The 244,440-nt window shown below is 40.6% G+C and overlaps 1 protein-coding gene across 1 annotated transcript; it reads right to left on the reverse strand.

Annotated features, from left to right (window-relative positions):
• Positions 1 to 112,527: 112,527 nt before the first annotated feature.
• On the reverse strand, positions 112,528 to 234,223 carry LOC127636241 (A disintegrin and metalloproteinase with thrombospondin motifs 6-like). The gene is made up of 24 exons (XM_052116688.1): positions 233,988 to 234,223; positions 233,263 to 233,627; positions 226,646 to 226,817; positions 226,186 to 226,403; positions 225,970 to 226,053; positions 224,822 to 224,967; positions 207,124 to 207,167; positions 201,604 to 201,709; positions 193,249 to 193,395; positions 189,171 to 189,312; positions 175,806 to 175,913; positions 169,244 to 169,389; positions 161,809 to 161,872; positions 155,006 to 155,108; positions 152,840 to 152,973; positions 149,864 to 149,987; positions 146,641 to 146,721; positions 144,540 to 144,703; positions 135,830 to 135,968; positions 133,612 to 133,741; positions 131,505 to 131,709; positions 130,945 to 131,121; positions 124,299 to 124,455; positions 112,528 to 116,753 (listed from the first exon to the last, which is right to left on the reverse strand). The coding sequence occupies exons 1-24, from the start codon at positions 234,073 to 234,075 to the stop codon at positions 116,644 to 116,646; spliced, it is 3,354 nt and encodes a 1,117-aa protein (XP_051972648.1). The 5' UTR covers positions 234,076 to 234,223; the 3' UTR covers positions 112,528 to 116,643.
• Between the last annotated feature and the right edge of the window lie 10,217 nt (positions 234,224 to 244,440).

The following is a 244,440-nucleotide window of genomic DNA, read 5'->3' on the forward strand; positions in this document are numbered from 1 at the left end:
GGAAACCAAGGTCCCAGAGTCTGGAGGAAGAATGGAGAGGCACACAATCCAAGATGCTTGAAGTCCAGTGTGAAGTTTCCACAGTCTGTGTTGGTTTGGAGAGCCATGTCATCGGCTGGTGTTGGTCCACTGTGCTTTATTAAGTCCAGAGTCAACGCAGCCGTCTACCGGGACATTTTAGAGCACTTCATGCTTCCTTCAGCAGACAAGCTTTATGGAGATGCTGACTTCATTTTCCAGCAGGACTTGGCACCTGCCCACACTGCCAAAAGTACCAAAACCTGGTTCAATGACCATGGTATTACTGTGCTTGATTGGCCAGCAAACTCGCCAGACCTGAACCCCATAGAGAATCTATGGGGCATTGCCAAGAGAAAGATGAGTGACATGAGACCAAACAATGCAGAAGAGCTGAAGGCCGCTATTGAAGGATCTTGGTCTTCCATAACACCTCAGCAGTGCCACAGTCTGATAGCATCCATGCCACGCCGCATTGAGGCAGTAATTAATGCAAAAGGGGCCCAAACCAAGTACTGAGTACATGTGCATGATTATACTTTTCAGAGGGCCGACATTTCTGTATTTAAAATCCTTTTTTTTTATTGATTTCATGTAATATTCAAATTTTCTGAGATTCTGAATTTGGGGTTTTCATAAGCTGTAAGCCATAATCATCAAAATTATATCAAATAAAGGCTTGAAATATCTTACTTTGCTTGAAATGAGTCTATATAATATATTAGTTTCACCTTTTAAGTTGAATTACTGAAATTAATGAACTTTTGCACGATATTCTAATTTTTCGAGTTTCACCTGTAATTTATATGACTTTAGTGGTTAAATCCATGTTTTCAGAAGCGATATAATAGGAGTGGGTGTGAAACAGATTGATATTTAAGTCCTTTTATTATTACTAATAATCTCAACCTTTGACCACCACCAACCAGTAGGTGGCTGAATGTGAAAGTTAAAGTCATTCCACACCAGAATGTGGGAGTGAAAGTGTAGATGCTTCAGAAGACATGGATTTAACCACTGGAGTCTGTTTTATGGATTACTTTTATTCTGTGTTTACTGGTCACCATTCATGTGATAACCTACAGAGCTGAAATATTCTTCTAAAAATTTTCATTTGTGTTTTACAGAAGAATGTCATACACATCTGGGATGGCATGAGGGTGAGTAAATGATGAGGGGACATTCATTTTTGGGTGAACAATTCCTTTAAAAGGATTGTTACATTTTCTTAATTTAAACCTGAATGAAACCATTTTCCTTTATATCATCCCTTCACCACAGTACTCAGTAATTTTAGGGTTACCTTGGTTGCAGGAACATAATCCTCAAATCTCATGGACCTATTGGCAACTATTGGCATCTCACCCAGTGGTCTAGTACCTGCATCTCAACCGGCTTTAAGCCCTTTCCTTCCAAAACTATCAGAGCTGCGGCTGTTCAAGTGGGATCCGCTTCTATTTCGAATCTACCTCCTGAGTATTTAGTTGAAGCCTTCAGAAAGATCAAAGCCTCAGAACTACCTCCTCATCACTCTTGTAACTGTGCCACCCACACAAGGAAAAATCTTCCCCTTGTCATAACCCGAGTCTGAGGCCATGAAATGTTACATTGAGGAAGAACTAGCCAAGGGATTTATCCAACCCTCAACTTCCCCTGCTTCAGCTGGTTTCTTCTTCATGGGTAAGAAAGAAGGAAGGCTTCACCCATGCATTGATTATCGAAGTCTTAATGATATCACTGTTAAGTTTTGTTATCCACTGCCATTAGTTCCAGCTGCCCTTGAACAACTTCGCACTACCAAGTTCCTCACTAAACTCAATCTTTGCAGCGCTTACAACCTCATTCGCATTCAAGAAGGGGACGAGTGGAAAACAGCTTTCTCAACCAGCACTGGCTACTATGAATACCGGGTGATGCCTTTCGGATTAGCCAACAGTCCTGCTGTTCATCCAAGTGCGGAGGAGGAGGAGGTCGGGGTCCAGGGCCCTCCAATATCATCGTGGATGCCATGAAAGCATATCAGGTTCGGGATCTCTTGGATTCCAGACGCCGGGGCAGGACACTGCAATACCTCGTTGACTGGGAGGGGTACGGTGCAGAGGAACGTTCCTGGGTGAATTCCCAGGATATTCTCAACCACACACTCATTGCAGAGATTCATAGGACTCACCCGATTAGACTGGCCCCTCGACCCCGAGCAAGACCCCGGAGTTGCCAACCTTCCCATGTCAGGAGTTGCTCTGTTCCTTCCACTCACCATCAGAGGACTCCATCACCATAGTATTGACTTTCACTCTATAAACTACATTTCCCTTAACCCCGTACCTGGTTCTGATTACATGCTTACCTGTTCCTCATCTACTCAGCTACATAAGACTCTCTCTCGCTATAATTGTGAAGTCTTGTTTTGCCCTGCATATATTTCAGAGCGTTATTCCCTGTTGTTATTAACTGCATGTGTTTGATACCTGCCTGATTTCTCACTGTTTTATTCTCTGCTGCCTGCCTATGTTTACTACTATTTACCTGGACTACTACTCTGATTGTTTGCTGCCTGCCCTGACCTTTTGCCTGTTTGTGACCACCCCTTTGATTATCCTTGGATACTGCTACTGCTGGTGATTGACCTTTGCCTGTTTACCTGTTTTCTTTATTATTAACAAAGCTGCACATGAATCTCAAATCTGATGACTCATCATTACACCATTTGTTTAATATTTCTATGAGAAAACATTATATATAGATATAGACACTTCACAAGAATTACAGGAATAAGCCCTTTTGACACACTGTGATGATGCATTTCCCACCTTTTTAGCAGCAAAAATCTAGCAAACTTTTTTATTATTTTAAAATGTTAAAAGTTTTAGTGTAAATTTATAACACTATTCTTTATGATACTGTATTTTATCCTGGCATTCATTTTAAAAGGAAAAAAAATTGATATCACTGCTGTGATAACACAACTGCTGAGGGAGTAACAGTAAATATGGCATCTTTTTTCTGACTGCAGTAATTCATCTCTCCCGTTTTTTTTCCTTTTCTGGAATGTTGTGGAAATGTTCTTGTTGATTTTTTTCTTTTGTTGCTGGAGCAAATGTGAATGCTAAAATAATATTTGCCACAGATGGTTTGTGAAATATGAAAAGGGTCCGCCATATAAGCATAACCATCCACATGGAAAATATATGGAAAATGCAGTATATGTTATGCTATACAATGTCTGTCTCCTAATACAGTGATAAACCTATTTTAGCAATGGCCTGAATGTTCATATAGCCAGTTTCATTAGTTAAAATGTGTAGTTGCTGATAACATTTCAAATAATTGACTACATTTTTCATAGATCTATATCTCCAAAGAGCAATGAGTAAGGACGAGATGGCAGTGCAGTTCTATTTAATAGAAGATGGAAGTGCTTAAACTGAAACTCATTCTATAAGATTACGGCATCTTAAGAATTCTCAATTTTGCTTCCTATTGTCAATGTCTCTCTTCAACTGACAGGTCGCACAATACGAGCAGAAGTTAGTGACGAGGCACATGGAAAACACATTCATTACACATGGAACCCTGGAGACAAAAACAAATACAGATAAAAAATAAATAAATAACTAAAAAACACAGCACCAGAAGAGGTAACAGGGTTGCAGATTTAACTTTAAGATTTCACTCAGTATAGTGGCTAGCTAGTTTGCTTGGTAGCGGCCGCCCACCTGTTGCGGCACCCATGGCAGACAAATAATTGCCCTGACTTACACCACTGGCTAGTGCGGTGGACATAAGTCTGAATTTTTAACCCTTATTTGCCTTAGGGGACTGGCCCTTGGATGAAATCCCCTGGCTTTTAGCCACAGCTGAAATGGTCTCATATGGAGAAGGCCCAAAGGAATCACCGTGGACGCAGACACCATGAGACCTAGTATTCGTTGATTCTGTAAAACAGTGCAACCTTGACCTAGCCTGAGATTGCTCAGGGAGTTCTGGATGGACATGACACGAGCGGGAGACAACTGTGCCCGCATCGTGATCGAGTTCCATATAACCCCTAGATAGGTAATTTCCTGGGTCGGAGAAAGAACGCTCTTTTTGACGTTGAGTCTTAGACCCAGAGAAACCAGATGAGCCAAGACGATATCCCTATGCTGAACTGCCAGTTCTTGAGACTGTGCTAGAATCAGCCAGTTGTCTAAATAATTCAGAATGCGGATGCCCAGGAGTCGCAAAGGAGCCGGTGCTGCATCCATGCATTTCGTGAATGTGTGGGGTGATAGGGCTAGGCCGAATGGAAGAACCCGATACTGGAAGGCTTCGTCCCCGAAAGCGAACCTCAGGAACTTCCTGTGCTGTGGCAGAATTCCAATATGGAAATATGCGTCCATAAGATCGATCGTGACCAGCCAATCGTAATGTGGGATCTGAGACACGACCGACTTGACAGTTAGCATCTTGAACTTGAACCCCCTGACCGAGCGGTTCAAGCCCCGAAGATCTAGAATCGGACACAACCCCCCACCCTTCTTGGGAACCAGGAAGTATCTGCTGTAATAGCCTGACTCTTTCTCTGGAAGGGGAACATGTTCTATGGCCCCTTTGACCAAGAGATTTTGCAGTTCTTTCCACAGTAGACATGCCTGATCCGGGTTTACGGTAGTGGGAACAACGCCGTTGAAACGTGGAGGTTGGCGAGCAAATTGAATTCTGTAGCCTCTTTCTACTGTTCTTAGAACCCACATAGAAATACCTAGCAGAAGTTTCCACGCTGCCAGGTTCTCTGAGATGGGTACTAATTTCAACACTTCCTGTTGAGGGGGTGTTGAGTGTTCCATGTCCTGGATTAAGGCAGGAAGCAACGGTACACCCAACTCTTTGTTGGAAGCCTCTATCACCCGAAACAGCAAAGGCGGCAGGAGTGAAGAGGTTTCATGAGGGTATCGGGAGGGCCGAAGTGGATGATACACACGCCCCGTCCCAAAGGGAACTACCCCCACAAGTCTGGATTCAAGAACATCAGGGTTTCATTCTTTTGGATATTACGGCCCTGAGGTCTTGCTTGGGGGGCTGCTGAGGGCGACAAACCTGTCTCCAGTCCCTACGAGGGGGAGCACGTCTCGCCACGCTCTGTTTTTGAGCCTCCCTCCTAGCAGAATCTGGGCGAGACTGGGTGGCCGACGGCCCCGCCCCCTGAGTGCGGCGAGGAAGAAACTGCCCAAAGGCTTCCTCGTGGCTTTTCGCCTCCTGGAATCTGGAGATAACCGTATTCATGGCGTCTCCGAAGAGACCAGAAGGCGAAACCGTCTTTATCCCTGATGCCCGAAAAGGTTAAGCCATAAATGCCTCTCCGTACTGACTAAAGCGGACGTAGACCGGCCAATGGCACAGGCTGACTGCTTGGTCGCAGCCAGTCTAATTGAAGTCTGGCCACTGCACGAGTAACCACATCAAGTAACTCTGCAGAAGATTTAGAATCGTGCTTTGAGTGCTCAGATGTGGGTAACTCAAAATCTGCAGACCCAAGAGAATCGAGGTCCCCTCGTGAACTGAAGAGGTGCCGGAGCGCGCTTCAAGATCACGTGAAGGACCAGACGGATCTGGGGAGAGAGCGAGCGAAAGGGACGGACACGTCTCTCGCTCCTCAGCCAGATCCATATGAGAGCCCCACAAATGAAGTGTGGGTGCCAGCTCTAGGAAGAAAGCAAGGCGAGCGCGAAGCATCCTGACTGAAAGTAGGTCACAATGCGTGCACCCGCCCTGCCCCCAAACAAACAAAACAAAACTCATGTGTGTCCTTGCCAGTCATGTAACGTTGACAAGAAAACACGAATAGTTTGCTCTGCTTCTCCGACATTTTCTCTCTTTTTATATATATATATATATATATATATATATATATATATATACATACATAAATATATATATATATATATATAGAAAGAGGGAAAGGAGAAAAGGTTCACTGCGCACTGCCTAACAAATTCTAAATCCTAGCAGAGGAAAGAAAGTTTCTGACAGGCTTGTGAGACACACACACAGAGAATGATGGATCACTGGATCAATGGATCGGTTCTGACGACACGCTGTTGGCGCGTCCATTTATAGCCCGGTCACAGGTGCATCCAATGATTATACCAACCGAGGCTATAAATTCCGGTCAATGTTCATTGACGTGTCCTTTTTGGAGCTTGTCTGGCCATCACTGTGAACTGGCATCAGATGCAAAGAGCTGCATAAAGATTCTTGTCTTTGTGTTCCGTGGAAAAATATACTAGATTGGCACGAGGATAAGTAAAAAATTACAACTTTTCCTTCCCATTTGTATAGAAGGCAGAAAGGAGTCAAAAGGGAAGTGGTTAATCAAGTCAGCCAGGTAGGTTTTCTAACCAATGGGAATATAAATCTGCTGAAATAGTTATTCATTTGTGAGAAAATAAGCCGTGATCTACTCAATGTGTCTGTTCTTGCAGACTATAAAAGGCAAAAGTAAAAGCAGTCATGACCTGCTGAAGGATGATCCCAAGTCAAGCTCCATCCCAGTCATTGACAGGTAAGGAGGAAAAAATTTTCAACCTTGTTCTGTTGAAATTCCCTTTTTAATTGTTATGTCCTGATTTATGAAAGAGACCTTTTGCTCCTCATGCTGTTTTGGTACATGTCAATAATGTCCATATTCCTTATCTACATGAATGTCTACGTTCACATTGTAGCAAAATACATTGTCAATTCCATCTTAGAGATTTTATAACCGAACAGTTCAGTTGTGTGTGTGTGTGTGTGTGTGTGTGTGTGTGTGTGTGTGCGTGTATGTATGTAATATATTATATATTATATATTATATAATACAGGTTGGTATGCATTTAAACTGCGGCTCATCCGATTCTGAAGTCTAGCGACAAATCTGAAGTATCTGGCTAAGCAGCGTCAAGTACATAGGCGAAGTCATAACCTCTGCTAATGCACCTGTAGGCCCTATGTCTCTGTAGGTGGATACGGCTCAATGGACTGCACTTAAACGCGCAACTCTGCGAGAAATGAGAAGCATGTCGAAAGAAGCAGAAACCCTTTTAATTCGCCACAGAATTCTACATGACGACCCTTGAATTTACTATATTAACACTAAGTGTACTTTAGGCTGACATAGATTCATTATAAATATTATCATATCACTACTTCAGCTCTATTAAATTTGTCATAGGCAACATTAGGGGAGTAAGGGAATATAATACATTTTTGTTTAAACTTTTAAAGGTTTATATTTTATATTTATTGTTTGTAAATGTGTTTAGAGTATGTCTACTGTTTATAATTACAAAAAAATTATTTTAATTTAATAAAAAAATATTTTTTTATTACAAATGTTACGTCATGTTACATCTAACCACAGTAGAAGAAGATCCATGCTTCTATGTGTTTACTATGGTCTTGTTACAAATACCACTGTTAAAACTTTAAGTAAGGGTGATTATTAATCAGTGTGAATTAAATTGTGTGTCTATGATCCACTGCAGGACAATGATGAAGAGGAAGACGCTGACCATGAATCAGAGAAGGAAAAGGTCAGAGAGTATATCTCAAAGAAACATAAAGCAGAGGAGACGAGCCAAGAAACCGTGAAGAAGACCTCTCGCAGGTATGACTTGTGTCTATGATGATGGGATTTGACAGATTGGGCTGTCAGCTGAGTTGAGATAATATAATACATTTTCTTTACCTTAAATATGTCCAGAAATTGTATTTAAAAAAAAATATTAAATTAAATCCAGATTTTCAGAAGTTACCTGGTTTTTAAATTGACTTTGATTCTTAGTCCACAAGAGGGCACAACAAATACATATAAACCAGGGGTTTTCAAACTTTTATTTTTATATATTTTTGTGTATAAAGACCAGAGAAAAATAAGAACAATTTTAAGTGTAATACTATAATATAATATGTATATGTAGGTTACTAAAGCAAAAATAGATTATTAGAATATTATCTGTAGGGATGCATCAATGTGTTGGCCAATTATTTACCAAAATAAAACCATCGAAATAAACCTCCAATATCAACCATCTGTTGTCAAATCAGCGTTTTTATGCTTATGCGATCATATACATGAAAATGCATTGATGGTGTATTTATATTTAATTAATCACTTACAGTTATTGTTTTGTATTAAGTGAACAATAATTTTTCTGTGTCTGAAAAAACTGAAAAAGCAATACAATAATAATATTAATTTATAATGTTATATCATTTGATAAATATGAATTCTGTAGTATGTAATTGCAAATCAAAGTGCAAAAACATTTTTTTTTTTTATCCCCATATACTGTAAATCATCATATTATGTCTTTATTTCTTATTTATATTTCAATAAAATTTTTGGTCTGTCATATGTTCAACAGATCCAGTCTATGTTTAATAGAAATGATTTATTGTTTGAACAATATAATAGATTTTGTACATTCTTTAAAACATAATTCCTAAGCAAAGCAGTGATCTAATGAAAAAATAAGCAGAGTAAGTCTTTTGCAAAAAAAAAAATAGTTTTTTGCAAAAATGTTTATCATATTGGCAAAACTTTTTCATATTAATTTGTTGCATCCCTAATTATCTGGAAAATATTTAGCCTGCTTTGTAGTGTGTTGACATCATATCTTTTTTCTACCTAATAATTGAGTAATATTAAATGTATAAATTAAACTGAAATGTCAATCATGACAAATTTGGTTAATATAGTTTTTTTTCTTTTTTCTTTTATACATTTATTTACACTTTTTTTTTTTTTTTTACAAACATCTTTGATTGTTTAGCATTCAGCATTTAAAAACACGTCTTCTATTAAACTAAATTTGTTGCGCTGCATCTAGCCTTTGTTTTTATCATTCATGGTCAATGCTTGGCACACATCCAAAATTGTAATGCACAGCTTTAGTATTCGAACGTGTGTTTTTATCTTAAGTATTCATATTCATCTAAAATATTCATTTGAATATTCAGCAAATATAAACATTTCGAATTTTAATTTGACAGCCTTATTTGGCCATGAATGGGTTCAATTCACAACTTTCCAGTGTTTTCCAAAACCAAAATAAAGAAAATAACATTAATAATCAATTCAGACATTTTCAGTCAAACTTAAAGGTGCTGTAAGCAATTTTTTTCCATGGTATGCAAAAAAATCTAGATTGATCTGTAATGCAAAAGACAGCATCACTCACAGACATTCACAGACAGCACAGACATTCAATGACGTGCTTAACGTTTAACATGCCAATATAGCTTGACAGTTTATTTTTTAAAAATACCTAAAAAATATAATGGTTTTGCTTTTCATTGTTGTGCTGGCACAATTGCCAATGGTCACTGAAATGAACATCACTGTTGTGAATATATTGCATTAAACATTGTGTATAAAAATGGCATTTCACTGTGGAATGAATTCTGTTCCGTATGTGGACAGCTCCATCAAAATAACCCCCTGTGCATGAGGCCTTGCTGTGTGAATAAATGCAGCCTGATGGACCTTTCACTGTTTATTATGTAATTCTAATTTAAATATATTGACAAGAAAAGCAAACAAACCCTAAATGCTCTCAATTAGTTTCTTTGTTTGATACTGACTGCGTGAGATAATTATTTAAAACCTGTGACAATATTTACTTAAATTGAAAAATGTTCAAAGGCTAAATGCCATGGTTTTAATTCAATTTGTATATTTATACAAATATTGAATATTTTTATTAGCATATTCGTTTTTGCTGTGGCATCAAAACTGGTATAGAGTATTATGACATTTCACTGGTTTTGGTAGCGAAATTGTGTCATTAATGTTCAGTGGTTGACTTGCTGCAATTTTTTTCTGTAGAACCACAAAAGTATTTTGATGGTATGAAATATGTACTTAGAGATTTTTTTGCACTTTCATTTGAGTTTCACATGCACTTGACATTTGAAATAATTCTGTACATATTGTGGAAAATGTACTGTAGTTTAAGCCATGTCCAGCAGAAGGCACTATTGGTTTATAAAGTTCTGACATATTCTTTCCACAGACAGGGCTGTCCTCCTTTGGGTGCTATAACCTTTAGGAATTATCAATATATTATGGTCCTTTTACTTGCCTGACAGTGATATGCACTGTTTTATGAGTTTTTCAAAAGCAGTACTTTTATTCATATAACTTCTGAATAACCTGAATAAATGTTGATGTACAATTTATTAATATATTGTGATTTTCCGATAAGGCTTTTCCAATGGCTGAGAGCAGGGTGGCCAATGGCCAATTTATTAAATAATGTGCGTGTAATTTTTTCTAAGTCAAAATGCTTTCTCCTATTTCAGCATAATGTGTATTTACTGATTAATATTGGTTTTATTTTAGCACTAACACAAGTCATATTTTACTTTAAACATTTTTATATTTGTAATGAAATGTTAAAATAATTTATGTTAAGCAGTATAAAAATGGCTGAATATTAGTCAATATATATCGGTCTATCATTAATTCAATTCATTTCAGACAATTTTTAGGGCCCAGGCACTGAAAGTGCGGTTTTCTGTACTTTTGGGGTATATAAATGCGTGAAAACATTTGACATTTTTCACACACATCATAGTCGTCGGTCATTAGGGCTTGGCAAAGTCAGCCATTTAGAATTTTCTAAAAATCGCAGGCTCTGAACTTTAAAATACTCCTCCTAGTGGATTCATGTGACTGGCACCAAATTTGTGCATCATCATGCCAAGACATTGTAGATGCTAAATTGCGAACAGATTTTTGATTTTGAACCATGTCACCATGGCAAAGCAATACATTTATGGTGAAAAATGAAAAACAAGAAGTACTTTATATCTTCTATGTGCATTGTATATTTTTACAGCTATTGAACAAAACTGTGGCAGAGTTGCTTGTAGAATGCTCACTGAGATTTATTGGAAACATGCTTCTACTATACTGTATGTTTATTTGAAACCTGTTTGATGTTGAGAGCACTCAAGTGTCTTGGGCATTGCAGTGTTTCTAGCGTGCTAGTGTTGACTTTGGTCCGTATCTAAAATTGCTTCAAATCCTTGCATTTGTTTTGCTCATTTACAAAAACAGAACAGAGTTTAAGTGTTCTTGGGTGGTTGGAAACCAGAAAAAAGTGAAGCACATTTTAAAGGACCACAAGCAATCAATCACCAGTTTCAGTTCTGCTGTTAAAATGAGTGTCAAATTTTTGATGAAACAAAGTAAAGGGTGTTTACAATGAAAACTAATTTTGTGGCTATTTTTGTGGCTAGAGTTTGCTATCCAATATCTCTCGATATTATAACTGGATTGCAAGCCAAATGCCTGAGAGAGACCAGCATGTCACAACCAGGTCTCATGAAAAGTTGTAAAAATTTTACAAGATTGCAAAATCGAAGATATTATACGAACTGGCTAATACAAAAACATACAACGTTTTGCTGTCAGAGAGAAAAATAAACAATTGAATGATGTTATTGAGATTATTTGCGAACCTCTTACCTAAACCTAACTTTGAAGTCAAACCCTTTACCCAAACATCAGGTTAGGATCAGACAAGGAAAGGTTATTTACTGGTTACATCAGTCATTTGTATTTTATAAATAAATATCGAATGAGTCACCAATTTTGTTAACAGACATTTTATTTTTTTAAATAAAGTGTTGGGCTAGTTCAAATTTGATGTCCATATTGTAATGATTTGTAATTCTGTTTGTTGATTGCTTGATCTAAAAGACTTCCTTTTCATAAGAGCCAAGTCGAACGATGTCTTACAATTTTATCATGAGACTATATGCGTGTCCGCATCAAAAAGAGTGAATCTGCAGGTTCAGATTCAATATCTCTTATGCATCAAAGAAGTGGCTCAAAGGAATGCCGGTCTCAGAGTTTGTGACTATTTAGACGACCTGCTTCTTCATTATTGAACTGTTTTACATTATATGAATATACAAACAAATCAATACAAATATTGAAACAAGGTCCTAAAGTATTGATACAATATGCTGAAAAAAGTATCATAAAAAATGTATTAGGACTGTCAATCGATTACACATTTTTATCGAATTAATTACATGATATGCTGATTAATCAAAACTAATCGCATGTATCAATATTTCCAGAGAAAGGCCCCCAACTAAAACAATGCAATATAATTATAAAACAATGATCAATATTATATATATAATAAATATAATAACAGTACAACATTGATTACACAATACAAAAAGTGGCTTTAGAAGGCAATATATTGTTTATTTCCATATTAATGAACACAAGCCTATCATTGGCCCACAGCAATCCATTTTGACAATTGAATTCATCAGTATGTATGAGGTATTTATTATAAAGTTTTTTTAAAGTACTTTTTCTGTGTACAGATGCATCAGACAGTTGCTTTTGGAGCGTGTCTTTTTGATTCTGTCGCATCATAAACAGCGTTTTTAGGATGCCGTGTCAAGTTCAGCATAGTTTAAAAACTAGAAGACACGTCTCGAGTCCCCTGCATTCGGTATCTAGCTGTCTTGGAACACAAGAACGCGTCCTCATCTTGTGCTGTCTGCTTTCTGCAAGTGTGGCTTGTTGCCTGTACAGATGGAGTTGGGTTTACTCCCCCCAGCTGACTGAGACCTGTAAAAACATGAAGGTGGTATTTCAAACTGCACGCAAGAATTTCACCCACTGTTGCACTTGTGTATATGGTCGTGTGACAATAAAGTGATTTGATTTGAATATTGAATTCCGATGGTAGGAAAACTTCTTATTTTCTAGGGACATGATTAATTGCTTTTTTAAATACATAATTTTTTATATAATTAATCGTAATGAATTAACACATTAAATCAACAGCCCTAATATTGATATCTGATTGTATCAGCAGAGCCATATTGATCAGAGCTCAACTTGAAGCAAAATAGCTGTGTCATGAATGTGGTAACTACCAATGGTAATGCGGACAGTGATCTGCCGCCCAATACAGTTGTGAATTGCAATCAAGTAGAAATGCCTACTAGCTCCCTGCTGAAAATGGCAAAACCCAGTCTAAACTGATTGGCTGGTCTCAGCTGGTTGTTGCTAGGTTAAGCTTGTGTCTCAGCCTGACCAATTTTAAAGTGCCAGAACTCCTCTAAAACCTGCCAACTTACCAGCTTGACTTCAAGGCTAAAAGGAGCCAACCTTCAGTCAATGCAAGTCAAGATTTGTCTTGCCCATTATTGTCTGCCAGACAAGAATCTAAGATCTGATTGATTAGGGAATGTCAGAGCACCTACAGTATCTTCAACAAGCCACATGTTTTAATCATTAGGTATTAATCATTCATAGTAAACTACATATGGATAGGTGTTTGTTTAATTTCCTAAACAAGTATGAGCAAAAGTTATGCTGGAAAACATCCCTTATAAATGGTTGTGCCTCTGAAGCTCTCAGAAAATGATGCCTGATTTTTGTGGCTGATAATAGTTGCGTGCATGTGCGCTCCAAGTCAAATTCCTTACACGTGCAAAACTATTCGCACGATAAGATTTTGATGCCATTTGGTTTGTAAAATCCATTTTTTCAAAAGTTCTCTGATCAGATCATTATCACAGTTGCATCTCTGTCTCTTTCATGTGATCCATGAAATCAGCTTGTGACCTTAGAAAATGGGGGGATTAAAGGATTCATAACCTCACCACTGACTGAGGTGCTAAACACAGAGAGCCCTTCCCCGTACGGGCCCCCCTTTCTGGAAGCACACCTGCCTTATCTCAATATCTGTTGTTATGTGTCTGGATAATTTCACGATAATTATAAACATGCTCATTTCTTTTTCTACATAATGAATTAAGGGCCAAACCCAGTGTGCCTCACCGCTTTGATTGACAGCTAGCAAAATGCAAAAAGACTGTAGTATATTAAACACAAGCGTAGTGTTTGGCTACAAGACCTGTAACCCAACGCAGTGGTTTGTCTTGGCTTGCAATCAAAGCTTTGGCTGGTAGGTAGAGTGTTGGTGCAAGACAAAGGGAGCATTGTTTGCCATTGAGCACTTTTTCCCCTCTAAGGCTTTCGGTAGCTTTTAGGTGAAGGGAGAAGCTTTGATAGCCAGTCACCTGGAAAGGAAGTACAGGCTGTAGGGAGGATGTGATGGGGCTTGAGCAGAAGCGTAGCTCCTCTGGATCCATGTCTACTGCTTTAGATAGTGTTTAATTTCCTGGTCCTTTTTTAGTGTTCTATTTTTTATTAGGTTGGTTCAATAGAAGGCTTGCAATGTTTCATTACCTATGAAAATATTGATATTTTCTGAGGTGCAACCCAAAAGTTTTGCCTGGCAATAGTATGATTTAAACAATGGTTTAAATTAGATTTATATAAATATGCTTAACTTTGCCAAGTGTTAAATTAGTTTAGTTAATACCAAAGCAAATGTTGTTGCTTTGCCATTTACCAAATAGTTTTAAACTGTTTTAAAACTTGTGAATTTTGTTTAGTAAGTTTGTTTACTAAATTCATACTCATTCATTTTAATAAAATACTTCACAGTTATTCTGAATTCATAATATTTGCTATGTTTAAAGATGACTCAATTCAAGTTTTATTGAATTTTGTCATACAATATTGAAATGCATAAAAAAGTTTTTTTTTAACCATACACTCAAATTGGTTTGGTTTATGGGAGCAGCAATCAATTGACACTCACAGAGAAAAGCAGAAATGTTATGACCTTTCAGTTGTCTTTAAAGGAGCCCTATTGTGCCCCTTTTTACAAGATGTAATATAAGTCCGAGGTGCCCCTGAATGTGTCTGTAAAATACCCCACGGATCATTTATTATACCATGTTATATATGCCACTTTTTGGGTGGAATCAAAAACACTCTGATTCAGTGTGTCTCTTTAAATGCAAATGAGCTGCTGCTCCCCACCCCCTTTCAATAAGAGGGCTGTGCCTTTGCAGCTCGTGCTTCGGATACTACAGCAACAACAAATCAGAACCAATATGATTGACAACGTAAATACCGGAGTTCAGCCATATCTGTATGTGTATAAATATACTGTATATTAGGGCTGTCAATCGATTAAAAATCTTAATTGAATGAATTACATGGTGTCCCGATTAATTAATCGCGATTAATCGCATATACAAATATTTGCTGAGAAACCCCTTATATAACAATAATTCAATATATAATGATTATACATATTTATATCAATATATAATTATACATAGTTATCTTTTAAATATTTAAAAATTATATATATACATATTTATAAAATTGCTATTTCGATGGTTCGGTAATTGGTAAAGTCAATATTCTTATTATGAGAAGTAATAATTTGTTGTGAATGTTTTTGGGGGGAACTTACCTAACACTATTCTTGTTTAATTTGTATCAAAATATTTTTTTAACTATTTTTCATTGATTGTTCATGTCAGTTCATAATGATTTAACTAATATTAACATGTAAAAATGTAGGTGTATGTACAAATTAACTTTAATCAAGATTAATGCTTTTGAAGTATTGTTCATTTTTAGTTTTTGTCAACTAATTGCGTTACTAATGTTTACTAATACTGCCATGTCATTTTAAATTTAGCTGAAATATTTTCAGTAATTTGTATGATGGCTTATTTGAATAAAGATTACAAAGACATTCTTTCAAAATTCTTTTAATTCTTTAAAAATCACGCAACAGTTCCTGGACTCTTTTATTGCCATCTTGGTTGGTTCCGGAATTATTTTTGCCCATTTGTTTTCTCCATAGCCATGAACCAAACCAACCAGCTCCAAAGTGAATTGTGCCATTACAAACTTTGCTTTAAAGAATTTGTTTTTTGAAAAGACAAATGTACAAGACTGGTCATTGTGAATGGTGTAATCGAAAAACTCTTTAAAGTTGTTGAGTATATGTAGAGAAACAATACATTTAGAATTTATTGAAAAATATTCAGAAATTAACATATATACTGTATAAGTGGTTTAAGAGTGTAGGAAGACCAATTCGATTGCGTCATTCACAGTACATCATGTGAGTGGTGCGCTTTGTTGGCTTTAATGCTCTGATTAGTGGATTTTTCTCTTCAGGATCATGGGTAGTGAAGTTCTTCACCAGGAATTCCACTGTTTAACATAATTTCTAAAAAATTCAGATGAAATAGCACAGACTAATTGCTTCCACAAAAGCATAAACCATAGATGAACAACCTGTGAGCACACATTATATCTGTCTTTAAAGGTTTACAAGATTTTCTTAAATATGTATTTGCTTATTGAAAAAAAATGATGGGTTTTTACTTTAGAAACCGAACTGTTGTTGTCGACTGGAGTTACATGGATTACTTTTATGCTGCCTAAATGTGACTTTTGGACCGTCAAAGTGCTGGCACCCATTTACTTGCAATATAAGGACCTGACAGAGCTCTATCTTCTTCTAAAAATCTTTATTTGGGTTCTGCTGAGACACACAATCATACACATCTGGAATGGCATCAGGGTAAGTGAATAATGAGAGAATTTTCATTTTTGGGTGAACTATTCCTTTAAGGTAGTAAATAACTTTGATTTTGATGTCATGTTGACTTTTATGATCTCTGTTATTAATAATGTTTGGCTTCTTTGTTTCAGTGTAAGAGGAAAATACTTACTGTCATCAATATCACTGATTGTGATGTGGCATTAATGAAAAATACATACTTATGCATACTTATGGGAGATGGTATCCACCACTTACGCTAAGACAGACAGGACATTACTGAGGAAACAAAGTGCTTCAATATGGAACAGGGATATGGCCATCCATTCTTAATATATTCAGTTTATGCCTGAGTGATATGCACAGCTGTAATTCCAGAGAGAATACCGTGAATCTTTGGCCAAAAGGAACTAACAAACAAGTGCCTGGGCCTTCAAGCTTTCAAGCTTCAAAAAGAATGCAGAAGTATTATTAAAGTAGTCTATTCGATGAGTGTTCATCGTTTAGCATTGTTTAGCTCTAAAAATAACACAAGTGAACCAGTGCTACTCGAATCCACCAAACCACTAGATTATCAGCCTTTCAAGCTACATAATGCAAGATTTCACTAGAACTATTTGAGGTTAAACTCCTGCACAATAGAAACGTCTCAAAGGCAGACCAAACCGCAATTATACACCGAAGACAACTTTTTAGGCTGCAGTGTAATCATTTCAAATTGACCGCACCTGTCAGTTGTCACGTTATAATCCGACACTCTATCAGCCTCTCAGGAAAAGGTCACCTGGAACAGTAAAGCACTGGCCCTTTTTGTGTGGAGGCCAAAGGAGATCATCGAATTCTTGGCAGCTGTGCTACGGATCTGCAGATTTACAAATGTACTGCCCGCTGTAGCATGTTTATGCTGTATGGGGCAGTCATAAGGAGACTCTTGACATTCAGCAGAGCAAAGCCAAGAATTGATGGGTCTTCATTCTATCTGTTCACCATTTTAAATGAACAAAAGATGATGAGTTCAAAACACCAATGCTTTGTTACCTATTACTTACACAGCTATTGATCTTTTTTAAATGCTTTCAACGTCATATACTTTCAGAGTATTTAATGCATTTGACGAAGAACTAACTTCACTATAAAGTAGGTTTTAGGTATACAGGTGTGTAGTATAAATACATTCCAGCGTGGTGGTGCGAGTCAACACCATAACACTGTGTTCTAACCAGACCTGATACAATAAGATTCAAAATATTTATCTCTCCACATATCTCTCCAACACAAAAGCACTGTGCTATGCATCACTATCACAGTTAATCAGATTCTGCAGTTACGTGGAATAGGATTTTAAACAAATGAGATTTCACAGTGGGTGGGACTATCCGGCACTATGCTGTAGGCATAGAAACCATGCGATTGACAAAAAGTCTATTAGCTTGTTGGCTAGAAGATATACCTTTAGGACTTGGTTGAACAGTTCTTTACTCTAAAGGCTACCGATGGTTTAGTTGATGTTTCGTTGCAATTCCTGCTAACAGAATTTAAATCGTTTTTGAGATTAAAATCAGAATTGGGTGTTAGATTTAAAATGTTGCATATTTTCATGTCAAACCAAGACATGAAAATATGTCATAATTTCTATTTTCATAATTTTCAGCACTTTCAATTTCTTCGCTTTGCATGGGAAAGAATTTAGCACCTAGAAAAATAGATTTGGCTTTCAGATTTGTTTGGTTTAACACCTAATGTCATGAAGAGCCTTTTTTAGTTGGGAACTGAAGTAATCATTAACTTATAGTTTACTCCTCAAAAGGTACACTGGCAGGCAAAAGTTTGGAATAATATACAGATTTTGCTGTTTCGGACAGAAATTGGTACTTTAATTCACCAAAGTGGCATTCAACTGATCACAAAGTATAATCAGGACATTACTGATATAAAAAACAGCCCCATTATTTGTAAAAAGTTACTTTTGATCAAATCTAGACCGGGCCCATTTCCTGTAGCCACCATTCCAACACCTTATCCTTGAGCAATCATAATAATTTGGTACTAGAAAATCACTTGCCATTATATCAAACACTGCTGAAAGCTATTTGGTTCATTAAATGAACTTATGTGAACTTAAATGAATTAGTGTTTGTTTTTGAGTTGCCACCGTATGCAATAGACTGCCATGTCTTAAGGTCAATATTAGGTCAAAAAAGGCAAAAAAGAAAAAGCTTTTTCTAGAAACTTGTCAGTCAGTAATTGCTTTGAGGCATGAAGGCTATTCAATGCTTGAAATTGCCCAAAAAAAACTGAAGATTTCAAACAAACGTGTAACTACAAAGAGAAAGGACAACTTGCTCTAACAATGACAGAATGAGATGTGTAAGTCCAGATGTACAACTAAACAAGAGGATAAGTACATCAGAGTCTCTAGTTTGATAATTAGGTGCCTCACATGTCCTCAGCTGACAGCTTCATTGAATTCTACCCGCTGAACACCAGTTTCATAAACAACAGTAAAGAGAAGACTCAGGGGTGCAGGCCTTAAGGGGAAGAATTGCAAAAAAAAAAAAACACTTTTGAAACTGAAAAACAAAAAGAAAAGGTCAGAGTGGGCAAAGAAACACAGACATTGGACAACAGATAATTGTAATTGTAAAACAAAAAGAGTGTTATGGATCTTGACCCCATTGAACTTTTGTGGGATCAGCTTGACTGTAAGATGTGTGAGAAGTGCCCGACAAGACAGCCACATCTATGACAAATGCTACAGGAAGTGTGGGGTGAAATGTCACCTGAGTATCTGGACAAACTGACAGCTGCAATGCCAAGGATCTGCACACATTCTTATGGTTTGGGGCTTTAGTTGTAGTCAAATTTGGTCTTGATTTGTTGGTCCTCCTGAGCATTTTGCTTCATTTTGATCATGGAGGGCACAGTATATAAGTGCTGGGAGAAAAATATATTTAGATAAACCACTTATTTTAGATTCTGGATCAATCCACAAAAAAAATAAAAAAAATAATCCTAATTGGAAATTAAAACATACTATCAATAATTCTGGTTATTGAAAAGCATATGCAGAACAAACCATTACAGATAAGTGCCTTGCGACGTGAAACACTGCAAAACACTGCATTGAGAGCACATCTGCTGTGGCATATATACCATGAAAGCTGTACTTACCCATTGCAAACAAACAATCACAGATATTACAGCCAAGGACAAATAGGCTGAACAAGGTTTATTTTACAACTACCAGCGTTCTGCTTCATGAACTCAAGCTATATTTTTACGGGAATAATTGTATTTACACAAGAATTTCAGTTCACTCAAACGTTGGTCATTCATGTAGACATCTACAAAATACGAATTATGAAGTTTAAGTTTGCTCTGATGCATTTATACAGAACAAAAAGTGGAGATCTGCTTCTAATACTAGGTTTTTCAATCCACTTATTTTATGTCTGTTGGTGGTCAGAGCAAAAATATTTAAAATACAGCTTTTAAGCGGACCCAGAATTTGAGAGTTAGCCAACTTATCTTAACACTCCAAAGATTTGCTTTTATTATGTATTTTCTGAAAAAAATGTGATGCATTTAGAATCACTTTGTAATTGTGCCGACCTGAATCAACATTGGATTGAGAGGTGCCTAAATATTCCCACCCCTAATATGCGCTGTGTTGTTTTAGTTGCAATTTTTACCACTTACTATGTTTGGCCGCCACATCACTGGATCCATTAAGTTTTCAACTTTGTCATCAATATTTATTATGAAACTTTCAGTGATTCAATTATTCAGTCTCCTTTCTAAAAATATAGGTAGACTGGGTACTTGAGCGAAAGGGAAACCTGGAAAACTAATATTCTTAACTATCCTTCTTGAAATGTGATATATCCACAGACTCTGCTTTAGCAATCTGTTTCAAGACCTTGAAGACGTTTGCCCTCTCCATGCATGATTATAAAACTCTGAACCGTCCATGAAAATCCTAAAAGCGGTACTGAGGGAGACTCCAAGAATGGTATTTCCACTCTTGCAAAACGCGAGGAGCTACTCTGTTTTGGAAAAAAAAACGGATCAAAAGGCACTTTCCACGAATAGAGTACACTTTCATGTCCCATTACTTTAGTGCATTAGAGACACTTAATGGATGTGAGGGGGTTGAGATGGGGTTTTAACCTACTGGACTGTAACCAGTTCAAATCTTACTGTGTCAAAATTTTGACATAATTTGCTGAAGTAATTTAAATTTTATTGGACTATTTTTAATGTTGAAGTTGAAGTAATTTCTATGCCACTTACACCACCAAACAGAATTGCAAAAATAAACATTTTCCCTGAATACTGCCCCATCTGTCATTGATCGATCGAACAGATTGATCAACCCACCCCAAACTCACAGCATTGTTTGAGTCAATAGCTGGGTATCCATTAGAGCTAGAATGATGTATAGGATTTACCGATTAATAGGTGCTGATAGTTGCTTTTTGGAACTATCATTTAATGAAAGAGCTGGTGGTCAGGACGCTCAAACAAACATCAATATTTTTAAAGCACCAAGAGACAGTGTTTGCAGATTTCAATTAAATCAACTTACGATTGGCTTACTTATAGTTGTCTTTGTATAATATGCTGGTATAAAAGAAAGTATTTTATCATCAAAAAAGTATTAATTAAAATTTTAATGAAAAAGTATGTTCCATAAAATTCTGACACCCAAGGAGTTTCATCATTTGGATACTTTCTACACTATGTCGGGAAGACAAATAAACAAATTCCAATTTTTAAACAAATTGTTGTGTTGACTGTATTCATCAAGCTCAACCATTCAACCCTGTTCCCAAAGTTATCATAAAAAAAATGATCAAACATTTAACAGTTCTGGTGTAGCTTTTTTAAGGCTGTCAATTCAATGCATTCATTTAAAAAAAAAAAAAAAAAACGTATACGTTAAACAAATGAACACAAATAACCTGCCGAATTTTCCTATTAATGTAGCAATTCAGGCCTGAAGTGTCACCTCCATGTTTTTGCTCAGTCACCAGGGGGCAGTAAGCACAAAAGTTTCGAGATTTGTTTAAAACAAATTAAAAAACTACATTTAACTCTTGTGTTGTTTTATGTGCCAACGCATTTTGTGTTCCCGATCAAAAATGACCAGCCCACTAATATTGTTTATAAATCTCTCATATTGCATATATTATGACAAGATATTGCATTAGATATTTTTTATCAACTTATTTTTTAGTAATTATGACTCTTTTTGTACTCCTTTTTTTCAACATATTTAAATATATATATTTTTATTGATAGAATGATTCATTGAATTGAGCTTAAACCATGCCAGTGGGAGGCACTCCACTGCCGAAAATAATAATAATAACGTAATAAATTAATAACCACATTTAACCAAAATTGGTATCATTTTAAAGCCTAGAATCTGCCTACATCGCAATGCATAACAATCCTAACAATTAATAAAGAATGCTTTTTTAATTTGCTAACAAATTAAAACTGATTTGTTCACATAATTTGCAAATTTGTTATTACATTCAGCGTTGGTAAAAACATAAAGATGAGATAGCCATGTGTTATATCATTGGAGTCCAAATTTGTTTCACTCATAGGCCAAACTGCAGTGAGTATAAGTGTATGAAATTCACACTGTAATAAACAGAAGTGTCTTTTTGTCAATTTTTTGACAAACTTTTACTTCCCAAAACATACATATAACATACCGTAACTTACAGCAGACTATCCTGATTCAAACAAGCCCAAACACAACATATTATTCTAAGTATCTTGAAATTCCTAAAAGACTGTACAGAACATGGAAAGACGATGCACAAGAGGGCACTCAACACACACGTGTGTGTGTGTGTGTGGGTGTGTGTGTGTGTGTGTGTGCGTGTGTGTGCAAACACCCATCTGCATATGTGCTCATCTAAAGGATTGGGATGCTCCTGAACCCTTAATATTTCTGTAATTTGTAGTCTAATCAATTAATTTTCTGTGGCTGTTCACAACAAGTGTAACAAAGTAAAATCAAACCAATAAAATGTAAAGAAAATGGTCCAGGTTTTTGTGTGTTTTCAGATACCATATGCGAACAAGGTCAAGAAATGTTATTTAAATTGGATTAAGTAAAAAAACTAAACTAAAAAAAAAAAAAAAAGCATCTGTCTGACATATATTTGAGCACCTCTGACAAACTGATGAACTTTTGATTCAAGCAAATATTGATTTTCGATCATTTGCCATAATGTTATTTAATTAATTAGCATATCATGTAACTAATTTGATAAAATAAAAAAAATTATATATATTGCATTTAAAAATGTAATAAGTTATGTCATTTGGATGTTTATTTAATGTTTGTTCTTAAAAAAATGCAGGACACACGTCCTAAATTTTGGTTGCAAAATTGACAAACCTCATAAAATAAATCTAAAATAAAACGGCTCACATAAAATTTAGTTTGAGCTCGTGAGGTTGACTATAAACATTCTCTTAAAGTTAAGCATCTCTCTTCACATTTGCATTTTGAGAGAGAGTTTTAGATGCTTTTTTGCACCCTATTCATGAAAGTGCCAAAAGAGATCCACTTTTAGTCTTTGGACTGCAACAGCAGACTGGTGGATGGGCAAGGGTTAAATGTTCAAGTCCTGATTCATGAGAAACATTGATCCGTGGCCAGTCACTTTGTGTGCTTTCTTTATGAAAAGTAAATCATCCAAAGCTCCCTGGGTTTCGCTTATTTGAATTGTCTAAATGAGCGACAATCGCTGGCTGGTCTGCTTAGACTTGAGTGACGAAAAGTATTTCCTTCCTCTCCAAATGTATGTGTCAGGTCTCGTCCAGCTCTTCATCACCAAACCCTCTTGTCTGGTTTGTGAACTGACATTCTCTTCTCCACTGGAGTCCGAAGAGGGTTTGTTGAATGGCTGTCATTGTGCTGGCGGAGGGAGGCTGTCTGTGCCCATGCCTGTTGAAGCCCGTGAGACAGTGGGCACACTTTGGCTCATCTTCAAAGCGCTCACTCATTAATAAACTCTTATCCCCTATTTTTTATTACAAGGACACTTTATCACCCTGTTCTTTTCTTTTCTTGAGTTAACAAATACCTTTTATCTTGCTCTGCTGTCTAAAAGTGTCATATCGCACAGCTCTGCAATTATTTATACAGTCCGTCACACTTCAGCCAAATGCTGGTTATTAATAGCTCTGCTATTTCAGTCAAAATGCCTATTTTCCTACATGTCGGGATCACTTGGTCTGTTTACACAAATAGCTTTCTGTGGCTGCTGTTTATGTATTTTACCAAATTCAGTTCATGGTACGAAAGTGGATATGAGCCAATATATTTTTCGCTATATGGCCCATATTTGACCTATGTATTGCATATTTTGAGTTTCAAAAACCTTGAGACACTTGGAAACCAGGCCAATTGAGGACAAACTGCGCAGATGTGCAAAATTAACATTTTTATAATAGGGGGCGCTAAAACTTTCCTCAACTTTGTAAATGTCATGATGGAAGTTGAAATTTGCCACCAAAACAAAATTTTACCACCAAATTTTACATTTTATATTTATGCATCTGAATGCTCCAGTAAATGATAACTGTAAAGTAATGTGTACACTAGAAGTATCTAAAATGACATCATTACATTCTCTAAACAGGACGTCAAAATCTGCGGAATCAGTTATTTAGTTAAGCAGATTTCCGAAACTTATGGATGATTTCATATTTGAATCTTCTTTAAATCTGTGTGTACTTGTAAGTTATTTCCCTGTGTAGCTGGCTTTTTCAAGTGCAGGATAATCACCTCAGGTGATCAGGTCCTGTTTTTCACCAGATCATGTTGACGTGTTAAATTGACGTGCTCAGCAAAAATGTATGCCTAGAAAATGACTGTTTTAGGCTGAGTGTGCCATTTTTTTTTTACCCTGCTGATAATGAAGGCTATTTTCAACAATGTGCTGACTGCTTAATGTGTTAAAAAATCTTTTATTCTGTTTTCACGTCATGTTTAGAATACATTTGGTTTATTGTACATTTCTCACAGGTCTGTTTTTTTCTATTCTTTAGCTATTTTCTTTTTTTTTTTTTTTTTTTTTTACATTATTGGTTAACATTTGTTGGAAATTAGCAACTTTGTGGCAGGGTATATTTACAACTGCCAGCATTCATCACCAATAATATGTAATTGTATAATGGAATCTTGCCCACATTCAACAACCATTATATGAAGGATAAATGACAAATTATCAGATTAGAGATCTGAATAAAAATTCACCACCATTAAATATGTAATACAACAGGCTCGATGTATCTGCTCACAATTTGTGGAAATGTGTGGAATTTTAGCTCAAGAAGGGAAATATGCATAATGCATGGAATATTGAAAGAATTAAGGTGTACATCTGTTGATATTACGCATCTGTTAACTTTTTAGAGTGATACTATTCTCATGGCCATTAAAAATAATATCACAAATATGTTTAAATATTGATCGAGCACAGAGCGCAGATCTTTTAAGAATCAATTGATGAGAGTCATGTGACACCATGCGAGGATCGGACATGTGAATGGCGAGCTCTGCGCACTGCTATTTTTAATACTTTTTAGGATATAAACTGGTGAGATACGAGACACTCTGTTCCATAACTGTTCTAGGAGGACAATATGTCAAGGAATTCAAAATCCTCAGGCTCTGGTAGTCTACTTGGTCAGGGAGGTGCTGGAAATGCAGCGAGAGATGTTGAACATGTCGGCAATGCTTGATCACTGCCATGGAGGCGAAGTCCACTGATGTGGTTACAAGAGTGGGGAATGTCAAGAAATGGATCGATTACCTGGAGTCATTGGAGAGGGAATTATTTGCTAATCTGCTAGCAACCAAGGTGGATTTGGAGTGTGTCTGGGAGAAGTTGGAGGACATGGAAAACCGTAGCCAGCAGAATAACATCTGTATCGTAGGAGTCCAGTAGGGAGTAGAGGGACAGGATATGGTGAAATTCCTGGATGGACTCTTTCAGAATATGCTCAACATAGCAGGCCATAAGCTGAGAATTGAGTGAGAGGGGCACAAATGGAGGGGCACAATCCATGGAGGGGCACAAATTTCTGAGATCATCCAAAAACATATTGTGTTACGTGAGGTGAGGATTAAAGGAAGGCTTTCTTGGAAGAACCACCGCATTTTCTTGTTCTCAGACTATGCGAACTTGACAAGAAAAAAACGTGATCGATTCAAGGAATACAAGAAACTTTTACATCAATGGAAGATCGCTTTTGCCCTGATATTTCCGGCCAAATTGAGAATGGCTAAGGATGGCCGTAAATCATTCACATGCCCACAGCAAGAGATGTCCTTCATAAAGTCAGTGGAGTGAGCAAGTCATCTTGTTGTACTCACGTTGTAGCCGAGTGGACCGACTCACTGAACATTCGCTTGACTGTTTGAGGAATCTGCATGCTTTTTTTGTGCTGGTTTCACCTAGCATCTGGAGTTTATTATGTAGAGTAACACACCTTCAGGACAGATTTATGGATGAATCTACACGCAATTTGTGCTTAGTCCACCTATCGGCTGGAGTTTATTTAGTAGAGAAACACAACTTCAGGACAGTTTTATGGATGAATCTACATGCTCTTATTCCATCTATTGGCTGGAGTTTGTTTTGTGGAGTATTTCCTGTAAAGTCATTGGAGTAAGTAATTTGCTTGCACTCATGTTGCAGCCGAGTGGACTGGCTCAATGAACTTTCGCTTGACTGTTTGAGGAATCTGCATGCTTTTTTTGTGCTTAGTCTGCCTATCGGCTGGTGTTTATTTTGTAGAGTAATACACCTTCAGGACAGTTTTATGGTTGAACCTACATGCTCCTTTTGCTTAGTGTGCCTATCGGCTAGAGTTTTTTTGTAGAGTTTTTCTTGCAAAGTTGTTGGAGTAAGTAATTTGCTTGCACTCATGTTGCAGCCGAGTGGACTGGCTCACTGAACATTCGCTTGACTGTTTGAGGAATCTGCATGCTTTTTTGTGCTGGTTCCACCTTTTGGCTGGAGTTTATTTTGTAGAGTAACACACCTTTATGATAGTTTTATTTTGACACACGGCCTATTTTGTATTATATGTCAAAATTGTCAAATGTTAAGATGAGTGGATTGTCTCTCTCCACGTGAATATGAATGGGTTGGAGGACCCCATAAAAAGAAAGAAGGTTATTTATTTTCTTAAGTGTAAGAAATATGATATAGTGTTTCTACAAGAAATGCACCTTTCTCCGCAGGAAGCTGAAAACTGTGGAAAGATATTGTAACACAGTTAAAGGATGGGCAAGGAGGAGGTGAGAACCGGCTTGTCAACATAAATGATATTTAATGAGAACTTAAACCAAAAGCATACACAAACACACACATGACGGACATGCCCGTAATTCTCTCTCTCTCGAACCATCGTCACCGGCCGCCTTTATCCCTCGCGCGCCTCATCAGGCCGATTGGGGACCGGGCGCGCGATATTCCGACCGGCCCCGCCCCCCTCCACTCCACTATCCTCCCGGCGTTATCTCAGGCCGGGGTGCCACCGGCATGACGTACACCCTCCCCCTATCCCTGGGGCGGGGTGTATCTTGTGTCCCGCGTGGTCATCCCCGCCTTCCTCGCCCTGGGAGGAGACAGGAGGGGAAGACAACAACAACAAAATAGGCGAGGGAAAAGGCCAACACGGTGCGACAGAGAGAGAGAGAGAGGAGAGAGAGAAAAATCTCACCCACCGGTTCTCTGATGTACCGTCGCGTGGTCCTCGAACACTCCTCCACACTCAGGCAGACGACAGCCGCTCCAACCCCGGGCGAACCGGAGTGAAACCATCGACCCCCAGCGGGCAGAACGCGCCTCCGCTTTTCTGGCAGCAAATGGGGACACTCCTCCGCCCCTGGCAGCGTCTCTACCGCTCCGGGCGGTCGGAGAGTTTCTTCCCTCCTCCCCTCGTGGACGGCGGTCTCCCTCGACCCCTCCGCGTTTCTGGGGACGGCAGGGCACTCCTCCGCCCCCGGCAGCGGCTCCCTCGCTCCAGGCAGTCGGGTTATCCAGTCCCCATTTGCCCCGCGGACGACGGTCGTTCCCCGCATCCGGTCTGTTGGGCTACTCCGTCACCCGGAAAATGGCAGCGGCGCTCCCCAGGGTGGACGGCAGTGTCGAGGACTCTGCGACGGGCATCCCTCCTCCTTCCTGGGCTTCAGCACCAATGTAACACAGCTGTTAATTCCACGGAGCCGCCGGGAAATGGTTTTCCAGGCGGCTCACTATAATCCCATGGCGGGTCACCTAAGAGAAAGGAAGACACTGCTCCGTCTAATAGCCCGTTTCTATTGGCCGGGCATTGGCGGCGACGTCCGCAGGTGGCGTGCGGCGTGCCGCGAATGTCAGCTGGTTAACCCACCGGCCACCCCAAAAGCATACACAAACACACACACATGACGGACATGCCCGTAATTCTCTCTCTCTCGAACCATCGTCACCGGCCGCCTTTATCCCTCGTGCGCCTCATCAGGCCGATTGGGGACCATAGTGCTCACTCGATTAAGAGCAGGGGAGTCATTACGCTGAGAAGTAAACATCTACAATTCAAATCTCTCAAACAGAGTAAAGATATATTAGGAAGATTCATTATTGTTTTTGCTGAAATTCAAGGACGAGTCTTATTTTGGCTAATATTTATGCTCCTAACGTTAATTATCAGTTTTTTTTATAGATCTTGAAGGGATGTTGCAAGCCGCTGGCACCCCTCATGATATAATTTTGGGAGGAGACTTTAAGCTTTTGACAGGCTCAGTCCTTGATCATAGGGAAACAAAAGTGTGTAAGCCACCTAGAGCAACATTGACGCTTCACATGATGCGTACAGATCTTGGTCTTACAGATATTTGGAGACTTTTGAACCCATCTGGTAGGGACTTGATATTTTTTCATCAGTCCATAAGATTTATGCTACAATATATTTTTTTCATATTTAAGGTTACCCAAAATATTTGAATAAAATACCAGCCCTTTCTAGCAAAAGTTTGGAGGTGTACTTGCATTTCATTGCATTTCTTTGTGTTGCTTTTGTTCTTTGGCTGGGTGTGTAGAAAGTTCTGGTTGTTCCGTTGATGTTTTGCACCTCTGTTAAGATCGTGGACACCGTGTAGTTTGGTACTGGAATGATCAGGTGGGGCTTTGAAGGGAGGTCTCCTGCAATGGAGACTCACGACTTTCCATCACGTGTGAGTCATAGCGCAGGAAGAGAACTCATTTTGGAACTCATTGTGTTCCAAGCTTTCCTGAACTCTACATTGTGTGGACCCTGGGCAGAGAGGCACAGAAGCGAAGCCAGCCAAAGAAGGGCTAAGAGCCAAGAGGGAAGAGGTGGGAAGGTTTTGTTGAGTTGAGGTTGGCTGCACCCCAAGGTGTCTTGAGCAAATCAGAAATTGTCTTTTCAGATGCCATGTAATCATCTCTCTGTCACTTCCTCTGAAAGTGATTAATGAGTCTTTGTTCTCGAGGTTTCTCTTTCCCTCTCCAAATTTGGCAATGCTTAATCATGAACTTTTTATAATGAAATCGCTAAGAAATATTAGAAAATACCCTTCATTAGCTTTCAAGACATACAAAATTAAACTGAATGATAGTACATATGACATACTTTCATGAATATTCACGTGCTAGTTACAAAATATGAAAATACCTGATTCAAATCATAATGGTTAATTCATTTGTTTTACACATTCTTTTCTGAAAAACTGTCATTTTCGATCAATGGCTAATGCACATCATGAAATAAGTGCAACTTTTCAGTGTATTTTTTTTTCTCTCTCTTAGATTTAGCTTATCTGTTAATTATTTTCAACACTGTCCTGACTGTTGTTTAGAACAGGCTATTAGGGTTGGTCTAGTGGTCCAATTTATTCAATTGTTTTCAATAATTATGCCTGTATAGGCTAACTTTGATTCAGTGAATGCATGTCATATTCTATATTTAATGTGCGATGATCATCATAATGTAAGGCAAGTACGTCACATATAAATGCCCCCTTTTTAGTGGAATTTAGAGTCAGATTTGTAATAGATTAAGTATTTTAAATGGGTTGCATAAACACATTTTATTGTATTTCTTTGACTGTTTACCGAAGTGTTGTTGGGTGTGTGCACTCCATTTTCCTTGGTTTCATGTCCATGGAAGGGTGCCAAAAGCGAGTTGCGACGCGAGTTGTTTTCAGCTTTACAGGCTGTAATACAGTGAAAAGGATCACTGTACCTCCCTACCCAAACCTAAACCTAACCATCAGTGGAGTAAAAATGAAATGTTAGAGTGAAAAATGCAACCTCAGAATCCCGCTCGTCACTGATTATGTGTACGCTATTACTTCTTGGTTATAACCCGGTATCCAAGCCCGGATTTCCCACACTGCGGATGCAACGCACTTCTGATTGTGCCACAGGACAATGTAAACATGCTGGAGCCAATGCAAAAATGTCAGATAAGAGATGCCGCTTGTCAGCGAGTCTTCATAATGTGGTCGATCTTTAGATGCTTGAACTCTCTAAAACAATATGGCGACTCTCCCAGTGACAAGTTGCAACTCGTGTCATAGTCCAAGTCTTTGGAAGACATTTGATATGTTTTTGTAAGAAACTGCCTGAAATGCAAGCCATTTCTGTGAAAATCTGAAAGTCTGTCTGTTCAACACAATGATGGAACGGTACCATAAAAGTAGGCTGAATGTTAGTACCAATAACTTTCATTGTATGGAAAAAGATCCAAAGAAAGTGAATGGAGACCGAGGCTAACAGTCTTTATTTTGTTCCACAAAATACAGCATGAGAGTGGAACAGCATGAGAGTGAGTAAATAATGACATATTTTTTGTATCTGTCTATACAGATTATACCCTTAATATTTGAGTTACAAACACTGTCTGTGATACTATTCTGATTAGACAATGTATATGGTGTACTCCACCTGAGGAACAAAAGGATATTCAGAGGAATTTGTTGAGCCCTGAGGTGTAAATTAGCAGGTGTTCCTTTCTCCCTTTGCATTTCTCTACTCTTACTGGCAATCTGGAGGGGCCCATTGTGTTGCTGTTACCTAGGATATGCCTCTCTTGTTTGGTAAATGGTAGCGTGTCAAGGCAAGCAAAATTATCACTTAGTTGGAGGTGTTTCCCCATATGGCTTGCTCGTTTCCGACCAAAGATCAATGTGTGCCTCTAACAGTTAACTTGTCACCCTTTTGGAATCTTAACATTTTGCTGAAATGTTTCTTTGTTTATTCAAACACAATAGGTGTTCTCAAAAGAAAATCTCTCCATTATTCACCCTTATATCATTCCAAACCTGTATGACTTACTCTCTAATGCAGAACACAAAAGGAGAGATTAATACATATTGCTGTCTGTCTTTTCAATACAATGGTAGTGGATAGTGCCTCAATTTTAAGCAAAAAAATTTACACATTTTAATTAATTATCATAAACGTAGTCTACGCAACTTTTGAGTCATAGTCCAAGTCTTCTGAAGACATGCAATAGGTTTTGGTATGAAACTGCCCAAAATGCATGTCATATTTCATGAATATCATGAAGCATGCATATCAGCCTGCATGTTCACGTGAGATCACGATTTTGATACTTTTGCTTGCTTTTTAAGCTTTAAATTGAGCCACTATTAACTGCCACTGTATTGAATAAACAGACTGGCATATTCATTTAAAAATGTTCCACTAAACAACGCAAGTTATCGCATGAACATGCAAGCCTCTGCATACAAGCTTCTCATATTGCTCATGAATACACAATGGATTTTCAGTGAAAAAATACTTATTTTGTTATTAAGACTTTTTAAAGTGAGAAAATATCCACTGCTATTGCATTGAACCATGAACCATGATATTTATTGAAATATCTATTTTGTAATTTACAAAGAAAGTCATGGACATGAGAGTGAGAAAATAATTACTGTTTAAATTTTTGGGTTAAATATTCCTTTAAAGGTACTATGTAAAGAGTGTCTGTTACTGATTATTGCTGACCTTGTCATTTGTCACTGTGCCAAAGTGTGTAATTTCAAGTATTTATTTTTATTTTGTTTTGTTGATTGGAGTATTTGATGAATCTGAATCTGAACCAACCAAGATGACCTGACCTGCACCCTAACTCATACTTTAATTGTCCTTATATAAACTAACACAGCAGAAATGCAAGATACCCTCTTCCCAAGATCTCCAGCAGTATGGACCAACATAGTCACATGGGAATTTGGCATGACATTTTTGCAATGGCTCAAATGTGATTTTCTTCATTGTGCAACCTCCACTGATGGTTTAGGGTTTGGGGGACAGCTTATTAAATATGTGTGGCAGGGCGGAGGGTGGGGCCGGGTCGTGAACATACACACCCGGTCCCGTATTGGGCTAATCAAGCCGCTGAGGTTTAAAGGTCGACTGCAGAGTATCGTGCGGGAGAGAGAGATCGTTAGCGGACATGTCCGTCATATGTGTGTTTATGTTGTCTTTTAAGTTTCTCATTAAAACCATTATTTATATTGAAAAGCCGGTTCTCGCCGCCTCCTTTCCATTGATCACATTACATTGGTGCCGAAACCCGGGAAGGAGGAGGGATACGCCGTAGTAGAGTTCTCGCCACTACCGTCCACCCCAACGGAGCAGCCACGGCCATCTGCCGGGGGACGAGGAGCCCAGCCGCCTGAACGAGGACGATGGCCGCCGACCGGGAGGGGAGAAGGGGCTCCTAGCCGACCGCCTGGAGCAGTCAGGGCCGCTGCCAGGGGCGGAGGAGTCGCCTACCGGCCGCTGAAACGCGGCGGGGTTTAATACCGTCGACCGCGAGCGGGGAGGGGCTCACTGCCGACCGCTTGGAGCGAGAGAAACGCTGCCAGGGGCGGGGGAGACCCCTTCTGTTCCCCGAGAACACAGCGGGGTGTTCCGTCCGCCAGGGGCTGGAGGACTGCCTCGGATCCGCCCGGAGAGGTGCGGCTGTTTTCCTATAGAGGGTGGAGGAGTGGCCGAGGAACAAGCTGCGGCGTATCGGAGAACTGGCGAATAAGAGTTTTTTTTTCTTTCTTCTTCCTCTCTCTCTGCTCTCTCTCTCTCTCTCACTGTTGCTCTGCGTTGGCCTTTTCCCTGTTTTAAATTTTTACAGTTTTTGGGGGGTACTACACTGTTACAGGAAGTACCCCCCATTTTAATTATTTTTGTTTCCCTCCCCTTGTCCCCTCCCTTGTCCAGGTAGATGGGGATGACCTGCCGGCAGACAGCGCAGAAGGCGCGCCCTCCCCCAGGGAAAGGGGGGGGGGTGTACGTCAGGCCGGGGGTCCCCAGCCTGAGAGAACGAGGGAGGAATGTGGCAGGGCGGAGGGCGGGGCCGGGTCGTGATCATACACACCTGGTCCCGTATTGGGCTAATCAAGCCGCTGAGGTTTAAAGGTCGACTGCAGAGTATCGTGCGGGAGAGAGAGATCGTTAGCGGACATGTCTGTCATATGTGTGTTTATGTTGTCTTTTACGTTTCTCATTAAAACCATTATATATATTGAAAAGCCGGTTCTCGCCTCCTCCTTTCCATTGATCACGTTACAATATGCATTCCTCTTCACTGTATTACAGCATGTACGGCTGTAAAAACTTGCTTCACAACTTGCTTTTGGCACCCCTCTGTGAACAGTACACCTGGAAAATGGAGCTCACGCATGTCCATTTACCCAACAGCACTTAACTCTTTAACCACAGTGGGCAGTGTTTAAAATGTTACACTTACAAGTCAACTACTCTTAGTTTTGCCATTAGTTGATTCATTTTGTCAACCAGTCGTGGATTATATAACTTCAGTTTATCTTGAACAACTAGTAAAAATAAGAGAGCCCTACTGAGACTCTTGGAAACAAGATGTTTGTCACCGGAGACGAGCAGATGGATGAAACAAAGGCAATCATTGTTGCGCTCTTGAATGGCCCATGTATTTTTGGGCTGGAGCTTTGCAAGGCTCTGCAGCTTACCTGTGCTTTGTACCTATGGATGAACCTGGCATCAAAACATAGTTGTCAGCTCCTATGAAAATATTATTATACACCAATAGAGAAGATGCTGTCTTGGAGTTGGCAGAGAAGACTTAATCATGTCAAAGGCAACAGTGGGTGTGGGCACTATTTGCACATGGAGTCAACTTACTCCCATCTCCTTACGGACTCAAACCTGGTAGTTTATCAAAGATCTCAACTTGGGCGTGTGTGTGTCTCCCTCAGCCTAACCTTTATCAGTTGTCCTGTGAGATCTTCCAACGTTGGAACGTGGAAGCAAACGATTGCAGGCTAAACCTTGATAGCGGTGAATGGGAGACCATACCAAATATAGTTTTTGCATACCCATTTGCTCCAACATAAAGAAAAATAAACATTATTACTTAAAAGCAATGAATTACGACTGTCAGAAATTAGATGATGGGAAATGTTCTGTAACTCTCTCAGTAGCTGTGTTAGAAACCAGATATGTGCATGGTTACAGTTTGTGATCAGGAGGAGGCATGGCCAGCGCTGAGTCAGCTGATCAGCCAGAGATGCCTGTTCAAGAGAGAGAGATGAGCTGCATGTGTGTGTGTGTGTGTGTGTGTTTATGTTTGTTTTATGTTTTTTTTCTCCCCTTTTCTCCCCAATTCCCAATGCGCTCTAAGTCGTCATGATAGCAGCCGATGGAGGTGGCCGATGGAGGTGGCGCCATAGGAGGCTCTAGAGGCGGAGACCTGGAAGGCTCTGGAGGTGGAGCCGATGGAGGTGGCACCGTAGGAGGCTCTAGAGGCGGAGCCGATGGAGGTGGCGCCGTAGGAGGCTCTAGAGGCGGTGCCGATGGAGGTGGCACCGTAGGAGGTTCTAGAGGCAGAGACCTGGAAGGCTTGGGAGGCGGAGCCATGGGAGGCGGAGCCGTAGGAGGCTCAGGCGGCAGAGCCGAGGGAGGTGGCGCCGTAGGAGGCTCTAGAGGTGGAGCCGATGGAGGTGGCGCCGTAGGAGGCTCTAGAGGCGGAGGTCTGGAAGGTTCTGGAGGTGGAGCCGAGGGAGGTGGCGCCGTAGGACGCTCCAGAAGCGAAGCCCTGGAAGGCTCGAGAGGCTTGAGAGGCGGAGCCCTGGGAGGCTCGAGAGGCTTGAGAGGCAGAGCCCTGGGAGGCTCGAGAGGCAGAACCCTGGGAGGCTCGGAAGGCGGAGCTCTGGAAAGCTCGGGAGGCGGAGCTCTGGAAAGCTCTGGAGGCTCGGGAGGCAGAGCTCTGGAAAGCTCGGGAGGAGGAGCTCTGGAAAGCTCGGGAGGCGGAGCTCTGGAAAGCTCGGGAGGCTCAGAAGGCGGAGCTCTGGAAAGCTCGGAAGGTGGAGCTCTGGAAGGTTCGGAAGGCGGAGCTCTAGGAAGCTCAGGAGGCGTTGGCTCTTGGACGGTCATGGCTACAGGCGCTGGCTCACTGACGTCTGAGGCTACAGAATCTGGCTCACTGACGTCTGAGGCTACAGGCTCGCTGACCGTGGAGGGCGTCGGCTCTGGCTCGCTGACCGTGGAAGGCGCTGGCATCAAAGCAGAACCTAGAGAAATTATCAAGGAGGAGCATCCCCTGGTCCAGAAAAGAGATAAAGAGTTGCCCACCATAAAGGCTAAAATGCCCCTCTAGTACCGCACCTGGATGAGTTTCATTGCCGCTGTCCTGCTTTGAGAAGCCTGGTCAAACCAGTTAGAAATCTATTGGGAAGTTTTTGTCTATTCTTCAAGTTGGCTGGACAAGACGGGATGATGAGTTACAGTCTTGTATTATGTTAGCTTACATGTTTAGCTTTAAGATTCTGTTGTACATAACTAGCTAATCACGTACCTTCAAGATATTTGCAAATAAAAACGAGGAATTTGAATTAAGGCATGTCACAATGCCTTAAGGTGGAGGAATCTGTTTTTACATCAACAGCGGTCTGTGCAACGATGTGACAGTGATCCAGCAGCACTGTTCTCCTGACCTGGAATCTTTCATCATAAACTGTAAGCCTTTTTATTCACCCTGTGAGGTTGCTTCATCAGAATCAGAATCAGAATCAGCTTTATTGCCAAGTATGCTTACACATACAAGGAATTTGTCTAGCTGACAGGAGCTTCCAGTCAACAACAATACAAACAATACCAAAAACAGCAGCAAGACATAGGTAATTAAAAACAAAAAAGAACACAAAATAAATAATTATACATATACGTACATACACTCACCTTCATACATACCCACATACACACGTAGTGCAAATCTAATACAATCTGTTATATAAAGAACAAAAACCTGTATATTATGTACAGAGCAATGTAAGTAATGGCAGAAGTGGATATGTTGGATAATATAAATTAAAATTAAAGTTAAACTGTGTATTGCACATCATTATTGCTCAATGGGGCAATTTAATTGTTCATTAGATGGATGGCCTGAGGGAAAAAACTGTTCCTGTGTCTGACGGTTCTGGTGTTCAGAGCTCTGAAGCGCCGGCCAGAAGGCAACAGTTCAAAAAGGTAGTGGGCTGGGTGAGTGGGGTCCAGAGTGATTTTACCAGCCTTTTTCCTCACTCTGGAAGTGTATAGTTCTTGAAGGGGGGGGCAGGGGGCAACCAATAATCCTCTCAGCAGACCGAACTGTCCTTTGTAGTCTTCTGATGTCTGATTTCGTAGCTGCACCAAACCAGACCATTAACACCAGGAGGTGTTAATGGTTGTGTGAAATGAAGGTCCGAGTGCATGTGGGGTGTGAAATCGGGCCTTTCAAATCTGCAGTAAAACACATTCAGGTCGTCAGCCAGTCGTTGGTCCGCCACAGGGTTGGGGGTAGGAGTCCTGTAATTAGTAAGTTGTTTCAGGCCACTCCACACTGATGCAGGGTTGTTAGCTGAAAACTTGCTTTTCAGCTTCTCAGAGTAGCTTCTTTTAGCCACACTGATTTCCTTATTCAGTGTGTTCCTGGCCTGATTATACAAGACTCTATCCCCACCCCTGTAAGCCTCCTCTTTGGCATGACGAAGCTGTCTGAGTTTTCCTGTGAACCATGGTTTATCATTGTTGAATGACAAAAATGTCCTAGTAGGAATGCACATATCCTCACAGAAACTGATGTATGATGTAACAGTATCTGTGAGCTCGTCCAGGTCTGTATCTGCAGCTTCAAAAACACTCCAATCAGTGCAGTCAAAGCAGGCTTATAGTTCCAGCTCTGATTCAATAGTCCATCTCCTTATAGTCCTTACAACTGGCTTTGTTGATTTTAATTTCTGCCTGTAGGTCGGGAGAAGATGAACCAGACAGTGATCAGAGAGTCCCAAAGCTGCACATGGGACAGAGCGATATGCATCCTTTAATGTTGTATAACAGTGATCCAGTATATTCCTGTCTCTGGTGGGGCATGTAATGTGCTGTCTGTATTTGGGCAGTTCGCGTGTGAGATTTGTTTTGTTAAAGTCCCCAAGAATAATAATGACTGAGTCCGGGTATTGTTGTTCTATGTCTGAGATTTGATCAGCCAACTGTTGCAGCGCTAAGTTCCCAGACGCGTTAGGAGGAATGTAAACACTCACCAGAATAAATGAAGAAAACTCCCGTGGCGAGTAGAACGGCTTACAGTTAATAAACAGCGCTTCCAGATTAGGACAGCACATCCTCTTTAGTGTTGTTACATCTGTACACCAACTTTCGTTGATGTAAAAGCATGTTCCACCGCCTCTCGTTTTCCCCGTTAACTCCGCGATGCGATCCGCTCTGAACAGCTGGAAGCCCGGCAGATGTAATGCGCTGTCCGGAATGGCATCACTCAGCCAGGTTTCAGTGAAGCACAGTGCAGCAGAGTTTGAAAAGTCCTTATTAGTATGTGTGAGGAGATGTAGTTCGTCTGTTTTGTTGGGAAGAGAGCGGAGATTTGCGAGATGAATGCTCGGCAGTGCTGTTCGAACGCCGCGCTGACGGAGTTTAACCAGCGCGCCAGCTCGTCTCCCTCGCCTGCGTCTCGTAGCGCATCTAAACAACAGAGCAGCGCCTCCAACTAAAATGTCCAGCAAAACGTCCGAATATTGAAAAACCGGGAAAAGATTATCTGGTATGTGCTGCCGAATGTTCAGCAGTTCGTCCCTGGTAAAACAGATTGGTAAAAGATTGCTAAACACAGGACAAACTAACAAAAACTACAAAAGAATTGAAGAGCTCCACACCGAGGCGGCCATCTGCGGCGCCATGTTGTATCATTCATTCTGGTCGGTGTTTACATCCCACCGTGGGCTAACGAGCGGGTCGCTCGCCGACCAGATACTGTGTGTGGAGCGGACCATCCCGGACTCTTTAGTTATTGTCTTTTTGTTATTGTGACTTTAACAAAGGAAACCTCACTCATGAACTCCCTAAATTCAGACAGTTTATTTAATGCCCGACCAGAGAGGAGAACATTCTGGATCACTGTTACACCACAGTCAGGAATGCTTATCATGCCGTCCCCCGTGCTGCACTGGGAAACTCTGACCACGTCATGGTCCACCTGATTCCTTCATCCAGGCAGAAACTAAAGCTCTGCAAACCTGTAGTGAGGACATCAAGGACGTGGACCAGTGAGGCTGTGGAGGATCTCCAGACATGTTTTGACACCACTGACTGGGATGTGTTCAGGACGGCTACAAACAGTCTAGATGAGTACACAGAGGCTGTGATGTCATATATCAGCATCTGCGAGGACTGCTGTATTCCATCACGCACCAGGGTGAGTTACAACAATGACAAACCCTGGTTTACAGCCAAACTCAGAAGGTTAAGGTTTGATAAGGAAGAGGCCTTCAGGAGTAGGGACAAAGACCGATTTAAAGAGGCGAAGTACAAGTTTAGCAAGGCATGAAAGAGGCTAAACGACGGTACTCTGAGAAGCTCCAACACCAGTTCTTAGCCAACGACTCTGCATCTGTCTGGAAAGGGCTTAGGCAAATCACCAACTACAACCCTAAAGCCCCCCAGGCCATCAACGACCGACGCCTAGCCAATGACCTGAACGAGTTCTACTGCCGCTTTGAAAGAAAAAGGGACAGTCCTGAAACCATCCCCCACAACACCTCCCAACAGCTCCAGCCACAGTGCATCACCTCCACCTCCCCCACCTCAGCAGGGGCCTGGGCACCCCCACCAATTCCCACCTTAAAGGTACCCCCCTCCACCCCCCACCCACCTCAGTGACGACTCTTTCCATCCATATAAGGGACGTCAACAAACTCTTCAGGAGACAGAACCCCCGGAAAGCTGCTGGACCGGATGCTGTCTCCCCATCCAGCTTGAAGCACTGCGCTGATCAGCTGTCTCCAGTGTTCACAGACATTTTCAACACCTCACTGGAGACATGTCATGTGCCAGCCTACTTCAAGTCTTCAACTATCATCACTGTTCCCAAGAAGTCGAGGACCACAGGACTTAACGACTTCAGACCCGTTGCCCTGACCTCTGTGGTGATGAAGTCCTTTGAGCGCCTTGTGCTTTCTCACCTCAAAGACATCACCAACCCCCTCCTGGACCCCCTGCAGTTTGCATACAGAGCCAACAGGTCTGTAGACTATGCAGTCAACTTGGCCCTCCACTACAACCTCCAGCACCTGGACCCTATGCCAGGATCCTGTTTGTGGATTTCAGCTCTGCCTTTAACACCATCATCCCGGCTCTGCTCCAGGAAAAGCTCTCCCAGCTAAGTGTGCCTGACTCCACCTGCAGGTGGATCACTGACTTCCTGTCTGACAGGAAGCAGCATGTGAGGCTCATCTCAGAAGCACATCTCCGACTCACAGACCATAAGCACTGGATCCCCCAGGGCTGCGTTCTTTCTCCTCTGCTCTTCTCCCTGTACACGAACAGTTCCACCTCCAGTCCAGATGCGACGTCAGCCGATTTTGCCGGGGCTTCAGCCCCAAATGTTTTGAGTGTAGCCCCGAATGTATTTTGAAAAGTTGACTGACAAATATGAAACCGGACAATAGGCTATGTAAACCCCCGAAATCATAAGTTGCCTTATTTCAGTGTGCTTTGGCTTTGCACATACTGCATACAGCCTGTAAAAATAGACATAGGTCTTAAAAATAATCTAGCCTATAGAATAAGTTTCTTTGTTGTCAGTAGTCTATGGGCTACTCCGTTTCTTCCTCTCTGTTGAATATGCAGCAGGTAGGGGAGGAGCTAGCACAGTCGTTGACATCAACTAACGAGCTTAGTGGCGAGTTAACAGGAGTTAGCAGGAAAGACTGAAAAATGAGGCTTTGGGCATTTTTCCGAAAGAAGTCAGTGGGTAAGAATTCGAAAAAATGTTGGTCCTTAAATCTGAAGATCATCATCTGCATGGCTTTCACCCACAGTAGGCTAGTTATTACCATAGGCTACGTTAGCACTTGGACCAGCATGCTTATCATTGCATTTGAAGATAAACAACGGCTACACATTTCGAGATAAGTGTGCCCAATTCTAGAAAAGTGTAGGCTACATAACCTTGCTATTGTTCATGCTGTGAGTAACCAGAAACACTAGTTTTATCCCACTGCACTGAATACTTTCCTTGTTTATCAGGTGTTGTTTTCTCTAAGGATAACCAATAAGCATTAACATAAAATGTATGTGTGACTTGATTTGTGATATTAGTTTGTAGTAAATATGCACTTTGATCTGATTAAATGGTTTTGTAGAGGGTAGCAAAGATGAGCTACAGACTGAGGAGCAGCAGCAGCAGCTGTGCCAGAATCAGGCATGCAAACTGGTAACAATTAATCAGTCACTTTACTTTAGAGAAAGTTAAAAGTGAAACATTGTTTATCCCAATGCTCCTAATGATCCTAATGAAAGGATTTTGACAGATGAACATTGAGAATGATATAAGTAATTCATGTATTGCTTTAACTTAGGATCTTATACATCATTTTGACTATTTATGTAAAAAAAATGTACATTATTTATATTCAATATTTTTTTTACCTCACTTTACTCACTATAATATAACTCTTTTGTGATGACTTTATGGTAATGTACATGAAAATTCAAGAATCACGATAGATCAACAGGGTTGCCAACTCTCACGTATCTGGCGTGACACTCACGCATTCAGCCTCAATCTCACGGTGAGGCTGAATGCGTGAGTGTCACGCCAGATGCGTGAGAGTTGGCAACCCTGGATCAATCCCACTGATCTGCTCTTCCCAATACATTTTCTGCAATGGTATTGGTCTACAATTTGAAATATGTAGCACTTGATGAATTAGTTGTTTGAAGCTGATTTGCAATACGTTTTGTGCTGTATCTGTTCTTTTGCATCACAGATGATTCAGGGAGGAGAGGGGATGAGTTAGTCGAGGATAGTACTAGAGAGAGAGAGAGAGACAACAGCAGGTAATGACAGAGTGAAATATAACAAGTAATGAGAAGGACACCAGATAGACAGCAAGAGATGAATAGTGTATGTTGAATGTGTGTGTGTTGAGAGAGAGAGAGTGTAGGTGTGTGTACATAATGTTGAACTAATGTTTAACACCTTTTTCTCTCTCCTTCCACCAGAAAGCTACCAGAGAGACAAAAGACAACAACACTTGATGAGAAGGGAGAGCGACAGGAGCAGGTGAAAAGAGATTGACTGAACTCTCTAGGACAGTTGTTTTGTTGACTTAAAATGTAATATACCAATACACAACAGTTCATATTATGTTCTACTAAAGTCTCACACAATTAAGATGTACTTTGACTGAAAGTAAAGTGTTACTGTAAAAAAGAAAAAACTCTTCGAGTGATCCCTGTATTTGCATAAAATGGTCTGGGCTAAGCCCTGGATGTCCTTCAATGCTGGAAACGCCTCTGCTCCAGTCACCAGTCCGTCAAGCTTCTGAAGTTTGCGGATGACACCTCCCTCATCGGACTCATCTCTGATGGTGATGAGTCTGCCTACAGGTGGGAGGCTGACCACCTGGTGACCTGGTGCAACCAAAACAACCTTGAGCTCAACGCTCTAAAGACAGTGGAGATGGTTGTGGATTTCAGGAAGAACTCAGCCTCACCTGCCCCCATCACCCTCTGTGACTCCACAATTGACAGTGGAGTCTTTCCGCTTCCTGGGAACTATCATCTCCCTCATCAAGAAAGCACAACCGTTTTTAAAACCTAAAAATGGTATATATTTACAAACAACTCCTAATCTTAACTAGTCCAGGCTAAGCTAATTATTTTTACTCATTACTGTAATGCAATAAAAAAAAATTATATATATATTTTTATTGCTAAATATTTATGCATCATGGTAGTATTTGTTTTACTACATTTAATATGTTGATTTTGATTATACAGAAATAAAGGAACACCCAGACAATGAGATTTGCAAAAAAAATATATATATATATATAACATGGGGAAGGTGTCATAAAGGGAATCTGCCATTAATTGTCCTTAAATGGTAAAATAGCACAAAACATTTCAGAAACTGTAAAATGTCTTTCACATCTTACAACCTGTACCAATCTAACATTTATGAAAAATACCCTTACCCAAAGTACGTAGTTTAACCTTTTGTTAAAGTCTACCTTCATGATATAGTTAAGCTGTTAATGTACTGTATGCCAGTGTAATTTTAAATGTGTTCACTTATTTACTCAACAGTTATAGCAAAAATATGATAGTGGAATTTTAAGGAGAGAATTCACAAAGATTGTCATATATGAGACAATTGACCCTTCGCTAAGCTCCACCCCCCTTGGTTATGGTCGTTCTGTCATGCTCTGCAGAACTCCCCATTGGAATGAATGGGAGATTGCCGTGAACGGCACGTTTTTTCACTAAATATTCTTACAAACGGAAAAATAATATTCTTAAGTGGACTGGAATGAATAGTGACATTGTAAAGCATATTTATATGATAACTGCAGAGACTTTATCAGAATAAAGAAATATGATTATCACAGTCACTCGAAGAGAGAAAAGTGTCCTATGATAGCGATTACACGCTTGATAACATTAATGTAAGTGAACAGAACTGCTTATAACGTCTCATAACTGTAACGAACTCCAGTTCCCAAGTCCACTCCGCCCCTTCCAGCTCTCACACTCCTTCCCAATCACCCGAATATTAGTTTCACCTGCACTGTTTATTTTCTCTACTTATACCCTGCCCTTTCTCCTTACCGTTGTTGGTTATTGTTTTGTCACCCACCCTGCTTTACCAACTCTAGTGTTTCGCTTGTCTTCCCCAGTTTGTTCTTTCTCATGTTTTGTTTTGTTTATCTGATCTCCTGACTTCGACTTCATGCTCTCCTCTTAACCACGCTCCTTTGGATTTGCCCCTTTGTACTTTTGCCTGTCTGCAAATAAAGCTGTTTCCTGCATTTGAATCCATCTCGTTTAGTATTCATCACAGAATAACCAACCCCAAATTCATCATGGATTCAGAGGAAAACCTTCAAGGCTCACTAGAGCGGATTTGTGCGGCAATTTCTTCTCAAGGATCTACTGTTGGGAGACATGAACAAGCGTTAACCACCCAGGGACAGCAGATCCAAGAAATCCTACAAACGGTACGTGTTCTTTCTGATCTATTGAATCCTGTCTCACCTGTACCGGTCCCTGAACCCGCTGATACTCCCAACGTATTGCCGAGCGCCGCAAGTTTTCAACCTCCCGAGAGGTTTGATGGGTCTTCTGACAATTGCCAGGGCTTTTTGATGCAGTGCAGTTTTTACTTGAAATATCACCCCCAATTGCACTCTGACAGTGAGAGGGTTCATTTTTTGTTTTCGCTACTTACCGGTAGAGCACGACAATGGGCCACCGCATTGTGGACAGCAAATAGCTCCCTTCTAGCTTCCTATGATCTATTTTGTCACCAGATAGCCATTGTATTTGATCATCCTGCAGCTGGAAGAGATGTGGGCAGCCGCCTCGTATTCCTGAAGCAGGGGTCACACACTGCAGCCGATTATGCCCTTGACTTCCGCACCCTTGCCGCGGGTAGCGGGTGGAGCGACCCCGCTCTTCTGACTGTCTATCGCCTAGGTTTGAGTCCTCAATTGCAAATGGAGCTAGCCTGCCGGGGAGAATCATTGTCTTTGGAGAATTATATCCAACTCTCCATTACAGTGGATAATCTCCTACGAGATCGCGCTTTTAGAAGTTCTTCCGTTAACCAGGAACGTACTGTGGTTTCCGACTCTTCAAACCCCCCACCTCTCGAAAGCTCTTCCAGTCCTGAACCCATGCAGCTTGGTCGCGCTCCGTTAACGCCTGCAGAGCGAGCCAGATGCCTGATGCAGCGCCTCTGTCTGTACTGTGGAAAGCTGGGGCATCGCATCGCTTCATGCCCAGTCTGTCCTCAGCCTTCTCCCTCCAGAAGCCAGGTTAGAACATCCGTCATTCTTAGTATTACCCAGAAACAAGTCTGCCTCCCTGTGGTTTTGACACGTAACAACGTCTCCTTTTCTGCCCCAGCCCTAGTAGATTCCGGGGCAGCAGGGAATTTTTTGGATGATAGCTTGGCCCAAAGGCTTGGTATCCCTCTTAGTCCGGTTGAACCACCCCTCAAGGTCAATTCTTTGGATGGAGCACCTCTCGGCTCTGGATTTATTACCCACAGAACTGTGCCGTTGTCCCTTCAAGTAGGCTTGTTCCACAAGTGTGGATTGCGCCATCTATCTTCTTCCGGGGTCCCCGCTCCCTAAGAGCAGAGTATACCCCTTAACGCTGCCTGAAACTAAGGCCATGGAAGACTACATCGATGAGGCGCTCAACCTTGGCATAATCCGACCATCTGTCTCCCCAGTAGTGTCAGGCTTCTTCTTCGTGGACAAGAAAGATGGCGGACTTCGCCCTTGTATCGATTACCGTGCCTTGAATAATGTAACTGTAAAGTTCGCCTATCCCTTGCCTCTTATCCAGCCAGCCCTTAAACAAGTCAGCAAAGCCCAAATATTTACCAAGCTTGACCTAAGGAGTGCATACAACCTCGTACGCATTACAAAGGGAGACGAGCGGAAAACTGCCTTCATCACCACTAGGGGGCACTACGAATACTTGTTTATGCCTTACGGCCTCGCTAACTCTCCTTCTATATTCCAGTCCTTCATGAACGAAATCTTTCGAGACATGTTAGACCAATTCCTCATCATTTACATTGATGATTTGCTGATTTACTCTTCTACACTATCTGAACACACAGACCATGTTTCCAGGGTGTTACAGAGACTCAGAGAACACGATTTGTTCGCTAAAGTGGAGAAGTGTGGCTTTCATCGTTCCTCTGTCTCCTTTTTGGGGTATGTCTTGTCCGCAGGAACGATGAGGATGGAAACCAACAAGGTGGCTGCAGTCCAGTCCTGGCCAGAGCCTAAGACGTTGAGCTCCAGCGTTTCCTAGGTTTCGCCAATTACTACAGGCGCTTCATTCGGAACTTTGGGAAGATTGCGGCACCATTTACTGCTCTCACACGAGGCAAAACCAAGTCTCTTACATGGACCACTCCTGCCCAACAAGCCTTCCAAGCTTTGAAAGACTAATTTACCAGTTCCCCAGTTCTCAAACAACCCGATTCTACTCTCCCTTTCGTTGTGGAGGTGGACGCCTCTGAGATAGGTGTGGGAGCACTGCTTTCGCAGCAGCACGGGACTCCCGCTAGACTATACCCTTGTGCCTTCTACTCCCATAAACTGTCCTCCCCAGAGAAAAACTATGACGTCAGGAACAGGGAGTTGCTAGCTATTAAACTAGCCTTGGAAGAATGGCGTCACTGGTTGGAGGGTTCGAAGTTTCCTTTCGTTGTCTTTACCGTCCATAAGAACCTCGAGTACATTTGTTCAGCCAAACAGTTAAACCCCAGACAAGCCAGATGGGCTATGTTCTTCACTCGTTTTGACTTTTCTGTAACCTTTCGCCCAGGCTCTAAGAACACCAAGGCTGACGCTCTCTCCAGACTCTTCAGTTATGGGACTAAACCTTCGGAGCCAGATACCATTCTCCCTGCTTCGTGCCTACCCAGATAGCAAAAAATGTCCGCACGGCTTCTTTTTGCCGCAGTCCCCAAGCTGTCGGCTATAGGTGCGTCCCACTGGCGGGGATGAAGCATTTGCCGCCGAATTCGTCACTCCCATTTCTTGCGAGATGCTGGCCGGCGGCAAGCCGCTTTGAAATAGCCTACAAGGACAGCTTAGACTCTCAAAATCGACCAGCCATGTTGGCTATTATTATTTTTTGCTCCAAAGCCATTAGGGTTTATAACAGATTCTTGACTCTTGATTCCATGATAAGGTAAGGTTTAGGAAATGACATTTAAATTACTTTGAAACTCTGAAGCGATTATACAGTAATATATGTAAAATATATTGAATTATTTATGCACAGGTGAAAATTGTTTACATTTCTTTGATTGATGCACATTGAGACATGCAATAAACCAAAAATAATTCCTTTTTGTAAAACTTACTTGGCAATAAATATCTTTCTGATTCTGATTAGGTTTTAAAATAGATATTTAATACAGGGTATGAACAATTTAGCAGAATAAATTGATGAAGTTAGACTTTTCACCAATGCCTGTATCAGTGAACAGTGAAAGACACCTGCAACATGGCCAAAATATCGGGTATACTTTAATTATTTTGTATTAATTTGCAACCATGGTGATATCTATCATAAACATGAAAATCCCTGTTTTGACGTGAAGGATAAACTCAATGAAAAAGCGAAATGATCCTCTGGTTTCACAGTTGCGCAGAAATTTCGTTTATGTCTACATTTTTTCCAACCTCGATTTTTTTTGTTATTTTACCTTTGCAATTATGACCTGTACAAATGTTTATGAAAGTGTTAAAGTCCCTTTAAAGGCAATAAAAAAAAATCTAAACGCATTATAAATGTTAAAAATGTATTGCTAAAACACATGACAAAGACTGAACTGTGAAGTTCCGCTGTTGCCATATCTGTTTCCGGTTTACTTGCGCGTCGCCCAAAATGTCTTTTTACTCGATGTCTCCAGAATCTTCCGAAAATACGCGTCAGCGATGTTCATCGCATTGTTGATGCCTGGTCCCCTGCTCCGACAAGCAAGAGGGACAAGGGCTTTAAACTCTACATATCGAGTTATCTGCACAACTACAAGGGTAAGTATTTTAATCTAATGTGGTGTGCAGGCAGATAGCGGCTAAGCTAGTTCGCCACATGTTCATTTTTAATTTAACATTAGTATAGAAGCTTGATTTTTCTTAGTTTTAAAGCAGACTGTTTGTTAATTTTTGTGATAATTGTGATATCAATTATATTAACTTGGTCTCCTCTCAGTTTCTAATAAAGATCAGGACACCGGTGAAGTCACTGTCAGGGCATTGTGTTACAGGTCCATGAGAGATCAGAATCAGCTTTATTGCCAAGTATGCTTACACATACAAGGAATTTGTCTAGGTGACAGGAGCTACCAGTCAACAACAATACAAACAATACCAAAAAACAGCAGCAAGACATAGGTAATTAAAAACAAAAAGAACACAAAATAAATAATTATACATATACGTACATACACTCACCTTCATACATACCCACATACACACACGTAGTGCAAATCTAATACAATCTGTATATAAAGAACAAAAAACAGTATATTATGTACAGAGCAATGTAAGTAAAAGCAGATAAACCTCACAGTGTGAGTGTATGGTGAAGCTAGAATTAATAAGACCGCAGTTATAGGCTTGTTACTTTAATAGCCCGATGTTCCTGGGGACTCGGCTAAGGTTATTCATGTTTAATGTTACTCAAATCAAATGAAAACAGTTATTGTAGGCAGGTAAGTTTCCCTAGCTGGTCCCCTCTGTGTAAAATGCGTTCTTATTCAAGTTTTCAACTCAGTCATTCGTTTAAGATGCAATCTTGTGTTATAAGTATTAGGCTATCATGATTATACAGTGAGCAAGCTATATAAATAAGTATTTAATATAATAAAAGTGTAGAGCAACAACTGAGGGTGTAAGGTAAAGGCTGAATATTGTAGATTTATTACAATATGTTGCATGTTTGAATTAAAATACCTGTGGATATGCAACTTCCCACTAATGAAAGTTTTATTCAAAAGGAGCACACACTCTACAAAGGCCTGACTGGAGATTTGCCTGATCTATCCGTCCTTCAGGTGAGTAGGGATATAACAATAGCACATTTCACTGTACAGTATGATATATCAACCAAAATCTGTATACCAATATTTCATTTTCTTTTTCCTCCACTTTTACAAATAAATATTCTGCTTCAAAGAAAAAAAATGAAATTGATGTTATCAAAAGGGTTCTTCATTATGAACTTGTATGCCATGCATAACATACTGTGGATAGAAATTACAGGGAAAGTTACTGGTATGATAATTATGGGATGGTTTGTCCTTTTATACAGGCGCACGAGGAATCACTGAAGATATGCTAATTTGCACTGCCTCATTCTGGAGGTCGGGGAAAACCGGTGATTCTTAGCCCACTACGTCACACAGTCCCCAACCTCTCCAGACATTCTGATTGGCTGTGTTCTCTACAGCCAGATTTTCTGCTGTTAATTATATTTATTCCCACTTGTTGTCATGTGTAAGTTGAATGTCAAAATGTATATTATACCTGTTATCCTGCACATTCCTTGATACCAAAGATCTCAGTTATTTCATATACAATTTGCTGCTTATTTCATTTTTACAGTGCTTAACTATTCTATTTTTAAATATAGCTTGTAAATCCTAGATTATACATCTAATACTTGATATTTGCACATTATCTTGTATCAAATATTCTACTTACCGTGACTTTAGTATTGGCTTATTTCATTCCGTCAGTGCTTAACAATTCTATTATAGTTTGTAAATCCTATTTCATACCTCTGATACTTGATATTGCACATTAACTAGTACCAAAAATTATACTTTCATTCCATCACAGTGCTTAACTGTTATTCTATTGTTAAATATAGCTTGTAAATCCTTGTGCCACAGGTCAGCATTGCAGTTATAATGGTATATTCTACTCCAGAGCTTTACTCTAAATTATTACCACTTAACCTATTGTTAGAAATGACTTGTAAATATGATGTTATACCTCAATTTATTTGGTATCCTGCACTTTCTTTGGTACCAAATATCCTCATTGCTTGTGTTTACTGGTAATTCTTTTCATCCCAGAGCTGACCTCTTTATATTATTAACAATTACTGTAAGTGTTACAATAGTGTTTTTTAAAAAAAAAAGAAATTGGAAACCTGCATGTTCTTTTGTGTGTGTGTGTGTATATATAATGTTTGTATTTTTCTGTTATTTACATTTCAGTGATCTGACATCTTGTTTCAATGACAGTTACTGTACTTTGAAATGTGGAATTAAAACGCCAAATGGAAATTTGTCTGGTTTGATCAATCATTATTCTTGATAAACTGCATGCTATAAATATATATATATATATATATATATATATATATACATACATATATATATATATATATGCGGCGGCAGATCGCTCGGAAAAGCGTTTGCCTCCGACGGTCCGCCTTCGATATAACGGCGGCGGAGCGGCGGCTGGCCAGCGGGCCGTCCACGTATCGAAGGCGGTAGGAAGGCGGCTGCCGCTTTTAAAAAGCGGCTGCCGCCGGCGGACCGCCGTCAAACGTGTTTGCGATATCGCCATTCTGCCGCTTCTACCGCCAGCGGACCGCCGACTTATTGCTATCTGGGTAGTAGCCCCCGTGAGGTGGGAATTGACGGAGGCCATCCTACAAGCTCAAGGTAATGAACCCGCGCCTCCTCAAACTCCCCCCAAACAAGATGTATGTGCCTGCAGTTATTCGCCCTCAACTTATGCAATGGGTGCATACTTCCCTTTGTTCCGGCCATCCTGGTGTCTCCCGTTCTACAGAGCTGCTCTCTAGGAAGTTTTGGTGGCCCTCTCTGAAGGACGACATCCATGACTATGTCCTTTCCTGTCCCGTCTGTGCCCAGTCCAAAACTCCTCGTAACCTTCCCGCTGGACTCCTCCAACCATTGCCCATACCCGATCGGCCGTGGTCCCATATCGCCATGGACTTCATAACCGACTTGCCTCCTTCTGACGGTCGGACTGAGATCCTGGTTGTTATAGACAGGTTCTCCAAGATGTGCCGCTTGATCTCCCTACCTGGACTACCTAATGCTACCCAGCTTGCCGACCTCATGATCAGTCACGTGTTCCGTAATTTTGGCATCCCTGAGGAGATTACGTCTGACAGAGGGACCCAATTCACGTCTCGATTCTGGCGAGCCTTTAGTGACAGACTGGGCATTCAACTGAACTTCTCCTCTGGATACCACCCCCAAACCAATGGTCAGACTGAGCACCTCAATCAAGAGATCGGTAAATTTCTGAGATCCTACTGTGCTCAGAACCAGAGTCACTGGCACACCTACCTACCCTGGGCAGAATATGCCCAAAACAGCCTGGTCAGCTCTTCGACCCGTCTCACCCCGTTCCGCATCCTGGGTTATCAGCCGCCCCTTTTCCCCTGGGAGCCGGCTTCGAGTGATGTTCCTGCAGTAGACACCTGGGCCCAGAAGTGCACCCTAGTCTGGAGTGCTACCCATGACCGTCTACAGCACTCTACTCAAACCCAGAAATCCAAGGCAGACTGCCGACGCAGACCCACGCCCACATTCCATCCAGGCCAGCGAGTGTGGTTATCTACCCGGGATATCCGTCTTCGTCTCCCGTCCAGAAAGCTGAGCCCCAGGTACATCGGTCCTTTTAAGATTTTAAAGAGAATTAACCCTGTTACTTATAAGTTATTACTGCCACCCCGCTACAAAATCTGCCCTGTTTTTCATGTCTCCCTGCTCAAGCCCATTTTCTACAGCCCCATGTTTCCGCCCACTGCATCTCAGACACCCCCTCCACCACTTGACGTTGGAGGTCAGCCCGCATATGTGGTCCTGGCCTTGTTGGACTCCAGACATCGTGGTAGTCAGCTGCAGTACCTGGTAGACTGGGAGGGCTACGGACCAGAGGAGCAGTCGTGGGTACCTTCGAAGGATGTCTTGGACCCTACGCTCAAAACTGATTACCATCTCCAGCATCCCGATCGTCCCGCGCCACTCCCCAGAGGTCGCGCTCCTCGTAACCGAGCACAGCCGTCCGGAGCAGTCCGCAGTAGAGGGTGAAGTACTGTACACACTAATAACACACTAATTTTGATGCTGTGAACTGTTTGTTTATCACCTTTACTAAGAATTGATTTAATACGTAAATGAATTATCATTTAGTCATTAGCTTTAATTTACCTTGGAGTAAATGTAGGTGTCCTCATGTTATTGTTATTCATGCTCATTTGATAATGAGGGCAGTATATTTCATAGCATGCCCTTCTTGACATTTACTTTATTTATTGTTTTAATTTTTAAAGAAAGAAAAACACTGTGTTTATCCTCTCTGGGTACCTCATGTCACTTTCATCGAGTTTTAACTTTTTTGCATAATTTTGATTAAAAAAAATCTCATGTCAGAGTAATGGCAGTCCGACAGCAGTTACTAAGACAGGATTGGTCCCAAACACTTTAAAGACGGCGCTTAGTGACGGGTCAATTGTAGTAGGTGTTTGAAACTGCTATACAAAACACTGTTGGAGAAAACAAGCATTTGTGTAATTCAACTTTTGTGATTGACTGAAAACCTCATAGTCGCTTAACATACACTTGTGACTCTCTATGACATCTAGCCCCAGTCTTCCCTTAACTTACAGCCATTGATGTAGAGATTAAGAAAATTTCATTTCACTGTGAAAAGAGCACAAACGGCCCACTTAGACAATGTTGGACCGTTTTTTGTCTCTTTCTCCTGGCTCAACGATTTCTGATGTACTTCCTGTGAGGATTACTGCATGCTTGAGATTTGCACTGACAACCCTTTGACCTCTGTTAAGATTCGCAGTGGCCCTGTTGTATATCACTGTCTTCACATGGTGTGCTCTCAGAGGGCAAAGGTGTGTCCCCTCACCCTATTCTGTTTTAATGGCTAACGTTCGGCCTGGAATGTGGTATTTACACTTGGTGCTACCAAAGCAAGTTTATAGCTACTTTCTTTAGCAATGATATTTTTTTTTTATCATAAAAACATTATTGCAAAGAGATAACTTGGATATCTTCAGGTTTTGTTAAATAAATCAGAAAACCTAAATTAAATTATTCATCATGGAATAATCTGAGCTATTTTGTAAAGGTGAAAGGTTGTAATTTTGTTAGCTTCACCAAACAGAATTGAAAAAATACTGATTGTTCAAACAGGTTTTCCCCAAACACTCCCCCTGTCTTCCATTGGTTGACAAATCGACAGTTTTGCTCCCAAATCATTATTGAGCCATTTAAAAAATTCCATAGATTTACATCATAGGAGGGGCCTGAGGCACATCTTGGGACCTTTGCATCCTGATGGGAAGTTTTGCCTGGACAAGCACCACTCACCATTTCTTCTGAAAATTTTATTATCAAGTTTATTCTGTTCCAGTGTTATGCAAATACACAATTGTACAGGACAACATTTTCTCTTACTATTTTCATTCCTTCAAAATCATTGGCTCTTCAGTTGGAACTATGACAATTAAACTCTAAACAGTCACTTACGCCAGCATGGTGTTCACATTATCCACATTTTTGTGGGAAATGTGGTGGACCAGCCTTTGTATGCGTGAATTTTTTTTTTAAATAAACAAATAAAAATGGAAGCGTTACAAATGGTAATGCTGACAGAGGATGGGTATGTTTAAAGACTGTCAGAAAGATATGCTGATATTTGTGTATTTATTTAATTATTAGTGAGGCAGTGGCAGAAATTGTCAACACCATGAAAAAACACAAGAATTATAAATATAACTGCCTTACAGGAATGCTATTTGTGACATTGCTAGGCCATTGATAGTTTGTTAAAAAAAAAAAAAAAAAAAAGGATAGATCTTTGTTTTTTATGGTTTTCAAATATTTGGTGGTTCCTTTTTGGTATTAAAAGAAAAGTTTGCCCTAAAAAAATATTGGAAAATAAAAGGAATTTTTGAAGAATCGTTTCTCAACACTTTGACACATATAGACCACAGCTGTCAATCTCCAAAAAGGACTAAAAGCACTATAAAATTACCAAAACAGTCTAAAAGACTCATGCACTATTTTCCAAGTCTTGGTAGTTTTGTGTGAGGAGCACACTGAATCGATGTCATTGATTCCAAAATGACATTGGTTCTCGTGTGTGTAGCAACAAAAAATGATTCAGCATTCAGAATTTTGGATGCAAGTGGGGATGAGATGTGACTTAAAACTAGTGCAAGATTTTTGACACTATCTGGATGGAGGAACGCACAAACAAAGTGCTCCCAGTAGGGCTGGGTGATTTGTAAAACATATTTTTTATTGATAATTACCTTAAAAAATATCGCAATATACGATTGTATCGTCAACCCCCCTGCCGAGGGTCAGTGAATATTTTTGCTTTTTTGATTTTGCTTTAAAAATTAAATACATTTATTGCAACACGTAAAACATAAACAAAAGACGTTTCTAATTGAAATTGCACTTTAAACTAAGCAACAAAAAAAAGTGATCAAAAAATCTTATTTAACCACCTCCCCAAATCCAAACATTTACTGTCTCCAACGGTTCATTTGCTATCACGCAAGCATCCTTCAACAGCAACAGGTGGAAAATTACTAATAACCTACAGATTATGTTCTAAAGACAATTATAAATGTAAAGATAATACCCCTGTGTTCGCAAAATAATGCTGCCAAATGTGTGTTCTTATCAAATTTGTGTTTGTTTTGCATTTTGGTAATACAGTTAATGATGCCTAAAGAAAACAAAATAGAACTCAAGTGTCTTGTATTATTTTATGATTTAATCACTTTCGTCTTTGTTTCTATAACAATGCATGTAAACCGCGAACTGGTCCATGGAAATAAAGCGAACTAATCTCATAGCATGAGATGATTGGAGATCATTTGCACGTCTCTGAACAAACAGCGAATTAGACGCGGGTATTGACGCCTTTTCTTTCATTTGCTCTTAAAAATATAATAAAGTGTATTTTTCATGCACCAATCTTTGTGACTAACAGCATTCCTTTTGTCATGTGTCATTCTGAGACATCTTACAGGTCGCCCACCTGTTGAGGCAAAATTAGCCGCACATTTTTGACGAGGAGTTTGCAAACTGGATTCAGCCTCATCGCTTTTGCCGTGTGACGGGTACTAGTTTCACACCCTGACCACTGTTTGGTGACTTCCCAGATCTATGGTTTTGCCATTTCCCGATATTGTCGATCATCGTCCAGCATCTTTGTAAGATATCATCTATATCCGATAACATCGTCCTATCGGCCAGCCTTAGCTCCCAGAACAGTGTGAGACGCACTGTCGCTCCCAGACATGAGACAAGTTCTTTACAGTGAATCGTCTCTGTGCCTTAAATTGCGATTATTTTAGTAATAAAAGAGGCACAATGGCTACAATTTCTCCTGAAGTGGCGATTGTTTTTTTGAACACATGGGATGGAAACACTGCTTTATTTGCACATTGTTTTTGTGATATTCTGGTTTTTCGCATATGTAAATTACATTTGCAACTTGGATTAAAAAATTACTTATGCGATTGATACGCATGAAAAAGTGTTTCTCGTCAGGATTTGGATGTAGGCTGTTACATTATAGAGAATGTAAGTATTATTAATCATATTGATCAAGTGGCACACAAATCATGGCTACTAATAACAGGTATCGACCTTCCAGGTTAGGCTGTGAATGTTTTCACGAACAACACTTCTGCCTTTCGATTTTGCTTTTAAAATTCAATTCATTTATTGAAACACTAATATAATTAAACCAAAAATATTTCTAAATTCAAATTACATTTCAACAAAAATATAATTAAATACCAAAGTGGTCAAAACAATCGAATATAATCACCACCCCAAATCCAAAGATTTTACACTCTCCAACTTCTTCCACTGGCCCCTTTTGCAGTGAATTAAAATGTCACTCTATGACAACAGGTGGAAAATATTATTTTCTAAAATCTAAAATCTAATACATTTTTGTTTCTTAAAATGGCTACAACAGTGATTGTCAGGGACAGTATTTTATCTTCCACTATACTGTATTTTCTGAGTTTGTACATGGACTTTCTTTTACCACCTGCTAGTGGAATCTCATAACAAAATGCAGACTTTGGACTTTAGACTTTGTGCTGACAATAGAGGTGTTTCTGTAACATTTTAGCACTGTGACCATTTTCTACATAGCAAATTGTGCTTTGCAACACTTCATGTACATAGATTACCCCCACACAGTATGCGCACACACACCCACAGATAGTGCAAATACTCCCACCCACGGCAACTTGCACTTTGCGCTGGCATGAAAATTGTGCTTAGAATTAGTTCTCCCGCGAAAATTGGAAAATGAATCCATATGACTTCAAAAAGCTTGCATGAAATATAATGGCAGAATTTTCATTTTTGGGTGAGCTTTTCATTTCCATCAACAAAATTAGAGAAATATAAATTCCAAGTAATTAATTTAAAACCTGTTGTTCTGCCAGTGTTTTGCCTCCAGAAAGTTGGCTTTCTTGCCATTTAGTCTTCTGGTCCCACCTCCTAATCTCAATGTTTGTGTTTGAGTCCGCTCCTCTGCTGTTCATGTGTCCACAAGGACCACTTCCAGCTTTCTGTTCAGTCCCAGAAGCAAACGCATTTATCTCACTAATAACTGCACTCCACTCTCTTAGCAACTTGTATCTTATTTTAGGAAGAAGCCAATTGTCTCCTCCGCAACTGACCAACAAAACTAGAAGACATTTGTACCATTTTTAGAATTATTATTTTCGACAGACATAAATTATAGCATGTTCGTCTAGTCTGGTTTTCTCTTTCTTGGCATGGCTGTCATTCGTGAGAGCCAAAAATAAGAGAGACATACTAAAAACACTGTCCGTTTTATACCCACCCTAAATGATGTGGCAACATTCTTTCTACCACTCTGAGTTATTTATAAAGGTTATGCATGTGTGCACAGGGAGTTTTATTTCAATGGCGCCTTGTCAGTCAAAGCTGTTGATGTGCATAAAAAAAGTAGTAAGACCGAAGCGCATTTACAAGTTATGCTTTTATTGTATCAAAGGCAATTGTGTCCTCAAATATATTTTCCATCTTATAAAGAATCGGTCTTAAAGGAATAGTACACCTAAAAATAAAAATGCTCTCATCATTTACACACCCTCATGCCATCCCAGTTGTGAATTATGATTTTTAGCAGAATATTTCAGCAATGAAATACAATGCAATTGAATGGGTGCCAAACTTTTGAAGCTCCAAAAAGCATGTAAAGGCAGCATATAAGTAATTCATACAACTCCAGTGTTTTAATCCATATTTCAGAAATGATATGATAGGTGTGGGTGAGAAACAGATCAAAATGAATTCATTTGTTCTAGAAAATATTCTCCCTGCCCAGTAGGTGGCAATATGCATGAAGAATGTTAATTACCAAAAAACACAAGAAGAAGAATGTAAAAGTTATCTGTTTCTCACCCAGATCTATCATATTGCTTCAAAGACATTGTTTTAACCACTGGAGTCTTTACTGGATTACCTTTATGCTGATTTATGTGATTTTTGGAGCTTTCAAATTTTGGCACCCATTCACTTTCATTGGATGGATCAAAAGCCTCTTGGACCACTTAGCCTCGCAAAGCATCTTTCTCTATTGATGGCCAATCAGAAGTAGCCAGGTATTCCAATTTTTTTTTTTTTGCAAGCAACATATAATATATGTCAGAGATCAGTCAAGTTCATTGCAGTCCACCACTCAAAGATCACTCTCCCCAGAATTCTAAATCACAAACACCTGGTCATCACTTATCACCTCATCAGCCAACTCATAAAAACACTCACCTTGTATCCAGTCTTTGTCAAGCCCCCAACAGGAACAGACCATTTCTCCCTGAGTCCTGATATCTCCGTCGATCCTGAAAACCTGAGTATTCCGTTTTCTTACCTGATTCATACTAACCCTATGCACTGTTGTTCTGCCATCTCCAGATCACTTATCCGATTCCTGAACCCTTGTCTGAGATCTGATCAAACCGGCCCGATTGCTCCTAGAAAAGAGAAGGAGTTAACGAACTGATACAGAGTGAATGTTCTACGATCCAAGTCATTTGGATTTCCAGTTGTTCTCCGTGCAACGAACTATCTTCACTAAACCAGCACCTGAAAAGTCACCTGATACTTACCTTTCACCTTCTATACTTGAATAAAACTATATTTGAATCACTTACCTCCGATCTCCTGGTCTCTACCCTGACAGAAGGCTTGGCCAGAAAAAGGGGAAGAAGAACAGCGCGATGGAATCTGTTTGTAATATTGATAACCCTGCACAACCGACAGCCGCCGCTGTTAATCCCAGTCAGCCAGCTTCCAGCACTTCCGTAAACCCTGCTCCTTCTCTGGTTTGCTTCGCCAATCCAACTTCCCGTCCAGCGCCATTCTCCGGCCGGGCGGAGGATTGCAACGGTTTCCTGTTACAGTGTCCGCTCGCTCTAGAACAACAAATCCAGTTATACCCCACTGAAAAGTCGAGGGTTGCTTTTATTATTCAACAGTTATCAGGAGCTGCATTAAGATGGGCTGAAACTTTGTGGCTGCAGGAATCTACCGTTACTTCCTCTGTACAAGAATTTATAAACCATTTCAAAGAAGTTTTCGGGCATCCAGTAGATGATTCATCCATCAGTGACAAGCTATTGCAATTACACCAAGGCAAGAAGTCAGTTGCTGAATATTCACTGGAATTCCGCACTCTAGCCGCCGCCAGTGGGTGGAACGAAAAAAGCGCTCATTTCCATCTACCGACATGGTTTGAATCCTGCACTCCGCCTTCAACTTGCGATTTATGATGATAGCCTGGGGGTCGAGAAATTCATACAGCAAGCTCTCCGTGTGCACCAAAGATCTCAAGGCTGCTATCGCGAAGCCCAGCAACCCACCTTTTCACCACCTCAGTACCCCGATAAACGACCCTCCGAAGTCACTGTCGAGAAGATGCAGGTGGATAACTATCGACTGTCCCAAGCTGAACGTTCTTGCCGTCGAGAGTTAAAACTGTGTCTATATTGTGGAATGGGAGGACAGTTTCTTCGTTCATGCCCTACACGACCTCCTAGAATGCTTGTGAGTTCTGTCTGCACGTCCGCCTCTGTATCAGCTCCATTAACGATATCTGTGATTCTGAAATCTACACGTTTCCATGTCTCTGCTACAGCCATTGTGGATTCCGGGTCAGCAGGAGACTTCATCTCCGGGCAGCTCTGTCAGAAACTCCAACTTCAACAATCCGCCACCTCCAAGCCATACGCCATCCATGCAGTGACGGGTGAAACCATTAATCAGGGGTATGTCACGTCTCGAATTAAACCTATTCTACTCTGTATTGAAGACACCCACCATGAACTGTTTGAACCTTTTGTACTTGAGAATAGCCAGACTGATATTATCCTTGGCCGTCCATGGCTTATACAACATCAACCTAACATTGACTGGAAATCGGGTAAGATTTTGAAATGGGGTTGCCTGTGCTCGTCCATGAGTTTTGAACACCCGGTATCGCCCATCGCCAACTTGCCCGACACCATCCCGATGAATTCAACCTCCATTGAAAGCCCCATAGACAACTTGTCGGTATCCATTCCTTCATGCTACTCTCAATATTCAGATGTATTCAACCCCGTCAAGGCTGCCAAGTTACCACCCCATCGAGCATGGGATTATGCCATCGATCTGATTCCCGGAGAATCCATCCCCAAGGGGCGAATCTACTCTCTGGCTATTCCTGAGCAAGAAGCCATGAAACAGTATATTGAAGAAGCATTAAAACAAGGCTATATTCGGGCCTCTACTTCACCTGCTGCCGCCAGTTTCTTCTTTGTCCTTAAGAAAGATGGAGGTTTACGTCCGTGTATAGATTATAGAGCTTTAAACAAGATAACCGTCAAGTTCGGTTACCCACTCCCATTGGTTCCCTCTTCACTTGAACAACTTCGAGAAGCCAAGATATTCACCAAGCTGGATTTGAGAAGTGCATACAATCTCATTCGAATCCGAAAGGGCTGACGAGTGGAAGACTGCATTCATCACTCCAGCAGGACACTACTGAATATCTCGTCATGCCGTATGGTCTGGTCAACGCCCCTTCAGTTTTCCAAAGTTTCATGGATGAAGTTTTCCGAGACTACCTGAATCAATTTGTCATTATCTACATAGACGATATCCTAATCTACTCCAGAAACTTGGTGGAGCATCAGCAACATGTCTCTCAGGTACTCCAACGGCTACGTGAATTCTCCCTGTTCCTGAAAGCAGAGAAGTGCTCCTTCCATCAAACCTCAGTCGAATTTCTCGGTTACCACCTCAGTGAAAGAGGAGTAGAGATGGATGATCGTAAAACCAAAGCCATTACTTCCTGGACCACTCCACAGTCTGTCAAAGAGTTACAACGATTTCTTGGATTTGTGAATTTCTATCGAAGATTTATTTATCAATACAGCCTGCTTACAGCTCCTCTGACCTCTCTACTCAAAGGAAAACCGAAAACACTGCTCTGGACCACTGAGGCTGAACATGCCTTTCAATCTCTCAAAACCACATTCACCACAGCCCCCTTACTCCAACACCCGAACCCTGAAAAGATGTTCATTGTGGAAGTAGATGCTTCTACAACAGGAGTAGGAGCGGTGTTGTCACAAGACTCTGCTTCCTCACCTAAACCCATGCCCTGTGCATTCTTCTCCCACAAGCTATCTCCTGCAGAAGTGAACTATGATATTCGTAATCGAGAACTCCTGGCCGTTAAACTTGCGCTAGAAGAGTGGAGACACTGGCTAGAAGGAGCCAAACATCCATTCCTAGTTCTCACAGACCACAAGAATCTGCAGTACTTGAAAGAGGCAAGGAGACTTAACCCACGCCAGGCCAGATGGGCACTCTTCTTTACTCGCTTCCATTTCCAGATCTCCTATCGTCCGGGTTCGAAGAACGTCCGAGCAGACGCCTTGTCCCGTCTCCATGCCCCCGAAATTTCCCACGAACAACCTGAGAGTATACTCCCCGAAAAAATGTTTGTCAATCCCATTCAGTGGGACCTAAATGAACAACTGCTTGAAATGTCTCAACACCAACCCAGTCCTCCAGAATGTCCTATCGGAAAAATATACGTACCCGAAGAATTTCGTACCTCTCTAATCTCCTACGCACACTCGTCTGTCGGCACAGGTCATCCTGGAGTTAATAAGACCTATTCCACTCTTCAAACTCGATACTGGTGGTCCAACATGTTACAGGATATCAAGACTTTCATCCAAGGATCCTCTGTGCCATGAACAAGAACCCTCGTCACTTACCCACTGGAAAACTCATGCCTCTGCCAGTCCCGCAACGACCTTGGTCGCACATTGGAGTCGACTTCGTCACTGACCTTCCTCCCTCAGACGAGAATACATGTATCCTGGTAACTATTGATCGTTTTTCCAAAGCCTGAAAATGAATTCCCCTCAAGAACTTACCCACAGCCTTCGGGACTGCAGAGCTATTGATGGAACACGTCTTCCGGAATTTTGGCATCCCGGAGGATATTGTGTCAGACAGAGGGCCACAATTTATCTCCAAGGTGTGGCGAGCCTTCTTTGCACTAATGAATGTTACAGTGAGTTTAACATCAGGGTACCACCCACAAGCAAATGGTCAAGCAGAGCGAAAAATACAAGATGTCAGTCGTTTCCTTCGTACTTTCTGCCATTCGAATCAACATCTCTGGAGCCGATATCTCGTATGGGCAGAGTATGCTCAAAACTCCCTTCGACAAACCTCCACAAATCTAACACCATTTCAATGTGTACTGGGTTATCAACCACCATTGTTTCCATGGTCCGGTGAGTCATCTGAAGTCCCCGGAGTTAACACTTGGTTCCAAAACAGTGAGAGGGTATGGAACCAAACTCATCATCATCTCCAACAAGCCTTGAACCGTCAACAACACTTCGCAGACATTCACCGCAGTAACACTCCCGAATATCAGCCTGGGCAACTGGTCTGGCTTTCGACCAGAGACATCCGTCTAAGACTCCCTTGTCGTAAACTAAGTCCGAGATACATTGGTCCATTCCCGTTGTAAGACAACTTAACCCAGTCACCTACCAGCTCCGTTTACCAGCCCAATATCGCATCCACCCCTCATTCCACGTCTCACTCTTGAAACCCCATCATCCACTTGTTCCTGTTCCCTCCACAGACCTAGTGCACAATGACAACCCCCAGTACCTCCCATTGAAGCCGACCCCATCTATACTGTTAGAGAAATCCTGGACTCCCGGCGTCGTAGGGGTCTACTCGAATATCTGGTAGACTGGGAAGACTATGGCCCAGAAGAGAGGTGTTGGGTACCTCGAAGGACATCCTCGACCCCATGTTACTCACAGAATTCCACGAACTTCATCCTGAAAGGCTTGCTCCGCGACCCGAGGTAGACCCCCACGGCGTCACGGTACTAGGTCAGCTGGCGTGGACTCTGGAGGGGGTAATGTCAGAGATCAGTCAAGTTCATTGCAGTCCACCACTCAAAGATCACTCTCCCAGAATTCTAAATCACAAACACCTGGTCATCACTTATCACCTCATCAGCCAACTCATAAAAACACTCACCTTGTATCCAGTCTTTGTCAAGCCCCCAACAGGAACAGACCATTTCTCCCTGAGTCCTGATATCTCCGTCGATCCTGAAAACCTGAGTATTCCGTTTTCTTACCTGATTCATACTAACCCTATGCACTGTTGTTCTGCCATCTCCAGATCACTTATCCGATTCCTGAACCCTTGTCTGAGATCTGATCAAACCGGCCCGATTGCTCCTAGAAAAGAGAAGGAGTTAACGAACTGATACAGAGTGAATGTTCTACGATCCAAGTCATTTGGATTTCCAGTTGTTCTCCGTGCAACGAACTATCTTCACTAAACCAGCACCTGAAAAGTCACCTGATACTTACCTTTCACCTTCTATACTTGAATAAAACTATATTTGAATCACTTACCTCCGATCTCCTGGTCTCTACCCTGACAGAATATTAAATTTTATAGTAAAAGATGTTTCACTAGAAACTAAGAGGGCTCTTAAAAGTGTGAATTGGGCCTATAATTTTACCTGTCTGCTGCCTGTGACATCATAGCTCAAGATAGTCGCTAGTGAAGGGCTTGGGTCTGTTGTCATGACATAATTGCTTGACATAATCCTGCTGCTTCAGAGGAATCACATGGCATTTACAGATCAAGTTGTTGACTTAACAAAAGCCTGTCTCAGGAGCTGAGCGATTCATTCATATTTCTTCTTTTTAAGGCCACACATAGACTGTTTAGAATGTTGTTTTTCCAACTCTAGACTGCAGAACATGCCCGCATTGTTTAATGGCCCTTAAATATGTTGACCATTGAAACCAAAACCATGTCTTTGTTGGCCAACAAAAGGGAAATATCCAAATATGTTTGTTGTCGCTTAAATCTTTTCCCGTGGGTGACAGGGGTATAATGTTGTTAGAATAGCCATCAAACTAAAATACAGTACTTAGCAACACCAGCTGGAGTCAGTGGAGTATGCTGGTCTTGTGCACCCTAAGGGCATCATCATTCATCAGCCTGCGAGTTGTAGTCTATAGCTGGGAGCGTTGAGCAAGTTGAGTGGATGGCTTCACTTTTTGCTTGCATAAATCAAAAAGAAAAGTGTTGGTACCAGCACTGATTTTTCAGAAAGGTGATTTCAATCACGGCTCCAAATTTGTGACAATCATAGGTTGGAGACCTCTGTAAATGAGTAATTGCATGGTTCAAGTAGCTAATGACTGCCATTCTGTTCAAATAATCTGTTTGGCGCTAACTTTAGTAACTCAATTAAGTTCCACTTTAGTAATAATACATCTCAGGTGAGTCCGGCCCTTTCCATTCAGAAATGTTTGTTTACTTCCTAAAGGATTTTTAAAAGATGACAATGTTCAGCAAAATGTTTGTCTGTTAGCCATACAAATTGGTTCCAATTCTAGAAACAGCTGTTTCTGGAGCTTTTGTCAGGTTCTTACGGCCTTAAGACAGTGAGTCTTAAAGGCAACATGAGATGTGTTTGCAGCCCATTTAATTTCCGGAATGATTAAATTCTGATTAAAGCAGGATAATCTACGAGAAAATTTATTTCCAATGAAGGATTATTATTAAGGACTTATAATACCATATAGCATTGAATTAAGTTTGAGTGATATTAGCAAAAATGATTTTGTTATTATAACCAATCAGTCACAACATTAAACCCACCTGCCTAATATTGTGTAGGTCCCCCTCGTGCCACCAAAACAGCACCAACCCAACCCGCATCGCAAAATAGCATTCTGAGATGATATTCTTCTCACCACAATTGTACAGAGGGTTTATCTGAATTACTGTAGACTTTGCCAGTTCGAACCAGTCTGGCTATTCGCTGTTGACCTCTCTCATCAACACGTTGTTTCCGTCCACAGAACTGCCTTTCACTGGATGTTTTTTGTTTTTGGCCCCATTCGGAGAAAATTCTAGACAGTGTTGTGTGTGAAAATCCCAGGAGATCAGCAGTTACAGAAATACTCAAACCAGCCCATCTGGCACCAACACTCATACATGCGATTATCTAATCAGCCAATCGTGTGGCAGCAGTGCAGTGCATTAAATCATGCCGATACTGGTCTGGAGCTTCAGTTAATGTTCACATCAACCATTAGAATGGGGAAAAATGTGATCTCAGGGATTTGGACTCTGGCATGATAGTTGGTGCCAGATGGGCTGGTTTGAGTATTTCTGTAACTGCTGATCTCCTGGGATTTTCACACACAACAGTCTCTAGAATTTACTCAGAATGGGGCCAAAAACAAAAAACACATCCAGCAAGTGGCAGTTCTGTGGACGGAAATGCCTTGTTGATGAGAAAGGTCAACAGAGAATGACCAGAATGGTTCTGCAGTATCTCGGATAACCGCTGTCATGTTTAGTCTGTTGGTTCCTGTTTTTCATGTCTCTTATTTTGAAAAGTTCAAGTCATGTGATTTCCTGTTTTCCCTCCATGTTCATGTGTCTTGTTTTCAGTGGTTCATTGTTTGATTGCTTTGTTATTAGTTCTAGTTTGTATTTGGTTTAAGGTTATTAGTCTTGCTATCTTGTTTATATGTTCTGTCTGTTCATTGGTTGACTTGTATTCACTTTCACCTGAATCATAAGTAAAACAGTAGATTAATAGTTTATAAACATTTACATTAATAGTTCATTAACATTACATTTTTGTCCTGTTACTCACACAATGCTATTTTATGTAATCTAAACTCTTTTATTGTAGCGCATGATTTAAAAAAATGACCGTTTGCATTATGTAACCAGCTAAAACCTTAACCAAGCGTGATTAAGTTGCACGGTAGCTCAACTGAGTGAGTTGGACTTTGAAAATGGAAGACCAGGGTATGAATACATTAAAGCATGTGAGTCCACACATGATCCTAAAGTGTCATAAAAGCCACAAAATGATGAACTTGCTTAAGCTATTGTGTTTTTCATGTCACATTTTCTTTTATGACACTGTCAGTTAAGTGTAGGGTTTAGGGATGTCGGTTTTGTTAATTTAAAAATAGAAGAAAAGAAGAGTTTTTTAATGTCAATGTTCTATCACTGCGATGGACTGGCGACCTGTCCAGGGTGTCCCCCGCCTTTCACCCAATGTTAGCTGGGATAGGCTCCAGCCCCCCGCGACCCTGTACACAGGATAAGCGGTTGACGATGGATGGATGGATGGATGGATGTTCTATCATCTCGTGTTTGCTTTTTATTACTTTTTTGGCTAGTTTTCAGTTAAAGGTTTAGGTTTTGTTTTAAAACTCAATAATGCCTTAACATCATCTTTTTCTGGGAACAGAACATCGACATTTCACCTCGAACCACTGCAGCAATGCGTGTAATGAAGCGCGTAATTTCATGTCACAAAAATTGTCGCCGTCATGTAATTTTCATGAGATCAGGAGATCAGGCTGCATTGTTCAATCCAAGCAAAAAGTTAGCCATCTCTTTAGTTGAACATTAAGCTTTAGTTTTGATTCTGAATCAGGCCTCTCCAACACACACGTGTTTACCCAATTTCTTGTTTTAAATGTAGCTTTCCATTGGATACTGGAACCCTTTTTGGCATCTTTATACTAGAAATAAATACACGCTATTATTTAACAATTACAGAGGCCAAGTCAACACTAATAATATTTTGGTTGAAAATTGATTTAGTCATGTTTACTTCTGTCCTTATACACACTGGAACAGCATTTTTCTCCACCAAAAAGACGACTTTCGAAAATGCTCTCAGCTAGTACCACAAACTTTGGAAAATGATGACATTAGGAAACGGAAAACATGCAATAGCGTATTGGACAACAGGGATAGAAACTATCCGTATATCGCCCACCCCTATGCTGAATCATGCACGACATGAAAAAAGCATGTATTTAACAAGTCAATAGGGAACATTTTGATTTCATGGCCTCTTGAAAGTGAAAAAGTAGAACCTGCTGGTAGATTCCGTAACCACACTATCACACTACCATAATAGTAGTCAAGTTGCAGACATATTCATTTCTAAAGATAATTTAAAAATAAATAAACTTTAAACAAATCGAGCGGTATTTATTCCCGCTTCACATGGACAAATGCACAGCTCGCACAAACAACTGAAAGAACGCAAACATTCTTGTCTGATCAAAGGACATTGATATTGCCATACATCCCTATCTTTATAGTCTTGACTGTGGCCATAATAAACACGCTTTTAGCTCACATTGGCAGCCCTGTTTTTTATAAATTTGAAAAGAAGTGCTCAATTTCAACACAGTCAATGTGCTTTAATAGTCTTTGGCTCATTACGTTCTTTCTGTCTTTCTAGTTTTCTATTAGCTCATGTCCCAGACTAAACATTTGCAAACATAGCCAGCTCCAAGCCATGGCTTTCAGACTAACGCATGTCTCTCACTCTCCCTCTCTCTCTGTTTCTGTAAAATAAATTTCCAGCCTCTCTCCAATGTGGTTTTCAGTGTGCCATAAATACAAAGAATAAACAAATGTTACATCTGTGAGGGGAAAAAGATTTTTCGTTACATGACAGTGCTAACATGACATAAATCACCAATGTTGGAGGCTCCGTCTGATGTAGTTTGTTCCTCTTGAGCTTGTCGAGGAGAAGCATTCAGTCAAAGTTGCCATGAGGGCAGGTGAAGTCAAAGCAACACTGGGCACACTTTGACATCAGTGCCAGCACGTCTGAGCCGGGGAATTTGTAGTGGCACATTAATGCCTGTAGACAACAATATCAACAGCAAAGCCTTGATATTGTTGACTTTTCCAATTCTTGCAATTCTACTGGAGAATATACTTTATTTTTAGACACTTTTCTAATTAAAATACAAGCAATAAGACATTCTGATTAAAGGAATTGTTCACCCAAAAAGGAAAATTCTGTAATTATTCTCTCACCCTAATGTTTCTTCAAGACCATATGACATATTTTCTTCCGAGGAAGACAAAAGGTGATGACAGTTCGAGAGAGAGGGAATTACGGGCAGCTGCCCTGCATGTGTCTGTGTTTGTCTTTATATTTAATTAAATATTATTTATATTGTTTAGTCGGTTCTTGCCTCCTCCTTTCCCTTTAACCCCCCTACATTGGTGGCGAAACCCGGGAAGGAGGATGGATACCGTCGCAGAGTCCTCGACACTGACGTCCATCCTGGGGAGCACTGCAGCCATCCGTAGGGTGACGTAGTAACCCGACTGCCCTGATGTGGGGAACGGCCGCTGTTCAGGGGGCAATTGGGGACTTGACTCCCCGACATGATGGAGATGGAGGAGTGCCCTGCTGTCCCCCAGAAATGCAGAGATATCGAGATAAGACTACCGTCCGCGAGGGGAGAAGGGAAGTGACTCTCTGACTGCCTGGAGCGGTAGGGCCGCGGCCAGGGGAAGAGGAATGTCCCACGGGTCGAGGAAGGCTGGGATGACAAGCCGGCAGACGGGGTGCAAGGCATGCCCCTCCCCAGGGAAAGAGGGTGGTGGTGTACATCATGAGGCCTGAGGCAACACCGGGAGGAGTGTAGAGCCGAGGGGTGCGGTGCCGGACTGGAATGACGCACGCTGGTCCCCAATCAGCCTAATGGGGGGCGCGAGGGATAAAGGCGGCCAGTGACGACAGTTCGAGAGAGAGAGAATTACGGGCAGCTGCCCTTTATGTGTTTGTGTGTCTTTTTATCTAATTAAATATTATTACTATTATGTATATTGTTAAGCCGGTTCTCGCCTCCTCCATTCCCTTAACCCCCCTACATAAGTCTTCTGATTTAACCCTTATGTTGTATGTAACCTCACAAATTTTTTTTGTACTTAATCCAATTGGGATAAAATTCCTTGACTTTGTTCACATATGGTATCTGAAACCACAAAAAAATGCGGACCATTTTCTTTACGTTTTCTTTGTTTTATTTCAATTTGATACACTTATTTTGTCCCAGTCAAAAATTACCGGCCATTGAAAACGAATGGATTAGACTGCAATATACAGAATAATTAAGGGTTCAGGAGCATCCCAATCCTTTAGATGATCACATCCAGTATGTGGATGCCTTTTTACACAAGTCCTTGGAGACACACACACACACACACACACACACACACACACACACACACACACATGTTGGTCTACCTATCATTATGAGGACTTTCCATAGACATAATGACTTTTATACTGTACAAACTATAGATTCTATCCTCTAAACCTAACACAACCCCTAAACCTAACCCTCACAGAAAACCTTCTGCATTTTTACATTTTCAATAAAACATTGTTTAGTATGATTTTTAAGCGATTTGAATTATGGGGACACTAGAAATGTCCTCATAAATCACATTTATAGCATAATACCCTTGTAATTACTAATTTGTAACTTACAAAATTGTCCTCGTAAATCACAAAAACACGCACACACACACACACACACACACACACACACACACACACACACACATATCATGTGTTGAGCACCTTCTTGTGCAATGTCTTTCCATATGCACTCTTTGAGGAATATTTCAAGACCTACTTATTTTGTTGCGTTTGGGATCGTTTGAATTGGGATAGTCTGCTGTAAATTACGATATGTCATTATCTATGTTGTATGGGTGTTTCGGGAAGTAAAAAGGAAAAACATGACACAAAGACAATTCTGTTGATTATATTTATGTGTGTTTGTGGGAATTTTGTACACTAATACTCAATGCAATTTGGCCTCTGAGTGCTCATTGCATTCTATAAATTGAGACCTTTTCAACAATATATAACACATGACTATTTAATCTTTTTTATGGCTTTACCAACTCTTAATATATTTGTTTTGACAAATTAAATATGTTCAAAAAAGGAGTATAAAAGCTGTCATAATTACTAAAAAATATGTTTGTTTGTTTTTTTTAAAAAAGATCTAATGCAATGTCTTGTGGTAATCCTGTACATGCAATATGAGAGATTATATTATAAACAATCTTAGTGGGCTGGTCATTTTGATGGGGAACACAAAAACCAACACAACACAATGGTTAAGAGTGATTAACAACTTAAATTCCATTCTGTTCATTACACAAAGTGATATCACTTCAGAAGACTTGGAATAAAGCACCTTTTAATGTGATTTTATGGGGGATTTTTTTGTCATTGTCAGAGCTTGACAGACCAGAGTCACTATTCACTTTCATTGCATGGGAAATGAACCCTATGAAGACTTAAAACATTCACCTTTTTACACAGAAGAAAGGAAGTTATACAGGCTTGAAGCAACGGTGAGTAAATAATGACAGAATTAAAACATTTTGGTGAATGATTCCTTTAAACTACAAAATAGCTTCAATATAGTACTATAGAAGTATTATAAATGTAGTACATACAATACACTCACCTAAAGGATTATTAGGAACACCATACTAATACTGTGTTTGACCCCCTTTCGCCTTCAGAACTGCCTTAATTCTACGTGGCATTGATTCAACAAGGTGCTGAAAGCATTCTTTAGAAATGTTGGCCCATATTGATAGGATAGCATCTTGCAGTTGATGGAGATTTGTGGGATGCACATCCAGGGCACGAAGCTCCCATTCCACCACATCCCAAAGATGCTCTATTGGGTTGAGATCTGGTGACTGTGGGGGCCATTTTAGTACAGTGAACTCATTGTCATGTTCAAGAAACCAATTTGAAATGATTCGAGCTTTGTGACATGTTGCATTATCCTGCTGGAAGTAGCCATCAGAGGATGGGTACATGGTGGCCATAAAGGGATGGACATGGTCAGAAACAATGCTCAGGTAGGCCGTGGCATTTAAACGACGCCCAATTGGCACTAAGGGGCCTAAAGTGTGCCAAGAAAACATCCCCCACACCATTACACCACCATCATGCCTTGTTACCACCACAGTGGTAACAAGGCATGATGGATCCATGTTCTCATTCTGTTTACGCCAAATTCTGACTCTACCATCTGAATGTCTCAACAGAAATCGAGACTCATCAGACCAGGCAACATTTTTCCAGTCTTCAACTGTCCAATTTTGGTGAGCTTTTGCAAATTGTAGCCTCTTTTTCCTATTTGTAGTGGAGATGAGTGGTACCCGGTGGGGTCTTCTGCTGTTGTAGCCCATCCACCTCAAGGTTGTGCGTGTTGTGGCTTCACAAATGCTTTGCTGCATACCTCGGTTGTAACGAGTGGTTATTTCAGGCAAAGTTGCTCTTCTATCAGCTTGAATCAGTCGGCCCATTCTCCTCTGACCTCTAGCATCAACAAGGCATTTTCAGCCCACAGGACTGCCGCATACTGGATGTTTTTCCTTTTCACACCATTCTTTGTAAACCCTAGAAATGGTTGTGCGTGAAAATCCCAGTAACTGAGCAGATTGTGAAATACTCAGACCGGCCCGTCTGGCACCAACAACCATGCCACGCTCAAAATTGCTTAAATCACCTTTCTTTCCCATTCTGACATTCAGTTTGGAGTTCAGGAGATTGTCTTGACCAGGACCACACCCCTAAATGCATTGAAGCAACTGCCATGTGATTGGTTGATTAGATAATTGCATTAATGAGAAATTGAACAGGTGTTCCTAATAATCCTTTAGGTGAGTGTATATTACAAGTCTTCTAAAGCCATTGGATAACTTTATGTGAGGAACAGGCCCTAATTAAATCATTCTTAATTGCCATTTTTAATTTTCTTGTTAATCACTGTGCCAAATTACCGGCTCAGTGTTGACTACTTACACCATTGTTTGTACTGATGTTGTTTACGTGTGGAAAAATCTAGAACAGAATTTTTTTTAATCGTCCATCACAACTGTACAGCGTGACCAACCAGATAAAATAAGAAGCGACAAGATTACATGCACAAGCCATTGAAAGTTATGATTCACGTTTAATATTTTGAAATGCCTCTTTTAGATTCTTCCAATTTCATCTGTGTAATCTTTGCAGCATACATTTTTCTTGGTGGTTTTAAATAAATCCAATTTGTTTTATTGCACAGAAAGTCATTTGAACTGCAAAAGTCTTACAGTTTGGCCTTTGCACTGATGAGGGTCTGGGGAAGTTTGGGAATGGCAGAAGGATTATTTTTGGAAAGAAGCAGCCCATAGGAGCAGTCATCTTCATCTTAGTTTATAGCTGTATAAACTTTATGCATTTCATAGTAATGTCCATATGAAAGTAATAACTTCTGCTCTGGAATTTAGCTGTTTTTCTTTGCATGTAAATCCTTTCAAGTTAGCCACACTATTTTCAAAATAATACATAGATTGATTGATCCCTGAGGGGAGGTTAGTTTGATGTAGGCTGGAATCACTCTTCTTTTGTCTTAAAGGTGACAGTAAGCCATCCAATGAGGCGGCGGCTGAATACCTTGAGAGCAGGAAGAAGTACGAGGACATGAGGAAGCAGAAACTGAAGAAGATTTGGGACAACTCAACTTAAGTATGACTTTCTTTCTTCAGTGGAAAACAAATTGTACATTTTGTTTTGTGCACTATATTCAAATATTTCTGAAGCTATATACAGTATATACTTTCTGTGACAAACAAAGTGAAATGTAATTTAAGTTGTTATTCTATAACAAAGTTTCATTCTGTTCAATCGCTTCAGAAGCCTTGGAATATATTGCATGAATCATGTTTAGAGATCGACAGAGACAGATATTTACACTTAATGGAAATATCGGGGAAAAGTTAGATACAAGACTTTACATTTTAAAATATTAATTAGGCCAAATGAAGGGCTTTGAACTGTGTATATTGCAATTAAAACTAGTCAAATTAATTATTTATAGACTGCGCAATAATGGTTTTGTAAAGCAGTTATAAAGCACCAGAGATTAGATATAAATGATTTTATGTGCCTAAGAGCAGAAATAAAACAAATCAGTTATGTATGTTAGTTATCAGACACTTAATCACAAAAATAATCAGTATCGTTTTGGTCATTAAAAACCATTAAATGGATAGTTCACCAAAAATGAAAATTGTCTCATTTACTCACCCTCAAGCCATCCCAGATGTATATGACTTACATTCTTCTGCAGAACACAAAGATTTTTAGAAGAATATGTTTTTTAGTTTTTTTTTGTCCTTTTCAAGCTTACTATAGAGTCACTATTCAAACTTGCTGCCATATAATAAACCCTGTGAAGACTTTTTAAAATGCACCTTTTGTGTTTCACGGAAGAATGGAGTCAAACTGGTTTACACTAGAGTGAGTAAATAATGGCAGAATTTAAATTTTTGGGTTAACTTTTCCTATTAATTTAATGTATTGTTTCTCATTCCTCTAAAGACGCTCACCCATTTGGAACGCTTCAAATCCAAACTGTCTCCGCAATCTCAGAAGTTCCTCAGGTAAATGTTGAGGAACTAGGCGAGGATGACGATAAGGGCTGGTAAGTGGCTTTTTATTCGTTTCTCTACACTGCTTTCCCCAGTCCTACAGGCTCGCAGTTGTCTGTGATCGACTGCATTCTCAGTAATGAATGCCTCATTGATTGTCCCAATGCACGGCTACTGTTTCACATTAAGTTAGCGTAGCTATTTATTTGGACTAACATAGCGAAACGGCAATACTCTCTCCACATCAGGTGCAGCTGCTTGCCTTAAGTGTGCCTGAACCACCTCTCACACCAGCCAATGCGTTTGGCCACGGACAGCGCTGACATCATTAGAACAGTATGCAGTGTTTGTTTTTGCTGTGCTGCAATAGCCACTTGTGGAGAAGTACTGTAGTTTTCTCAGCTGACTTAACTGAGTAAATAACTGCTTTAGCAGACGGTGGGCCCACATGGAATGCGTCACACCCACCGTATGCCAGACAAGTGATCCAGGCAATGGCACTCAAAGTGGCCCCAGCAGAGCACGTTAACCTGCATGCTGTCTTTTTAACAGACAGTCATCATGAGTGCCAGCAAAACCAGCATTCGGTGATAAGCCAATGTTTAGACTTGTCCATTGACTTGTCTTGTCCAAGAGATTTCAAGATACACGCATGTTGTATTGTGGTTGCTGGTGTCCATTAGGGATGTGCACGAGTAATCAAGTACTCGTTCTGCACCAGCTACTCTAGTATTATAAACACTACTCGAATATCGCAAATTAATTTTCCTTTGTGCATTTGCCTGCTTTGAGAAGAGCTGAATTGCTCTGCATTTTCCCTTTGAATCGGTCACCAACTCGCCGTTACAAATAGTCCACTGGGAGGGCGCTGTGGATATGTGTTGTTGAGGTGTTGGGTAAGAGCAGAAGTTATGATGGCGTCTTAGCTTCTAAATCAAAGCCAAGTTATATTAGAAGGCTACTTGTAATATTTAGTTTCTCATTGAATTATATACAGCTCTGGGAAAAAATTAAGAGACCACAGCAAAGTTATCAGTTTCTCTGGATTTACAATTTATAGGTATGTGTTTGAGTAAAATTAAAAAATGTTTGTTTTATTCTATAGTCTATACTGACAACATATCTCCTAAATTGTAATTTAGAGCATTTATTTGCAGAAAAAGACAACTGGTCAAAATAACAAAAAAGATGCAGTGTTTTCAGACCTCGAATAAAGTAAAGAAAGCAAGTTCATATAAAATTTTAAACAACACAATACTAATGTTTTAACTTAGGAAGTGTTCAGAAATCAATATTTGGTGAAATAATTCTGATTTCCAATCACAGCTTTCATGCATCTTGGCATGCTCTCTACCAGTCTTTCACATTGCTGTTGAGTGACTTTATGCCACTCCTGGTGCAAAAATTCAAGCAGCTCGACTTTGTTTGATGGCTTGTGGCCATCCATCTTCCTCTTAATCATATTCCAGAGGTTTTCAATGGGGTTCATTTCTGGAGATTGTGCTGGCCATGACAGGGTCTTGATACTTGATCTTGACCTTGCTGTGTGGCACGGAGTGTTGTCCTGCTGGAAAACCCCATCCTTAGAGTTGGGGAACATTGTCAGAGCAGAAGGTAGCAAGTTTTCTTCCAGGATAACCTTGTACGTTGCTTGATTGATGCATCCTTCACATAGACGAATCTGTCCAATTCCAGCCTTGCTGAAGCACCCCCATATCATCACAGATCCTCAGCCTGGTCGTTTAATAGTTAGACAGAGACATGGAGAGGTCTTCATTCACAATGTCTCGCACCCACTGTGGAGGATCGGTGATGATATGACATTGGAATAATGTACAGATTTCGCTCTTATGGAAAGAAATTGGTACTTTTATTCAACAAAGTTGCATTCAGCTGATCACAATGTATAGAGAGGACATTAATAACGTGAAACATTACTATTAATGTTAGCAATTCAGCATGATTACTCAAGGTTAAGGTGTTTGGAGTGATGGCAGCTGGAAATGGGGTCTGTCTAGATTTGATAAAAAATTACTTTTTTCAAATAGTGATGGTGCTGTTTTTGTACATCAATAATGTCCTGACTATACTTTGTGATCAATTGAATCCCACTTTGATGAATTAAAGTACCAATTTCCTTCCGAAACAGTAATAAACTCAGCAAAAAAAGTTATGTCCTCTCACTTTCAACTGCTTTTATTTTCAGCAAACTTAACATGTGTAAATATTTGTATGAACGTAAAAAGATTCAACAACTAAGACATAAACTGAACAGGTTTCACAGACCTTTGACTAAAATATATGAAATAACGTATCCCTGAACAAAGTGGGGGTCAATATCAAAAGTAACAGTCAGTATCTGGTATGGCCACCAGCTGCATTAAGTACTGCATGCTCCTCCACATGGACTGCACCAGATTTGCCAGTTATTGCTGCGAAATGTTACCCTACTCTTCCACCAAGGCACTTACAAGTTTCTGGACATTTCTAGGGGGAATGGCCCTAGCCCCTCACACTCCTATCCAACAGGTCCAGGACTCAATGGGATTGAGATCCGGGTTCTTCGCTGGCCATGGCAGAACACTGACATTCCTGTCTTACAGGAAATCACGCACAGTACGAGCGGTATGTCTGGTGGCATTGTCATGCTGGAGGGTAATTTCAGGATAAGCCTGCAGGAAGAGTACCACATGAGGGAGGAGGATGTCTTACCTGTAACGCACAGCATTGAGATTGCCTGCAATGACAACAAGCTCAGTCCGATGATGCTGTGACACACCGCCCCAGAACATGACGGACCCTCCACCTCCAAATTGATCCCGCTCCAGAGTACATTCCTTGGTGTGACGCTCATTCCTTCGACAGTAAACTTGAGTCTGACCATCACCCCTGGTGAGACAAAACCGCAACTCTTCAATGAAGAGCTCTTTTTGCCAGTCCTGTCTGGTCCAGCGAAGGTGTGTTGGTGCCAACAGGCAACGTTGTTGCCGGTGATAACTGCTAAGGCCCTGCCTTACAACAGGCCTACAAGAACTCAGTCCAGCCTCTCTCAGCCTATTGCAGACAGTCTGAGCACTGATGGAGGGATTGTGCATTCCTAGTGTAACTTGGGCAGTTGTTGTTGCCATAATGTACCTGTCCCACAGGTGTGATATTCAGCTGTACCGATCCTGTGCAGGTGTTGTTACACGTGGTCTGCCACTGCGAGGATGATCAGCTGTCTCCCTTTAGTGCTGTCTTAGGTGTCTCAGAGTATGGACATTGCAATTTATTGCCCTGGCCACATCTGCAGTCCTCATTCCTCCATGCAGCATGTCAAAGGAATGTTCACGCAGATGAGCAGGGACACTGGGCATCTCTCTTTTGGTGTTTTTCAGAGTCAGTAGAAAGGTCTCTCTAGTGTCCTAAGTTTTACATATGGAATGTCTGGGTTGATATCATTCACAGCTGATTGTGGCCGATACCAATAATTGTATTTAATTTTTTTTTTTAAATGGAGCTGCTAGAAAATAAATAAAAAACTACTAATTTCCAACAAAATAGTTGCCATTAAAAAGCTTGTTGTAGCAAGCCCCAAAACAAAGTGTGTTCCAAAATGCTGCTCATGAACACCCCCTTTGCGAACGCTAGGTGTCTTCACTGATGTGGACTTTACAGCAGACTATTACCCAACAGTCTATTTGGTAAAGTGTACACTCGAGGGGCCGAGGGTGGCATTTGGGACAGGGCCACTGTTTGTTTTCATGGTCATGGCTAGGCGTTGTGGTAGACAATCTTTTATGCCATCAGTGGTAACAGCTACATCAGCTGTCTGTGCATTACTGAAGACATTCCTGTCCTTCAGCATACTACAGTACGATGACGACAGAAATGAAATAATTACTATGTCACAATCATCACTAAATCACATGTACATCACTGGCTGAACGAATATTAAATCTGTTTGGTTTTATTTTTGCACTCCGTTAAATATGAAGATTAAATACTTCTCCGTTTTTATTTTTTGGCATTCACATGATTCATATTTTAGACCTAATCTGATGGGAGCATTTCCATGTAAGTAGGGGTGAATGTGTAATTGACAGCGCTGTTCTGTGGCCAGGATAACATTTATGATACTGCTAAATGAAAAAGACACAAGGGAAAATCGATCTTGATGTTGTATATAAGGCACAAAGTTGATTTTGCTTTAGGATCCAGATTTTACTTCAGACATCATAGCAAACCTGTAACCTGTATTTATTTTACAGTAGTCTGGGTCGTGTTTTCTAACCTTTCATAGTTTTGTTTATGGTTTTCGAGGATGAGGGCATGTCACACAACCAACCTGTCCATGTTGGCATCTACCTAATTTGACTTCCTTTTACCAAGTGAGAGATGAATTTGTAGCAAAATACTGTACTGTAGAATATTTACATTTCACATTTATTCATTTGTGAATGAATAAATGGTCTTTTTTATCCAAAGTGACTCTTTTGTCAAAGTGACAAAAGAGGAAAATGCGAATCATCTTAAGGAGACATTGGTACAAAAAGTGCCATACTACAAAGTTTTTCTAGCATCAGAATAATATTCAAAACAGATTTTTTTTTGTGACTGGTTAAGTGCTCTTGGAAAATATGTTTTTAGCCGTTTTTTGAAGACCGAGAGAGAGTCAGCTTCATGGATGGAGTTGGGAAGGTCATTCCACCAACGTGGTATGATGAAACTGAAAGTGTTTTTGTGCCTCTTTGTGTTGGTACAACAAGGCGACGTTCCTTAGCCGACCGCAGGCTTCAGGCGGGAGTGTAGTTTTGCATAAATGATTTTAGGTTTGCTGGAGCAGACCCAGTGACTGTTTTGTATGCCAGCATCAGAGCCTTGAATTTAATACGTGCATCAACCAGCAGCCAGTGGAGAGAGACAAAGTGTTGTAACATATCATAACAATATCAATTAGAAATGTGTTTTTAATTTCTCAATAATCACCCTAGCATATGTGAAGATGCATGTGTTTGTAAGTATGACCTCTGGAATTCCTGTAGGTACTTAGAAACTGATTTTACATTTATAGGGTTCAGTATGAAAGATATGTTTTTCCATTTAATCTGATTGGACATTACAGTGATTCATAGATACACATTATTTCTAAAGCCCTGCCATGACCAATGCATCAAACGGAACTTCTAGTTTTTCAGAGGATTATGGGAAGCAGACTGGTAAATCATTCTGGTTTTCCAGTCTCAGTTAAAACGTATAGCGGTTTGCACGGCTGTCATTTTTAGGTCCTGCATAAACTACATATGCTCAGTCCATAGATACAGTTCATTGAAAACCCAGGGTGGTTTTCTGTTGGAAGCATTTGAAGTGACTCTGTGGGTTGGAGGCAGAGTGTCTTCACTTGACTTCACTTCACTTGACTGTTTGGTACATGTCAGCCGCTATAATTTTTCATTACTGAAACGCATTTGTAGGAGTACCGTAAATCACAATCAAACATAAAGAATGTGGTCGAGCGCATGCCTCTGTGGAAAGTAATGGCTTAACGCTTGATTAATTATTAGTCTTATTGGTGCTCGAGTCTGTGCCACGACCGCAACGGTGACAAGTTGAGGATAAAGTCAAGATCTGCCAGTCCGCTGTCCTCCCTCTTTAAGTAGCGAGCTGTGTTGGGGAAATAAATTATTTTATCCCTTGTGTTCTCTTTTCATTGAAAACATCAGGTTTCTATCTAATTATATCTACTCAAATGCTCCCAACAAATACCACATTTGTGTGTGCAAAAAAGGTCGTCCACCCGCCATCTGAGGGCGGGTTCCTACATGTTTCCTATCTAGTTACTTCAAGATAGACTGACATTACTGTCTCATGACCTACACATTGCGCTATTGTAGGGATGCGCAAAACTGTATTTTCAAAAATTCAACTAGCCTTTGGTTGCCTTTAATGTCTAGTTGGCTAGTGAGTCATTAAGCTGTAATTTCTGCTCCACAAGCGCCAGCAAAGGGAAGTGTTATTTTGTTATACAGTTTATCTCAACACTCCCCTCATCTAACATTGGTTAAACAATAGATATTCCCACCACAAACTCATGCCATTGGTTGAGTCAGTGTTGCTGATTCAGACTGGACTCTTAAACAAACAAGAGCAATGTTTTGATAGTGCCAAATGCTGCAGTGTTTTGGGGAAATAAACCTATGAATAGTTTACTTATTATCTCTACATGTTAAGCTAAGATAGGAGAAAATATTTTTACATAATAACATTAAACACATCAACTAAGCAAAGTAAACTTCGGTCTTGCTCATGCCGCTATGTAATATTGTATATTGTAACATGCATACTGTTCACTTCCAGCCCAGTTTTTCTTGACACACGGACAGTCCATGTCTGCGAGTAGTCCACAAGTGTGCGAGTTGTTGACTAGACAGAAAGACTTTAACAAAGCAGTCGTAGTGCACATGTGGCGAGCTAGTGCTGGCTATCAGCTACCACCTCACGGCACAATACGTGTTGCGAAATGGGTCACAATTCAATATATTACGATACATCACAATATCATAATTGGATTGTGACTGAAACTATTTCAGTTTTAATCTCTCTCGCTTTACAGTGCTTAGAAACATCGATTTACACTTAGATGACCTGCTTCATTATAGCAATTTTGGACATGATGGGGATACACAAATAGATAAAAAGATTGATACCGGAAAGTGTCAATACAAAAAATTGTATTCAGTATATTATTGCTTTTGCACAGCGCAGAATAATCCATATGGGCTCACTGTCAAAAGATTATTCTAATTTTACTGTAGCCTTTAGCCATATGATGTGTTTTTGCACTCAAAAATTGCTAGATAAACAGCAGGTGCTAGAAAAGTCTTGAGGTGTGTTTTTAAAACTATTTTTTAAGTTGCACACATCTTACTTTTGAGTCCCAATGCTTTTGGAGGGATGCTCAAAAGAACAGTGTAAGATGCAACGTCCAAAGACATCCATCTGCATGTGTCTGTAGCTGTGGCACTAGTCGAACATTACGATCCATCCCTACTCTCTTGTCTCTTATGGTGCCAGAGCCCCTCTCTGGGATCCTGAGCCCAAATTCTGGGAGGAGAGACAAAAGGCCCCCGGTGCTGGAAAAACAGCAATGAGATGTCTGTACCACTTTCTGAAAGCCTAGTGCACCCCATGAATGGAACACGGGTTACAACAGGTCAGACACTGGAAGTCAAGTCTGGGCCAGATTGTAAACTATTCCATCTGTGTCTCCGTCTACAAAAACCCTTTTCGCCCAGGAGCCTGGGCCCGCTCCCACCCTCCCCTCTTTCGCAAAAGTGAAAGAAAAATAAATTCAGGAAGAGGCTTCCGAGGGCCTCCGCATCATCGCAGAGCCCAAGCGGCAGCCCCTCCCTAATACGAGTCCCAGTAAAATGGTGGGATTTTTGTGCAAGCCATAACTCTGGACAAGGAGTCCGACGGGTTGTCATCACAGAGACTGCAAAACAAATTAACAGAGCCGGCTGCCTCACGTGGCGGGAGTCCTCAGGGTCTGCCAGACTATAGCCATGACATACTAGATGAGCTGTCACATCTCCTATGGACTTCAAATGGATACTAACATGCACACACACAGTTATTCGAAAACTTAAAAGGATAGCTCACCCGAAATTAAAAAGGTTGGCATTATTCGCCTATTCTAAAATCAACCCTATTGGCTTTCTTCTACTTTCTGCTTGCAAACACATCCATACTCGCTATATTTCTGTTTGGCTGAATGATAGGGTTCTGCGATGGCAAAAAAATAGCAGCATGGTAGATAACTTACCAATAAGAGCCTTTTGAATTTTCAAGAGAAGCCTCCTTCAGTTCTTAATTCCTTTATGAATTTGTCTTGACTCAGACAACTGGCTCAATTTAAAACTCCTCCAGTCACTTCCTCAGACAGTTCTGTGAAACCATCAAAAGTTGCACCATATTGAATGACAGCTGAGAGTTTGTTGAATTATTGAAATATCCCATCACATCTTGTTCATTCAAACCAGCCCTGGACTTTGGTGCCCAATGTGTTCAGTATGATACTTGTGCTATGGGTTTGGATTCTTGTGAGTAACGTCTAGGCTTAAGTTCTGGCCTTCACCAGAATTGCTCAAACAGGTGTGGAATACCAGTTCCTATTAAAAAAGTTTTTTTAGTTTGTTTTGTTTAGATGACACCCCAGAGAATCGTCCAACTGTGTCCATGATATATAACAAAGACCATTTTCACCCCTACTGAAGTGTCTGTAAGGGTTGCTTCCATGTCTTCATTCAGACAGCCATCCTCTTAGTTGGAAATGTAGATCAGCAGAACAGAGGTGAGATGTGAAGACATTAGACTATGGAGCATCTAATTAAAGCTCTGCTCCAAAATGTTGTCTCTAAATATGACCTCAGGAATTAAAGAATTTGAATGCTTTCTCACGTGCATCATGTCCTAACCAGTTGTGACATGATGCAAGCTCTGTCTAATGGAAATATGCAACCTTACCCCCCTGTAATGGCGTTGATAAATACCAGGGTAAAATCTAGATGCTTATTCTTTTTAAAACTACTTATTTTTTTATGATATTTGTATAAATTATTTGGTTAAATAAATGGTTGATTTATATTTTATTAAATTCTAAAAGGTTTCAAACACATTGAAAATGATATTGGACTTTTGGCTGACAGTGTACAAAAGGCTCTGTAACAGAAATATTAAACATTTTCGTGTTTGGTGGTAACATAAAATGACTCAACAACTATCCACACAAACACATACATTCTGTATAAATAAAATAGTATCATTTTTTTTATTAGTAATAAACTTCTTAAATGACAACCTTATATACTCCTTTATTTCTATATGAAACATCAAAAGAGTGAAGAAAGTGACTGTTATAACAGTATATATGGTTTTCTGAGTGGTGAGGCATACTGAATTAAGAAAAGTTGCAGGTTCAAACCCACTAAGCGGTCCTGGAGCTATTTTCATTGTATACCTTAGATTGCTAAAAGATCCTCAGAATGTCCTTGAAGAATGCATAATATCATGCACTTTGTATAGCAACCACCTAGCAACACCTTAGAAACCACATAGCAACACACTGCCAACCTTCTACAAAACGCTAGCGTTGTGTCTGCGTGTTTTGCACATGCAAGCAACATTCACATTTCCTGGGAGACCATGTCAAATATAATTTTTGCTGATCCATTTGCTCCAACATCAAAAACAAATTGGCACTATTACATATTGTAACGATTTGTGTGAGGCAGGAGCTGGCAGACGGGTGGTTAGGATCCAAACGCAAGTTTATTAGAATATACACAAAATAAACAAACTCAGGAACAAATTAAAGGTCCACGATGGGAAAAGGTACACTAAGATGTTAACAAACAGTAAGAGGGGTTGCTGGAGTGAACAGGCAGGGTGAAGGTAGCGAACATCTACGGAGGGAAGGCAGGTCCTCGAACGGGTAACAGCTGGGAACTAGAACAGAGAGAGAAAACCTCGGACGAATACACAGACGGGAAAAACATGAACAGAGAACGAGCATAGGCATAATCGACGAACAGGAAACGTCAACGAACGACAAAGGGAAGGGGAAGCAGCAGGGTTTAAATAAAGAGACACGGTAATGACAAAACAACAGACAGGTGCGGATAATAACGCAGAGAAGGGCCGGGAAAGACGGGAAGTGTAGTTTACACAAGGACAGTGAGACTCGGGGCGGACAACAGGGAAAATGTGACATAGAACGTGATCGGTGACGGGTGAAATGGAAAACCCGGGGCAGACAACAAGGGATCGAAACATGAAACATGGTGCAGACGACAAGGGATAGTAACATGAAACACGGGGCAGATGACAAGGGATCGTGACATAACCCCCCCTCAAAAGGACCGGATTCCAGACGGTCCTAAACAAAAAGACAAAAATAAGAGTGAGGGGGGTAGACCCGGGGGGAAACAGACAGACCAAGGGGGAACAAGGGGCACAGAGGGTAATGAGACAGTCCACGGAGGCACAAGGGACGATTAGGCAGTCCACGGAGGCACAAGGGGCGGACAGGCAGACCAGGGAGGCCGAGAGGGCAGACAGGCAGTCCACGAGGGTGTGAGACGGGGCCAGGGTCAGGTGGCCTGGGGGGCATCCACCGGGTAGGGACTGGTTTAGGTGGTCTAGGAGGCAGCCACGCTATGGGGACAGGTTTGGGTGGCCCGGGAGCTGGCCACAAGGCAAGGGCCGGTTCAGGGAGCCTGGGAGGTGGCCACAGGACAGAAGCCGGTTTAGATGGCCCGGGAGCTGGCCAAAGGGCACGGGCCGGTTCAGGGGACCTGGGAGGTGGCCGTAGGGCAAGGACCGTTTCAGGGGGCCTGGGAGGAGGAGTGGCCACTGGGAGAGCCGGCGGAGCCACGTGAGGCGGGGCCGAGGGAGGCTCGGGAGGAGGAGCCGAGGGAGGCGATGGCTTAGAAGGCTCAGAAGGCGGAGCTGAGGGAGCCACTGGAGGCGGAGCCAGGGGAGGCTCAGGAGGCAGAGCCGAGGAAGGCTCGGGAGGCTCAGGAGGCTGAGCTGAGGAGGGCGATGACTTAGAAGGCTCAGAAGGCAGAGCTGAGGGAGCCACTGGAGGCGGAGCCAGGGGAGGCTCAGGAGGCAGAGCCGAGGAAGGCTCGGGAGGCTCAGGAGGCTGAGCCGAGGAAGTCTCAGGAGGAGGAGCCGAGGAAGTCTCAGGAGGAGGAGCCGAGGAAGGCGGAACTATGGAAGGCTCTGGAGGCTCAGGAGGTGGAGCCATGGGAGGCTCAGGAGATGGAGCCGAGGAAGGTGGCGTCGTAGGAGGTTTCAGAGGTGGAGACCTGGAAGGCTCTGAAGGCAGAGCCAAGGGAGGGGGTGCCGTAGGAGGTTTCAGAGGTGGAGCCCTGGAAGACTCGAGTGACTTGAGGGGCGGAGCCCTGGGAGGCTCGAGAGACTTGAGAGGCGGAGCCCTGGAAGGCTCGGGAGGAGGAGCCCTGGAAGACTCAAGAGACTTGAGAAGCAGAGCCCTGGGAGGCTCAAGAGTCGGAGCTCTGAAAGGCTCAAGAAACTTGAGAGGCGGAGCCCTGGGAGGCTCGAGAGGCTTTAGAGGTGGAGCCCTGGGAGGCTCGAAAGGCTTGAGAGGCGGAGCCCTGGAAGACTCGAGTGACTTGAGGGGCGGAGCCCTGGAAGGCTCGAGAGGCGGAGCCCTGAGAGGCTCGAGAGGCGGAGCCCTGGGAGGCTTGAGAGGCGCTGAATCTTGGACGGGCACGACCACTGGCGCATCCATAGACACTGTCTAATTTTCAGTTCATGCACCACCCCCATTGTTTCAATGAATATCTCAGCCTCTGAGTGGACTAGAAGCTCAATCTAGGTGTTATTAGAAAGCTAATACATTTTTGATATATAACATTTTGTCATCAGTTGACGACAACATATAATGTAAAAAAAAATCCTATGTTTTTACAAAAAAACACTTGCAGCTGTGGTACAGTAAAATTTTTTACAAATTTACAGAACAACCTGTAAATTTGACAGTTTAAAACTTGGGATGGGTGGATTGAGTCAAAAGTTTCGATACTTCCGATACTGATGTTGTATCAAAAATAGCGATCCTCACACAAAAATATCGATTCTAAATTATTTTAATTTTTTTTAACTAGGGATATTATTATTTGGTTACCATGAACAATAATCATAAGCTTCAAAGTGAAATAAAATGGATTAGGCTCTATTAGCAAGTACTTGTGCAGGATGGGAACTGTTTCTTCTTGTTTCATCTCAATGTTCATAAATGCTGAAAAACACAATCAGACAAGTGCTTGTGCCATCACAAGACTTTTCAAACAAGAGGGATCAGTGCCTTCTTGAGGTAATGATAGAAAATCAGATAAACAGCTTCTGGTTGTGTAGTCTAGGGCATACGCAGGCATACGTCGTATGCCCACCTGAAATAAGTGATCGCGCCCCAAAGGAAGCGCTTGCCCCCCATCTCTCGGACGTCCTTGAGGACCCGGAAGGCTCCCAAGCATTCCTGAGATGGACGACCCAGGGAACGAGATGTTTGCTCCGGAGCTGGTAAGCATACCACTCCGTCCTCCGTTGGAGGGCTGGGAGGAGAATCCTCATTTTCCTTTATTTTCTTTGCCACACACCCTTCGGGCTGCTGTACCCACATTCTCAATAAAAGAGCTACTTCCTCATTCCCTGGGTCATCTGGCCCACAAATGCCATTCTCACGGTAACCCGGTGCCAAACATCGGCAGGCCCTGCACTCCGGATGCGGACCCCTCACCTCTGGACCCACGACTGCTGTCCCCCAGCCAGCCGGTTCTGATGAGTCCAGAGGACGCCTACACACGACCTCCTCCTCAGTCACTAACCCACCCGTGCTTTTGCCTCCCGACGCAACACTACCTCTCTGCCCCGCTAAGAAGCCTTGCCAGGTACGACGCATGGCTTTCACTTCCCAACCCATTGCATTGGTTGGCCAGGACCATCTGACTTGGCTATGCGATTCAGTTTACCAGGCCACCGCCCCCTTTCGGCAGTATCCACTTTACATCGGTGCTCAGCGAAAATGCCAACACCCTACTTGCAGAGATCGTGACCTTTTTACTCAAAGGCGCGATAGAGCCTGTCCCTCCAGCCGAGATGAAGAAGGGTTTCTACAGCACTTCGTCGTACACAAAAAAAGGCGGTGGCTTGCGACCAATCCTGTACTTGCGAGTTTTCAACCGGGCCTTGCACAAACTCGCTTTCAAGATGCTCACACGGAAACACATTCTAACATGTGTCCAGCATCAGGATTGGTTTGCAGTGGTAGACCTGAAGGACACGTACTTCCACGTATCTATCTTGCTGCATTCGCGTTCGATGGCCAGGCATACAAGGTCCTCCACTTTGGCCTGTCCCCCATTCTCGAGAGTTACTGTGCTCCCACAGGGACCAGGTGCTCAGGCACCTCAGCCATCTAAGGCTTCAGGTCAACTGGGAAAAGAGCAAGCTAGCCCCGGTTCAGAGCATCTCTTTTCTCGGCATGGAGTTAGACTCTGTCTCAATGACAGCATGCCTCACCAACGAGTGCGCACAGTCGGTGCTGAAATGCCTCACCTTGTTCAAGCTAGTCACAGCTTTTCCTCTAAAACAATTCCTGAGGCTCCTGGGGCATATGGCATCCTCCGCTGCATTTGCGCCACTGGGATTGATGCATATGAGACAGCTTCAGCACAGGCTTCAGACTCGAGTCCCAAGATGGGCATGGCACCTTGGCACGTACCGTGTATTCATCACCCCCTCCTGCCACCAGACTTTCAGCCCCTAGACAGACCTCTGTTTTCTGCGGACAGGAGTCCCCCTACAGCAGGTGTCCCTACGCGTCCTGGTCACCACAGACGACTCCAAATGGGGTTGGGGCGCCGTGTGCAATGGGCACGCAGCTGCCGGCTCCTGGATGGGTCTCCAGCTGAGTAGGCACATCAACTGCCTAGAGTTGCTGGCTGTAATTCTTGCCCTGCGGAGGTTTCTCCCGCTACTTCGGGGCAAGCACATCTTGATCCATTCAGACAGCACCATCACGATAGCATACATAAATCACCAAGGCGGCATGCGTGCTCGTCACATGTCGCAATTCGCCCGCCATCTGCCCCACGGTTCGCTGTATTTGTAGCAACTCGTCCCTCGCAAGGTAGGATCTACCTCTGCGCTACTTCCACATGTGGCCTGAAAACCCATGTGACATATTTGCCTCATTTAACCTCCCCCAGCCTGGGCAGGATGTGGTCTCCACAGGGTCTTTTCCGCCTGAAAGAATAGAGTTGGAAAAGAACGTGTTCCCAGATGCGTGTTATAGCGTTAAATGGCCCCAGCCGCTTTAACTCTATGCGAGAAACATAGAGAGAGAAAAGGCGTGACTGGCGCGGCCTGCTCCCATGCTTGGGAAATCGCTTGTTCCCCATCTTCGGGATGCCGGGAACCTAAAAGCTTATGACGTTTTTATGGGGTGTTGGGGAAGGGTATGTGCAGTCTGACACGCAACTGCCTGCCCGCATTTGCGTCAGGAGTTCACGTATGTGGTTCGGGCATGCCGGGATTGAATAGGGACCCCTAGTGTCTTTTCATTCAACACGATGTCGAGTGAGCGACAGACGGGGAATGTCTAGGTTACTGTTATAACCTCCGTTCCCTGATTGAGGGAATGAGACATTGTTTCCCCCCGGCCACGACGCTTACCGAGCCACTGTAACGGCTGAACCTTATTCTCGGCTCCTTGGTGCAAAACCTGAATGGACAGATGCACGATTTCCTCCTTTTATACCCGTATGTCCGGGGGAGGGACATGCAAATTATGTCTGCCAATTTCTCATTGGCCTATTCTCAAGTTCAGAGGTAACCGAGGCCTTCAAGAAATACCCCTAGTGTCACTTCATTCGACACAATCTCTTGTTCCCTCCATCAGGAAACAGAGGTTACAACAGTAACCTAGACGTTTGTGGACTTGTCTACTTTGAACCGTTCCATTGGGAAATTCCCACCACTTGTAACTTTGATTTTAATGATTTAGTGGCACATGAGCTATGTATCGCTGTTCTTTTGAACTGAGCTTTGTTTCCTATTTTGATTTAGGATGGCCCATGTTCTGCACTTTGATGAACAAAGCAGAAAGGTAAAAGATGGCAACATGCAAGACGAAATCACATTAGAGATCTATGATCCACGCAACCCCGTCAACAAGAGGAGACGAGAGGAGAGCAAGAAACTGATGAAAGGGAAGAAGGCCAGGAGGTGATGCTTCGTTCTCTGCTCACTCTGTCTGGAATGACTCTTTCCAATAGAAATGGCAAAACATCTGGGGCAACAACAATTTCTATCTGAGAAGGATTATATTAACTGTTGTTCTGTGTGCGGAGAATAAAAAATAGGTGATATTTATTGTCTTGCTAATCAGATTTTACATCAGAGAACACCTTGCCAAAACTGTTAATTGTCCATCCATCCATCCATCCATCCATCCATCCATCCATCGTCAACCGCTTATCCTGTGTACAGGGTCGCGGGGGGCTGGAGCCTATCCCAGCTAACATTGGGCGAAAGGCAGGGGACACCCTGGACAGGTCGCCAGTCCATCGCAGGGCCACACATAGACAGACATACACTCACACTCACACTCACCTCCACATCCACATCCACACCTAGGGCAATTTTTTTTGGAGACACCAATTAACCTAGCCTGCATGTCTTTTGGATGGTGGGAGGAAGCCGGAGTACTCGGAGAGAACCCACGCAGACACGGGGAGAACATGCAAACTCCACACAGAAAGGCCGGGGCAACCAGGGTTTGAACCCACGACCTTCTTGCTGTTAATTGTACAAAACAAAAATGTTGTTAAAATCAAACTGACTTGAAATGTAAAAATTCATATAATGTTCACGAAAATATTTTAGAAGTTATATTAATCTCGGCAGCCATTCACTACACAAAAATAACATGTTTATCCATATTGCAAGTGAACCCATATTTAATTTCTAAATCTTCTACCAAGTGACTTATTATTTTGTGACAAAATTACCATAGAGTTTGATTTGTCATGTAAATTGTCAACGACAACAGATATTAGAAATGTTTTCACCTCCCTTTTAGAAGTTGATACGCCTCATTTTTTTCCTCCCCTAACTTGATTATATGGTTGGTTGCATTTTATTATTTGTCTTTTTCATTGTTTTTTTCCCTGCTGTCCATGGTCCTATCAGAACAGTGATTTTTTAGTCTATATCGAGGAATAAACACATCAGTGCAGTGTTATACTGGTCAAAAGAAACTATTATTTAAAAGTTGGCAATTTCCATCCATCCATCCATCCATCCATCCATCGTCAACCGCTTATCCTGTGTACAGGGTCGCGGGGGGCTGGAGCCTATCCCAGCTAACATTGGGCGAAAGGCGGGGGACACCCTGGACAGGTCGCCAGTCCATCGCAGGGCCACACATAGACAGACATACACTCACACTCACCTCCACATCCACATCCACACCTAGGGCAATTTTTTTGGAGACACCAATTAACCTAGCCTGCATGTCTTTTGGATGGTGGGAGGAAGCCGTAGTACCCGGAGAGAACCCACGCAGACACGGGGAGAACATGCAAACTCCACACAGAAAGGCCGGGGCAACCAGGGTTTGAACCCACGACCTTCTAGTTGGCAATTTCCTTAAAATGGAAATCAATTTGTTGTTTGTATGAGATGCCATTATTGATTTGTGAAAATGTTCTTAAAATAGTTTAAATATATCAAATAATTTGTTGAAAGAGGATGCTGCTGTTAGATTTTAAAAGTCTGAATCCTCACGTACATGTATCACACATCGCCAATCCATCTCATCTCACCAGCAATGCTGCCATCATTAAAAAGCGGCTCTTCTGTAGAAGCTGTAAAAAATTTGCAAAAGTAGCATCCACTCCACATCTGGCCTGGATCAAGTGACTGTGATCCTCAGAGTCTGTGATGAAGCAGACCAGCTTAGAGACTGCAATGTGACCAGGGTCAGAAATGAACAAGGCCTCTGTGCAAAATTGCCACCTGATATGACAAAAATGCCCTGGATAATCAAACTGTTGGGGCAAAAATAAATGCCAGTGCAGTTAAAGTATCAAAGGTATCAAAGCCAAGACATGGACTAAATGCCACAGAAATTTTAAATTTTATTTGAAAGAATACACATGCATGTTATGGGCAGAAGACAGAATACAAGTGCCGCTGACATATTTGGATCTTGGTATTTAAATAGAGCCCTAAAAATTCAAATTTCTGGTATGGATATAGTAAATGTTATTCACAGGTTGAAATGTTTTATTTATTCCCAGGTTTTGTTTTGTTTTATTTATTTTTTTATTAAAAACTCCAAAACTGAAAACAGTGATTAATTAAAAACATACTGTAGACAGTAAAGAGCTGTATAAACTAAAATATGTGCCGGACAATTATTTCAAATGCATTAATTTAAGCAAAAAATAACAAGAAGATGCGTGTTACAGTGGTTTTACCTCATGTAAGGGATGTTCTTGACTTGAGTGGCAACGGTGGCAACAACCATATGATAAAAGATATTAGTGTTCAATAACTGGGTGAATAATATATTATTAATAATTATCAGAATAAACAATTCTTGAAGTAATATATTTCATAAGCCTAACTGTTCCCCGTCTGTTGCTCACTTCGATGTTGTGTCGAGTGAAGCGACACTAGGGGACTTTCTTGAAAGCCTCAGCTAAAAAGTTTATGACGATTTTATGGGGCGTTGGGGTACATGGAGAGTATGTGCAGACTGACGCAGCCTGTCATTTTGGCACGCAACTGCCTGCCCGCACCTACATCAGCAGCGCACGTACATGGTTCAGCCCATGGCATGATTGAATAGGGATCCCTAGTGTCGCTTCACATGACACAACTTCAAAGTGAGTGACAGATGGGGAATGTCTAGGTTATTGTTGAAACCTCCTTTCCCTGATGGAGGGAACGAGACCTTGTGTCCCCCCTGGCCACGACGCTGAACCGAGCCACTGCAATGGCCGAACCTTATTCTCTGCTCCTCAGTGCAAAACCTTTTCTCAAGTTCAGAGGTAACCGAGGCCTTTAAGAAAGTCCCCTAGTGTCGCTTCGACACAACGTCTCGTTCCCTCCATCAGGTAGGAAATAGATTTTCAGATATCAAATATATTTCAAATTAAAGCTGCAAGCTGCGATGAATGGGCCCTCGCACCCTGGTGAACGTTGGGGCTGCTGTGCCAGGGAAATGTCACTCCAATTATTTTAGCATTTTTTAGCACTTAAATGTTGTTAAGAGTGTAAAAACACAGTGTAAAATATGTTATTTCCTGTTGTCAGTAGGGGGCGCTATGACTATAACTGAATATTGGCACGTAGGTGTATTCAAGCCAGGACTGTTATCAAACATGTGAAGTTTTGGGCAGATTGAACATTGAATGTTTGAGTCACAACAACTTCCTTTTTAATGGCGAAACAAAGAACTTGTCAGGCCTTCACGGACAAGCCATTCAAAGAAAACTCAAAAGCTTCCAATTTAGCATCCCAAAGGCCTTTAGATTAGACTGACCTAATATGATGTTGATCTGATTTAATCTCTAATCATTAAAGTACGAGGCCTGGAAATGGCAAATAAATCACAATGGCTGACATCCTGTTGGGTTTAGGATATGGTTCTAAGAGCCTTTTTTTTGTAAATGTTGACATTTTACATATGCCTACCAATTTCCTTACGTGTAGGTGAAACATGGCATCAGGGCTGCTTTGTTGAAATTTATTAGGCGGCGCTATTGAGCCATTTTGCCACAATTAATTCTAATAACCATTATCAGGTGTAAATTTTCCCCACTTTTGAGATGTGTTCAAATTTTCATGAGTTTTCCAGCATGTTTAAGCCTCAGAAATGTGACTCATTTCATATCGAACTTTGTCAGGCCGCCACGGACATGCCCTTCAACGAAAACTAAGAAGCTTCACAATTTAACATCACCAAGGCCTTTAGATTAAGACTGACTAAATATAATATTGATCTGATTAAATATCTGGGAAGAATTTGATAAAGCACAAGACCTGGAATTGGTTGTATCCAGTAGGTGGCGCTATGACTATAACTGAATAGTGGCATGTATGTGTATTCAGGCCAGGACTGTTATCAAATAGATGACGTTTTGGGCAGATTGGACATTGTATGTATGAGTTACAACAACTTTCTGTTTCATGGCGAAACATTTAACTTTTCATTTTCGCCACTTCTGATGCATGAGTTTTCAGGTATGTTTAGGACCTCTAAAATGTGATTCATTTGGGAAAAAGATAATAAACACCTAGAAAAACAATAGGGTCCTCACACCATCGGTGCTTGGGCTCTAATAATTGATTCCATTGAGATATTTGAGAAATATGGTACACTAGACACTTGGTTTTTTATACGATTAGGAAAATATATGCATTCTTTAGGGTAAAACCTCAATTCCAATAAATTCCATTTGGCAAATATGAAGATATCAGATAATATATCATTTTGGCCACTGAATGTGACTCATCTTGCAGCTGTATTTTTAAAACTACTACCATATATCTGAATCATGCACTGTTCTTATAGCCATGCTCCACTCTCTGGCTAAAATTAGTTCAAAACGGTTGCATGATAATAAAGATTTCCTATCGTTTTTCATCAGTCTCACATTTTTGTTATCAAAGCACTGCGTCCAGTGGTGCTTCTGATGATGCCCGACCGACTGTGGTTAGCCTGAATGATCTACCACAAGTGTGCGCTACCAGCAGCACTGTTTGGCCCGTGTGCAGCCTTTTACTGCTCCTCTGGGATCACGCTTAAATGTTCATATAGAACAGGAAGGAGAGTTAATGTTACACCATAAGAGCCGTGTGGCCAAAGCCACTGCAAATTTAAACCAGGTGAGATGTACCAAAGCCAGTACAGCTACCAGCACTCTGTGTTACTCTACTATGCAGGCTCTGTCGCAGGGAGACTGTTTTAAAAAACATTTGCAGAATTTAGCACTGCAATTTGAAAAAGTCATTGCGTGATTTACTTGGTCGAGGTAGTTCATAAAATAATTACTGTACAAAAGTGTGTTTTAAGTTGTGTCTTGTCCATTTTGTTGGCGTGAGATATTGTGCATAACAAAATTTGCAGTTTCATGAAGCCTTTTCACAGCTTCCGAGATCAGTAGGCATTAGTTTACAAATTAATCATCAGTTTTGGAGTTAGTAATGGACCCTGTAATCTGAAATACATAATCATATTACAAAAATCAAGTACTTACGATTGGATATATTTTTTTAAATGTAATTTTATAGATTAAAGTTGAGTGTTTATGGATTACAGTACCTGTCACCCAATGTCAATAACCAGTGTTTAATTTACTGATTTTGTATTTAAAGATTGCAAAGTGTCATGTAAAACTACACACATTGGAGACGGTGCAGTCCTGTGCCTCGTATGACCTCATGAGGAAAAATAACAAGGCAATCAATGCCTTACACAAATTATAACCATTGAAAAAAGACTCCTCACCCAATCTTAATGCACTTTTGCTTTTGTAAAAATGTTGATCATTTTGATGTTTTGAATGTACAAATGTCAGATAAAAACATTCAAATAAATGTTTTGGTAAAAATGCATGTTACAAACAATCATTTTAGAGGTGTCTAACTCCTATTACTAATTTTCTAAATAAAATCAATTCTCATAAAATTAAAATTTTTCATTTGCCCTCCAACTTAGTGTTAGTTTTTCCCTTTAGTTTTACTTTTTCAGGTATGTTTTGTTTTACAACTGACAAATTGCAAGAGGCTGTTTGATTTGATGTTTACCAATGTTAATTGGTACTCGATAAAATACAAATTAATTAGATTTTCATGAAAACATGCAATTAGCAATCCTGAAGTAATCAGCAGATTTTTTTTTTAAGTAATTACCTTTTTAAGTAATTATTACAAAAGTTTCATCCAAAGGATTGTTACACACTACAATTTTAGTAGGGATGTCCCGATACCAATACTGCGCTCATATACTTGTACTCATGCACGTAAAAATGCTCCGATACCAAAATCCGATGCCATCTGACGTACAAATGTCATTACACAAACAACATTCACCACTCAAATTCATATCACGTTATGTCCTAGTGTGATTATTAACCACAGAGGCTGCAATTTAATGAGATCAATATATAGTTTGCATGTGCTGCGCGCTTCTAAGTGAATGAGTTTCTGTTCATACAGAAAAAAACAGAAAAAATAGATATCTATACGAAAAACACCATCATGAGCAACACGTGCACTGTTTGTAGCAGATGACTTTGAGAAAAGCGTTAATTCACTTTATAACAGGAGGCACATACAGAATACATATTTATTTAGTGTAATAGCAGCCTTCTGCAGTTAAATAATCACTCTGTCCCTGCAATCCAAATGGGATAAATAAGCCTTTGAGAGGAGAACAATCGTGAAAGTCATGCTGTAAGAGCATGTAAAACAGCATTCCCAAAAATTAATTGTAAAATTGAGTCATTAAGCCACACACTTTTCAGCCCTCCAAAGCTGTCACAGTATTTGATAAAGTTTTTGAAGGGAATCGTGCATAGGGATGATCACTTATGAATGGAGCATGCTGAGTCAGGTAGCAACCTGGATTTCCAGAGGTGAGAAGCTACTGTCAAAAACACAGAAACAGAAAGGGCTTCACATGAAAATAAATGTTTCCGCTGAAATAAAAGCTCCATTTAAATGGAAAAGGTATGACAAAAATATATATCTACTGTATGGTTATGTAATATTGTACTAATAATACTACTAATAATAATTATTATTATATTCAAGCAATATCTCACATCTGTGTTGTTGAGCAGCTCTTTATTTGACAAAATATAACGCCAATGTTATGTATTTTGGATTGTGCTGTGAGGTTCTGTATATAAGCACTTCATTTGATAAAAAAATAATAAAATAATATCTGAAAAGTTTCATTTGATTAAAGTTTTAATTAATAATTTTTTTCAACACCATTTTGATGCTAAAAGTTTTAAACGGTTGAATATGGAATTCAGTAAACAATAATAAAAAATAAAAAACAGGTATTGTATCGGCGAATACCGAAAAGGATGTATTGTTACTCATCAACCTATGAACTTCAGCTTTAAAGTACTGGGGGTTCATCCCATTTATTTATTTTTTTGTCAAAAAGCTCAAAATTGTCTTTTAAGTGCAGACACACCCTCTTAACTCTGTCAAGTTTCCTCTGGCAAGAAACATGGATCGTGGCACTCGTGGTGGACTATGAAGGTGGTAGAAGACAAGACAATGTCATTTGTACTCAGTAACACCAACAAAGAAACACTTAACATTCTTGTCTCCAGCCAAAATACAAAATACCCATCATTACTGCTGGTCACATGACTGTGGGAGATTAAATGGACCAGTAATGCCATTATCTTGCTCACTATCTCTCTCTGCCCTTGTAAATAAGCCCTAAATTTAGCTTGCTTAATCCTTTTTCCCCTGTACAAGAACAGGGCAAAATCTTCACTGTCTATTGGCATGTGTTAGAAGCCAAGATCTTCTTGTTCACATTTAGTTTTTGTTTTTCTTCTTTGTTATCACCCCCATAGTAACCCGACTTTTCAATATGCAAGGTTGATGTCCTTGGAAACTTTTACTTCAATAATTTTTTCAGCAACAGTTTATTGCACAGAACTGATCAATACACAAATTAACTGCTTTATTTCCCCCCAGGTTCCAGTTTCAAGAAGAAAATTGTGCATGTCAAGCCATTTCATGGGGTCTTCCCATGTGTGGCACTCAACACCAATTGCTTGCCATGGATCTGATGTGATAAAATACTGATATAACAGAACAATTAAGGAGAGAGAGAGACAGAGAGAGAGCGCTAAGAAAAATATCCAGCCTCTCATAACACTGAAGGGATCCAACTGTGGAAGCCAGAGTGATATTACACAATGAATCATTTGCTCCTGACAGTATCTTAATATCTTTCAGGTCTCATCCAATGTAATCAGATAACAATCAAATGAAGGGCTCCTTACTTGCATTATTGCATGAGATGATTTCATCTGTCAATCACCAGAAGGGCCTATCAGGATGCCCATTTAACTTTTGAACTTACTAAACTCGAGCTTCATTAACATGTCTCCGCTGGCCAGGCGGAGGGAGACGAAGCGCACATTAGCGTCTTCCAGCATGAGGTCGTTAATCACTTGACCGTTGAGACTCCCTGCTGAGGTAATGGCTTCGAAAACTGAAAAATACAAATAAAATCAAGCTTACTTGGAAAAAATCAAACTGACAAGACACCAAACTGATCTGAACATTTTCATCTATGATCACACTCCACTGCATATCCTCACAAATGCTGAAATTGAAATTCATAGTGATTCTGTCACCAGGCTTTTTCCTGAGTTATTTGTCCTACACTAAATGACTAATGAAATCAGAAAATGGAGAAACAATAGTGTCAACAACGAACAAGCTACTAACACTACTAACTCAAACAATCATGTTCAGATTTGAGGTTGTGGGGAATACCCATAAGCCCTTGTGCTTGAATAATTTAAGCATGTTTGTTTGGTCAAAAGGAACTTATGTGGGCATTGAATATAAGTTGTAATATTATTGACGTTGTTTTACTGTAAATAACTGTTTTGTGTAAAGTCACCATTAGGGTTATTAATATTCCATAAGTGGTCATCTTGGATCCATGTTCAATCCATGTGAAGATGCATGGCTGAAGTGTAGCTTTATGTGCTCTTCTTTGGGGAATTAAATTGAATGGCTGACCTCTATTATTATCTTTAGTGCAAACTATATTAAGTAAATACAGTGATAAATGTTTATTTGAAACGACTTGCTTTTACAGCACTTTGGATGTTCTCAAAGTGCTGTATCAAAGCACATTAATAGAAAGTTAAGTGGAAGGGAAAAGTGTGGAAGAAAAAGGTGCACAAGCAGCAGGGATGACCGTAGCCTGGAGAGGATTGTCAGGAAAAGGCCATTCAAATGTGTGGGGGAGCTTCACAAGGAGTGGACTGAGGCTGGAGTTACTGCATCAAGAGCCACCACACACAGACGGGTCCTGGACATGGGCTTCAAATGTCAAACGTCTTACCTGGGCTAAAGAAAAAAAGAACTGGTCTGTTGCTCAGTGGTCCAAAGTCCTCTTTTCTGATGAGAGCAAATTTTGCATCTCATTTGGAAACCAAGGTCCCAGAGTCTGGAGGAAGAATGGAGAGGCACACAATCCAAGATGCTTGAAGTCCAGTGTGAAGTTTCCACAGTCTGTGTTGGTTTGGGGAGCCATGTCATCGGCTGGTGTTGGTCCACTGTGCTTTATTAAGTCCAGAGTCAACGCAGCCGTCTACCGGGACATTTTAGAGCACTTCATGCTTCCTTCAGCAGACAAGCTTTATGGAGATGCTGACTTCATTTTCCAGCAGGACTTGGCACCTGCCCACACTGCCAAAAGTACCAAAACCTGGTTCAATGACCATGGTATTACTGTGCTTGATTGGCCAGCAAACTCGCCTGACCTGAACTCCATAGAGAATCTATGGGGCATTGCCAAGAGAAAGATGAGAGACATGAGACCAAACAATGCAGAAGAGCTGAAGGCAGCTATTGAAGCATCTTGGTCTTCCATAACACCTCAGCAGTGCCACAGGCTGATAGCATCCATGCCACGCCGCATTGAGGCAGTAATTAATGCAAAAGGGGCCCAAACCAAGTACTGAGTACATGTGCATGATTATACTTTTCAGAGGGCCGACATTTCTGTATTTAAAATCCTTTTTTTATTGATTTCATGTAATATTCTAATTTTCTGAGATTCTGAATTTGGGGTTTTCATAAGCTGTAAGCCATAATCATCAAAATTATATCAAATAAAGGCTTGAAATATCTTACTTTGCTTGTAATGAGTCTATATAATATATTAGTTTCACCTTTTAAGTTGAATTACTGAAATTAATGAACTTTTGCACGATATTCTAATTTTTCGAGTTTCACCTGTAAGTTGAATTTACTTAAAAAGCGTGATGCAAAAATGCTATGTATATACTGTATTTTAAGTAAATCCAACATGTAATTCTTTTTGTCAGTGTGTAAAATATGTAATGTCCAGAAAACTATTTTAAACATATTACACTATATTAACACATTGAATGCAAAATTGTGTAGATGCGACATCTACCAGCAGGGTAGATGTTAGCATGGTTAGCATGTTTCCCGTTAGCTCCAGCTGGTAACTACACCATATGTTTCCCCATTGACGACCATTCAAAGGTAACCGTTTATTCTGACAAAATACTGTTTTTCCAAGCAACAAATAAATCACAGGTTTATCATTATATCATAGTAGAGGATTTATCAGTGGCAAAACACATCTTCCAAGGGTTCCAGCGCCAGCCAAACAGCTACTCCAAGAGGTCCAAGCTGTATAGGATTTCTCATGTTGCATTTACATATAATAAAATATAGCCACTGGTAAAAACATCCAACAGGAATCTTGTTAAGGAAATATCACTGGAAAGGAATCTGGCAGTAGCAGTGGTGGTACCAGTGAGTGAAATCTGATAGTGTGTAATGATTGAACCATCAACAAAAACACATACATTTTTCTCTAGTATTTGCCAGACTTGTGGATCTGTGGTAAACTGCTCATGAAGACCTTGGTACTGGAGGAATTTGATGAGGCCATTTTGGAATGATTATTATTTCCCAAAATCTTTAAAGCATTGAAAGGAACCAGTCAAAACAGTAAATTAAGCCCAAGTCTACAGCCAAGACCAAGGTTAAACTCTAAAAAGGAAACCTCAAAAATATTTTACTTCGGACAGAATGACATTTTGCATTGAATTACACCCTGGATGGTTGTTATCTAACCTTGCAGCCTGTGTCTATAATAATTTTCAATTTAAGGCCTGGCTAAATGTAGACCATACTATGGGACACAAATTAAACTGGAGTGCAAGAAAAACCCTGGAGAAATTATTAATGAATGAAGCAATCTGACCTCATAAACATGTCTTCATTTAACCTGACCAATAATAAGAGCCAATTACTTATTGGCTATGGATTTCCCTGGGAATTTGGATTCGAAAGCTTACGGCTTTAGGTGCTCATGAGATTTGAGAGCTGTGGCAGAGGGCAAGATTGTCATTGAATAAAGACTTTCATTTAATCACATTAAACTATCATATGGCTTCTAAAGTCTTTGAACATAATGCACAAATTGTATTAACTACTTTTAGGTGTGAAAAATAGCTCAAAAATTCTACAGAAATTCTCCTTTTGTGTGGCACTGAAGAAAAAAAAATGACACTGGTTTGGAACGAAATAAGAGTGAATAAATGACCAAATTTTCATTTTTGTGTGAACTATCCCTTTAACGTGGCTTTGGACATGTTATTTTACTAGTCTTACAACATTTCTTAAAGAGTTTTCATTTAACAGTATATTTACAAAAATGGTAACATGTTACAGCAAGCAGGGAAAATACATTCATTTCATGTTTTTAATAACCCTCCAAAAATGGTTGGTTCATCTACTGTAATATAATGCAATGCAATTTTAATGTTGCATGCAAAAAAATATTTTGCCAGAACATGCTGTATCTTTTGAAAAGCATGCTTTTTTTGCCTCCATTGGTGTAGTTACAGCAACTACCAGCAGGGGCTAACACCTATTTTACCCTTAAATCAAAAGAAACAAATAAATTATATTTTGCAGATAGAAAATAAGACTTTTAGTCTAAAGTTTAACATTGTGCCTTTAATTTGATGACCGTTGCATACATTTTACCATCTAATTATCATTACCACAACGTGAAAACGGTGGTCATTATGATATTCTCATTACCGCAATGTGAAAAAAGATGTTAAAACTTTATGATTTGCAGCACAGCTTGATGGTGCATGAATCCGAATGCAGGGATCTCAAGATTTTTTTTTTAACCTGACAGTGCGACCTAAAAACTGTATGTGTATGACGCTACATAACCAAAGTGAGATGCTCCAAAAGCATCCATCTGACGCAGTTGTACATTGATGTGTCCTTAGACAAGCCCTTATAGTAAATAGAATTCAGTTGCAAAATGGATTTGCTGTAAACTGTAGACCAATGATTGGCTTAAGTTCAATAATATAGAAATAATATATTGGATTCTAAAGGCACTTTTTGTATGGCCTTATCAGTGCTTTTCTCTTCTGCCTCAATAACGTAGTGCATTTTAATTATTTAATTATTGTTATTTGTGGGACTTTCTCAGTAAATATTTATATATGTGAGTAATTAGATTCATTAATCGGCATACCATGTAAATAATTCGATTAAAATATTCGGTAACACTTTTTATGAAGCCCGTATTTATAATGCAATGTAAAGTAATTATAATGCATTAGTAATGTCTCATAATACACCTTATTATATGTTATAACTTATCATAAATAATTGTATCCACAATTAAAATTCATTATAATGCATCTGTTCATAGTTACACCTTAGAGTATAATACATTATTACAACAGCAACATCCAATTTTATCTGCAGAAGAAATATTGTGTTGAGTATATTTGTAATATATACAATAGGTATGTTTTAAGAAAGTGACAAAAGCTATTTATAAGTGTTTATAAGACATTACAACTCATGCTGGAAATTATATACATTACACATGCACAAAATACAAAATAACACACATTCAGTGTACATTTTAAGATATTACGAAAAAACTCAAATAAAACTGCTTCTATACTGGACTCTGTTCAGTAAACTTGAATGTTTGTGAATCTTATTTGGAGACTTATGTTATAAATAACTTGCATTGTATACGTTTGACTTGTAATGTATTGTATGTAACATATAGCACTTATATACGTTAAAATTGGATATTGCTTGTGTTATAAGGCATTATACTCTCAAGTATAACTATGAATAAGGGAAGTCTTATAATGTATAATAACTGTAGTTATAATTATTTGAGAAGTTATAACTTATTATAAGCTGTATTATGAGACATTAGGAATGCAGTATAATGCCTTTACAATGCATAATAATTATGGGCTTCATAGAAAGTGTTACCAAATTTGTAATCGATTGATAGCCCTAGTCCTATAGTAGGCTTCATTTTCTTTCTCATGCTTTGTTGTACTGACTTTGTTCTTCATGCTTTGTTCTTGACAGTTTTCACAAGAATCACCCATTAAAGAAGATCTTCTTTATGTCCATTTAATGTGAACTATGCCTTTAATGCTTCTGGTGTTCAGATGTCTACATACTTCTTGTCATGTAGTTTGACACTTTCGCTAAAATCAACTACTACTCTATGGATAAAATGAAGGTGAGTGTTATTTCGGCTCTCCCGTCTATCCGGCTCTCCCGTCTATCCTGCTCTCAAATGTTTGCTCCCTGGACAATAAACTGCAGGCTACGCAGCATGAGTTTAGAGACTGCTGCGTCTTTGTTTTCACGGAGACGTGGCTCAGCGACAGAGTTCCGGATGCCGCCATTCAGCTAGACGGGCTCGCCTCGTTTCGTGCCGACAGAAATACAGCTCTCTGCGGTAAGACTCGCGGTGGTGGCTTGTGTGTTTACATCAACACGGAATGGTGCAAGAACTCTATTCTAGTCTCTAGTTACTGTTCATCGCTGTTGGAGCTTGTGACTGTTAGATGCAGACCTTTTTATCTACCACGGAATTCACCACTGTTTGCATAACCGAGTTTACATTCCCCCAGCTAACGCTAAGGAAGCGCTCTGTGAACTGTATGGGGCTATGAGCGAACTGCAGAACGCTCACCCCGACGGACTGTTTATTGTCGCCGGAGATTTCAACCATGCAAATCTCAAGACAGTGCTCCCTAAATTCCATCAGTATGTGGACTTTGCAACAAGAGGGGCGAACGCGCTTGATCTTGTTTACACAAACATCCCAGGCGCGTACCGGGCGGAGCCCCGCCCCCACCTCGGCTACTCAGACCACATCTCTGTTATGTTAATTCCAGCATACAGACCAAGGCCACCACCAAGGCCACCACCATCATCCCCATGCCAAAGAAGTCTTCAGTGTCCTGCCTCAACGACTACCGTCCCGTCGCACTTACACCCATCATCATGAAGTGCTTCGAGAGGCTCGTCATGAGGCAGATTAAGACCCAGCTGCCCCCCTCACTAGACCCACTGCAGTTTCCGTATCGTTCAAACCGTTCAACGGACGATGCCATCACCACAACCCTCCATCTGGCCCTCACCCACCTAGACAATAAGGACTCATACGTTCGAATGCTGTTCATAGATTTCAGCTCAGCATTCAACACAATCATTCCCCAGCACCTGATTGGAAAGCTGAACCTGCTGGGCCTGGACACCTCCCTCTGCAACTGGATCCTGGACTTCCTGACTGGGAGACCTCAGTCAGTCCGGATCGGGAACAGCATCTCCACCACCACCACACTGAGCACTGGGGCCCCCAGGGCTGTGTGCTCAGTCCACTGCTGTTCACTCTGCTGACTCACGACTGTGCAGCAATGCACAGCTCGAATCACATCATCAAGTTCGCCGATGACACGACCGTGGTGGGTCTCATCAGCAAGAACAATGAGTCAGCATACAGAGAGGAGGTGCAGCGGCTGACGAACTGGTGTAGAGCCAACAACCTGTCCCTGAATGTCGACAAAACAAAAGAGATGGTTGTTGACTTTAGGAGAGCACAAGGTGAACACACTCCGCTGAACATCGACGGCTCCTCTGTGGAGATCGTCAAAAGCACCAAATTCCTTGGTGTTCACTTGGCGGAGAACCTCACCTGGTCCCTCAACACCAGCTCTATCACCAAGAAAGCCCAGCAGCGTCTCTACTTTCTTCGAAGGCTGAGGAAAGCACATCTCCCAACCCCCATCCTCACTACATTCTATACAGGGACTATTGAGAGCATCCTGAGCAGCTGCATCACTGCCTGGTTTGGGACTTGCACCGTTTCGGACCGCAAAGCCCTGCAGAGGATAGTGAGGTCAGCTGAGAAGATCATTGGGGTCTCTCTTCCCTCCATCAAAGACATTTACAAAAAACACTGTATCCGCAAAGCAACCAGCATTGTGGACGACCCCACACACCCCTCACACAAACTCTTTACCCTCCTCCCGTCTGGCAAGAGGTACCGAAGCATTCGGGCCCTCACGGCCAGTCTGTGTAACAGCTTCTTCCCCAAGCCATCAGACTCCTCAATACTCAGAGACTGGTTTGACACACACGTGTCCTGAGTTGCACTTTAATTACTGTCACTTTATAACTGTCTGCTACCTCAATAACTGCTATGTGCATAGAACATTATCTCATAGTATGTTATGTTTACATTTTTAGAAACTGTCATCTTTTTGCACTACTGAGTACTGGTTGGCGCTGCACTGTCTATTGTCCTGTTCATTGTCAGTAATTTGTTGTACTGTCCTGTACTTTTTGCACATGTTTGCACGTGCACTTTATATAGGTATATGTAGGTTTTTTTTATATAGGTATTTTATTTCGTTGTGTTGTCTCATGTGGTCCTGTGTTGGTCCTTTGTTGTTTTTATGTAGCACCATGGTCCTGGAGGAACGTTGTCTCGTTTTGCTGTGTACTGTACTAACTGTATATGGTTGAAACGACAATAAAAACCACTTGACTTGATTTCTGCAATCTCTGTATGGGCTTTATCTTGCTAGTGGCCCTTTAAAAGAGTTTAACCCACTGGTGTTTCTCAGAGCTTTTTAGTGTTCTCATGCAGATTAGCCTCAGAGGTATGTAACCTGGATGGCCCATGTGCAGTGGACCGAGCCTCAGGTCACAGGATAAACAAGGCCGATGGTCAGGAAACAACTGGCTGCTTATCTGCTCTTGGCTATTAAGTAAACACACCTTCATTTGTACATTGAAGGAGTCCTTTCCACACATTTCTGTTCACTCAGGCACATCAAGCTCCCTGCAGTGTCTGTCTTAGTTCCAACTTCATTGTTTCTGGGGAAGGACTTCACCAATCATTAGCACTTTGGTTCCTCAGTGACTTTTGCTGGGCAGTTAATATTTTGTTTTACAATTAGTTTCACAAATGAACACGTTATGTTAGCAATACTGTGAATGTTCAAGTTTGGTTTGACAAAAGGACGTTTCAGTTGGAAGAATTGTTTGTTTGTTTTTTCAAGGTCCAATGCAGCCTGTAAGTGGAGTGGAAATGTCTTAATGCCATTTAAGTCATATTTATCAATGGAAAAGTTGCTGAGTTGTGATGTTGGAAGGGTTGTGTCCACATTAAAAAGATGATGGGAAGCAACTCTTTTGTTAATGATTTTGTGAAATTATTTCAGTTGTATTGCTGTTTTATGATCATTTTGGAAAATTAAGAAAATTACATCCTGTCTATGTACAGTAAGTGTATCGTGGTCAAAATTAAAACCAAAAAATTTACATTTGCGTTTAGTTGAGGTGCATAAATAAAATAACATAAACATACCTGTACTGCACCTTTGCGGTTGCATTTTCCCCAGAAGCGGTAGCCCTGTTGATATAGGCAGATTAATATATAACATTTTCATGCAGAAATCATGATTCATCAATAACTTTACACTTTATTTAAAATTTACAATAAAATGTATAACAAACTGAAACAATAAAACATGTGAAACGTGAAAGATAGATAGATACAGTTGAAGACGGAAGTTTACTAGGTTGAAGTCATTAAAACACATTTTTTTTAACCACCCCACAGATTTTAGATTAGCAAACTATAGTTTTGACAAGTCGTTTAGGACATCTACTTTGTGCATGACACAAGTAATTTTTCCAACAATTGTTTACAGACAGATTATTTCACTTTTAATTGATAATATCACAATTGTAGTGGGTCAGAAGAAATCCTTGTTGACCTCCACAAGTCTGGTTCATCCTTGGGAGTAATTTCCAAATGCCCGAAGGTACCACGTTCATCTGTACAAACAATAGCAAGCAAGTATAAACACCTTGGGACCACGCATCCATCATACCGCTCAGGAAGGAGATGCATTCTGTCTCCTAGAGATTAACATAGTTTGGTGTGAAAAGTGCAAATCAATCCTAGAATAACAACAAAGGATCTTGTGAAGATGCTGGAGAAAACAGGTAGACAAGTATCTATATCCACAGTAAAACCTATATCCTCAAAGTCCTATCAACATAACCTGAAAGGCTGTTAAGCAAAGAAGAAGCCACTGCTCCAAAACTGACATAAAAAAAAACCAGACGACAGTTTGCAAGTTCACATGGGGACAAAGATCTTACTTTTTGGAGAAATTTCCTCTGGTCTAATGAAACAAGAGCTGTTTGGCCATAATGGCCATCTTTATGTTTGGAGGAAAAAGGGTGAGGCTTGCAAGCCGAAGAACACCATCCCAACCATGAAGCATTTGGTGGCAGCATCATGTTGTGGGGTGCTTTGCTGCCGGAGGGACTGGTGCACTTCACAAAATAGATGGCATCATGAGGATGGAAAATGATGTGGATATATTGAAGCAACATCTCAAGACATCAGCCAGGAAGTTAAAACTCAGTCGCAATGACCCCAAACATGCCTCCAAAGTTGTGGCAAAATGGCTTAAGAACAACAAAGTCAAGGTTTTGGAGTGACCATCACAAACCCCTGACATTAATCCGATAGACAATTTGTGGCAGAACTGAAAAGCATGTGCAATTAAGGAGGCCAACAATCCTGACTCCACTTCTGTCTGGAGGAATGGGACAAAATTCCATCAATTGTTTTGTGAGAAGCATGTGGAAGTCAATGCTACCAAATACTAACAAAGTGTATGTAAACTTCTGACCCACTGTTAATGTGATGAAAGAAGTAAAAGCTGAAATAAATAATTATCTGTTATTCTGACATTTCACATTCATAAAATAAAGTAATGATCCTAACTGTCCTAAGTGAGGAAATGTTTTCTATGATTAAATGTCAGGAATTGTGAACATCTGAGTTTAAATGTATTTGGCTAACTTGTGTAAACTTATATCTCCAACTGTAGACAGATGTTCAAGTTCATGCGAGCACTTTGTTTTTGCTACAGTGCTAATCATGAGTGTGAGTAATTGATGACATTTCGGGTGAATTGTTCCTTTAGTGAATGAGATCCAGTGAGAGGATATTTAACGTATCCTTATTTGAAAATACATAGAAGCTTCTGAAGACTATGTCTCCATCTTGGACTCTCCTTGCCTGTTTTATTAGACGCATGCACTCAGAAGGAAAGACTCAGGGTCTTTCACCTTCTCCAGTTCAGTGTGCTGCTTTCCACTGCCTCATGCCATCACACTAAGAGATTGGCTATCGATTAGCTGTACATTTAATCTACTTACCTGCACATCCTGTCAAAGACAGTGAAGCAAATCATTGAAAATCTTCAAGGTGACCTACTACTGCAGTTGATGGTCACAATGCACAAATGTTCAATTTTGCATTTTGACATGGTATAGAGTTAAGTAATCATCTATTCATCCTCATGTCACTCGAAACATATTTTTTTCAGTGGCAGAATGCCCAAGCTGCTCTTTTCCATACAGTGACAGCGAATGGTGACTATGGCTGTCAAGCTCCAAAAAGGGCAAAAATAGTTCATACAATTGTTTGCTAAATTCCAAGTCTTCTAACGCTGTATGATAACTATGTAAGATAAAATGTACAGACCGTCAAGTGTGATGTATTCCAGTTGAATGTAAACAAGGTCATTCCATGTCAACTCAACCAGACACCCCTAGCTCGAAATTTAGTTTTTGATCATTTATTTTACTGATGAAAGACACATTTAAATTAAAATAAAAGCCAAAATATTAAATGTCATGGATCAGTATTAACTGAGTAATCTTTTGTTTTGTAGATGGGGTTTCAAATGATTTTGGTACTACAGGTAAAAAAAAGGAAGGGGAATTTATGTCAAAAAAATTGTTTAAATATTGATCTGTTTCTCACCCACACCTATCATATCATGTCTGGAGTCATATGGATTACCTTGATGTTCCCTTTATGTGGATTTTGGAGCATAAAAACTTTGGCACCCATTCACTTGCATTGTATGGACCTACAGGGCTGAAATATTCTTAAAATGTCCATTTGTGTTCAACAGAAGAAAGAAAATATATACATCTGTGATGGCATTACAGTGAGTAAATGAAGAGAGAATTTTCATTTTTGGGTGAACTATACCTTTAAGGTGAACGGAGGTTTTAATCAGTAAAGCGTACCTCCCTAACCTAAAAATGTAACCTAAACCTAACCAATAGTGTTCTCAAAAAGCAAATGAGATGTAAACAAAACAGACATTCTTACTATATACAAACACCTAAACTAACCGATAGTGTCCTTAAAGCAAATACAACATGAAAAGCACATTTTCTGACACAACCACATCATCTTGTGCAGTTTTTGTGACACTTTCATCTCACATGTCAGCTCGTGTCAGTGTGTAAATGGGCTTGAACCACAGAACTCTGAGTATAAAATCCAACACTCCATCAGGAGAGCTACCGGTGGAAGCTAATCTCTTTGGAAAAAGTGTGTGAATCTATATGGGTCTGTAATACACATAACATAGCATTTTGTGAGTAATAGTGCAAAAAATAAGTGTTTATGAAGTCATAATCAGCCGTTATAGTCATTATTTGTGTGATAGTGAATAACTGCACAGTTGTTGTCGTGCCTGTAGTGGTAATTTTACCAGGAAACTACGACGAAACATCGAAAATGTGTTATAGTACTGTTCATTCTATGAGACACTGCTGGAAGGCGTACAGTACATTGCACTGAACTGTGATGTTGGAGTTAGGTAAAGTTCTTTTTTCCTTTGAAGAGGCAATAGCGTCGATATTTCAGAGAAAATTATTCTTATTATTTTCTCCAGTTGCCAATGCAATGAAACAGCCCTTTTAATGGTTTCACCTTGTTTGCATCAAAAGCACAGTGGTGAAGTGAGACAGGTTTTATTTGCACATGCGACAGTGAGTGGAGCCCATGACTCACGTGAGTCATGAGAGATCCAGAAGAGATTCTATTGCTGCTAGTAATCTCAGTTTTTATCAAATGTAACTGTAATCTGATTACATTGGGTTTAACATAACAATAACAGATTACAGTTACACATTTTTGTATCCAGATTACGTTTCCCTGTGTACTCTGAGAAAACTCTACCGCTATCTTGTCTCAAAGCTAAGAGTGTGCTCTAGTAACGAGAAGCAAGACTGAAGCTTGTCGGCTTAGTAGCCATTTGGCTTTGATCTTCTGTAAAGTGCTGCAATATGAGAGTCAGCTGTGGGAAAGTAGCTGGGATCCAAACCCAGAAGAGCTTTTGGAAGGAGCTGAGTAGATAGCAGTCTCTGATGACATGACCCTCAAACCTCAGGGCAACATTCCTTCATGTCATACCTCCAGTGTGGGTGCAGAGTCTCCAGAAACACCATCTGGACTGTTAGCGGAAGTTTGTTTGTTCAGACCGAGCTCTGCCAAAACACTTCAGATGCTCTCAACAGTGGCACTCCAACAGAAGATTGATGGGGCTGGGAAAACTGGGTGTGAAAAACTTTATGAAAAAGAACGGTTGGTCATTTATCCAATATTTCTCACAGCGCATCATATCAGCTTATATTGCATCGGATTCATTTAAGGAACGGTTCATCCAAAAATTATAAATGAATCACCCAGTTTCTCAGTATCAAATCTGTTTTTGTTTTTTTATCTGTTTGTTTTTTGCTGCTATGCAACACAAAATGTGAATTTTTGAGGAGTGTGCTGGTCATTCCTTTCCGTATAATGAAAGTAAATTAGGAATGGGGCTGTCAAGCTCCAAAGTGGCAAAAAAGCACCATAAAAATATTGTTAAAGTGGTAAATTATTTGTGCGAAGCGACATGATGCTTTGTGTGAGGAACTTACCGAAATTTAAGTCATCATTCAAAGAAAATATTTGTGTTTCACATTCATGAAAGTTCATTAGAGAAGAGGCGATGTCTGATTTGTGAATGATTTGTTCTTTTTAACAGGATCTTTTTAATCAGACCAATGCATTTACGAGTTCAACTGTGTTTACATGCATAATCTTTTACATTTTACCATCTCAGATTATGCTTAAAACGACAACATGTGTGAACAGAGTTGCAGGATTTATACTAAAGATAACACAATACATTTTAACGTATTCCATATCAGTAACATAACAGGCCTGGCTCCAGCTGTAATATGAAAGTTGTGCCATAGGACCCTCCGGTTGGGCCGTAAAGTTGGATCGTGGGTCAAGGTGGGCCAAGCTCTTGATTGGGTGGAACAGGCCCACCCAGGCCCCACTGTTGAGTCGCCCCTGAACATAAACTAAATACTTTGGATTACTTCTTCAGCACTGACAGATTTTTCACTTGTTTTGACTACTAACAAGTGGAGAAAAAAAAATCTACCCTCAATTTTACAATTTGTCTTTGCCGTAATAGACCTGATACTAGCCACCTGCCATAAAAACGCTGAAGATGGAGCAGTAAACACATTTATGCAGAAATGATTGCATTAGTGCTGTGAAGTTAGTTTTACTTTTGCAAATTACTTTTGATCCAAGTACTGTTTTTTTTTTTTTTATCAATCCAATTTTTTATTTTTTATTTTATCAGTTATCGAATACCTTTTGAATGTAATTTAATTCGGATAACCAACCATTTTAATTTTAACTGTAATCGAATATAGTTAATAATATTTAGCATTTTAAATACAATGTAATGTTATTGCCCAACCCTGTCATGTGAATTTTAGTCTGTTTATCATGCCAAACTATCATATAGCTTCATAAGACTTGGAATATAGCAAACAAACCATATGTACCATTTCTTTCCCCATTCATTGTTATTGTATGAAAAAAAGCGACCAGCACAGTGCTCTAACTGAATCCTCATAGATCATAAAGCTATAGCCTGTGTTTTGCAGCCCCTGGATTTCCTTACAGAAGCAGACTAGGGAAGCCTTTCAGTGCCAAAGATCAAAACCAGCCCTGTGTGATTTATCAGGAACACAGTGGCTCAAGTCCAGCTGGAATTCTTTGGAGCACTTCATGAATTATCTGAGAGGGTCCCAGACATGTATGTACCTGTACCTATGTGTCCCTTTTAGTGCTTACATATGCATATGACTGCATGTTGATCTGGATTTGAAGAAGAACCAGCACTGTCTGGAGAGTTGTACCCTTCCGAAGGTCTTGATGGGCATCTGACTAGAGTGTATGTGTTAGGTTTGGGTAAAATCGGACAAGAGCATTTCATGTATATTATCAGTCCCTATTATTATCAGTCTATTTAAAGGTAAGAATCCTTGTTGAGCTGGTACATTCTTGTTCTCTTTCACACCTTTTATCAAAACCACCTCTGATCTGCTAATGAGTTGCCACCTCAGTGAAGTCTGCTGTCCTAGGAAAACACTTGTGCCTTTATAACTGTTATACAAAAGGCGAGCAGTAGATTCACAATGGACACCGATTTGTGTATTCCAGACTTGGGCAAAATTTCGAATTGTGGAAATGGCTCCCTTTCCTTCTATGTGCTGGAATTTGAATGGAATTGGCCACGTTCCAAAGGATGTTGAATTGGAATTGTATTTGTAATGACAGGAAGAGGAGTCTCTTCAATAGCAATTCAAAGAAATTCAACAAATTTTCTTGGTTCAATAAAATGGGCCAAAACAGGTAGCATTCTAAGCATACGTTGTGTTGATTTTGAAGGTTTTGGGAAAATGTGTTATGTGTACGATAGCATGTTTATCATTAATTCATTCGGAGAAATGAAATGTATCATTTAAAAATACACTTAATGTTTTGTATTTCAATCCATTTTTGTTCTAATTTCTTAAATTTCTTAAATGTGAGAATTGAAATGTTAATTTCAGTTCTGAATAGTGCACAACCTTGGTGTATTCCATAGCTCTTTTCCAAAACCTATTAAGATACCTTGCTGTTATAGCTACCTTTTAAGAGGGAATTTTTTTCTTGCTTTTTCAGCATTTAGATGGTATGCAATGGAATTTAAAACCAGTTGTGTTTATAGGTACCTTAACTCTTATGTATTTCTGCTAATATTATATAAAAATTCAAATACACCATCTACTCCATTTTCCTGCAAATGCAACCCATGCAAATTTTAAATTCAGTTGAAACTTAAAACTTGTTCTCTAAAATGCATTTGAGATGTAATGGCAACAGATGTTGTGAAAACATAACATTGTTTCAGTATTTAAAATAATCCAAATTGTATATATATATATATATATATATATATATATATATATATACATACACATACATACACACACACACACACACACAAACCCTGAAAACCACAGTGAAACTGGGGCTGCGTTCCACTTCAAATTTGTACTCGGATGTACATCATTGTTTATGTTATGTGAGTGCCCACTATGGACAGAACCCGTGCAATGGGTTTGACTGGATCACCTTAAACCCTTGATCACTTGGAGCACATAGAGGGCTGATGTCAATTCGTGGAATTATTTAGTGATGTTTGCACCTGAGAAACAACAGTTTTTAGAGAATGATGCAACCACAGATTCAGGTAAATTTAGGTTGTAATTTTAGATGCTTATGTATTAATCACACTTTACAAAAAAGTATGAACACATAGGCTATAACTGTGAAAAAACTGTTTAAGGTAGCTATAAATATTATGCTGTTAAATCTCAATATGACTTTTCTAAACTGCTTAATTGATCTTACTTCTCTTCCATCATACATTAGAGTTGTGTGGGGTTGGGTTTGATGAAGTGCGATGTGCTGTTGCGTCACAATAGAGTTGCATTGTGGGATATGGTGCTGCCTGAAGCATACATCTGTGTAGACTCGCTCCCTCTGTCAAAATCAAGGGGTTGAGGGTCTGTCAACAGAAATTCCCTTGCTCACTTAAGGAAGTGGAACGGACTTCCAAAATGGTGACTGGGATTCCCCCGAGGGGAAGTGCTTATGGGACTTAAGGTTAAAAGTGAAGACTGAACGCAGCCTGGATCTCACGTGTCCATACATTCAACAACAGTTCCAGCTTCGGCCACTCTGGGCACCAGGGCAGTGATTCCTATTTTAGGAAGCACAGACCGATTTCAGCTGAACAACTTTCAACCTACTGTTGTCACTCCCATTAATTACCAAACTGTGTGTACAAAGAATTGGACTATGTTCTAAATAGGGGAGTGAAAACTGAATTTAATGCAGTGTTTACTTGGCCATTTTGTCTAAAATATAAGTTACGTGGCATTCATTTCAAATTTAGAAAACTGTCGTATAAAAGAAATATCGCACTCAAAATCATGCTGTTGTACTATATATGTGAAATCCTGAAGCCCCACAGCCGTGCTGATATTTATTACAACAGCATGTAAACTGTTTAACATGATTAAACTGTTTTTATCAATGCTATAAGGCATGAAATTAACCAAAAAATCTATTTCTCTCGACTATCCTCAATGCATTAAAATGCTGTCTATGTAGGCTGCTCAGTACATTTTGGAAAGGAGCTATTGTTATGTGAGAACTGAAAGTATGTCTCTAAAGCTTGTGTTTATTCTCTCTAATCTATTGTAATCCCAATGTGCAAATATTCTAAGTGTTATATGGATGATCAGGTTTCTCTTCAGTGTTCTTTAGTGAAGAAGACCACATCGTGGACTGCATTAAACCATATTTACCCCCTGAGGTCAATGCTCAGCCACATACTACAGAGTAAACAAACCCTTTGTTCCTCTCCACAAACCCTTCAAAGATATACATCTGTTTTGGGTAAGTGCAAAACACAAGTGCAGTCTTGCCATCAGCATGTCTTTGATCACCAATGCCTTAAGCACAGTCCCCCTTATACTAACAATGTGAACTCTCGGCTCTTGCATAGTGAAAAACTAAAAATGTTCACAACATTTTGCCATAGACAGAAGTTTGTTGACATTCATTCACACAGCTGCAACAAATGGCTCGAACATAACCATTTCTTGTTTCCTTACATGCACAGAGCAACACTATAAAACTATATCATTATTTATTTTGACTTCTCAGTCCAACTCTGCAGTTCACAAAGAGATAAAGAATGGAACTGTTTCTTGGCAAGTGCCTCTGCTGTCTTGCTATGTCTTTGTTGTGGCTGTGCTGCGAGCCGACATGTAAACAGACGAATTGTAGCTGACAGCTGCTAAGACATTCTTAAACCTATCTCTCTCTCTCTCTCTCTCTCTCTCTCTCTCTCTGTTTTGCTGTATCTGTAACTCTTTTCCAAGGAATAACAGAGACAGTAGCCCAAGAAATATTTGTTATCGTAAAGTTGTTGCTTTTAGACAAAACAGGACTATCAGTGTCTGTACTCTGAGTACTTTTCATTAGCATTAGCATTAGCTTACTGCCATGGAAGACTTAAAAGGCTGTAAACTGCCTAAATTCTCTGAAACAAAAGGATAGTTTACCCAAAAATGAAAATTCTGTCATCAATGAATCACCCCTATGTTGTCTTCATGAGTCTTTGACTTACTTTCTTTCTTACAAAAACTGAGCGAGTAAACTTGCTGCAAATTCACCACTGATCATTTTCTCATGCAAATGATCTTTGCAGCAAACTTGCAGCAAATTGTTCATTGTTGTCAAAGGTTTGTTGCAGGTTCAACACTACCGGTGAAGAGCTGCAAACTTCTGGCAAACATTTGCTGTGAATCACAAGCTAATTTGCATGTGAAAATAATATCCATGGGGATATCATAAAATCTTTAATAAAAGAGTTCTAAGCTATGAACCAAACCATTACAACATTACAAAAAAGTATTTGAAAATTGGATAAAAAGAAAACCGTTCAAGACATTGTACATAAAATCTTTAATAAGGGAATGAACTACAATCCCTTGAAGCATTGCTAATGACATAAATTAAAAACGGTGGAAAAATATAAAAAGTATGGATGTAAAGTTGTTGATTAAATGTATAGAAAAAATATATTATAATTTTATTACTATATATTCAGATATATAAAAATGTATAAGTAGTTTGAGATTGTAGAAAGATTTATGCAGTTACTTCTAGAACCAGACAGTTGCACTTTATTGAACGAGATTTGAGAGTTAGTGGAGGCAAAATTTAAAGATGAGTCATATGGACTACTTACATAATGCAGCTTGACAGCCGTATAGTCTCTGTTACAAACTGCACTCTGGACATTCTGAACTATATGTTCCACAGAAGAAAGTCAATATATTTATTGAAGTGAAATATCTCTTTAATGAATTAACCCTTTTATTCCAAAATGTAAACTCATTTAGATTAACTTAAGCTATTTGTGGAAAAGAATGAAAAAACATCATAGGCAAACGCAACTCTTTAAAGTTATTTTATTTCAGGATCCATTACATATCGTAGGATTCACCAATGATACAAGCCAAAAGGCCTCAGAATGTTAAAGTTATTATGGGAATATCTCTTTTTTTTTTTTTCTTTTTTTTTTTTTTACCATTTAACATCATTTACCATTATTTATTATAATTTTTCGTGAGCACTGGCGCTCGAGAACAGTGCAGTAATACCATACCGACACACACGCACTCAAACGCTCAACTCACACAAAATGTAGTTTTAAAAATGCTCTAGTAGCAAGAAAGACACATTCAAACTCACATTTTTACAGAGACTAAAACAGACTGTGAAAGGTGTTATTTCACTGCATCGTTTACACTAGACTAGATTTCAGTTTGCATGCAGTGAAACGTACATAAAACAAGTGACAAATGGCAATAAATTAGCATATAATTTACATATGAAAAAAATTAGTAACAGTGTACCAACATTAATACTGAATATAAAATATAAGCAACTATTCACAAAAATGCAAAACTCTCTTCTGTAGGTACAGGTTAAACGATGTGACATTCAAAGACACAAGTTCACAGCGATGTTCCATTGAGTTCCATTGAGTCTTATTGAGAGTCTCTTGCCTCCATGTTCCAAAGCCAGTAAACTTGCACTTCAAGCCTTAGGATTTTCAAAGCACAATTTTAGGATGCTCAGCTCGTTGGGCCTACATGTCCACTGTTCACTGTTGAATAATCTCAGATTAAACATTTCATAACAATACATCATTGATTAATGTTGTGTTTGTGGCTACAAAAAAAGTAGCAGCAGCAAAAGTAGAATGGTTGTATGATTAAAAATGGTAACGAATGTCTCCTAAACTCCTCTTTCTAACTATCTGTCTGTTGTGCCCCATAACTGAAGTGAGCTCTAATACTGTGGCACCCAATTCCTAAGTTCCCTTTGCTAAGACTGCATCAGTCACCCAATTGTGGTAAAAGATAGTTGCAGGAATGTTTACAAAAGCTTAAACCAGTGTAAAAAAGAAAGACTCTATTCCAAAAACTCAATAGGCAAAATAGAACCTTGCAAGTGACTGATTTGGAAAGTTTTATATTGGTAGCGAATAGCGCATTTCATAGCTGACCAGCAACTGATTCCAATAAAGTTAGCATGCTGCTAAGCTAATGACACAAATGCTGTATTACAAAAATTGGTTAAAATAGTCTATTTTTTTTATTAGATTGTACTTTTTATTGATATATTTTTGATATTGAATGTCATTTATTATCAGCATTGCTGAATAATCTTTCTGAAGAATCACTATAATCATGAATACGTGAACAAGGACTTACATTTTGGTCTGTTTCTCGACCAACAATTAATAATACTCTATGTTGGAACTCTGCAATGCTGTGGCTCTGAGGGTTCCTATTTGGCCAAAAGATGGTAGGTATCTATCTTTTGGAACAACCTTTGCATTGAGAGCAGGACTATGGCCTTGTCAACAATAATACGTTTTTGCTTGAAAACGCATTAATTTTGCAACGTTTACGGCTATAATTCACACTAGGACAACGTTTTCCCCTCGAAAATGCTCTCCATAACTGAATACTTGACGTCGGAAAACTGAAAATGGAGGTTTCAAACTTGGCCTATAAAATCTTGGAAATTCTATCTAGGTACAGAGCTCATTAAGTTTTGAAACAGACATAAACTGTCCTTAGTTTTCAGTCAGTTACTTAGACCTCAAGATCAGAGTGCATGAAGGTCTCGTAGCACAATAAAGCCAGATGATCCAGCCACACAAAAGGTGAGAGGAAGGAAAGCAGCGGAACAAACAGTCCTCAGCTGCAGGAAGACAAGCACCATTGAATTTGGAGGGTTTGAGGTCTTCTCTCTTTAAGAATGCGGGCTGGAAGCAGTGCGATCACAGGGAAGGAGGAAGAGGGGGTGTTCTGGAGGTAGTCGATCACAGACTGGATCCGTGGGGTCTGGCAGTTTACCCAGATACTGGCCCTTCACTTAACTTTACTTATGGATCAGCATTGCATACATGGAGATCTCTAAAACCTACTTGGACACCACTAAGCTGATGAATTGTCTGCATATATTGCTGATAATGTGGTGAAGCATGGTCACAGCACACATTTTACAAGGAAATTATGGCGTCTGGAACACTCTGGGCCCCGGAACAGACTTACAGATGTCAGAGCTGCACAATTTATAGCAGAATCACGTCAGAGTCGCAATTAATGCCTGTCTCCGGTGTCCATAATAATTCTAAAGACACAATACTTGAGACGTCCCTTTTGGAGGTGTGAGCTGATCTGATTTTCAGGCCTTGTTCAAATGTCAGACAACAGTGGAATTCTTTGGCCCATGGCCATGTGATTCAGCTTAGTAAAACAGGTGGCTACAACTGAACATCTGGACACTTAAGCTCGAATTGAGATTTTAGCACCACAGAGCTCATTCTTACTACCCTGTTTTTCTTCAAGTAGTGGCGACTAGGGCTTTAGGTATAGGTTTACACTTTCCAATTGATAGAGCACGGTGCTACCAACACAAAGGTCATTGGTTCGATCCCAGGCAATGCACATATTGATAAAATGTAAACCTTGAAAGCACATAAAGTCGCTTTGGATAAAAGCGTGAGCCAAATTAATCAGTTTAAATGTCAAAGACCCGCACAGAAGTTCCAAGTTATCGTTTGCGATAAAACTGCATGCACACCATGAATCTCATTATGAAACAACTCTTGTGTTTTTTGTAATCGAGCTACATTCTTCATCTTCGTCAGTCCAAGTACACGTGACACCGAGTGTAATCAAATGGATGGATGTGAAATTCGCTGGGTGAAATACACATCGCGCATCACCTCTCTCTTTTGGAGCATGCGCACAGTGTCGAGGTCACAGTTTTCCTGACCGACCACTAGGTGACGGGATTATGATTCTGATTACTGCTGGACTGTTTTTTGGTTTAGTCTCCAGAACAAGTAATGTAAAAACCTGTGCAGTTATTGGCTATAACAACTCTGAAATAGTAAATGAATTCAATGGAATTAACCGCGGGCTATAGTATTATGTCATCTACCTACTGTAAAAAGTATCATCACTTTGGAGTTACATTCTTTTTTTAGGCAATTTTTACACATTTAATACGTTAAACATCACATTATCTGCTATGAACAGACACAGAAGACTGGACAAAGAAAACAGTGTTCTGGTATAAATCGGGACACTTCCATGTTCAAGAAAAAGGAGAATACATGCTGGACAAAGCTGAGCAACAATGGCATTACCTAGATCTGTTAGTCCGAATTCAGTGATTTAGTCAGACTAAAGTGTTTACATGGCATTTTAAAAAGGCTAATTATTGTTTTAGACTGAAATGTAACTTTCAAAAGTGCATGTAAATGTATTGATTAACAGCAATTAAATCGCTGGAGGTCACCAAGTCGTTGTACTGTTGGTTGCTAGTTGGTTTTACTACTTGACTGGAGTATTCAACCATATCAAGCAGCAGGTCACATAATTTTCTACCTCCCATTCGTAGTCATTGAACATGCAGATAGTTGAACTGTTCTCAACTTTGTTGTGTCTGGGCTCAGGTCGCCTCAAATCGCTAACTCACATTGAAAATGTATGACTTCGGGTTTATCTGAATGACACCGTCATTGTGAACGCCCCCAATGCAGTGTTGCCAACAAATCTGTGGGAGTAGTGTGTACATGAGACCTAGGGAAAAAACAGTCAGGTCTTCTGTGCATGGGTGCCATGAAGGAAATCTCTGCCTTGCTACCTCCTACGAATGATGTGTCCAGCACTTTGGATTATAACAACAGAAAGACATCGATAATAATAATAATAGCCAATAGCAATTGTTATTATTATTATAAAAATAACAACAATAATGATCATTTTATACATTCCCACTTCACAGAAGTGAAAATACAACAAAGGTGTCAGCACAGTGCTGAGCAGTGATTAGGGTTCCACAGGGCTACAAAAGCTGTTGTATGTCAATGTGTGTATAAGTGAAGAGAGCAAGAGAAAGAGAGAGTGCCCAGCGCTGACACCAACAATGCTGGTTTGCTTTTTCCTCTGCCCGGTTCTCTCTCTCCTTCCTTTTTTTCGGCATCTGTCTCTGCTTCACTCCTCGGGGTCAGTGTCCTTGGCACGTTTTGCAGCACATCTGCCTAAAGTACGCACGGCTGCAGAACTTGAACTTCAGCACCAATGGGCAATATGCCACCTTGTTTACGTCTTTGCACTCTAGAGGGAGGAAGAAAAGAGGGGAATGAGAAAGGATACGTGAAGGATTGAATGAAGTGGTCAAAGCTGGGGAACCATATAGGGGAGAATGGGTTAAAGGGATAGTTCAGCCGAAAATGAAAATTCTGTCGAAGTTTAAACACCCTTATGCCATTCCAAACCTGTACGACAAATGTCCTGGTCCCACTTTTCAATACAATGACAATTGATAGTGATTTCACCTTCAAGCTTAAAATATTATGCAAATGTATTGTAAAAGAAATCTTGACGCCAGTTTGGTGATCATGAGAGAAGTTTGTCTTGTTTTAGCCACAGCATTTCTGGGTTTCCATACACATATTTTTATGTACATTTTGGGATATTGCATGAATAATGTTGTATGGAAACACCAAGATGTGCATAAAAAAACGTATACACTCGCTCGAAAGAGCTGCCTTTTTTTATATAAGATGTGCATAAACATGGATGGAAATACTGTACATTTACAGAATAAGTTCCTATTTCATTTATGTCGGAATACAGATTCGTTTCAAAAAAGTAACGTGACTGCTTCAATAAGCCATTCTCTACTTCCTCTCATTATTATTATATTTTCTACACTAAAAGTGTCTAGGCAGTAAAAACAGTAAGTCCTAGAGACACTAAATTTGACAGGATGTTCCCAATTGTACATAACCTAACCCTTACCCTAACCCCACTCTTGCGCACACACATACACACCTATCTGACTAAGTGGTGCTATAAAAGTGGTGCTATGTCCCGCTTGGATTATTGTAATTCCCTTTTATTTGGTCTACCACAAAAACTTCAGTATAAATTACAGCTGGTACAAAACTCGGCTGCACAGATTATTTCACAAACTTCTAACTCTGCCCATATAACTCCTATTCTTCAACAACTTCACTGGCTCCCTGTTAAACTTCGTATTGATTACAAGATTCTGTTATTGACCTCTTCATAGCCTAGCACCTTCCTATCTTCTAGATCTTATTCATATATATTCTCCTACCCGTACTCTTAGATCCTGTTCCTCTCTCTCTCTCTTGTTATACCTTCTGTTCGTCTGACTTCTATGGGGTCCAGATCCTTTAGCAGTGCTGCTCCACGACTCTGGAACTCTTTACCGCCAGATATCCGTAATTGTGATTGTCTTTCCACATTCAAGTCCCTCCTCAAAACCCACCTTTTTAAATTAGGTTACCACAAATAACTATTATTTATGACTATATATATTCCTATGATAATGCAAATTTTTATATGTGATTTTAGGATTTTATCTTTTCTTATTGTAAAATTCATTATGTCTGTAAAGTGTCCTTGAGAGTCTTGAAAGGCGCCTATAAAAATAAAAAGTTATTATAAAATATAGGTTGATAATTGAATTGGGCCATGGCCCAAAAAATCCTTTCTAAATGATTTGATGAATCAAAATTCTTTTGATAAATTTTGTCATAAGGGTCTCTAGGTGATGCATATACAATTTAAGGCGAAGTAGATCAAACAGTCTGGAAATCACTATAGCAGAATCCACTTATCCAAACTGCTTGGCCCCCATTATCTGCCACTAGCAGCTCTATTTAACTCTAAGCAAATCATGAATATCATTGCATTGCATCTCAAATGCCGGAAACAAAGCCTGTCATCTGGCTACAATTATAATAATATAATAACTGGCTAAAATTGCCTCTCAGAACTGTCTTACATGATTTCATTCTCAGATATAATGTATCTGCCTCCAATCGCAAGCAAACATGTGGTTCGTGAGACGGTTTTGCCCACTCTAAACCATGATATGGAAACACTGCTTTATTCACAAATTGTTGTTACCGCATACATTTAATTCCTAACTTGGATGGAAGCATGACTAGTGTGAACAAGCTTCTCTCATGAACACACAACAGGCGTCAAGATTTTCACCAAAGATTTACTTGAATTTTGGGTTGTTTTTCACCGAAACATTTCAATTGCCTTCAGAAGATGAGGAATATGATGCATGGATTACTTTTACGATATTTTTCAATCCTTTTGGAACCATTAAAGTGCAACTACTATCCACTGCCACTGTTTAAAAAAAAAGAGGTACCGGCACGTTCTTCAAAATGTATCCTTTTATGTGGAACAGAAAGTCATACAGGTTTGGAACAACGTGAGTGTGAAAAAGCGATTACAGAATTTTCATATTTGGGTGAACAATTTAATTTAAATGATAGGCAGATCCCTGTGGAACAATGACGCAGAACTTTAATACACAACCCAGAGCCTGCTGGATCTGCGACTGCTGGCCCAGTTTTCTCTCTTGAGTCTCTGATGAGCACGTCAATAGATAAACACTAACACATCTAAGCAGCATAACTTGGAACCAAGGTGGAGATGCATTCTTTGACTGCCTGCCTTGAAGAACTTGAAGAGTTGCCTTGAAGATTTTTACTTTTCACTTTATATTCATCTGTTTTTTATTTATTTATTTATTTTTTAACAAAAACCATGTCCATATTTCCAATGCGGACAAACATTTGGGTTCTTAAAATTCGAGTCATGTTTCAGATGCATGTGTGAATCCAGGAGGTAATCAGTGCATGGGTGAGATGCACAATTTGTCACACAATGGTGGAATGGAGCACTTCGTGAAGACTAGGCCTACTTGTCATCTACCTCGCTTAGGCGATAATTACTGGCCCCCATAAATCACCATTCTGTCCCATTTGTAATGGGACAGAATGTTGGTACAGTATCTATTCTATCCTCTTCTGTTATCTTGCAACCTCTTCTGTTTGTTGCTCAATTTCTTTCATGTTCACTTGTCATGGTGGCAGCTGGTTACGACAAGCATTCAGATTAACATTGAAAAAGAGATAGGATTTATCTCCACCTGAGATAAAATCCTATTTTGCAACAATTGCATTGTGCTTTGTAAGGAAACACATGGAGCAGGACTGAGTTCATTGCAAAAACAGACATTCATGTCTATCACTTTCAAATAATTATTACTTGTCAGAGGGTGTGCGGACTACAAAGATCAGGCTCAATGCTTCCGTGTCCTCATTAAACAGTTTTTGAAGCCTTCACTGGATCTACTATTAGTTAACAATCTCCACATCTTGAAACCAGCAGCAATAGTTCCCCTTCTGTCGCTCTCTCCACGTTGTGTCGGAGAAGCGACACTAGGAGTCTCTCTTGAGCGCCGATATTCACCTCTGACCTATTGAAAAGGGCCAATGAGAGTTGGCAGTCAGTATTTGCATACCCCGCCCCTGCATACGGGTATTTAAGCAGGGCAAATACGGAAGTTTAGTCAGAAAATTTCTTCAGAGCCGATGGTCTGTCTGCAGTTTGCTGCGAGTTACACGCCATTAAAACGTTCCTGTTTCCTCTGACGATCTGCATGCTGTTGGATCTTGACGGCGCACAACAGCGGCTTTCTCTTCTCATTGCACGGCATGCATTGTTGCCCCTGAGCACTTCGACAGCGCAGACACACACACATATTGTGTATTAAAAGAGTTATTTCCCTTAAAAGAGTGAATTTCTCTAAAAGAGCAAAACACAGCGGCGTTGAACGTCCTTTTCAGGACGCATCTTTTTCAAGATGCCCTTGCACCCCTGTGTTGTTCCTGGATGCGGTAGAGTGCTCTCCGCTTCAGACGGCCACAGGCGCTGTCTCGTGTGTTTGGGCCGCGATCACACCGAGGCGGCGTTTGCGGATGGCTCATGTTCTCACTGCGAGAACATGACCATGACCACGTTGCGGTCGCGGCTTGCTTTCAACAGAGAGCAAGCCACCCCAGCTGCACCCCGCATTGCTCCTTCTTCCCACGGGATTGAGGACGATGCGGTTGGCGCTGGGGGCGATTTGGGGGCGGCAGCAGGTGCAGTTTCGCCGGGTAGCCCCCCGCGAACCTCCCGTTCCCCGACACGCTCGCTGGTCCCCGTCTACGCTCGCGGCAATAGCGGCTCGCCTCACGGCCCGGCTGTCTATCCTCCCGAGCCCGAAGCAGATGAGCTCGCCGCTGCATCGGAGAGTGTGATGTCTGATGCCGAGGACTCCCCTGGACTGCCGCCTTCGGGCCATCAGGCCCAGGCTGAGGCCGACGCTCAGATGTCTGACATGCTTTCCCGGGCCGCCGTGAGCATGGGGTTGGATTGGAACCCTCCATCCTCCCCACAGCCTTTACGGTTGGATGACTGGTTCCTGGGGGCAGCGCGCCGTTCGCGGCCTCGCATCCCCCTGGTCCCGTTTTTCCCGGAGGTGCATGACGAGCCGACGTCTACATGGAGAGCCCCGCTCTCCGCCCGTCTAGGTGCCACCCGCTCCACTCTCACCACCCTCGACGGCGGAGAGCACCACGGATACGGGGCGATTCCCCAGGACGATAGGGCAGTTGCGTACCATCTATGCCCCGGTAGCCCTACCTCCTGGCGTGGCCGCCCCGTACTCCCATCCAAGCCCTGTAGGACAACATCCTCGCTCAACGCGAAGGCCTACAGTGCGGCTGGACGCGCTGCCTCCGCCTCTGCATGCGATGGCCCTCCTGCAAGTCCACCAGGCCAAAGCACTCAGAAACATGCACGGGGTGGACCTGATCCTGATGTGCTGCAGGAACTGCGCTCAGCGACCGACCTCGCCCTGAGAGCGATGAAGGCCACAGCGCAGGCACTCGGACAGGCGATGGCCACCCTAGTGGTCCAGGAACGCCATCTCTGGCTCAATCTGGTCGAGATGCGTGAGGCCGACAAGAACCGCTTCCTAGACGCACCTGTCTCCCAGATTGCCCTTTTCGGCGACACCGTCGAGGACTTCGCCCAACAGTTCTCCGCGGTGAAGAAGCAGACGGAGGCCATCTCTCACATCATGCCCCGCCACACACCTGCCGCTACGGGCCCTGCCCCGTCTGCTCGCTGAGGGCGTCCCCCTGTGGCGAAGAAACCAGCTCCTGCTCCGCCCCAACCCGGGCCCAGCTCTCAGCCCCAACGTCGAGCACCCCGCAGGCGGCGTACGCCCCCGTCTCACGAACCCCCTCTAGGACCCGGAAGGCTCCCCAGCGTTCCTGAGACAGTCGACCCAGAGCCGAAGACGTTAGCTCCGGAGGTGGTAAGACCGCTCCGTCCCCCGGTGGAGGGCCGGGTGGAGAATCCTTTGTTTTTTCATTTGCCACACCCCCTGACGGGGGCTGTGGTACCCACATTCTCAATAAAAGAGCTACTTCCTTTGCCTTTGGGTCACCTGGCCCGCAAATGCCGTTCTCACAGCAATCTGCTTTCAGATTACGACAGTCCCGGTACACCGGACGCGGCGATCCTGCCTTCCGCCTGCCTACGACTGCCCCCCGGCCGGCCGGTTCAGACGAGTCCAGAGGACGCCAGCAGACCTCCTCCTCAGTCACGAACTGCCGGGTGCACGGAGCAAGGTAAGTGCTTTGAGTCTATTCTCAGCACCCCAGCCTCAGGCCGCAACAAAGCTGCCCGACGCTGCATTACCTGTTCCGCCCCGCTGCGAGGCCCGCCGGGTACGCCCAAAATACTGCGTCCCTTTGGTGCCCCTAGCGCAGAGCTGGGAAGCGTGGTTTTCGCTTCCCAACGCATCACGCTGACTGCACCGGACCATTCGACTCGGTTACGCAATTCAGTTTGCCCGCTCCGCCCCCTTCAGGGGCGTCCGCTTTTCCGCAGTACACGGCGAGCATGCCAGTTCCCTGCACACGGAAATCGCGACCCTCTTAGCCAAGGGCGCGGTAGAGCCTGTCCCTCCAACCGAAATGAGGAAGGGTTTCTACAGCCCTTACTTCATTGTACCCAAGAAAGGCGGCAGCTTACGACCAATCCTGGACCTGCGAGTTTTCAATCGGGCCTTGTTAAAACTCCCGTTCAAAATGCTCACGCAGAGAAATATTCTGGCTGGCGTTCAGCATCTAAATTGGTTCGCAGCGGTAGACCTGAAGGACGCGTACGTCCACGTCTCAATTCTGCCATGACACTGACCCTTCTTACGGTTCGCGTTCGACGGCCAGGCGTTTCAGTACAAAGTCCTCCCCTTCGGCCTGCCTCTGTCCCCTCACGTCTTCACGAAGGTCGCAGAGGCGGCTCTTGCCCCACTACGAGTAGCCGGCATCCGCATTCTCAACAACCTCGACGACTGGCTTATCCTAGCACACTCTCGAGAGTTACTGTGCACACACAGAGACTGTGTTTTGTCAGGTCCGAGCCCGTAGAACTCGGTAACACGTAGACTGACCGGCCGGGTGGATCGCTTGCGCCCAGCGCCCTTTTCCTGACGTCAAGGTTAAGTAGTGCGCCTTTTTTCCCAGGGCGCCCCACTCCGAGTCGGGACCCTGGTCGATTCCTCCCCAGCCCTCTGGGTCCGCGGTTCAGCGGAGGAACTCGCCGACCCAAGCCACTGCAGGAACCCTGATGGCTACCCTGTACTGGTATAGGTGCTCCACAGGTAAGGCCTCCTGCTCGGACTCCCCCTGTGTGTATTTCCACGGTTCTGTCCCCTTACGAGCGGACCCCCGTGTCTCCCTTAGGCAGTTACAGCTGCCCCGGTCGCCGTGCTGTAGCAACTCCCCCCTTTTGAGGCTCGATCTATCACCGCACCATACTTTCCACACGAGCCCTAAGACGGCTGTGTGACATGTCTACCACTTTTCCTCCCCAAGAAAAAGGGCAGGTGTGGTCTCCGCAGGGTCTGGGTAAGACCCCCTTCCCTATATGCGTGTAAGGGCCCCGGCCGTGATTGCTCTATGCGAGAAACATAGAGAGAAAAGAGGCCCAGCCAGGCTGGCCCGTTCCCATGTTGGCAAACATCGCCTTGTTCCCCTCTCATGGTAACTAGAAGGATCCCGATGTTCGTATGGGGCATTGGGGAAGGGTACGTGCAGCCGGGTACAGACGATGCGTGGCACTGGATGAATCCCTGCCCGCCTCTGTATTGGCAGTTCACGTACACGGTTCAGCACATGGCAAGATTGGAATGGGTCCCCTAGTGTCGCTTCTCCGACACAACGTGGAGAGAGCGACAGAAGGGGAACGTTTGGTTACGTATGTAACCTCCGTTCCCGAGGGAGGGAACAACACGTTGTGTCTTTCCTCCGCCATGTCGCTGAACCGAGCCACTGTTGTGGCCGGACCATTTCCGGCTCCTCAGAAAAATCCTGACTAAACTTCCGTATTTGCCCTCCTAAATACCCGTTATGCGGGGGCGGGGTATGCAAATACTGACTGCCAACTCTCATTGGCCCTTTTCAATAGGTCAGAGGTGAATATCGGCGCTCAAGAGAGACCCCTAGTGTCGCTTCTCCGACACAACATGTCGTTCCCTCCCTCGGGGAATGGAGGTTACATACGTAACCAAACGATTGCTCCATGGACAAACCTAATGGGCGAATTCGCTAAGCAGTTGCGTTTCTTTTTTATGTTTGGAATTTCAGTGCAAAAACCGGCATCTTTTTTATTAACCATCTGCAATCTTATTTAACCAGGTGCTACAGGCGCTCAATGATGACAATCCGTCGTCATCACTGCTCTTTAGCGGATGGATAATTGACTTACCGTCACCACCTGAGGTGGGTGTAGAGTCACACTTGCTTTCACACTGCTGCATGGTATTGGGTCGCAATGAATCAGGGCACTCGTTGGAGGGCTGTCCTGTATATGACAGACACTGAACCATCCGCATCTGCTGTCCCAGTCCACACTGTGCGGAGCACTGCAGACAGACACAAACAAACACAATGAGTATTTAGGGTTCAATTTAATCCATGTCTCAACTTGAATTATTGGATCACTTTGCACAGCAGTTGCTTCAATATGGCAGCTATGTTGTATGCTCTAAACTATAGGAGGCTGTTGCGTCAACGGAAGAATCAACAAGAGTAGATTTGTTTGATAAATGTTTAGCAACAGCTTCGCTGAGCCAATATACTAATTAAAACAGAGATTATAGGATTATAAAAAAGATTCCATGCATCATGAAGTGAAACAAGTTGCAGTTTAGCAGACACTTCTATCCAAAGCGACATGTTAAAAGGGGTTACACACCAGGTGAGAAATGACACATCGACTTACAGGTTTGAAAGCAAGAATGGGTCCATCTTGTGCTGTTGCTTGTGTCATGCAAGCCTGAGTGGCTTGGTGTCTATTCAGCTGCGTGTTGCCTACTCAGCTAGCGCAGGGGTTTATTTTTTTCGCTCTCAATGGGGCGCAGATAAGTTGTGCATGGATCGCAGAGAGCAGCATGAGCCTGTGCTGTGAGTCTCTTCAGTGACTAGCACAGCGAGCCACATGATAAGATGCACAGACTGACGGCCTCAGAAGCGGAGGCAAGTGAGACTTGTGCTCTGCCACCCAGATTGAGATGTGTAACCATGCCACCACGAGGACCAACTAAGTAGTGGGAATTGGGCATTCCAAATTGTGAGAAAAGGGGATAAAAAATACAAAAAAAAAGGTTGAGAACCATTGAGCTAGAGTTTCGCTTACTGTGCCCAGCTGAAAATAGGTGGTACTTCAAGCTGAAGTTACTCCGATGGAAGGAATATTCCTTATTATGGTTCAGGGACATAATTAATTTCGTTAATTTTTTAAATCGTTAAATTGTCAGCCCTCGTTGTAATTAATGTCATTTTTTTATTATTAATGAAATTTAAAAGTCTGTGTAAACACCTTTTGCAAGACTGTTCTGTTAAAATCTGAAATTATGAAATGTATGCTCATAATTGTCAAGGGCACCGAATCCAATAAGAATTGTATTTCATATTTCCAAATACTTCTACCTCACAAGTTCTAAAACAATCTTTAACCGAACCGTTAAGGAACCATAATCGTTAAATTCCTTAGGATTCCCATTGCTAATAAAGATTGCAGTCTGTGGTGATGTGGGCATGGCTAAGCAACATCTTTGGAGAGCGAGGCCGAGTGAGGAAGAACGGTAAGGATTGACACCTGTGTGAAATTATCTCTAACAGCTCTTTAGGGCAGTCCAAACCACCAGAGGGGAGAGAAAGCGAGAGAGACGCAAAGAGAAGCCCAATGTGTGTGTGCATTAGTGTGCTGAAAATAAATTCTTTGTGTGATAGAATTTTTTTTTTAAATAAAGATTTATGTGGAGCGTTTACCTGGCCCCTGCTTCCTCTTTCAAGACTTAGCAAGTGACCTTGTCAGAGTGGTGATGAAACCCAGGAATTAGGAGGAAGAAACATCATCATGAAGTCCTTGCCAAGGGCTGAAGTAATCAAGACCCTCACCAGCATCCACTAAGCCCAACATCAGGCTCTGCTTGTGCTACGCTTGGAACAAGAACAAAGGTTCAAAGTGCTGTTCCAGGCTCAAGCAGAGAACCAGCAGGTGTTAAAGAGCTTCATACACCAGGAGTGGTCTTCAGCCACGACCCCAGACCCACCCATGGCCATACCTATCACGCTGACCAAGATGGTACCGCAGGACGACCCGGAGGCTTTTATCAAGCTTTTCGAGTAAATGGTGGAAGTGGCCAAGCACCCAGTGGGCAGTCTGTCTACTGCTCCTGTTGTCCGGGGAAGCCCAGCTCATGGCTCAACAACTTCCTGTGGCCAACCTTCTGATGTATTAGGACTTGAGGAAGGCCATCCTACAATGGGTCGGCCACAGCCCAAAACAACATCAGCAACACTTCCACTCGCAGACGCTTGGCGAGCACAGCTGCCCGTTCGGATTCACCCAACAGTTCCGTGACACCTGCTGGCAAGCCATGGTCTTCGTCTCACTCTCTCTCGCTATCTCTCCTCCCTCCCCTCATCCTGTTCCTGTTCCCCAGAAACAGGGAATTCCTACCTAAAACTGGTTCCCTGGTCCTGTGGGCTGTTCAATCCAAACCCTCTACGCTCTCCCCCACAGGCTGGTGAATCCACTGGCCGCGGGTGTGGGTGTGAAGCCTGGACTGGTCTGCTGGATCTGCGAGGAACCTGTACATTTCCAGGAAAGGTGTCCCACGATGGAGGTGGAGATATTGGTCCGGGTCCCCGACGTGCCACAGGCCGCACCCTATCAATCAGGAGCATACCGGATACCTGTGAGGATTAAGGTGAGTACATATCAAGCCTTGATGGATTTAGGTTGTAAACAAACCTCCATTCACCAAAGCTTTGTTCAATCCGATGTGTTGGATAAAAGCCGGTAGGTCAAGTTAAGGTGTGTGCACATCCAAATGACCCTTTAGTGATGGTCACTATTCAATTTTGGGGACTAAAACATAGCGTTGAGGCTGTGGTTATTTCCCACCTCACCCATCCAGTAATCTTGGGAACGAACTGGCCAGCATTTACTACCTTATTAAGGGGAATGTGTGTGGATGGGTCCTGTAACAAAGCGTATCAGTGTGTGGTGTGTGACTCGCTGGCTGGGGAGGCAGATCCACAGTCATCTACATCAACTCCATGTCATGAGGATATATGGGAGGGGGAAGTATCAGTTTCCTCAGCCCTTAGAGGATTCCCTGCTCAGGATTTCACTCTGGAGCAGATGTGAGACAAGACCCTTAGGCACGCCTTTGACCACATGAAACCAAGTCAGACATTGCACTCACATATCCGTACTATTCAGTAATTAAGGAGCAGTTGTATTGAGTGACAAAGGAGGATATAACCCAATTGTTAGTACCGAAGAGCTGCCTGGAAATGTTACCCAGACAGCTCATTATAATCCGATGGCGGGTCACTTAGGGCAGGAAAAAACAGTAGACTGTCTGATGGCCGTTTGTATTGGCTGGGCATTTGCAGGGATGTTGCAGGTGGTGTGCAGCATGCCGTGAATGTCAGTTGGTGAATCCCGCAGCCGCCCCAAAAGCGCCATTGCACCCCCTCCCATTGATCGACGTCCCCTTCAAAAGAATTGGCATGGACCTCGTCGGGGCATTAGAGTGAACGGCATGTGGGCATCGCTTTTTGTTGGTTGTGGTGGACTACGCAATGCTATATCCAGAAGCAGTGCCTCTGCGCAACATCTCAGCATTTCAAAAGAAATCCTCCCTGATCAGGGCACGACGTTTATGTCACATAAAATATGCGAACTGTACAAATTATTGTGGAATAAAATCGATTTGGGCCAGAGTTTACCACTACCAAATGGACAGCTTAGTCGAATAATTAAATCAGACACTAAAGAATATGGTTCGTAAATTTGTGCACGAAGATGCTCGAAATTGGCACAAGTGGCTCAAGCCCATTATTATTTGAAGTACGAGAGGTCCCGCAAGCCTCCACGAGGTACTTCCCATTTAAATAATTGTACGGCGTCGAACGCGCTGCATGCTCAATGTCCTATGGGAAAATTGGGAGGAGGGAACTTCAAACAGCTAAAACAAAATTCAATACATTCTTGACCTGAAAGAAAAACTCCACACATTGGGGCAATTAACAGGAGAATTAACTCCAGGCTCAAGAACGTCAAAGCCGGTTGTATAATAGGAGTATTCGGCTATGGGAATTTACACCAGGAGATAAATTCCTTGTATTACTTATGCAGTGTCTAAATTTGATGCATACCCAATGCCTCAGATTGATGAACTGCTCGATCAATTAGGTGTGGCTTGCTTTTATTCAACACTTGATTTACAAAGGGATATTGGCAGATCCCCTTAACTCCCATGTCCTGTGAAAAGATGGCATTTTCCACACCTTTCGGAATTCACCCATTCGTAGCGCTTCCGTTCGGTTTGTTCAGGGCCCCGGCTATGTTTCAGCGGCTCATGGACCGAATCCTCAGACCGCACGCTGCATACACTGCTGCTTATCTAGATGATATCATTATTTACAGTAATGATTGGCAGCGGAATCTGCAGCATCTGAGGGCTGTCTTGAGGTTGTTGAGATGAGCGGGACTCACGGCAAACCCAAAGAAGTGCGCAATTGGGCAGGTGGAAGTACGGTATCTGCGCTTCAACTTGGGTCGTGGACATGTCCAGCCCCAAATTGATAAAACGTAGCAATTTCAGCCTGCCTGAGACCTAAGACCAAATAAGAGGTAAGACAGTTCCTGGGGCTGGCTGGCTATTTTTTGGATGTTTGTGCCTAATTATTTGACCCTCACCAGCCGGCCCGCTGAATGATCTTATTAAAATGGGGCATAAGATCCGGCCCAGTGGACAGAGCCTGACTTTTCCCTCCCTTTTATCTTGCAGATGGACACATTGGACAGGGTGTTGGAAGCGGTACTACCCAGATGGTGGAGGGGAGGAGTGCCCGTGCTGTACATTTGTCACAAACTCTCACTTAGGAGACTAGGTCAGCACGGTAGAGAAGGAGTGTTTGGCCATCAATTGGGCGGTCCTCACCCTCCTATACTATTTGTTGGGGCGTGCTTTCACCCTCTGTTTGCATCATGAACAGTGGCTCCATTGCATGAAGGAGACCAACATGCGGATAAATCCCAAAGGTTCTAAAGTGATATCAATGGACCAATGAGAATGTTGACAAGGCAGACCTGTTGCTTTTGGAAATTCAGTCTGCTATATTCCCACTTAATTTCAAACAGACACAGCTTTTTCCACACCCTCAAAACTAATCTTTCAATCAAACACACAATCATAGCATTCTCTTTTTCTAGCGAAAAACTGTGTAAAATGACCAACCGCAGTTCACTTTTTGGACAACAATTTAAGGAAGTAAATTTAGCTATTGGATACAACTCTGAAAATGTGGAATATACATGTGTGCTCAAGAATCTCTTTTATTGCTACCTGTGTCTAAAACAAATCTCTTGAATAATTTCAAGACTCAATGCCAGAGCCTCATTGGTACGTTGGTAAATTCAGCGACTTAACTCTTCATTGGAAGCACTCGTTGTAGTGATAGAAACCTGTGCAACCTGACTACTGGAAATTATGTAAAGCCAGTCAGAGTGGAATTGGTGATTTCAGCCAGCTCTTGCTAATTTTATGTGCAATATGCATTAGACGGGCCATGGCACTTGTGGAATGTCTTTGTAACAGTTTAATTGAATCTCTGACTACTGTCAGCTGTTGTATATTAGAGGGATGATGTTGCTTAGGGAGGTGAAAGTGAGAGATATCTTCCAGTAGTCTACTACCATGATGTAGCATACTGATTCAATGGAAAACTCAAGAGTTGCTTAGTGACCCAATACACTACACAAATTTCCTTCATTAGTCACTCTCCTACAGTAAGTAGTATGCCTGCCACAGAAATGCTGTCATTCCACGCCTGAGTTAGAGAAGCGTGTGTGTGCTTTCCACAAAGGTCTGGTGTAGATTTAGTCATAAACAAATGTAAGACTCACAGTGAAGGACCCCTCATGGGGATCTAAGTTGGGGCATCTCAAATGCGTTTCCAGCAGCCTTCCAATTTCATCCTCTCTATATTAAAATGTATAAGAGCAGGAGCGTCTGACAGATGGGTTATGTCAGTGAGTGCCTTAAGTAGGATATGAACCAACGATCTTTTGACCCACAGCTTCCGTCAACAGTCTATATTATGAAAGTCCCAGTTCAGAGCAGGAACCCTTCAGGGACCAGAAACAGACCAAGGCAAGACCTTAAGTACCCTAGATCAAGACTATAACCTTGAAGCCAAAGATCCAGACCAAGACTAGACCCTTGAATCCAAATAGCTAGACCAAGACAAGACCCTTCGAGTCAAAGATCCAGACCAAGACTAAACACTTTGAGCCCCAGATCCAGACCATGACTAGACCCATCAAGGCTAAGCTCAAAACTAAGACTAGAGACTTTGAACCACAGATCCAGACCAAGACTAGACCCTTTGAGGCTCAAATACAGACTAAGACTAGACCCTTAAAGGCCCAGATGCAGACCAAGGCTAGTCTTTATCAGCCAAAGATCTAGACCAAGACTAAACCCTTCGAGCGAAAGATCCAGATCAAGACTGGACCTTTCAAGGCCCAGATCGAGACCAAGATTATACCCTTCGAGCCTTAGTGGTGTTAACCCTGCTAAAAAACATCTTAAACCAGCTTAAACTAAGCTGGAAGAACAACTTGACCAGTTTGGGAAACCAGCTAAAACCAACAAATCAGTTTAGGTGGCTTTAAGCTGTTTTTTGTTGTTGTTTTTTCATTATGGAAGACCAAGACCACAAGATTTAAAAAAAACTGAATGATTCGATGCATAAAGTTAAGCCAAAAACAATATCTCGTTTCATCTGGATGAACAGAGCTGTATGGGTGAGGTGTAAACTCCTGTTACCTGTCCCCATTCTCCAGGTATCCAGCGTGGGGGCGGACAGCGACCGAGGCTACAGCGAATACGGACTGGAGGTTTATTGTGGTCAGAACAGAGGGCAGGTGGGAAGGTTTTGGTCAGGTCGCTACTTTTACACAGAACGATGCGGTGTTTGAAGCCAGGTCCACACTTTGGTGTACACTGTAAACAAACCCAACATAAACATTAGTAAAAAAAACATGAAATATCTTTGGATAAGAATGATCAGGCATTCTAGAAGAGATACGTAAAGTCATAAAGTGGGGTCCAAAGGACTGAGACCACTAGTGAAAATGCTTTTAATAAATTTTACAGTATGTCCCCCTTATGCTATGTCAGAAATTTGCTTACATTTGATTAGTTACTAAGACAGAGTGTAGAATCTCAAATATTTCTTACTCATTTTGTCAAAACATTTCTTTAACATTTTTCAAAATCCTAAAACTTTACTGTTTATTTTGAAGATTAAAGGATTTTAAATCCCAGAATTGCATAGAGTCTAAGACTTTTGGAACCTGTTGTATATGCAGAAAATATTACATCACCTCAGACCAATCCAGAGTGATCCACTGAGGTGGGCAGGACTGATTATTGCAGGACTCTTGTTCTATTGGTCGATGGGTCAGACAGAGGCTGTCCTCCAATGTCTCTTCCTCGGCAGGTCCAATTTTACGTATACACAAAACAGTGCGTGTATGGATGCCTCCATCACAAGTTTTTCCACATTCTGACCAGTCACCAATAAACCATCTACAAAACAAATTTGTGTCAATGTTATAGTTTGGACAGTGGCCTCAAAACATATTCTGACAGTTTTTAAAACAAGTCACACTTAAAATATCTGAATGGCTCTGCAATAGAAACAAATTATCAAATTATTCATACATTTTTAAGTGTGGCTAAAGTGTCCTAATGCTTTTTTTAAATTTGGACTTCCCAAATGTTTGCAAAGTAGTGGAATGCAGACATTTTACTATATATACTATATTCACAGCTGAATTGAGATTCTTGCAGTTTGTGTGCATTCTCTCTCGTGATGCCCTGATAAAGCAATAGACAATGTGTTATGAAATTAGTCAAATTAAAATTAAAGCCGAGCATAAATTATTGATGAAATAATATCTGTCGTCATCTGCGAGTTAATTAAGACAGCAATTACTTCCCCATATCAATGGGGCGTTCTCAAATGACCATCGTGACCCTTTTGGACCAGAGAGTACATTCCTCTAACATTAGCTGGAGCTCCAAATAGATTTGAGATGATGTTATTAGTGATGCCCATCTTGTAGTTTGAGTTCACTTCACCCTGCACTGGCAAGATGCTTGAGCCCATAGGCCAAAACCATTTAATTACTCCTTCCAATTTCAAATTTGCAGACACAACTGAACTCTGCTCGACTGCTCGGCCCATTGAAAATGAGAGTTAAGTGTGTCTGGCCCAAGCACACACACACTCTCCACTCGTTTATGGATATTATCCCTTGAGGATTTATAAACTCTGCTAGCCAATACAATTAAATGCAGGTGATCACTCATACTTTTTTGGACGCCTTTAGGATTTTGGCACTAAAGTCAAAATGAAAATAGGTAACATATGAAGAAGTAAATCAGGTTGCTTAGTTTTAAAGTTGTCTTCAAAGAAGGCTTTATGGCCGGGGTGCTATGAACACAAATGAAATATTACAAGCTTTTACGAGTGGGCAACTGTATACAATTTTGATAAGGCTCATAAAAACAGGGTAAAAGTGTGTTATTGCATCTTTGGCTGGCAAAAAAATCCAAAACCTTGAGCACAAGCCTTATTTGTTGATACAAACTGTTGGTATTCTCCATTTGTGTCGCTTTGTTTTAAAAAGTGGCAAGTCGGGAGGAGGTCATAAAACGGCGATGGCTTAGCTCATGGATATTTGGTTATTCACAAATAATTTATCTGTCTGGATCAGATATCAGGTCTGTAGAAAATGTTTATAAATGTTATCGATAAAATTTATAATTTTATAAATAATTTTCTTATCTTTATAATGATCCAACATTAATTTAAAACACAATTTCAATAGCACGTTCACATGTCAAGTGCTTAAATGATTCTGTTTTTTTATTTCACAAGCGACTAATAACAACCGCAATAACCACTCAGCTTAAAGCAGTAGTTCACCCAAAAATGAAACTGAACCCAGCCAAAATCAAATATGATCAACATTAAACCTCATTGGTTCTGGCTTGACTCATGACCAAACATCTTGACACAAAAAACTATTAGGTTTGATATTATTGATGTGTAACCATATTTGACTAATGGACTATTTAATGGGAGTTAATCGATGATATGATTTGAGAGTAAATAATTACTTAAATTTCATACGAATAAGGCTTTGAAGGCTTGGAAAATAGTGCACGAGTTGCATCAACTACATTAACTGTTTTTTTGTAGTTGTTGTTGTTTTTTTTTTTTGGCCTTTATGCATTTACAGCCCGGAGCCTCTATGCACTTTCGTTATATGAAGAAAAGACGTCCCACAAGCTATTTTGCATGCAAATTTATATTAAGCTGTGTGGACATAATCAGCAATGGTAAAAGTTGGTGGAGAAATGTCCCCAAATGTAAATGGCATCTAGATAATGTCCAGTTAGTCTCTACATTATTATACTCACTCAGGAGGGCATGGCTCTGTGTTACAGGGTCGTTGGTCCTCGGGCGGTTTGCTGTCCAGGTCGCAGTAGCTGTTTTGTACTACCGAATTATCATCCAACCTTTTACAAACCACCTCCTGCTTCTGCAAGCCTGCAAACAGACAATAAAACATCACTTAATTGTTTTGCCTTACACTTTCAGCAGCTTGCGCGCAACACAATGTGTGGTCAGAATTGGTCCCTGTGGTAAAACTTGTTCTCAGTCTCCTCTAGAGGGGCACTTGCTGACAGAGCACTCAGTGTGGATGGAGGCTATATTATTTTTCCCTCTGTATTATATCTAGGTGTGTAAATGTCTCGGTTTTAGTGAGTGTCTTAGTGAATGACTTTTACAGAGCAGCCAATCTTTTCTTTGGCTCTTGATTGTGAAAAGTGAGAGTTACCACAGTAATGGCACGGTACTGCACTGTGCTGTATGGGGCCATTAGAAGAGGCATTAGCCTCCAGTTAAGCCCGATTTATGCCAAGCTTGGCCAGCGTGCAAGGCCACCTTGAGAGGAGGATATCACTGCAGCCTGTATGACATTTTTGGCTGACTAGGGGAGAGTGGGGTAAATTGCGCCACTTTATACTTAAAGGAATAGTACTATTCAAAATGTCATATGAAGTTGAATTCTTGAAGAATATCTTTGACAATCTTTCCAATATGTGAATAGGGACAAAATAAAAAAAACACCTTGAAAGTATTAAAAAATTATTCCACTCATGTGCTATATTCCAAGTCCCCTGAATCCATACAATAGCTTTGTGTGAGGAACAGACTGACAAATTTAAGCAATCTTTGCACATTCCTGAAAGTTCATAAAAGAAGTAGCAAGGTCCGTTTTGTGAACAAAACGTTCTTTGAGTCAGATCTTTTTAAGCAAAACTGGCCTTAAAGGAATATTCATGGTTGAAAACAAGCTAAACTCAATTGACAGCATTGGTGGCATAATGTTTATTACCACAACATTATACAACAACATTTATTTAAAAAAGGAAAAAATCGTGGTTACAGTTAAACACTTCCAATGGAAGTCAATGGGGCCAGTCTGTAAACATTAAAATACTCACAGTTTCAAAAGTTTAACCACAAGACATAAACTTGTAACAAAAAAAGTGTAATAAAATGCTGTCGATTGAGCTTAACGTGTATGAAACCCATAAAATTATTTTAATGATTTGTTCATGAATCGAAGTGATCTTGTTCTTGACTTCAGCTCACTGAATCAGTGATCCGGTCACAGTGGTTAACAGCACTGCAAGGGAAGATTTTCAGTGAATAATGACTTCAATTTCAGTGTGTTCCTCTTGCAATGGTATAGTATATCTTCAGAAAACTAAAGGCCCCTGCATATTTCCAACACCTTGTGTGGCATGCCAACAGAACGGACTTCAGTCCGAGTTTTATTAATGACAAAAAAAATTACAAATGACATAAGTGTTGCCCTGGGGTTTTTCCATACTAACCAAAAAGTGTTCAAATGAACTGAGCAACAAATTAGGTTGATTATGTGGTGCGAACCCCTCCATGGACTGAACTGTGATGTTTGCATTTTTTTGGCAAAATACAAAGTATTTTTAATGTTTTCAATGGCCATGCTTAAAAAAGTGCAGAGGAAAACAATTTATGGTTGTAAAAAAGCAATTTATTTTGGGCAGTCTACATATTCTGGTGATATTTGAGGTGAGGCTCACATTTATATGTGGTTACGACATTCAAATTTTGAAATAAGACGCAGCCCTTTCTGCTCACCACACAACTTGTACATAAGCAGCACAACCACAATGAATTAAGGAAATTTATGATCCATATAGTCAAGCGTATAATTTTAGGGAATTATTACAACAAAAAATGTATTAATTATTAGCAAACTGATCTCTATCTCCTACAAGTACAGATAGCCTCATTATCAAAAAATATTTTGCTGACTGTACATTAGCAAACTTATTACATGGCTAAATGAAAATAAAATGTATACCTTGAATGCTATGGGCTATGCGCTTTGGACATATGTATACATTTAGAAGACTAAATACATAAATAAGATAAAAACTAGATGTCCTACAAAACTATGTAGGACATCGGTTACTTGGGACAACAGCCAATTGTACAGTTCAACAGTCAATACATAAGATCAAGTATTCTACAGAACAGTGTAATAAAGTGAAAGTTATTGTGAAAGGTAAATCGGCTCACCTCCCGCACATGTAGCCGAGCACTCAGACCAGGGCACGTGGTGCCAGGAAGAGCCCACTTCATTGTCTCCACTTCCAGTGTGCTGGATGGGCACATTGAACTTGTAGTGGATGCCCAGATTCTGTTCTTGTAATAGCACCTGTAATGGCCACAGTGTGGTGTTAGTCTTTTTGGTCAATGACAAATCACATCAAAATGTTAATTTCAATGAACTGTAGAGTTTTTGGATTAACTGTTTGTTCAACTCTGTTCAGTCTGAATAGGCACATATTTCAAATTTACATTGTATTTATTCCTTAGTCAGAGAGCAGGAATTGTGTGTGTGTTAAATTGGAATAAACTGCATAAATTGGAAAGCCATGTTAACCAGTGTGGGTCACAATGGAATGGCTTGAGGTGCATTGGCTGCTTGAATGTATTCCAGCGGTGCTGTGACCAGGCCTGGTATTTCCAGCTCTTCTGTCCAGGCAAAAGCCATTGTGGTTGCTGAGAGCAAGAGTGGGGCTTTTCACAATGAACACACACACATGCATGCTGAAACATGTGCACATGAGAATTCTCATATGGCCAGACAGAGGTTTTAAGTGCAAACATATATAACGTTTAAATCTGAAACCACTAGTCTGAGTTCATGTGAGGTTTGTACACAGATGTTGACTTTATTTAGAAGGAGCCAAATAATTTTAAAAACAGCACGTTCAAAACACAAGCTTGCCTCTTGGTACCATTAACATATTCTGGTTAAAACCTTCATGGTTGTTAAGTGTTATGTAAAAACTTTTGTAAGGCGTTACGTTATGTATTTTTAAAACAGTAGACATAACAGAAAAACTGAGACAGCTAATTAAACAAACATTTATCACACATAACATTGCGTTATGTACATTTAAACGATTGTGGTGAGGGCATGGTGGAGTGTTTGTCCGGGAGAGGGGAAGCGGTAAGGATTCATTCCTGGGTGATAATTAGCACTAACAGCTGTTTCTCGTTACAGTAATCCAGGGAGAGCGATAAGAGGAGCCCTTGCCAGAGGACAGGAGAGAGAGAGACACCAAGCAGAAAGACGCATTTGTGTGCAAAAAACGAATGCTGGAAAATCAAACCCAGTAAAACTTGTTACAGTGGTTCCGAAACCTGGGAAATCTGAGGAAGATAGTATGCCATCATGGAGTCCACATCTTTGGTCGAAGTAATCCAATCCCTCACCAGAATGGATCAGGCACCACACCAGGCCCTGCTAAAGCTATGTCGAGAGCAAGATCAACATTTCCAGGCGATTCGCCGAGCTCAAGCGAAGGACCGGCAGGCGTTCCGGAACTTGCTATACCAGGGGTGAAGGCCCAACCGTGACCCCAGACCTGGCATTCTCCATGTCTCTGGTCACTCTTATGAAAATGGCTGAAGGATCAGTAGGTGGCACGCCTCCTTCCGCTGTTGTCCGGGGAAGCCCAGCTCGCAGCTTGACATCTAACTGCAGCTAACCTCCTGGTGTTTGTATGTTAAGAAAGCGATCATGGAACAGGTAAGCCACAGCATGGAGCAACATCTGCAGTACTTCTGCTTGCTAACACCAATTTCAGGGCACCAATCAATGCCCTGTGATGGAACTGGGAATGTTGGTCCAGGTCCCCGACACCCCATGGGCTGCTCCAGATTGAGCTGGAACGTACCGGATACCTGTGAGTATCAGGGGAAGTACATATCAAGCCTTGGTGGATACCGGTTGCAACTAAAGCTCTATCTTTAGGCACAGAGCGAAGGCTGAAGGTGAGGTGTGTGCAGGGGGATTTTTAAAGTTACCCACTAGTGACAGTCACTATTCAATTTCGCAGACAAAAGCATAGTGTCGAGGTGGCGGTTAATTCCCGCCTCAACCATCCACTAATTTTGGGAACGAATTGGCCGGCATTTATTTCCTTATTGAGGGGAATGTATGTGGATGGGTGTGTGACTCGAGACAAAGTCTCTCAGTGTGTGGTGTGTGACTCGCTAACTGTGGAGGCGGCCATTTACATCAGCTCCGCATCAGAATGACATAAGGGAGGGGGAAGTCTTGGTGTTCTTCAAGTTTCCCTGCTGGGGTTTTCCCTCTGGAGCAGTCACGAGACGAGACCCTTAGACACGCATTTGATTAAGCGAGAGTAGTGTAGTATGATGGTCAATGCCTCTGGCCAGATGTTGCACTCACATACCCATATTTTTCAGTTATTAAAGATAGGTTTTGTTGAGTCACACAGGACGTAAAGACAAAAGAAGACACAACCCAGTTGTTGACACAGAAGAAAATGCTATTCCAGATAGCTCATCACAATCCAATGGCAGGTCACTTAGGGCGAGAAAAAATATTAAACCATCTAATGGCCCGTTTCTATCGGCTGGGAATTCACGGAGATGTCTAAAGATTGTGTGCGGCATGCCGTGAATGTCAGTTGTTGAATCCACCGGCCACTCCAAAAGCCATTGGGCCCTGTGCCGTTAATTGAGGTCCCCTTCAAGAGAATTTGCAAGGACTTCGTCCGGCCATTAAAACGGATGGCACGCGGACATCGCTTTGTGTTAGTCTTGGTGGATTATGCAATGCGATATCCGGAAGCAGTGCCTCTGTGCAACATCTCAGCAATTAGTGTTGTGGGGGATTCCAAAATAAATCCTCACTGAACAAGGCACTACTTTTATGTCACGTACACTATGCGAACTGTACGAATTATTGGGTATTAAATCTGAAAAATATGATTCGTAAGTTTGTGCATGAGGACATAAGGAATTGGCATAAGTGGCTCGAACCACTGTTATTCACAGTCCGAGAGGTCCCGCAAGCCTCCACATGGTTTTCTCCATTCGAGCTGCAGTACGGGCATCGGCCGTGCAGCGTGCTCATTGTCATGCGTGAAGAGTGGCTGGAGGGACGAAATTCAGTACATTCTTGATCTCAGATCAAAGGGCCAACTAACACAGGAGAATTTGCTTCAAGCTCAATAACGTCAAATCCAGCTGTATGATAGGGGAGCTCCGCTACATGAATTTGCACCGGGAGACAAAGTGCTTCTATTACTCCCAACATCGAGCTCCAAATTACTCACCAAGTGGCAAAGGCTCTTTGAGGTCACTCGACGAGTGGGAGATTTCGATTATGAGGTGAAACGAACAGATAGAGGTGAGACATGTCAAATATACGACCTCAAACTCCTGAAATTATGGAGGGAGGCTGTCCCTGTGATTTTGGCAATGGTGGTTCTGGAGAGGGTGGAGCTCATACCAGAGGTGAACCTAAAAGCCAATCATATCACCCAGGTCACTTGTGGGGACCGCTTCTCGTCATCTCAAGTCACAGAGGTGTCCAAGTTGCAAAAAGAATTTGCAGATGTTTTCTCACCCCTGACTGGTCATACAAATCTCATACGACACCACATCGGGTCTGCTTCCAGGGTAGTGGTACTCGTTCCTTCCGATTTCCCGAGCACCAGAAAAAAGTAATACGAGAAGAACTGGATGCTATGCTCTATATGGGGTTAATAGAGGAATCCCACAGTGATTGGGCCAGCCCGGTGGTTCTGGTCCCTATGAGCGGCAGATCGGTCCTGTGTGGATTATCATAAAGTAAACACGATGATTAAATTTGATGCATACACAATGCCTCATATTGATGAACTGTTCGATCGGTTTGGCACAGCTTGTTTTATACAACACAGGATTTGACAAGGGCTATTGGCAGATCCACTTAACCCCAATATCCCATGAGAAAACGGCTTTGTCTACACCTTTTGGATTACACCAATTTGTGACACTTCTGTTCAGTTTGTTAGGGGCTCTGGCTATGTTCCAGCGGCTCATGGACCAAGTCCTCAGACCACATTCTACATATGCCGAGCTAGATGACATCATAATTTACAGCAATGATTGACAGCGGCATGTACAACAACTGAGGGCCGTCCTGAGGTGAGCGGGGCTTACGGCAAACCCAAAGAATTGCAAAATTGGATGGGTGGAGGTATGGTATCTGAGATTCCACTTGGGTCATGGACAGGTGCGTCCCCAAATTGATAAGACTGCAATGATTACGGCCTCCCCGAGACCAAGACCAAAAAGGAGGTGAGACAGTTCCTGGGACTGGCTGGCAACTATCGTAGGTTTGTACCTAATTATTCGGCCGTCACAAGCCCACTGACTGATCTGACTAAAAAGGCAGCACCAGATCCGGTCCAGTGGAAGAAGTGTCAACAGACATTTGGGCAGGTGAAAGCTGTGCTTTGTGGTGGTCCGCTTTTACATACACCTGACTTCTCTCTGCATTATATTTTAAAGACGGATGCATAGGACCGCGGGTTGGGGGCAGTACTCTCACAGGTGCTCTCAGGCGCAGAAGCAGCCCGTGCTGTACATTAGTCAGAAGCTCTCTTTGAGGAGATGAAGTACAGCAATGTAGCGAAGGAATGCTTGGTCATCAAGTGGGCCATCCTCACTCTCCGATACTACCTGTGTGGGTGGGCCTTCACCCTGTGGCTACACCGCATGAAGGATACTAATGTGCGGATCACCCGTTGGTATCTGGCATTACAGCCTTTTAAGTTCGAGGAGGTGTACAGGCCAGGGGCGCAGATGGCTGTTTTCGGATTTGCTCTAGGTAGGCCAGATGACTCTCTGGCCTGAGTCAGGCGGTGGGGGTGTGTGGCGAGGGCGTGGTGGAGTATTCTTCCTGGGAGAGGGGAAGCTGTAAGGATTCATCCCTGGGTGATAATTAGGACTAACAGCTGTTTCTCGTTAATCCAAGTAATCCAAGGAGAGTGATAAGAGGAACCCACGCCAGAGGAGAGGAGAGAGAGAGACACCAAGCAGAATGATGCGTTTGTGTGCAGAATATGAATGCTGGAAAAGGAAACTGACTTTGAGTTTTGAAGTAATAATAAAAGAGTGAACGAAACCCGTACCTGAATCCCACTTCCTCTGTCCAACCCAGTCGAAACTTGTTACAACGATATTTAGTCTTTCTAAAACACTAGACGTAATGTGAAATGTTTTCACTATTCATAAAACTTTAGTGAGACAGCTAATTAAACAAACATTGTCATTCATAATATTGCGTTATGTACTTTCAAACAATGTTACGTATTTATAAAACACTAGCCGTAACTAAAAATGTTTTCACTATTCATAAAACTTAAGTGAGACAGCTAATTTAACAAACACTGTCACACATAACATTATGTTATGTACTTTTAAATTATATTAAGCATTTTTAGAACATTATTCCTAATAAATAAGTTTAACAAATTAAACAAATAATGTAAAACATAACACTTCGTTATGTACTTTCGATCCATCGCCTCCCGTCTCATCTTAGCGACAATGCTTGACACTAACACTGTTTGGGATGCAGACACACTCACTCAGTTTAAGTCTAGATTAAAGACTCATCTATTTAGCCAGGCATACACCTAATGTATCCTTCAACTCACAATGGCTGCTTTAGTTGGGTCTGCCGGAACCAGAAACATCCATCATGATCTATAACTGTGCATAAAAAAGCCTTAATCAGCTAACTAACAAAGGACAATGCATCAATGTGAAACTCTGCAGTTAATACAGGATGGACTTCAAAGTTATTATCATTCATCTTACAGTTCTTACTAAATCTTTGTTTAAAACACCGGACCTGAACACTTACTTATTTTACTAATCTTAAACCATAACCAGCACTGCATATAAATAACTAATATTGGCATTGTAATCATGCTGATTAGCCAGAGGGGAACTGCCCCCCTTAGTGAGCATGGTTTCTCCCAAGGTTATTTTTCAAATTAACCAACATCTTATGAAGTTTTGTGTTCCTTGCCACAGTCGCCTTCAGTTTGCGCACAGGGGTTCTAAATACAATTATTATTTCATTATTATACACAATTTACAATCCTATTTAGTCACTTTAATCTTTGACAGGTTTAGTGAGAATCACCCATTCTACATAGAAATACATTTTGTTTAATAGATTTATTTTACTTTGATTTATTTAAAATTGCCTGCACTAAACTTTCACTCTCTGTTTTCGACATGTCCGGAGCAAGAACTCCACACACTGCAGTGACTGCATTTAGATTGTGTGTAGTTGGACATTCTGGTTAGTCTGCAAGCCTTTGTGACTATTCAATGTATGGATTTATGAAGAATACTCTGCTGGCTACCAATTGTTGTACTTTTTTTCTGTTGTAGAGATGGATAGAGACTATGACTCCCTGCTCAGTACCCTCAAGAGGAGGAGGCCACTGACTGCTGATGAGCTTAGGTTCATAGCAAAGGAGGACAAGGCTCATGAGGGCATGAGCACACAGGAGGAAGATCTGCTGCACCAGGAACTACTGCAGGAACATCTGGACCACAAGGATATGGAGGATGAAATGGAACCTGATCCCCAGCCAAGACCATCAACTGGGTATGCATGAATGTGTATGTAATGTTTGTTTCTATTTTTCATATGACTGATAATCACAGTAACACTAACACTGTTACTCTTGGGTATGGCTAGCCATTCTCACACAGGTCCCAAGTCAGCTAGAAAGCGTAAACGTTTCCTGACTCTGTTTCTTATCCTTCCTACTCTGACATCGATTCACAGGCAATTAAACCTCTCCCATTTAAGCCTAGCCATCCATTCGGTATTGACTTAGGTAGTATGCGTCAGGCTGTGCGGTCAACCTCCAATATGATGTTGCGAGAAATTTACTTTTTCATGCTGTTTTTTACTCGGGCTGTAGTTGCTGAGATATGCAGCTTTACAAATCGTCAACCCTCCCACAGAGGATAATCAGGATCACCTTAGGAAGTTGCGTTATCTTATGAACCACCTCAAACAAAAATGCCAGCAGCTCTTTCAGCCTAACCAAAATCGCGCAAGAGATGAACGTATGGTCAAGTCTAAAGCTCGGTCAGGATTTAAACATTACATGAAGGGCAAGCCTACTCGGTGGGGTTTTAAATTATGGGTAATTGCAACATCTGACTCGGGGTATACTCTCGATTTTAATGTTTACACAGGTAGTCGTGATGAGCGTGTCACTGATTTGGCCACCAAAGTAGTTCACCAAAATCATTACTGCAGCCATTCAAAGACCAGGGCCACAATGTTTGGTTTGACAACTTTTACACATCCCTAGCTCTTATGATTAAGTTGTTAGAAATGGGAAATAATGCCTGTGGGACATGCAGGGTGAATCGTAAACTGTTTCCTGCAGAATTTAAAGACATCAAAAGATGGGAACGCAAGACAGCTCGTGGGCATATGAGGTGGTGTAGGATTTGAGGGGAATATACTTGTAATTAATTGGAAGGACATGCATGCAGTTTCATGCCTCTCCAATTTCCACAATGCAAATGGCTCAACCGAAATTACTAGGTTTGTGAAAAATGATGGCGACTGGACCAAAGAAGTAGCCCTCCAGCCCACTGTCATCAGCGATTATAACAAAAACATGGGTGGTGTTGATTATTCAGACCAAATGATAAAATCTTATGATGTCCTACAAAAAACTCAGAAGTGGTGGAAGACTCTTTTTTTTTTTCACTTCATAGACATTGACATTGTCAATAGTTTCATATTGTTTAAGGAATGGCAACATTAAGCATGCAGCACCAAGGGATGAGCGTAGACCGGTGAACTTAACCCAGATAGATTTCAGAGAAAGCCTGGCTCTTCAGCTGGGCGGTATCGATATTCACGCAAGTTTCCCTTAGCATACACTAAAGCCTGCAGTCCCTCCTTCATCATCACTCCGCACAGTCCATGTCCCAACATTTTAAGAGTCCTCTAAGAGACATTGGCTATGCTATCGGAAAAGTAGGACTGAAAATAAAACTAAAGTAGCTTGTGGCATGCTGGAATGTAATGGCAAAAGACTTTGGTTCGTGATAGGAACTGTTTTCAGACTTGGCATTCAGCTGAGTGTGACCAGTTTCATGAAGAGGCCTAGGTGGGCTTTTCCTGTACAAAGTTCGAAAGTTTGAGTTTGCATTTTTTGCTGTGTAATTCGTGTGTAATTCTAATGTTCAAATTAAATAAAGTGTATGTTTTATTGAACACATAAAATGTATATTTCAGTGTTTGTGTCCTTCAATTTCAGATGCAATCTCAATTTATTATTACAGGTGCTCAAAAGTAGTATTTGAGGAGTGGTCGTGAAATGTATCTTAACATTCTAAATGTTTGTTTTATTCAGTTTTCCCACTAATCACTAGAATGATCATAACCTTTAAACAATAGATTATATTTCTAAACTGTCAGCTATTCTACATTGCCCACAGAAATATGTATATTTCATACCCTTAAATTTCCCTCTAGCTTGTAATTAAAATGGTTGAAAATGCAGTTGTCTGATGAAGTATGGTGGCCAGAGAAGATTTTTGTAAAAATGGCTGTGTGAATTCTTATTGATAAAGGATGATTAGCCTTAAATAATCATACATATATTTATATCATTTGAAAGCCCTAGTTATTCTCTTCAAAATAGTATATAGAGTTCAGGTGTGTGATGTTATATGACTATGAATATAATATGAATTTGGATATGAATACCATATTCTGGCACAGAATGGAATTTTCGGAATTTTGGGCTCAGGCTGAAGCTGCTTTGAAACGATGTGTGTTATGAAAAGCACTATGCAAATAAAAATGACGACTACACAGACAACAGATAACAAACAGTAATACTAACCATACTTTACTCACCATAACAAACAAAATTTCTGTGGTGGCTCCTAGAGCCTCTAGCGACTCGGGCTCATTCGTCGGCCTCTTGTAGTGAAAGGCTGTTCCTGCGATATCAAATTTGCGGGGCCAGTCAATGGTCCAGGCTCCGTTGATGTAATAGTCATCTCCCTCTGATTTCAAAGCTGTGATGTAAGAGACAGCACCAGTTAACAACCCAGCGTTCCAAAGCAGTGAGAATGATGTCATCCCTGTCATTTATCAACATGACAAGCTTCATCTTACAGAGTAGCTCAGGCTTCCTGATGTCATGAGCAATTTTCACTCACACTCAGACTCAGTTTTTATACTGCAAAAAGAATAAAATATTTTCAGTATTTTCTAGTGTTTTATTTATTTATTTATTTTCCAGTAAAAATGTCTAATCCTTTTAAAAATATATTACAAGCAAAATTGTGTTAGATAATATGACATTTGAATTAAGCTTTATTTACCCTATTGGCAAATCACTTTTCTTGTTTTAAGCATAAATCTAACTAAATATATTGATGTTTATACTTCTATATATTGCATGGAGTTCTACATCTCAAGTAAATTGTGTTCCACAGAAGAAGCAAAGTCGAACTTGGTTCGAAACAACATAAGAGTGAGTAAAATAAAGGGAAACTTTCCCTTTAAGGATCTCACTGAAATTTCAAAAGATTCTCACTTTAAACAGGACCATGTGCTTTTGTTAGCTAAATGTGGTGTGCATGTGCAAAATCTGAAAGAGACAAAATTGTGTAGTACAATTTAAATACAAACATAATATTCTTCAGAGTTCGCTTTGGAGCTAACTTCAGCCACCTCTTTGGCAGAACTTCTGAGGACTTATCTTCCATAAGAACGACAAGAAAACCCCTCTAAATTAACATGATGGACAACAAAACTCAACAAGCTGTCATGCACACTAGCTGTATTTATGTTTGCACTCAAAACAACTTAATTGGACCCGCTTGTTGGATTGTTTTAATTAGTTACATGGCTGGGAACCATGATGGTTTTCCCAACTTTTGGTTGGGAAAAGACAAATGCCTGGTCTTAAATCAATGAATAAATATGTGGTATAAGAGAAAAGATAGCTGTCAAAGTGATCCAGATTTAAAGCCACAAGATGCCTGTTGTTTTACACAAACTACTAAATGGTTCCATTTTGCATCCAGCTCCAACAAAGCTTAAGGAATAGTTCATTTAAAAATGATAATTCTGTCATTATTTACTCACACTTATGTCATTTCAAAACCATATGTCTGTCTTTGGTCTCTGGAACACAACATGAGGAATCTTGAAGGATGTCGTGTTTGTTGATTTCAGTACAATGATAGTGACTTATTTTAGTGCCTAATAAAGGACCCAAAATTTCATAAAAGTAGTCCATGCGATTTGTGTGTCATGCTCCAAGTCTTCTGAAGACATACAATTGGCTTACTAAGAAACAACTGACATTGTTTTGTAATATTTAAATTTTTTGTTGCTCAGTCATGAGCGCTATGAGAGAAGCTTGTTTAAAGTTGACGCAAGAACTTGCGTGGATTAGTGCTAAAAACAAAGCAAGTTCAATGGAGAACAATACAAGTTTTTGCCGTAACTTTTTTTTTTTTACATCAAAAACAATGCAAGTTTACATTTATTAATTTAGCAGACGCTTTTAACCATTTACACAAACTTTTGTGGTTTCATGCAACAACAAAAAAAAAAAACGCTATATAAGTATCATAAATTGAAAATGGGTAAAAGCATCTGTGAAATGACTAAACGTTTAATTTATTTACCTTAAAAATACGCTCTTGCAAAAACTTGCATTGTTTCAGTGCTAAACAATGCAAGTCCAGGTGGATGCTGCACACTGGTGGAGTTTGAGGAGAGTCCCCAGTTCACTATTTATAAGCGCTTTGAGTGTAGTGTCAAAAAAGCACAAAGTAAGTGTAACGTTCATTAACTACACAAGTTCTTGCGTCAACTTGCATTGCTTTTAGCGCTGAACCAAGCATGTTCTTGCATAAACTTGCGTCGTTTTTAGCACTAACCAACACAAGTTCTCATGTGAACTTGCATTGCTTGCGTTGCACAGAAACACACTCACCGATGTAGTTCTTTGACATGGTGACTTCCCTGATTTCAATATAAACGGATCCTTTTGGTATCTGGATGACCTCCATGTAACCTGCAAAATGTGAAAGTCAGGCTAAATTGCCCACAACATGTTTGGTGTTTACATGCACCTTGAGTTATAGTTCAAAATAAAGCAAAACCAGAATTTTCAAATGGTTCATGGAACCTTTAAACCTTTATGGCTAATTTGTATTGTTTCTAATGTTTCTTGTAAACTAAATGGACAAGGGGCACCCAATTATATTTCAATAGCAGGCTCAAAGAAAACCTGACCAACTTAGCAACAGCAAATTCATTACAAGACAAGAATTCACACAGAACCTTTCTCTCCCCCTCAGAGTTTCACATGATTTACTAGCTATACCTTAAAAGGAGAAAACAGTCTCTTACTACAGAGAATACTTTTTGATTCAGCCCTGAAAAGCATGCAATATTATAAGTTTTATTGATTCTCTCTCACTGCGTGATGCAATTAATACTCATATATTATGTTACCACTTCTATTTTGACAGCTTGTTTCTTGACCCAAAAACATACGTTTTATCATTGGTTATCTGATGAAAAAACCCACTGCATTTCTATGAAAAATATCGAGCTTGGCCAAAGCACCCCATTGGCCCCCTGACAGGAGCCACTGCCAAAAAGACACTGCGTTCCTCGGCTCGGTCGCGCTGTACTTTCTTCAAGTGGGATTTCTCTGGTGGAAAGCGATTAAAAACTTGTCGCATTTGGCAGGCTTGCAGCACGCTGGCTGGAATGGGCTTCTAGAGGGAGAGATGGTTCTGTGTTCTGCTAACTGGTCTTCTTCCATACACAAGCTCAGCAGTGGCCTGATGGACAGATACCAGATATCTACACGCTGTGTTTTACATTTTTTAAATGGATAAACCACACACATGCATGCCTATGTGATCAACACACATTCCAGTGCACCTGGTCACTTATGCTGAGCGCTTTTTATCCAGAAAACTGGTACCTAATAAGACACTACACTCAAAAATGTAACATACATCATAATATACTCATCCTCATGTATTCTAAACCTGAATGAATTTGTTTGTTCCATGGAAAATATAAAATGAGAAAGATTTAAGAATGTACTGGACACTCTTTTCCATATAATGAAAGTGAATGGGGTCTGGAGCTGTCAAGCTCCAAAACACACCATAAAAGTATCACAAAAGTAGCCAAATGACTCTATTCCAAGTCATTCAATAGCTTTTTGTGAATAACACAATGGAATTTGAGTTGTTATTCCATGATTATGTTTCCCTCCACTGAAGCTCTTAAATGAAAGAAAAGTCGTATGGACTTTTTTCAATATAACACCATTTTCCGGCAATCGCAATTGGTTCTCACGTGTCTTATAAACAAACATTAATGATGTTAATGGTGCCATATTTGAGTCCTACAGTGGAGGTTCGTAAGATTTTCTGTGAATATCATCATTTCTGGTCTGTTCTTAACTCAAAGCAAATAAATTGTATGGCTTTAGAAGACTCACGTACATCTTCTAAAGATATAAAGGACATCATGGAATATTGTGCACTAGTTGTATAAATTATTTTATGGTCCTTTTAATGGTGCAATTTTGGAAATTTTGGAGCTTGACCATGGTAGTCCCTATTCATTTTATTATGTGGAAAAGAGTGGCCAGGATATTCTTCAACATTTCTTCTTTTGTGTTTACATGGAAGAAATAAAGCCATTCAGACATGGAAAAAGATTAGGCCCAAGCAAAAAACTAAACATCATATTTATTACCATAAAATAATTTTGACTCATCCCTTGTTTATTAAAAAATATAATAAATAAATAAAAAGAAAAAATTAAAAAGAAAAAATCACAGTTACAGTGAGACACTCACAATGGATATGAATGAGGCCAGTCCATAAACATTAAAATACACTGTTTTTAAACTATTGTCAAGGCGTAAACATTTTTACGTTTTAACATTATTATAGTGGGATAAAATGACTTATTAAACGTATCTATATAAAGTTAAACCCAACATGGTAAATCCCACACTTAAACCATATTAACATGTATTATGTTTACGTCTAGTGGTTATACTTTCGAACAGTGTGTATTTTAACCTTTACAGATTGGCCCCATTCACTTCCATTTTTGCTTTTTTGTTTTAAATGAACAAAGAACAAGTCGGAATAACTTTTTTTGGTAATCAATGTTTTCCTACAAATGCTGTTAATTTCCATATTCAGTACAAGTTAAGCTCATTCAACAACATTTGTGTCATAATGTTCATTAACATAAAAAAAGTAATTTCAACTTCACATTAAAAATAATATTAAGGTGTATAATGTTTATGTCTTGTGGCTATACTTTTAAAACAGTGTGTATTTTAACATTTATGGACTGGCCCCTATTCACTTCCATTGTAAGTGCCTTAATGTCACCTTGCTTGTTTTAAAATAAACAAGGGGTGAGGCAAATGTTATTTTTTTATGGTAATCAACATAATGCCTTACTTGTATTAAACCATGCATATTCTTTTAAGGTCAAACAACTGCATTTGTGGCATAATATTGATTACGATAAAAAAATATAAAATTAAAAAAAACAATTCAACTTATCTCTAGTTTATTTTAAAGAAAATAAATAAATCATTGTTACATTAAGGCACTTACGAAGTGAATAGGGCTAGTCCATAAACATTAAAATGCAAGCTGTTTAGAAATTATAGTCATAAGACATAAACATTAGACATGTTAACATGATTTTAGTGTGATAAATCAGAGATTTACAAGCATTGTAGCGTTTACCAGGTTACATGGTTTACCAGCATTATGTCATCATGACAACAAAGTTGTAAAATTGGACAAAACTATACACAGATGAGGTTAGGAAGTGATTTTATCACACTAAAATCATATTAACACATACAATGTTTATGTCCTGTTAAAATGTTTGTGGACTGGCCCCATTCACTTCCATCATAAGTGCCTTAATATAACCACAATTTTTGCTTGGTGTTGATAGTTCAGCCTATTAAACGCTTAAAAAAAAAAATCAAATTTACTTATTGTTGCACATGGCCAGACCACAGTGTAACACTGTACCCATTTCAGACCAATGAGTAATTACAGGCATGTATTGTAATCATTTATAAATCATGTATTCTTTCATCTTATTCTATTATCCCATGATGATTGTATAATGAATGACCTCCTGACCTCCTCTAGGTAGTGAGTCATTGAACAAGCCCTCTGTGACCTCACACGTGCTGCCGTCACCTCCGCACACCCGACATCTGTCCTCTTTAGCATCCGAGCCAAGGATATTATCACAGCCAACGTGCTGCAAAGATACACAGTCAGATGGATTCAGTGCAGGGGAAGAGTATAACTGCTAGATCTGCTCTTATGGCTGAAGTATTGTCATTCAAATCAAACCAAACTATACAGTAATAAGTGTATAAAGAGATAGGTCACCAATGTTTTTTTTCTCCATTCAATAAAATGTAATGGTGACTGAGACTGTCAGTTCCTAACATTCAGCTTAATGCCTTATTTTATGTCCCACTAAGAAAAGAAGGTCATACAGGTTTGGAAAGACATGAGGGTGAGTAAATAGTAGCAGAGTTTTCATTTTTGGGTGAACCATTCATTTAGTATTCTTAATGTAATATTATTTTTTCCCCTCATCCCCTAGAAAGGTATTTTTCAGCCAATCTGAGATAAAAAAGAAAAGGTAACCTCTAGACACAAGATGTTTCTTATATCTGTGCAGCTTGATTGAAGTGTAATGTTGTATTGGATAGTCCCCATTAAACACCATTCACATGCCTTTACTTGTATTATTATTGAACTTAAGGGTCTCTTCCAAAAGCTGTTGAGAGATTGTTGGGCGCAGTACTGATTGATTCCTTTGGGTTTAAAAGAGCATTGTGCATATTTAATCTTTTCAGATTAGATCAAAGAGGAAAGCCTTGGGGATCAATTAAAATAGTATCTTAAAATGTATAAATCAAGGATTGTGACATCTATGTTTGAGACTCACAAATACCAAACTGCAGAGTAAATTTATACTATAAAGATTTCAAAATCTCTCATTCCGAGTCCATTTTAATACTAAAATGTAAAGACCATTGCACAAATATGTCAATTATGTTTGTGAAATAACATTGTAAGTGAAAGAAATATCATTCTCGACTGGCTTTTATGGGCCTTTCTATCCAACATAGGCCTTTAGAATCAGATTGAGAACTGTGGTGTCCAGATAAGCAGGTCAGCAGCCTTTATTTAGGCTTCATGTTCTGTGTTTAGGATTGCTGTAGTTCTGTTAGTCTGAGATTGTTAGTGTCGGATAAACAAAGATAATGCAACAATTTTGGCCACAAGTCCTGCATGATAAATAGAAATCTGCAAAACATATAAACAAGAATGATGGGTTGGCTTCATTTCAACTACTTTTCATACTATATAGTATGTGAAATTAGTATTAGTGCACTAGTATGCTGATAGTAATATGCCGAGAGTCTCGAATGAATACTATATTCTATATATTGTCTTGTTTCCAGTAGAATACAGTAGAAACTTTACTGACAATATCAGTTATGATGGTTCTCTTTTGAGTTTTTCAGTTTTTCAGAAAGAAATGGCGAGAAATGTGATGCAAGAATCTAAAAGTTAAAGGGATAGTTCACCCAAATATTTAAATTCTCTCCTCAGTTACTCACCCTCATGCCATCCCAGAGGTATATGATTTTCTTTCTTTTGCAGAACACAAATGAAGATTTTTAGAAGAATATTTCATCTCTGTTGATACTCACAAAACAAGAATGGTGGCCAGAGCTTTGAAGCTCCAAAAAGCACATAAAGTAATCCATATGACTCAAGTGGTTTTATCTGTGTCTTTAGAATTGATATGATAGGTGTGGGTGAGGACACACATAAATATTTAAGTGATTTATATTTACTATAAATCTCCACTTTCACATTTCTCTTCATTTGCTTTTGGACATAACGACATAAAGGAGCATAAAAGTAATCCATATGACTCCAGTGGTTCAATCAATATCTCCAGAAGTGGTATGTTAGGTGAGGATGAGAAACAGATCAATATTTTAGTCCTTTTTTACTATAAATTCTCCTCCCTGCCCAGTAGGTGGCAATATGCATGAAGAATGTGAATCGCCAAAAATAAATGAAGAACAAAGTGAAAGTGTAGATTTATAGTAAAAAGGATTTAAGGATTCTAGGATTTAGGATTTAGGTTTCTCACCCACACCTAACATATTGCTTCATATAATCTGGAATCCTATGTATTACTTTTATGACTTTATGTGCTTTTTGGAGCTTCAAAGTTCTGGCCACTTTTTACTTGTTTTTTGAGGACCAACAGAGCTGAAATATTTTTCTAAAAATCTTCTTTTTGGGTTCAGCAGAAGAAAGAAAGTCATAAACATCTGGGATTGCATGAAGGTGAGTAAATGAGAGAATTAAAATTTTTGGGTGAATTATCACTTTAAAAATTATTGTAGAAAATGTTTTATTCTGTTATTTACTTACATTTTTTTATTATTATTGTTTTTCTACTCTTGTTATACAACAATTGTTCATAGTGACCATGGCTGTCAAAAAAAACACCATAAAACCTTCAAAAAAGTATGCGTCCATATCCAGAATTAAAAATGGCCACTCAGTACATTTATGTGCGCAGTTATGATCCAGCTATACCTGGTTTTTGCGTAGTCGAGCTACAATCTGAATGTCACTGGTGTGAATGGTAAACAAAATTGATGCACAATAATTTTTTTGTGTCTTTTTGGAGTTGGACGTGGTCACCATGAACTGTCATTGTATGGCAAGAGCGGCACAACGATTCTTAAAACATTTCTCATTTTGTGTTCTAGGAAAAAAGTAGCAGCATTATGGGAATAACATGAGGGTTAGCAAAAAATGACTGGATTTTCTTTTTTGGGTGAGCTATTACATAAACAGCATATGCAAACAAGGTGTATAGTATTATGATGCGGTTATATGCCAACAGGAAACTTGTTCAACCCATTTTCTTAATGCTGATGTATGTAATTTTTTTTTAATTTTGCTGTGAGTTTGGGGCGGGACTATCAGTTTGTTCAACCAATGGAGGATTGGAGTATACAAAATTGCAGCTTTAAGCGAGTCAGATTTGGGCAGGAGACTTACTTTGCACTCTCCGTTGATGCATATGTCGAGAGAGTCCGCCTGGCAGCGCGTGCCATCGATCACTGCGGGAGAACGCTCGGTGTAGAAGTTGTAACCCTCGGCAAGACAGTTCAGAGCGCAGGGCTTCACTCCACCTGAGAAACAGGCCAAGTTTATCATCAATGAACTGATGTCACTGTCACATAAAAAACACTTTGACTTTTTATCAGGTTATGGATGGTCCAAGGGTCCTCAAGACTCCTTCACACCCCACGATTTATGCCATGTGATAAACCCAACATCTAAACGGAAGAGGATCAACCTCTCACCTCACCAGGCCATTGATAAGTGCTTCGCAGACTGCTTTTCTTGCAACTGTCTCGAGCCAGGGCTCTCAGATGGGGCCCATGGTTTTCTTTTATGCCTTTGTTGATATTATGAATCCAGTCAAAACTCTCCAGTGCAAGAGAGGCATTACTCATAGTGGAATCAGAACGTTCTGCCTGACATCATTATTACACAGACATGGGGAGAGATTAACAGGACTGCCAACAAAAATCATGCAGCCATCGGCGAATGCTATCGCAGTCTTTACAAGTGAAGTTCATCTCTGCAATGAGTTTTCAGAGCCAAACAATTAGTAATTATGATGGTTATTACAGGGCAGGCATGTTTTGGATATTACTCTCAATCTTCTACACTTTTTCTTTGTCCAATGATTTCTGTCCATTTCCTTGTAAACTAGAAATACACCCTTCCTTTGGGATGTTCTAATATAGTTTTTAGATTTTGGTTTTCAAAACAGTCTAAAAATGTGTTCCAGAAAGAACCATTGAAAGCAAAAGTAGTGGCCACCCCCCAAAGAAAGGTCACCTGTGTATGTTGTTTTAACAAAGTATGTATCTTATGGAAGGAGGAAGTGGGACTCAGGTAAGTTCATTCAAAAAGGTTTATATTCCAAGCTCAAAAACGCTTTTCAGCGGAACATATCTGGTTTCGTATGGGTAGCTCTCCCTCTTTTTATCGCTCTCCCCAGTGCTTGCTGCAATCAGAAACAGGTGTTAAACATTATAGCGCTCAAGTGTGCACCCTTACCGCTTTCTCTCTCTCCAGACGAACACTTGACCATGACCCCACCGCCACAGTTGTGTTTTGGATGCTGGTGTACTTTGGCCAGATTAAAAATCCCCACTTGCTCGCGTCTGTCTACTGGTTTCTAATCACTATGTGGCTTGTGTGACAAACATGAAACCAGGCTTTACTTGCACGTTTCAGATAAGAAACATATTTAGCACTTACAACGCGCTGAACGCAAGATGAATATAATTACATTTGCTTCGGTGACCCGAAATTCAGCTTTGGCAGACCCCAGAAAATGCTCAATGAAGGAAAAACCCAGACTGTCAAAAGTGATTGAAAGCATTATAATTAACCATCAGATTACCACAGTCTCTGAAATATACAAGTCCCATTTTCCATTTTGTGTGTGTAACTTTGATTGGATCTCTATGGATCACAATGGAGATGCATTTGACTACAAGGTGTAAATGCAATCCAGCTAAACGAATATCCAGATATTGTCTGGATATGAAACAGGCCTATAGTTGTCTCTGCCTATTAAGCTGGGAAAGGAGCATAGGAGAGAGTACTTCAGCTTTGAGACCCCTAAAATGTATTCTATCCTCTTGCACCCAGTCCAGCAGTTTTTGAATGTAAGAATATGTCTTGTGTAAACGGCCCCAAAAAAATACCTGTGATTGGGGTCAGGTGAACCAAAACCAGCCTACATATACAAGGCTCACTTAAGAACGATTGGTCCCCTAGCTATTTAGGAAACCATTTTTGGAAATGACACCAAACCAACGCAAACCATCTTGAACCAGCATTGAAATTTATGCTGATCTAAGCTGGTCTTTTCAGCAGGGTGTAGTGGTTCTTAGTTTGATAGCTTACACTTTCATACTATGTGATTTGCAAAGTCAATCTCTCTAACACCAATACATGGTACTTTGGATTTTCGAGAATTTTCAGACCTTCAAAGACACTTTCACAGTGTTGGTGTTAGCAGGGTACACACAGCAAGCCAGTATGTATACTGTGACTGGAGTACAGACTTTAGTAAGGTTGTGGGAGAGAGTAGCTCCCTCTGAAGTCAAACGTTCTGCATGTCTTGGGCTGGGAACATACCTCCAGTGTATGGCTTCCAGTTGTAGTACTTCCCACGGAAAGGCATGTTATCAAAATCGGCACACTGCTTCTCCCTGAAGTCACGTGATCCTGCTGGACAAGGCTGCGATCAGACAATAAATTAATTGGCGCCAAAGAACTGTAGAAGCAATACAATGACTAACAGCAAATACTCAACACTACGGTCGTCACGATACCCAAATGTCACAATTTTTAAATACTGTGATAGATTTTTAATTGGATGGAGATGAGCTTTGATTGGAGCACTAAAGAATATTCAAATAATGATTTGACATTATGTTATGGATTATTGTCCTTCTGGATGATTAACTTCAGGTTTTAGCACAATAAAAAAGGTTTTCTTGTAGGATTTCCAGGTATTTTGCACCATTCCTTCACATTCTGTTTTAACAGTTTACAGAGTCCCTGTTGATGCAAAGCACGCAGCATAGTGTTAGTATCGTGATAGCTGGCTGAAGGTAAACTTTTTTTGAGGTGTGGGCAGTGACGTGTTTGCGCCAGACATATCACGTTTAATTTTGGCAAAAATTCTTTGCTGGTCTCATTTGACCACAATATCTTTTCCTGCATTGCAACTGGGTCAATATAACAGTTTCTGCCAAACTCCACATACTTTCACAGGGTTCTTTTTGGGTAATGGCTATTTTTGCACCACAATCCCACACTGGCCAGTGTTGTGCATGGTCCTTTGTTCTCAGCTGGAGAACTCTGCAGATCCATTAGATATCATTAGCTGGGTTTCCAATAAAATGTTTTTTAAGAGCATTTGTAAAAATGAAACTAAAGAACATGTGAATCGTTGCACGTTTCCATCCACTACGTCACGTGCATTATCTTGAGGGAGCCGCCTTGTCACAGTAGAGAAGCTGAATGGCCTCTTTGCTTCGGGGAGATATTTATTTGCAGGTTTGGAGCAATTGTACCTCGTTGTATTAAATGCTGCCATGAGATACCACAGAATAAATGTAATATCTAATATAATGAGGGCTGAAATGGTTACGATGCCTATATGCCACCAGCAAACTGGAGTTTTGAAGACCCACTTTGATGATCAGCTTCCGAATGTCCAGGGTTATGTTTGAGGAATTGTGTGCTAAGTTCGGACCCTTCGTTGGGCTAGTCACATCAAGCTATTGCACAAATGGTCAAAACATGTCATCGTTTTGTGAATAAACCTTTTCTGTCACCTTATTGCATATTTTGGCTAATGCGGAACGCTAAAAAAAATCCACCTCTGCCTAGAGTATTCAGTTTTAAGCTAATTTTGAGAGTTTATTTGCATATAAAGTGTTCCCCTCCAGTGTCACTCACTCAACGTTGTGTCAATTGTAGTGACACAAGGGGTCTCTTCTGAGAGTCTCGCATACCTCTGAACTTGAGAAAAGGCCAATGTCAAGTTGGCAGACAGAATTTGCATGCCCCGCCACCGGACATACGGTTATAAAGGGGAGCGGGCGAGCGACTGTCAGAAGGTTGTGTGATCAGCGAGCTGTGTGTCACGACTGCTTCACCCACCTCTGCAAGAGAGCTTTCTGTTGGATTTGACGGCGCATTCCAGCGGCTTTTTCCTCTCTGCACGCTGTGCAGATTCGGCCCCTGGGCGACAGCACTTCTCCCCTAAAAGAGTTTGATTTCTCTGAAAGAGTTTTATTCCCCTCTAAAATAGTTTTTCTGGTAAAAGAGCAACATACACAAGATAGCGCTGAAGGTCCTTTTCAGTACGTGTCTTTTTGGGTCATCAGACCGGTCTCACGGCACCCCGGCACCAAAAACCTTGCAGTCCCAGCTACCCGGACGCAGCCATCTAGCCTCGACTGCCCAGTCCCGGCCAGCCAGCGCTGACGAGTCTTGAGGATGTCCCCACAGGACCCCTCATCTGTCTACCCCTGCTGGGTGCGTGGAGCAAGGTAAGTGCTTTGAGTTTTTTCTCAGCACCCAAGCCTCGGGACACGCTTTTGCCTCCCGACGCACTATTACCTGCTCCCCCCGCCACGAGGTCCCACCCGGTATGTCCAAAATGATCGTCCTGTTAGTGCCCCTCGCACAGAGCTTAGATGCATGGCTTGCGCTTCCCAGCCCATCGCAATGGCTGGCCAGGACCATCCGACTCGTCTACGTGATTCAATTCGTCAGGCTCCTGCCTCGTTGCAGCAGTATTCGCTCCACTCCGATGCACGGTGAAAACGGCAGCATTTTATGAGCAGATATTGCTACTCTGATATTGCCACGCGATAGAGCCTGTCCCTCCAGCCGAGATAAAGAAGGGTTTCTATGGCCCTTACTTCATCGTACCCAAAAAAGGCGGTGGGTTGCGGCCAATCTTGGACTTGCAAGTTCTCAACCGGACTTTACACAGACTCCCGTTCAAAATGCTCACACAGAAGCGAATTCTAACCTGAATTCGCAGAAGGGGAACGTCATGGTTACTGTTGTAACCTCCGTTCCCTGATGGAAGGAACAAGATGTTTTGTTCCCCTTGCCACGTCACTATCCCTACCACTGTAATGCGCCGTAACCTTATTATCGGCTCCTCAGTGAAAACCTGTATGACAGTCGCTCGCCGGCTCCCCTTTCTACCCGTATATGTCCGGGGGCGGGGCATGCAAATTCTGTCTGCCAACTTGACATTGGCCTTTTCTCAAGTTCAAAGGTACACGAGGCTCCAGAAGAGACCCCTTGTGTCACTACAATCGACACAACGTCTCGTTCCTTCCATCGGGGTAGTAACCATGATGTTTCCATTCAGGATTTCTTCTGCGCAATTTCAAAATGTGCATAAATATAGTTGGATATAAACCCAGGTTTTGTCCTCTCTGATGCTTTTCTCTTACATCTCCTTGTGAGTTTAAGGAACAACCTTTCTATTTCAACCTATTCAACTTCTGAGTGGTTTAATGTAGTTTGAATTTTGTGATAACTGAACCAATAGTGCCTAATGGGACATCCCAAAATTTGTATATTGTTTTGTTCACTTTGCGTAGACAGGCAGCTATTTGTTCACCCTATTACGGCGTATGTATCAAATATGACACATTTGATGGCTTCTGTCTCACTCTCTGTTTTAGCTGAAACACAAAACAACTTATGGTATGTAAGTTTCATATGTTTATGGCACCATCTAGTGACTATTTGTGAAAAGAGTGGTTTCAACATTTATATCGATCTATTTAAAATTGTGGTGGACTTATCATACAACTTATTTTAATAAAATAAAAGTGACAGTAATAATTATATTGTTATATTATATAAAATGAGTATTTGCTGAATATAAGCAACTTATACTTGGTTAAAATGTTGTATATTATTTTATTAAAAAAGCATGTTGAATTTACATGTATCAAACATGATACAATAGGCTTTTGAGCTATATCTCTCAATCACCAGTACAAATTTGGTTCAAATAATATTGAGACAGTTCCGGTAAAAACTGAGTTACAGATTTTTGAAATATCAAACATAATGTATCGACAAATTTAGCGAAGGCAGTATAATTGAAACGTTTTAAAGTATTAAATTGAAACTTGGTATATTTCACTACCACCATGTCCTTACGCTACCTGAGAAGTTTGGTGGCAGCACCACCTACTGGTAAAAAAAAACTGAAACATTTATTTTTTGTGTATTACTTTTGAATAATTTGGACAAAAATTAGAGACTGGTTTCTTTTCTTTTCAATTCACTATGGTCACATTTTTCATAAATATATGCATTTTACTAACACTTTGGCATATTGCCACAAAACTTGGTATGTGTCATTAGTATCATGCCCAGAAGTTTTAAAGATATTTCGCAAAAAATAAAATAAAATATGCATATAACTTTTGATTAATTTGGTCTAAGAATAACAACAGAAAAAATAATAGCACACAAGTTTGTAACATGAGCGTGAGTAAATAATGACTAACTATTCCATAAATCCTATTAAACTTACATTTTTAAGTCTCTTTCCATTAAGGCATTAATGTTAAGCCTAGTCATCATGTAAATTGTTGGATCACAGAAAGCCAATATTGGAGTCAGCATTGAGCAAAGGGGTGCTGATTAGCTCATTGTTCTGAGAAGTAGAACAAATGATCGTAGACCTTTGCTTGGTACAAAACAATGGCCGCAGCAGGAACCAGGACCACAGGGGGGCCATATCCTCAATGATTTAATAAATTCAAAGCCATAGCCATAATAAATTCAGACGTTGGAATGCCCCACATAAACGCGCCAGAGAGCAGTCTTCACCCCTTGGTTGTCCCCTTGAAAAGTTTCGTTTGGATTACAATAGGCCATAGAACTAATTGCATTACATGTGTGCTGGGTCATTGTTTTATATGCTCCGATCCAACTATGTGCTGCTGACTAAAGCTCCATGAATCTGATTGGATGTCTTCAATAGTCCATATACACAACACATTTATGTTGGACGACGCACTTTTTGAAGGATGAAATAGTGCTTGGGGATGCTGTTTGTGTTCCAAAATACACATTCGTTGTTTGAGCTGAAGTGTTATTTAAGATTTGTGGTGGAATGGGCTTAGCACCCATAACTAGTTCGAGAAAAAAGGCCACCTCGAAAAGATGGGGAGGGCAAATGTAAGTCTTTAACTTTACAAAAATATTAGTTCACCATGATTTATATTTAAAAGACAGCATTTTTGGGATTTTATGTCTAAGACATAAAGAGTGCTTCTATGTGTTATAAAAGTTGTTAAAATCAACATGAAATCAAAATTGACCTTATTTACTTGCTTTATACACTAAGTGTTCATGCACAATTCATTGGAACACGTTCTTTGTAAATTGCTCCGCCTCTGAAACGACAAACCTTTACAGCTGACATCACTAAGCCCTCTTATTTTTTAAACTCCTTCCCTCCAACTATCTGTCTCCTTTCTGGTGTTCGAGAGGTCGACAGAAAATGGATTTTGATGATACCAATAACTAAAAGGCCTGAGTATACTTCGGTTATCAGCGTTGCTGAATGCTCAGTGCACAGTTTGCGTGGCGCCAGATTTTCTCGACCTGCGGACGCGGTCCTCGTACGTGTGCATTATATTGTGCACTCGACCAGTGACTATATGACACAGAGTGTCAAAAGCAGCTGTAGTGGGCATGCATCAAAAGCGTTCATATTCGCTCGTGGTCAGAAGAGTATAATCAGAAAGGCAACGCAGTCGACTGGATGTGATCCGATCCTGAACACATAAAAATGAAGTAAACCTGGGCCTTAAGGTGGTGGCAAAGGCTGATAACTGATTAATCAGCTGATTTTTCAAATCGATTTATAGAATGTTAAATATTTTTTTAGTCTTTCCTTACTATGACATAGAGGCTACAAAAGTCCAAAATCTTATAAAATCCCAGATGCAGTTTATTGTTCAACCAAAATCCTAAATATGTATCCTATATATTTGGTGCATAATATGGAACTTTTTACTATAAACCAGCCAAAAAATAAACTAGAGACAATAATTTTGAAATGGGGACTTGGCTCTGATATAGTCACCAAATAAAGTTTTTTGCACTGTTATTATAAATTTTATGTATGGGAACGTTTTCACTTTTTCACATTTTTACTTTTTTGAATTTTTTGCATGCCTTCACTTCAATTTAAAATCAGCAACTATCATTATATATTTTTGCCGATAACAATAATTCCAAAAAGCAGCAATAGGCACCGATTAATCGGTAAAACCGATTTCCCCTTCTGTCACTCACTCAAAGTTGTGTCGATGTAGTGACACTAGGGATCGCTCTTGGGAGCCCCAAAACACGCTCAGATCTTTGAGAACAGGCCAATGAGAATTGGCGAGTGGAATGTGCATGCCACTCCCCGGACATACGGGTATAAAAGGAGCTGGAATGCTTCCATTCATTCAGATTTTTTCTTCGGAGCTGGGCGGTTATGTATCAGCGAGCTGAATACTACTGCCGGTCCATTCACCTCTCAAGAAGCGTATGCTGTTGGATATATGGCGCATTCTAGCAGCTTTCTCTCCATCTGCATGATTAGTGCAGAGTACGCCCCTGGGCGCGTCAACAGCGCTAAAAGTGTATATATTCTGAGCAAAAGTGTATATTTTCCTATATTGGAGCAAACACATTGACGTGAACTTCTTTTTAAAGATATGTCCCTGCGCCGGGTACGCAGAGCAAGGTCAGTGCTTTGAGGGCTCCCTCAACTTGGCCACCTCGGGTCGAAGCAATGTTCCTCGACGTGGCATTTCCTGTCTTTTCAAAACAATGGCAGTAGTGACTCACTATAAAGCTTGAAAAAGGATTAAACAAGTATGAAAGTAGTACCTGCGACTCGTGCATCATATTTCAAGTCTGATGCCATACGATAGCTTTTGGTGATAAACACCCCAAAATTGAAGTCATGTTTTGTGAAAATCTTGATGTCTTTTGTTCATGAGCGCTATGTGAACTATTTAGCACTAAAACAATGCAAGTTCTCATGCATATCACTGTGAATAGGCTTTTCTTCTTCTAAACTTCAAGTTGTTTCACAAAACATATCGTATGACTTCAGAATACTTGGAATATGATGGACGATCTACATGGACAACTTTTTTTAGCTTTAAAGTAAGTCACTATCGACTACTGTTGTATTGAAAAGACAGACCGCAATATTAATTAAAGCATCTCCTTTTGTGTTATGCATAAGAAAGACAATCTTATGAGTTTTGAATGACATGAGGGTAATAAGCTATGATTACATTTTTATTTTTGAGTGAACTATTTCTTTAACATTTCCTTTGACAAATAAAGAGAGAAAAAGACTTGTAACTCACATCAGTGTTGCACGATCTGTAGCGTTTCCTCTCTCCGAGACAGTACTTCCCTCCGCCTGTCGGCCTGAAAAGTGTTTGAATAAGAAAGATTTGTGGGGTACCATCACTTTATGTTGAGAGCAAAAATCCATCCACACACCATTACAGCCAACAGCACACAGCATCTGTACTGCATTTGCTTTAGCAGAGGAGGGCAAATGGTCCAGTACACTCAATATCAACATGCCCCTCACTCACGGCACTCACACGCAACCACACACGTCCAGGCTGTCTGCAGAAGTTTATTGCCTGAAAGATCAGCTCGGGTCATGCAATCACACAAATAATGCTATCGTTTTTTTTTCTGTGTTGATGTATTTCATATCCACAATATGACCCATGACGCTTTGTAGGCGATGTGGGCGGAACTTCCGGTTAAGCATAAACAATCATTATGTTATGTCCTAACGCAGCATTAAAAATGACTTGCAGAATTATAGCGAGGCAATATTGTTCTTGCCCACCTATCTGTTAATGATTATAGGTTTCAGGATGATTGTCAAATATCGCAAATGGAAGCATTTTAGTCATTTTGTTGAGTTTTTATCCATTGATGGAAGAACCTCAGCAGACTAACCTGAAAAGCTATGTAGCCTTTTAGCGACTTTACAGCTGTAAAGTTGGACATGTTTTGAGAACTGTAGATAATTATGTTTTTTTTAAAGCATACATTGAGTCTAGTCAGAACCTGAAGAGTTTGTTGTACTGAGATTATGTTCATACTGCAGATACAGGGGAGGTCCAGACAGGTATTACAGGGCTCCGGCGATGATACTGTCATGCTGCAGCTTTTCGGATAAAACACAAATATTTTGTGAGAGATGACAGTGTTAGTAAGATCAATCTAGCTTTATAATTATTAGTTTACATACATAATCTCCATATCTAAATGCTATAACCTACATTAAATATTTTGTGTTGACTGAACAACTGATCCTGTTGATAGATTGAATTTATTGTTCTTGTGTATGAAATAACGATGTATTAGCAGCCACATAATAAACTGTACAGTAAAGAACTGCAGGCAATACAAATAAATTTATATATTTGGGCATAGATTATAAAAATTGTACAAAAAATTGCAATGTTCTCTGTAAAGCACCTATAAACCAGTAGGTATTATTAAAAGCACTATACAAATACATTTAATTGATACTGAATTAATGTCCATACTGTTTTCAAATCACCTTTTCCCTTTAAGGGAAGACATGCATATTCTGCAAAAACACTCAAAAGAAAGTGAATTGCAGGCAGGAAAAATGCACTAAAGAGGAAATTCATAATACAATAAATTTCTAACATGATAAAACATCTCACTACTGTACGTCTCATCTAATAATTATGGTCTTTCACTGTAGAATTTATCAATTTTGCAGCATGACAATGTCACTACTCACAGACAGTTCAGGAAAAACCCTGTTCATATTTATATTCTGTAAATATGCCATTTCAAAACGTGTGAAGCATTCACAAAGGCCAATGCTTAATAGAAATTAACAAACTCTCAAAATGTCTAATGAACTTTCAGCACATGTTCACACACCTGTTAGCACAATAATGCTATAGTTTATGTAATTCATTGTGCTCGGTTTCTGGACGTCTGTCCGTAACGGTGGATAATATAAGTAATCCCCGCTGTTGACTTCTTGCCAATAAAGTGAAAAGAGCACACAAACATTATTCCAATTATTCCAAGCTTTTTTAAACAGATCAATCCTTAAGTAAATCCTTCTGTAGGCAGCCGATGGAAGAAGCAGCATCTGGGACTGGAGCACTTTGCAAGTGGTTTCTGATCATAACATTGCTGTTTGAGATAAAACTTTAGTTTCGCTTGATTATTAGGATAACCACTAACTGCACACATTGTCAGGGAAATTTTAAAGACATCTCGCAACATTCAAAAAGCAAGAATCTAACCGCATGACACGCAAGCAAGCAGAGAGACCAGCTACATACAAAGCGCCAACCAATCTCACTTCTGCTAGCCAACTGGAAATTCCGCCCATCTAGCGAATTACAGTGGACTCGCTTAGAATATTGTAGATACTGAAACACAAAGTCAGAGCTGGACATATTGAGGCTTGTCCTCTTTATAATAATCAATAGGCTTTAGTTTAGTTTGGTGGTTCCACTTTCCAGAAAGAAAAAGACTCTTCATTTTTAAATGCTGTATCAGCCAAAATGGAATTTTGTCAATGTTAAGGCTAACATACATTGTCATATCTAACATACATTGACTAAAAGCCACAAAACCCTTTTGTAATTTTGATTTCATGGGGCCTTAAAAATACTTTTGTTACTTTTGTGCAATTCTGAATGCCACACAAATAGTGCTTAGTACAGAGACTCAACTCACAATAGATTTTAGTTTGTCATTAGCATGTTGCTAAGCTAATGTCGTAATACTCTAAGCTTTAAAAAAAAATACACACAAATATTGGATAAAAGAAATCTAAAAGTAGGTTCTACTAAAAGTAGCAACGCTCCTAACTTAGCTACGAGTAACGATATAACGTCACAAAACACTACATTTGTCACAATGTAATGCACACACAAGAATGGAGCTGTAAATATTAGCTTATATTTAGAGTTTGGGAACTCCAAATCATTTTAGTGAGTGTGTTCTTTCGGACAGTTCATGTAAACGATTCACTGCTTCAGTTGAGCCTCTGCGCAGCCGTAAAGGGACTTCCAAAATATTTACTTAATTGCAGCTGTTAATAAATATTTTTGAAATCATTTGAATAAAATAGTGTTCCCATTCTGTCGCTCTCTCCACTTTGTGTCAGAGAAGCGACACTAGGGGTCTATCTTGAGCGCCGATATTCACCTCTGATCTATGAAAAAAGGCCAATGAGAAATTGGCAGCCGGTATTTGCATGTCCCGCCCCCGGACATAAGGGTATTTAGGCGGCGCAAATACAGGAGTTCATTCAGAAAATTTCTTCGGAGCCGATGGTCGTGCATACAGTCTGCTGCGAGTTACACACCAAGTTCCTGTTTAATCCTCTGACGCTCTGCATGCTGTTGGATTTGACGGCGCATAACAGCGGCTTTCTCCTTCGTGCACGGCTGTGCATTCTTGCCCCTGGGCGCTTCGACAGCGCAGACAACTCAAAAGAGTTATTCTAAAAGAGTAATTTCGCTCTAAAGAGCAAAACACAGCGGCGTTGAACGTCCTTCTCAGGACGCGTCTTTTTAAAGACGATATTTCCGCCCCTGTGTAGTTTCTGGATGTGTTTGATTTCTCCCCACCTCTGACGGTCATAAAAACTGCCTTGCATTCCTGGGTTGCGATCACACGCAGGAAGCGTTTTTATGAATGGTCTATGTTTTCAGTGCGAGAACATAGCCATGACAGCACTGCGATCGTAGGCTTTCTCTTGTAGTGAGAGAAAGCCGCTTCAGCCGCCCCCCGCGCCTCGCCTCCTTCCAACGGGATTGAGGCAGGCGCAGCGGGAGATGAAAACGATCTGGGGACAATGACGGGCTCCGTTTCGCCGGGTGAACCCCCTCGAAACCCCCCGCCTCCCCGGCACGCTTGCTTGTTTCCGTCCGAGCTCGGGATGAGCATTCTCTCCAAAGGATTATGTTTTCAGTGTGAGAACATAACCGCGGCAGCATTGCGATCTCTGCTTTATCTTGTAGTGAGAGACAGCCATTTAAGCCGCCCCCCACGCCTCGCCTCCTTCCTACGGGATTGAGGCAGGCGCCGTGGGTGATGAAAGACGATCTGGGGAGAATAACGGGAGGCTTTCGCCGGGTAAATCCCCTCGAAACCTCCCGCCTCTCCGGCACGCTTGCCTGCTTCCCCCGAGCTCGGGATTAGTGCGGTCCGCTTAACGGCCTACCGTCCGGTCCCTCGAGCTCCCCGGCATTGGATGATGATATCACCGCTGCACCGGAGAGCGTAACAGCGGCGTCGGATGCGGATAACTCACCTGGGCCGCCACCTTCGGGTCTACGCCCAGTCTGAGCCTGACGCACGGAAGTCCGCTATGCTTCCCCGGGCTTAATTGGTTCCACGGGCATGTGCACCACTCACGGTTAAGGCCTAACCTATTCCCCTCCTGGGATCTCTCGATCGTCCGCTGCCCCGGGAGGAGGCAGACCCAACCCTTGCGTTGCTGTGTCCAGTACGTGCTTTGCATATCTATCTGGACTGCACGCAGAGCACTAGACGCTCTGAGCAGCTCTTTGTCTGCTTCGGGGGACAGCGGAAAGGGAATGCTGTCTCCAAACAGAGGCTTGCCCACTGGGTTGTCGACGCCATTTCATTGGCTTATCACACCCAGGCCGTGCCCCCCCCCCTTGCGGGTCCGAGCTCACTCCACCAGGGGTGTTGCGTCCTTATGGGCACTGGCCAGGGTCACCTCCCTAGCAGACATCTGCAGAGCAGCAGGGTGGGCAACACCTAACACTTTGTCGAGGTTTTAAAACCTCCGTGTTGAGTCAGTATCGTCCCGTGTTTTCTCAGGTCCGAGCCCGTAGAACTCGGTAACACGCTGACGTTCTGACCAGGTGAATCGCTTGCGCCTAGCGCCCTTTCCCTCAGCCGAGGTAAAATAGTGCGCCTCCGTTCCCAGGAGACCCCATCTGCGGGTCGCTGGTTGACTCCTCCCTAGCCCTGTTGGGTCCGCAGTTCAGCGGAGGAACTCGCCGACCCAAGCCACTACGGGTCCCCGAAGGCTACTCTGTACTGGAATAGGTGCTCCACAGGTAAGGCCTCCTGCTCGGACTCCCCCTGTGTGTAATTCCACGGTACTGTCCCCTCACGAGCGGACCCCCGTGTCTCCCTTAGGCAGTTACAGCTGCCTCGGTCGCCGTGCTGTATGCTTCCCCCGATCTACCACCGCACCAACTTTTCCACATGGGTCCTAACAGGCCATGTGATGCATTTGCCACTCTTTGCCTCCCCTGCCGGGTAGGTGTGGCCTCCGCAGGGTCTTCTCCCCCTGAAAGAAGGGCTTCCCTCAATGCGTGTAAGGGCCCCGGCCGTAGTTGCTCTATGCGAGAAACATAGAGAGAAAAGTTGCCCAGCCAGGCCCAGCCCAGCCTTCCAGGGTAACGAAAAGGATTCTGATGGCTTGAATGGGGCATTGGGGAAGGGTACGTGCAGCCTGATACAGTAGGTCGTCCTGCACGTAAGAATACCTGCTCGCTCCTGTATCAGCAGTTCACGTACACGGCTCAGTGCATGGCACTTTTATAAGTGGACCCCTAATGTAGCTTCTCTGACACAACGTGGAGAGAGCGACAGAAGGGGAACGTCTAGGTTACGTATGTAACCTCCGTTCCCCGATGGAGGGAACGAGACGTTGTGTCTTCCCCGCCACGTCGCTGAGCCGAGCCACTGTTGTGGCCGGACCATTTCCGGCTCCTCAGAAAAATCCTGAATGAACTCCTGTATTTGCGCCACCTAAATACCCGTATGTCCGGGGGCGGGACATGCAAATACCGGCTGCCAACTTCTCATTGGCCTTTTTTCATAGATCAGAGGTGAATATCGGTGCTCAAGAGAGACCCCTAGTGTCGCTTCTCTGACACAACGTCTCGTTCCCTCCATCGGGGAACGGAGGTTACATACGTAACCTAGACGTTTTCTAGTTTTGTTAATGTATATTAAATGTAAATTTACATTCAATTAAATGCTGTCACCCTACTAGTTTAACCCTTACGGAAACTGACGTGTATTGTTCACACATTGCATCAAAATAGAATTTCTCAGGAAATATTACAACTTCTCATTCAGGGAAATTGCCAGTGCCGATTTACCAGTAGGCCCATCTGCTTAGGTTGTTATGACCAGCAGGGCAGCATGCACTTTTTCTCCTGACCTTATAAACACTTGATGTATGTTTCCATTACTTTCTCGTCTCTCTGTGAATGCTTAGCTGCTCCTGTAGTTTGGACGTTTCTCTGCAGGTTACTTTGACCTGAGGGCAAGTAATAAGGTTTTGCTAAAGCTTAGGTGATTTTGGCGCTCTTTCTCAGCATCCCCCATGCTGTCTGGCAGGGAAAGCGACTGGTTGGATGCCGTTCTCAGGGGCTGCTCTTAATAAATGCTTTCTAGGGCAGCTTGTCTTAAAGCTATGGTTTTCCTTTCTTTTGGGTAGTCCGGTTTTAAGGGCTCATTGTCTTACACTGGTGTTACATATTACACCGGCCACACTCCCGCCAGTCTGCGTGGAGTGCGCAAGGGCAGACTTTTCCAAAATCACTGGGACTGAAACCCAAACTACATCCACGCATGTTTTGAACTACCTAGTAGAGACGTTACATGAAAAACAAAAACCTTCAGTCGGAACCAAGAAATAAAGAAAAAAAATTGGGGGGATGATAAATATTTGAATAAAAAGTTCATGCAAAAATAGACATCATGCCATTATTTACTCATCCTCATATTGTTCCAAACCCATATAATTTTGTTTTTCTGTTGAACACAAAAGGAGATTTTTTTTAGGTAGTTTTTTGACATTGTTAAGCTCCAAAAAGGACTAAAAATAACTAAATAAAAGTATCAAATAAGTAGTCCATAGCATTTGTGTGCTTTTTAGTTTAAGTCGTAATTCACTGATAATCTTAAATGTTGGTCTGTTTCTCACATAAAGCTATCGTATTACTTCAGAAAACTTTGCATATAGTGCACAAGCTATATGGACTTTTTTAATGGTGTTGTTTGTTCTTTTTGGAGCTTGACACATGTGGTCACTATGAACTCTCACTGCAAGAAATATTAAAAGATTTTTCAAAAAAGATTTACTTTTGTGTTCCTTGGAAAAATAACAGCATATGTGTTTGGAATGACATGAGGGTTAGAACATAATGACAAATAATGTTTCTAAGTGACAGAATTAAAAAAAAAACCCCATGTAGGAAACCCATCTTTAAGAATGCTAATCAAGTAAAATTTCTTTAAAATAATTTTAAAATCCGGGGCCTGGGTAACTCAGCGAGTATTGACACTGACTACCACCCCTGGGGTCGCAAATTTGAATCCAAGGTGTGCTGATTGACTCAGGTCTCCTAAGCAACCAAATTGGTCAGTTGCTAGGGAGGGTAGAGTCACATGGGTTAACCTCCTTGTGGTCATAATTAGTGGTTCTTGCTTTCAATGAGGCGCATGGTAAATTGAGCGTGTCTCGTGGATAGTAACATGAGCTTCCACATGTGATGTCTCCGCAGTGTCATACACGATGAGCCATGTGATAAGATGTGTGGATTGACGGGCTCAGAAGCAGAGGCAACTGAGACTTGCCCTCCGACTTGAGTTGTGCACATTTTACACCACATGGCTTGAGAAAGGTGAGACAGAAACAAGATTAATGTTGGCAGTGATGAGTGGGATTCAATAGGGACCTGTTCAACTTTGTTCGGGCTTACTTTGCCTACTTACGCTGGGCTGTCACAATGTCGCATGGATGAGGAGACACCACCGCTGCAGGTCCGACTGCACTCGCCCCAGGAGGTCCAAGGTCCCCAGCTTCCATCAACGCTCTGTGGCCATGTCCCAAATGCCACACACTCACCCTGATAGCACCACTAATACACAGACATGAAGATCAAGAAAAAGCACTGTCCTGTTAATTGCTATGTATTATTGGGTGTATCTCACAAAGGAATAAATAATAAAAAAAACTTTACCAACATGAAAAGAAAATTAAGCCTATTTGTTATATATTATTTATTTATTTATTACATCATAGTAGGTTACTGAAAATAGTGTTGGGGAAACAGTGCAAACAAACAGCTGCAAGAAAGCGTGATTCACTCCTTTCCCCCATAGGAAATGGACACAAGAGGAGGGACCTCCAGCAGAAGTTAACCCTCTGGGGTCAATGGACGCGCTGGCACGCCCTGCTGGATATTTTCGTCATTACAGCAGAAACAACTTAAAATACTCCATAATTTTTGGGTATACAGATAAGTGTAAGACATCATTAGAGACTATAAAGTGTCTACTTTTTCATATTTCAGAAACACGTCACAAAAATAAACTGAAACTCCGCGAATACTTATTACACAAACATGAAACATATGTCTAAAGTAAGCTTAAGATTTCTACAATTCAAATTGAAAACAAATATTCTCCTGCAATGCAATCTGTTTGAAACAAAGCGATGTACAGTTTTTACTTGGCTATCTAATTATCTGTAATATGATCCCACCCACCAGCAGAGCACGCCATTCATACGCTAATGTGCTGAGACGATCAATGCAAATGGTACACGCCCCTGACAGTGAGGTTGTAAACACATTTCATTAATTTTTCTGCTCGTTTGCAACGATACACAGGTGAGAAAGCTCCAGGATAGTATGGAAGAGTTAACATTTTCCTCAGAATAACAGCGGGACTCCGATGAACATTTGTATTTTGAAGAGAGACTTGATCCAGCCGAGGATACAATTTCGATACAAGTTATTTTAGTTTTCATTAGCTGACATGCTATTTTATATAAATATGTACATATTTTACTAGTGGGACTGTTTCCAGACTTGCCAGCCAGGATTCAGAGTATTGACATTTGAAATATGACTCCTAATAAGCAAGTTTTAGTTACATTTAAATGCTGGTTTGTCTAAAGCATGTATTTAAATTGTATGCTGTATAATATAAATATGATATGTAATATGATATAAATATAATATGAATGTTTAGATTATATTTTATCTAGTGTTTATAATGCCTCATTATCATCAACAAAGCTTGTACTTGCAAATATGTGTTAGGGTTAAATTAGTAAAATGCACTTTAAATATGCCCATATTAGAAAATCCTCACATTATAATGATTTCTGAAGGATCATGTGACACTGAAGACTGCAGTAATGTTGCTGAAAATTCAGCTATGATCACAAATTGCATTTTACAATATATTTAAATAGAAACTGTTCTTTTAAATTGTAAAAAGAGTTCAGAATATCAATGTTGTCTCTGTATTTTGGATCAAATAAATCCAGACTTCTTTTAATGGTAATGTAAGTCTAAAATTAAGTAAAGTCTTTATGTAAAGAAAATATATAGTCAGATTAATTCTTTTAACTTAAAACTTGATTTGGATCATTAAGTCTCCTCACATTCATTCTCTATCCCTCATTGATAGGCCCAGGGGAGGGGTCTTTGTCTCTCATGTGTGAATTACAATTAATATTCATGATCATTCACGCCTCCTCGCATATTACCTTTCAACACTAAAACTGAGCAACTGAAAAAAGCACAAATGTTAAGGCATGTCAAAACTTCTCCAGGGCCCAAAATACCCTCAGACCCCAGAGGGTTAAAAGACATGTCCCGCCTCTTACTCACTCTCTTTCCCTTGGCTCTTTGCCTTGACTCTCTTCTGCTGTTTGTGTGGGACCGGGACCATCTGGTCCGACCCTGAGGCCGGCAAGGCCGGCAGGCCTCAACACCTCATTACCATGTGCAATGCCATTGACCCAAGGAGCCATCAAGCCTTTCTCCTGCGACTGCATCCAGCACTCTCTCTCAACAGCCAAGGCAATTGCAAGTATCGTACCAGTAGCTAACTGAACGTAGGTTTAGTATAAGACATGGAAAACCCCTTTGTAACAAAGGTGCTTTTAAATTAAGAAACGGATTGTTCCTCAGATGGTTAAGTGACTCTTTTCATAACTTTTCATAACTTTTCAATTTTCCCTTTCCCATGTATGAGTGTTTCGTGTGTATGTTTTTGTTTAGATTAGTTATGTGTTCATATTTTATTTAAATAAACTTTTGTGTACATTCTTGCGAGATGATAAATCTGCTTGTAAATCAACATCAATTTAACAATTCAATCTCAGCTAAAGGATAAGAAAGAGTTATTTTTGTGTGGCCATGAAAAACATGAAAACCTTTCTGGGAATTTATATATTGATAATCAGGTTGTGCTTACCCAAGGACTTACCGTCGTCCACTGCGTTGTGGTGGGCCGAAATATACGGCTACATACACCTTCAAGGTGGAGGGGGACAGCCTCCCCTCCAATCTCTCCTGCATGAATGAAAGCATAGACCCAACTGCGCATCTCTGCAGGTCTTCAGACAGGGAAGAACACCAATTTGCAAACAAGCGCCACTTTAGGGCATAAAACTGCCTGGTAGAGGGACTTCAAGCTTGGTTGATCATGTCTACAACTGCAGGTGGTAGGTCACTCAGATCTTCCACGTCCCGACGTGGAGGTTCCAGAGGTCTGGGCCCATCCCTGAGAAAGCAGGTCCTTCCTCCAGGGATTTTGCCAGGGAGGAGCTGTTGCAAGGAGCGTGAGATCCGAGAACCAAGTCCGAGTATGCAAGTAAGGAGCCACTAAGGTGACTTGTTCCCCATCCTCCCTGATCTTTCACAGCACCAGTGCAAGAAGTCTCACTGGGGGAAATGCGTACTTGCACTACCCCCGGGGCCAGCTGTGTGCCTGTACGTCTGTCCCGAGGGAGGCCCCCGTTAGGGAGTACCAGAGCGGGCAGTGGGAGTTGTCTTGGGAGGCAAAGAGATCTATCTGTGCCATGCCGAACCGGTCCCAAATCAGCTGGACCACCTGGGGGTGGAGCCTCCACTCTCCGCTGAGCTAGACGTGTCCAACAGCGTGTTCGCTATCATGATGAGGTTGCCCAGGATATGAGTGGCATGCACGCCGCCTTGCCGATTTATGTACGCTACCCCGAATCAGCACGAGAAACCTCCACAGGGCTAGGAATACAGCCAGCAACTCTAGGCAGTTGATGTGCCAATGCAGCGGGGGCCCTCTCCAGGAACCAGCAGCTGTGTGCCTGTTGCACACGGCACCCCAACAAAGTTGAGAGTCCCACTCTGTGGGACATTCAGGGGAATTTAGAACCTACCCATGAAAGGGTTAAGCTTGAAGTACCACCTGTTTTCTGCAGGGGGCAGGAAGTGAAACTCGACACTAGCAACAGCACAAGATGAGGACACTTCTTGAAGTTAAACATTAGCTGGATGGAGTGCAATTCTGAATGTAGGAGTCTTGACACAATTTTTTCTAAGTTTCAATCTGTTTAACTACACACAGCGACCTAAAAATCTGTGTTTGGAAATAAATATATTGTTTTCTAAAGCCACATTTTGTCTTATAAATGCTTTACTTGTCTGCCACAATAATGTAATTTAGTTTAATAATCTGAATTATTATTTGTATAATATATATAATAATTATTTATATATAACTATTTATAATTTGATCATTAAATATTGAATTATTTATTTGATTTGATTTTTTTATCCCCTTTTCTCCAAGTTTGGAATGCCCAATTCCCACTAGTTAGTAGGTCCTCGTGGTGGTGCATTAATACACCTCAGTCCGGGTGGCGGAGGACAAGTCTCAGTTGCCTCCGCTACTGAGACCGTCAATCCGTGCATTTTATCACGTGGCTCATTGTGCATGACACCGCAGGGACTCTGCATGTTGAGGCTCATGCTACTCTCCGCAATCCACGCACAACTTACCATCCGGCCCATTGAGAGTGAGAACCACTAATTGTGACCACGAGGAGGATACCCCATGTGACTCTACCCTCCTTAGCAACCGGACCAACTTGATTTCTTAGGAGACCTGGCCGGATTCACTCAGCATATCCTGAACAGGAGCTGGTTGACGTCCGTGGTACAACTAAGTGACGCTCAGACTAGGAGTTCAACTGAATGCATTTATACATTCAGTTCAATGTGCCGTTCATGGCATTTATACATTATATTAGCATTTTTGGGCATTAAAATGTGATTGGAATAAAAATGCCCAATAATCGTGGTTATCTCAAATAACCGCGATCAGACAGTTATTTAATGATCACGACAGGCTACTATACTATGTAATTAATTGTATAAACATTTGGTAACAATTGGTAGCCCTAATTAGTATTATATTGGAGGCAGGAAAATTATAAATTTTTTATGAAACTAGTGTATAATGAACAAGAACAGTTATTAAAAAAAGTAAATGGGGTTGTCATGTTTAGTATGTAAGCGTTAACTGGTGTATGAAGAGAAATCTGATGACAACAAATATCATGTCTCTTGTACCATTCTCAAGATATAAAAGCTCATTATTAAATATGCACTAAGACTCTGAAACAAAGGACCATAACTCAATTGTCGGAAAAGACAGCCCAGTTAACCATGTGACTCTGAAAAGTCACTTCTGATTGGTGCAGGACACCTTTGGGGATGCGGCCAATTTCAGTTCAAATATTCCCAAACAGGAAGAACACGCTCTCTTGTCTCTCGTCTCTTCATCCTCTCTTCTCTCTTGCCTCTCTTGTCTCTCCTTCGTCCTCTCTTCTGCCTGCACATGCTTCGTCTGGTCGCTCCGCTGACAGCCAGGTCCCTCGCCATGTGAGGGACCAAGGAGCCAAGGAAGCTTGGGTCTCGACATCCCAAGAAACTCATCACTCTCTATGGCCTCGCTTCAAAATTATCATTCATACAGACAACAACTTCGATCATACAGAGATCAAAACATTGACAGAACAAACTGTCGACCAAGTGCCAAGAACCAAGCAGCACAAAGAATGCAAGGAAACACCATAAAAACACACAAGAACATGTCCAATATTGTGATCAAAATGCTGGTGTATTAAATAATTTGAGTAATCTGATAGCAAATTGATGTAGACTCAAAGAAGGATAAATGGTTCTTAAGGTATTGTCAACAGACTCTATAAAGTTCATTTTCACTGTACTGAACTTTTATTTCACATTCTGTCACTCTGTTCACCAACCTGTCTCATGTATATATGTGTTAGATTAGATTTATGTTTAGAATAGCAATAAAGTTTGTTTGTGTTCAAAGACGACGTGACTGTGGTATATTTTGATAAATAAAGTAATGGAATAATACTGTATAAAATTATAATGACAAACTGGACAACAATTAATAATTGTTGACTTATAATAATAATAATAAATAAAAACTTTAGAAGGTTTTACACACCCTGTTCATAAAAAGAGTAAGGTAAATATAGTTTTTGTTTTTCATTGTATTGTGGAAAACTGAAATTTTAATTCATTAATTTAACTAGGTTTTTATGTTTCAGAAAACATTTTGAATGTACTTGGCTACAACAGCTGATAGGATGAATTTAAAATTATGATTTAAAATAAATGTTATCTTATTTTTTAAGCAAACATTTTTGAAGTGGGTCCCTGGGTTGATCGGTTGTTTGGGGCCTCAGAAATCATAAACCTGTCCCTGGTGACACATCATAAACTAACACTTTCTAGTACTTCCTAAAGTGTTCTACAATCATTCTTTACAATGTAAAAAATTAATTATCAGTGCTTGTAGTGGAAAACACATGCAGTAGCATGTGTGGTCACCCCTTTACTCCTCTCTCCATCTCATTCTCGCTCTCTCTCATGCTGGCAGGGCCTCCAGTCCACTACACGCTGGGTGAGAAATGGCTGACATTCATATTTCTTTGATGCTGACCCAGGCAGGGGCAGACAAAAGTGCGCCACCCGCTAAAAAGAAAACAGTGGTTCAACCTGGGGCTCGCTGGTTGTCCAAGACAACACACATGAGCTTGGCAGTAAATAGATCCGATGAGCGAATGGTAACAAAGGCCGACAGCTCATGGTCCTCTCACATTCTTCCACTTGAGCCATCGTACAAGTGAGGACAATGGCTGCTGTAATCTTTGTTAAAACTGTCTGTGTAACCTGGGCCAGCAGAAATGTGAACTGATGACCCAAACGCTGCATGCATGAGTGAGCACTGGGAATAGGCTTTCTTATTCCCAAATGGGCACAGAAGGGCCAAGCGCCACATCCTGAGCCATTCTCTTACCCAAACTTTCAAAGTCATTTTTACACAGTCTGGGATGCCTACCTGGCATTTCATAACCTTTCTAACACCCATTGCTATGCTGGTCCACCAGCTAGATTAGCACCAAATCAGCACTAACCAGCTTGGAAATGGGAAATTCAAGAGATGTTGAGCGACTTACCCCTTTTTCAATGCTGCTGGTTTGACACAGGGTTCCTTCTGTGGATGGGATACTGTTGGTGACACAGCGATTACTTTTGCTAAGGCACCAGAGCTCTCTACACACTTCCTAGGAAAGAAGGCAAAAGCAAGTTGATCAGAATACACCAATTCCCAAAAGATAGCTGAGGAATGGACATGAATTGAAGGGACAGTTCACTGAAAAATCCATCATTTTCTCACCCTTATGTTGATTCAAAAAATGTCTGTCATCTCTAGAACACAAAAGGAGATGTTTGGCAGAATATAAATTTTCATTGCATCTTTGTTTTTCCTCCATACAATAAAAGTGAATGGTGACTGAGGCTGTCAGTCCTTAACATTCTGTCAAACATCTCCTTTTGTATTTCATAGGTGAATGGTTCCTTGACGTAAACTATAATCAGAAACACTATTAAATTATTATTATTTTTTTTTTTTTACATTGGTTAACTAAATAAGTTAACATGAACCAACAATGAACAATGTTTTTTTCCCCAGCATTTTTTAATCTTGGTTAATGTTAATTTCAACATATACTAATACATGTTTTGTATTACAAGTTCTACACGTTAAAATTAGATATTGAGCTTTTTTTCATTACTGCATGGGCAAATTATTATTATTATATTTGTTCTTGTTTTAAGCATGAGTCTAACTTAATTTAGAGAGGTTTGTGCATAAAACAAGATAGGGTTGCCAATTATGTAAGAAATATAAACTTAATTCAAGATATCCTCTAAAACAAAAACTATTTACTTAAGAAGCTAAATTGTGTTAATAAGTTTTCAAAGAAGTTCATTTATTTTTACTGGAAAATTAGACAAAAACACTGATTAAATACTATAAAACCTACTATATATATATATATATATATATATATATATATATATATATATATATATATATATATATATATATATAGGGGTGTAAAAATATTGTATCATATGACACAACGCTCACTATGCAATATTATATGCATTGTACGATATATAAACAAACACATTATAGTGTAATTAAAACCAATCAGTGCAACATTGAGAGCTGCGAAACAGTCTCCTTCCATGAAAGCCGGCGATGAGTGCTCACTTAGAGTACATAGGCAGAAGATCAATGGTAAACGGCAAGTAGATTGTCCTGTAGCGGTACAGCTTGTCGAATTTGCCAAACAACAGTGGTGCTGTAGTGGTGCAGCCTGGTGCAGTACATTAAGCATATCATTTTATTTACGCCAACATCACCACGCAAATTGGTGGATTTTTGAGGCAGAAACAGCAGCAGTAAATTTAACAGCCGCCTCTTCCTTCCGACACTGAGCTTGACATGCACAGCAAGAAGTTTGTAAGTTATGAGTCATAACTATCAAAAAACAGCTTATTCAAAAAACTTAAGAAACCCACAATTACTTGAGACTTATAATTATATGATTTTGACTTCAAAATGTAAACAGCTTTGAGGACAACACTTGCACACATGTAATAAGCTGGTAATAATGGTGGTAAAGTTAACAAGCAAAGTGAAATGGGGAAGAGGGCAAAAAAATTACGTGTGCCAGTCAATTTTTGCTTAAGCCATTAAATAATATTATATTTCGTACATATATCGTAAAACCAGAGGTCTGGGTCTTCTCAAGTTTTTTTTTTTTTCACTGCTAAATAATATTGAAATGAGATTTGTCCTTGCTACAGTCACTTCAGCTTGTTCACAGGGGGCTTTCAAACAACAAAGCATGATTTTCTATAAAGCTCCTTTGAACCTATGTGTATTGTGAAAAGTGCTATACAAATATAAATTACTAGTGTAGACAAACTTGTTTTCTCAGGAAAACTTTTCTCATCTTTAAAATATGTATTCTTTGGATTAAGCCAAGAGGTCAGCGTGTGGCGTTTCGATTTTCTATTGGTCACGCGTCCTCTCTTCGTAAGGATTTGCAGTTCAGAGTTCACCGAATTTAAACTTACGATAGAAAGCATTGTATGAAGTTTCTTCACATGATGCTGTGTTTCTGGTCTCCTGCATTCAGATGCGATTGAATGGGAGTGAATGGTGGGCAAATGTAGTGTGACCGCCCCTTTAAGGTTAGGTTAGGGTTAAAACAACTAAGACCAACTATTTTCAGCAAAATTTACACTAAATCGATTGGCACAATTTTTGATTTACAAAACAAAATATAAAATAAGAGTTTATTTTTTACTATTACTCACAATAAAACATTTGTTTTAATGGAAAAAGAAAATGGTGGTCACAAAATATGTCAGAAGCATCTGAGCTTTATTATTTGTTTGTTGATGACATTTTGCCACTCATCCATTCAACTATCAGAATCCACACTATAATTTGAACTAGAGCTGTCAAAATTTGTGCATCAGTGCATGTGATTAATTAAAAAACGAAAAAAAGCGATTAGCACATTTACCAATTTTGACAATACTTTCTGATATTTTATTCACCTCAGTGTGATGTCTAAACACTGGTTGTAATATGGCATAACTTTTGTGACTGTTAATCATGTTCCCCTTCTGTCACTCACTCGAAGTTGTGTCGAATGAAGTGACACAATTGATCTTCCTGGGATGCCAAACGTACCTCCTGAACTTGAGAAAAGGCCAATGTCAAGTTGGCAGACAGAATTTGCACGCCCGCCCGACATACGGGTATAAAGGGAAGCGGGGCAGCGAATGTCAGTCATAATTTTTCTTCGGAGCCGAAAAGTTGTGCAACAGTAAGCTGAGTTCACCATTGTTCAACTCACCTCTACTGGTGATAAGCACTGCTGTTGGATCTACGGTGCATTTCCAGCTGGCGTTCTCTCTCTGCACGCTGTGCAGTCCACGCCCCTGGGCGCTTCAACAGCACTTTCATTGCCTGAAAGAGTGTTTCTCCTCCTAAAAAGAGTTTATTTCCTCTAAAAGCGGTTGAGTTCCCACTCATAAAACAGCAATACACAGCAGGCATTGAACGTCCTTTTCAGGACGCGTCTTTTTAAAAATGTCTTTCTGCCTCTGTGTAATTCCTGGATGCGGTTGATTTCTCTCCACTTCTGACGGTCATAAAAGCTGCCTCGCGTGCCTGGGTTGCGATCACATGCAGGCAGCATTTTATGAATGGTTCATGTTCTCAGTGCGAGAACATAGCCATGGCAACATTGCGGTCGCTGGCTTTCTTTTCTCATGAGAGAAAGCCACTTCAGCCGCTCCCCGCGTCGTTCCTTCTTCCCACGGGATTGAGGACGACCCGGCTGGCGATGAAGACGATTTGGGGATGACGACGGGCTTGGCTTCGCCGGGTAAATCCCCACGACCTCCCGCCCCCAGGCACGCTTGCTTGCTTCCGTCCGAGCTCGGGATGAGTGCGGCTCGTCTCACCGACATCGGCGCTGCATCGGAGAGCATCACAGCGGCGTCTGATGCTGATGACTCGTCTGGGCTGCCCCCGGTTCCGTTCTTCCCGGAAGTGCACTTACCTTTGGCACCTTTTACTGCCCAGAACCGACCCCTCCATTCGTCCACTCTCACTACCCTGGATGGCGGGGCAGCCCACGGTACTATGCCCCTGTCTCGTCAATGCGCCTTCTCCCAACTTGGCCTCTTCGGCGACACAGTCGACGACTTCGCCCAGCAGTTTTCGGCAGTGAAGAAGCAGATGGCAGATCTTGCTGCAGTGCTGCCAAACCAGCGTGTCCCGCTTGCTAGCCGAGGGCTCTGCCTCAACCCGGGCCCATCTCTCAGCCCCAGCGTCGAGCACATCGCAGGCGGCACTGACGAGTTCCGAAGATGCCTCTCTGGGACCTCGGGTCTCTAACCCGTCCCCTGCTGGGTGCGTGGAGGGAGTTAAGTGCTTTGAGTCTTTTCTCAGCACCCAAGCCTCGGGATGCTCTTCTGCCTCCCGACGCGCTATTATCTGCTCCATTATCTTAATAGCAATCGTCCAGTTAGTGCCCCTCGTGCGGAGTTACCCGTCGCGCTGGTTGGCCAGGACCATCCGACTCGGCCACGCGACTCAGTTCGCCCGGCTCCCACCTCATTTCGGTGGTATTCGCTCCACCTCCGTACACGGCAGAAAAGCCAGAGCTTTATGAAAACAGAGACCACGACTCTGCTTCTCAAGGACGTGATAGAGCCCGTCCCTCCAGCCGAGATGAAGAAGGGTCTCTACCGCCCTTACTTCATCATACCCAAAAAGGTGGTGGGTTGCGACCAATCTTGGACATGCAAGTTCTGAACCGGGCTTTGCACAGATTCCCGTTCAAAATGCTCACGCAGAAACACATGCTTACTGCATTCGATAGCTAGATTGGTTCTTGGCGGTAGGCCTGAAGGACACATACTTCCACGCCTCCATCTTGCCTCGACACTGACCCTCCCTATGGTTCGCGTTCGATGGCCAGGTGAATCAGTACAAGGTCCTCCCCTTCGGTGTGTCCCTGCCCCCGCATCATCACGAAGGTCACAGAGGCAGCTCTTTCCCCGCTAAGGGAAGTGGACATCCGCATACTGAACTACCTCGATGACTGGCTCATCCTGGCACTCACAGGGACCAGGTGCACCTCAGCTGTCTAGGGCTTCAGGTCAACTGGGAAAAGAGCAAGCTCGCCCGGTTCAGAAAATATATTTTCTCGACATAGAGTTAGACTCAGTCAATGACAGCGCGCCTCACCAACGAGCGTACTCAGTCAGTGCTCAGGTGCCTCGCTCTATTCAAGCCCGGCACAGCGGTTCCTCTAAAACATTTCCAGAGGCTCCTGGGGCATATGGCATCCTCAGCCGCGGTCGCGCCGCTCCGGTTGATGCATATGAGACCGCTTCAGCACTGGCTACAGACTCGAGTCACGAGATGGACATGGCGCCATGGCACATACCGTGTGACAATAACCCCTTGTAACAATAACAGCATGTTTTCACGAGTCACAGGTGCTCTGTACTGGGGTCAGGCTCCACGGGCTTAGTTCCCTTCTTAGGCAAACTCCCCGTGATATATTTCCCACGGTACGGTCCCCCTGTCGGCGGACCCGCATTTCCCTTGGGCAGCCCCGCTGCCCCGGTTGCCTTGCTTGTAGAGTCCCCCCTCATATGGCTGGACCTGCCACCGTGCCATTCCCACGTACGGTTTCACAACCCTCATGGTGTATTTGTCACATGTTACCTCCCCTACCTACCTACTAGTTTGGGCAGGATGTGGCCTCTGCAGGGTCTTTTCCCCTGAAAGAATAGGACCGGGAAAGACCACCTTCCCCAATGCATCTGATAGCTTTAAGATAGCTGTATGTACAGTAAAAGTATGCTAGAATCACCTTACAGGTAGCTCTCACAAAAATTGGATTAGACAATGCGTCACTGCACGTAGCACTGAGCCTAGCGTGGTCACAAAAATAGAGCCACCTATACTATATGTCTACATAAATGTATCAAAACACTGCTTTTCACATAGTCTGTTGGAACTATATTACAAGGTTTTGAGGTCTAAAGGTTGACCGTAGGAAGATATAATGCTTTCCAAACATTTCAGGCATAGCTTTGTAGAACTTTGCATTAGATTTCCCAATAAAGTCCACTAGGTTCCCTTTAAAGCCTGAACTTCACAGGATTTACAGGACACAGAAGTGCCCCCATGAAAAAGAGTTATGATATGGAGCCACACCACTGACCCCAGGTCAGTAAAAAAAGACTCAGCTGCCAGTCCATCCAGATTAAATAAAGCAGCAAACTGCCACTCTCAGGTTGCAAATGCTCAAACTCTGCGGCTGGTTTTAATAAGGATTCATGCTGACCCATTCAAGATGCCCATGCTGAGAAGGTCAGAGGGGTACGCTTGACCAACAAGGCCCATGAACTGATGGGTTTATGTTGAGAGTGAAGGGTAAAGATAAAAATGAAAAAATGAAAAAAAACTCCAATAAAACCAAAGTAATTACTACTCAAACATTTTTCAGAGCCAGTTCTGGTTTGAGTTGTAAATTAAAGGGGTATTTTACAGCAAATATCTCCCATTATTTACTGATTTACTAGTATAAACTGATTTTCATTTTTGGGGGAAAGCATTAAGGATTTCTTCATCTATTACTGCAGCTTACATTATTTGTGGAGTGCTCTAAAGGCCAAGAGTCTGGACAAAAAACTTGAGCACGCTTATGCTAGCATGTGGAGGCATTCTTAAGATTTGGTGCTATATAAAGAAAATATGAGGATGGGTAGCAAATTATAAGCACCTTCCTGACAGAATTTGCATGTCCATGCCCTTGGGTGCTTCGAAAGCGCTTCTGTCTGAAAGAGTGTTCTCTCCTAAAAGAGAATTTTCCTCTAAAAGAGTTTTATTTTCACTCACAAAAGATCAATACACAGTATGCGTTCAACGTCCATTTCAGGACACGTCTTTTTAACTGTCAGGACCACTCCACGACAGCACCTCCCTGGCAAATTCCCCTGAGGAAGGACCTTCTTTCCCAGGGACGGGGCACACTCTGGCATCCACACCCAGACCTCTGGAACCTCCACGTCTGGTCCCTGGATGGGACGCGGAAGATCTGAGTGACCTACCACCTGCGGTCATAGACATGATCAACCAAGCCAGAGCTCCCTCTACCAGGCAACTTTACTCACTAAAGTGGTGCTTGTTAGCGAATTGGTGTTCTTCCTTGTCCGAAGACCCGCAGAGAGTGCAGTTCGGTCAGTGCTTTCATTTATGCAAGAGAGGTTGGAGGGGAGGCTGTCCCCCTCCACCTTGAAGGTGTATGTAGCCACTATCGCAGCCCACCACGACGCAGTGGACGGCAAGTCCTTAAGCATGACTTGATTATCAGGTTCCTTAGAGTGCTCACTGGGAAGTTGACGCTTTCTAACTGGCCTACCAGACCCAGGCCGTGCCCACCCACTTGCGGGTTCGAGCACACACGATGAGAAGTGTGGCATCCTCGTTGCCGCAAGTGCTCTATACTTGGGTAGGGCTCCACGGGCCTAATTCCCTCTTCAGGCAACTCCCTGTGATGTATTTTCCACTGTACGGTCCCTCTGTCAGCGGACCCGCGTCTCCCTTGGGCAGTCCCTCTGCCCCGGACACTGTGTTTGTAGAGCTCCTCCCTCATCAGGTAGGACCTACCACCGCGCCACTCCCACGTGTGGCTTGACAACCCACGTGGTGTATTGATGACATATCATCCTGGCCTGAGCCCTACCACTAGCCTGGGCAGGATGTGGTCTCCGCAGGGTCTTTTCCCCATGAAAGAATAGGATCGGGAAAGATCGCCTTCCCTGACGCATTTCATAGCGTTAAGATAGCCCCAGCCTCTTTACGCTCTATGCGAGACACATAGAGAGAGAAAAGGCAGCGGCTGGCTGGCTTGCTCCCATAATAGTCATATCACCTGTTCCCCCCTTAGGGGTGCTAGGAACCTAAGGTCTGTATGACACCTTTTTCTGGGGGTGTAAGGGGAGGGTTGCATGCGGCTGATACAGTTGCTTCTAGCACGCAGTAGCCTTCTTGCACCTGTGTCATCAGTTCATGTAACACGGTCTAGTGCATGGTGGTTTTAAATGGGACCCCTTTTGTCACTACATTCGACACAACGTTGAGTGAGTGACAGAAGGGGTACGTCATGGTTACTGTTGTAACCTCCGTTCCCTGATGGACTGAACGAAATGTTGTGTCCTCCTTGCCACGACACTAGACCTACCACTGTAAATGGCCGTACCTTATTCTCGGCTCCTCAGTTCAAAAATCTGACTGACATACGCACGCCCGCTTCCCTTTATACCCATATGTCCGGGGGCGGGACATGCAAATTCAGTCTGTCAATTTCGCATTGGCCTTTTCTCAAGTTAAGAGGTATGCGAGGCTCTCAAGAAAGATCCCTTGTGCCACTAAATTCGACACAACATCTCGTTCCCTCCATCAGGGAATGGAGGTTACAACAGTAACCATGACGTTTCATCAAAAGACTAAAACTATGACAAAAACAACAATGTAAAAATGAACACTTGTTCTGCAAAAGATTTTCCTTTATAATCTTCCCATATTTAAGTGTGATAATGGCCCCATATATGCTGCAAATTGATTCCAAATTCATGATCGGTTTAATAAACATCGGGATAAAGTCTAAAGCCTTCCACATCCTTCCCAGTCACTAGATCTAAACATCATTGAACCTTTATAGGAAGTTCTGGAAATAGATCTAGAAACAGATTTCCACCCCCTTCATCCCTAAAGCCCTCCAGGCTCAAGGTTTCTTTCATGAAAAAAATGGTAAAATCCAACTACGCACAGTTGTATATCACACATTTGTATGGCAGCATTCCAAGAAGGATTGAAGCTGTGCTCATGGCAAAAGTTGGCTCTACTCCTTATTAGGTCTTTGAAATTGATATATTTTTAGGTCTCTAATTTTTCATCCACCCCCTGGGTGTGTAGTTATCTCTCTGTAACAGTTTTTTCAAAACAAATGCAAGCTTTTGGTCCATTTGTGTGGTTATAATTCTCCAAAGGTATTTATTAAACAGATGGTTGGCAGAAAAAAAAGATTGTCAGAATCCACTGACGATACGTGAAGTATTAAATGTAAGCCAAGAGAATGCAAGGCTTCTCTACTTGACCGTCTTCCATGCTGATGTATCCCACAGTTATGAGCTTAAGAGAGAAATTACAGGGTTCTCTTTCTGGCTTGCATTCATCCACTGTCGGATATATCTCTTAATGAAACAAAAGAACTCTGTAATCTCTGGTAATTTAATTCTTTTCTGGTGCAGAAAGCAAAGCCACATATTTGTACTAAGCAGAGCGCCATTCCTTATTGTTCATTAGTTTTCCTGGCTGCCTGTGTTTTTTCTTTTTCTTTTTTTCTTCAGTGTCAGTTTAGATACTTAAGTTTGTTATTCTTTTGGGAAAATCATTATGATTTCCAAAATCAGCAGACAAAGAAACAAACCTTAATTAGTTGCTTTTGTTGAAAGATATGTGTGCCAACCATGGTTATTTTTAGTTTTGAATTTGGTTTCTAAGTTATTTTCAATTTTTCTCCTTAATTAAAATTTTGTCCAGTTTTCATTTTATTTTAGTTTTCACTTGGTTTTCATTAGTTCATTTTATACAATGAAAGAGAATGGAGGGACTAACATCTCCATTTGTGTTCCAGGGAAGGGAGAAAGTCATACAGGTTTGGAACAGCATGAGGCAAATTATGACAGAATCTTCATTTTGCAGTGAACTGTCCCTTTAAATTTCTCAGGGCCATCTACTCTTATCATTCTATCATGGCATTTTCAAGTCAGGTTGTAAAAGTTTAACATTTTAAACTACATTATATTTAAACTTAAAATAAATTTGTATTTATTTGGTTTGGAGCCATGAAAATGTATTTTGGTTTAGTTTCAGCTCTTGTGATATTAGTTATATTTTTATTTCAGTTAACATAAAATGTTTCATTAAGTTTTCGCATTAGATTTCATTAACGATAGTCTCAGGTGCTAATAAAAGAATGATCTTTAATTTCGATAACACCATGTGACAACATGGTGTGACCACCATGTGGCTTTTCCAATTTAAGTTTTTATTTTTATTTTAGTTTTCATCTTAGTTAACGATAATAACAATTGTGGACGAGGATCCTCTCAGGTACTTATAAAACAATTACTTTTGATTTCGACAATCCCATGTGACCTACTACAAGGGAATGTCAAATTGGCAGCCTCAATTTGGTTCCTCAAAAAGAAGTGAAAATAATCTCAGTAGATTGCTATCATCCATTTTTCACAAAGCTTTCAAAATGTCCTCACAATCAGGGCAAATGTTATAAAAACTTAAACACGATATTGACTTTATGTCACGGTCTCGTGTCGTCCGCACCATGTTTCGTGTCATCCGCACCGTGTTTTCTGTTTCACCCAGCACTGATCCCGTTCTCTGTCACGTTTTCCCTGTTGTCCACCCTGAGTCTCACTGTCCGTGTGTAAACTTCACTTCCCGTCTTTCCCGGCGCTGTCACAGCTTTATTGTCCGCACCTGTTCGTCATTTTGTTATCACCGTGTCTGTCCATTTTCTGTTATGAAGTGTGGAAATAGGAGAAGGTAGACGGGGGTGTGGATCCAAGTGCGGCTTTATTTGAGTTAACATAAAAGAAACAAAACAAAGGAACAAATCAAAATCCACAATGGGAAAAAAGGCAAACCAAATACTGAAGAATACGGAGGGCGGAGAACAACAGGGTGAACAACAGGGTAACCTCGGACGGACAGACGGATAACAGGGCCACGAGCGGGTAGACAGACTGGCAGGGAACACGAACAGAGAGAGTCAGGATCAGACATACGCGGAGACATGTAACGTCAACGATCGACAGGGGAAGGAGAAAACAGCGGGTCTAAATGGACAGACATGGTGATAACAAAATGACGAACAGGTGCGGACAATAAAGCTGTGACAGCGCTGGGAAAGACGGGAAGTGAAGTTTACACACGGACAGTGAGACTCAGGGCGGACAACAGGGAAAACGTGACAGAGAACGGGATCAGTGCTGGGTGAAACAGAAAACACGGTGCGGATGACACGAAACATGGTGCGGACGACACGAGACCGTGACACTTAACAAGTCCAAATGAGACACCACGCTCCATATTTTTGCTCCATATATCAGAGATTTCTTCTGTTTCCTGCAGATCACATCATGTCCTTTGGCTTGTCTCCTCTGGTTCATTAGTAAAAAATAACTGCTTGACCTCTGGCATCATGTCTCCTTTGAGTTCTTTAAGCAGCAGTCTTGAGTCTTGATTCTTGAGCCCTCAGACTTTAGTACATACACACAAAGTTTTAAACTTGCAGGTAGAGCATCAAGTTTTTGATTGCACTTGATGTGTACTAACTGTATTACACTGGGCCTCGCCAGTTTCCAGCAACAAGTAATCCTTCTGTCCACACTTGCTGCCTGAAGTAACAGAATCTCAGGTTTCGAACAACATGGTGGTGAGTAAATTATAACAGAGTTTTAATTTTGGGTGAACTGTTCCTTTAATATAAAGTTGTGTAAATATGTGCCTAGAAGTCTGTGAAAAATATGTCTTTATTGTTCACAAAAATATATCTTCTAATGGATATCAAACAATAGCAAACACAACACAAGTTTTATCAAAAACTAATATTTTTGTCAAATATGTGGGCCACAATTATTGGAACCCCTAGAAATTTATATGAGTAAAATTTACTTTTTTAGTACACCTGGGTGACTAAGAACATGAAATTGTTCAGCCATGACTTCCTGATTCAGAGGGGTATAAATATGAAGTAACACACAAGCCAAATTCCCTTAGTCATCCATCACAATGCGTAAGACCAAAGAACAATGTTATGATGAGCGGCAAAAGGTTGTTGAGCTTCACAAAATGGAAAATGACTATAAGAAAATAGCTAAAGCATTGAAAATACCCATTTCCACAATCAGGCCAATAATTTACAAGTTCGAATCAAATGGAGATCTTAAGAATAGACCTGGAATAGAGTGCGTGTCTATATTGTCTCCAAGCACGGTGAGGAGGATTGCTCGAGTGGCCAAAAATTCTCCAAGGATCATAGCTGGAGAATTGCAAAAATTTGTTGGATCTTGGGGTCAGAAAGTATGAAAAAATATCAGACATCACCGACATTACCACAAGTTGTTTGGGAGGGTTTCAAGAAAAAAGCCTCTGCTCTCATCCAACAACAAATTCAAGCTTCTTTGGTTTGCCAGACACTACTGGAACTTCAAATGGGAATGGGTTATATGGTCAGATAAAACAAAAATAGAGTTTTTTAGCAGCAAACACCAGAGATGGGTTTGGCGCACACAGAGAGGCAGCCATATGGAAAAGTACCTCATGGCCACGGTTAAATATGGTGGTGGATCTATAACGTTGTGGGGCAGTTTTTATACCAGATGTCCTGGACATCCTGTTCGGATACATGGCATCATGGACTCTATCAATTACCAACAAATAAAAAATCAAAACCTAACTAACTCAGCCAGAAAGCTTAAAATGGGCCCTGGACTTCCAGCAAGACAATGATCCAAAACACACATCAAAATCAACAAAAAAATGGTTCACTGACCAGCCATGTCCATCCCAGTCTCCTGACCTGAACCCCATAGAAAACCTGTGGGATGGACTGAAGAGGAGAGTCCACCATGTTGACCTCAGAATTCGAAGGATGTGTTGAGATTATTTATGGAGGAATGGTCTCAGATCCCTTGCCATGTGTTCTCCAACCTCATTATACATTATAGGAGAAGACTCAGAGCTGTTATCTTGGCAAAGGGAGGTTGCACAAACTATTGAATAAAAGGGTGCCAATAATTGTGCCACACATATATTTGACAAAAATATTCGTTTTCTGATAAAACTTGTGTTTAGTTTACAATTGATTGATACACATTAAAGGATATCTTTTTGTGAATATTTTGAATGAAATATCAAAAGGATAAAGACTTATTTTGAGGAGCAGGATCTTAGACCAATGAGATTTCAATGTGCTAATCATTGCAATGTGACAGAGCGACAAGTGATAAATCTATTCAGAAATGTTTGTCTGTTCAAAACATTTTATTGTTTGCCACCAGCCCCCCCACAATGAAATCTCATTGGTCAGAAATTCACATAGGTGACTATTAAACATAATGTATGTTCTGATTGGTATATTCCTTGTTCAATAAGAGTTAAGCTCAATCGACAGCATTTGTGGCATAATGTTGATTACCACAAAAATTTATTTTAACTCGTCCCTCCTTTTCTTTAAAAAAAAAAAAAGGCACTTACAATGGAAGTGAATGAAAATAAAAATACTCACTGTTTAAAAAGTATAGCCACAAGACATAAAGGATGTGCATGTAAACATGCTTTTACTGAGATAAAATTACTTTCTAACCTTTTCTGTGTAATTATAGCCAATTTTACAACTTCGTTGCCATGACGATGTAAGGTCAACACCCTTAAAACCTACAATTTCTGTAAAAATTACAATTTAAACAAATTTACAGCTCAAATAACACATTAATTATTAACTGAAGAATTAATGTGTGCTTGTATAAAATTATAAGCTTCACATTTCTACCTTTACGCCCTCCAAAAATTGGCCCATTCACTTCCATTGTAAGTGCCTCACTGTAACCTCTATGTTTTTATTTTTTAGAAAAGTATTGATGAGTTGAAATAAATGTTTGTGGTAATCAACATTATTCCACAAATGCTGCTGATTGAGCTCAACTTGTATTGAACCCGGAACATTCCATTAAGGTCTAAGTTGCACTGCTCAGTTTCCTTCCCAAATTGCAAAACACACTTTGTGGTCAAGCCACCAAATCTCACCAAGAGCATAAGTGTGCTGCAGCCGTCTTACCCCATACTTGCACTGCCGGGAGGAAGCACCATACTGGAAACGACACTGCTCATCTGCATCATACACCTGCCCTGGAGCCGCAGTGGGATACAGGAAGTCTCGTTTCAGAGGCTCATTTTCCAGACACATTCCCCGACCTGAGCTGTCAAAAAACAAACCTTCAATGGGATTGGATTGCCACTGTGCTTTCACGAACTCAAAATACCCAGCCCATCTGGCACCAACAATCATCCATGAAATTATCTAATCAGTCAATTGTGTGGCAGCAGTGCAGTGCATAAAATCATGAAGATACTGGTCAGGAGCTTCAGTTAATGTTCACATCAACCAACAGAATGGGGAAATTGTTTTGATTTGGACCGTGGCATGATTACTGCTGCCAGAGGGGGTGGTTTGAGTATTTCTGTAACTGCTGATATCCTAGGATTTTCACACACAACAGGCTTTATAATTTACTAAGAATGGTGCCAAAAACAAAAAACATCCAGTGAGCAGCAGTTCTGTTGACGGAAATGCCTTGTAGATGAGAGAGGTCAACAGAAAATGGCGAGACTGGTCCAAACTGAAAAAGTCTATGGTAACTCAAATAACCACTCTGTACAATTGTGGTGAGAAGAATATGATATCAGAATGCTGTTCTGAGATGAGGGCTGGTGCTGTTTTGGTGGCATGAGGGATACCTACACAATATTAGGCAGGTGGTTTTAATGTTGTGGCTGATATGTGTACATTTTAAATAAATCCAACAATTTTGTTTTTTCAGAGCAGGAAACTGCCACAATACATACATCAAGCCACATAAAAATAATTTTGAAAAAGGTATAGTAACCTGATTCTGAGACCAGTTTGGGTCTGAATGATCTGTTCGAGAATTAGGCGGGTTCTTGAGTTCAGCTCATTGACTCAATGATAAGTTTGCAGCGGTGAACAGCTCGATGGAGGAAAAGATTATCACTGAATAATGACTTAAATTGTGGCCTGTTCGTTGCACAAAGCTGCCATTTGTCTTCAGAAGACTTGGAATATATTGCATGAGTCACATACAAAATTGCATGGAAAGGAGCTACTAGTACAATCTTCATTTCATCGTCTTTGGTGCTCCAAAGAGGAAAAATAGTTATAGGGGTTTGAAATGACATGAGGGTTTGATACAAAAATTACAGAATTGTCATTCTGTATAACCAATCTATAAAAAGTTATTAAGGTTAAACCTATTTGGCTTGCTGTCAACGGTGGTGGGGCTCGAAGAAGCAGCTTCAACTCGAGCTCTGAAGTATCCCCCCGGGACTATTAATAGGAGGTAATTACGGGGGGCAAGATACCTAGGGTAAAGGTGGAGTTGGGAATATATATATATATATATATATATATATATATATATATATATATATATATATATATATATACAATATAACACAGTTAATTCCGGTCCTCGAATCTGATTGGACGAGAGACGTTCCATGAGATCTGATGGTGTGACAGCATCAGCACTCAGACACTTCACTGTGTGTGTATCACTCCGCGTTCATGCTGTTCTAAACTAAAGTGTATCTGTTAGGAGTTACTGGCTTTATTTTTGAAATGACATATGTTAGCCAGCAGGTGGTGTCAAAAGATATTTTTTGTGTGTATTATGAGCCAGTTGGTGATGTAAAGTGAATCCGTTACATAGAACTGCGCTCTGTGATCGCTGTATTACTAATACATTACCAAAGCTAGGAAATAGCTTTAAACGGCTTTAAATTAACAACTTCAGGATTAAGGCTCATGCTGAGAGACACAACAGACTGATTTATTACAGAATTCAAGTGCTTACCTTTTATCAGAGTTTCCACATTAGATACATACTGTTTAAAATGGCGGAGGACATCGCTGTTTCTATATTGAATGACTCTTGTGTACCAGCTACCGCAAAATAGAGTGGAATACCCCCGCTTGGGCATCTATTTTCCACTGAAAAAGCTGACAGTATCTCTAATTGGGTGTGGCAACAGGTGATTGCACACGAGCCATCTCTCTCTCTCTCTCTCTCGCTCGCTCTCTCTCTCTCTCTCTCTCTCTCTCTCTCTCTCTCTCTCTGTCACACACACACACACACACACACACACACACACACACACATCCAGCCGTGATACTATTTCTGAAGTTAACTTTTTGAATTACTAATGGAGGCTTGGACGCATCATATACCAGCAACGGCAGATTCTGATTCGTCGCGTAAGAAAGTATTTCCATGCACAAATGTGGTTTAACTTTAACTGTACTTGTTCATTGAACTGTTGTATATAAGCAATATCACACTCGCCATTGTGCTATATGGCCCTACATCACAGCACTGCTGTAATTACCTACCTGCGGCCGAATCACAGCAGTACTGATGTAGGGCCATATCGCACTCTTGCTCGTGTGGTATTGCTTAAGTATATATGATTATTGGAAATTGAATAACTACAGAAAGTTACCCTACAATAATTCTTTGCATTATATCTCGAAACAGGGTGGTAAATGGCCATTTTATTACCAAAATTAATAAGACTGCAAATATAAGACATTGCCAAAATTACTTTAAACATGGCAGAAATGTACCCTTATTTTGCACAATATTTACTAAAAACTCACTAAAACTACTTGAAAAGTTAAAAGAATTACGCCATTGTTGTCAGATTTGACTGCTGATTTTAAATATGTAATTTGATTGTATTCTTGACAAACATTTGAGATATTCAAGTCCTTCCCATTCAAGTAGATAGGAGCAGTTTTTGTATCCATAAAAAATAGCATTCCACAGGCTGCCCTTAGGTGTTACGAACATGGACACCAAGTGACAAGGGCGTACTAGGACAAGATCTTGATCGTGTTTTGCTGTTGGACCGGGGGCATCAGATGATTTAAGGGGAGCACAATAAACCCCCCACCGATCCTCCCAAAGGCTCAAAGAGACTTTCCTTTCATCTAGCACATTTTATACATAGAAAACCAATGAAAAAAACACTGCATATGGATGCAAAAACAAATTCGTGTGAGCGGCCTCTAACTTTTACATTAATCTCAAAATGGACAAATACCAGCTGACTTATTGACCTGTTTATATATCGGCCTCTAATTATGACTCCTGGAAACAGTAGTCTAAACAGTTATTAACTATTTTTCCGAATCCTCTCTCTTTCATGGAAGCTCCTACGTGCACGAGCAAGTACACTGAAATGAGGTCGACACCACAGCCAAAATTGGTTACTGGCGAGGAAAGATCCAGCCACACATCCACAATCTGCTAAAGGGGGGATGTTGTGGTAATAACAGTCTAGCATTATCGTAGCAGAGCTGTTTTACTGCCAAAGATTACATCAACCTGAGATTTCAGAGAAGGGCCATTATTGATTAATTGCTCTGTGCTAAGCAAATCCAAAAAAGGAAGGCTAGTATTCAACCTTAATCCAAAAGTTCTCAGATGATACGGTGTGATTATACAACAGGGAGTGTATCCAAAGCAATTTCTTTGTGTTGGTGTGGGAAGTTGGCACACGATGATAAAGCTTGTGATGCTAGCGATGGCTCTGATGTTAATCTTCTTCCCTGAGGTCATTCACCGGGAAAACTTTTTGACAGCCATGGTAACCACTATTCTTTACTTTCGACTACCATCAGACTAACAATTCACTAGCCTAAGTCTGCATTGTACATTACCTCTTCCATGGTACCATCTACAGTAGCCATTAACAAACTTTTTGAAATCAAGTACATTAACAGGCTTGTACAAGAACAAGGCCATGCGTTGTTTAGCACTAAAAATTTTCTCGAAATCTTCTCTCATGCACTCGTGAAAGAGAAATAATTTAAAATTATATGCCTTCAGAATATTTGGAATATGCCACACAAGTTATATTGGCTGTTGATACTTTTGGGTTCTTTTTTTAAGCTTTAAAGTGTCACTGACTGCCGAGAAGTTAGTGAAGTCACTTTTAGTCAGTTATCCCCTTACAATGGCGTCAACCCTGAAATGAGATCCATAAAGCTTTCGTGGATTCTTTTCATTTGGTTTGTTAAACCTTTCGATACATATCTGAGAAGCTCCACTTACTCCAGAAAGCTGGTGATGTAGTCCTTGCTGCAGGCTGACCAGGAGAACGGGTTGGTGTTGGCCGTGATATGGGCTGCCATCAGCTTGGCTGTCTCGTAACCTTTGGTCCCGCAGGAGTTCCCGATGCCATCATGGTTCATGCCAAAACTGTCAATAAAATAATATATAATAATATAAGCTTTAACAAATCTTTAACAAAAGGTAGATTGCCCACTCCAGTAGGGCTGGAGCAATATTTGTGATTAATGGCAATTTTAATGCGATATTCATTTGGCTATTAAGTTTCCTAAAGAGTGTGTCATGAAACTAGTTTCCCGATCCTACCTTATCTTGCGAATCGCAGATATGAGAGTGCTTTTAAATGGTAGTGTAGGTCTAAAATTAAGTAAAGTCTTTATGTAAAGAAAATATATAGTCAGATTATTTCTTTTAACTTAAAACTTGATTTTGATCATTAAGTCTCCTCACATTCATTCTCTATCCCTCATTGATAGGCCCAGGGGAGGGTCTTTGTATCCTCAGGTGTGAAATACATCCATATTCATGATAGTTCACGCCTCCTTCATATTACCTATCAACACTAAAAGTGTCTTACAAAAGTTAAATTACTATATGAGTGATCAGGATGATTTTCACATCATTTTGTAACAAAAACTCTAGGCTACAAGATCCAGTTCTCAAACGTCTTGTGGACAAATGTTTAGTATGTGTTACATGACCTCATTTCAGTGACTTAAAATTTTTGTTTTTTCAAAAACCAAGCATAAACATTATTTTCTCAAAAATACAAACCTGTACATGCATGTTGCTCACATATTATTGTTGCCCAGTTTCTGCTGAATACAGTGTAATTAGACTTTAGCCATTAATATGTTTTTAAGCAACTGAAAGTCAAGTCATGTAAAAACTTCTCCAGGGCCCAAAATACCCTCAGACCCCAGAGGGTTAATGTCTGTAATGTAATGCTGTATCAGCATATAATTTTATTTACAAAATTTAAAACAGATTGGGGAGTCACGTGACACCATGCAAGGAGCGGACATGTGAAAGATGAGCTCTGCACACTTTGCTAGTTGTATTACTATTTGTGTCATAAACCGGTGAGATTCGTTACACCCTGATACTTTATTGTTCTAGGAAGGCAATATTTAAAAAAAACGTAAAATCATCTGGCTCTGGAGACATTAAATGACACTTACGTAAGCCCCGGACACAATTCGGATGGTGAACTGAAAGAAATCCGGAGCGAATTGATGATGTGTCGGCAAAGCTGAAGAAGGTTGTTGCAGACTTGGAGAATTTGGCTGTAATACGTCAATCGATCACTTCCATGGAGACTAAATTCTCTGAGTTGGTTACAAGATTGTCAAGAATCGGAAGTATTATTTGGAGTCATCGGAGAGGGAATTAGCTGCTAATTCGCTAGCAACCAAGGTGGATTTGGAACGTGTTTGGGAAAAATTGGAGGATTTGGAGAATCGTAATCGACGAAACAACGTCTGAATTGTTGGAATTCCTGAGCATGAGGAAGGCTGAGATATTGTGAAATTCCTAGATGAGCTCTTCCAGAGTCTGCTTGACATAACAGGCCATAAGATGGAAATCGAGCGAGCTCACAGAGTCCTGACTCGGAGATCGGCTGAGGGAGACAGGTCCTGATCAAATTTGGCCAATTTTCTGAGATCATCCGATAAAGATCTTGTGTTACACCAGGCGAAAAGTAAAGAAAAGCTTGCTTGGAAGATTCACAACATTTTCTTGTTTCCAGACTTGGTGAATTCGACAAGAGAGAAACGTGATCAATTCAAGGAATGCAAGAATCTCTTACATCAGCGGAAGATCGCTTTTGCACCGATGATTCCAGCCAAACTGAGAATAGATACTAAGGATGGCCGCAAATATTTACATGCCCGCAGAAAGTATTGTCTTTCATAAAGACATTGGAGTGAGTAAGTCATTTTGTGAGTTTCATGTTGCTGCATAGTAAACCGACACTCTCCAACATTCACTCGACTGTCCAAGGAAGCCTGGCACCTTTTTCGTTTCATTTTGTACTGGTTCCACCTAGCAGCTGGAATTTGTTTTGTGTAATATAATTTCTTCGGGACAGCTTGTGGATAAATCTGCAAGTTTTTGGTGCTTATGCCTCCTGTGGCCTGGAGTTTGTTTTGTGGAATATCTCTTGCAGGAAATTGGAGTGATTGGGTCTTTTGTTGCACTCATATATCGGCTCACTGAACATTCGTTTGAATGCCCGAAGAATTGAACAGCCCCTTTATTTCTTTTATTATAAGATTTTTTGTATATATTTTTTATTATTGCTGGTTCCGCTAGGATGAATCTACACTTTTTTTGTGTTTATTCAGTTTATGGACTGGAGTTTGTTTTATAGACTAGTTTTTGCTGTGTAATTCTATCTTACAAAATTTGTACAGAAGCTTGAGTGATGCTTGAGTGACAAGGGCTCTCATAGGTGTTTATGGACTGTTGGCACTGTCTTGCGTGGGGTTAATGCGCACATTTTTATTTGTATTTTTTTATTTGCTCCAGGGCAAGTTCGGGGTTTGTATGTTGCACTAATGGGGAATGTGGTCTTTATAATTTTATTTTTTATACACAATCCATTTTTTCTAACATTTATGTAAAATGTTAATATGAGTAGATTATCTCTCTCCACGTGGAATGGGAATGGGTTAGGGCACCCCATAAAAAGAAGGAATGTTATTGTCACGATTGCCCGTTGTCTGCTCTGTGTTTCTCCCCTGTCACCTGTCCCGAAATACACTTCCCATAATCCCCTGCCCTCATCACTGCCAGTGTCATTGTTCTCACCTGTATGTAATTTAATCATAATCCTTCTGTATTTAAGCCCTGTTGTTTGTTCATTCATTGTCGGTCGTCTAATGTTAATGTTATGGTTGTCCTTGACTGTGTTCCTGCCTTGCCCTTCGTCGATGTTTCTCATGTTTATATTTTGTTGTCCCCTCGTGGATGTTTTGTTTTTTCCCTGTGTTGTTTAGTTATTTTTAGTTATCTTGTTCACCTTTTCCTCTGTCATTAAAGAAGCTGCATTTAGATCCTCACTCCTCATCTGCCCTCGTAATATTCATAACAGTTATTTATTTTCTTAAACGTAAAAAATACGATATAGTGTTTCTAACACACCTTTCCCTGCAGGAAGCTGAAAATTTTGTTTTTATATGTAAGTCCCTAATTTCTCATTGATTGCTCAATTGGAAACATTTTAGTCTCAGATCAAACCCTGTTGAGTTTAGAGTTGTTGCCATATACAGAGAGAAAAAAATCATGTAGCTTTAATGTATCCCTGTTGCAAAATCCTGAATTTTATCAAATGTTTAGGCTGAAATCAATGTTTATATGGAGACCAACTGGTCCTCAGTGTCCTCTGTGGGCATGGCTTGGGAGGCACTTAAGGTGGTTCTTAAGGGTCGGATCATACACTATACCTCATTCATCAAAAAATCCAAAGCATGAGAACTCATGGAGTTGGAAAGGAATATAAAAAATGCAGAGGCAGATTTGAAGCGTCAAATGTTGTCTGATGGCCTCAGAGACTTGGCCCGATTAAAATACAGATATTATACTATTTTGTTGCAGAAAGTGGAGTTTTGGCTATTCAGGGCAAGACAGTCATACTTTGAGTTGGGGAACAAGGCAGGGAACCTAGATATATAAAACAAAGAGAGTTTTTTTCTACCATTCCCTCAGTGAAATCTGCTGGTGGCAAAATATTTACCACGGCCATTAATTTAAATAATGCTTTTAAAGAATTCTATCTTGATCTCTTCAGTTCCACATCTTCGTCTACTGATGAAGATATTAAAAACTTTGTGGAACCATTAGAACTCCCTAAACTGAAAACAAAATTATTTTGATTCTGAGATAACCTTGGAGGAGCTTGACGAGGTAATTAAGGTCTTGCCCACAGGTAAGGCTTCGGGGCCAGATGGCTGATCCCACTGAATTTTTTAGATCTTATGCTACAGAATGGACAAAAGTGTCCAGAGTGTTTAATTCAGACATTTATTTAAATGTTGCCTCGAGCATATGGCAGAATCCAAAATGATGTATTAATAAGTACCCTTTCTGCTGATCAGAGTGGATTGTGAGGGGGTAACTACACTCTGTGACCTATATGAGAGTGGAATGTTGAGATCTTTTGAAAATTTGTTTCAACATTTTAGGATTCCCAGATCTCAGTTCTTTAGGTAGTTACAGCTGCACCAACTGCTCTGTAATATTTTGGGGGGTAGTATACACCCCCCTAAATTTGCAGATACTCTGGAAGAAGTGATTACTGCATTTGGAAAAGGCCATGAGGCATCAGTGTATTACTCCCTGCTAATTCAGAGTCTGGGGGACCGAGCCTCAACTTCGCTCAAGAGATCATGGGAGAAAGATCTAAACTTGGTATTGGAGGAGGGAGTGTGGGCTAGGATTCTAAAAAATATCAAGTCTACATCTAGAGATGCAAGGGTGCACCTTTTGCAATTTAAGATTTTACATAGATTCAATTGGACCCCCTCTAGATTGTATAGTGTCTTAAAGACACTCCCACCTGCTGGCGTTGCCAATCCGAAGATTTAGACACAGCCCATGTTCCCCTTCTGTCACTCACTCGAAGTTGTGTCGATGTAGTGACACTAGGGGTCTCTCTTGAGAGCCTCGGTTACCTCTTATCTTTGAGAAAAAGGCCAATGAGAATTGGTGAACAGAATTTGTATGCCCCTCCCCCGGACATACGGGTATAAAAGTAGGGAAGCGTGTGTCTGTTCAGACAGATATTTTCTTCGGAGCTGAGCGGTTGTGTTTCAGCGAGCGGAGTAAAACCCACTGCTGTTCCACTCACCTCTAAAGAGCATACGCTGTTGGAAATATGGTGCATTTCAGTGGCTTTTCTCTTCTGCACACCAGTGCAGACTACGCCCCTGAGCGCTTCGACCGCCCTCTAAAAGAGTATATATTTCTCTAAAAGAATAAACACATTGATGTTGAACATCTTTTTAAAGAAACGTCATTTTCAAGATGTCCTTCCGTCTTTGTGTCATTCCTGGATGCGGTCATTACCTCTCCGTAACTCTCTTATAACAGACATGGGTGCTGCCTCTCGCGTCTGGGCAGAGATCACACAGAGGCAGCGTTTGTGGACAGCTCATGTTCTCACTGCGAGAAAATGACCAAAGCAACGTTGCGGTCGGGGCTCTCCTTCTTCCGGGGGAAGGCCACTCTAGCCCTTGTATATATTTAATGAATTAATTTTGTGAGATTAATCATATAAAAAATGGCGCGTTAAAAAATATATGCAATTAATCACACCCCTGTACATACATTTCGTAAAAAAAGTATCATTTTCCTACCATAGGAGTAATTTAAGCTTTAAGCACATTTTTTATTAATTTGATTCATTAATCGGCATGTCATGTTATTAATTCTATTATTCCATCCAGTCCTACCCCACACACAAGCAACAAGCTGGGGCAGCTCAGAAGGTCCAGGAGGAGCAGAGGAGGTCTCCTTCAGCTGGGCTGTAAAGAGAGGCTCTTTCTGGCACAGTAACAGCTGTGTGAAGGGGACACATGGGTCAAAGGCCAGGAGCTGTCTGGAGCTCTAGAGGAACGTGAAAACTCTAATCACCACTCTGCCTGTCAATCAAGAATTACACGTTTGAACAGACCTCAATCAGAGATTCATCTCTTAATGAACCCGCATTGTTTTTCATCGCCTTCCTCAAAGCAGCTTTCATCTACTCACGGGCCATTGGCGTACAAGACTGCTGAAGCATTCAGCCACATTCCTCGCCGGCAACTCCACAAATACATAATTTGAGCCATGTCATTTTTGTTCCCTTACATATCTGTCTGGATATTGGATGAAAAAGTCAGATCACCTTACACAGAGACCTCGAAGCTTTTCTGTCCCGGGGTGTACTCAAACGCAGAAATTGGGCTCTAATGCATATACCATACCCCCCACATCATACAATTCCTCTGTGTTTTTATAAGGCTCACGTTTATGACATTTCACTCTACTCTCAATATAAATCAGTGCAGTGCAGTTTTTTTCTTTGCTTCCTTGCAAGAAGTCGGGGCTATTTTTACAACTGCTTTGCAACAGAAGCAGATGCAAGATGTAATAGAGGAAATTGCCATCTCGCAGATCTTAGCCAAACAGCTACGTAGACCAATAGATCACTGCTGTTTTTCTAAGTGTGTAGGATAGAGTTTGTAAAAAGTGTGATTTGCTTAAAGCGTTCACATTTGTGCACATCCCGGCTCAAGGAATATCCATCCATGACTACGAGAATTAGTGACCACAATTAAACAAATTCAGACACAATGAGCCCATGAGATGTGAAAGTGTTTTATGTAGAAGAGCAGTTATTTTAAAACACATCTGACCATTGCATTAACCCCATAAAATCTAAATTATAGATTTTGACTTTTAGTTCATATCTATTAGCCTTGAAGGTGTCTATATGTTAGTTTATTCCATAAACTAAGTTACATATTTATTCATTTAAAATTCACAGTTCGGAAAAACTATATATATATATATATATATATATATATATATATATATATATATATATATATATATATATATATATATGACATACTTATCTTGTACTACACAGATTTTATCAAAATATCTGTAGAGTGTCCACCCCCCTAAAAAACACCTGCAACTGTTTGGCAAGTAGCATTTCATGGTTTATGACTGTGACGTAATTAATGCCTTTTTGAAAGTGACGAGCCCTTTCATATGTACTGCTCAAACTTCACATTATTTCCTATGCTGACTTTTAATATATATTATTGACTGTAAACACTTAATATGCACAGTAAATGAGCATTTATCCTAGCTTTGATTAAGCTGCAGAGAATTGAACTTCGTAATTTTTTATTCTCTATTGATATTGTCTATATTTTTTAGATATAAGCTAATCTTTAAATCCATCCAAACATATTGCACATGCCCATTATATATTGCCATGAAAAATGCAACAACACGACAGCGTGTTCTGAGTGATTGCCAGGGTAATTACTTTACGGATGCTGAGTGTTTTTTAGTATGTTGCTTTGAGGTTGTCTGTGTGTTGTGGGTGGTTGCTAGGGCATGCTATTGCTGTAGGGCATTTACAGTTATTGTATCGGCACACACTTTACTTCTATCGGTCGATTTTGATTTTGAAAAATTACATTCCTTTACATTAAAAGGAACAAATTAAACCAAAAATATTTCTAAATTGAAATTACACTTCAAACGAAACAGACATTTATAATCAAAATAAAGAAATGGTAAAAATAATCATACCAAATCCAAACATTATACCCTCTCCTACTTCTTCCACCAGCCTCTTTTGCAGGACAACAAGTGGAAGAATACCATTGCAACTTAGATCATAAACACCTAAAATTGTAAATTCAAACATAATAATAATATTTTTAAAATAAACCATGACCTATAGATCATTTAACATAAATCTCCTACATTTTTTTTTTTTATATATATATATATATATATAAGACGGCTACAACTCTGATCGTCAGGGAAATAACTTGATGTTCCACTATATTTTCAGAGTTTGGACATTACAGAGTTTGGACATTACCACCTGCTGATGGAATCTCCAACCTGCAAATGCAGGAACTGAGTTTAAACTTCATGCTGAATAAAGATTCAAACCTCTTTCTCAGGAAAATAGCAAATTGCGCTTTGTGCCACTTATAACAATACATTGCACCTACAGATTGCGCGCATACACCCAAAATAGGACAAACACTCCCACCCACGCCCACTTGCGCTTGAAAATTGTGATTAGAATTAGCACTCTCAAGAAAATTGGATAAGACGTTGCACAATGTCTTTGCACACTCACAAAAATATAGCCCTTCAAGTAAGGAGTCTTGTGAGAAAAGTGTGTGTGAAAATCCCAGGAGACCATCAGTTACAGAAATTCGCAAACAAGCCCATCTGGCACCAACAATCATGCCACGATCCAAATCACTGAGATCTAATTTTTTCCCTGTTCTGATGGTTGATTTGAACATTAACTGAAACTCCTAACCTGTATCTGCATGATTTTATGCACTGCACTGCTACCACATGACTGGCTGATTATATTGATTATATTATGACATTTATACTATATTATAGATATTTTAGATCTCTTAAACCTAACCCAACCCCTAAATTTGATCACTTTTCAATAATATAAATAAAATTAAACTGAATATTAATGTGAAGAAAGAAAGAAAGAAAGAAAGAAAGAAAGAAAGAAAGAAAGAAAGAAAGAAAGAAAGAAAGAAAAAAAAGGAAAGAGTGTGTACTTACTTATGTCCGATCTCATGTGCAATAGTGAAGGCTGAGCCCAGGCCTATATCTTCATTAATACTACAGCTCCTCTCCGGCTCACACATTCCAGCTACAGACGCCAAACCTGGCCACACACATGAGGTCAGGTCAGGGTGTAGTAGTGCTACAATGAGTCACCACTTTAACATGAGATTCTTTGCATTAATCTCTACACCACTGAATTTAAAGCTGGCAAAAAGTTTATGCAATAGTTTTCTTTAAATCACTAGGGGTACATCAGCATTGCCGGCTAGACGATTAAAAAAAAAAAAACTGATGTTGTAGCTGGAAAATGTCTAGGAAGGGGGTTCAGATTTATAAATTCTACCTCTGGTAACCAGGGACCATCTAGTAATGCAAGCCAGAGCTCAGAATTCAAGAAAACATTTCACTTTGCACCCATAAATATATAGATGTTATCATTATTTAAGCTTTCAAAGCTGCAAAATGGGAGCCATAAATCATAAAAAGTCATTGGGTCTCATTTGCTAACTGTGTACATGCACATATTTGAGTGTAAAACCTGTGTAGGAACATTTTCATGCAAAAATCATGATTCATCAATAACTTTGCACATCACAGTTTAGGATAATATTTAGAACAAACTGATAGCACATGTACACAAAAATCAAAGACTTCTGGGTAGCCTTAGACCACATCAACTCTAACACATTTTCATTTGAAAACTTTGTTTTTAGTTTGCTAATGTCATCGTTTTCCAAATTATGCTGCAATAGGGAGTGTTTTCAAAATGCTCGGTGGAAGAAAGCATCATTCTAGTGTGGATGAGAGACATCAACATAGTGAAATTATACAGTTAGTATAAATTACATAGTGAGTTTTCAAATGAAAATTTTATAAACATGAAATGTGTTATTTTTAGTTAGTTAGTTCCGGTCCTCGAATCTGATTGGACGAGTGGCATTCCAAGAGTGCTTATATACAGTCAAATCCAACAACAAAGTTGAAGTGTTCCACAATTCATGATGGATGCCTGTTTTCTTTTTCAGTTCTCCAGTGTTTCTCACATCAGCTTATGTTCTTAGCAGATGATGTGGTGTTTAGCGTTTTAAATTTGTAAAACTTGTCCAAAAAGCATGTGACTCAATAGTGCCGATACTTTAGAAAGTCATGACGACAGTGCCTCACTCTTCAAAGGTGGATGACGTGAAGCTATGAACCCGAGGTTAGTTAAGGTGATATCATTCACTTCTTCAACTTATTATGACAGCCAAGTTGAGCCTGAACTCATTTGAATTGTACTCCAATTAACACTTAAAATGGTTGTTGCTCTCTGTCTGGAACACTCGTAATGGTAGTTTCTTATGGAGACCGGAACTAGAAAACAGTCCAGTGGCAATCAGAATCATCATGGCGCTGCGTAGAGGTAAGTCAGGAAAACTGTGGATAACACTGGGACACTTGACTATTTGCATCACTCTGCATCAGGTTGTACATTTACTCCAGTAGGTGGCAACAAATTAGCGTCTTTTTTGCTCAGTGAATAAGTCATCCAATTATTGACTCAATTTAGTGCAAATTATGTTATTTAATACTACTTGTATGTTGAATTGTTGTATAAAAGCAATATCACACAACCACTGCCAGTGTTATATTGCTTTATTATACAGTTGTGGCAGGGCGGAGGTCGGGGCCGGGTCGTGATCCTACACACCCGGTCCCATATTAGGCTAATCAAGCCTCCGAGAGGGATAAAGGTCGACTGCAGAGGATCGTGCGGGAGAGAGAGATTGTTTACGGACATGTCCGTCATGTGTGTGTTTGTCTTTTGTTTAAGTTTAAAATTAAACTATTATTTGTATCGTCAAGCCGGTTCTCGCCTCCTCCTTTCCATTGATCCCTTTACAACAGTATACAGTATATTATTATAAATTGAACAACTAAGTGTGTTCATGTAGCTCAACTGGTATCGTCGAGATAATAGGTTACATTACATTACACAAAAAATATATAATTTTATTTAAATAATTGTAATAAAATATAAGAATTGTATGCACTGTATGTCACTTTGGATAAAAGCATGTGCCAAAGTGGATAAATGTAAAGTGACCCTATAAGTTTTACTACAGTAAGACCCTTTTTTATCTTCCCATGTTTGTTTTGCTCCAAATTAGCTTTTAGTTGAGAATCTTTAGGGTATTAGAACAAGCACAGCATATTAAATAGTGAGCTAAAATTTACTACTGACAGTGTTTTGGTCCCCACCCTTCAGGACTTGGCATTCTGAGAGACTTGCACTATTTTCAACATTCTGTTTTGCTGTCATGTTCCTTGCCATAAATAAACAGGCCAGTTTTTTCATCTGTATGGAATGAAGGAAACGTTAAATCTATTCTTTTTTTTTATGTCCCTTTTGTAGCAAGCCACCTCAGTGTGGCAGCATGGGGGGGGGGTGGCACATATATCTCGTGAAAATTATTGTTTGATTTTAAGATTAAATCTAACCTGGGCATTTCATTTGTGAGATTTCCCCCTGAATGCTTGGATCTAGGAAAAAAGAAAAAATATAAAAAGATGGAGATGAAGCTAAGATTGAGTCTCCACAGTCTGATTGAAGGTAAGCTCAAAGCCAGCTGCTTCTGTGAAAGGGAGGGGGATTCTTCTGGAAGCTATGAAGTGGGGCAAAAAATATATTCCAAAATCCAAGTGTCTCTGAGTTTTTTTGTTTTCACCTCTGTCCACCCTGGGAGAGAGAAGAAATTCTCACCAGATTACATCTGTTGGTGAGTGGTGGGGCACATCACAAACCCCTTAAGATAGATGCTTGCAGGACCATCCAAGATCTGAAGCTTGTTCTGGCCTTTGCAAGCCCAAGTTGAATACGGTTGGATCAAACATATGGTGGGTAGGTTATTTTATGACTGTGTGAACAAGGGCGGCTGTAAGGCCTTGTTCCTCTAATTTAAAGGAATCGTTTACAGACTGGTATTGTGAACCGTTTCGATCGAGTAATTGAAAAGATCTGATTGGACTATAAATCAGACATGACCACTTCTCTCATGAATTAACTACTCATTAACTATTCCATATGGTACTTCTTTTATTTTTTGAAAGCTTGGAAGCTCTTCTAAATTTCTTAATTTGTTTTCCACAGAACAAAGAAAGACATATGGGTTTGGAGCAAGATAAAGGTGAGTAAATGATTACAGAAAGTAATTGTTTTGGTGAACTATAAGTTGACAGTATAGTTGTGGAAAGGTCTAAATGTAACCTCCTGGTGGGCAAAATAATATTTAAGATCTTGCACAAGAACAAGGGAGTTTGGAATACCAAGGGAGGTTTGTGACGATTAGATGGTGTGCTGTTCGCCAGCCATCACTCCAACAAAAGCACTTCTGGTCTCTACATCCTCTGTATACAGGGGGCAAGTGCAGACATGCAAATCAAAGACTAATAAGACACTGAGCAAGGGCAAGAAGTATAGAAAAGGAAAGAGAGAAAGGATGGGGCCTTTCTGTGTGCTTTTTGGCTTGTAATCTTGCTGGATGGGCTTGTTTTCTTAAGCCAGGGGTCGCGTTGGTATTATCCCTACTCTGCAGTTACCCGGTGATCCCAAGAAGGCAACACGTTGACATGATGCCTCTGGGTGAATGGGGGTACTGAATTGGAGATAGAAGTGGAGAAGGAGGGGGCAGCAAGGAAGCAGAGCAGATGCCAGGGCAATTAAAGGGACCCGGGGAATGTGACGAATGCAGTCAATCTGTCAAACCACCCCTGGAGTCACAATATTACTTCTAAGATATACGGTTGAGCCCTGAAGGGGTGCTGGCTCAGATAAGATGAGGCTTTGACACTCCCTGCAGTCCATTTAGGGGAAAGAATCTCTGATATATATTGTATAGTCATATTTTCTTCAACCTTTTTTTTTTTTTTTTTGCTTGCCAAGGGAGGGGTTAACACCTCTGTCCCTCAGCAGACAGAAGTGGAAATGTTTGGAAATAAAACAAGAGACAGAGGTGTTTGTAGGCATAGACAGGCTTTGAGCCATGTTTGAGCTCAATGTGAGCCAAAACACCAAACAACTCTATAAAGAGAAGGCAACAAAGTCATTCTCAGTTCTCTCATGGGAATATTCTAGGGAGTTTCACACTTGAAATTGTTCCCACAGGGCCATTTTAAACCCAAGGTTAAAGTAATTACTGTTCACATTGGTCATACCCCTGGGGTAGTAAATAATCCTGAGGTGTCTGGTCTCAAGATTTTGCACTGTAAATTTGTGAACCTAACATAACAGCGAATATTGACGCTGACTACCACCCCTGGAGTCGAATCCAGGGTGAGCTGAGTGACTCCAGCCAGGTCTCCTAAGCAACCAAATTGGCCTGGTTGCTAGGGAGGGTAGAGTCACATGGGGTAACTTCCTTGTGGTCTCGATTAGTGGTTTTCGCTCTCAATGAGGCGAGTGGTAATTTGTGCATGGATCACGGAGAGTAGCACGAGCCTCCACATGCTGTGAGTCTCCGCAGTGTCATGCACAACGAGCCATGTGATAAGATGCGCGGATTGAAGTCTTAGAAGCGGAGGCAACTGGGACGTGTCCTCCGCCACCTGGATTGAGGTGAGTAACCGTGCCACCACGAGGACCTACTAAGTAGTGGGAAGTGGGCATTTCACATTTGGAGAAAAGGGGATAAAATAAATAAATAAATAACATTGATTTGATGAAGCTCATGACGTGTATGCAACCTGGTTTAATTTTTTTATTTAGCCTATCCATCTCTGAAAATGTAATTCTGGCTGTTTTAAATCTCCTGAAACGTACAAAAGCAATAACGTATAATATGGTCTCTGTATCACTACAAATATTGCATTTGCCTACACTGTTTAACATTTTCATATTTGTGTCAGATGTTGTTACTAAACATTGCACAAAAATGTATAAAGAGCATGAATATTTTTACTATTTACTGAGCAATGTTTCATAACCCAGGGTTAAAGCAGAACTAACCCTCTTTTAAATTTACAAGTGTGTAATGTTGCTGTACTTAAACCTTGCCTTAATCTGGGGTATAGAAAGACTATAACCCAGGGTAAGCTCATTTAGGCTCAGCTAAATATGAAAAGCCTTTTTGTTATGTGTGCAAAGCAAACTATACTTATGTAAAACACAAAAAAAATAAGAAAATTCTTAATCAGATTTTTTGTCTTGTTTTATATATGCATTTATTCAAAAGCAAATAGCATAAGATATGACGTCTTATTTTTATAGAAACCCAAATTGTTTGTGGTTTATTTAGAAAACCTTTTTTTTTCCAAAGTTGTAAGAAAATGTTTCCTTTTGAATTAAGTTTATTTTTCTTACCTCAGTGGTTAATTGTTGTTTTAAGGATAGATTTCTGAAAAGAAGACTTTATATAATATTGTTTTGCTTCTCATATAAATGTATCTTGTGTATCATTTGGCACTTAATTCCATAAATGTATCAATTAATTTGTAGTTTATATATTTTGTCTGAGGATAAAAGTTTTGAGTACTTACCAAGGGTCCCACAGGGTTTGTTCTTATATGTGCAGATGTCATACCTATGGAAAAAAATATGAATTAGGCTTCCAGGTATACTATCTTCATCTGCATAGACATTCACCGGGCCCCATAACATATTGAGTGCAACAGTTAAAAGTAGCTCAGGCAATGCAACAAATGGTACAAATGAAATTTTTACTGCATTACCCCATGTCTGTGTGAGAGTTATGTTCTCAAGTTTCAAACAAATGAAAGAGCAAGACTTCCAAATTAACAGCAAAGAGCACAGGGTATGGCAGTATTCAAAAGTGAATAAGTCCTTTTTAGTCAAATTAAACTCTATTCTTGTCCTTTAAATAAAGACGGTGAAAATTAATTTATAGGCCACATTTAAGAATTAATATTTTAGAGGCAGTATGAAACTCTTTCGCAGGCAGAATGTTTGAGACACCTAAACTAAAGTAAATATAATACTGAAATTGATAGAGAACAAATTAAACTAGATTCTTTTATTTTCTGAATAAAATGTAAATAGTGCATGCCCATGCAAATCTCACTGTTAATTGCCAGGGAGTTGCTTTGCAGTTGCTACAATATGGTGTTCTGAGTGGTGGTTAGCGCATTACTGTGTGGTTGCTAGGGTCTTTTGGGAGGTTGCTAGATAGTTGCTAACTGGGAAAGTCAAAAAAGCTTACTCATAACTCTCTATGATATTATGGTCCCTTGATATGGCTTGGGCTGTAAACCAAACAGCCATTGTTGTTAATTAGATTGAAAATGTTTAATGAAAGTAAATTATTGTAAAAAATAAATAAAAAACAATTAGGGTTGTCAATTGTTTAAAAACAAATTATTAAATTAATTTTATATATATATATATATATATATATATATATATATATATATATATATATATATATATATATATACAGTTGAAGTCAGAAGTTTACGTACACCTTAGCCAAATACATTTAAACTCGGTTTTTCACAATTCCTGACATTTAATCATAGAAAACATTCCCTATCTTAGGATAAGGATCACTATTTTAGGAATGTGAAATGTCTGAATAATAGAGAATTATTTATTATAGCTTTTATCTAGTTCATAACATTCCCAGTGGGTGAGAAGTTTACATACACTTTGTTAGTATTTAGTACAATTGTCTTTAAATTGTTTAACTTGGGTCAAATGTTTTGGGTAGCCTACCACAAGCTTCTCACAATAAGTTGATGGAATTTTAGCCCATTCCTCCAGACAGAACTGGTATAACTGAGTCATATTCATGCTTTTTCAGTTCTGCCCAAACATTTTCTATCATTTTGAGGTCGGGGCTTTGTGATGGTCACTCCAATACCTTGACTTTGTAGACCTTAAGCCATTTTGCAACATCTTTGGAGGTGTGCTTGGGGTCATTATCCATTTGGAAGAGCCATTTGCGAACAAGCTTTAACTTCCTGGCTGATGTCTTGAGATGTTGATTCAATGTATCCACATAATTTTCCTTCCTCATGATGCCATCTATTTTGTGAAGTGCACCACTCCCTCCTGCAGCAAAGCACCCCCACAACATGATGCTGCCACCCCCATGCTTCATGGTTGGGATGGTGTTCTTCGGCTTGCAAGCCTCATCCTCATCCTCATCCTCACTACATTCTATAGAGGGACTATTAAGAACATCCTGAACAGCTGCATCACTGCCTGGTTTGGGACTTGCACCGTTTCAGACCACAAAGCCCTGCAGAGGATAGTGAGGACAGCTGAGAAGATAATCGGGGTCTCTCTTCCCTCCATTAAATACATTTACACAAAACGCTGCATCTGCAAAGCAACCAGAATTGTGGATGACCCCACACACCCCTCACATAAACTCTTCACCCTCCTGCCTCTGGCAAGAGGTACCGAAGCATTCAGGCCCTCACGGCCAGACTGTGTAACAGCTTCTTCCCCCAAGCCATCAGACTCCTCAAAACTGGACTAACACAAATACACACCTGTACACCATCCAACTTTTGCACATGTCCAGAGTTGCACTTTAATTCATTGTCACTTTATACCTGGCTGCTACCTCAATAACTGCTATGTACATAGAACACTATTTCATAGTATGTTATGTTTACGTTTAGCATTTTAGAAGTGTCATCTTTCTGCACTACTCCATTACAAATGTGTACTGGTCGGCACTGCATTGTCTCTTACTGTGCCTATTGTCCTGTTCCTTTTAGTAATTTATTGTACTGTCCCGTACATTTTGCACACGTTTGCACGTGCACTTTATGTAGAAATGTTATTTAGTCTGTGTAGTCTCATGTGGTTCTGTGTTTGACCTATGTTGATTTATGTAGCACCATGGTCCTGGAGGAACATTGTCTCGTTTCGCTGTGTACTGTACTAACAGTATATGGTTGAACAACAATAAAAATAAAAATAAAAAATTAAATAAATTATATATATATACAGTTGAAGTCAGAAGTTGCTCCTTGCCCATTCTTACACTGTTACAGTCTCCTTCCTGAGCGGTACGATGAATGCGTGGGCCCATGATGTTTATACTTGTGTACTATTGTTTGTACAGGTGAACGTGGTACATTTAGGCATTTGAAAATTACTCCCAAGGATGAACCAGACTTGCAGAGGTCCACAAAGTTTTTTCTGAAGTCTTGGCTGATTTCTTTTGATTTTCCCATGATGTTAAGCAAGGATGCACTGAGTTTGAAGGTAGGCCTTAAAAAAAGGCACAGTTAACTTAAGTGTATGAAAACTTCTGACCCACTGGAATTGTTATATAGTCAGTGAAAAGTGAAACAATCTGTCTGTAAACAATTGTTGGAAAAATGTCTCATGTCATGCACAAATTAGATGCCCTAAACGACTTATAGTCAAAACTATAGTTTGCTAATATAAAATCTGGAGTGGTTAAAAAATGAGTTTTAATAACTTAGAGAACCAAAGTGTATGTACATTTCTGACTTCAACTGTAATTTATGCCTCTAGCACAAACGTTACACAAACAAGTTACACACTAAAATGTAATACATACTATAACTTTTCCTACATTAAAGCAAGTTTCATACATAATAGTAGTTCAATAAATTAAAACAATGTTACACTCATTTTATCTACAGTATTCATTGTAACTTATAGAATGTTTGCGTTACTTTTGTTTGCTTGTTTTTGTTTGTTTTTTGTAACACAAACCCTTTTTCCCCAATGGGATTTGGCGGACATTGTCGACGGCAGGCCAATATAAAAGAATGCCAAATATTTTCTTATTCCCCAAATGGGCCATTTAACATCTCCTGAAATATTTCACGGGCAGTATGGGTTGCTGAGTCTGAAAAACGGTATGCAGCCAAGCTTTGTTTGACATTGTCCTCAGTGCAGCACAAAGACAAATTGCCTGATGTGAATCATATTAAACTATCTTAAAAGCTTTGTGTTCTGTGTCAGGGGCTCAGGGGAGCAGAGCAGACGTTATGCACATATTCAGACAGACTGCTAGTTGGAAAGTTCCTATCTGCTTTTTATTTTTGTGTCGATCTGAAGATATCCATGTGTTCCGTTTACTGTGGCAGCTGAGAAGGTTAATACAGCCAGAAAATCATTGAATTGGGAAAATTATAGTGGAATATTGTTGCCAAAAGATAAGTAAATAAAACATTATTTACCTGTCTGTCACTCACTCAACGTTGTGTCGATGTAATGATACTAAGGGTTCGATCTTTAGAGCCCCAATCACCTTTTCTTTATTCAGAAAAGTGTATTCAGAAATTTACATGCCACTCTCCGCCCCTTGACATATGGGAATAAAAGGAGTTAGCGTGCATCACTCATTCAGATTTTTTCTTTGGAGCCAAGCACACGTGTGTGAGTTCGTCCTCTCACCTTCGTCCATTCTGACTACCCTTAACAGTGGGGCGGATAAGGGATATGTCGAGTTTCCCCAGGTAGCGTGTGCTATTGTGTTGCATTTATGCCTGCAGGGCACAGCCACCTGGAGGAACTGACCAAGGCTCCCTTCCAAAGCTTGTAAGATTTCTTCATCCCTTGTGGCGAAGGCTTACAATGCCGTGGGTCAGGCCACCTCCACCCGGCATGCCACGGCCATCCTGCAGGTCCACCAGGCCCAGGCACTCAAAGATTGGCACGAGGGTAGTGCCAAACCAGGGCTAATGCAGGAACTGCGCAGCATGGCCTGTACGATGTCAACTATGGTGGTCCAAGAGCGGCACCTGTGGCTCAACCTTGGCGAGATGCATGACGCAGAGAAGGCTTGCTTTCTTGATGCGGCCATTTCGCAAGGGGGGGTTTTGGGGCGACATTGTCAAGGACTTCGCCCATCAGTTCTCGACAGTGAAGAAGCAGGCGGATGCGATCAAGCATATCCTGCCACGGCCGCCCACAGGCCTCCGAGGTGCCGTACCCCATCTGCCGCTCACCAAAGCCGTCCTCCTGTGGCGTTGGCCAAGGCTCCCTCACCACCAGACCCCGTGCATCTAGAAAAAGATGGGCCTCGAAGCGGCCCTGAGACAGGTGACCCAGGGAAAAGGCGACTGGCTGGCTCGACCCAGGTGTGCGCATGGGCCCCACATGCGCCCCTGGGTCACAAGATAATTATTCTAACATCGCCGGGTTCCCTCTCAATTCATTTTCCAATACTCAGCCCTCCCGGCCTTCACGCTTGTGACGGTCAGGTGCTGAAAGAAAAAACTTCCCGGTGGGACATCTGCACTGCCTTTCAGCGAACCACCCTCCCCGGGCCTGGTAAAACCAATCGCCTATTGGTGCTGTTACCGCAAAGGTGGGAAGCCTGACTAGCACTTCCCAGCCCGTCACGATGGCTCATCAGGACAATCTGTCATGGCTATGCAATCCAGTTCACCAGACGACTGCCCAGGTTCAGTTTTATCATACCCAAGGGGGGGGGGGGGTTGCACCCAATACTAGATCTGAGTACCTTGAACAAAGCTTTACACAGGCTTCCCTTCAAGATGTTGAAGCACATCCTGGCGTCAGTATGATGTCGGGATTGGTTTGCAGCCATCAACCTGAAGGACGTATCGATCCTTCCTTGACATAGACCCTTTCTCTGGTTTGCCTTCGAGGGATGAGCATACCAGTACTAGGTCCTCCTTCGGTCTGGTTAAGACAGATGCCTTCAAAATCAGGCTGAGGCGCCGTGTGCAATGGGCAGACAGTATTGGGGCTCTGGCCCTAGCAGGCCTTCAACACGATCACTAAGGCCAGAGCCCCCCATGAGGCGGCTGTATACTCTGAAGTGGTGCCTCTTCACAAACTGGTTTTTTTCCCGTGGGGAAGATCCACAGAGATGCACGGTTGGGTCTGTGCTGTCATTCCTACAGGAGGGGCTGAGAGACGGCTCTCTCCCTCTACCCTAAAGGTGTACATGGCTACCATAGCAGCATATCACGATACACTGGATGGGAGGCCTTCAAGACAGCACGACGTGATTACCAGGTTCCTCAAGGGCACGAGGAGATTAAATCCTCCTAGGCTGTGCCTAGTTCCCTCTTGGGATCTCTCTGTGGTCCTACCTGCCTTACAGAGAATCCCCTTTGAGACCCTGGAGCAAGCCGATCTCAGCACTTTGTCTCTGAAGATGGCCCTCCTGGTGGCGCTCACTGCTATCAAGAGGGTTGGGGGGCTACAAGAACCCTCTGTCACCAGCAAATGCATCACTCTAACGTGATCTTGAGACCCTGGCCCGGTTATGTGCTCAAAGTTCCTACCACTCTCGGGACCAGGTGGTTGCGCATCTATCTGGACTGCACACAGAGCTTTAGATGCTCAAAGCAGCTCTTTGTCTCCTTTGGAGGTCAGCAGTCTCCAAACAGAGGCTGGCCCATTGGATTGTGGATGCCATTTCCTTGGTTAACCAATCCCAAGACCGGCTGTGCCCCTTGGGAGTCTAGGCACACTCCACAACAGGTGCTGTCTCCTCCTGGGCACTGGTGAGGGGCACCTCTCCAGCGAACATTTGCAGAGCAGCGGGTTGTGCTATACCCAATACTTTTGCGAGATTTTACAACCTCCACATAGAACCGGTTTCGACCCGAGTGTTTAACAGCAGGTAGACCAGGCGGCCGGTCGGGTGTACACTTGCACTTGCGTCTTTCCCCTTTCCATGTGATAATGTGCGCTATTTGTCCACAAACAGTTCCCGGTTACACAAACAGAGGAGTTACGCTGCCATGCCCAGTACTCGTGGTATGACCCTTTTCAGGTCAGTCTGCGTACTTCGGCTCAGTGCCCCATACATGGTGATTCCCTTTTGGTAAACCTGTATGATGCATTTCCAATGTTCAGTTTCGCCTTAGGTGAACCCTGTGTTTCCCCACGACAGAGCTCAGCTCTGCCTCGGCCACTGTTGCTGTGTACCCTCTCCATAGATAGAGTCCTCCAAGTGGCTTCATTCCATATGTGAACTTCCCTGTTGATGAGTCCATATGAGGTATTCACCACATGTTAACCTACCTCTGATAGGATGTGGTCTCTGTAGTGCTCTCCCTTCTGGAGAGGGAAGAGTGCTTCCCCAGCACAATCCTAGCTGGTGCTCGGCAGGAAATTGCTTGATACAACAATCAGAAAAGGTGTCCGCTTCTCCGTACTTCGTGACATGGCTCAGCAGCTGCAGCGTTTCATATAGGTACCCCTCGTGTCACTACATCGACACAACATCGAGTGAGTGACAGACATGGAATGTCTTGGTTACAAATGTAACCTCTGTTCCCTGATGGAGAGAACAAGACTTTGGGGGACACTCTCTCGGCTCCTCAGCATAAATCTGAATGAGTGATGCACGTCCTTTTATATCCGTATGTCCGGGGGTGGAGAGTTGCGTGCCAATTCCAGTCGCCAATTCTCATTGGCCTTTTCTGAATAAAGCAAAGGTGATTGGGGCTCTCAAGATCGAACCCCTACTGTCACTACATCGACACAATATCTCGTTCCCTCCATCAGAGAACAGAGGTTACATCTGTAACCAAGATGTTTCTTTTTCTTTAGCACAGTTTTAAAATGATGCTGCAAGCTTTGGAAAAATATTTTAACCACACTGATATAAAGTAGATTTTTGTTTTGCTTAAAAGAGCCCACCCTCATGTCTCTAGAGATGGATCAGGTCCCTCCTTCAGTGTAAGTCTATGAGATTGTTTCAGCTGTTTTATCATCCACTAGATGACATTGCAAGTCTCACCGCTTAAAAAAGTCAACAGTACACCACTTCTCAGCAATCAGAAAATGTTTATAATAAATATTTGCTTAAAAGAGCCAACCCTCATGTCTCTAGAGATGGATCAGGTCCCTCCTTCAATGTAAGTCTATGAGATTGTTTCAGCTGTTTTATCATCCACTAGATGACATTGCAAGTCTCACTGCTTAAAAAAGTCAACAAGCAGAAAATTACTATACATTTTTTTTACAAATAAATATGTTTAATCAAAACATTTTATTATACTAATATTAAAAGAGTACTTTAGATGGAAATCCAAATATGTGCGCATGACTGACCGGCTATTTTGCAAGAAAAAAACATTAGCTTGAGTCATATATAATTCACATCTTCCAAGCTGTCTAAATAATGTATATACTGTACAGATAATACTAAAATGAACAGTGTATACAAGGAATGATGGACAAGGACTCTGCTTTGAAGATGAATATATTTTTTGTAATGGCAATGAGCAATCCAATCATACAGTATCTGGGCTTTTAATGTATTAGAAAACCAAGGACACTGCTAATTCAATTTTAGCAGCTCTCTCCTCAACCTCCCCACCCCAGCATTACGTACTATCTTATGAACTCAAGTAGGGAAGCTGACCACATTTGGACATCAATTTATTTTGATTTAGTTTTTTAATTTCCCTCAGCTCTTACAGGACTAACCCAAACAAGCAATATTGTGTCCCCTGCCCTGCTTTGGCCAAAAGATTAGGACAGGAAAACATTGCAGAAAGGGTCAGGACAGACCACTCATCAGGATGCTATTAACGTCTTTATCTCATGTGCCCACAGAGATACTGTGATGATCTGATCTCTAGCATGAGCTCATCTTTACAACAAATGGCATAACAATTTTATCAACCTTCATAACCTACAGCAACAATCACTTTTCTACAACTATATTAACTTTAGCACACTAAAGCAACTATAGTAATTTGAGTAAATTTTACAGCAACTATCACAACATTTGTAAACTTTGCAAAATATTGCAACTATCAGAATTTAATTAAACTTAATTAACTATAGCAACTATAGCAATATTTGTCACAATTTTACTACACTTCATAAACTATAGCAACAATCACAATTTTAGTAAAATGTATAAACTGTAGCAATGTTTTAGTTAAATTCATAGACTATTTAAAATTAACTTTGCAAACTATTTCAACTATCACAATTTTAATAAACTTTGCAAACAATTCCAACTATGAAAATGTTTTTAAATTTCATAAACTATAGCAAAAAGTTTTGTAAACTTTGTTTACAATTACAATTTTAGTACACTTCATAAACTGTAGCAACGTTTTAGTTAAATTCATAGACTATTGCAACGATCACTGTTTAAGTAAACTTTGAAAACTATTGCAACTAACACAATTTTAGTACACTTTGTAAACTAGGCCTTAGACGAGCCAAAGCATTACTAAATACTATTGCCGTTTATCATCTTTGAACATTCCAGAAACCATATTTTTGTGATGCTGCTATTCACCATGTAAACAAATAATCACAACTAGCTTGAGAGCTACTGAAATTAGACTTTATGTTGTATGGTATGCTAGCAAGGGCTTTCGAGGAAACTTCTCTGTGAGTTGTTAAGCTCTCCTCCAGGCTATCAATAGTTATATATAATCACACATAAATGCCTCCAAATTAAGCACAGCTAACATAAACAGTCTTAAAATCACAGCACTGCAGGGAAATAGAAAATACTACAGCGCTTACTCCTCGAGTGCTCCACAATAATCTAACAACACAACAATGTTTTGTATTTCATGTCAAGTAACTAGTATTTAAAAAACATTCACTTTGCTTACTGATATAGGTTTGAGGAGGCAGGAACTGGCAAACCGGTAAATTTTTATGGTAAAACTCAAATTTAAACAAAATAAAACCTAAGACAAACAGACATACACAACTCATCCGTGTGCGTCTCTCTCTCTCTCGAACCATCGTGTTCGGCTCCCCTTTATTTTGCTCTCCCGCTGATTCAGCGCCAGCCTCACCTCAAGCCCACCTCCACGTCACACTCAGGGCAGGGCGACAACAGGACTAACCCAACCTGACTATCCCACACACACACACACACACATCTCTGGAGGAGAGACGCTGCCCTTCCGGCTGTTCTGTCAGCTGGTGATCTATCCCGCCTCCTAGGAACCTGGGGGAGTGACGAGGGGAGCCGTGGGGAGAGGGAGACACAGAGAGAGAGAGAGAGAGAGAGATAAAAAAAACTTGCCCGCCGGTCTCTGGACATGATGTTGCCCGGTCCTCAACCGCTCCTCCACCCCTTTGCGGACAACAGCTCGCTCCACCCCCGGTGGACAGCAGCAGTTCCTCTGGCTCCCCGCAGCCTGCAGCGACCCCTCCATCCCCAGGCAGACGGCCGCGGCTGCTCCTCTGGCGAAGACTCTGTGAGAGTGCATCCCTCCTCACTCCCGGGTTTGGCAGCACTGTAACAGGTAAATGATGGGCAAGGAGGAGGCGGGAACCGGCTGAACGTTGAACGTATGGTTTAATGTCAAAGTCAACATAAAATCATGAAAATCAGTCCTGATCCTGATCCTGATGGTGCTGGATGGCCGCCTCTGTGCGGAGCGCTCCTATTCTTTTGTTGTTTTTGATTGCTTTTCCTGTGTTTAGTAATCTTTTTTCAATCAGTTTTATCAGGGACGAACTGCTGAGCATTTGGTAGCATATACCAGACAATCTTTCCCCAGTTTTTGAATATTCGGATGCTTTGCTGGACATTTTAGTTGGAGGCGCAGCTTTGCTCTTTAAGAGATGCAAATGAGGGAGACGAGCTTTCGAACATTCATCTAGTGAATCTCCTCACCAGTACAAACAAGGGCTTTTCAACATCTGCTGCCTTGCGCTTCACAAAAATCTGGCTGAGTGAAGCCATTCCGGACAGCGCATTACATCTGCCAGGCATTCAGCTGTTCAGAGTGGATCGCATCATGAATTTAACGGGGGAAACGAGAGGCGGTGGAACATGCTTTTACATCTGTGAAAGTATGTGTACAGTTGTAACAACTTTAAAGAAGGTGTGCTGTCCTAATTTGGAAGTACTCTTTATTAACTGTAAGCCATTCTACTCGCTGCAGAGTTTTACTCATTTATTCTGGTGAGTGTTTATATCAAACACGTGAGTGAATGCAGCGCTCCAACAGCTGGCTGATCGGATCACAGACATGGAACAAAAATTCCCGGACTCAGTTATTATTATTCTTGGGGATTTTAACAAAGCAAACCTCACACCTGAACTGTCCAAATACAAACAGCACATTAAATGCCCAACCAGAGACAGAAATATACTGGATCATTACTTAACAACAATAAAGGATGCATATCACTCTGTCCCTAGAGCAGCTTTGGGACTCTCTGATCACTGTCTAGTTCATCGTCTTCCAACCTACAGACATGCCTGTAATAAAGAGATGGACCAATGAAGCAGAGCTGGAACTACAAGCCTGCTTTGACTGCACTGATTGGAGTGTTTTTGAGGCTGCAGCCACTGACCTGGACTAGAGCACAGATACCTATACATCATATATCAGTTTCTGTGAGGATATATGCATTCCTACTAGGACTTATTTAAAATTCAACAATGACAAACCATGATTTACAGCAGAACTCAGGCAGCTTCGTCAGGCCAAAGATGATGCTTACAGAGATGGGGATAAAGTCTTGTACAATAAGGCCAGGAACACACTGAAAAAGGAAATCAGAGTGGCTAAAAAAAGATACTCTGAGAAGCTGAAAAACAAAATTGTGTATTCTATATATACTTTATTCTATTCAATTATGTATGTGTGTGTATGTGTGTATATATATGTATGTATGTATATATATATATATATATATATATATATATGTAGTATATATATATATATGCAGGATTAGAAGGGTTACTTTTTAAATGTATTCCACTACAGATTACAGAATACATGCTGTAAAATGTCATTTGTAATGTATTTCATTAGATTACTCAAGGTCAGTAACGTATTCTAAATACTTTGGATTACTTCTTCAGCACTGGTAGATTTTTTTCACTTGTTTTGACTGTAAAAACTCTCCCAGTACAGTAGGACAAAATACACCTGTTAAAAATACATTCTTTGAAAAACCTAAATATTTTATGCAGTGTTGTTCCCCTTCTGTCACTCACTTGATGCTGTGTCGATGTAGTGACACTAGGGGTCGCTCTTGAGAGCTCTTGCCCACTCCATTCAGATTTTCTCTTCGGAGCTGAGTGGTTGTACTATCAGTGAGGTGAATACTACAGCTGTTCCATTCATCTTTTAAGAAGCATAATCTGTTGGACATACAGCGCATTTCCAACGGCTTTCTCTCCTTCTGCAAGATGAGTGCTAAAAGAGTGTATATTCCTGCTAAAGAGTATATTTTCTCTATTAGAGCACACAGATTGACGTTGAACGTCTTTTTAAAGACTCATCTTTATAAACCATTTTTGGCCGTTATCTCTCCACTTCCGACGACCACGGGCGCTTCCTCAAGTGTCTGGGCAGTGATCATACTGAGGCAACGTTTGTGAATGGAACATGTTATCATTGCGAGACTATGACCATGACAATGTTGTGGTTCCGGCTTTCCTTCTTCTGGGGGAAAGCCACTCTAGCCACCCCCTACACAGCGCCTTCTACCCATGGGTATAAGGCCGGCCTGGCTGGAGCTGGAGGCGTTTTGGGGAGTTCAATGTGTGTAGTCTCGCCGGGTAATTCCCCGCGGACTTCCCGTTCCCCAGCATGCGCGTTTGCTCCCATCCGGTTCTGAAATGAGACTAGCCTGCCTCACGGCCAGCATGACCATCCAACTCGGCTACGTGATTCAGTTTGCCAGGCACCGTCCGCTTCACTTCGATGAAGGGCAAGAACGCCGCCACCCTGGCGGCGATATCTCGACCCTTCTTCGCAAGGGCACGATAGAGCATGTCCCTCCAGCCAAGATGGGGAAAGGGTTCTACAGCCCTTACTTCCTCATGCCAAATAAAGGCGGTGGGTTCCGGCCAATCTTGGACATGCAAGTTCTGAACCGGGTCATACACAGACTCCCATTCAACATGCTGACACATTGGTTCATGGTGGAAGACCTGAAGGACAAGTACATTCACGTCTCGGTTCTACCTCAACTGTCCTTCCTATTGTTTGCTTTCAACGGCCAGGCGTATCAGTACAAGGTCCTCCCCTTCGGCCTGTCCCCTCGTGTTTTCAAGAAAGTCGCAGAGGCAGATCCTGCCCCATTAAGGGAAGTGGGCATCCGCATAATCAACTACCTTGACCACTGGCTGATTCTAGCATACTCTCGAGAGTTGCTGTGCACGGATTTATTGCTCAGGCACCTCAGCCGTCTAGGGCTTGGGTCAACTGGGAAAAGAGCAAGCTCTCCCCTGTTCAGAGCATCTCTATTCTCAGCATTGAGTCATTCAGGCGGAGGACAGCGGTTCCACTGAAACACTTTCAGAGGCTTCTGGGGCATGTGGCTTCCTCAGCTGCAGTCACGCCACTTGGATTGATGCATATGAGACCGCTTCAGCACTGGCTTCATACTGGAGTCCCGAGATGGGCATGGCACCATGGCACACATCACGTAGCTATCATGCCGCATTGCTGCCATTGGACAGACCTTCCATTTCTAAGGGCAGGAGTTACCCTACAGCAAGTGTCCAGACGTGTCTTGGTCACCACAGATGCCTGTGCAATGGGCACAGTGTATATGTCACGCTCCTCGCGACAGCACCTACCTGGCAGATTCCACAGGGGAAGGACCTTCTTTCTCAGGGACGGGGCACCATCTGCCATCCGCGCCCAGACCTCTGGAACCTCCATGTCTGGCCCTTGGATTGGACGTGGAAGATCTAAGTGGCCTACCACCAGCAGTTGTAGACATGATCACTCAAGACAGAGTTCCCTCTACCAGGCAGCATTATGCCCTGAAGTTGCGTTTGCTCATGAATCAGTGTTCTTCCCGAGCCAAAGACCCCCAGAGATGCGCAGTTAGGTCAGTGCTTTCCTTCCTGCAGGAGAGGCTGGAGGGGCGGCTGTCCCCCTCCACCTTGAAGGTATATGTAGCCACTATAGTGGCCCACCACAAAGCAGTGGATGGTCAGTCCCTAGGAAAGCACGACCTGATCATCAGGTTCCTCAGAGGGCCATTGCCACATGTTGACCTCCCCTTTTGGACAGGATGTGGTCTCCGCGAGGTCTTTTCCCCCTGAAAGAATAGGAAAGGAAAAGAACACCTTCCCCGATGTATGATCGCATTAGATGGCCGCAGCTGAATCTAATACTCTATGGAGACAAAAACATAGAGAGAATAGGCTGTGGCTGGCGCTGCCTGCTCCCATGCTAGTTACGTTGCTTCCCCCCCTCAGGGATGTGGGGAACTACATGATGTCTTTTGGGGTGTTGGGGGAGGTTAAGTGCAAACTGATGCTCCTGCTATTACGCATGCAGCAGCTTGCTTGCACCTGCATCAGCAGTTCACGGAACACGGTTCAGCTGTTGTGTCGTTTTTCTATAGGGACCCCTAGTGTCACTACATCGACACAACGTCGAGTGAGTTACAGAAGGGGAACGTCATGGTTACTGTGGTAACTTCTGTTTCCTGATGGAGGGAACAAGATGCCCTCTAGCCACAACAGTGTACTATCCGCTGAAATGGCCGGACCTTGTCTCAGCTCCTCAGCACAAAACCTGAATAGATTGGGGATTCCAGCTCCTTTTACACCCATATGTTCGGGGGAGTGGCATGCAAATTCCACTCGCCAATTCTCATTGCTCTTTTCTCAAAGAATAGGAGGTGTTCAGGATCTCAAGAGAGACCCCTAGTGGCACTAAATCGACACAACATCTCGTTCCCTCCATCAGGCTATGGAGGTTACGACAGTAACCATGATGTTTCTAAAACAAGATCAATCTAATTTTAGATATTTTTACAGGAAAACAATACAAAAGTTATTATCAAGAATAGGATTTTGCCATAATATCAAAGGTCTTCTAGAAAAAAGAAATTATGATCCAATGTGAATTTTCTTGGTAAAAAAAATTATCGTGCCTGGTAACATGTGCATGTAAAATGGCTAGAAATAGCATTTTAGCTTAGCATAAAGCTGACAATTTACACAAGGTTTATATCTATTTCTTCTGCTCTAAACTTACTTCAAACTTTCTCCTCTGTCTGCTCGTATGAATGTAACACATTATAAGAAAGTGTTTCACTGCTGTTCAAATGCACTTTGGATCACATCTCTTCAGTAATCAAAATACTTTTTTAATGTAATTGCATTCTAAATACCAATGATTTAAATTGTAACTGTAGAGGAATACAGTTACCTATATTTTGTATTTTAAATACGTATTCCCGTTACTTGCATTTAGTTATATATATATATATATAGTCTTATTGTGTATTCTATATATACTTTCATTTCTATTAAATTTTCATTTATCTTTTTTTTTTTATGTCATTATTTATGTTTTTGTTGCTGTTATGTATTGTGCACTGGAAGCTCCTTTCACCAAGACAAATTCCTTGTATGATTAAGCATACATGGCAAAAAAAGCTGATTATGATTCTGATAAAACAAACATAAACAAACACACATGCAGCATGGTGAGTCTCTCTCTTTTTCGAACTGGCATTTCTGGCCCCTCTTTATCTCACTCTCCTGCTGATCATTTGATTCAGCATGGGCCGTGAACCCTCAGAACCCGGCTATGCCCTCCTCCTCGTCACAATATGCAATAAGTGCACCTTAAAAAACAGCATTAAATTTATATTGCTCTCACAGAAATAACAATTCCTCCACTAGTTTCAGGGTAGAAGGGCAAATTCACGAAACTTTTGCGGTAATTTTGTGCTCTTTTCTTATGCTGTTTTATCCAGTTTATCCAGGTGCTATCTGCGTGGTATAGCACTGCAGCACACATATTAAAATTACGTAATTTTCATTCTTTTCAGTGCAAGCATGCATCCTTGCTGTGTAAATTAGGCTTATTCACCATATTAGGCAAATTTGCCTTATTCACAAATGTCCGAATTATTTTCCTATGTTGCACCATCACCAAAATGTAAACATAAAATAGGCATTTGTTTACATTTTCTAATGCCGTGGCAGCAGTAATTCATTAAATGATGGAAAATATATCCAGCACTTTTGGCATATTAAAGTGCAAATTCACGTGTCTGGATTGCAGTTGTGGTTTGATGCTGTACAGTCCCAGTAGAGTGAGACACGATGTGGTGGTTTGCTGCATCCTCCACAACCTGGAACTCAGAACCAACCAGGAAGATGGAGATTTTCCCCAAGCAGATTGCATTTAACAAATTTTTTTAACAAGTCTGAGGCATTACCTAAAACAATGCAGCCATCATGTGCAAATAAAACAATGCTGTTCATTCTTAGAGAATTCCTGCTCTTTCCGTTAGGAAAATCCTCTGACTAAAGTTTTTTTTTTTTTTTTTTTAATGAGGTGCATTTAAAGGTTGTCTTAATTCAGAATAAAACTCTGTTAAATCCTTTTACAGCAGAGAACTAGTGTTGTTTGTTTGCCAGACTCAAAACCATTCTGCCAGAAATTAGCAGCACAACGGCTAGTTGTTTACCATTCTGTTTGCTTTGGCAGATGTCTCTCTGTTTTGGAGAAATAAACTTAAGAAGAAACTTAATTTAGACTGGCGTCAGTCACTTCGAAAAGGTCTTTGGCCTCTACATTTGTTTAGTAAAAAGACTACAAATTGAAACAAATTATACATGTATAAATAGAAATATCCATTAGCTTAAGCGAAAGGAGTGACATCTGTGGTATCCACTGACAACGTCAAAGCTAACACTTGTCCAAACCACACAGCCATGCATCACAGAACACCAATTAATAATGACATTAATAACCTGTTTGGTCTCTGTTGTAAATGACCCACCGAATATATATTTTCAGTGCAAACTGTCAGATTTGTATGCCAAAATGTCAGCTAGCCCTAAAGCAAGCCTTTCTCCACTAATTTGAGCTAAATTGCGGATGTTGGCGGAACATTTAAAAATCACACAGCCGTCCACTGTTTAGTAGATTGATCGCACAAGTACTAATCACTGAAACAAACTACAGTAAGAGTTTTTTTTTCCCTCCAGGATAAATAGAATGAATTGGGGCAAGGATTTCAGAACAAAAATACACTGACTGAAAAGAAAAGTAAACTGAGGGGGGAAACAAAAACACAACGCACAGGTTGACAAAAAATTAACAACCATCTCTAAAATAAAAGGCATTGGACATTTTAGTTTTAGTTGCTAGGGTTATGTAGCCAATTCCAGGTGATGAAAGTGGCTTAAAACAACACAGTTACCACCCATTATGACTGCTATGCTTGAAACAGTTCATTATTTTTTTCATTCTCAGTGAATGATCCAACAACTGCTAAAAGAACAGCAAAAACCAAGCCTAAACTGGTTGGCAGGTCTTAGCTGGTTTAAGCTGGTCACCCAGCCTGGCCAAGCTGGTCTAGCTAGGTTGGGTGACTAGCTAAGACCAGCCAATCTGCTAAGACTGGTTTTAGCTATTTGTTCAGCATGGCCCAGGTTACGGAGAGGTAACCAAACATTATACTTACCTGATCTGACTTCAGAGATTAAGTGTTAGATTTTCTCATGAAGAAAACAGCGTAAACCAGCCTAAGGTGTTTTGTTGGTCTTAGCTTAATTAAGCTGGTGTAGGTAGTCTCCCAGCCTGGACAAGTTAGTGTTAAGCTGGTTTAGCTGGTTGTCCATCTGATCTCCCAGCCTGACCAGTGCCCAAAACACCTCTAAAAGTGTCAAAACAGACCAGCATAACCAGCATGGCCAGACTAGGAGACAAAGTAATCATCTTACTATAGGTTAAAGGAATAGTTTTAATAGGTATATTATAACTATAACTATATTATAGTTATAATAAATACAAATTCTTTCATCATATATTCACCCTCATGTTTTGTGCAAAACAAAAAATTATAATACAAATGTCATTAATGTAGTTCATGCTTACATATGCTTTTGCATCATATTCCAAGTCTGCTGAAAGCACACGATAAGTTTTGGTGGAGAAAAAAAACAAGTAATTTTTCATTGAAAATTTTAACATCTGTTGCATATTCATGAGCACTACTAGAGCAGTGACTCGCGTGTTCATGCAAGAACTTCGTTGTCTTGCGTGAACACACGTGCCTCTGTAAATGGGTGAGTATAAATGAATATATTTATTAAAGGAATATTCCAGTTTCAAAACAAGTTAAGCTAAATCTCATTATTGAGCTTAACTTCCATTGAATCCTGAATATTAAATTAACACTAAAAACTGATTGATCGACAGGAACGTTGTTCTAGGCACAAAAGATATTCTACTTCATGAAATCACATCAAGCATGGTTACTCCCTCTCATCCATATTATGTTGTCCAAAATGTTGAAGCCAACCTTGTGATGAGAACAGCGTTGTCGTGATGGGCTATCCCGTTCTCTGGGATACTGTTTCCGTCTCCTTGATGAGAAAGAATGGATTTCTGCCATTTACAGAAACTATCCAGAGATTTGTCTGCATGGTGGTTTATTTCCAGGTTGTGCTGTAACTCAAAACACCATTGTAACTTACTAATTCATTCATAATACAGAAAGGTGGATATCACAGCTGTGTTATTTTGTTAATAAAGCTGAGTTGCACTTTAATTACTGTCACTTTATAACTGTCTGCTACCTAAATAACTGCTATGTGCATAGAACACTATCTCATAGTATGTTATGTTTACATTTTTAGAAACTGTCATCTTTTTGCACTACTGTGTACTGGTCGGCGCTGCACTGTCTATTGTCCTGTTCATTGTCAGAAATTTGTTGTACTGTTCCGTACTTTTTGCACATGTTTGCACGTGCACTTTATATAGGTATATAAAGGTATTTTATATAGGTATTTTATTTTGTTGTGTAGTCTCGTGTGGTCCTGTGTTGGTCCTTTGTTGTTTTCATGTAGCACCATGGTCCTGGAGGAAAGTTGTCTCGTTTTGCTGTGTACTGTACTAACTGTATATGGTTGAAACGACAATAAAAACCACTTGACTTGACTTGACATTGATGTCATTTTCTTCATGTTACAATTATTTTGCATATCCCTGCTTATTATGTAGTCAACTTTAGCACCAGACGCAAGCTTGGTGCTACAGCTCACAGCTAATTGTCTGTGCATGTCATCCATTCAGGATGTTCGCTTCTACACATACAGTGTGACATTGTGGCGCAATGCCATATGACATCCGGTGTTTATACAATATTCCATATAAAATCAGATTTCCGCAGGTGGTCGTACTGCAACATCATCAGGCAACGTGGTTTTGTGAATGAGGCGCAATGTACAATAAGCCGAATTTACATAAAAAGCAGTCATGTTTGCACTGAAAAAGTGACAATGACTTAAACTATTTGAATACTCGAAGCGCTGCGCTATTTCATTACATTTAGCACCTGGTGAAACTGGATTGCGAGTAGTTAATGAATACGATGCACATTTTTTTAGATGAAATACTGCGTAAATAATGCCATAGTTGTTGGTACGAGTATATCACAACACTCACCTGATCTTCGGTCAGAATAATCAGTCTGGTTACGATAATGTTCACAACGTTTCCTAGACTGGCATCACGGTAAAGTTTGGCAACCTGACCTCCAGAAAAGAAGAAAAGACACAAAGTCAGTCAAATGCTGTCTGAGTTCTTCACATGTACCCTTAGAAAGGTAGGCAATGTCACACAAGACACACACATACATGAGAAAAGCAGGACCAAACTTACAATATTCATCACAGACAGGATGTAGTGCTCAATGTCTTTGCGACCGTGATAGCCAACCATCATTTTGTCAGCCACCACCAGGGTTTCCACAAAGCGTTCTGAGCTGACAGAGCGCCGCTGTCGGTGGACACCTGTCGAGCTGTCGCCGCCCTGGGCCGGATAAGACGAGTCTATAGCAGGACTGGTTTGGTAGCAGGGTGTACTGTTTATAGTGAGGTCTTAAGGAAAAAGAAAGGGCTCAGTTCACAGTATTTTAACATAATAATTGCACACAACACCTTTAAAATTATAGATTGTAAAGATAAGGTTCAGCTGTATTTTAGCCTAGATCTCCACTGAGAGTACAAATGGAGACTGTTTGCAGGGACTTGCAGCCAAACCTGAACCACTGACCATCATTTCCTAAAATGCTATCTATGGCTGTTTATGTCACAATGTGGCCAAATTTTGGTTTACCAACCTGAAACACCACAGCCGAACTCCTCGCTGTGCTCTTGTGGAGAAGGAATGGAAGACTTTTTATAAATAACGTGTGGTTGTCCATCTTCGTGGTCCACATCACTGAATTGTTTGGTTATATTTTGTAATGGCTCTATTAAATACTGTTCTTCTTCTGTGGTTATGACACCATGCTTGATAAGAAAAAAAGAAAAGCATAGGTTACACAAAAAGCACAAAAGGTTACACATAACAGACAAATCTGTACAGAAAATTCTTTTATTTTGCAATATCTTCTAATTTAATGAATTTTCTTGTCTTTTTTTTTTACAATTGATATTATCAGCATAAAATTAAATTATTTTAATGGTCGCATTAGGCCTACATGCTTATAGTCAGTCTCTTTATGTTCATGATGTAAAATACATACCAGAACTCAGATAACTATAACTCTTTTCTGGGTCGCATGTTGAATCACATGTAATTCATGTCTTTCGGCATGACAAATGCAAAAGCGTGCCACAATACAAATCAATAAGATAAATCACTCCAAAACAACCAGTTACACAAAGAACAACACCGTAATTACTGGGACAGGAACAAAAGCATACAGGCCTGTTCCCCTGAACACCCCCCTGATTTAACAAAAAATTCAACAAAGTGCCTTAGAAATGTGTTTATTAGAAGAAGAAAAAACATCTGGCATGTTCTCCTGTAATACTCCACAAATAAGAGCAATTAAATCTTTACAAAGAAAGCTGCACATTAAAAGCAAACTCACACTTGAAATAAGATGTATGCTGTGCGATCCACAACAAAAGATTTATTTTTCCATTTTTGGAAAGCAGAGATCTGTGCAGTCTAAATGTATAACATATAGCCAGTCAGTATTTTTCGCTGCAACAATAACAACACTGCATTTCTCTCCAGTATCATTGCAACTGTCTCTTTTCCTGTTCTGAGTAATGAGAAAAAGCTATTACTGAGGACCTGATTAAGCAAAGTTGGATGCTTAGAATCTCTCATGGACTGCAAACTGCAGCTTTTGTTTCTGTTATCTACTTTCAAAATATAATTCACCTCAAAAATAAAAATTCTGTCATCATTTACTCACCCTCATGTTGCCCAAGACCTGTATGTCTTTCATCAATTTTATGACATGCTGACTTTCAACTATGCTTCACCAAACGAAATTGCAAAAGAAGTGATTGCTTTCATAGAGCAATCACTTGAACTCCCTACATCTACCATTGCTCATAAAACAGACCTCCCTGCCCTAAACTAAGACCATTACGTTGAATCAATGAGTGTCAAGAACATAAACACTAATGCAATGTTAGAAACCAAAAATCACTTATTTAAAAAATATGACAATGCAATAAAACCGTGTTTACATGATGAGATTTTAAATTATCTGTTTTTCTTGATGTGAAAGTGTAAACAGGCAAGCGCCGGTGAAGGTGTTTACATGCAACACAAAATCGGGGTAATTGGGAAAAATCTATTGGTTATTGCTTAACCATTTATGACCTGACCACAATAAAGATAAACCATTTAAAGCAATTACATGACTTTCTTGTAGGTTTACTAAGCATAATAGGTGTAAAACTGTGCATGTAAACGCCCATACTGTTGCTCAAACAGTGCAATGTTTATTAAGTGCCAATGAGCAATGTTTATAATTTGGGGGTAATTAACATAAAAATGGCTTACTTATGATCGTCTAGGCATATTAAGTACTTTTTTTTTCTCCCCTTTTTCTCCCTAATTTGGAATGCTCAATTCCCAATGCGCTTTAGGTCCTCATGGTGGCGTAGTGAATCATCTCAATCCAGGTGGTGGAGGATAAATCTCAATTGCCTCCGTGTCTGAGACCGTCAATCCATGCATCTTATCAAGTGGCTTGTTGAGCGTGTTACAACATAGCACGTGGAGGCTTCATGCTATTCCCAGCGGCATCCAAGCACAACTCACCATGAGCCCCACTGAGAGCGAACCACATTATAGCGCCCACGAGGAGGTTACCCCATGTGACCCTCCCTAGCAACCGGGCCAATTTAGTTGCTTAAGAGACCTGACTGGAGTCACTCAGCATGCCCTGGATTCGAACTTGTGACTCCAGAGGTAGTAGTCAGCGTCTTTACTCACTTAGCTACCCAGGCCCCATATTAAGTACTTTAAAATTGAAAGAAATAACACAGTTTATGATGTGTTGAACCCAAATTATACTGTTTACCAACTCTTGAGGAGCTCAGGTAAAAATCTGTACACTGCAGCCTTGCCTTTTATTGTGCACGGTAAAGTAAACTCCTGAAACTATAGGTTTCCACAGTGGTTTAGAGCAAAGGTTTTGTGCAAAAGCAGACACAGTGGCTGCAGGAAATGCCAAAATTCTCATAGATTTATGCAAGTGTGCTGCTGATACCAGGGTGGAATCCAATAACGAGACCTGTCCTCCCACATCAGCACACCAGTCAAAGGTAATTGCACAGGGCAGGCTCCCTTGGGAATTTTCCACCCTAACTCTCTTGTCGAGAGAGTTAAAGACATAACATGCACAACTGCTATCTAGCTGCAAGGCAAAGTCATTCTTATTTGTACATACTCAAGTGCAACAGTCAAGTTTCAGATGTAGAAATCCCATTCACTTACTCCGCAGACTAATTCATTTTTAATGATAACTTATAAACCTTTAAAGACAGACCTATGAGCTCCAGGGCTGTGGTATATGCTTTTGTTGAAGTAATCTTTATTTCAGTTTATATCAGAAAATCTTTTTTAATAGCAAAATTGCTGGTAAAAAAAACTCCAAATCCACCAATCAGAGAATTGTGGCAAACAAAGTGCACCAAACAAACTCTGCAGTGACGCAATCGAGTCCATTTTATATTGCAATAAAATTAATTATACTGTTTCTTTACTCATAATCAGCAACTTTAATTAAATAGTTTTATGTTTTTCTGTCGTTTTTAATTAAATTACGTCATTCGCAATGCTTTATGGGATTATAGTTAATTCCCTCTTGTCAGACGTTCAAGTACATTCCCTCAAGTACAGTCTCATATTAGGGTAAGGGTAAGAGGTATGGTCAACAGTGGAATTGCAGATATAATTATAACGTAACAACAAGAATGGACTTAATAATAACATTGTAATAACTGCTTAAACTTGTAATGTACAAAGTATTTAAACACACCTAATTTATTAAAAGTGGCTTCTTTTAGCTGCTCCCCAACACCGATTAGATATGATTAATGCACTGATCTAGCAGTGCAATAATCCTATCTAACCACAGGCAGCCACAATACACAGCATGTCCCATACAGTGCGCTTTAGTTATGACACTTCTAAGTCCTCTTTGGATGAAACGCTCAGTGTGAGATAGGAATCAGCTGGCAGCGCTGCACGGGCATGCAGGTGCAGGAGGGATCCAGGCCCGATGCAGTGAGACAGCTCAGCTAATATTTTGCTGTCACTCAGCAGTCACTTTAACACAGAGCAGAACAAGCTGTGTACACAGAGACAGGGACACTGATAAGAACTCTGGCAGCAACATAGTCAGGCTGCTTTAAGCTCTTGCTCTAATGTTCGTAATAAGCAGCTTGTTGATATCCTGCTGGCGTACTGTTCTTGAAGCTTCCTAAGCTTTATTAATGTGATGTAGACACACTGACTCATTCTGGACGCTGGCCAAATGCTCTGGAGCAAAACTGCTGAGCAAGACAATGAGATGGACAATGTGCTTCAATAGAAGATGTTAGTGTGTGCAGTTTGGTTGTTTGGGTGTTCTGGATGGTTGCTTACAAGCTTTAAGTCTCCCCCTAGTCTCTATGATATTCTGGTCAACAAACCCAGTTTAAACCAGCCAAATGTGGTTTGATGGTCTCCTGGCCTTGCCAAGTTGGTAGGCTGATAAGATGTGCTGGTTTAAGAAGGGTTTTTGAGATTTATGCTGCTTGATTTAAAGTACACGATTTAGAAACTATAATCGACAGTTGAGTCGGCATTTCAGTAAAATAAAGCAAGTCAACAAATACATTTAGCCGAAGATCTTTAGATGTGTATGCAATAAAATGCAATGCATATTACACATTTAATTGGCCAGCATGCTTCTTTATCCCTTTGTGACTGTGCAGTTTTTGTGCGATTTATGCGTCTTTTCGAAAGCGTGCTACAATGCGTATTGCAAATTCTGGGCAAATCAAAATGCCAAAATCATTACATTTTCTAAATCTTTACACAAAAAAACTATTTGAATTGTTGATATATATATATAAGTACAGTATATCAATACCTACAAAACAACATTTGTCGCAAGCTAGCCCTACTGAGTGATAATATCTGAATTTGCTTCCTGTTAATGTTATAATTTATAATTCCTGTTGCATTTAATTTGTATGTTTATTTCATGCTTATTGCTAAAAACATTATCAGAAAATGCTTGAAACTATAGTTAGACAGTTTCGAAATTTTGGGAGCAGCACTGCAAAAAAAAACAAACTGAAAACCCCATTTAAAATGAAAAAATAAAAAAATACTGCTTATTATTATAATATTTGGTTTGAAACATTGTTTTGACGTTTAAACACCTCATTACCAAAAAAATAAATAAAAATAAAAAGATTGGTAACATATTTAAATAAGGTTGTATTTGTTAACATCTGTTAAATACACTGATTACCAAACTAACAATGAACAATACTGTCACAGTATTATTCATTTTCATAAATGTTCATTTCAATATATATAGAAACTAGAGCTGTCAAACGATTAAAATATTTAATCACGATTAATCGCACAATTTTTTTTGTAGTTAATTTCGATTAATTGCAATATCTTAATAAACATGAGTGGACAAATTATGCTTCATCCAGATGTATTTTTCAGTCATCCACACAAAACCTACCCCACCAACAGAGTTGAAAAACAGAAAATGAACTAATTTCAAGTTATGTACAAAATATGGTAGTTGTAAGTGTATTATGACAGGATTTATTTTTATGGAGTTTTGACAGATGTAATCTTTCCAAGAGCACAGTGTAATTAAATACAGTAGCTCTGTCCATGTGTCTATTTGCACCACTCATGCAAAAAAGTCTGCACTGTCATTTACAATTGACAACTCTGTGTAAAATACATCAACAACTCCTTTTAAACCCTGGTCACAATTGTAACCGGTGGAATTAAATGGGTTAATGATAGTGTAGATAACCTGCAGGGTTCCCGCAATGTCTCCAACTTCTACACACTGTGACAGAACCTTGGAGACAGCAGCAGCGTTTCCGTTAGCCGATAATCAGTACCGGCGCTGCGCTCCCTATATGCATATAACGCAGTCTGCGTAGGGCACCAACTTCCTAGGGGGGCACCAGAAACTCCACCGGCTGCCTTTACTGGCACGTTATACGTTATTCAAGGACCCGGTAGCAGTCGCGGAACACAGACGATCGCCTCGTGCTCACACTTTCATTTCACGCTCACACCGCACCTCACAACTTTCGTACTGAGCCTCGCAGTGCAAGGCATGTGTTCAAATGGGAGCTGTCTCGCCGCTGCAATCATGATACAACGTTCCGAGTTCTATCTGTGCTTTGTCGGCATGTTCTACCTCTGTGCTACATTGATACAAATGCTTGGCACAGGTATTAGAATAATGTCTATGACCATCTGTGACCAATGCATGTGACATTAGCGGCGTTTGAGCAAATTGACTCGCTTCTCATGAACTTCGGTTTATTCAAAGGGTCATATTACGCATTAACGGCGTAAAAAATAAATGTTGTGCCATTAAACGAATGTACCATTAACATGTTATTAACACGTTATTAATGCGTTATTAATGCGTTAACTTCGACAGCACTAACAGAATTAACACAATTAAAATTAGATGTTTACCTCAACATTAAAGCATTCTGAACTATCATGAAAAACAATGAACAACTGTATTTTCTAAAAATACAATTTTCCAAAGTATGTATGTTAAAAAGATTAATAAATGTTAAAACTATTTTAAAAAAGTAAAATAAAAATTATTGTTAGTTCATAATACCTAATGCATTACTTATACCTAATGCATTTAATTTATTTTTCTCCTTTTTTTGCCCCTTTTTCACCCAATTTGGAATGCCCAATCCCCAATGTGCTTTTAAGTCCTCGTGGTCACGTAGTGATGTCAATCTGGGATGCGGAGGACGAATCCCAGCTGCCTCCATGTCTGAGACCGTCAACCAGCGCAACCTATCATGTGGCTTGTTGAGCACGTTGCCACGGAGACATAGCGCATGTAGAGGCTTCGCGGCATCCACGCTCAACTCACCACGCACACCACCGAGAACAAACCACTTTATTGCGACCATGAGGAGGTTACCCCATGTGACTCTACCCTCCCTAGCAACTGGGCCAATTTGGTTGCTTAGTAGACCTGGCTGAGGTCACTCAGCACGCCTGAGATTCGAACTAGTGAACTCCAGGGGTGGTAGCCTTTTACCACTGAGCTACCCAGTCCCCTCCAATGCATTTACTAATTTACGAAAGGTTTTTTTAAGTTTCAGGCCCTGTCTTGTACCCTATTTGTGAAAAGTGTCACCTACCTTCACATACATCCAAAACATGCAGATCTGCTAAGTCTGTTGTACTCACCAAGCCTTTGCAGTTGCTCAATGCCACATTTGTAGTGCTATATTGATCCAGTAGGTATCCAACATAGTGGCAGTTATCCACCGAAGAATGCTGCCAGTCCAGTCCGTCTTTGCCCCAATATTCTACAGTGAAAAGTTTTGAAACCAGGTTGGGGTTCAGCGTTAGATTCAGGTGAAAGTGCTTCCCGTAGGCTGAGAGTTTGTAGAAAAGCCTGATCTCGGTGTGGTCTGGCTCAGTCTGGTCAAGTCCACGTCGCCGCCGACCGGGTCTATGATGCTTCACAGTATAACTCATGAACTGGCCCTTCTCGTTCACCTGCACCGGTACTGTTAGCTGGTAGTGCTCCAGCGTGGACAGGAATTCCGCTTTTATTTTGGGGAACAAAAAAAGACTACTGAGCTATCAAATTAATGTGGATAGCATTGTTCAGATAATCTGGTCTTGGAAGAATTTGTTATGACTTGTTGGTGGTTTTAGGGGAGGGGTATTCTCATTCTTGACAGCATTTAATTGGACATAAATTTGAATATGCCCCTGTGTGCAAGATGATTCATTCATGTTTCTGGTCCATTTTCCCAAAAGAGAAAGACTGTACATTTTAAAGGCATATATATCTGCTAAAAGATAACTTTGTCAGCTTTTAGGAGCATACATATGGTCTCAAAGCAAACAGACATGGACATTTTGGTTTTATAGTGTATTTAACCACACATTATTAAACCTACCTTGAGAGTTGTATGAGAGGATCTGAGATTCAGCAGCGGCCAAGACCAGGCTCAATATCCAAGTCAGCGTCTTCCAAAAAATGTCCATAATTTAGGGAAGAGCTGACATGGGGTGGGAGGTAGGGGGGTTGGGGGAGGCAACAAGTGGATTAAAGCAATATGATCAATCCAACATTGCACCGTAACATATTGGCGACAAACATCCTCAATACATTAGAATCTGAGTCCACACTTTATCCGGGGTTTTTATGTCTTCTTAAAGGTGAAGTCTCTGGATAGAACAGCACCTCAGCTAGGCATGCACAGTGCAAGAATCCATAAGAACTCTCTTCATGTTATTCCAAAGAAGCAGCTCTATATTGGGATCTTGTCCCGAACAATCCATTTGTTTGCCTGGAAATGAAAGAAGACATAACTAAATGATCTCAATGTGATCATATTGATTGGTAAAGCAATTTCACGTGAGCAAGAGTGCTGTATGAGCCTACATCAGCACGGATGTAATTCGGCCTCAGGCACAAGGCCACAGGCTGAGATAATCACAACCTTGCTGGTTTAGGGCCATACAGCACGATTGTGAGTGTGATATTGCTTAAATACAACAGCTCAATGAACAAGTAAATAAAAAAATGGAATTAAGGGCTGTCACAAAAAAACGCACTTGTGCATGGAACTACTTTCTTATGCCACGGATCAGGATCTGCCGTTGTAGGATCTGCCAATCTGCCATCCGCTAGTTCAAAAGATGTGCACAAGCCTCCATTACTAAATAGAAAAAGGCAATTTAGTACATGAAATGACGCCTTGGGCTATTTCTAACCAGTCACTAGACAAATAACGATGTGTGTTTGAGAGAGAGAAAAAGAGAGAGAGTGAGAGAGTCTGTCACGACTCCCAAGCAGCGATGAACAGTAAAGCTATAGTAGTTTAACTTGTAGTGTAGTGTTAGCCTGCTGAAGATAATTAAATTTTGGTAAAATGCATCCTATTGTCCCTGTGTAAAATAGTCATCTGAGAGATGGGTCCCCCCTGAGTATTTCACGATAGGATACTTTCCTCCGCCATGTTGAATGTTTACATTTCCTAACGTGGACACTCCAATAGTATCAGGTAAGTGTATGTGCAATTACTCAGTCAGTTGTGTCTCTCTGCTGTGATAAGCCTTAATGCTGAAGCTGTTAGTTGAACTTTATTTTCTGGCTGTAATGTAATCCAAGCAATCATGGAGTGAAAGATAATGCGATGACTTCAAAGAAACTGCTCGCTGACTGGCGTGCGCTGACTCAATGCATGTCAAACATAACCAGCTCATTAAATATAAATATTGTCTTTTGTCGCCACCTGCTGGATAAAACTTTTAATGTCACAGGCATAAATGAAACGACACACATCTAGCTGCTCTTATTTGCGCTGCTCACTTACACTTTAGTTTAGAACACAAACAGAGTGATACAAACAGTGTTTCGAGTGCTGCTGTTTTGAGACATCAGTACTCAATGAACGTTTCTTGTCCAATCAGATTCAAGGACGTGAACTAACTAATGTATAATATTCAGTAAAGTGTGAATGTAAAGTGTGCTTACAGCACATGCACATTTGTTACATTTGGATAGACACTAATACGGACAATACCAACGTATAGAAATGTACACACTTACGCATGTAGAACTTCAGAAACAAACACTTACAAGTACTTTAAGGTTCATAGAATATTGAATTTGTGCAATTCAGATTGATTTTATGTTTATTTTTTATAATAAATGCTATTAAATTAAATTATTATTAAATTCAGTTTAACCCTTATGCACTGTTCATCATTAAATCACGTTCCAGTTATTTCAGGTCAAAAGTGACCAGAAACAATAAAAATTTCATTCTTTTAATTGTTATGAAAGAAACAGATGGACAGATGGGAACAGAGCAAGTGTAACTTTTTTCTACCACTTAGACTGATCGAATCAACTCCAATTTCTTTGTGTGTGTTAAGATATCAAATGGATGAAAAGTTGCCAAGTTTTGTATCCGTCAGATAAAGGGCAATAATTTTATTTCTGTCAAAAATTACAGAACAATGCATGAGGGTTAAGGCAGTTTACACATTTACCTAATATTTAGGGATGTCAATCGATTAACATTTTTAATCCAATTAATTACCTGATGTGCCAAACAATTAATTAAATTAATCAATATTTGCTGAAAATTCCCCCAAATAAAAGATAATTCAATATATGATCAAAATCATTATAATATATAATCATTCAGATGATTTAAAGACATTACATTATTGTGGCAGACAAGTAAAGCGTTCATTAGAAACTACACAAATTGGCTTTAGAAGTCAATCATCTATCAGTTTGTTTTATTTCCATATCATTGAACATAAGCCACTCACTCCAGTCCACACCAATCTGTTTTTACAATTACCTTCATTAAACTGTCCAAGGTGAACTAAAGAGATTTTCTTCCATTCAGTCAGGACACCATGGACATTACACCTGAAAAATGGAGCTCACACGAGCCCATACACCCAACAACAGTTACCACTTTTGCCACTGGGGCAGTGCTTTGAATTTCAGAAAGCACAAACCGATTTTACCAGAAGAACCTATTGTTTGCAATTTCACTGTGAGATCAGTCAGCTTAAAGCTTGAATTGCTCCATTGGTAGGAAACTAACTTACTACAGTGGTGTGATTAATAGAGTTAATTGATTTTAAATCGTTATTTTTTAAATAAATTATCACAGTTAAAATGTGATAAAACATTGTGCAAAATGTTCATTAAATTCTGTTTTGGCTTACACACACAATTGCAACTACAGTACTAAGCATGCTTTGTCTGATCAAACATCAGAAGCGGACTGCAATTCCGTAACAGTAACATCTGGACTTGAACAGGTCTGATCACAAACACACATATATAAGGATGAGCTCATAGGTGTTGAGTGGGACGCAGTAACTTCATTTTCACACCTGCACTTGACTATTAAGTGCTGTGCTTGTTTCCGATGCAAGACGTGCAAACCATGCAGCAAAACTTGACAGCTGATCATATCCATCCATCCATCCATCCATCCATCTATCTATCTATCTATCTATGAGTCTTTCATATCCATCCATCCATCCATCCATCCATCAGTCTTTCATATCCATCCATCCATCTATCAGTCTTTCATATCCATCCATCCATCAGTCTTTCATATCCATCCATCTATCAGTCTTTCAAATCCATCCATCTATCAGTCTTTCATATCCATCCATCTATCAGTCTTTCAAATCCATCCATCTATCAGTCTTTCATATCCATCCATCCAGCTATCAGTCTTTCATATCCATCCATCCATCCATCAGTCTTTCATATCCATCCATCTATCAGTCTTTCATATCCATCCATCCATCAATCCAGCCACCCATCCATCTATTTATGAGTCTTTCATATCCATCCATCTATCTGTCTTTCCATCCATCCATCTATCAGTCTTTCATATCCATCCATCCATCCATCCATCAGTCTTTCATATCCATCCATCCAGCTATCAGCCTTTAATATCCATCCATCCATCTATCAGTCTTTCATATCCATCCATCCATCAATCCAGCCACCCATCCATCTATTTATGAGTCTTTCATATCCATCCATCTATCAGTCTTTCCATCCATCCATCCATCCACCTATCAGTCTTTCATATCCATCCATCCGTCTTTCATATCCATCCATCCAGCATTCAGTCTTTCATATCCATCCATCCATCCGTCTTTCATATCATCCATCTGTCAGTCTTTCATATCCATCCATCCATCAATCCAGCCATCCATTTATGAGTCTTTCATATCCATCCATCTATCTATCAGTCTTTCCATCCATCCATCCAGCTATCAGTCTTTCATATCCATCCATCCATACATCAGTCTTTCATATCCATCCATCCATCCATCTATCAGTCTTTCATATCCATCCATCCATCAATCCAGCCACCCATCCATCTATTTATGAGTCTTTCATATCCATCCATCTATCTATCAGTCTTTCCATCCATCCATCCATCCATCCACCTATCAGTCTTTCATATCCATCCATCCGTCTTTCATATCCATCCATCCAGCTATCAGTCTTTCATATCCATCCATCCATACATCAGTCTTTCATATCCATCCATCCATCCATCTATCAGTCTTTCATATCCATCCATCCATCAATCCAGCCACCCAGCCATCCATTTATGAGTCTTTCATATCCATCCATCTATCTATCAGTCTTTCCATCCATCCATCCAGCTATCAGTCTTTCATATCCATCCATCCATCCATCAGTCTTTCATATCCATCCATCCATCCATCAATCAAGCATAACTCAATAATAGTTAATAAGAAGCTCATCTTAAGCGCGAGTAGTCTGTTCAGTCTCTGATTCGTTGATTGCTGAAGCTCGATGCTGCAATTGTCAAAGCAACTGAAGTGTGTAACTCACCCGATAATTGATGAGCATTTAATCAAACGCCGGTACAGTAATTCTCTGGATAGTTGACAGAGGAGTCCTTTAGTTACAACAGATTCTATCTATCACCTCCGTTTTCCTTTTTTATCGCAGCAGAAGCGGCAACTGTGCGGATGAACATTTCATGAAGTTTTAATGAAGTCGCTTCTTCCAAAGACTCCAGACAGCGGCTCGAATTGTCTAAAACGTGTCTGACCCAAACAGTTGGCAACTGGCCCAAAGTCTATTATACTGGCCGCTAAAATAAAACAAAGTGGCTTGCGAAAAGGAAGACAACACCAATGAGATGAGAAATGATAAATGAGTCACAAAGTATCTATCCGAGATAAAGCAGTTACAATGGGTTACTAGTAAATATAGTCATTGTTATGGTATCACGCGCTGATATTTTTTGTGCAAACTCCACTGGGCACGTCCAGACTACTCTTTCCTGTCTGAAAGACTGTAAGAAATCATATAGTTACCGTCTTCATCTTTGTGTAGAATAAATAGAGATGGTAGAAATCTTCTGCATTTAAGTCCCTTTCAATGCATTCTTCAGCAAATCTCTCCTTTCGCTTCAAGCCATTCTCTGAATCTCATGCCAACAAAGTATTTTGTCCTTGATACAGGAAAAAAGCTCTTCACGAACTCAACCACAATGAAAAAGACAAAAAATAAATAATAATAACTCCATTAACTAATCTCCAAAATATGGAGAGAAAAAAGTAATAGGTATCAACGGCTCTATAACTCAATTTATGTTTAAGTTTCCAGTTTGTGTGACGGTTTATTTTTTGGTCTCCTTTGATTCATTCACCAGAGATGAACAGTAATAGTAACGCACATTGGTGCGGTGTGTGTGCAGGACAGCAGAGCTCTTTAATACTAGAGCCAGATCTGAACCAACACTCAAACTCAAACACTGGCAGCGCGAGAGACTGGGAGGATCGAAATGACGTCACTAGTGGTGCTCCACAAATGGATCGTCAGGTGAGAAGTGCAAGTAAAACTCAGCTTAATGGTAATACTATTACCAATTAACTAACATTATATGAGCTGTTCGTTCAAATATGATTTCAAACCGAGTTTCACATGTTTAACTTTTTTGATTAACATTATAATGACCTGTTATGCATCATACAATGAAGGTATTATTCACCCAAATTCAAAATTCTCTCATTATTTTCTCATGTCCTTGCCATACCAAATGTGTGTGGCTTTCTTTCTTCCGTAGAATACAAATTAAGATTTTTAGAAGAAAAAAGGTCCTCAAATGCAAGTGAATGGTGACTAAAACTCTGAAGCTCCAAAAAGCACATAACAGCAGCATATAAGTAATCCATACGACTCCAGTGGTTTAATCCATGTCTTCAGAAGCGATAAAATAAATGTGTGGGAGAAACAGATCAATATTTAAGTGGGTTTTTTTTACTTTAAATCTCTACTTTCACTTTCACATTCTTCTTTTGCTTTCTTTGTGCATTTCGCCACCTACTGGGCAGGCCTGGTCAAAGATGGAGATTTATATTTAAAAAAATTAATTATTGATCTGTTTCTCTCCCACACCTGTCATATCATGTCTGAAGGCAAGGATTTAACCACTGGAGCCGTATGGATTACTTTAATGCTGAATTTATGTTCTTTTTGAGCTTCAAAGTTTTGGTCACCATTCACTTGCATTGTATGAACCTACAGAACAGAAATATTCTTCTAAAAATCTTAATTTGTGTTCTGCAGAGAAAAGATCATAATACACATCTGGGATGGGGGAGTAAAAGATGAGAGAATTAAATTTTTTTGGTGAATTATTCCTTAAATGCTCTTTAAAGTGTTTCCGACAATTTACAGTTAGGGTTGTGTCAGTAAAATCAATACATGATTAATTTGATTAATGATTGATTAATGATTTATTTATGATTCAATAGTCCATTTTGTTTTGTAAATACATCCTAAAATATGGCCGAATTTTGTATATTGTTGCTATGTTACCAATATTATATTATATGATGGTTAGTAATACTAAATGAACAACAGAGCACTGTTTGTGCATGCTCGTGTAATTTTATATTTAAAAAAAAATAGGCTACTTATTCAGAATTTCTTTCCAAAAATTCGTTTCCCCTGTAAATTTGTCCAAACAGATTCAGTCCATAATTTTGACAGATCAGGGCTGGTGTTGCTCATTTAGCTCCGTTAATTTTGTGTGCGCTGAGATTATTGGTTAGTTTGCAGCGACATCCAGTGGTGAATATATGACAGTGCACCAATTTACTTGGCCAGTTTCTAATACATCTATCCAACTTTTTCAAACCATAAAACTCTATTAATAATTTAAGGGTTAGATAGGGGTTATGTAGTTACGGCATCTACCTAACCTGCCAAACCTTGACCCCTTCATGTTTTAATCATTCATTGTTTATCAACACAGTTTGAAATATTTTCTTTTACATTGACTATTTTAATGTTGGTTAATTTTCATTCAGAGTCAGTCTATGAATAACCCATGAGCTAGGTACTGTTTAATATGTCACACACACACACACACACACACACACACACACACACACACACTGGCGGCCAAAGTTTGGAATAATGTACAGATTTAGCTGTTTTGGAAGGAGCTTGTACTTTAATTCACCAAAGTGGCATTCAACTGGTCACAGTCAGGGCATTTCTGATGTAAAAACAGCACCATCACTATTTAAAAAAAGTCATTTTTGATCAAATCTAGACAGGCCCCATTTACAGCAGCTATCACTCTAACACCTAGTCCTTGAGTAATCATGCTAAACTGATCATTTGGTACTAGAATATCACTTGCCATTATATCAAACACTGCTGAAAGCTATTTCATTTGTTAAAAGAAGCTTAACATCATCTTTGTGTTTGTTTTAAGTTGCCACAGTATGCAATAGACTGGCATGTCTTAAGGTCAATATTAGGTCAAAAATGGAATTTAAAACAAAACGGCTTTCTCTAGAAACTCAGTCAATCATTGCTTTGAGGAATGAAGGTTATACAATTCTTGAAAATGCCAAAAAAAAAAATTTACAACAAAGGTGTACACTACAGTCTTCAAAGACAAAGGAAAAAGGTCTCTAATGACAGAAAGAGATGTGGAAGGCCAGATGTACAACTAAACAAGAGGATAATCAGAGTCTCTAGTTTCAGAAATAGACGCCTCACATGTCCTCAGCTGACAGCTTCATTGAATTCTACCCGCTCAACACCAGTTTCATGTACAACAGTAAAGAGAAGACTCGGGGGTGCAGGCCTTTTGGGAAGAATTGCAAAGAAAAGTCACTTTTGAATCAGAAAAGCAATAAGAAAATGTTAGAGTGGGTAAAGAAACACAGACATTGAACACTGGATAATTGGAAAAGAGTGTTATGGATCTTGACCCCATTGAACTTTTGTGGGATCAGCTTGACTGTAAGGTGTGTGAGAAGTGCCTGACAAGACAGAACTTGTAGAACTTGCCGGAATCGTGGGGGGAAATGCCACCTGAGTATCTGTACAAACTGACAGCTAGAATACCAAGGATCTGCAAAGCTGTCATTGCTGCTCATGGAGGATTTTTTTGGTGAGAACTCTTTGAAGTAGTTTAAGAAGATCTGAACATTTTCTTCAAATTGTATTAGTAATTTGTCACATTATGCATCTTGATAGAAGTCTCGATGTTTACCTGTTATTGATAATATCTGTCATATGAGTATTTCTCTCTGTTTTGGTTTCAGCATGCACATGCACACTCATCAGGCTTCTTGATCACTCAGGATTCCTCCTTTGGTAAACATATACTTCATGTGTTACCCAGACTTGACCCGGAGTAAATGAACACAGATTTAAAGGACTGTATCACTGTGTTGCACAAACATGCTGTTTACATTTACTGGAGTCTTTGTGTCTTAGACTACATTTTTAATGTATGCAAGAGTCTAGCAGTTTTTTGTTATGCATTTTAGAGTGTTGCCAGTCAATATTTTGATAGTTCACCCAAAAATGAAAATTCTCCTAACATTTACTCTCCCTCATGCCATCCCAGATGTGTTTAACTTTCTGTCTTCTGCAGAACACAAATTAAGATTTTTAGAAGAATATCTCACTCTTGGTTCATACAATGCAAGTGAATGGTGGCCAGAACTTTGAAGCTCAAAAAAGCACATCAATGCAGCATAAAAGAAGTCCATACGACTCCAGTGGTTTAATCCATGTCATCTGAAGCAATCCAATCGGTTTTGGATGAGAACAGACCAAAATATAACTCTTTTTTCACTCATCAGTAGACTCCTTAGCAATCATGATAACAAGCTTGACTACACGTCCTATAGCGCTATCTAGCGCTCTGTGAATACGTCAAGCACTAGAAGGTGTAATCAAGCTTGAGATCATAATCGTGCCTAGAGACTGCAATTGCACAATGAACTGAAACAATTAGTTATAGTTTGGTCTGTTCTCACCCAAAGCCAATTGCATCGCTTCAGAAGACATGGATTAAACCACTGGATTACTTTTATATGCTTTAACCCTTGTGCATCCTTGTGGACATTTTTGGCTTTTTCAGTTTTGTTTTTTTGATAACTTTGTCTGTGTTAATGCTAACTGCATACAATTTTCCACAGGCGTGAATTTTTATTGGAATTTTAATATTTCACCCTATTTTCTTTAAAAATATATTTTTTGCACTAGTTACACAAAATACTCCCTCTTAGCGTCGTTTTGGACAAAAATGGCACATTGAAACCCATTAAAACTGCGATTTTTAATCCCAGTGCCATTTAACTATAAAATTATGCAATCTTGTTTAACATGCTTTCATTATGTTGGCAAGGCTTCAAAATTTACATTTTAAATATTTTTTATCAGATCGTGCCATTTTTTCAGGTTTGGCATATCATCGTTTTGTTGTTGTTTTCTGCTGTTTTTGGCTTATGCATATTATAGAGCCAATTAGATACATTATGAATATATAATTGTGTGAGTGTGTTGGTATGGATTTCAGAGTGTGGTTTGTATGTGTCTGAGGCTCTAATAATAAAAATAAAAAAAATTCTGTTTAGCATTTATTAAATTGAAAATAATTATAATTATTATATTTTTTATAAAAAACAACAGTGGCATTATGTAAACAAACCGGCGTTTAAAGTGTTAAAATTCTGAAAATAAATGAATGTTTGGTAATTATGATTAGAACTGATGCTGGTTAAAATATAAGTCAGTGAAAGTAGAAAAAAATATTATTCTATAATATTTTTATGACAGTTTTTGGACATGGCCATTTTTGTCCATTATGGACCTAAGTGGTAGCTTTTTTTTAAATCTGATACTGCATAAAAAATATGAAATCATCAAAATGAATGTTGTTGTTAATCATTGACATATCCGAGGCTCTAATAATCAAAGAAAAAAATTCTGCTTAGCATCTATTAAATTGAAAATAATTACTATTTTTAATTTTTTTCCTAAAAAAACAACAGTGGCATTATGTAAACAAACCAGCGTTTAAAGGGTTAAAATTCTAAAAATGAATGAATGTTTGGTCATTATGATTAGAGCTGATGCTGGTTAAAAAATTATGTCAGTGAAAGTGGAAAAAATATAAATCTATAATATTTTTATGACAGTTTTTGGACATGGCCATTTTTGTCCATAATGAACCTATGTGTAACTTTTTTTAATTGATGCACAAGGGTTAAGAGCTTCAAAGTTTTGGTCACAATTCACTTGCATTGTATGGACCTACAGAGCTGAAATATTCTTTTAAACATCTTAATTTGTTTTCAGCAGATGAAAGAAAATCATTCACATCTGGGATGGCATGAGAGTGAGTAAATGATAAGAATTTTCCTTTTGGGGTGAGCTAATCATTTAAAATTTGATTTGAAACTGTTTACTGAAGATAAATTAATCATGCGCTAGGACTGCACGATTTGGACCAAAAAAAATCTCATTGATTTATTAACATAACTAGTAGGCGA

This window comes from Xyrauchen texanus, chromosome 43 (genome assembly GCF_025860055.1).
Source record: "Xyrauchen texanus isolate HMW12.3.18 chromosome 43, RBS_HiC_50CHRs, whole genome shotgun sequence".
Taxonomy (NCBI): Eukaryota; Metazoa; Chordata; class Actinopteri; order Cypriniformes; family Catostomidae; genus Xyrauchen; species Xyrauchen texanus.

Bases quoted from the DNA above. Each gene is read 5' to 3' on its own strand.
- LOC127636241 (XM_052116688.1), bottom strand. From the start codon at position 234,075: ATGGACATTTTTTGGAAGACGCTGACTTGGATATTGAGCCTGGTCTTG. The intron at 161,873-169,243 runs GTAAGTAGGCAA...AACACTTTTCAG, and splicing joins CGACATTGTGACAGCCCAGC to GCCGACAGGCGGAGGGAAGT. The intron at 146,722-149,863 runs GTCAGGAGGTCA...CACATTTTGCAG, and splicing joins TGACTCACTACCTAGAGGAG to GTTACATGGAGGTCATCCAG.